We start from the raw sequence: 263,325 nt of genomic DNA on the forward strand, positions 1-263,325 counted from the left end.
AGGGCTTAGGGGCTTTTTTTGTGGCCTGTCTGGCAGCCCCACAACCCAGGCAGCCCTGCCTGCCAGTGCTGTCCCCACCCACAGCTGTTCCTGGGCAGCAGGGAAGGGAAGCAGACATTTTCTGTCTTCCTGCACCTCATTTCTCCTCCTTTTCTCCCCACACCCGCCTTGGAAAACAGGTGCCCCCTGCTAGAACCAGGAGGCCAAGGCCATGGAGACCCTCCAGCAGGCATTCCAGAAGGTGGAGAAGATCGGGGAGGGCACCTATGGCGTGGTGTACAAGGCTCGCAACAAGCGCACGGGGCAGCTGGTGGCCCTCAAGAAGATCCGCTTGGACTCGTGAGTGGCGCCGAGCCCTGTCCCCAGCACCACCATGGGAGTGAGCAGGAGGGCCCTGAGCACAGCCCAGTGTCCAAAATGGTGCTAGAAGCTCAAAAAGAGCCTGACATGAGGGGAAAAATTCTCTCCAGGCTGACATGAGCACAGCTAGGGCCCAGCCCTGGCACCATGACCTGGGGCTGGGGAGGCAGCCACCATGTTGGGATGCAGCCGCTTCCTCAGCAGTGCGGTGCTGGGGCCTGGTGATGCTCAGCACCCAGCAGAGCTGACTTGGGTGGGGACCGAGTACATAAAAACTTATCCCCAGTCCTCTGGGTTGGCCCTGGGCTGTTTCTGCACTGAGGGGTGTCACTGCAGATAGGCAGCCACAGTGGACTGCACCCCACGACTGTCCCCTCTCTCACCACCCCTATGGCTCCATTTCCCCCCAGCTCATGCTCTGTTCCAACCCAAACCTGGGGTGCCCCATGTGAGATCTTCTCCTGGGCCCAGAATAGGGCACAGTGTTAGGGGAAAAAGGGAAACAGCACCCTGCCAGGCTGCAAGGTCCAGCTGTGGGACAGGGTGCCCTACAGCCCACCTTTACCACAGGGAAACAGAGGGCGTCCCCAGCACAGCCATCAGAGAAATCTCGCTGCTGAAGGAGCTGAAGCACCCCAACATAGTCAGGTAAGAGCCATAAGAACCCTCCCCATCAGCTCATTGACCAGCTTCTGCTCGTTGATGTGGTCAGCTCCAGATCATGCAGCAAGAGTAGCCTTCCAGTCCTTCACTGACTACACAGAAAGAAGGAAAACAAACAAACAAACCAAAAAGATGCAAGAATCTGTTCTGCTTCCTTGTATGGCAGTAGCTCACAGCATTACTGCTTCACTTCACCAACACAACCTGGTTCAGACTACTGCTACCCCTCATCCTGGGTGCTGCTTTTAAACCTAACTCACTGCTCTGCCCCAGAGGGCTCTCAAAACAGATGCACCTGTGTGAGGGAGGAGGAATGTTTAGGAATTGGCAAAGGTCTGGAGAAGAAGGTCACCCCAGGTGTCTTGTAAGAGGCTGTAACATCCTTGTATAGTATGGATTCCCATGCAAAGGTACTGAAAGGAGTGCTTGCACTTCTCTTGCAGGCTCCTAGATGTCGTGCACAGCCAAAAGAAGCTGTATCTGGTATTTGAATATCTCAATCAGGACCTGAAGAAATACATAGATTCCTCCCAAGCTGGAGAGTTTCCTTTAAGCTTGGTCAAGGTACAGTGCAGAAAGAGTGAGTGCTAATAGGCTTGCAAGAGTGCGTGTCCTTGCTGCCTTCTGCTGGTCAGAGCCAGCACTGAGCTGCTTTTAGCCAGACAGCATCGGGAAGGGATTCATCCTTGACTGGAGTCATTCAGTCTGTCGGATCTCTGATATTACAGCTGGGAAACCTCCTGGTGCTATTGCTCAGGGCATTTGTTTCCCAGCTGTTTCCAGGCTCTCCAGCCCATCTCTGTGTTGAATAAACTGTTGATATGAGGATAACAGAGGAATCTATTGCTAATTGCTTTTGCATGGAGTAACAGATGAGTGGAAGGGACTGCCACTGCTTAAATTGGAATGTCTCTGTCCCCCTACAGAGGGGGAGCAGTTTGTGTGCATCTCTGGGTAGTAGCCTGCAAGCCTGGTGTTGCATGATAGCAAGATCATATTTCCCATTCAGGTTGATAAACAATCCAAAGCGTGTCGGTTCACATGACTAAACCTTTGAAATGGTTTTAGTTGTGGCCTTGTCTAAACTCTCTTCTCTCCTCAGAACTACCTTTTCCAGCTGCTGCAGGGTGTGAGCTTTTGCCACTCGCACAGAGTCATCCACAGGGACTTGAAGCCACAAAACTTGCTCATCAATGAAGCAGGAGCCATCAAACTGGCTGATTTTGGTCTGGCAAGAGCTTTTGGAGTTCCCTTGCGGACATACACTCACGAGGTACTGTTGAGACTCCCTGCCATCTGAGAGCATGGTCCACAATGTGAACAACAGCAGCACAAGTGACTTGATCCACAGCTGTGCCAAAACACCTGCCCTTAACCTCACCTGTAGCTAAGGGGTTATCTTGTGTCCCCACAGTGTGCTGGCTGCTTCCATCCCAGCCTGCCTGCAAGCTGGGTTCCCACCTTCTCTGCATAGGCTATATTTTTTCCAGTGACCTGCTGAAAAACAATCTGTTAATCCTAATCATGCTGTCACTAAGGTGTCTGCTAATTAGGCACGGCCTTGGCACACTCTGATTTATCCAGTCACTGAGACACAACCCAGAAAAGAGAATCCCATGCCTCTACACAGAGCCTGTTTGTTGGTTCCTTACCAGGTGGTGACTTTGTGGTACCGAGCCCCTGAAATACTCCTGGGATGCAAATACTATTCAACTGCTGTGGATATCTGGAGTATCGGCTGCATCTTTGCAGAAATGGTAGTATGGGTTTAAATGGTGTCTTTAATGAGTGGGGAGGACGCAGCTGCAATGGGAAGTGGAAAAGGAGGGGCAGGATGCAGAAAGTCCTGTGGGCCCACCCTGTGTTGGGGTGTGTGTTATGGAAACTCCACCCTGAGGGTTAGCTGAATGCTCAGAAGGAAATCTGCTGGCTGTAGGGACTTGGCAGAAGGCAAAGCAGCCTCTGTAGTCCAGTTGCAGTGTCAATATGTGGCGATATCAGACTTCATTCTTGCTGCTGCAGCATTCTGAACCTGGGAGGAGATAACTCTTGCAGGTGTCCCCCACCAGCCTGCAGAGAAGTAGCACTTGGCACAGCATTGCTCTTTGGGTCTCCTAGGTGTCCATAGCCTACTTCAAAGAGCTCAACATCCCTGCAGTGAGACAGCACTGCCCCTACCTCCCAAAACCCGTGAGGTGCAGATCAGCAGAGCCTGGGAAAGTAGGTGGGAAGGGTGCTAGCCTGCAAGAGAAAATGGTAGGAAACTGGAGGCGAAGAGGGATAAGGGTCTGGTTGAGAGAGAGGCAGCCTCAGGGGGGCCTGAGTCCATGGAGGGGAGCTGGAGACAAACCCTGGTGAGTGTCACAGCCACTGCCTAAGCTGCCCTGCTCTGTGGACAGCAGTTTGCAGAAGGAAATAGGGCACAAAGCTAATGGAAAGGTGGGAACTGGCTGCTTTTTTTGCCCCAGGTGACCAGGAAGGCCCTGTTTCCAGGGGACTCCGAGATCGATCAGCTCTTCCGGATCTTTCGCACCCTGGGTACTCCCACTGAGGCGACCTGGCCTGGGGTGACACAGCTGCCTGACTACAAGGGGGACTTTCCTCGGTGGAGAAGGAAAGAGATGAAGGACATCGTTCCCAACTTAGATCGAGATGGCAGAGACTTACTGGCAGTGAGTGAGGGTTCATAACAAGACCTGGGGAAACGACCTTATCAAACCAGGCAAAAAATAGAGATATTTGGGACTGATCTACCTTGAAGTGCGTTAGCTGATTTGGCTCTAATGTTCATCTTTGCCAACACATAAAGACCAGATCATGGAAGAGGGCTAAATGCTGGCTCTGAAATAGGGCTGTCAGTGTGGGTTCCCCTAAGGCACCACTGCACGGAGGCTCTGAAAGGCCCTGGAGTGTAACCCACATGGTAACTTCAGCTGTGGGTTATTCCTCAAGCCCAGAGAGAGGAAAAGGCAGGAAAAACATCTGCATTTGGGCCCAGCCATGTGCAGGTGCAAACAATCATTTGGCTTTTAGAATCCTAAAGCTGGTGGGTTTTTCTCTTGGCAGCAATTGCTCCTGTACGACCCCAGCAAGCGCATCTCAGCCAAGGCAGCCCTCAGTCACCAGTACTTCTTCTGGAAAAGCCCGCAGAGCACCGAAGAGCAACGTGTGATGCAGAGACACTGCAGATGAAGTGATGCAGCTCTCCCCGTGCTGTGTACCCCTGGGTAGCAGCGCAGATCTGGTTTGGGGCACTTAGCAGGGGACTAGGTGGGGCTCGGGGCCTCACTTCTGAGGAGCCCTGAGGGGAACATTCTTGCAGTTAGAGACTCTCAGCCTGTTGCTGGAGGAGGATTTGCCTAGGTTATGGCCAGTAGAGCTGTTTTGAAGAGGTCATGTGGAAAGGTGGGGTTATTTATCATCATAAAACACTGATATGTAAGTGCTAGAGCATACTTGTCCTTCATTAGCCAGCAAGCTAAGGTGACACACAGTGTTCTGGAGCATCACCAGCTCTTGCTGCAGGTCTGACGGTGGCAGTTCCTGACACCAGGGTGTGCTGGAGCACCACCATGGGTAGGACAGCACTGCTCTGCTCAGCTGGTCGTTGCTGTTAACAAGAACCAAGTTTGTCAGAGTTAGACTCGTTGTTTAAGTTGAGCTGTTTAATGGAGCTAACATTCTGCTGTTTTGCAAGCTGAGGAGTGCTGTAAGGTATCTGAACTTGTGCTTTAGCTGGGACTGAGAAGCCAGAAGATCCAGTTAGCATAAAGCACTTGGGTTGGAAACGGTGACAGCTGAAACACCAGCTTTCCATCATCGGTCCAGAAGTAACACTGCTTCCTTTGCTTTATTGTCTTGGAAAAGTTTTTGCCTTCGAGTGTTTGGAGAATTATAACTAACTTTTAATGTGTTTTTGACATCTGAGATTTTTTTTTCCAATACAGAAAAAAATAAAGGCTTGTCGTTTGTTCAGAAACATCTGTGTTTATTGCTTGGCTCAGCCTGTTGGGCTAGTGACGCAGGACAAGCTGGCTGGTCCCTATTTTTTCCACAGACCTCTTCTCCCCTCACCATCTCCTGCACTCTTTCTTTTATTCTTTCCGGCTCACATCCTTGGCAGGTGCAGAGATGTGCTCTCGATTCTGTTGAGGAACAAGGGGCTGATGGTTCTTCAGCCCAGTGCTGCCTCAGTACAATAAGATGGGATTTCTTTCCATCAGTGGGTGCCACGGACCAGTTCAGAGTTAGGTCCTACTAATTTAAATACTTGAGACAGATTTTTAACTTGGGGAAGCCAAAGTTCCAAAAATTCTGTTTTTCATGCTTGTGCGCATGCAGCCCCCTAAAACCTGTGAGCCTAAGAGCTGATTTCAGCACAAGCTGACAGCTCCCAAAAGCTATCGCATTCCTAGAACTTAGTAACAGCTACACAATGTGGTGAAGGAGAGAGGCTGCTGCACATCTCAGCTGCAGCCTAAACCCCTCACCACCTGTGAGACAGCAGAAACCTTTAGACTTCTCCAATAGAAAATCCCCTCTCAGCCCTAAACCTGCCTGTCTGAAGCCAAGCTCTGTTAACCTTTGGCTTGCTCCTTCTTCCCACCTGAGAAAAGGCAGCTGGTGGCTCTGCTTAATTCCCAACATCAAAAAGATCTCTGTCATCTCTACTGAAGCAGCCACCCCACACACACCCCCAAGAGCAACACCCAGGGAGCTGTTGCTCACCTCCCTCTGGCCCTGCCCTGCCGCCTGGCTGAATTCCCCCTGCGGGTTTAGCAGCCGCCAGGACCTGGGTAGCTCTCTTGCATCTGCAATTTGCACAAATTAGGTTTTGGGGAGGGTTGCTTTGCTTTTGAAGCTGTTAGGAGTCATGCTGGAGTGCCTGCCTGGAAAAAAGGTGTGCTGCTCGTGCTAGGGAGGCACAATTTTCTGATTGAACAGGGAAAAGCAGGCAGCTGGGCTCTCCCAGCACCTTGAGAGCTACCTGGCAGGAAAATCGAAGTCCTGCTGTGCTTTTGCAGCATCTCTTGTCCTCTGTATGATAACACCCAGCTTGCAGGGGCGCGTTTGAGAGACCAGGATGAATTCTGCTGTGGGAATCATTTCCCTGCCTTTACATACATGTTTTAAAGTCAAATCATTTTGTACAGACAATGCTCCATTGTTTGCTCTCTGCAAACAAACGCTCGTGTTGTACCTAACAATTTGCAGAAGTGTTGGCTTGCTTTCTTATTTTTTTATTTTTTTTAAGACCAACGTTAGGAAATAAATTCCAAGGGCATTCGCGCAGTCCAGAACTATAACTAAAAATACTATGGCTCATCTCGCCCAACCAAATGAAGCAACATGCTGAATTTCAGACATTTATGACCCAACCCCATTGTCAGCAAAGGGAACTAACAACAGCTGTGTTGAAAGAGCTGCTCTGGGAACGCCACCATCCAACCCCATCATCCTGTGCCTGAGAAGGGAAGAAAAGCACTGCCTGCATCCTCTTGAGCAGCTCACAACCCCGCCAGGTGTCTGGGCTCTGGGAAAGCCCCCCCGGTTGCTTGGTGGGGACACATTCCTACAGACACATCAGGAGGATACGATGCGAGTGGTTTTCTGCAGATCGGGACTGCTTGATAGCAAAGACAAGATTTTTTTTGTTGTTCTGTTTTCCAGAAACAAAAGGCAGACCTGGCATCTGAGGGAGACTGCTCAGCCAGCTAGACCGCTCATCCAGCTAATCGTCTCTTAACATCTTCACCCAGCCGTGGATAAATACCTATTATCCCCATCATGCAGCCAGGGAGTGCATTATCCAAAATGATCAACCGACTGCCTAATTACCAGAACTCCAAATCCCTTAGTTACGCAGCATTCCCTAAAACTATTTAAGCAGCACTTCAGGAAAGAGTCACCACGTGACCGTCAGGCTGCTTTAAAGCCAAGCAGGGCTTTATCTCATCTGCACGGGGAGCGGCGAGGATGGAGGGCAGCCCTACAGCCCAGCACCCTGCCCCGTGGGTAGGCTGGCAGCAAACTCACGTGTCTGGCAGAGCTCATGGTGATGGATCCTCCCTGCCTTCAGCCAAGGGGTGCGAAGCTGGGAGCAGCCTTGTTGTGCTTCAGCAGATTTGGGAAGGATCCCTCGGTGTGCTGGGCTTTAAGGGTTTGGGGGGCTGTGGTTGGTGTGCTGCTAGCACTGGTCCTGGGGTCCTTTGTGATGGGACGTGATCCTTACCTGCCCTCGGTCCTGTGCTCCGAGGGGCTCACCATGGCGAGGTTTCTCTCCTGATGCAGCCCCCGGTCCATCACAGCCCAGCCCCAGCCCCTGCAGGACGTGATGCACAGTGCCCCATGTGCTGGCAGCGCCCTGCCAAGAGGGAACGGGCTGGGAACAGTCACTTTGGGGTGTGTGCAATGGTTTTCCCCATTGTAAACCAACAAATTTCCCTGTATTGATCGGGCCAGTTGAGACAGGCCACAGTGGCAATAAAACACTGACACTACAAGGCATAGGGCAGAGCTCTTTGACTGGAAATGTGGCATTTCCTTAGCTGGACTTGGTTTTTTAACTGAACACTGCCTACCAGCAGGAAGGCAGCAAGACTGTGTTGAGTTTGCCAGCTTCTTCTTGGAGCCCAGACTCCAAATCCCAAGTAGGCTATATGGAAATACAAGATATGCTGCTGCTCTGATGGGGAACTAAAGGCTAGGATATCTACTGATATGGATCATTTTGGATTGTGTTGAATTTCCCCAGCAGCATCGGCTAAAAGAACCCTTGTTGGAGGTGAGAGCAGCCCATGTCAGTAAAAAGTCACTTTTTTCGTCATCCCACAAAGCCAGGGGACTCTCCAGAACAGGGCAGGGTCTAAGGAAGAACGTTTCACCTCTCATCTCAGCAGGGACATGTGAGAGATGGGACTTGCTCATTGCAGCAAGGGCTGAGCACTGCAAGTGACAGGGTGAAAACTCACCTTAAAAACAAATAATAAAAATAGCAAATGCAGATTTTCAGGTATTGCTGGGTGGATCCCACAGCCGAGGGTTGCAGAAAGCAGTTTCCATCACTGTGGATTACAAGCATCAGCAGTCTGCTACTGAAGGTCACTCCTTCCCTTGCAACACATCTGCCTCTGCACGGGTGCAGGACAAGCCCCAAAAACACCTACTTTAATGGGGTTTGGTTTGGTTTTGCTCGAGGCGTGGCTTCATCTGTCAGCAGCTCAGTGAACCAGCCCCAGTCATCCTACAACCAGCACTGTCACTGGCCTGCAGCCAGAGGGGCAGCAGGGACAGGCAGCAGGAGGGGACGTGGGGTGTTCTCCATTGCTTGCCTGCACTTGGAGTGGGCCAAAATAACGTGGAACTGCACCCTTGGGTGACCAAGTCCCAATTTCAGGGGTGTCCAAATGACCAGGGAGCAAAGTCCCGTTGGTTTTCAGTTTGAAAGGCAAATACAGCAAAATCTTTAAAATATTTGGACTCACAAAGAAATTTAGGGTGTTCAGTGTTGTGAGATTGGGGGAGCAAGGGCTGCAGGGCACACGACAGCACGGGGGCACCAGCCTTCCCTCTGGCCACTTTGCAGCCTGGGGCTGCAGAGAGAACACAGCCACAGAAACACACTTGCTACGTTTATTGCATGCAGAAGAATGACCCAACCTGAAAACACTCTGCCTCTCCCCCCCTTCTGGGCACGACCACGTTTAACCTACTGCCAGAAGAAGTTCTTGCAAGCAAACCCCCTCTGCAGTCACAGCATCGCCTGGGGGCAGTGGGGGCCCCGTGTGCCCAGGTCCTTTCCACGATCACATTTTTTTTTCTTCCTCGCACGGCCAAGCTGCTCTGGGAAGCAGGGATAGCTAAGACAGAAGAGTATGCAGCCCTAAATGCTAGACGCTCCGCTCCCGTGATCGCTGCTGTGGGGAGAGGTGTTTCGAAGGGATGAACTCCAGAAGGAACCGGGTCCGGCGCTCGCCTGAATCCATTCAGTGCCTGAACCGTGAGAGCTTGGGGGAGCGGCTCGCCTGGTGGTAGGGCTGGTAGCCCTCCGAGGCGGCCGGGAGCAGCAGGAGGCTGCCCAGCGAATCCTTCTGGCAGAGAGCCATGGCCTCCTTGTAGTTTATCTTCTCCTTCGTGACGGGGTCAATGAGATCTTTCTCGTAGTTGGACTCATCCTGGAGCCTGTTGGCCAGGTCGCCCGTTATCATCCCTGTCTGGGAGGCTTCCAGCACGGGGATCCGACCGGTTTTCTTGGGATCGATGAGTCCTCCGGTTAGGTGCTGGACCTCCAGGTAGGGGAAGGCGCTGTCCCTGGTCATCCATCCCTTCTGGACCGCTTCCCCCACGGACAGCCTTCGCTTGGTCACCGGGTCCTCGATCCCCGTGAAGGCTTTCTGGGCATTGAGCAGTCTCTGCATGTAGGTCCTGTCGATCAGCCCCCTCTCGATGGCCTTGTGGACTGACAACCGGTCCCGAGAAATGAGGTCTATGATGCCCCCCGTGGCAGCCTGGGCTTCCAGAAGCTTCTGAGCCGTCATGGGATCAAGCAGCTTCTTCGCCACAGCGGTCTTGATGTTGTACTTGGTGTCAGTGGTGGTGTCGTACACCCCGGCGATGGGGCACGTGTCATCACAGAAGCCCTTCTGCGAGGGGAAGAAGTTTTGGGTTTGGTGGGTGGTGGGTGACTGGAGCGGGGATTTGGAGATGATGGAGCCGATAGAAAGGGACGACGGAGGCTTGGATTCCCCGGCCACCAGCAAGGCAAACTCCGAGATGGGAATCTTGCCGTCCCGGTACAGCTGGTACTCCTCCTTGGTGATCCTCCTCAGCCTCAGCGCATCGTCGATGGAGTACTGCTTCCCGCTCTTCTTGTCCAGGAGAACCGAGACCTCCCCGTTGGCGCCCAGGGTGGTGACTTCCTCCCAGTCACACTCCAGCTCCTGCAGCTGGATGTACTGGCCTCTGTCTATGATACCTCTCTTATAGGCTTCGTAAGGGGACATATCCTTCCCCGTCTCAGGGTCCAGTATGGAGATCTTGGTGGAGAGGTTCGTCTCTCTCATCTGGGTCTCGTGATTGATTTCTTCCCGACTCACCCTCGACTGGAGATCTCGGATGAACCTCTCCTTGTTGTAGATCTGGTCCTTCTCCCTCAGGATGTCTGCCTCCAGCAGGGAAAACTCATGCTCCAGCTGCTTCTTCTTCTGCCTGTCGCTCTCGGTCCGTTGGTTGAGCAGTTTGGACTCCTCCCGCAGGAAAAGGACTTTCTGCTGTTTCTGCCTCTCCAGCTCCCGCAGCTCACTCTCCAGGTTGGCTCTCTCCTGGATGGCCAGGTTCCTGGCTTTCTGCAGCTCCGTCTCCTCGCGAGCCCACGTCCTCTTCATGCCTTCAGCTCTCTCAATCTTCTCCCTGAGCCTCCGCACCTCCTCTTCGGCCTTTTGCTTGGCCCCTCTCTCCCTGTTCAGCAGCTCCCAGATGCGCGCGCGCTCACTCTCCAGTGCTCTGTCCTTCTCCACACGAATCACCTCCTTGTAGATGGTCTTCTCCTGGGATTTTGTTTTCTGCAGGACGTCAATTTGCATCTGCAGGTTCTTGCACTCTCTCTGCAGGTTCAGCACCTCCATCTTCTCACGGTCCAGCTCCAGGCGCAGGTTGCTGGCAGACTGCTCGAGGACTGGGTCCTTCTCCAGCTTTACCACTTCTTCCATAATGATCTTTTCTTGCACCGGGGCTGGGCTCTCCTCCAGCTCCTTTATCCTCAAGGTAATTTGTCTCATGTCTTTTTCCAGCGCAAGCCTCTTGTTTCGATCCTCCTGAAAGTTGAGCAGCTTCTCTTGCTCTTCCACCAGCGCACGAAGCTGCTGCACGTCTCGTTCCATGCGGCGCCTGTTGCTCACCTCCTCGTCCAGGCTCCGGCTCAGCCTGTTGTGCTCATCTCGGAGCTTTGGATCCTTCTGAGTCAGAATCACCTCTTGGACGATGACCTTTTCCTCCGGCTTCCTCCTCTCCAGGAGCATGTATTTATTCTGCAGGTCGTAGATAGCGTCCTCTGCAGCTCTCCTTTTTTGAGACATGTTACGCACTTCTTGGCGGAGGCGGTCAGCTTCTTTTTCCAAGAGTGGGTCATTCTCATATCGGATGACTTCCTTGTTGACCAGCTTGGTTTCCACCTTGGATCTCTCCCTCTTCCACTCGTCCCTTTCACCCTGCAGCCTAATGAGCTGCTCCTGGGTCCTGCCGTTGGTGTTCACTAGTTCATTCAGCTGTTCTTTTAGCCTGTCAATTTCTCTAAGAATTTCTGGACTCTTCTCGTGTTTCACCACCTCCTCTATGACCTCCTTCAGCTCCACCACTGGTTTCTGTGACCTGAGGACATTGAGCTCTGCTAAGGCCTCTTCCACTTCACTGTCAATCTTTGTCCTTTTCAGGGTAACTTCCTGCAGCTCTCTTTTCAGGTGAGCAATTTCCTGCTCTGTTTCAGGATCCACCAGGAAAATCTCATTGACCCTCTCTTTAACTTCTACCCTGGGTTTTTGCTTCTCTGCAATACTGTACTGGCTTTGCAGCTCTCCCAGCTCACCTGTAAGCATTAGGTTCTTGCTCCTTTCTTCTTCAATTAGGTTTTTAAGCTTGGTAGACTCTTTTAATAACTCTGGGTCCTGCTCTACCTGCTTCACCTCCTTCACGATAATTTTGGGTTCTGCTGTTTCAATTAGTCTCTCCACTTCCTCAATCTTATTCTTCACCTTCACTATCGCTTCCTCTGCGGACTGTCTCTTGAAGGATTCCTCATCAATTTGTAGCTGCAGGGTCCTAACGGACTTCAGCATTTCTGGGTTTTTCTCCAGTTTGATCAGCTCCTTCACCACCACTTTCTCTCGGATGTTGGGCTGCTTTCGCTCTAGCTGATGCAGCTCTCTCTTACGCTGCTCGAGTTCAGAAGCAGCAGCCAAGCTTTCCTCCTGGAGACGCTTGATCTCCTGGCGGAGACTGGCTGCTTGACTATCCAGGCTTGGATCTTTTTCAATTTTTGTTATCTCTTTGGTGAGGAGCTGGGCAGGAACGGCCTTCTTCTCATTCTCCATCTGCGCAAGCTTCTGGTTCATCGCTTCAATGTCTTCTTGCAGGTTCAGCCTCTTTTTGCCTTCCTCTTCAATCTGCTGTGTCATCTTAGACAGGTTGCTCTCCAGCTGTGGGTCTCTGTAGTATTCTACCACCTCCTTTTCTTCCACTCTTTCAACAGGCCTCTGAGTCTTCAACATTAGCAGCTTGCTCCTGTGTTCCTCCAGGTCCTCTTCTATCTTGGCCACTTTTCTCCTTTCCTCCTCCAGCTGTGTTTTCAGCCCATCAGATTCCCTGCTCGACACAGCTTTGTTTTCAGACTGCTGGGTTTGCTCCTGTACAACCTGAATGTCCTCATGCACTTCCTTCTGCAAGGAGAAAACAAAAAAGAATTTAAATAAAAATAATAGCCAGGGAAACCAACTCAGTCTCTGAATCAAGCACGGAAGCCTTTTTTTATGACAAGACATGGCAGGAGGCAGAACTAGTACAGAAACCTGACAGCCTCCAGATGATGAGGCTGTTTGTAAATGACAGATGAGGACACATTCACACCATCTCAAGCAACTGATGTCTTAAAGAGTTCCCACCTGTCAGGGGGATGCTGCGGCAGCAGCCAAAGAGGTGCTTTGTGCTGCAGGAGGATAACCTGGCCAGTTCATGCTGCTCAGCGTGGTGATGGTAACAGCACAGAGCTCCCCCATTTAATCTCCTGTCCTTCATGAGCACACTGACCAGAAGCCATCCAGACTGGAACAATTTTCTACAGGGGAATCAAGCCCTAGAAAGGTATAAAAACCCTACTGCCTGGAAGTGATTCCAGAGGTGTGTGAGCACAAAGTTCCAGCCACATTCACAGATGAATCTGAAATTCTCAACCCATGAACATTGAATAGGCATGGCTGAAAACAGGAGTTAAGATTTCTGGTTTAAGTTTTTTTGTTTGTTTGTTTGTTTTGTTTTGTTTTCCCTAGCAAAGACTACAGCTTCAGTTAGAGTTAAGGGCCCACAGAAGTGACAAATGTCACAAGCTGAGATCAACATCAGTGAAACTGTTGTTACTTTTAGTCTTTGCTCAGTGGTTTCCATTCCTGTCCTTTTTAACACCTAGATGTGGAGACCTGGAGATAGGTGGAGGAATCCCAGGCTGAGCAAATGGTGACAGCTTTGGAAAGATCATTTCCAACCCTGATCTGGAGTACCCCAACCCTGCCACAAGCTCTTAGCTGGTACCTTCTCAACAATCTTCTTGGCAAACTCCAGCCAGCGGAGCCGCTGTTTATTTTCTGCTGCCAGCTCCATGTAGAGCTTGGTTACATCATTTTCCTGAAAAAGAAACAGCCGTGAGAGCCTTGTCCCACTCACCCTACCATAGCCCTGCTGGGTGCTTTTTATTCAAATACCAAGTTATACACGAATCTCAGGAGATGTACAGCAAAACAGCAATGATCTATGCTATTCTTGCTGATGCCAAACACAGAGAATGTGCAAATAAAAGGTTTGGAGGGGACCATCAAATTTGTGTTTGTCGACAGATGTCTGTGTAAGCCCACACACCCACACTGTAACATTTATCTTCATGCACAATATATTAAGAAGGCATCAGCAGCAATCTCAGCCAAAGGTACCAGAAACATTGCTAACTCCTGATCTCACTTGCTGCTATGCCCCATAGACAAAGAACTCACTGATGATATTTGTCCTTGGGCTTAGAATAACGATCAACTGCTGCTGTAAGAGTGGATTAAGGCCTTGCAGAGCACACAGGGCTTGGGTAAGGAGCTAGAAAATATTTTCCATGCCTTTAGCTTAACATTTTACCTGGGCCTGGATGCTTTCTTGCAGTGGGGTCACACGCAGCCTCTTTGCAGCGAAGTCTGTCAGGGTAGGGTCCAGAGACGAGCTGTATTTGCCTGCTTGGAGTTCATAGTCCTGTTCAGAGCAGAAATAGAAGAATCAGCTGGGATCTCTCAGGTGAAATGACGATAAGGGAGTGTTACACAGGAAAACCCAGCCATACATTGAGTGTGGACTGCACGTTCCGGGACTGTCTGACCACTGCGTTCTTCTCGGGCTCCTTGCTTTCGATCTCCTCCACCAGCCTCTGCAGGAGAGATGTGTGATAAGAATCAGCTGGAATAGCAGCCAGAGACCCCCACATCTCATCGCCCAAGCTAGTCAGCTTAGGATCTGCTCAAGGAGAGAAAGATGTAGGGCCCAGGTACAACATCTCAGCCCTTTGTAGTATCTTAGATGTTGTCTTTCAGGAGCTGCATGTGCCCTCTCTGTGCAGAGGGTATCAACCTTGGGGTGACTACCACAGATGAGAACACCAGCGCTGTAGATGAACACAGCTGGGCAAGGTAAATCATCTGTGTGCTGCAAGCCATTGTCACCTTTTTCCAGCTCATTCACTAGGACAGGTGCAGCGCACAGCTAGGAGCTGGGTGGTACCACTTGCCGTGCCATTCAGAAAAGCAAACTCCTCCCGTGCTTATAACATTACAGGTCATGGTGCTTGCCCTGGAACACACCTTCTGTGCCTGCAGCTTGTAATTGATCTGGCTTGGCCCATCCGTGGTCTTCACTTGGTGCTTGGGTAGGTTGTTCATCCAGAACATCAGGTTCTCATTGGAGTTTTGGAACTGCTGGTAGGTGAGGCTGATATTTCGGAGCGTCTTCTCTCTGCACGGCACAGAGGTAAACACAGGAACATTAAGGGCAAGGGTAAAGATGCACGTGCCGGTTCCTAAAAATACACCATGGTGAATTTCACCACAACAAGGGTGATGTTCCTCACCTCTGGTCCAGCTGGTCTGCCACGGCGTGGTAGCGATCGTTGAGGAGCTGCACCTCCCGCTTCTGCCGGGGCAGGTCAGGGCAGTACTCCTGGAAATTGTTCTGCACGGCGCTGCAGCTGTGCTCGGTGTCCTTCAGCCCTCGGTTGAGCTTCAGCACACACTCCTCTTGGGCCACCAGGTCTCGTTTCATCTTCTACAGGGGAACAAGACGCCTCCAGGTTTGCACCAGTCAGTGCCCCAAACACCTCCTCAGCCTGCAGCACCTGGGGGCTAGCCAGGCTCTCCAGGACACACACACAACGTGGAAGAGGTGGAGCAGTGAGGCTTAATCAGCAAAGAAGGTGGGAAGCCAGGTGGGTTAGATGAAGCATGGAGCAGAAGGGAGAAGTCCTGGGGAAGGCAAAAAAGGGTCACTGCAAGTCAAGGGTGAGAGCTAATGTTGGAGCAGGGAGATTGGGAGCAGGATGGGTAGGGGGCAAAGCAATGGACAGCACGCAGGAGAAAGGGCAGGCAGGTTAGATGCTAAGGGGTTCATAGTGGATTTTAAGGACCACAAATGTAGTCTGGGAGGGACAGAGCTTTTTGCAGTGAAGCGAGTGTAGGTCAGCCTACAAAACCAACACAGAGCCTTCCAGGAATAAATCCTTAGAAGGGCTCCGTCACCAGAGCCTCAAAGTCCAGCTCTCCCCACAAGTGCTACCTGAGCTCACTGATTTCCCCTCCCTAAAAAAGAGCCTGACATTTCCCTACCTGCAGGTCATTGGCCCGATCCTGCAGGGCATTGGGGGACGCAGGAATGATGCTGTCCTGAGCCAGCTTGGCCTCAAACGTGCTGATGATCTTGTCTGTGTTCTCAATCTGCGTCTCCAGGTTCAGGGCAGCCTTAGCCCTGGGGAAGGGAAAAATGACACAAGGTTAGCTGCAGAAAATCCCTTTCTCTCCCTCTTCTCTCTGATTCTGCATGTATAACCTTATTTAATGACAAAGCATGGCAGGGAACAAGCAATATGCACTCACAACCCCACTCTGCTGCCCACACAGATGCGTTGCACTTCCCTGCACACAGCAGGGCTGGGACATGCACCCGTTGTGGTGGGCTTCCCGTGCCTGGGGGGGGGACAACTGAGCACACATTACACACAGAAAATCCTGCGGGGATGCCTCTGATGATGCACGGAAGCTTCCCAACCTCCCTTGGCTGGCTGGGCCGCAGCCAATGCCCACACAGACCGCGTGCATTTTCTCTCAAGGCCTCGTGCTGACACATCTGCGTGGCATCTCAACCCCTTTAATCCTCTCCAGGCCTTGCCACTGCCACTCACTTCTCGTTGTACAGGCTGGAGAGCATATTGACATCGCTGTACTTGCTCCTGAGGGCGTTCAGCGTGACAGGCAGCTGGGAGGCCGAGGTGCTGGTGGGTTTCTTGGAAAGGAAGGTCTCACACTCCTTCTGCAAGGCATCCTTGGCTGCCCCCAGGGTCTCAAGTTTCTTTGTTGTTTCCTGGCACATCAGATGGGAGCAGAGTCACCCAGTGTAGTCATAACAGGGCTGTTGCTAAAAGGTGCCTCCCTCAGGGGTGGATTTTGCTGTGGGGCTAAGGGTGCGGTGGAGCCCTCTCATGAGGTGCCATCCCTCGGGGCACAGCCCCAGCCAGACGGTGGCTGTCTGGGGATGGCAGGGTGCGGGGAAGAAAGGTGGAAGAGAGCTACCTGCCTGAGCTCATCCTCCTGCCAGGGATGGGTAAATACCCATGGATGAAGATGCAACACGTTGAACTGCTATGGACCAGACCTTCTCCAAGAGAAAAGGAAGGGGGCTGCAGGGCACTGTGTCTTTTCCTGCCCCCTTCACATCTACCAGGCTGTATTTGCTATCAGGGGAACCAAAGCCAGCCCTTGGATGAATTCCTTTTCTCGTGTTGTCTTTCATGCTACAGACTTGAGCGAATGGTGACGGCATCCCCACGACAAGGTAGGGAACTTCGAAGGGGACACAAAGGGGACACCTTGCTGCAGAGCTGAGCCAAGGGAAGGGGCCGCATTCCTCTAGGGTCTGTCTTAACCAGCCCCACTCCAAGGGCTCAAACCAGCCCAAAACCCCTGAAACCGCAGCAAGATTTTCTCCCCCAGAGCACCAGCCGTGTAATTCCCCTCTCAGCTCTGTTTTTGGGTACCAGTCGCGGTGCTGCCATGCTCATCCTGCTCCAGCCTGCCCGCTGCAGCGCCCACCTGCTGGTGTTTGATCCTCCTGGCAAGGTCGTCTGTGGGGTCGCTGTAGCTCACTGGAGACCTCACTCGGTTCAGGACCTCCTTCTCCACCTGGACCAGGTCCTTGCCAACACGATCCAGGCTACCGAGGAGCTGATCGGCTTGGGGATCATCCTGGACTACCGGGGGGCTCCTGGGCAGAGCTGCAGTGAGAGACAGCTTGGGTTAAGTCCCTTTTCTCATCTGCCAGTCTCGGTACACAGCTGTTTCCCTGGGCTGTCCCAGACACAGTCCCCAAAGCTCCAGTGACTTCTGACAGAGCTGCTGCAGAGCTCTGCCCTGTGTGGCTGCAGCTTTTAAACACATACAGGTTAATCCTGAGAGCAGGGGTTCACACAGCCAAAACTGATTCAGTTAACTTTCCCAACTCACACAGCACGATGCAGATGTGTGCTGCCTGCCTGTGGCAAAGGCTTGGGAACATGGCTTTCCCTCTGCACTGAGCAGCCAGAGCTCATGTCCAAGGTAGGGACAAGGACGACCACGTGCAGCCATGCAGACACAGTCCCTTCAGTGGGAGCTTTGGATCTGCAGCTGTAGGAATACCACAGCTCCCAGCGGTTGGGATTCAGCCACTGCTACCTCCTTATTGCACACCCCCTAGCTAGTGAGAAGAACTCAAGGACCCAGATCCCGAGGATTTAATTAAGGCTCCTGGATAGGCACATCCCCACCTATCCCTAAATACTCTGCAACTACTGATGGAGTGAAGGTCAGTCTCAGGGGTTTGGAATGGCAGCAGGGAGCTGAAGTGAATTCCCCTGGCAGCACCACGACTTGGGTTCCCCCTTCCCTGCTCTTTTCAGGATGTAAGGCACCCTAACGCCGACCCGCAGGCTGCCAGCCAGCTCTGCAGCGGGCTCGGCCCCCGAGCAGACGTACCCTGCTGGCTGAGCTGCACCGTCTCCTTGTGGCTGTGTCTCAGGGTGCTCTGAGCTGCTGCTCGCTTCTGCTTCACCGCGCTCAGCTCCCCCTCCAGCCTGCAAGCAAGGAGAAGCCACATCAGCCGGCTGGTTGGGAAACCGCGGCACGGGGCAAGCCCCAGCAGACCCTGACCCGGCGCAGCCTGGGAGCTTGCAGCCTTTTGCAGCTCAGAGAGATCCCTCAAGAAAGGGGAAAGCAACAAGAGTTGGTTTGATTAGCTAATTTCTCCCAGTGGAGCCAGTGTTTCCCAGCTCTCGCCAGAAGCCAACAAAGCTGGAAATGTAATTCACATCACTGCAGCGCTTTGCAGGAGCTGCTTCTGTGGCTGCTGATCTGGAAGTCCGAGTCTCGCCTAGCTGTGGTCAGAAGAGCCCCCGCAGAGGGACTAAGGATGAGAAATAAGACAAATGTTTGGTTGTTGTTGTTGTTTTTTTGCAGGAAGAGAAGTAAACACTGGGAAATGAAGCACGGTGCCAGGTGCAGCCTGAAAAGGACCGGAGCTTCAGGGCAATACCAGCAGAGCTGATAGCTAGGAGGATGTTGCTCAGTTGTCCTTTTCTGTTTTAAAACAGGCATGAAGTCCATGAATCCAAAGAATTCGGTAACATGGGATGTGCGAAGAGGGATTTTTGCTCAGCAAGAGCAACACAACACAAAAGTCACGCCTGAATGCCTTGGGAACAAAACTCCCATCACGAGCATGCCCGGTGATGCTGGATTCAGGCTGTGGGCAAAGTTTTGGCAGCACATAAGCAGTGCTGGTTTATCTAAGCACCTGGGGACATGATAAAAATGGAATGCCAAAAGCTCATTGCATTATCCCCCCCCCCGTCTGTGGGAACCTCCAAAACCAACCGAGCAAACAGGCAGCAAAGTGCACGGTGGTTCGAGGAATGTTTTCCAGTCTCCAGCCGAGGCTGGCGGAGAGGAGATAGCACAGATAATTCCGTCCTGTTTGGCAAGTCCCAAGCTCCAGACTGATTCTGCAATGAATTTAGTCAAACCTATGCAAGTCACATGTTTGGGTGAAGAAATCAAGCCCGTCTGCCAGAAAGCTCTTTGACTGCAAGATGGGAACGGTGTGCAATGCTGATGAAGGATGGCAGGAAAATGGACAAGGCACTGGGGCACAGGGAACAACGCCTCTGCAACAGGACAACCAGGAGGTATTTCATGCGAGCTGATCAATGGCTCTGTTCCCAGCTGCTCTTTCTCTGCAGTTTAGGCAGTCAGGGGATGGCGAGGACCAAGGAGCAAGCCTGGATGTCTCTCTGGGTCAGGCTCTCCACGGCAGACTCACCTGTTGACCTTGTCAATGGACTCGGGGTCTGGTGGAGGGATGGAGAAGCAAGCAGCAGGCGCCTCCTGGACCACGCCAGTGCTGCTCTGCACCACCCACATCTCGGGGTTGCTGTTGTCCTTCAGAAGGTACTTGTCACCTCTGGTCAGCTGCACCTGGGACAGACACAAAACCCAAAGGCTTGGCTTTCCAGTGCTAGCCCAGGTCCTCCCGCCATGGGAGGAGGATCTGGAGCACTCAGAGAAGAATCTGGATGCCTGCTGCTTTGGAAGGTACCACTAGCCAAGCTCTCACCTCCCCAGCATCCCAGTCACACAGCGTGTCCAAGGAGAGGGGCTGGGAGGGACGCATCCTGCGCAGTTTCAGCGGGCTGATCTCTTTGCTCCTCCTCTTCAGGTCAGCAATGCTCTTCTCTGCCTGCTTCACTGCCTTCTCCTCGTTCTAGACAAAGCGGGGAAGACAGCGGTTATAACCAGGCTTGGATGAGGAGAGAGCGGGGTCACACTGCCATGGGTGTTTTGGGGCCAGTTGTCTGTCCTTGCACTGTCATTTCTAGGTTGAAGTCAGGAGTTTCTTCATTCTTGACCCATCCGTGTCCCTTCCTGTCCCTCTGCTATTAACACTCTCCTCTGTTTTCTTCGCTCACAGGAGATCTGCCCTTGAAGGGACAGCCTGCATTAACCTCAGGTGATCCCACAGTGTCATATTAAATCTCCTGGGGAAGTTTTTCCTTCTCAGATGAGGAGCAGAGACCTGCCAAGAAGTGGCTGCATTCCAGTGTCAGAAGTTACCGAGATCCCAGCACCTCCTGGCAGTGAAAGGTATGGGAAGACACCGCACCGAATGCGTCCCTTCCCTCTCTCCCGGGCAAAAGTTCCTTCCCAACCTGTATCTCACCCCCGAGGTCAGATTTCTCTATTCCCTCCTCGCTCTTGACTCATGGCAGAGCTGAGGAGATGGCAGGACCTCTCCCTGCTGCTTGGGTGCCAGCAGCTCACGCTCTCTGCAGGCCCTCTCACCCAAATACCTCACGTTTAGGACAACACAGCTCCTCCCTGTGCCTCTCCTGTACTGTGATAGTGCCCTGGGGCTTGGATACGTGTCCCTGGTGGAGACCCCAGGGGTCACTGCCCTACTGCAGGAGCAGCGAGGCCCTTCTGGGACCACAGGGATCCATCACAGTACTGCCATGGGCCTTCCCCTCCTGACACAGAGGCAAGACGAGCTGTCCCAGGGGGTTATTCACCCACCTCTTCCCCTTCCCCACATTTATTTATGGGGACAGCTGTGAGAGTTGGTCTGTGCTCAAGGCACAAGATCCCCCAGGCCTGGCTGGTGCCACCAGCCCCGAAAACCTCACCTCCAGCTGAAGCAGCAGGTCTGACACCACGCCAGGGCTGTCCTTGTTGAACTTGCTGTATTTGGTGTCCAGGTCGGAGTTCATCTTCATCAGGGAGAGGCTCACAGCCTCAGCGTCATCCTGGAACTGGAGACACGGGTAGGAAAATGCTCAGAGTGTGGGAGGACATTCGTGTGTCCAGGTCTGGTGGCGTGCCTCAATTCCCAGCCACTCTCCCACAACCTGGGGCTCACCAAACTCTACAGACCACCTCAGAGCATGACCTCAGACACAGACTGCACCACAGAAATATCTGTGAGTAGACACGTACCAGGTAACAAGGGTGAGCAAACCCTCCCCTGCACCTCCAAGCCAGCGCACCAACTGGTCCCAGCAGCAGGGCTGGGAGCCCATCGTTCACTGACCACATTTTGAGAGGTGTTTCCCCAAAATACCCTGACCAGCTGCAAATAAAATACCCCGACAAAGCAAAGGATCCCATACTGATCCCTTTGCTGGCTCTGTTCCCGTGCACAGCCTGCCTGCTCCGGCCTGACCGTGCAGCCCCACGGTCTCCTCGCTGCTTTTTACCTTCTTATAGTTCTCCACGCTCTTCAGCTGGCTCTCCTGGCAAATGCAGAGATTCAGAAAATTCTGCCACTCGTTCTTCAAGGCTTCCTGGTGAGCCTGAGGTGGGAGAAAGCACGACTCAGTGGGCTCCAGCTGGTCCCACCTGCCTCACACCCCTGGCCTCCCTTCTCCAGGAGTCCCAGAGGTCAGAGGAGGGGTAAAGACCGCTGCTGAGCAGCAGCAGAGCTATTCCAAGGCATCGCCAGATCCTGAATCTGAGCAAGGACACTGCTCCTCAAGGACCTTGCCCCCACACAGCAGCCACCATTTCTCAAGGGGTTTCTGGTGCAGGTGTTGTGAGTCCACCTCGGCTGCCCGCGGTGTCTGCGGCCCTGGGAGCACAACCCTGGAGGCCGAGAGCTGGTTTCACCTGGGACAGCTCAGCCACATCACACTGTGACTTTCAGAGGATGAACATGGCTGTATTTTACCACATATCTGTGCACCAGCCCAGGAGCAGACAGGCCCCAGCACACAGACACCAGCCAACGTGTCTTGGAGGTTTCTGAAGGGGGTGAAGACCCTGCACTGCCCCCAGCCTCCCCACGGGGCCAAAGCAGGCAGAGAGGTGCTGTGGGACAGTTGGTACAACGTGGGGAAAAGCATAACATAGCAGCTCTGCAGAAGATGTGAAGAGGTCTCCTCCGCCCCATCCCCTGGCTCTTGGAGCACAGGTTATGTGAAATATTCTCGTTCTCTCGTAGGGAATCCCCCACCTGGATAGGTTTGACAGCCGGGTGCTTTAGTTCAATCATTCTGTCCCCATCATCCTGAAGGTTGTTCACAAACTCCTCCTGGCTGAGCAGCTCTTTGGACTTGAAATCCTGCAGGGGAAGAGACACCTCATGGCAGCGGGAGCACACAGGGAGCACAGAGCAGCCTCCTGGGCCACCAAACCCCATGCAGCAGAGAACAGGCTCCCCAAGCACAGACAGCTGTTTTGGTTTGCCTTTTTTTTTTTTAATAGGAAGGCGCTAGGCATAACTCAGACAAATTAGGCACGCTTGGGCCTATGGAAGCATCAGGGCATTTGTTCAAAGTGCATTTTCCTAGGCAATTAACTCAGTTCTTCCTGGTCCCGGCAGAAAGCAGTCACTGGGTGTTGTACTTTGGACACCGAGGCTCACACGACGCCAGATCTCTCCCTCCCCTCTGCCCACTGACAGCTCTGCACCCAGCATCAGACAGCGCTGTCACGTACGATCCCATGTCCCAGCTCAGGGGACAGGAGGGGACACGCAGCGTGGCTCAGCCCCAACCCTGCTTCCTCCCAGAGCATCTCTTCTGCCTCCACTCCTGTGCCCAGCCCTGTTGGGCTGCCTTGGGAAGCCACCAGGCTGCTGGTGACGTCCAGGATGATCCATCCTGCAAATCTCACACACCAGGCTCAGCCAGCCTGTGAGAGCTGCATTCCCCAGGAGCTCACCTCGTACTCCCGCCGCACGCTCTGGACGTCCAACATTTGGTCGCTCCAGTCCTGCTTCAGGATCCTGGTCTGCTGCTCCGTGAGGTAGCCCAGCTCCTTGGTGCAGCCCTGGAGGTGGTGGTACAGGCTGCCCAGGCTCTGCCCGCGCCAGATGGAAGCTTTCTGCCCGTGCACAGAGGAGAGAGACGGAGTCAGGGCTCAGGCTGCGGAGCCTTCCCCTCCTGCTCCCCCTGCGCACCCCCTAGGAGATTCCCAGAGCCCTGGGTGAGACATCGCTGCCACTCGTTCTTATCTGATGGGGCCTTTCCCTGCCTCACAAACAGGATGTGTTTGTCTAACCAGACTCTCAGGTGTGGGCTGATGCCTCAGGCAGTCTGAGAGCAGGCCCAGCTCTGCTGTATTTCTCACCAAAGGTGTTCTCCAGCACTGAACTTAGGGACCCAGCCGGCTAAACCCAACACCTTCTTCCTGGCCACCTCCTTTGTTCCAGTCGGTCATTTCCTCTCTGCAGTCCTTGTTAAGGATCAGCACAAGCCTCAGCATTTGCAATCCCACAGGAACATCCTGCGGGCTGGGACGGGGTTTTCTGCACTGAGGCACCTCCCAGACCAATGACCCACAAAGAGAAGAGGCGCAGACCTCACCCACAGCATGCCCCCGTTCACAGCTTGCACCCAGTCCAAGGTGGGGAGGAGATGGGGAAAGAAAATGAGGGACATGACTTCACCGTGCAACACCAAAGGTAGCTCCTGCCCTGACCTGGGCATTCCCTGCCCACTAGGAAAGGAATTACTTTGCTGTGTGGCCCCAGAAAACCACCAAGAAGCTTACCAGCAAGTCCTTGTATTGACTCTTCAAATCTGCCACATCCTGGGTTATTACACGGCCAAGATCAAGAGGGGAAAAAAAAAAATTGTTACCAAAATACCAGCAGTGATAGATGTTGTCAAGCTAATTTATGGAACGTGCTTTAGAAATTGTACAGGAACCACCTCCTGCCTGGCTCTGCCCGAGCTCAGGTGTCCCCATGCCCCCTGCAGAAGGAGGGTGGGTGTTCACCATGGGAAGGAGCATGCAGGACAGGGGCAGGACACGGAGGGGACAGAGGGGTGCCTTACCCCGCAGCGGATGTTCTTGATCTGGAGGCCATAGGCTTCAATCTCCTTCTGGAGGATGTTGTGCTCAGCTATTTGCTTTTCCAGCTCTGATATGCCAGGGCCGTACTGTCCCGCGTTGACTTGTTTCTGTGCAAAAGGAGTTAGGCAGAGACTAGAGCAAAATCCCGTACATCAGGGAGAAACCACAGCATGTGCTGGCAGGGTTGGAAAGATCTGATACCACCCCAGGAGGAAGGGAGGGGATCTTGTTGCTGCTTGCCATGATTACTGAGGGCTGCCACTTCCCCAGCCATACAGAGGGGCAGAGATAAGCAGGCCATGTACCCCAGCGTACAAATCTACGCTAAACCAGCCACTTCCCATGCTGATGTGCAGTGGGTGTGCTTAATTACCATCTGGTTTTCAAGGGAATCTAAATTGACTCCAAACAGGGCACTTCGTACCCAAGACCTTGCAGCGTGAAACCCTAGGACGTATGGCTGTGAAGTCCTTGGAGACATCACCTTCTCCATCCTTTTATTGGGGCATCTCTACTTAATCCCCCTCTGGTAGCTCTTAATCTCAGTGGGTCAATGCAGAAGGTCCTCCTGAGGCTTTTAAGATGTGGAAGGGAGAGCCCTTCCTCCTGCCCAGCTCGACTGAATTAGCTCCACCACCAACCCACACCGCTCCTGCGTGATGCTGAGCGCACGATGGTTGGCAGAGCCCTCAAGGCAATGTCTGGCCTTGCAGGAGTGGGGAGAAACACGTAAAAACCAGCTGCTGTTACCATCTTTTGGTCCAGGATCTTCGCCCAGTCCACCCTGGGCCCCACGTCAGGGATGTTCAGCTTCTCGTAGAGGGCCCGGTACTCCGCACACAGCTGCGTCGTGCGGTCGTGGAGCTGCTGGATGCTGCCGGGGACAAAAGGCAGATTTCAGCCATAAAACCCAGGCTACTTTCTCATCCCTTCATGCCACTGGCCTCCTTCAGCACAGGCACTTGCCCTGGGGCTCTCCATCACCCAGGAATTACAACCCAGGAGAAAGCTGGGAAGAGCTGCACGGAGGTCAGGGCTGTCCCTTCCCAGCTAGGAAATAATTCTCCCCTCCCCATTTCCACCTAGAGGGGCTGGAGACAGAAGGGGAGCCAGGCCCCAGGCACCAGCTGAAGACCTCACACCTGAATACCCACCTCTGATTCTCTCTGCTTGCCCGAGGACAGGTTTCCATTTCACGAGAGGCAGAGGAAAGGGGGATTTGCCTTGGGCACGGGGAGCCCAGGAGCGGGGCCGCCTTTTAGCTCTGCATTTTTCTGGCAGCTTTTACAAGAGCTCCCTGACAAGACCGGGGGTCTCCTGGGAGATGGCTCTGGCAGCCACAGCGCACAAGATCTTTACAACATGTTGGCCAAAGCCCTGATTTTAAGGCTGATGGGTGAAGCTCTGCCTTTTCATGGCATCGATCGGAGCTCAGCCTAGATCCCAGCTCTGGGATGGGGGCTCCCGATCCCACCAGCTCCCCCCCCCTGCACTCACTCTTTCTCTATCTCGGTAGCCTGAGGGTGCTTCAGCCGCTTGGCACGGTCCACGTCCAGGAAGAGATCCTTCAGCAGGGTCTCTGCCTCCTTCAGGTTCCGGGCATTCTCCGCCTGGAACTCGAAGGCCTTATTCTTCTGCTGATTGCTGACATCCTGGGGACCAGGGAAGAGAGAGAGGAAAAAAAAACTTGGACCACAGAGACCTCACAACATGTACAGCCTCGATGCTCAGCACACCGACCACGGAGGAGCCCAGTGCAAGGGGATGGCTGGGGAGCACCCCAACCAGCCAGGGACCCCCGAGGCTACACCAAGGGTAACATTTGGGAGGCCCTGGCATGCAGCCCCAGGGGCTGGGAGGCTCTGCAGGGTGCCTGGTTCCTCCCCAGCCCCGGGTCAGCCCCCAGCCCTGCTCCAGCAAGCTGCTGCGCAGAGCAGACACCTCATCTGTTATTCTAGAGGCTGCATCTCTAGGCAAAGCCTTTCACCTTCCCTCCGCCACATCTCACCTGCGTGAGCCTCGCCTGCGTCTCCAGGATGTCCTTCTCCACCTGGTCGGCGTTCGTCTGCATGCGGGTGATGAGCACGGCCAGATCATTTGTGGAGGACCTGAGGGTGGGAGCAGCAAAGCAGAGGGTGGGCGAGGGCAAATCTCACCCCCCTTCATCACCGCCCAGGGCCTGATAGCAGCGGTGTGATTGCAGCAGGTAGGTGGTGGATTTTTGCCCAGCACGGCTCCTCCTTGCTGCAGGACACTGCAGATGCTCCGAAGTTCAGGAGGATTCAAAAAGCAGTGGAGGGAAGGTGGGGAAAAAAAGAAAAAAAAAAAAAAAAAAAAAACAAACAGGAGGGCTCCCAGATGCACCAACACCACATCTGGCTTGGAGCTGCAGATGGCTGGAGGCCAGGAGAGCACCCTGCAGAGGCAGCACGAGGTGCCTGCCCTGCTTGGAGGCACTGCTCTGCCTGGCAGAGGTAGGCAAGACGGTCCCTCAGCCTGGCCCGGAGCTGCAGAGCGCTTTGTGGTTCAGCTCCAAGTGGTGCTGCAGAGCCCAGCACCCCCCAGGATGGGGACGTGGTGGGCGAGGAGCTGCAGCACAGGCTGCAAGCCCCTCCGGGCACCGTGTCGGCTGCTGCAGTCACTTTGCTTTCTGGGCTTGGGAACGAGTTTCCTAAGGCTGTAGCAAAACTGCAGCCCTCCTACACCCCAGTGGAGATTCACTGAAGGTCCCGGGGACCATCCCCTGTTGTGTCTCACCTCGCTGCCATCACACGGTACCACAAGCCATCACCTTTATTATGAAAAAGCACCCAGAGCCCTGCCAAAACGGCTTCATCCAGAGCCCCCAGCAGGGCACGGGGTGGTTCCCAGCCAGGCAGCTGCAGCCCTAAAGCTCCCCGCGGCCAAGGAAGCACAAGGCTCGGTGCCACCTTTGTCCTCCTGTCCTGTGGCTTCCTGATAGCGCTGCCCTTGGGGATGGAGCTGGCCCTGGCCTCCAGGCAGGGAGGTGAAGAGCTGCCAGGGTGTGGGCGAGCAGGGGTGCGGACCCATAGCATCATCCAGGGGCTTAGGCTCGTGAGCAACTGCTGATGGGACAAAGGCCAGCGGAGGCTGAGCTCGGTTACCTGCTGTCATCTGAGACCTGAGGGAAAGAACTGGACAACAACAACGGGACCACTTGAAAATAGGGGGACACTACAGGAGCTCACGTCTTTTGAGGAGGAGGAAGGTAGGAGAGAGGTGCTGTCCTGCTGCAGAGCCACCCACATCTGCCCCCAGCAGCTCCTTTCCTTCCCAGTCCCTGCACCCAGCCAAGCTCTGCCCTTAACGGCCCCAGCAGGCTCCAGCCGTTCCGTGGTTGATGCCCAAGGTGAGAGCAGGTGCTGGACATTCACTTATTACAGCCTGGAGTGATGACAAAGTGCTCGTTAATGTTCCAGCCGTGTCCAGCCAGGCTGGTGTCGAAGTCACAGCCCACACGGACCGTGGCCGAGCCCGTGCAGCCCCAGGGAGGTGCAGCCCAGCGCTCCTGCTCTCAGCATCCTCCTCTCCCCTTTCTCCAGCTCCTCCCTTGTTTGCGATTGCCCAAGAGGGCGGCGTGGGCATGAGACACAGACACGGCAGCTTCCAGCTCCCTCGGGAGCTTTGGGCTGGCCGTGCCCCAGCCCCCCTGCCTGCAAAGTGCACGGGGTGCCTTGCTCCTGCAGTGCCCTCCTGCACGGAGTCTAAACCCAATGGGGACAGCCCAAATAGGACACTCATCACCTGCAAAGCATCACTGCTTGCTACAGCTCCTCTTCTCCATCCCCTTAAACGTCCCTCCCATCCTATCTGTGGCCCATGCATGCGTTTTCCAGGGCAAACCGCAGTGCTTTGGGCCCAAACCACACAAAAAGGGTGGGTGGGAGCAGCACGAAGCAGGGCTTGATGAACCCAAACGCACGGCCGGCTGGAGCACCAGGAGGTCCCCCCCTGCCCAGCAGCTTACACAACGTCCCACTCATCCCCGACACGCCTGGAATGAGGTGGTGTCCCATGAGCAAATACTCGAGCACCACCCAGGTTTCCTGCCCAGACTCCCTGCGCAGGGAGGAGCGACTGAGTCACGGGCTGGCTGCCGGCCCGGGGGACGGGCGCCTCTCCCAGCGCGCCCCGAGACGCCCGGGTGAATTCAGCTCCCACCAGGGGTGCCCGCATCGAGCCCTGCTGTGAAATGACCCCGGGTTGATGCCTCTGTGCCTCTCGGAGCGGGGAGAAGCAAGGATGCAGCCTTCCCACGGAGGGGAGATGCCCAACAAAGCCTTTTCCTACCTGCACAGCCTCCCTGGGCAAAGGACACAGCGGGACGCCCCATCCCTCAGTTCACGAGGATAAATGCAGGGAGCAGCTTGGTTCAGAGCAAGCCACAGCAAAACTGCAGACTGGAAAGACCTCAACAACCTCCCAGTCATAGGGTGGGAACAAAATCTCTCCTGCTGGTCCCAAAGCAGTGGGGGCTCTGCTGTGCCCACCCCAGCCTTGGCTCTGCATGGTGTACTCAAGGCTAGAAACAATGACATTGTTAGAAATGACCCAATTTTCAGGGAAGAAGCGATGCCCCCCAGAGAGCACTGCCTCAGCAGGATGGGGGGGGGTCTCCTCTAGGTGTCTGGGAGATGCCTGTGCCCACCAAGGAAGGAAGCCTGGAGGAGGAGGCTGAGAGCCTTCAGCCGGCAGCTGGGCTGGATCTCCACAGCCCTCCAAGCAGCTGAACAACCTCAGGGCCTGCAGGAGGGCAGGCTGGCTGCTTGGGGAGTGCTGAAGCTGAGGAGAAGTCCTGGGAGGTGTCTGCACGCCGTCCTGGCAGCCTGCGAAGACCTGATGCACGCCTGGCCAAGTCTCAGCCATCCTCAGCTGAGACCAAGCGGGTTCCTCAGGAGGCCGTGCGTGCTTGGAGAAGGGCCCAAACCACCACAGAGCCTCCTGTCACAAGCACAGGCCATGTTGAGAGGAAATTCAGCCTCTTCCATCCACCCGTGAGGTCTGTAGGGCCATGCCACCATCCTTCGGGGCCATGCCACCGTCCTTCAGGGCCGTCCCTCCCATCCCATGTACCAGGCCCTTCTACCCCAAGAAACCCTCACACAACGGGAGCTGACCACAGCCCAGGCCCACATTTCAGAGTGAAGATGCTGAAAATTTGGGCCACAAGGAGACAACCTGGCATAGGGCTGGATGCAAGGAGCCACGAGCTCCCCGTGCTCGCATCGGGCCCAGGCATGGCGAGCGGCCGCAGCCACGGGCCTGCCGGGATCGCCGCGGACATTGCTCCTCCCTAGGGCTATCTCCCGCCTGGAAGAGGCAGAGCACCGTCATTATCGTCATTAATTGCTTCATTTCTCATACCACTTTCTACCTCCCGGACAGCCCGGCTGCACGCAAGGGATGGTGCCTCAGCGGGCAGAGGATGTGTCGGGGGCACCCCGGCGCCCACCCACCCCTGCTCCCTGCCCCTCCTCTCCTTCCTCCCAAGGGATTTGGGCTGCAAGCGACACCCCAGGGCTGGGGCTGTGCTCCCCAACACACACAAGTCCTCGCTCTGCCCCTCCAGCCCCATCTGGTCACAGCAAACAGGTCCCCGAGCCCCTGCACCCCCTCCCCGGGACCTCACAGCTCTGGGCTGCAGAAGGAGAAGCAGAGGCAGGCGGTGGCTGAAGCGGCCACCCCAGGAGATTTGCCAACCAGCTCCGAAGCCACCCACCCAGAGCCTTTGCAGAGATCACACCCAGGCACCCAGTCCAGCCAGATCTGATTCAGTTCCACCTCTGCATGAATTTTCCCTTTCAGCCCTGCAGTGTGACTCTTCCCAGAGCTGGGCACACACCCGAGGTGGTTACGGGCTCCCCGGGATGCATCCCCCGAGCAGAGGGCCCCAAGAGCTCAGCACCACCGCCCCTACAATGGAAACAAGGTCCTGCTCCGTAGGTCCCTGCCAGGAGCTTCAAATTGGGAGCCCCAGAGGCAGGGAACCTCAGATTCTGCTGAGCCTCTGGGCCACCGAGAGCAGCCATGGGCCACCAAAGTTTTCTTGGGGCCATCTGCAGAGCACATGCTGGTGCTGAGACAGCTCATTCACCTTCATTTTCTCAGCTCATGGTGGCAGGACGGTGCTGACCAAGCCCCAGGCTGTGGCCAAACCAATTAGCCATCATCTGATGGTCAGTGCCTCCAAAACCAAGCACGACCAGCTCGGTCGTTGCTCAGGCTCCAGCCTCCATCCTGCACAAGGAAGAGGCGCAGGACTTTGCTAGGATGTGACACCCGTGCAGGGAGAGAACCTGGCCCCAAACCCCCAACAGCACACCGGGGACTGCAGTGAGCTGCCCCACAAGAAATCCCCAGCCCGGTTTAGGAAGCCAGCAAGCTGCATAGGCTGGGGAGGTGGATGGCTTGCACTGGACAGACTGAAAACAAGAGGCTTGGAGCTCTGAGAGGCCCCAGGTTCTGCCTCTGCATTGAGTTTTGTGAGTGCTCAGCCCCATTGGGGCAGAATTGTGGGGCACCAGCTTCCAGGTCACACCAAGAAACCTCAGCCTTTGCCAGGAGCCCTCTCTTCCCCAGGTCCCTGCCCAGCCAGCAGCACCGGGCCACCACCCTCCTCCTTGGCTGTTTGCTGATGTTGGGTTTGGTCCCCATAATCCCAGTTTGGTCCCCATAATCCCAATGCTGCCAGCACCACGCTGCGCCCACCCGGGCAGCTGCACCCACAGTGTCCTGGGCAGCTGGTGCCGGTGGCCCCTTTTCACTGCGGGCTCCCTCCTCCTCCTCCGAGCCACCTCTTCACAGCTTTCCTGGCCTTTTACCCCGGGATTCCTGCAGAACTAGTCTGCTGACACTGGGAAATGCAAAACTGCTGAAGGAAGGTGGAAAATAACCCCGAGTTAGGACCTGCAGCACAAGGGAGGGATGAGCACGCTCTAGAAGCTCCCCGGGCAGCATCTCCTCCCCTCCTGCTCCCACATCTCCCTCCCCAGAGCTTTTGGAGCCTGCTCAGAGCAGGATGAGGCCGTCAGGTCCTTTTGGTACTGCCTCAGCCCAGCCTGAATGAGGCCACCTCAATGTTTTGGCCCACAGAGACCCCACCTGTCACCAGGACGGATGAGAGCAGCACCAGCAAACCCTTCCCTCGCCCATCCCCACCCAAGCAGCACCCGGCCGAGCATCCCTGTCCCAGGGTGCCCTTCCCAGGGCAGCACCCCACCAGCCTCACCCAACTCAAACCCAGGACCTCAGATCCAGGCGTCCGTCTGCCCCGCCATCAAGCCGAGCCTGCTCCACCCAAACAACGAGGTCCTGCTTGTTCTCACTGCTCCTGCCTGCCGAAAAGGGGCTCTGCGCCTCCCTACCCAATGCTCTAAGCTCATGCTCAGGTCCTGAACGTCCTGGGGGGTGCATGGACACAACTGGGCTGGAGCACAAAGCCCACCAAAATTGAGGACAAGAGGGTGAGCCCCGGCTTTCTGGCTGCTCCACAAAGTGGGATATTCTTGGGGTAAATCCCAAAAGCCGCGAAGCACTCGCAGGCATCGAGAGCCCTCCCCTCGTCCCCCCTCCAGGTTCCCAGCGCGGCTTCCAGAGAGAAAAGGGGCTGCACTTACTTGCTCGGCTTGGCGGGGGAACCTCTGCTGGGGGAACTTCTGCTCGGGGAGCCTTTGCCCACCCCCTTGAACATGTCGGCGAGGTCCCGGCTGGTCTCGCGGAGGCGGCGGCGGCGCGGCGGGCGCTGGCGTCCTGCTGGGCTCTGCGGGGATGGAGAGCCGAGGCTGAGCAGGGGCAGGCGGCAGCCCTAAAGAGCCCTTTCGGGGAGGCTCCTCCCCGAGCGCAGGTGAGCAGCTGCGGAGATGGAGGCTTGAAAAAAAAAAAAATTGACTCGAAAAACCAGTTTGGGGTGGAAAGAGCAGAACCCCAGAGGGAGAACGGGGAGACCTCGCCCTGGCTCGCACAGCGTTTCGGCACTCACGGCCCCGGCCGCGCGGCAGCTCCCAGGTGAGGGGCAGAGAGCGCGGCCTCTGCAGAGCAAAAGTCTGGAAACAGGACTCGGAGGGAGATGGCAGAGACTACTGACGTGGTTTAAAACATCTTGCGTGAGCGATTTCACACGCTGGAGAAGCAGCAGAGGTGCTAAGCTATAGACAAAGCCAACCGAGAGTTTTCCAAAGCAGCAGCATCGGTTTGGGAGCCACCAGTTTGCAGAATGTGATGCTTCAAATCCAGGGAGCAGGGACACTGCCCAGAGCAGGAGCAGGGAGGGAGGGCAGAGGATGGGGGAGAAAAGGACCGGGAGCAGATGGGGACCACAGCACCCACATAAACACCCACCACCCATGATGCTGGTGCAGATTTGGGGCCGTTCTTCCCCATTTCCTGCAGCCCGAGACCAACCCAAGGCCAGAGGCAAAAGCCAGGGGTCTCATCGCTTCCCAGGTGAGCTCGTTGTCCTCATCAAATCAGCACAGAACAGATCAAACCTGTCTCAGGAGAGGAGTAAAGACACGCATGGAATGAGGCTCCTTTGCAAGGGGCTCCTTCCATTCTGGTTTTGCCCCTCAGGCCACGATTTTGGAAGCAGGAGGACAGGAGGTCCCAGCTCACAGTGCTGGGAGGCAGCCGGTGCTCGAAGCACTGGGGGAAGCCAGGAGAGGACCAACATCTCCCCCGGGCAGCCTGGAGCTAACGGGGACCCAGTGCAGGGCCTGGCTTTGCTGCCTGCAGGCCCACAGGCAGGGTGGAAAGGGGGGGCTGAGAGCTCACCCCCTGGCCACTGCCCCAGGTGACCGATGACAGCAGCGATGCTCTTGGATCGGAATAAATCGCAGCTGAGGGGGGCCCCGGGGAGGAGGAGGACCCCATCCATACAGCTCCAGACCTGCAGCACCAGACCCTGCTGCACTCGCGTTCAGGAGCTTAAAGAAAGATGGGAACTTGCCAGGGAGAAGAATGGAAAGCGTTTAAGACCTCGGCCACGGCTGGTGCCCACACACAACAGGAGCTCAGGGACATGCCACAGCATGGGACAAGCCCTCCTGCTGCTGCTCGTACAGCCAGGAGAGAATCGACGCCCTTTGTCTTCCAAGCAGCAAAACTAAACCCAGCCAGGCTGACTGCCACAACAACCCACCCTGCCACACCAAGGGGGAGAGCAAAGTGGAGAAGGAGCAGCCCCCAGGCCATGCTGCTGAGCAAGAGAGCAATGGTGCACGTTGGGCTGGGTTTGTTTCACAGAATCACACAATTTAATAGCTGCTTTCCTTTCCTAGAGCTTTGCTGGGGCTGCCCAGGTCCAGGCTCCCCAAGATCAGCCACATGAAGCTGGGCCAAGGTCCATGCAGATCCTGCTTCTCCCCAGCCCGACCGTGCTCCAAGTAACGCTGCTGATCTCCAGACAGAGCCCCCCACGAGAAGGCTGAGCCTTGCCCAGCGGGTGCCCAGAGTTAGGACCAAGGCGTCGCTGCTGGGGCTCCTGGCTGGCAGGAAAAATCCCCCTTGAGGCCATGGTGGGATGCAGAGGCAGCAGTGATGCACGTGGAGATGATGCTCTGGGCTCTGGCTCCTGGTTTGGAAGAGCAACCACAGTGGTGGGGTCATCTCCTCCCCTGGAGCAATGCAGCGCTGGTGCCAGGGGGGCTGCAGGGTGCTGGGGGGCAGCTGCAGGCAGCCCCAACCAAGATTTGCTGCCAAAAACGTGTGTCTGCAGACTTGGGGTCCCTCAGCTGCCCCCAGCAGCCCCAAAGCTGTCTCTGAACAGCGGGCACCTGAGTCAGGAGCCAGGGGACCCCACTCAGACCCCACGATGCACAAGGCAGCCTCCTCTCCTTGCAGCCCCCAACGACATCACTTTCTCGCATCACTCCCCCAGCCCTTTTTCCTCCTTGGGGAGCAGTTTTCACGCAAGCCAAAGCACAGCAGCAAAGTATCCAAGGAGCCCAGCTATTTTAACAAAACACCACCCTGCTAAGAAAACAGAACGCCTGGTTTCCTTCAGCCTAAAATCACCCCGTCCCCAAGCCTCGTTTTGCTTTCCTTCATCGTGACCAACTCATGAGCAGAGCAGTGGCAGCACCACGAGCAAAGGAGGCAGCCAGGAGACGGCTGCCAAAGCCATGGATGTGCCCATGCCAGGGAGGAGGCACGGACCCTGCGCTGCCACACGGCCATGGTGCAGCCTGGTGGGGCTGGCAGCGCCAAAACCCAGTCCTGGGGGTGCTCAGCCCCCGCAGATGAGGCTGAGAACCCATTAAAAAAAATCTTCCCGGGGCTGGGCTGTGCTCAGCTCGCTGCCAGTGCCGGGATGCAGAAGTGGCCACAACCTCGGGCCCGAGGGGCCTCTCCCCAGGAGCCAGAGGCCGGCCCCAGCGCGCCGCAGCCTCACCTGTGCCGGGGGTGCTGGGGGGCGAGCGGGGCCACGGGGCTGGGCCATGGCCCCCGAGCTTGGGGTCTGCCGAGCCGCAGCCCAATAGGGAGTGGGAGCTGCTGCTGGGTGTTCCTCCTCCTCCTCCTCCTCCTCTTCTCCAGGTCTCAGGTGGACGGAAAGCCCGAGCCTCGCTCCTCTGTCTCTCCCTAAATAGAGGCTGCTCGCCCCACGCCATCTCAGCCGCTCATTAAGGGCTCAGGCCCAGGGCAGGGCTCAGCCCCGGACCCTTCCGACATCAAAAGGACCCGTCAGCTCTCGGGGCATCCCGCGCTTTGCTCCCACTTCCAGCCCTTGAGCAGGGCATCACGGCCATTCCCCACAGCAGCCCGGGCATTACCCCGATTTTCCTCTCCCCAGAGGATTAGCCAAGCTGTAATAGCGCCAAATAAATTCACCGATGGCCCGTTCTCAGGACATCTCGTCTGGAAAACTCGTTTGTAGCTCACAGGACGCAGCCTGCAAATGTTGTGTTATTATCCAGGGACACTGCTGGAGCAAAGGGCTCCACAAACTGGGGCTGGGCACGGTCTGTCCTAGATCAGATAACCGAGCAATGAGAGGGAACGGAGCCCCTGGGACGAGCACACCTGCCTGGGAAGCCGACCCTCCCTCCCAGCAGGGCAGCTGGGGAAGCGCCCTTGGACCCCACCTGGGGGAGGTCAGCGTTTTGGGAAGGTTTCTTCAAAAAGCTGCTCGGGTGAAACGGCAGCGCCCTGGCGGAGGAAGCGCCCTGCACACGCAGCGGGCTGAGGCAGGGGACATTCGGCTCATTTGAGGAGCATCTACCAGGAGAAAACCTCCCAGGACCAGCTCTGAGCAGGAAGATTACCAGAGCAGGACCCAGGCACCTCGGTCAGCACCAGGAAGGATGCTCACGCACCCCAGCAGGTGAGCATCTGATTTTCAGCTCCCCTCAACCCAACCGAGCCCCTGTGAGGGCTCTCAGCCCTGAGCTGCACAGCTCCAGGTGCTGCCTGCCTGCTCCCAGCCGGGATCCCTTCACCTTGGCCGTGGATCTCCTGCAAAGCTGCAGCGGCCAACATTTTTGTGGCCCCGGCAGCCCTGAAGGGGACACATCCAGCCAGCAGAACTAATTCTGAGCGGCCAGACTTCCCCGAGTTAATTTGACGCTCCGAGAAAATTAGAAGTTCCCCCTGCTTCTGCGGAAAAAAAAAAAAAAAAAAAAAATAGGCGAACGTGGAAGGCAGCTCAGAGGCTTTGATGCTGCTCTTCAGCCATGCGGGCACCACAGGCGCAGCCGCGCTCCCCGCGCTGACCGGGGCTGGGGAGGAGAGGTGCTCCTTCCAGTCCGCGGCGTGGGGGCCCGGGGCAAATTGCTGCGTCTCGGCAGGGTGCGCGGCCAGCCCCAGCAGTCAGCCCGGCAGGGGAGTGGCGAGAGAACTATTTCTAGAGCCCGCATTTTGCCTTTAATAACCCTGAGACCAGGGGTGCCCGGCAGTGGAGGAGTTTGTCCCAAGATCACAGCGCAGCAGCGCCTGGAAATGCTCCGTCCGCGCCGGGGCCCGGTCGCAGTGGGAATTCCGGGGAATGGGAGCACATGAAAGCTGCGCCCGAGGCCACGAGCGCACAACAGCCATGCAAAGCGCCCTTTGAATGTGGTTTCAAGCTTCCCCCTGCGAGGAAGCGCTGCTTGGCCGGCCGCAGGTGGGGAGGTTTTCACCCAGGGTTACTCGCACCAGTCCAGGGAAGGTGCTGGGGGGCCCACAGCAGCCTCCATCCGCGCCAATCGCCCTTTACGCAGGGTAAAGCACCGAGCATTCCCTCTCCAGCGCACAAAAATAACCCCAAAGCAAACAAAGCCCCCAAAATGGCCCTCCAGAAGCCCACTGGGGCAGGAGATGCGATCGCAGCAGCAGCAGCAAACTGGCTCACGCTTCGCTCACCCCGTACCCAAAGCCCCAACCCTCTCCTCGCCGGACACAAAGCAGCCCCAAGCAGCACCCCGCGGCCACGGAGACCTCACCCGAAGGGAGAGGGTGAGGGAGAGGCTGCCCTTCACCAACCTCTTCGCCCTCTGCACGGCTTGGGCGAGCCCCAGAAGCCCGGCACCCTTTGTGTGAGCAGACGAACCTTGACTCTTGGGGTGTCCCTCGGAACCGCTGCGTGCCCGGCTCCCGGCGCCGAGCCGTTCTGTGCCAAACCCTCGGTGCCAGGACCAGGCTGCTGCTTCCTGGAGCTTCCTGCTACTCACCGGGGGCACCTGCCGCCCGTTTTTCCCCGCCCTGGTCAGAAAAGGCTCTCCCCCTTTGGTTCTTTGGAAAAAAAGCCTGCCTCCATCTGTTCTAATATGCCTGAAAACAGCAATACAGGCAAAAAGCCTCCAGATCGCATCAAATCTCTCCTTTAAGGGAAAAAACTCCCAATTTACACCCTGAGATGAAGAGCACTGGGCATTTGTGCTCATAGCTCAAAGGGGGAACCTGACCAGAGCGACTCAGCAGCACGGACATCTCCCAGAGGATGCATCTTCTCCCAAGAACCAGCTCTCCCCGCTCCTGCTGTGGCTGGAGGACTTCCCCTGCCTAAAACCTCCCCTGCCTAAATTCCAGGGGCTGCAGCCCTTTGTGGCCAGGTGCAGGCGAAACGAGCTGCCAGCTGAACTTTTAACCATCTCACCAGAACAGCCATAAAGGCCCCCAAGAACTCACCGCCACTGCTCACAGAAGCATTTTGGATTGTTTTTTTCAAGTAACACAAACCTTTGGTTTAAAACACCCCCAAATTCTTCATTTTACAGGAGGTGGAGACTGTGATTTAGGAGCTCCCAGGCCGGAGTGCTCCTACCCCACACCACCTCGGCTCTTTTATCTGCCGGTTCTGCCCCCCGCCACTCATTTCCTACAAACACTGGGGTGTGCAGGGGTCTCTCGATACCTTCCCACCGTCCCCAGACCTCCAGGAGTGGAGGAACAAACGTGACCACAGTGTAAGACACTGGCTTTGGGGCCGAGGGCCATCGTGTACCTCTCTTCCTTTGATTGATGCCACGACACTCGGCAGGGCTTGCTCAGCCTGTAATTAAAATTCCAGCACGAAGACCAAAGGTGCTGCGCTCCGCGTGAAGAGCTGGCTGAAGGCAATCATCCTGACCACTCCGCTGGAGCTCCCTGTCTGGGGGCAGTGCTGGGGACTCCCTGCCAAGTAATTCATGGAAAGAGAGCAAACACCATAAAGCAAACACTGGGGCCTAATAAAAGGACAGCGCAGCGAGGAAGTGCCTTTCTAGGCATCAGCCTGGTGTTCTGCACCTCGCTCCGGCTGCTTCGGGTTGGAGGTCCGGCAGCTGGTGGCACAGCCACGTGCTCGCCAGCTCCAGGGGAATCAGCCTGGTCTGGATTTTACACCACACACTTCAGATCTGCCTACACTGCTCCCTTACAACTGCTGCTGCCTGTGCCTTGCTTTTGCCATCCCAGGTTTGAGTCTCAAAAAACATCCCAAATCTGGTTTTCATCATACAGCTGACTTAAAGGCTTTTCTACCTTCCTCCCTGCCCCATTTTCAGGTGTTTTCCGAGTGCCCCACACGAAGACATGTTAAAACACAAAAAACTCCACCTGTCATTCCCAGAGGTAGCTCATCCGAGCCTTCATGCGGAAATCCTCCTCCCAACCTAAGTGGCCACTCTCCAAGGCTAAGTAGCCCCAGATGAGGGTACGGCCTCGAGCCTCTGAGTGCTGGGGAGGCAAAGAGTGCTCGGTGTTCCCAACACTCACCATAAACTGCACGCCTCAGAGGACAGGAATAAGACTTTATTGTTTTCAGACTCCTTATCAGCGTCCAACGACTCAGTTATCTTTCAAAAGATGTTTAACACAGAGGCCAATTCCTCTCAGCTGTCTGTAACAGTAACACGTTAGGAAGCTGTTGCAATACAAGCTCCACTGGAATCGATCCAGGCACCACACAGATGGTGCAGACAGGAGTTTGGTTGGCAAACCAAAGAGGGTAACGCTTCTCCAACTGACTTGATAGAAAAGCTGAAAAGGAGAGAGCAGCTCTGGAAGTACCTAGAGAGGTACCGCAGAGCTATCAACCACCCGATGTCAGGACAGATATTGCACAATCTTTCCCTGTACATCAGGAAAATGGTGTCATGGGGAAGAGGAACCTGTCACCCAAGACCAAGTTTTCTAGAAATTATCACCCAATGAAGAGACCTCAATGTTTGTTCCTGTTCCACAATTCCCCTTTCGTAAAATCCCCTGGCAGCCAGAGGTAAATGGGCAGCTGCAATACCAGCACTTCCCAGATCATTTCCATGTTGCCAAAGTTCAACACTAAGTTCCTCCTGCTCCTCTTGAAAGTTGCTTTGTACTTTGAGAACTCCCAAATCAGATCAGCTTGGAACAAAGCAGCAAACATTCATCCTAAAATGATGCGAATCGTTACTTCCCCCCCATTCTCCCGACATGCACCTTGCATGGAAAATCCCCACATCAGTTGAATCACTTAAACCTGTTCCTGTTCCCACCCCATTAACTCCAATGCCTAAAAATGGAGAAGCAACACAGGGTCAGGACAACCAGCGCAGAAGAGGTAAGGCAGGCAGGACTCTGTGTCAGCTTCCAGCAACAGACTGAGTACGAAGCAGTGGAAACTTCCAAACGCTTTATTAGGAACAGTTCTGCCCATGTGCTGTTTTTATTTCCCCTCCTTCATGAACACGATTATGGAATTACCTGCCTTTCTTAAGTGCCTGTCACCACCTCACGTGGGTGCTTTACAAAAATGTGCCTGACACGACAGGGAAACATCTCTACTGGTGCCCTGTTGCTTATTTCTCATGTCAGGTTTATTCACTAACCTGGATAGGAAAGGATAGGATGAGGAAAAAGCAATGAACTCCAGAAAAAAAATTATCTTTTTTTTTTTTAAGACAAGATTTAGATCAGAGACAAAATCAACAGTGACAGCCCCAACTTCCCAGAAGATCAAGAAGCCACCCACGAAGCTAGTTTCCCAGGAAAAGCCTTGTAGGATTATGTTCTATGCTGCGCTACGTATTTACCAAAACACGTATCGATGAAGAAGGATCCCATCAGCCCAGAGTACAAACTCAGGTTATACTCCAACACGCCTGGGGTAACCATCAGCATTTGGTAAGGGATTTGCCATCCTTATTGATAAGGAAAGAGGCTCCGTTTTGTCATTTCTGAATGTCAGTTTCTTTAAAAAATAAAGAGACTTCTCTTTACATGACTACGTATGCTTCTCAGCAGGGACTGGGAGCTGAAAGACAAGGAGCAGCCCCCTGGCTATTGTTTTATACCCTTTGCGTGGGCACCCTCACCTCGCTGTTTCAGTTCCGCATCTAATTTTGCCTGTTTCCCCATCATACCCAAATTTCTGAAACAAAATACCAAATTAGCGTCAAATAATGGGGCAGGGGAGGAATCAAGTTATGTCTATGCCCTGGTCCGTGGTAGGTAAATGTGTACCAGCCCCGAAGAGGCCACTGGTCACAAAGCACGCTCCAAACTTCTCCAAGCGGAATGGAATTTCTCTGTGCTCCAAATTATGTTCAGCTATTTATAGAGTACGTGTTTCTGAAGAAATTGCTTGTCTTTAATACACCGGGCGAGAATGTAAGTGCACAGACATACACACAGAAAATAGGGAAGAAGATGGTAAAACCTCCCTCTGTCGGTTTCGGTTGCAGATATTTATGTCCTAGAACCTCTTGGAGCTTTTCCTTCAATACAGGATAAAACCTCTGTTCCTCACAGGGGTCCTGGTTAACTTTTGAATCCAAAGATGCCCTTGATATATCCCGTGAGGCCACTCTTGGCCTTTTGCTCCACCTTGTCTTCCAGAGGTGGGAAAGTGACATGGTTAAAGGCCAGGTCAAAGAACAAGGGTTTGCATGGAATGGGCTGGAAGCCCGGCGGGAAGTGCACGAGGCTGACTTGCTTGCTGACAAGAGAAGGATCCAGACAGAAAGTCTCAAACCGTTCCGAGAGGGGCTGAAAGAGACCCATGCAGAAACAAGAGTTATACACGCGTCAAAACACAGCTGACAAACCAAACAAGCAAAGAAGAACTAGCAGAACTGCGCTGACAGAAGATGGAAATCCCACGTGTGGTATTTTTGTCCCATGAAAATGGATTGAACTCCTGTCAAAGCTTTACTGCAGGATCCACAGATCTTCCCAAATGCAGGAAGAAAGCTTAAAAAAGAAATAAATGCCATACTAGAAGCTGCAAACAGCATCCTAGTTCCTATCAAAGGAACTCCGCCCTGCCAGCAACTTTCAGGACTCACAGAAGGAATAAATCCTCCTACAATCTCTCAAATACACTAGTCATGACAAAAATTCCAATTAACCTGATATTTCTCAAGTTGAAAGAGACACTCATGTAACAGGTTAAAAGCAGTATTCATTGAGAACACTTCTACACTACAATCAAGCTCTTTGCTCTTACCTTGCCATCCTTGACCTGAGATGGAGACTCAGTCTCATGATTATCATTTGCATCTGCAAAATTAAAGAAAAAGTGGTAAGAAAAACAGACTAGATCTTGGTGTATGCCACAAGTGTCTCAGGAATCAGCTACCCCCTAAGCTGAGCTACGAAAGCACGTTTCTTGGATTTGTAAGAATATTTTCAGTAGAAGCAGCTCGCTTTCTAGCCAAAGAGAATCACACACACTGAGTTACAGCTCTTCAGTGATGGAGAGCTTCTCCAACACAGGGCTGTGAGAAGCTGCTGAAAGCAGCACAAACGTTAAGAACAAAAATGATGAGAAGACCCAAGTGGTGTCTGTTAAAACAACATCAAGGCAATCCATTAGATATCTTGGGTTTCCAGCAGCAAGCACAGCAAAACCAGCAGCCCAAGAAATCACAAAGCTCAACCAGTTCCCTAAAGCTCCCCTAACCTGGTCAGCACCGCCAACGAGCAGAACAACACCTCTCTTCCCTTTTTCAGGGGTTCAGGTAGGCAAATATAAAACGAGTGAGGCCACTAAGAGCTAGTGCTATTACCAAAGAAGTGGTACACACTGAATTCAACTTGTTTGCAGGAGGAGAATTAAACACTAAAAATGTTCTGTGCAAGTTCCCAAAATAGGTGCACGTCCTTAGAAAACATTTTTGCAACTACAGGCAGGGAGCACGATGCCAAGTATCTGGCCAATAGCTGCCTAGCTGCATTACACATAGCTAGAAAAAGCTAAAACGGAGAAGAAAAAGTTTAAGAGCCTCCATAAGTCAGAGTTGATGTGGAAAAACATCTGGAAATTCAGAAATAAATTAAATAGCTGCAGTGCATTACTTAAGAAAAGTTAGAACTCCGGTTTAATTGTAGAGCTCACCTAATATAGCTGCTGCTTGCAAGGAGTATTTCTCTGCATTGACTTGAGTGATCAGATCCTGAACATCAGGCAACTCCTAGGGCATTAAAGAAAATTGTATGAGAGCCTGAAATATGGCAGAGTTTAAGAGTTAGAGCAAAAGTAAAATCTGACAAAGAACTAAAAATTAAGTCCTAGTGCTGAGAAGCCTTCCCAGGAGAGGACAAGCTACAGCACAGTCCTTCAGGCACTGAAGTAGTCGTATGACAGAAAACAGAGAAGTGAGAAAACAAGGAAAAGTGGTATGGAGATCTTGCAGCAAGGCCACCTCACCTCCAAAGCAGGCAGCCAGCTGAAACATTTCCACATCATCAGACAGTCTCTAGACGTCAAGAAGTATTTTTCTTAATGCTTCAAGACCAGCCTTGAATTTTAATGGCCTGGTGTCTAATGGACAATAAATACTGGGCCAGAGCTTTTTAGTTAACTTCAGCCTCTCTCTGCACACAGGATTGGGTTCCTACCTTCAAGCTGTTTGTAAAAGCTCCAGCTCCCGACTGAACTTCACCAGCATATTTCAGCACTCTTTCATACAAAACAAGAGCTTCACTCCACTTCTTTACCAGGACATAGGACTGCGCAATGAAGAAACACCTGCAACAGTAAACAGGGGATCCCTGATATGGCCATATTTGTAATCCATGGCTTTTACAGCTCAAATCACTAATAACAGGAGATATTATTAAGAAGGTCTGACCAAATTCCTCTTAGCATCCGCTCTGCACTCTACAAAAGGGCAGAGGAAACTGTGTCAAACTCCAGTACAGTGCTCAGAGCTTTGGGACAATAACCCTTAAAGATGCAAAGCCTGCTAAAGAACATCTGGCTGTTTCTCAGTCACCTGTAAGCTTTGTACACAAGCGTCTTCAATCCAATCTCTTTTTGGAAGTTCTTGTCCTCTTCTAGGCCAGGAAGCTGCGTCAGCTCCACAAGGTTCTGCGCAAAAGAGTCAGAGTAACAAATTCAGGCAAGTGCTATTTTCCTCTGGAATCCAAAAAGCTGCCCCTTCTAATAGGTAACACTACACTCCCTTGGAAATAGCTCCCAGTTTTCTAATTATCAGTATGCGCTAACCTTGTGAAGGACAGTCACTGAAACTTGTGCAAGTTCACCCTCAGGACAGATTTCCTGACACAAACAGGAATTAGGGCAAAGACTCCTCAAATTTCACAGGGAGTAATGCTTTCGTAAGACATTACTTTTCCCATTCATAACTGCTCCAGCCACAGGCTCCCACAGTTAATTGAAAATTTATGTGAGAAATTGAGAAACTGCTTATGAAGCACAAGTACAGGGTGTTTTTTCAGCTGCTACTTTCTCTAGCCAGCAGAAAGTAAGGCAGCTGCTCGGGTGCTGTATAAAATAGTCTGAAAAACTACTGGAAAATTGCATTGGAGTGTAAAAACAAGCAAACCTGTTCTAGCAGCGTTTTCTGCTCACAACTAAAGGCAGTGTTTTTTTCATATTCCATGCAAATGCTGAACATCTCCAACAAGGTTACTGGATGTACCAAGCTGCTCTTCAGATTTCATGGGCAGTTCATTTGCACTTCTCCATTTTATACAGTGTTGTGTTTTTTTCTTTCTAACAATGTTCACCAGTCAGTAAAATGAATTAGATCCGCTTTCCCTAGCATTACCTGCAAAATGATATCATACAGACGGATCAGGTCCTGAGGCCGCGCGGTGCGCTTGCCATCCTCTTCTGATCGCTGCTGCTGCAGCAGTGCCTTCTGCAGAGACTTCGCCATGCTCTCGTTGCGCTTGATGGCTGTCGACAACTTGATGTAAGTCAAATAACTGAAAAGATACACCATTAGCAGACTGTCAGAACGACTCAGACATTACTCAGTTCCGGAGAGAAAAAGCAACAAGTCCTCCCCCAAGTCCAAGCTATTACCAGCAGGGGAAAAAAAAAAAAAAACTGAGAGGTCAACATGAAAGTCTTAAGTAAAGTACTTTGAAAGCCACATGAATCAGCCCCTTATCCATACAGTCACCCTTTGAGATCTGAGAGCTCCGAGACAAAAAAAGCCTTGACATAAGAGCATGACTTCTTCACACTAGCAGAGGCCGCAATGTTTGCCTATTACCTGTGTAAGTACTGGATGTTGGACACCTTCCCGGAATCACCTTCCAGAGAGTGTTCCCGCTGCTTCTGTGGAAAATGGGGACAAAATACTCCATGATTCACTTAAAGAGGCTTCTGGCAGAAGAAAACACCAGAAACAACTCACAGTTTAGGTAAATCAGGGAAGTTATAATAAACTTTTGGGCAATGAATGAGGGCTTCTACACTATTGTTCACCCTCACCAACTCTGAAGAGAATCAAATCAAAGGTGGTAAACTAGTTTGCAGCATTTCATCAAAGAAATCCAAAAAGTCACTTTTGCCATTCAGCAAGTTAGACAGTATCAGAAAGTCCCCCAAAAAAACACTACCTTGTGGAAATACTGATGTTTGGTGCTTACCTGGTCTGGTTTCAGATCTTCCCGAACAGCTTGAATGGCGTCTCTACACTCACTGAGTAGAGATTCAAACAAACGTTCCTTTGTCTCCTCATTTTCTGCCTAAGAGCAAAGCAAAATTTAGACTTCTGTTAGACATTTTAGATTTTGTATCCCATAATGCAAGAGTCCAAGGAGATTACACCAAGTTTCTCCCAAATTATGACTTGAGCATCTGTGAGTAGCTAGAACTCTGATCTGTACCTGTCTGCAAAATAGTTCAGGGGGCAAACTGACAGAAATTGGGACCAAAAAAAAGTGCAGGGAATGTGGTCAATATTTTACAGCACTGGAGGACCAGCACAAGCAGCTCTGATCACCTCATCCCTGCAGCTCCTGCCATCCCAGCAACTCCCCTGCTGTCCAGGATGGGGCCTGCACTGCTCTGAGAACCGCCGGGGCTGGACTGCGCTGTGGGAAATGCCCAGCAACATAAGAAGAGCTGAGCATTACCAAACTGGCAAACTACCAATGCAGACTGCTCTTGTTATGCTGATTTAGCTTTTCTCTTGTGGTAAGCACATGTAGATGACTATCTTTTCTACACTCCCACTCCAGCAATGCTCTCGGTGACAATAATTAGTTTGTTTGAAGCATTTTTTTTTTAATATTATTCTGTATCTCAGCAGCGGGAGTAATTGAGTAGCTTTCTGCTGTCACCACAAGTTTGGTCAAAATGTGAAGCAGTTTTTGTCTTTCCACCCCAAAACCAAATTGTAAAACACCTTTGGAAAGCAAAAACAAGTTGAAGCCTGATCTTCGCGTAATGGACTTGCATACCAGGTACCCAATTAAACAATACACCCAAAATCACTCTTACTGATTCAGTATGAGCAAACTGCCCAGAAACTAAATCCCAACCTTAACAATCAAAGGAGAGGTTAATCTGGTAAAAGCAAAGCACGTCAGCACTGGTATATCAATTCCATGCCACATAACAGCCTAAGATGAACATTTGCTGAATTTTTTTTTTTTAACTTGAATTTTTTCCAAATAAACAAGAAATAGTCTAAAACATAATTGCTTTTATTACCTTCAGCAGAGCTCTACAGCCTCCTCTTTTAGGAGCTACAACTTCTGTGAAAAGCTGCTGAGCTCTACCAATTCAAAGCCTTTCCTCTTTTCAGGTTTGCAAACCCACGAAGGAATGTTATGTCTACTCCCCCACAAAGCCTCAGGTATCTTGACCTAAGATGAAGGCGTGTGTTTTTTTGATTCCTTTTTTTTTTTTTTCTTCTTCTGCGGCAAGAATTTTTAAGGTGGGACTAACTACTGAGAAAAACCAGAGACAAGTCTGGCAGCATTCTCAACCTCACCCTGCGGAGCACGGCCATTTCACTGCGCGCACAAAAATGAAAACAGACGGAGCTAAATCATCAGTCAAGCACAAACAGGGAAAGGGCTGGGCCACGCAATGAAACAAAGGCTTTCCTTTCGAAGCTAAGGTTAAACAGATCGTGAGCGTGTACATACTCCTATGTTCTGATTTGTGAGATACCAGGCCATAAAACTGAGAGGCAGTGCTGTGGCTTGGGATTAAAGCGCTCTGACAGAACAGCACAGTAAAGGAATCAGGGGAACCAGTCCAACAGAACGCAGTTTTGAAAGTCTGGGAGTGCTCATGTCTATTTTTTCTTTATTTTAAAACTTCATATATCATTTCTGAATTATTACCAGCCATTCTTGCTACAATCCTAGTTACTAAAGATGATCACAGCATCCTTGAGGCAACAGCAGTTAGGAGCACGCTTTTATTGCTTTGTCCTGCAGCCCTTGAAGAAATGCATTCAAGTCTACAAAAGGGATGGCATAAATATTTCAAAAGCGTGGATTCGTATTTCAGTTTGGCTTATTTGTTTTGTTTCTCCAGTTACCATTAAGACATTGCAGGCAACAAGGCAGTGTACTGAGAATTTCTATCTTTACTCAGAACACACATTTGTGTTTGTTTCTAACCAAATCCTGGCCACTGCTGTTACGTTAGTGTTTCTGCTAGTCTTCACCGAGTTGAAAGGTGCCAAAGATCCCAGGGATCACCACAACGTGTTTAGGCTGAAGCTGGACTGCCCATCACAGCTGACACCAACTGCAAAGCTGCTCGCAAAAAGCCAAGTTTCAGCCCCCCAGGAGGGTAAACACTGCTGCTGCGTGCTCAGCTCTCACCACCACTAGCTGTGATCTGGTACCACACAGCTCCTGTTTAGTCAGAGGTTCCAAGGAGCACAAAGCAAGATTTGACATTTCAGATCACTGTTCTGCCCCTGCTTTAGGGAACTAATTGGGTAACTTAACTGAAGAGCTCCATCTGCTACCCTTGCAGGATAGAAAGTGAACGAGGGAACACTCAACTCTGAACTGCACTTCCACCTGCTGGCCGTATCAATGTACTACCTTCTAAAACCAAAAACGAACAAAACAAAACAAAAATGAAATAAAAACTCAGCAACATGCTGTTCATACTATTCTGCTAAGAGTAGTTAACACTAATGTTTCCTACCCAGCCATACCTCATTTACCCTATTAGGCTGTCTTCTTAATACTGTCTTAATACTAACTTAATACTTTTGCCCACTTGCCTTACACCTTTGTAGAATTTTCATTTTATCACTTAAAAAGGTATTTATCCTCATTTTTCTCCTAGTGCTAAACAGTTCTTTGTTGATGCAAAAAGCCCATATTTAGCGGCAACAATCGTTTCTAAAGATCCTTTTACTACCTTTTAAAGGACGCTGTATGCAGAATTCAGAAGAATACAGCACCTGGACACTGTATGCAAGGAAAAATCCCCGAAGGGAACTCTTGGCTGCAACACTAAAGGCATGCACAGCGTGTGCCACTGGAGGTGTTTCAGAACCAGTACATTTGAGTTTACCTCCTGACATTTATCATTTTCTTACTTTTGAAGATTTGCATGTGTCAACAAGAAAACATTCTAAGCCTCAGAGCAGCTGCTTCACTTGGCAAAACTGCTTTTCATTGCTGAAAAAGAGTGATCCTTACAGGTTTTTTTCTTCTGGTTGCTCTTAAGTTTGAGCATTTCATCAAGATAATGTAGAACAGTAATTCAGAAGTAGTTACTCTTTAAACTGTAACCTTCACTTCCAAGTGATTTACAAACAGTAACGGCTATCGCTCTGCTACTGAAGGACAACACTTCCAGGCAGGATGAAGCATTCAGAAGAGCAGTAACACTCGCTGGCTTCGTAGAACTGCTCTCCCAAACCACCACCAAGGACACCACACGAGCTAGCCCCGGCTGCCACTGAAGCTTTGCGTTACAACACTCCCATTTTTAATTTTAGCTTTCTGACCACAAGTTTGAGAAGGGATTTAAAAGCTTTTAGCCCAGGCACCAAACTTTAACTTGCACACTGGAATAAAGAGGACAATTAAAACAGACATTGGAGATGGCTTCTGAGTTACCTGAACAATAGCAGCCTCGTTGTCGGCCAGCCCCAGCAAGAAGATCCTCACTTTATCAATCTTCACTGGCACAGTTCTTCCTCTCCACTCCACCTCACTCATCGTGGCTGCCTGTTTTGCTCGAGTTTGGGTAATCAGTGCCTGTGAAAAATGGACTGAAGTTACAATCCCAACCTTAAAGAATCCACAACTGATTACTTTGAAATCAAAGATTTGTCTTCTTTATTTCCTTTCTTTAAATGTGTGGCTTCCTATAGAGCTTGGGCTCAAATTAAGCTCTTCTCATACACACTGCTTCTGAAATGGTGTACTACAGCAAGATTTATGCTCAAAATGTGATATTTGCATGCTTTAAGTCAAAACATTCGGTAAGTTACCTCCAGTTTTTCTGCAAGAAGACCTTCAGTGCCACCAGACCTCAGTCTCATCTGCATCAACTCATTCATAGCAGATTGGTCACCTGAGGGAATTAACAAATCAATCTATTTCCATCTGAATTCAGAAATCACTTCAATACAGGAAAACTATAAATTCAACAGATTTTATAGTGGACATTTGTTGGTGAAGAGGATAAATATACAATTTCATTCTGACTTCACACACAACTGCAATCAATTATTTTGTCTTTTTATACAAAAAAAATGCGGTGTTACAAAATTAATCTATTTCTCCACAGCTAAACTGACACAGAACACAGTATTTACCCACAACATCAAGGACTCTCTCCTGTGTCACTTAGATCAGTATTTAAACACTGAGTCAACATTTATTTCTCAGGAGCAAGCCTTGCTTTTTGCTGGCCATTACACACCCCCCTTTCCTTACCAATATTATAGGCACAGTAACGAATGTTGGGAGAAATCTCTTCCACGCGCTGATTATACAGCACAGCTTGCTCTTCTGTGAAAGCGTTGGCCAGTTTCTCGTATATGGTCCTACAGGAAAGAAAATATATAAACACTGTATTTTGTGAGATGCTATTTTAAAGAGTTTATGCCCATAATCTGGAGAATGCTACTTCTTCAGCAGTACCTCTCAGTTAAGTGCAGTTAGCTAAACAACTCACAGCTGTTGTGCACACATACACCTAGTAGACTGATCTCCAAACCATTTACTAAACGAAGCAAAGTGAGAAGTGAGGAGAAGTGAGGAAACTCGGAGAAGTGAGAAAACTCACTTGCATTTGTTGAAAGCTTCCATTGCCGCCTTCCACTCCTGGTGTTCAAAACGAAGCATTCCCGTGAGGTAAGCCATGTAGGCCTGCAGACAACACAGGGATAATCAAGCTAATTTTCCCGAGACTGACAGCCCAGTTTGTACAACTTTTGGCACGAAGGCTGCTGTGACGTCTAGAATAAGTGGTTATGCCTTGCCCTTCTTGTTTGGTCCTCCCACAGAAAACAATCCATTTGGATTACACGTTACTACCTAAGAAACCTTTTCCTTTTTTTTTTAAACCAACATTTCTACATTTCTAAGGATGTGGAAGCAAACACAGTTCTTGCTTGTCATGCAGTCGAAACGGCCCACTCATGTCACAAGACATTTTTTTTCCCAACGCTAAACCACAAAATGACAATTTTAGCCGAGTACCATTGCAGCCCTTATTCACAGTCTGGTGGTGTCACAACACAGTTGCTTTCTGTGTTCCGGGAACCAGAGCCACAAGACTTGTGTTCTAGATGGCTACTTCAGTATATTAAACAACTCTAAAGGTAAGTACAGTTTCTTAGGCTGTGTTGCATCATCTTACTTCTTCCCAATTCTTTTTACTTCTGTTAAACGTACTGCTTTTTAAATTAAAGATACACTTGATACACTTACACAACTTGATCCTCAAATTGGCTGGTGTCAATTACTTTTGCAATCCTAGCAGCTGCATTAACAGCGAATCCAAGCTAGATAGAGAGCCATTAGCCAATTCAAAAAGAAGCAAGTTTTGATCATCTAGTGCTAGATCAGAATAATCCCTTCACCTAAAACCCTAAAGTTTTCTTCAGCTTTTGCTGTAAAGCAAGACTGAAGTATCAGAGGTTACCTGGGCCTCCAGCTTTGTTTTGGCATCTACTCGGTTACTTTCACACAGCCTCTCCAGCTCCTCGGCGTGCTTCACGGCCTTGCGCAGGCGGGACAGCAAGTGAAACCGTTTGCGAGGCTCCGTGTTCGCCTCCTGCTTGAGCTGCATGGCGTAACTCCAGGCTCTCTCCGCATCCATCAGTATCAGCAGCAAATACCTGCGGGGCAGAGGAAGATTAGTGACAAAGTGGTGGTGGCTCAAGCAAGTGCTAACAGTTCTTGGTCGAGCAATCTGCAAAGTTTGGTGATGAAACTTCTGCTTGGTTACTAAGAGGTATATGCTTTTATTTCTTAACTTTGAGAGAACGTGAAGTTGTGCTACTCTTAAGTCTTACATTTTATTTCACTTTATCAAAGCGCAATTACTCAAATAAGGAAGAGAATTTGGTAATAATGCTATAGCACCAAAAAAGCTATTAAAAAAAAGTCTCTCTGATTTTAAGTTGCTTTTCAAACTGGTTCGATGTGGGTAAACACATCTACGCTCCCCACAATTGATGCTGTAATGCATCTGGCTTCTTAACACAGGTGAAGACAGCATCTTGTTTTCTTTCCCCTATGAGAAAAAAAAAAAAGACAGCAGACAATTTAAATGTTTCTAAATGCTAGGAAATGAGCCCAAGACCCTGGCTATTCTGCACACATCAGCCAAGTATTCTGCCAGATTTTGGAGGTCTATGTAAAACTGGCAAGCCAATGTTTTTGTTCAGAGGGAAGAGATTCCATCTCCAATCACATCCTTGCTGGCTACAGCACACGCACGTGGCCACCTTGCAACACTTCTGAATAAGTGCTTCCTCTTTAAGACCTAAATAATCTTTACTGATTATGAAAGGAACCAACCCATTTCAACGACTACAAGGGAGAACAGGAACTGGCTGTCGCTGCTCCTTCTTTTCTTCTCCCCTTTATTCACAAGATAAAGCAGTATCTGAGCAGCGTTTCTGCTCCCTGCACAGCAGCCTGAACTTTGATCTTTTATTAACATCAACAACGCACATTTCTGAAGAGCAACGTCTGCAGATACTGCACAGAACAATTTTCTACCTCACCCACACGAAAATAAATTCCTGAAATGAGAACAGCTACTCCCTAATGCACAGCACGCCCAATTCCATCCTGTTCCATTCCGTACCTGTTGTCTGAGAGAATCTCTTCAGTCACCTTCTTCCCAGTGAACTTGTGCCTGTTTCCCATCTTGAAGTTGAGAGTTTTTCGGAGCCGCCGTAGCCTACGGGAGCAATAACCCCTATGGAAAAGAAAAGGAAAAGATGGTCAGTTTGGCCACAGGACAGCTTTGTTTCTGTTTGCTGATCTCTCCAATCAGGAAGAAAAAAAAGCATCACTCAGGGCTGTGACAGGCAATGTTTCTACAGCTAAGAGCTCCCTGTATGACGTGCAGCGAGAGGTTTTTCAGAAATTACCTGTAAGCCAGTGGTTAACAAACAGAATAAAAGGGAGGGAAGAAGACACACAGTAATTCTTGATCTTGAAAAATCAGAACAATGCTCTCCTTATTGATTGCTTTATGTACATTCCTTGAAAATTCAGTTTTGGAAGAGCACAGTGCTCATCAGTGAGGTGTTAACAAGCTCTTAAGGGGCAACAGAAAAAGAAGAGGCAGTTTGTGTCCTCCTCAATGGAACAGTCACAGCACATTACATTTAATGAGGAAAAAATCATGCACATCATTTCACACGAAGCAAACCGTGAAGGGGTATTTACCTGGCAGATCATTTTTGATGACTACTACTACAGTGGGTTTACGTTTTAAATGTGCTTGTGCTAATTAATCAGGTAAGCCGAGTGGCACGAGCTGTGTGAGACCAACCCCACGCCATCCCTGCAGCTTACTGACCTGTACCTCTGGAAGTCTCCATGACGCAAACCGTGCTGCTGCTGCGATTCCTTCACGATCTGAAGGACTGGGATTTGTGTTAAGGCAGACTGGCAGTACAGCGTGTTGTCAGCTCATCACCCTACCCCAAAATAACAAAGGGAACTCTACAGGTCCCATTAAGCGAGTACTCCTTGAAGAGACATTGGTGAGGGGTGCCCAAAAGCCTCCTAAAGACCCACAGATGGAAGAACTGATGGGGTTAAAAGAAATCCTACCTCCATAGCTTATTTCAGAGCTTTTGTGACTGTCAAAGACAAGACTACGGCATACCACAAGCATCCCCTCTCTTAGCCAGTGAGCCCTAATGCCAGCAGAGCTCATTTCTGAATAAAAAGCCGTACCGGCAGAAGTATCTGGGCTAAAATCAGCACCACCCCCACAGCCAGCGCTGTGACACAGTTCCGCTGACACAACCGGAGCGCAGCGAGCAGCCCTCCTGCCCGTACACGTCCCAGCTCTCAGAAGAGGAGGCAAGTGCCATACTACGCCGAGCAGAATCCCTGCTGCCTTCCTCACACTGCCTTCCACGGACAAACCGCTTCCTGATACTAGGATCTCATGAAAACGAGCTTATCTGAAGTACTCAGGAGGGTTATTTTCTACTCAAGTTTTCCAGCATGCTTCTAATTTGGCTGCACGTAACCGTAACAGATGCTCCATGACAGAAAGCGCTGGCCTGTGATCTCCTACAGCAACATTTATTTCGTGGCTTCCATCAAATCTGTGAAATTTTTAGTACATTTACTGATTTCTGTGCATCTTGTACTTCACCCGCCTGCCCTACCACACACAATCACACTGTATTCTACTAAATTTTGCAAGTGTTATTCATTGAGTTTACATGGCAAAGTTTTCATTTTGGGAAAGACGAGCACTATCATAAGCAAGAAATCTCCGTGCAGTACTTATGTACACCAAAGACATTCTCTTTTAAGCGTTATCAATAAGCCTTTCAAACAAAAGTAGCAACCCACACCAGACTGTACAATGAGCCCATCAAACTAATACTGTTGGTGCAGCTGTAGAATAAGAGGCCACCAAACTTCTCCAGTTTAAAGAGCAGGCCTCTCTGTTTTCTTGTAATTACACCTGAAAGAAAGTCTCCTTAATTTAAGCATCAAGAACCTACACCAATAACTATTACATTAATTAGGCTGCGTTAGTGAAACAAGGCAAACTGTAATGCCTAAACGTGGCTCAGGGCACACACTCCTCATCTCTGCTGCCTACCTTGTTATTTTCAGCCTGTGCAGTTACTTGCTGAAGTCATATCCCTATTTTATTCACATTTTTGCTGTCTTCGGTATCACTCCTAACACTACCAGGGCAGTTACCAGAGCTGCCACTTACTCCAGTTCCTAACCTCGCGACACCTGCCACATGCTAAGCTCCAAACTGCAGCCTTGTTTCGCTTGGATGCAAAGCGAAACCTCTCCCCCAGCAGGTAAAACCCTGCCCTAGCACAGCTGTGCAGCCTCACGTGGAAGCCCAGAGCCTGATGTGCCACATCAGCCTTCGGAAGCGCTAAATCTGGAGAAGCCAGTCTGCCATCCAGCACACCTGCCAGACTTATTTTACCCACTATCACCCACTTCAATGATTAACGTTACCCCCAAAGCCTACCGCCTGCCTCCTCCCAAAGCACACAGACTTCTACCTCGCCGGCTGCCACGTGGCTGGGAAGAGGCTGCAAAGGCAGGCACAGAGCCACAGCTGGAGCACAGGACAAGGCTCAGGAAGGCGAAGCTTTCTGCCCCTCTTCCTCTCACCAAACCCTGCCAGGGCCGGTGGGGGGGCTTCGGGGCCAGCCCCAGCTGCACAGCAACCCCTTCTCTCTGCTCCTTCCTCCTTTCCAGCTCCCTTCCCTCCTTCCCCCCAGCTCCCCTCAGCCTCCCCCCCAGCTCCCCCAGCCTTTCCCCCCGGCTCCCCTCAGCCTCTCCTCCCTTCCAGCCTCTCCCTCCCGTTCCCTTCACCCCTTCCTCACCATCCCCTTCACCCCTTCCTCCCCTCCAGCTCCTCGCAGCCCTCCCTTCCCCTCCCTTCCCCTCAGAGCTCCCCTCAGGCCTCCCCTCACCCCCCCCCCGCCCTCCAAAACCTCCACCTCACGGGGCCGGGCCTGCCACGTCCCCCATCCCCCGTCCTCCCCCCCGTCACCCCCATCCCCTTTCTTCTCCCCACAGGATGCTCTCCAGCCCCAAGCTGTCCCCGAGGCTGCCGGCCCGGCCCCCCGGCGGCCTCTCGTTCTCCTTGTTCTCCTCAGCGCCGCCTCCCGCCCCGCCGCGGCCGCCCTGCCGCTCCGCCGCCATCTTGTGCGCGGGCCGCCGCCGCCGCGCGGCATCATGGGCCGGGAGGAGGGGGCCGGGGAGAGGGGGGGCGCGCTGAGGCGGGTTTGGGGTGAGGGAGGATTTAAGGGGTTTAGGGCGACCCCAAGCAAGGGTTGGAGCTCCTAGGGTTGTGTAAACGCCGCTGTGAGCACCCAGTTTACAAGTCCGGGCTCCTCAGGCGCTGCCCCACACGCTGGGCTGCCATCGTTGTTATCGGCGTGGCCACGGTGCCTCTGCCTCAGCGCCCACCCCATGTCCCCCCTCAGATCCCTTGGCTGCCCTCCTGAGGCTCCCCCCGTGGTGGTAGCTTGAGAAAAGGGGGCCCTGCCCTGCCCTGCCCCCGGAGCTTCAGGGAGCCCTGTCCTGCTGAGGGTGGTTTGGGGTCCCGAGGAGCTGCCCCGAGGTGTCTGGCTCCACCAGCCCGGCAACCAAACCAAAGGGTCAAGGGCCAGGGAGCAGCTGGCTGCGATAGTTCCTTCACTAATGCCCCTCATTAACCATCAATGCCCTTCATTAACCAGAACATCCCAAGGAAGGACCACGGACAGGGCTGTAGCTACCAGCCTGGCCATAGCCCTGGACACCCAGGGCATTCTCACAGCCCCTAAAGCCCCCCACATGCTTGTAGGGCTCCTGCGGGACCAGCCCCATGGGGCAGTGCCATCCTCTGTGTCTCCTTTCTGGGGACTCTTCCACTCAAACCTGCACTGCATCAATCCAGGGCAGCCTCTCCTTCCCTTACCACAGCCTGGGGACATGTTCGAGGTCCTCAGCCACCTTTGAACATCGTGGTCTGGGTGGCACTTGAGGGAAGTGGGTTTAGACTCCCCCAGGCCAAGCACTAATCAAAATTTCCCATCTCCAGCCCCAGAACGTGTAGGGAACACCTTTACTCTGTCTGATTGTGCATCTGGTAAAAGGAGAGACCCTCTGTTATTTAGAAACCTCAAACACACCCAAACCCAGGAGCACTTCCCTGCAGCCAGTTAAAGGTATGAACCCCAGTTCAGATCAGGTCCTCTTCCCCAAGGGCTTTGGGTATTTGAAGCAAGCTTAAGGATACCTCTTCAGGACCAAACACCAACTGCTTTCCAAATTCCTGCTGCCCTAAACACCTCTGCAGACAAAGCCATTACCACTGAGCCTTACAAGCCGCTCCCGCAGATCTCCCTTCCAGCCTAAGGCTCTGCTGCGACAACAGAACTAGCAGAAATATCTGCCCTCCCCTGGGCTCAGCTCTGACCTCTTATTTCTGATTTCAAAGCTCTCATTCCCTCTTTTGGACACTAAAGCTCAACGAGGAAAGAACAAAACCAAATCCTCAATCTGAAGCTTTCCCTTGCAAATCTCTTAAGCCGTTTCTGGCTGCTCTTGGTTTTTACCACATCTCCCTGTGATCCATTCCCTACCTAAACCAAACGGTTTCAGGACAGTGCTCGATCCAAGCAGACGTGTATCAATAGAAACATTTTACAAACGACTTCTCTCACAGCTGCGGTGGCTCAGAGAGACATGGGTAAGGTTGGCACTGCAGCACTCGTGTTGAAAAGCCCCGGCACAAACACACACACAACGCACACCAAGGGAACTGCTCCAATAGCCAAATGGACCACGTTTAACACGGGGCACAGTTCTGCCATGCTGCTTTCCTTGTGTGCCGGCTCGAAGCTTTGCCTTTGCTGCTCCTCTGGCATCTATACATAAGAGCGAGGATGAAACTGTCTCTGTGTATGGATTCCTGCTGCAGACCTGGCTCTCCTCCTCCTCCAGAGGAAGAGGAGGACATCACAAAGCTGGCACGGTGCATTGAGCTGCAGCCTGCAGGTTCTCTGTGTTGACAGCACCGCAGTGTGCCTGTTGCTCCTGGTTTTGGCCACCCTCGGAGGCCAGGGACCTGGTCTGCCCATGACAGCCCAAATAACGCCCCTACAGCTCAGGGCAGGGGAAGAATTTCTCCCGAAGTTTCTCGATGAGGGAATCTTGTTCATCTCGTTATGATTTTTATGATTCTTTGTTAAACTTGTTAATGGTTTTTGCATACGAGGCTGCAGGTTGTGAGCTGCACCAAAGCTTGGGAAGGTTTGGGAAGAAACTGGGTATTTTCCCTTAATCTCTGTGGCGTGAGCAGAGACCTGACCTTCCCCTGAGCTGACCACAGGTGCCTAGGTATACAGACGCACCATCAGGGTTGATAAAAACAAATGCCAGTGCCCTGCCGTGGGGTTTTTAGGGCACTCCCAGCAGGGTGGCAGTGCCCTGGGGCCAGGCTGTCCCCGTGAGCCATCCACACAGCCTCCACCACATGGCTGAGGAGGCAGCACAGCCCTCACCCGGGGCAGGATCGACTCCCCAAGGGTTTATGGCCAGTCTGGGGCTGCGGGAGGGAGGCAGAGCTGCACTGCTGTGCATCAGCACCCGCTGTGCCCTGCAGGACAGCTGGATTTCCTCTGAGCTGCTCCTAATCGCCTGCTTGCCCTGCCTGCTAGCACCTGGAGCAGGGCATCCCCTCGCACCAAAGGCTGAGCCAGGCGGTGAACTCATTTCCCCACGCAGCTCGGCTGTTTGGTGGGGCTGCTCATGAGTTTTGGGGGCCCGAGCTTGACACGGGCTCCGTGTGCTGTGCAGCGATGCCTCGGGGCTGTGAGCATCCCCTGGCCTCGCAGTGCGAGATCTGAATGTCCATAAAGGTGATGGAGAAGCTGTGCAGCGGGCTAATTATCAGATTAATTGATGCATGAAATATCTCCCTCCACAGGAACGAGGCAATGCAGCCTGGGGGCCAGGTGAAGCGTCCTCAGAGAGCTGCTCGCACCGAGCAAACCGAGACGTCCACTTGTGAACACTCTGAAGCAACAACACCAGCAATTTCACAGGCAAGAAAAGAACAGAGACATTAAAAAGATTTGTTCTGGCTGCAGTGAATTAACCCGATCCCCCACACTGTAGGGGAGAAAAAAAGAGATTCTCCGGCAAACCTTTACTCATCCCTGCAGCACTCTTGTGCAGGGCTTTTTGTGCTGGACAATTGACAAGTTCGCAGCCTGAGGACCCCCGTTCCTAAACCCCTCTGCTTTAGGCAGGCAGCTCCCCAAACAGCCAGCTCTTGTGCCACTGTGGGGTCAAGAAGGAAGGGAAAGCACCCGGCCACCCCACTGCCCTCCCGTTGGGGTGCTCACCCCCATCTCCCCCAGCCCCTTCCCAGGGGGTTGCCGCACCCTGGAGCGATTTCTACCCCACTAAATCCCGCTCCCCCTGCCTACCCAGGGCAGGAGGCAGTGCTGGACACACACACACACACACACACGACAGATTTCAGTGCTCATTCCACTAAAACAGCCAGCGAGGGGCTGGGCAGGAGCCGCCACCGCCCCGTAGCCCTCCTCCTGCTTCTCCTCCTCCTCCTCCTCTTCAGCAGCAGGGAGAGCACAGAGCACGGAGCAGCACGGAGCAGCTGCGGGCTCCTGAGCGAGCCGGAGGAGGCAAAGCTCTCCCCTTCCCCTTGCACCATCCCCGTGCATCCCCCTGGCACCTCCCGCGTGCTCCCCGTGCATCCCGCTGCGTTACCCTGCACGTCCCGCTGCGCTTTCCCTGCACCCCCTTCCCCGGGCACCCCTTTTTCCTTTTTCCTGGCCATGAACGGGTCGGTGCCGGGCTCCGAGGAGGGCTGGCAGCCCGAGGCGGTGCTGCTCCCGCTGGCCTACCTCCTCATCTTCCTCGTGGGCACCGTGGGCAACTGCCTGGTGCTGGCGGTGCTGCTGCGCAACGGGCAGGTGAACAACACCACCAACCTCTTCATCCTCAACCTGGGGGTGGCCGACCTCTGCTTCATCCTCTTCTGCGTCCCCTTCCAAGCCACCATCTACACGCTGGAGGGCTGGGTCTTCGGGCCCTTCCTGTGCAAGGCCGTCCACTTCTTCATCTACCTCACCATGTACGCCAGCAGCTTCACCCTGGCCACCGTCTCCCTCGACAGGTAGGGAAGGGGATGGGGGGCTCCTCCACGAAGCCACCCCGACAGGAGAGGGGACAGACAGCCCTGGGGAGGGATTGAGCACCTCTGGGGGCTGGCGGGGGGTCCAGGAGCATTTCCCAGCTTACGGGTGCGAGGAGATGGGAGCACTGAGGACCTGAAGCAGGATGGGAGAAGGTTGAGCGGGGAGCCCCTGGCTCTTACCGGGGTTTCAGACCCCAAAGCTGCAGGACCAGGGTTTAGGCAGGCTCTGGCAGTTGGAGAGGGGATGGAAAACCAGAGAGAAACCAAGCTCTGTCCCTGCGCAGCCCTGGCTCTTACCGGGGCTCTTGGAGAGAGCAGCTGCCCTCCAAAGCAAAAAAAAAAAACAAAACAACAAAACACCAAGAAAGGGAAAACACGGGGACGTGTCAGCTTGGGTGCTGCTTTTTCTCACCTTCCCCTTTCAGTAGCAAAAAGCCGATTTCTGTCCCCGCGGTGTCCCTCGCTGCGGTGACCTCCCCAGCCGGGTTGCAGCAGGGAAGCTCCGCACAAAGGGAACCTCAGCCCCTGCGAGGGCTCCCAGCCGCTGACAGCGAGTGTGAAAGGATCGGGGGCTGCTCTGCTGGGTGTGCAGCGAGCCCCCAGGGAGCCCCCTGCGTCCCGGAGGAGGGAGTGGGAGCTTGCCAGAGCTCCTAGACCTGGGTGTAATTAAGGACCCAGCTAATTGCAGACCTGACTGTGGGGCAGTGTGTGCTTTTGCATGTGCCAGAGTGAGGCATGTGGTGTGTGGGGGGTCCTGGGGGTTTGCTTCTGCCTTCAGATCCCTGCTGCCACCCTCACTGGAGCCGGATCAGGCGTGGGGCTGCTGGGCTGGGGAGAGGGACGGGATGGGGCCAGCCCTGCCCGACCCCAGAGCAGAGAACGGGGTGGGACGGGGCAGGGGACGGGGCCGTTCCTCACCCCGCTGTGCTGCACAGACCCCCAGGGAGGGCGGGGAACTCCTTGTGGGACCGATGGCCCCGACCAGCCGAAATCCAGCACTTGCAGCCTTCCTCCACGCCCCCTCCCCTTCCCACGCAGGTATTTGGCCATCCGCTACCCCCTGCACTCGCGGGAGCTGCGGACGCCCCGCAACGCCCTGACGGCCATCTGCCTCATCTGGGGGCTCTCCCTCGTCTTCTCGGGCCCCTACCTCAGCTACTACCAGCAGTTCCAGCTGGCCAACCTCACCGTCTGCCACCCCATCTGGGACGCCGCCCGCCGCAAGGCCATGGACCTCTGCACCTTCGTCTTCAGCTACCTCGTCCCGGTGCTGATCCTGGGCCTCACCTACACGCGCACCATCCGCTACCTCTGGAGGTCCGTGGACCCCCTCCAGGACGCCTCGGAGTCCAAGGCGGCCAAGAGGAAGGTCACCAGGATGATCGTCATCGTCGCCGTCCTCTTCTGCCTCTGCTGGCTGCCCCACCACCTGCTCATCCTCTGCGTCTGGTTCGGGTATTTCCCCCTCAACCACGCCACCTACGTGCTCCGCGTCCTCTCGCACCTCGTCTCCTACGCCAACTCCTGCGTCAACCCCATCGTCTACGCCCTGGTCTCCAAGCACTTCCGCAAGGGTTTCAAGAAGATCTTCAGCTGCCTCCTGCGGAAGAGGGCGGCCAACAAGGTGCACGCGGCCCCAGCCACCCACACGGCGAGCACGCTGGAGGCAGAGCTCAGCGAGCTGCCCCACGGCCCGCCCCGACGCTGCTCCGCGCGCTGCCAGGTCCCGGAGGGGTCCTGGGGGGAGGAGGATGGGGCAGGGGGGCAGCAGCAGGGAGCGGGCGGCTCCTTCGTCACCTTCAACGTCACCTAGCGGAGCCGCTCGCCGTCACAGGTTTGCGGACGGACCACGGTTTGGGGTTAATTGCGTCAAGTTTTAGCCTTTTTTCCCTTCGAACGCTGCCCGGTGTAGAACTGCTGGAACACTGCTGCTTTCTGAGGGCTCAGCCAAGCGAGCGCCTGAGGAGCCAAGCGCAGGACTCGTTCCCACCCGACACGCTGAGAGCAGAGATCAAAACCCCAAATCGGTTCTTGTCCTCGATCCCTGCTCCTCTGCCCGGGGCAGGCTGACACCCTGCCGTGTGTCTGAGCCCGGCCCCTTGCGAGAGCTCCGATCCCCCCGACCACAGCAGCCTTTGGCTCCTGCTTTGGTGCGTGCGAGGCTCTGCAGAGCACCCGGAGGTCACCCAGGAGCGTGGCCACAGCCCCACGGGGCCTCCCTGGAGAGATTAGGGTGCCGGGGGAAGCCAGGTGGGATATTAGGGGGGCAGAGAGCCTGGGCAGGGCTCAGCACCTCCCCGGGGGGGTCCATTTACCTCTTTCACTTCCCTCCTGCTTGGCGTGAACGGGGCAGGGATGCCACCACGACTCGCTCAGCTTCGGTTTCGCTCGCCCATCAGAGGAGAGGGGTGCTGCAGGGGCTGCGAGGGGAACCGAGGGGCACGGGTGGGCCCCGAGCACACCCACGGGGCACAGGAGGTGGCAGCAAGAGGAGCGGCTCCGGGTGCCCTCCTCGCCGCCGTACCCATGCACGAGAGGCCGACGTGGCTCACGCCCGTGCTCTTAGCGCTGAAAAGGCTCCGAGAGCAGCTGGACCCTGCCGCAGCCAGCAGCCGAGGGCTTTTATTTAAAAGCCCATCACTTTTCTGAAAGAAGAGCGTCAGGGGAACGGGACCCGCTAGCTCTTCTGAAAAACCCTGCCCCAGAGCCCTGCTGGAGGAGGTGGGGAAGCCGTGTGGGAACGGGCCCGGCTGTGCCCAGCATCCCTGCAGCTTCCCGGGGCTGCCCCGCAGCACGGACACCCACAAAATCAGCTCCCTGAGAGCTCAGCTCCCTGCCAGCCACCATCACCCGCAGCAGCGGGATGCCCTGCAGGAGGGTTTTAGGGCCGGGACCCCGCAGCTCCGCTCCCGGAGCCGTGTTGGGCGCAGCCCCCTTGGCACGCCGCTGCTTCCACCCCCCTCCAGCGCGTGGCCTTCCCTCCCGGCGAGCTTTCTGCTGTCAAACCCTTCTCTTTCCCCTGCCGGGCGTTAGGATAAGCAGAGCTTCCTGTCCCCGCGCAGCGAGCCATAAATCGGCCGCCGCCTCCCCTCGCTGACCGTTGTATTTAGTCTGGGCCCGCTCAGGGCGTGAGGCACGGAGAGGGATTGTATAAACAGCCCCATTACTTCTCGCAGTATTTACCTCCCCTGCTGGACCCTTCCCAGCCTGGGAAAATATTGCATCAGGCGCGCAAACACGGCTGAAAGCCTCGCCCTCTGCTCCTGACCTCGGCCACGGGGAGCAATCCTCACCCCTCCACCCCGCTCCCCAATGGCAGTGGGGACAGGACGCCGTCCTGCTGCCCCCTTACCCCAGGGGAAGTCCCCAGAAAGGCCAGGAATCACCCAGCCCCGGCATCTTGCTAAGCACAACAGCCACGCGTCCTTCCCCTTCCCAAGGTGTCTTCCCAAGCACAAGCAACAGGAGAGGGCAAAAGAAGAAGGAAGCGAAGTGGTACCGGGGTGAAGCCACCCCCAAAGCCGGGCAGAGCTGGGCTGCTCCGTTCAGGACCCTCCTTCAGCTGGAGAGCCGAGCGAGCAGCGCTGCGATGCCGCACCGACCACGGGCTCGGCACGTGTGTGGACGTGGAGATGAGAGAAAAGCTGCAAAGAAAGGGCAAGCGATTCCTGAGCGTAATAAGAAGTGATTTTGTGAGCAAGGGGAGCGCTTTGCAGAGCCTTCCAGCACGTCCATTCAGCACAGACACCCCAAAACTGACTGCAGTGACTCCCTGCCCCCCAGCTCGTCCCACTGGGGCACCAGGAGGAGGGAGCAGCACGCGGAGCACAGCACATCCCTGCCACCTCTGTGACTGCTCCAGAGAACAAACACCTCACAGGGAGGTGGAAATGTGCCGGCTGCAGCATCGTTACGCCCCTTACAGGGTGGGACAAAACACAGCAGCCCCCCCAAAGCACCTTAAACACGGCACGAGCTGGACAGAGGGGAGAGCTCCGCGTGGGGAGAGCTCCCTGTGGGGAGCTGGGCTGCCCCGAGCACAGGAGGAGGAGGAGATGCAAGATGCTGAGCCTCAGCACCTTGAAGTCTAATAAAATGTGAAGGTTAAAGGTGAATAAAAGCAGATTCCGCTGGGAGAGGGAAATAAATAAGCTAAATTCAGCTTCCACCAAGTCCAGGGGTGTTCAAGGAGACAAGGAGCGTTCAGCCGAAACCCCAGGTTAGTGGGAGCTTTCCAGAGCACGGTTTTAACACCAATGTTCAAGGATTTTTTAAAAAACTTCGTCAGCACCTGCAGGGAGCCTGCAGGGACCCCGTCCCAGGTTCCTGTCCCTGCTGGGTTTGTGACAAACACCTTTTGTTGCCCCAAAGCACCAGCCAGGCACAGGGGAGGCTGGGAGAGCCGGTAGCAGCCCCAGACCTTATCACACCCCTCTAACCTGCCCCCCCTGCAGCAAAAACAAAACCAAAAAAAGAGAGAGAAATGGGTCTCCAGCCCCCAAACCCCAAATACCAGGAAGCAGAAATTTGCCTAAGGCTGCCAGGGGAGGCACTGGCTGCAAGAGCAGGACCTGGGGGTGCAGAGAGGGAAAGGGAAGGGCGTTAAAACCGGCACGAGCCTCCGAGAAAGCAACGGGGTAGGGGGGTGTCAGCACCAGCTGCACAGGGCAGCCCTCGCCTCTGCCAACAGTCTGGGCTGGAGCTGGCATGATTGCTCTTAATTAACGTGTTGCGCAGACATTCCTTACCATAAAAAGCCAAAAGTGCAACGTTTGGCCCTGCCTTGAATCCTCGAGGCAGCCCGGAGGGGCGAGCGCTCCCCCCCCTGCTCCTGCCTCCAAGCCGGGCTGGGAGCCCGTCCACCTCCACCTCCACCTCCCCATGCTCTTTCCCCGCGCAGGGGAGAGGCAGGAGGTGCAGGAGGGGTTCGAGCCGGCGCCAGGAGGCTGCCTGGGTTTAGGAGAGGGGAAGCGGGTGGCTCTGCTTTCCCCTTAGCTCGGGGGAAGAAAGGGCGTTGGGCTCGCGCTTAGGGCTGTGCAGCCAGGAGCAGCAGCAGGCAGCACCTCCCCGGTGCACAACGCCTCCTCCCTGCTGCACAGCCGCTGCTGAGCTGGGCCCTCAGCGGCCTCTCATCCCCTTTTGTTCCCCCAAACACTGCCAGGGCATCCCCAGGGCATCCAGCAGCCCCGCCAGAGTCTGGTGCTGCTAACCGAGAGAGCAGGATGCAGCAGGACATTGCACACCCCATCATCTGACATCGTTCCACCTCCTCTGAGCTAAGCTGCCCCAGATTCTCTTCAACCCCAGACTGGAACAGCTTTCCAGGCTGACAGCAAAGCCCAGAAAAGCCTCTTCCAGTGTAGACCATGCAAAGGCCTTCCCAGAGCCTCCAGAGAGCAGCTGGGGGCTCCATCCCAGACCCTAAGGGCCCTCACGCATTTCTGTGGGCTTTGGTCAGCCCCAGAGCATCAGCACGGGGACGATGCCCACCCCTGCACTGAAGCCCAGATGCTCCAGGAAGGCCACAGGCAGAACTCCTCTCTTCCTTCCCCTAGCTTTGCTTGCAAGCTTTCCAGGTGAACTGCCTTGCCCTGGAACCAGCTGCAATAAAATGGGTGTTTTATAGCCTCTGCCCGAGCGCATCAACGAATTCCAGCCGCTCTCCTGGAGAAAGAAGTCCAGATCAGATCACTGCTGCAGCAGAAACAGGTCCAGAGAGACGGAATCCAGCTCCTTCTGCTCAGTGTCAGTGTGTGTATCCAGCACGGCCGACACCGCACGTAACGCGAGCCAGCAGCGCGCTGCTTGAGCTCCAAAATGCTCCTCCCAGGGCCTGCCAAGCCTCCGAGAGGCTCTCGGAGCTGGCAGAGGAAAAACAACTGGCACTGAAGCCTGATTTCCCCAACCATTTGAGATCAGAGAGCTCTCAGGTTGGTGCTGAGCAGCCACCAGACCCCCGAAACACAGCCAGGCAGGTGAGGTCAAGCTTTGACCCCCTGAGGGGACCAGATTTGGGCTGGACGGGCCTGTCAAAGGTGGTGGTTTGTTGTTGTTTTTACTCCAGGTGTTTTCTAACACCTCTAAAATACCCGAGTGCTTCAGGCCACGCTCAGGTCTAGGCTCAGGAGAAGGTCTGGGGTTGAGAAAGGCCAAGAGTTACCTGGAAAACAGCTCCGTGCAGCAGCTGGGTCTGCCACGGCAGGACCTGTGTCCTCACCCGGGCTCTAGCATTCAGCTCCTGCGTGGCACGGGGTGAGATGTGCTCCTGGCCACAAACACCTGGGGCAGAGCGTTCCGAGGATGAGCAGCCCTGACTCTCCCAGGGAGCAGCTCACCTCACAGCTCTGAGGCTCCCTGGGTGGAGAAATCTCCTCTGCTAGGAAAAAAAAAGGCAGAGTTGGTGGATAGGCAGCAGCAGAGGGTTTAAAACGCAGCTCCCTACGTTTCTACGTCTGTTCTCACTCCCTGCTTCACGCCGAGGTCTGCCTTGTCCCCTCCCCTTCCCCTCGGGGTGGTGGCACAAAGGCTCTCCCATCGCTGGGCTAATTAGGTGCCAGCATACGCTCACTGCTGTGAAGGTGGCCTAGGTGAATCATGGATTTGCTCCAAATTGCAAAGCAGCAGCTATTGTGAGCGCTCCCAGCTCTATGGAAACCCTACCTTTCAAGTGTTACCACAGGCAGACAATGGGTAAGAGCCCACAATAGAGCGAGCAGCAAGGTGGGAGCAAAAGGTGCCTGGACGGAGACCACAGAAACACAGCACACATGCCCCAAGCTCTCAAAGGCCTTGGCGTGAAGATGGCCACATCTAGCTCCTGCAGCACTGCCTCAAAGTTCTGCCCCAAGGATTCACACACTCACTGTGTCAGCTGTGCAAAGCATAAACGCTTACAAACCAGCCTGAAAATATCTAAGCGTAAGACCCCGCGACACAGAACTGCGGCGCACATCTAGAGTCTTGGCTCAGGATCCACAGAAGGAGGCAAAGACAGCCAGGAGGTAGCGTGTCCACGGGTTTATAAATCTGATAAATACAAGTATAACGCCCTGCCCGCCACAACGGGGCAGGGGAGGAGGGAGGGGAGTCACAAAAGTTGCTGAGAGAACAGTGACTTGTACTTGGCAGCTGGAGAAGTACAAGAGGGCTGCGGATTTACGCTGATGTGTCAAACAGCTTCTCGATCATCTCTCCCACTTGGTCGACCTGGTACTTGATGTACTTCTCAGGGTTCTTGGTGAAGGGCACGTTGCCGTATCTGCAAAGGAAGACAACCCACAGGATGCAGCAAAAGACCCTTCTCCATACTGGGAGAGGCCGTCCCCACCTGTGTCCTTCCTCTGCCAGAGAAATCAGCTCCCCTCCAGCAGGTCTCACCTGAATCTGATGGGCTGTCTTGTAGGGAGCAAGTGACCTTGCTAGTTACAACGGGTCTCCTGAGGTTTACGTGGGTAAACCCGGGGTGGCTCCGAGCTCTGTGCTAGCTAGAACATCTGCACTCACCCTGAACAAGGAATTGGGGTGACGAGGAGGTGTTCGCAACTAGCAGAGCTCAGCTTAAGGATGTGTTAGTGTACAAGATGGAAAAGCTACAACAGGACAGTGGAAAAGTGCTTCAGCTCTGGCTAACCTAGGTCCCAAAGACCCAAACCCAATGAGATGACAACGATGCAAGAGGTTCTCACCTGTTCAGGAAGGCACCGTAGGTCTCTTTCACAATGGTTTTCTGCGCCCGGCGAATTTTGTCCCGTTGCTCCATGTCTGGAATTGCCCAGGCCTTCTGGATCTTACATAGCTCCTCCAGCCCGTCATTAAAACCCTCAAAATAAAATTTGGAGAGTGTTCTGACTACAAGCACGTCTGTAAACCAGTGCTATTTTCCTCCACTGGTGATCACTACTGGACAGGTGTTCTCCTCAGTCAGATCTTTCTTCTGTCCCCGTTTGCCTCAGTCATGTTCTTCTACCATCTCCTTACCTTAAAGCGCTCCTTAATCATCTGCCTCTCCTTATCCTTGAGCTGCAATAAGGAGAAAAGTTTTTATTTCGTTGCCAGAAATAAAATCCCAACATCACTGTTAGCCCACAGGTTCCCCATCCAACCTAAGTGATATCCTGCCTACTTGGCTCAAATTCCTTCTCCTGAAGCAGGGAGGAGAGAAGCTGCAGTGAGCAGCACAGTACATACAGCTATTGGTTTTCATGTGAAGTACATTTAACGAGGGTAATTTTCAGCCAGAACAGGCATAAAAATAGACCTCTTTATGCTTTGAGCCCTTTCTTAGGGAAGGTCTTTGCAAATCCAGAATAGCAGCATTTGCTCAGGTGAAAAGAGAAGAATGGAGGCTGAAATTAAAAGACTTGTGTGAATCTGGGGCAAGGGAGATTAGAAGGCAGCGTGATTCTCCATCTCGTCCTAGCCACAGTATTCACTCCACAGAGCGATACTGGCACAAGCTATAGAAGTGATTTCTGTGAATCTTTGATTACGACAAGGGACAGGATGTTTCTGGCAGTTGCTATCATCATTAAATCATCCTGGCCTGCCCTCTCACCTTCACTCCTGGTTGAAAGACGGGCAGATTTCTCTCCAGGATGTAATCTGTCACCTTCAACCAGCTGCATTTGAAATGATATGGGAAAGGAGCAAAAAGAAGGAGTTATTTACATCTCACCAAAGCATGTATGCCCTCACCCATTACCCAAAGGCCAACCTAAGCAACACACACGCCAAAACTTTCCACAGTGACCATTTCCCAAGATTCATCCCTTGGGAACCAGAATACTTAGTTTGAGTTTTAAACTAGTTTGTGTTTAAGGCTAATCTCTCCCACTCTCCACCAGCACTGGTGGTGAATCTCCCAAGAAGTCTCAAACTCTGCCAGAAGTAAGGGAAGAGCAGAGGATGTCTCCTGACCTGCGCTGGTAGGTCTGGATCTGCTGTTCAATGAGCTCCCGGTAAGACCTCTCAGCTGTCTTCTGTGTCACAGCCACCAATTGGATCAGCTCAGACCTGAAAGGAGAAGAAAACACCAGGAAACCGGTGAGCCAGGTGCTCTCAGGGCTACTGCTAGCAAGATAGCAACATTTCACGTCCCTATCAACGTGATCTTTTGTTCCCTTTACAATAAAAGGGATCTTGAAATGCTTCAACTGGGAACAGAAACTACTCCATGTTGCTTTCGAAAGCCACATCCTAAATCCTCCCAAGATGAAAGGGTTCTCTGCAACGTAAGGTATCTCTGATGCTTTTATCTCCCCCCCATCATGTAATGCAGTGTCCATAAATAGGGCAAAGGTTTCAAAACCTTTTTCAAACAGTCTCAAGAATGGAAGAAATCACACAGAGGAGACAGGCCTGCAAGTAAACACACTCCAGAGACTGGTTGAAAATTGTGCGTAGCATCAGCTTGGACTTCAAAGAGATGCACACTTACTTCTCCAGAGACTTCAGAATGTAGTTGTAGTTGTTGTGCAGAAAAATGGCACTCAGAGCTGGGTCTTCATAAACCTTGGATTTGCTGAGAAGGTTAAGCTGCAAATTGCCCAGTACTTTGCCTTAAAGAGGGAACAACAGAGGAGAAAAAGTTTTGCACTAAATCTTCTCGTAACTGGCAACCCAAACCCAGGACTACGTGCTGTAACCATGAACCTGCAGCAAAGCGAAGAGCACAGCCCCAGATGCATATACAGAGAAGTGTGTGATCACATCTAATTAGCAATCCTACAAGCCTTATGCAGATCTTTCCTCGGCAAGTAACCAAAACCGCCCTGTGAACTACTGCCTTTGTTGCAGCTGGCAGCATGGGCTCACAGTAAGTCCCAGGGCCAGCACGAGTGATCAGACTCAGCCCCACCACAGCACAGGCTCACCTCAAGGAACCTGATGGACCTGAGCACCGTGATAACAGACCATCACGAGGCAGTCCCACGAACCCATCTCACCATTTTACTATTAAATACACAACCGAGATTTTACAGAGCCCCTCTGGCAGCTGGCAGTCCCTGCAGGGCTGAAGGCCCAAAGCCCGGTGTGAGAACAGTTTAAGGCAGCCGATGCTGAAAGCCAAACAACCTCCTGCATCGCGCTTTGGCCTGTCTAATTGTGACTCCAAAACTCCCGGGCTGATCCTTTATCTCCATCCCTTCCATCAGACTCCAGGTTGAACAGAGAAGGATCGCATGGAGCAAGAGACACAGCTCGTGCCTCTCACTCAAGAGCAAGCCATGAGAAGAAGAGCCAAGGGGGCAGAAACGGGCAGGTGTGCAGGGTACTCACAGATGTAGGTGCTCAGCAGCCGCCTGCTGAACTCCGAGCTGTAACTGCTAGCTGAAGAGCTGGTCTCTGCAAGGAAAAAAGCCTTAAGCCAGTTAACATGCCAGGAGGAAGGGCAGGGTTCGTGTGGCCAGCCTGCCTCTGTTCAAACAAGCCCCTTCCCTGTTGCTATGGCATTAGGACAGAGCTCCCGTCGACAGTGAAATTAGCTCCCTGCTTCGGTGCCGACTGTCAGGGGATTATCCAGGGTGAGGGGGAAGAAGCTCTGCACCCCGTGATCCTTGCGGCTGCATCAGGTGCTGAGCATCCTGGCAGAAACCTCTCCTCTCCTTCCTAGTGCTCAGAGGACATCCACTTGATCAGAAATCAAATCATTAAGCAAATCCTTTCCCCACCACCCAAAAAAGGGGTTTTAAGCACCAGAAATCTGCAGTCGGAGAACAAATGAGCTGGAGCTGTTAACAGCAGGCACACAACACTGACAGAGACAAGCAGAAGGGCTCTGGAAAGTTTCAGTTTTCCCCGTGGCTGCTGACAGAGCCTGCTTGGCTCTGCACGAGGGGACCCACCAGCACCATCGCCTGCCCGTACGCAGAGGCTGCGTGCTGCCATGCGTCCCTCTGAGCACCAGAGGGATGGTTTCTGCCCTCCAGGGAGGGTTTGCGTCCCCTGGGACACACGGGGCAGCCGCCTTCTCCTCCCCCTGCCAGCGAGTTTGGCAGCCAGGCCTAGCTCGGGTGGTCTGAGTTCAGAAGCGCCCCATGGGAAAGGCCTCGAGGCTCCCGTTGCTGGGAGTTGGACAATGAGGAGCTGAGGGCGCTCGGGATGAAGCACGACAGCAGCCGGGCCAATTTGCTGCCCGTGCCAAGCGGCCTCGGTGCCATCGGAGTGCCTGCAGCCTGTTTCAGCTCATGTGGCATCCCTCTTTGTCTGCAGGTGACGAACCCTCGCTATTCTCTCCAGCCCGCTGGCAAGAGTTACTCACCCTCCCCTTTTTCCCCTTTCAATTATGCCCCCCTCCCTTTTTTTTTTTTTTCTTTTCAGTTAGATGTTAATTTATTTACCACTCCTGGAGGACAAAGAATTAACATACATCACAAGAGCCCAACGCAGCGTGAGCGGGTGCGTGGGGGTAAGGCTGCTTACCTCTGGGATCTAAAGGAATATTGTATGTGTCCCCAAGAACTACAAGGATTAAGGCAGAGCAGAGAGAAAAGGGGAGGGAGGAGAGAGAAAGAGAAATGCAAAGTGCAAAAACACAGGTTAGAGACCGCCATCCCTTTGAGAACAAAGCAGATATTAACACAAAGCAGCCACAGACAGCTACACCGGAGAGCAGGCAGGAGTCCCTCCAAGGCCACAAAGGGAGCTGGAGATCACAGAGGAGAGGCCGAGTAACCTCCTGCCCCTGCTAGCAACTTATTTGCATCACCATTATTTGCATTTAGTAAGACACCTCACCCCACCTCAGTTCAAACTAACTTTCAGGGCCAAAGAAAGCCTCCTCTGCATCCTCAGCAGCAGTTCACCGGTCCTTGAAATGAATGCATGGCCCACGTAACCTTGCCAAGACGCTGAGCAAAGCCATCCCACCCTCACTCTGCAGTGAGACAGGGCCCTGCAGAGCTGCTCTGTGGGCAGCAAGAGCGAGGGATTGGCTTTTAACTGATAAGCTTTGCTTTTGCCACCACTTGAGGGGAGCTCTGCAGAAAACTGCACGCGTTTCCCATCCCTGGCAGAGGGCAGCCGGCAGCAAACGGTCCCAAAGGCCACACTGCACAGACAGAAGGAGAGGTACAGTGCCTGGATTCTGCCCAGGTCACCTCACGGATGGCTCTGAGGCACTAAACATCAGTCCTGCTTAGCAGACCTGTTATAATGACGCCGGCTTCAAGATTTGCTAATTGAGCAGGCTGCAGAGAGGCATTTCTCTCAAGCTGGCTTTGCACAGCAGGATAGCTCTGCACCTGGTGGGACACTTAGCTGCAATTAAAAAGGAAGTGGCTCATGTCTGACCACATCCATGATGCTGTATGACCAATACAAAAGGGTTCAGAGCAGGCAGAACCTCCCAAGCAGGACCTGGGAATTAAGTCTGGAGGCAGCTGTAAGCTTCCCTCTTCTCCAGCTCCTCATGGAGCTTTCTCCAAGTGCCAGCCTGTGCCTCCTCAGGTCCCTCTGCCCCCTGAATCTCCAGTTCTCCCCCTCTCCAGCCTGCTCTGTTCTGACCTACTTGAAGACATGAGCTCTGTGAGCGAGCTGAGGGCTCACTACAGAACCAGGAGCTGCTGCTCTGCCACGAACCATGCTCTCCCTCTGTGCTGGCACGTGACTAGCTCAGGATTCCCAGCTTGACCACGGCTGGATGCTGAGGAGAATGCTCTTGCTGCTGCTGTTGTACTCTGACTGGAGGATTTGGCAGAGAAAGAAGGCAAATTCATCACTACACAGCCCAGCCACAGCTAACTCAGCTGGACCAACCACCCTCAGTCCAACACAGTCAGAGGGAACCAGTCCCGTGTCAGATTTGGAGCTAAGTGGCTAAGCCATCCTCTCAATTCCATAATGCACACCAGCAACAAATGCCATCCCAAAAATACCTGATAGGATCAAATGTGGAAGGCCAGCAGGGAAACTCTCAGCATCCCTTGGAGCTCTCCAGACAACCAACTACATAGTCAGGGCAGATCGGAGGACAAAACAAACCACAGGGTAAAGAACAGGAGAAGAACAAGCTAACAGTGCGCGTTGAAGTTTGGTCTTTATAGGGAAGATGCCCAGACAATTTGGGGAAGGAACTGCATGCCCAGATAAGCTCTATGCACGTACCTTGAGATGCCAGCATGGCACCTGCAGTCTCCTGGAAATCCAACAACTGCTGTAGGAAAAGGATGGCCTGGAAGAGAAAGAGAGAGAGGGAAGTGAGGAGACGCGGTATCGGTTGCTTTTACGCTCCACTATTAAGGATTGTGAAGGACCACACATCTTGACATGTTCAAAAGCCTTCAGGAAACAGACTGCTGTACTCCTTTTTGTTGCTGGGTTTTACTCACGCAGTCACACCACAGCTTAGCAAGGGAAACCAGCTGATCCCTCCAGGGAAGCGCCCTTCCAACACAAAGACAGGTCAATCTAAGAAAAGAAGTTTCCCTACTGCTCTACAACCTCTTCAGAGGCTGTTTTTTACACAGGACAATTCAAATCAACTTCACCTACATTGCTGGTGAGTTCGTGAACTGTCCCATCTTTTGGCATGTTATATTCCTTGTCTGGATCATTCTAAGGAGGAAGAAAGAGACGTAAGGTGAGCATGTTACAAAACCGAAGGCATCTACAATACAACTGCTGCTGCAAGTGAGCCGTAGCCTTGTTGATCCAGCCTCTCAGCATCCTCAGACTCGTCTCTCACAGTGCCACCTCCTGGTGCTCAGAAACCATAGCTTCTGCGCACCGACAGCTCAGGACCACAGGGATTTTGTTCAGCACGTCACCATCAAAAGCTCAGCTCACCCATAGGTGAGCTTCACCAACCCCCCTTTATACATGGACAGTTCATCTTGAGTCCTCCACAGCTTTTCAAGTCAGCAATTTTCCTTTCTTTTTACGTGGAGTTAAGTTCTGAGATTGACTTTGGTATCTACAGAGGCCTCCTGTATTTGAGAGCAGCAGCCAGTGTTCAGTATTTTCAGCTGACCCCCCGGTGCTACCCAGCAGGCACTGCCCCGCTTTGGAGTCAAGAATTTAGGTGGTCTCATGGAAAGCAGAAAGCTAAACTGGGAGTTCTGCTCAGAAAACCCCTTTTCTAAGCCTGCTGGCCTTGCTGGAGATAACGGTGATGGCAAACTTACCTTAATGTTGTCAGCAAACTCCTCCAATGCCTTCGCACCTGTAGTTTCCATGGAAGTGATCAGCCCTGGCAATTTGTTCTTCGTGCCTGCCGCAGTTCCCTGGAATAGTCCCACAACAGATCAGAGAAAATGAACAGTATCTGACTGCTTGTCCAGAACCTCATTCTCAATTCTCCATGTATCAGAAGAATATTTATAGCATTAGCAATAGTGAGTGAAACCCTGCGTTCTTTGGCCTGCCAGGAGGGAGGAGGGAAGGATGCTGCAACCCCAGCAACGACCAGGACTTGCCCCCTTTCAGATTTCCTCTTGTGTGGTACCTGACCTAAGAGGCTGGGGCATCAGTCACCAGCTCCAGCTGGAAGCAGATGGAAAGGAGCTGTCACTCCCAGTCCACGCTGAAGGACAGAGGTGACACTGCTTTGTTCAAAGTCACCGTCTCCATCCCTTTCAAAAAGTTCTCCCCACAACCCAAGCCACAGGACACTCTCCAATCCCACCAAACTCACCTGCAAGACCTGGTCAAATTCGGGCTTCATCTGCTTGAGGTGCTTGAGGATGGGGAAGATGGTGAGCACCGCCGAGTAGTCATGGCGGATGATGGCTTTGCGGGCTGCCGAGACAATGTTATCCCCCTCCATGATCAAGTTATCCAGCGACTCCTGCAACAAAGCCCGGCGGTCAGAAGGAAGCAGCAGGACTTCTGCCAGGGCACCCACAGCTCGTGGTGTAAGCCACGTCCTCATCACGAAAAAGAAAGGGCGAGGAATTTGTATGTGTCCTTTACCAGAGAAACCAAGGGGAAAGGCTCGACTGACCTGGATGAGGGAATCAAAAGTCTTCTTCTGGTGGTGCTCCGGGACGATTTCTGTCAGGAGCTGGTATTCGCTCTGGGCCAGTTTGACAAAGGCACTCACACAGTGAATGTAGGCGTCGATCTCGATGTCGAACACATCGTCCCTCCCTGCAAAGGCAAGATGTCTTTAAGGGAGAACCAAATTCGCACCGAGCTTCCAGCAGCTCTGCTCCCTCCGGGACCTTGGATTACGCAGACAGCGCGAGGTTCCTCTCCAGCAGGCGGCTCTGGCTCTGCGCCCGTCACTGCTGTGAGACCGGGAGCTGTCCCCTCACCACGCCTGCCCCCCTGGTTTGCCCACGGGAGGCATGCAAAGTCAGCTGCAGCTCAGGGCATGGACACGTCAGCACAACACCAGCCTCGTGACAGAAGGCAAGTCTGAAGCTCTTCTGGGCTACAAACTCAATTTAATCAAGGGCTCAAACACGGAGTACTAGACTAGGGAAGGTCTGAGGTGAATTATTCAACATCTCTGCTTGTGTTTGTAGAATTCCTTATCTCCACCCATCATGCAGATGAAGAGCTGCCACGTTGCGTCAACATTTCTTGGAAATGGAGGCTCTCCTGGAAGGCAGCCTCTTCCTACAGGCAGTAACCAAAGAAAATAACAGGCGGATAACTACTAAATCCTACAAAGCAGGAGCATCAGCGCAGTTAGGTGAGGTATCTGCCACCAAATGCTGTGTACAAATGTGCATTTTTGAGTTCTAGCACGTGAATGTCTCAAAGACATAGTGAGGAACCTCTGTGGTAGGCATAAGAAGGGCCAGGAGGATACGAGGGCACCCACCGATTGGTGCCAGCCACGAGCTGGATGTGTCAGCAGGAAAGACACAAATGGGCTCACATCACCCTGCGCTGCTCAGACCCCTGCAGTAACCACTATAAAAGAAGAAAATTACGCAGAGGCCTTTCCTAAGGCTGCTGCTGCTGCTACCCTCCTCCCAGCAGCATCTGCAGCTTTTGATGGAGAAAGGCCCAATTCTTCCCTACACTGACGGGTCCCTCAGAGTGATTTTTTAGAAGCTGTGGGCAGCACGTGGCACACAAACGTGGTTTTACACATGGCCTGCGGTGGAGAGCGGCCCACCAAACGGCACGCCATGCGTCGGCCTTGCCCTGCTTGCTTCGCTTCACTTCAGCGCCGAAAAAGCCCCTCAGCACGGTGGCCCCCAGGTTTGGTTAGACAAAATCGGGGTCCCCTGTCTGAGGGCGTGGATTTGTGAGATTAGTTGGAGTGAACTCGACTGAGGAGAGCCAGAGCTTCACAGCCAGGCCAGGCCCATGCTCCAGGGCTGCCCACGCAGAGGAACAGCCACCAGGAGCGTGAAGCATGCTGCAAGGAAGGGCTGTTAGGCAGCTTGTTACGAGGTGCCAACACGGTACTTACCAGCAGCCGGCCCGTGCTTGTCGCTCAGGGTATCGGAAAGATGTTTAACTCGTAAATCATGCTCATGACCTAGTGGGATGGCAGCCGGCACAAACAGAAGGCGCAATTTATCCAGGGTGGTTACAGCACGGATGCTCACACGGGCTGGAAGCCGCTTCAAGCTTGGCTTATTTGATCTGATGGACTTTTGTTTTTTTTCCCTACACAGTCCCGGGAATGCTACCTAACGGAATTTATGCGTTATGGGGTTATGCAGCAGTAGCAACCCTTTGAAACCTGATGAGAAGCGAGTTAAATCATTTCCTGGGCCACAGGTGTCACTTGGACCTCCTGCTGTAAGCTCTGAATGGGATAATGGGCACTAGAAACCCAATTTGTACCCACAACTGTTACAAATTCAAACTCAAAATTCACCTCCTGCTCAGCACTGAGAATTTTTTTCCCCAGTAAGTGATGTCAGTCACTATCTGGGATTCAGCAGACTACAACGTAGATGCTGAAGAAATCCACTTCAGATGAATATGTAGCAGAAGGGAAAAAGGTCTTATAGGTGCTTTGAAGCAAATTACATCCTTTCCCGTCTGGTACAACCTCTACGAGCAGAGGTCGGCACGCAGGAGACCCTTTAGGTTGGTCTTTGCAGAGATGTGCAGGCGTGATGCCCTGGGCTCGCTGTGGCCTGACACTTCTGCATCAGGTTTGGAAAGGTCACTGGGAAACTGAACGTCTCAAAGTCCAGGCAAAACAGGGAAAGAGAACAGAAACACCACAGGCAGATGTCAGCAGAGCAGAGCTTCCGTTAGCCACGTGCCTAGGGCGGACTGACTGCTTTACCGGGAGATAACTGGTGAGATTCCACCTGGACTTTGTCCACAGAGCCTTTGAAATTTAGACACAAACTCAGATCAGTGGTTTGGGCTGCCAGCACCCCCTGGCTGCCCAAGGACCGTATTTCCCTGGCGCTGCCCACCAAGTGCTCGGCTAACGGAAGCCCCACCTGGAAAAGCAAGGCTGGTACACAGAGAAGCTCAAGGGTGAAGAAGTAGCTGGAGCTGTGATTACCTTCCATAGGAATGAGGTTAGAGGCCCCCTTTTTCCCATCTAGACCATGCTGAGAGTACTGTTTCAGAAGGTTCTGAGCCTTACGGATCGTGCCTGTCACCAGAGCCAGAGAGAAGAGACAAGAAGACCTAGAAAATGAGTGAAAGAAAACAAAACCCAGAACACCAGCCCTTCACCAGCAGCTGCCACCTGGGCCCAGCAGGAGGGTGCTGGGCACCGAGCATGCTCAGCACAGGACCGGCAAGAACCCAAAACTCGCGCCCGAGCGTGTGGATGCCAGGGTTGTTTTTGGGTTGTCTCCCTTCTTCAAGGGGAGGACGTGAAGTCCGGCCACAGCTAAGGAATCAGGGAGCGCTCGGGGCAGTTTGGTGAGCTGGGAAGGCTGGCTGGGAAAATCTGACCCCAGCTTCCTTCCCCGGGATGTTTTATTGAAGCTGGCACTCTGCATCGCAGCACAGGAGCTTTCCCTGAGCTGGGCTGTGGACAATTTATAGCCAGCAACGCATTGCCTGCCCCCCAGAGCCACAATCGCAGCTCTTCCCTTGCAGGTGCCAAAAAAAAAGGTGCCAATCCTGGGTAATTCCTGAGCATGCTCAACGTAGATCCCCGCAGCCAAGGCACCGAACGATCTCTGGCATGAGAGGAAGCGATCAAAGGGTGACAACCTCGGGACTTCAGAGAGCAACGCTGCAGCAGCAATCCCCATCCTAGAGATCACCGAATAAAGGATGCTGCCCACCCATGTCTAACTCGCATTAAGGCACCCTAATCCCCAAGACACTTTTTCTTCTAAGGAACTGCAAATCAATTAAAACCATGGAAAAAAAAATAAATAACACGGGGTTAAAAGATTTATACTTAACACACACAAAAAAAAAAAAACAGACAGGACTGAACAAAAGCTGCTGCTGGATACACAGCTAGGAAGCACAAAACAGAAGCATTAATGGGACAACTGAAAACTAAGCGCTGTTTCCACATTAAGAGGTTAGTGGTCATGCAACGAGCTGCAATTATCACAAGCACATGGACACACTCCCACAGCAGAGCGCTGCTGTTGCCTGCACAACAGGGAACGGAGAGTTTTAGGAAGGCAGGAGGACTCTCCGTAGAAAACCCAGATGAAACAGAATTGGGCTGAGTAAATGAAAGCAAAAGATCCAAGAAATAAAAACGCGGCTGCCAATGCTGAGAGTCAGCCCTCCATTTTAAAGCAATAAATACTTCAAACGTGCAGAAAATCCCTACGTTGACACGGGGACGGCCCCACAGCAGGGCTCTGAGCTCTCCCAAACCCCAACCCCAGCCCCAGGCACCCACCAGCTCCAGCACCCACCTGGGGCCACCTCAAAAAGGGCCCTGGAGTGAAACCTTTTGGCACACCTCTGGCAGCCCCTTCACATCCCCACTCACAACAGGGGGCTGCACTTTCTCCCTCCCCAAACCCTAATCCTAACCCTACACAGCGATCGGGTTCGGGATGGGCTGAGGGAATCTTCCACATTGGTCTGGCAGGAAAATCCTTCCCTTTAGACCCACGGTAGGCAGGTGGGAAGACCCGTGCCCTTGTGCTGATGGATTTGTTCCCAGCTTCTTCCATGTTCTTCCTGCTCATCTGATCCCAGAATCACTTCCTCCAGGTCTCCTGGTGCTTTCCATCCCCAACATTTCCACTTTATTCTTAGCTACTTTCAGAAACCTCCAGCGTTTGGGCACAACGTGAAATTCCTCTGAGCGAGCAGGGCAGCAGAAAGCCCTGAAGATATGCACTGAGCTATTTCATTATTATTATTATTGCTGATATCATGGCCCAGCTGATACGCTGGAGCTCAACCCAGCTGCTGTTCTTCTACCGGTTCTTTGATCTTTTCTACTTGCCTTCGGGGAAAAAAAAAATATTAAAAATGGGTAAATTGGTGTAAAAATCAAGCAGAGTGCAACTGCTGCTGCTGCCCAGAGGCTCTCAACTTCCCAGGGATGCAGCACACATCCCCACAGCTCAGCCCTGACAGTTTCTACTGCCTCTGCTGCCCTGTATTTAAATACACACAATTACCTGGGTTTAGGCCAACACACACACCCCAAGTGTTTGTGGGCATCACCTGAGTGCTGCTGCATCCCCCTCACTTGGTGTTGTGATTAGGCTTTAATGAATTCTGGTGAAAACCAAACGCTTTTGTTCTATGCTTGTTTTCCCTCCTCAGGCAGCTCGCAGACCAAATGGGATGGCCAGGATGGTGTTTCAGCTGCTAGTGAAAGCATCACGTTCCAGCTAGACAGCCATCAGCAGGGGAAGCTGGAAATGGGAACAGGCTCTTCCTTCTGCCCCATGGGCCCCACACAGCCAGTCCTCAGGTTCACCCAGCTGCGAGGTGCTACCTGCACTGCTAGGAGGCAGGAGATAAACTGCAAACGGCTCCCCTGCAGCTTATAGCACCCACCAAAAAAAAATAAAATAAAATAAAATTCAGACAACACCGGAGATTTTTGCTCCTGAGCCTGTTTAAATAAAATGGTTTGGGGGCGTACATGGAGCAGAGTTTTCCAACTCGACGTTGTTCTCCTGTTTTTCTCTTCCACTACTCAATTTTCTAGCCAAGGAGAAGAGCAACGCGCCCCCTTTTCTTTAGCACCAACCGCAGGAATCTGTACAAAACTGGCTGAAGGTCCGTGGTTATTGCTTATAGGTACCCCGTGCCCCGTCCCTCCCAAACTTCTGGTAATTTAGAGAGTTTCTGAACTGCCTCCTGCTCCCAAGCCAACCCCGCGCTGCCTCCACAGGCCTCACACAGAAGCAATCCCTTCAGGATTTTACGAGCAGATGTTTGTAACAGGACAATTGGGGAACCTGAATACGCTCGTCCTCTGAGGCAGGCTGCTGACATTTCACACAGCAAACTGCTTTAAAAAAAATAAATAAAAAGGCCACAGACTGCTTCTACTTGACTTGGCAAGGTGCAGCCAAGAGGAGACGATTTGGCTTTAGAAGCATCTCCAGCAGTCAAAGTTTTAATTGCATGCTGGAACAAGAGGAAACAGAACAGGGTGCACCAACAAATGCAGCAGTGATGGAGAGATGAAGACTCTGAAACAAAGCATGGATGAGGAACGTGTTCTCCAGTGCCTGGGGGAGGGTGGGAGGGGGTCTCTGCCTGGTTAGCTTGTCCCTAGTAGCTTACCTTCCCTTTAGCTGCCACCTCCCTTCCATTTTGGGTTGTAAAAAGGTTACAGCACGTCAGATTTAGTTTGTTATTTACCCCCTGCAAGAGGTTAAAGTGTGCGCTGGGGTGTGCGCTGGGATATTCTTCCTGAAGGAATAAGGAAAGCAACTCCCTTGGTGAAACAGCGAGAAAACCCCTCGTCTGGAACACAGTTTTGTGGGAATTCCCTTTCTGAAGGGAATGCACAAAAAATAATCTTTGTCCATAGCTGAACAAAGGCTAAAGCAGGTGAATCAATGCCACCAGAGGAATATTGTTACGCACAGTGCCACCGTGGAGAGAGTATCAGACCTTCACCTCTGGAGCTGTCCTTGAAAGCTGACAGAACTGCAGAGAAGCTGGTGAACCTCTGCTCAAAGATGATTTTTCCCTCCTCTCTAACTTCATTTCAGTACAACTTAGCAGCCATAAGGGATGGCTGCTGTATGAGGTTTAACCACCCCTGTCCTTCAGGAGCTACAGCCTGGTTCTGTGTCCTTGTTCACAGAAGACTGGAGACAAACGAGCCATTATTTTCTCCTTGAGACTGCAATAACCCAATAGATCACTTGAAATCCTTTCCTTCATGCACCGTGAGCTCTGCGAGAGCATTCAGGCTGCGCTCGGTGCCTGCTACCTGGCCCGACTCACAAACTCGGATTAAACTTGGCCAAAAGATGCTGAAGTCTCCTGGCAAATTTACAGCTGAGGCATTCATCGTGACAAGTGATTTTGGATGCCCAACCGCATCCATTTTGGAGGAGCCTGGTTTGTAGAGAGCAAATGCTTCTCAAACACGTGGGCTGTTTTCTCTGCTCTCTCTGTGAGCATCCAAGATCCAAGGCTCATTTAAAAAAAAAAAAAACAAACAAAAAAACAACAAAACAACAACAACAAAAAAACACTATTCCTAGTGATTTTTTTTAATCTTCCCATGAAAAGAAAAAAATCTCCTCCACTTCTGACTGTCTCCCTGAAGCGTAAGAGCTGTTCACCAGCTGCAATTCATGCTTCAGCTCTCAGGAACAGCTCCAGGGCACAGCAGCAGTGGCACAGATTGATTTTAGAAGCCCAGAGGGGCGATCGCTGGCTGTCACAGCCCTCCCCGGGCAGCCTGCCCTCTCCAAATATCCCAGGCACACCCCCTGCTGTAGCACGAAGAGGCCCACCAAAGCCCCTCCATTCAGAAGTGAAGAGAGCGAGCACCAGGGCCAGCACACACACACACATAGACGCACGTTACCTGGGATGAGGACTGCATTCACATCAGGATTATAGAAATAAACACAACACGATTAAAATGGGTTCCTTTTCCTCCCTTTCCCCATCCCATCCATTCCCAGTCCCTGCCCGCAGCTCTTAAGTTCGTATTTTCCTGAACTCATTTGAAGGGTTTGGACAATGCAGGAAAAATATTGGGGTGGGAAAGTTTTTCCGGGTAAACCCCCAGAAATCCAAACTTTTCTGACTTCCATCACTATTACACAGGAGAAAACAGGGTGCTGGGGACAGGCAGAGGGACAGCATCACTGCTCTGCTGTCAGAGGTGCACGCTGGCTGTTGCTGGCCCTCCTTCTGGCCGTTTTCCCACTAGGTGGCACATTTCAGAGGCCAGGACGCCAGCTCCACACTGGAGCAGCACGCGGGAGCGACCAGCCTCCCAGCTGCAGAAAATGCAGCAAAACTCCATTATGAGGAGAGGTGGAATAACTCCCCAGCCACGTTCATCTCTTCCAGAGACAGCCTGAGGCAAAAGCTTTAAAAAGCTCTTCCAGAATTTGATTAGGATGACTCTGGATCTGTAGGCAAATTCCTAGTCCCTCTTCCAAGTTCTGAGGGATTCTCAGTCTCCTAGCCCAGTAATTATTTACACGTAAGTAGTGATTAAAGTGATGTGCTTTAGCAGGTCTCAGTTTTCCATTTTGCTGTAACACTGGATGCAATCCAAGCTCCAAGGCTGAGGACAAGTGTTCTCAAACCACATTCATCTCCTCCTCTCTCAGGTCTCTTTCTGCTCATCTCCTTTGTTAAGGTAACGGCCTTTTCTTTCTCTGCACACAGACCCCGTCCTGCCCCGTCCCACCTCTTCACACTACCCAGAGAACACACCTGATGATTTGAGAGTTGGAAACAAGGTCTGTAACCTCTGCCCTGGCTTCAACACCGAGAAGAGGTGCTTCTCTCTGAAATCCCACCCTGCTCCTGCCCTGTCAGCAGGCAGAAGCCCTGCAGAAGCGTGTCAGATACCCAGGGGCGATGGTGACACGTTACAGGGATCCCCCGCTCGGACTCACCTGGTCTCTTGACTGGCTTTTTGGTGGGGGTGTCCTTCCTCTTGTTCTGAATGGCAGGGGAATACGGCACCCCCGTGGAGGAGCTGTTCTTTCGGAAGTGGTCCTTCAGCCCCTTGATGGAGCGGTCGAGCTGGACAGAGCGGATTTGGAAGTACACTGTCATGAAATCTAAAGAGACGAGGTAGAAACAAGATCATAAATAAACAGAAAACACTGTAAGGAAAAACAAACCTTTCCTGTGAAATGCTGTGGCCCAAAGAGGGCTTAACAGTGTTGATGTGAGACCCCAGGTAAGCATTTTTTCCTACCGAAATATCAAATCCAGCAGTGCTAAATCCAGGAAGAAACCAAAACACAGACTCAAGAGAAAGAGCAAAATCTGAGTACAGAGGAGACAGGCATTTCTCTATTTCACGAGAGAGAAACCAAAGCACGCAAACAATCTAACAGCATAAAAGACAGCGAAACCTGAACCAGAATCCAGGCAATCGCTCTGAATCTTCCGTTCCCGCAGGCAACTTCTCCTGTTCTGCCACAGCCCTGAGATGCCGACTTCAAAACCAAGAAGCCATAAAGTGTCCTGCCACATCTTTCACACCAGGCCCAACCTTAGCACCTCCAGGCCTTCCTTCTGAACAGAACCCTCAGAGGACGAGCTGATTAACCCAGGGTTCAGCACACTGCTCTCCCCTCCCACCTCTTGCTCACCCTTCTTCCATCTCCACCCCCTTCCCTTCCCCATGTCAATGCCACACCCTGAGCCTGCCTCTTCTCCAGCCCAGCTCCCTCAGAACTCCTTCCTTAAGGATCTCTCGCATTTGATTCCAGCGCAGAGACCACCTCCCACACTGCAGGGTCAGCTCCTGTCCAGTTTGTACACTAAAGCCAGAAAAATCTCCTGATTTCTTCCGAACCTGGCTTCCTTCCCCTGCAGCGTTCACTCCTGCCCTCCCACCACACCCACCAGTAAGTCCACACGCTACTACCAAGAGCACATCAGTTTTGGAAACGATGGGAAGTCAATAAAGGAGTATAGAGGTGTAGGCAGGTTCTGGTGCTGCAGACCAGGAAAGAAGAGATGTGTATTGACTGAAAAAAAAAAATCCTGTGCTGCTTTTACACCCCTTTCTGGTCACATTTACCACAAGGTTTTGTTCATAAATAGTTTCTCCAGGGGAGTTGTTATCAGTGTCTTGTACAGCTGGAGCACCTGGGCCCTAGGTGACTGCAGCTCCAACAGAAGGTGTTGCAGATGCACTTTAAATAACGTGTCCCTGTCAGGGATTTCTGCTACAGGCCAGGCTATGCTTTTGAATGATTTGTGCTTTACTTACGCAGCTTTTGTTCTCATCAGATCACTTTTGAACTGACAGAGCGCATTTTATCCCTACTACAAACAGCATAAGGACGCAGACTCTTCAGAAGGGAACTGAATAGAGACAGAACTCCTACCCTAGAAGATGTCACTAAAGCTTTTTCTCGTTTTGCTTGTGCTGCCAGCTACCAGCAGCAGCGTGACTCTTGCTTTGTCAGTCCCAACCTCACCTGAGCAGAGGTTTCACGGCTGGAGGTGTGTGATTTGCACACTTACCTGCTGACAACAACCCTCACCCCTCCACTTCTGCTCTCAGCCAGGAGCAATGCCCACCTTGGTTCCTGCCGTTTTCCACCAGCCAGCCAGAAATGCGGATGATATCGTGCAGGACGCTCTCCGGGAGGTGCTCCAGCGACATCTCCTCCTGTGTCTCCATCTCATCATCGCCGCTGATCAGGTCCAGGATGAGGATGGGCGGGACTGGCTTGGTGTGCCGTGTCATCAAGCTGCGGAACTCCGACTCCAGCGACTCTTTTCCCCTCTCAAAAAGGGATTTCTGGCACAAAAGAGCAGAGGGATAGAAGAAGCACAGGGTTTCTGTAATCACTCACGAGTCTTTCTGCATGAGGTCTCACTTTTTGTAGTGTTTTTAACCACTGTCAAGTACCGCATGCTTCGAGCTCCGACAACGCCTGTAACTAAGAGACTTTTAAGGTGAATTAAATACAAAAATGCCTGGGAGTTGCTCAGTTTACAAGTGGAATTGCAACAGATCTCACATCCTGCTCAAGCAACTGAAGGACGGACAAGAGGTACCCAGGGGGAAGCTCAATCGACTCCACCACACACGCACAAAACGCTTTCACAAGTCCAAACAGCACAAAGCATGAGGAGAACACCACAAGCAGAAACACTGCCGGGCTCAGATTTAAAAAGAAGCCAAAAACCACTTTTTTTTTTTTTTAGCTGTGCCCAAACACCTTTTTCACCAGGCAGCAAGCCCACCAGCCTCTTGCAGCAGGAGGGCAAGTGGCACATATCTGTCTGTCCGTCCGTCCGTCCCTCTCCCCCCCCTGCCAGCTTCCAGATCTGCGACCTACCACGCGGTTCAGCTCTGGGCTGTCCGGGCTGTTGTCCTGGAAGTACTCCACTGCCTTCTGGATTTTGTCCATGCAATTCAAGTATTCCTCCAGCCTCCCAGTGGGGCTAAAAATAAAAGCAAAAATAAAAAGCGGTGCCCCAAAGACCAAAGGAAGAAAATGCCAAGCAAGCACCAGACCAAACTCCAGACGAAAATAATACAGAAAATTCTAACTTCTTTCTTTCTGGGTAAGAGGAGATCATGAATTCTGTTTCAACTGCACTTCTTGCCACAACTGTGCAGTTCCTGCCAGGGCAGAAAGAACTCTTGTGGAAAGAGCAAAGAAGAGAAGCCACCAGCGAGCTTCATATGGCAAAACGCGAGTAAAATCTGGGAGAGACATCAGTGCAGAGCCTGAGCAGACTTTGCCCTCTGGGGATTGCTGATATTCAAGTCAGGAAGCTTTCCGGAGGACTGGTGTGAGGGGATAACATGGGAAGGATACAAAGAACATTTTAAGTGCGCAGAGTCAGCTCCTACCTCCTTCTGTCCCAAAAGATCAATAGGATGAAGCTCCCCAGAAAGATCCAGCTGCTGAACTCACCCTTCCTTTATGATCTTCTCCGTGTCTTTAGCCACGTGGTAGTAACTGATGACGTGATCCAAGCAGGACAAGGTCTTCTCCACGTTCTCCTGCAAGCGCTGCAGATTCTCTGTCTGTTTGTGGACCGGAATGATCGAGTTCTCCAGTTTCATCAAACGGCTTTCAAAGGAGGATAGGATGGAAACCTACAGGGAGAAACAGAGAGAGCTGAGGGCATCCTTCCATAGGATCCACACAGGAGGTTAACAGTGAGATTGGGGCAGTCCCAGACCTTCAGGTCCCAGCTTCTATCCCGGGCTCTGCTACTCAGAAAAGCCTCAGCTAGCGCATAAAGGGTGCCTTAATGTCATCTGTTCCAGGACAAAACGTACTTCTTTCAAGACGCACTCCTATGCTATGCTTTCCACATTTCTCTAGTGATGTGTCTGTGACTTTCTTAAGTCACTGACCCCAAAACTGGACACAGTATGCCAGCTGAGGGCTTACTAGCACCACTTAGAGTGCAATAATTACATTCTACCTCTTCAGTAAAACATTTTCAAAATAAACCCCAAACGAGACCTGCCTTTATGAACCAACGATGGGATGCTGATGCACAAATTAGTTTGGTGTTTGTTAATATCTCTTCCCAAGAGAAATGAAAGACTGTAAAGCCAAAGGTGCATTTATACCCGCATCTTCCCAGGAAAGAGGCTTGGGTTTCAAACATTCATCAGCCTTCCCTTTTGCCCAGCCAGTTAAATGTAAAATACAGATGTAGAACACGTGGCTTATTACTGTATATTCTTCACACAGGCACAATGAGGCTCTTGAAAATGGATTTTCCTAAGGACAAGCAGTCCTACACCCAGCAGTAAGGCTGAACCTCAAGGACCTCCTTACCATGTTCTTCGTGAGCTGGTCGCTCTTCTCAAGGCTCTCTTTGATAAAGGACAGAGTTTCTTCCTCCTGACATCAGGATCAAACATGCAGTTAGTTTTCACTGCAGAATACCCAACATTTAGCCCGCTCAACACCACGCGCAGGGTTTCACAAGCCCTGAACACAGCAGCAATCCGCCTTTGGTCCGACTGTGAGATATTATAATAACCCTGTTTTTTTTTTAGAAGTAGTAATGAATATGTATCAGCCTAGGAGCATAAAAATCAGCTGTTTGATGTAACTGGTGTGCATTTAGGTGGAGCAGAGACTCCCGACACACCCAGCGCTGTTTGCTTACCTCCATTCTTTTAATAAATTGTAAACTTTGATTATAACCCTATTTTGGGACTGAGCCATTTATAACACGACGCTGAGGCCACTTTTGACCACTTTTTATCCTAACAGATACCAGGCCATTTAACCCCAGGTGAGATATATACGATAAGCAGCAGGTTTTTTTTTTTTTACAGATTACTCCTTTCCCCCCCAACACACCGACCCCACAAGCGTGCAGACAGCCGTACCCCAAAGATTTACACCACACACACCCCCCCACACCCCATTAGCGGTGCAGCCACCCTGCACCCCCCAGCCCCGACCCTGCACACCCCAGCCCCTCAGAGCAGCCCCGTGGGGCACGGAGCCCCCCCAGGCCCTGAGGGGAGGGGATGTGGAGGGGGGGGAGGCCCCGGGCCCGTCTCCACAGCAACGCGCGGGGGCTGCGGGCCCGGCCCCTCGCCCAGGCCCCGCCGCAGACCCCCGGGCCGGCCCCACCTGCTTGAGTTTGCCCTCGATCTCCCTCCTGCGGGCCGAAACCTCCTCGCTCGGGATCATGGTGCCGCAGGGAGCCGAGGCCGCGCTCCACCGGGCAGCCGCCGCTGCTGCTGCTGCTGCTGCTCCCCTCCCGGCTCCGTCCCGTCACTGCCGCGCCGCCATCTTGGGAGCGGCGGGGGGCACCGCGCATGCGCGGGAGTTGCGGGCGCCATCTTGGGAGTGGCTTGTACAGAGGGGGGAGGTGGAAGGGCAGCGGGCGTGGGGCGCATGCGCGCTGCGGGGCGTGGAGGCCAGCTTGGGAGTGGCGGCCGGGCCGCGCGGCCATCTTGAGAGTGGCGGAGGGGGGGGCGTAATGGGGCTGCTGCTGTGGGCACATGGCTGGTGCAGCCCTCAGTGCCACCCACTGAGACATGTCCCCAAGCACCACGTTAAACACCCCAGGGATAAACCCTGTCCCCAAGCACCACGTCCAACCTTTCCCTGAACACCCCCAGGGATGGGGACTCCACCACCCCCCTGGGCAGCCCGTCCCAGCGCCTGGCTGCTCTTTCTGAGGAGAAATGTCTCCTCATTGCCAACCTGAACCTCCCCTGGCACAACTCGAGGCCATTCCCCCAGTCCTGTCACAGTTCCCTGTGAGCAGAGGCCGACCCCCAGCTCCCCACCCCTTCCCTTCAGGCAGTTGCAGAGAGCAATGAGCTCTGCCCTGAGCCTCCTCTTCTCCAGCCCACCCCCAGTTCCCTCAGCTGCTCCTCACAAGGCTCGAGTCCCAGGCCCTTCCCCAGCTTCATAGCCCTGCTCTGGACATGTTCCAGGGCCTCGATGTCCTTCTGGTACTGAAGGGCCCAAAGCTGAACCCAGCACTCAAGGTGCAGCCTCGCCAGAGCAGAGCTCAAGGGGACGATCCCCTCCCTGCTCCTGCTGCCTGCACTATTCCTGACACAACCAGGGTGCCATTGGCCTTCCTGGCCACCTGGGCACACTCCTGGCTCACGTTCAGGCAGGCATTGACCAACAACACCCCCAGATCCTTTTCCTCTGCACAGCTTGGAGGAGAGCAGGGCCATGGGGACAGTGCCAGCACAGGGGAGCTGGGGGACACGTGGAGGCAAACACGTCCTGGGCACCCCCCCACCCCCCTCGCACCGCACCCAGCTTAGGGTCACACACCAGGGCTGCCCACAGAAGGAGGAAACAGGGCGCCTGGGCAGGTCACGGCCATTGTTTGCCTCTGGAAAGGAGCTGTACCCTTTCCTGAAAGGTGATGCGAGGCATTGCCCAAGTTGGCCCTTTCCCCCACGGGCTGGAGCTGGTCCTGCCAAAGTCACAGTCAGCTAATCTATCAGCTTGGAGATCTGGGTAGGAACGGGGGAAAAAAGTCAATATTGTCATTCGTTAAATTAAGCGTATATCAGCCATACTAAGCACAGGGCAGCTCTGCTTGGAAAGATCCCCCTGAGGCTCCCAGGCTCCCATCATGGTGGGATTTACCAGCCCCATGGCACTGGGGGGAGAATTAAGGTGTGCAGGAAGGTCACAGAGGCTTAGCCCTGGGGTAGACGATGAATTACAGAAGTGCAGGAATTTGCAGGAGCGTAGGGCCCCCTACCCCTGTCCTGCATCTTCTCCAGAGAGAAAGGGTCCCACCAGGGGAGGCTGCCTCCACCTCCCTGCTGCAGCAGGACGGCTGGGTTTGTCGGGAATGGGGCAATCACGGGGCTGCACAGCCTCAAAAACCACATCCAGCCTCAGAAAACATGTCCAGCCTAGGGTGAGAGCTGATGTTACCGCTGCAGACAGCCCTGGCCTCCCTGCCTTGTGCTGCTCCGAGGCAAGGGCAGCCTCCTGCCGCGTGAAGGGCCCACTGTGTTCCCATCCATCTTCCCCTTGTCAGCCCACCCCGGGCTCTGGAAAGGAGCTGAAACAGCCCAACGGGCCCCTTTTGTTCAACAACTTTGGCACATTTCATAACCTACCTTATCATGCTGCAAACAGCTGTGCGCTGGCCCTGGCCGCCGCGAAGGGCAACGCGCAGGCAGAGCGCTGTATTTTCTGGATGTGACATCGCCCGGCCGTGGCTGCCCACCCAGGCTTTATGGGGACATCTGCTAGAGGGGATTGTGTCCTGTGAATGCGAAGAGACAAGCTAGCTCCCCCTCCGGGCTGAGCACCCGACGCTTCTCATGCTTTTCCCTGCTGAGCTGGCAAGGTTGGGAAGGATTTTTTTGCTGTATAGCAGAGCCATCTCTTTTTTTTATATATATATAGTAATCCTTACTCGTTCTGCTATTGCTCACCCCACTCTTCAAGGGGCAACCAGAGCCAAAAGGAAATCTCTCTCGCCCTGAGCCCAAGGAACGATCATCCCCACCAGTGTCGTCCACCCCTGTGAGCTCCAGTGCTGGAGGTGTGGGGACACGAGAGCTGTGACATGCCCCTGACGTGCTGCTCCCCTGGATTTAAAATAGCTCCTTAAAAAAAAAAAAAAAAAAAAAGAAAAAAAAAAAGAAAAAACAAACAGAAAGGTCCCTCACCCCCTCATGGGTTGAATGAGCAAAGAGGGGGAGCTGGGCTAGATGCACCCGGGCCACATTCCAGCTGGGGTGTAACGCATGCACCGGGAAAGCCCGGCTGCCAAAAAAATGTAGAAAATGCAGGTGCCCGTGAAAAATAAACGTGCAGTGCCACAGCCGAGGCTCGCAGCCCAACCGCCAAGAGCCGCAGCAGCAGGGGGCATTTCTGTTCAAAGGAGGAAGAGGGAGCAGAAGCGGAATAAGCCTGAGCGTGTGCTGACACCGGCACGCCGGGACCTGCAGCGGGGGCAGCCAGCAGCGGGACAGCCCCAGCCCGCCGCCGCGGCCGCCTTCCCGCTGCTCCTGGCTCCTTCCCGCGCCGCCAAGCTCCCGGCCCGCCAGCGACCGCTTCGAGGCAGCCACGGTGACCCGCTGGTGGCCGCAGGAATGCTGCTTCGCCCCTCGCTTCCTCCCCCTGGGGAGGAGGGGAGAGAAAAAGCCCCCTTTTTTCTCCCCGGGAGGCCGTCACCGTCGGCAGGGGTACGGCCGAGCCGGCGTCGCTTCGCCGGTGGGATGTTTGGTTGGGGCTGCGATGCGCTAATTAAAGAGTTAATGAGGCTGGTTTGCAAAGCTGGCTGCGCTGCTGCAAAAAAAAACGAGGCAGGGGATGCCAGCAGAGCCCTTCAGGGTGTTGGGACCCTGGGTTCGACCGACGTCACGGCCCCGTCGTTCGGCAACGGGAGCTTTGGCCACCACAGGCACGAGGAAGCGGGGCCGTGCCGGCCGTTTCTCTCCAGCCGTGGGGTGTTTGGGTCTCCCAAAATGCTGGGGACAGGAGGCCAGACCTGATGGGCACCGGGGGAAACTGAGGCAGGAGGCACCCAGCTTTGCTTTGCACACTCAGGGGCTGGCACCAAGCCGCTGGAGAGACCCAAATGCCCCCCAGACCCACATTTGTGCCAGCTGCCTTCACGGTGGCAAGAGTTATTGCACAGAAGGTGTAACCTTGGCAAGATTTGGGTGAATTCAATTGATAACAGCTCTCAAAGTGAGGACTTTCTGCCCTCTGCACTGTCGTTCATCCCAGGAAGAGTTCCTGTTTAAAAAAATAATAATAATTTTGTTGCAAAATTAATTACACTCGTACCCTCCTCCCACGGATGGGATTAATCCACCTCCTGCATGGAGGGGACAGAGGGTACGTGGCAGCGACCTGTCACTCCCCATGCTGCGGTGAGGGGAAAACAAGGTTAATGCGGCCAGGAGCCTCCCAAGGCGCTTTGCATTTGATGTGAGAGAGGAGAGAGAGCAGAGCGTGGAGGAGCCAGGATGAACATGAAATTACAAAATGTTCATTATGGGCTGAGGGGCGTCCTGGATGCCCCCACGGGGTGACCCGGGCCACAGGGACGCATGGGAACACCGCTCCTGGTGGCACTGCCATCGCATCCTCCCCAGACACAGCCTCTTACGTCTCCCCGTGGGTCAGTCAGATTGAAAAGGTGATTAATCTTTAGCCAGGTTAATCTTCATCCAGAAAAGCCAGGAGCTGGCCGAGAAGTCCCTGACTTTCCCTTCCAGGTGGGGTTAGGACGGGAGAGGCACCAAAAAAGAGCATGAGCGTGTTCAGACAGCACCCGGGCACGCACCGCCACTCTTAGGATGCCCGTGAACTTGAAGGAACAAGGGAAGTGAACCCAAAGGACCTCACCTCCCTGCTGTTATCTCAAGCCCTACCAGCTTCCCTTTGATCAGTGACCTGCCTTAGAGATGCTCAACGTGCTGGAAAAGCGGGTCCACGTGGGAGAGGGGCTGGTGTTGGGTTCCTGCGGCTCCCCAGTCCATCCAGTATGGCACTGGGAAGGACTGGGCCACCCCAAGGGAAGGGTGCAGCACGGCAGTGATAGCCCCAAAACAGTGCTCAGCCAGTTGGCTGATGCCAAGTCCCTAAAAAGATAAATAAATTAATTAAAAAAAAAAAAAAAAAAAAAAACACAAAGCAAAAGAAGGGAGCAGAGCTCCTCGGCTCGCTGCAGGAGCAGGGTGGTGGGGATCAGCCCCTTGAGGGCTGGCCCCAAAAGTCCCCCGGGTCCTCACCCGCTGCCCCAGCCCCACGGCAGACACAGGCTGGGCTCCCCCCCTCTGGGTTTATTTGCCGAGGGAATTAAGGTCCTGCTGGGAAAACCTCCCTGGTGCTCTGATAACCGCCCGTGCAGCCAGCTCTGAAGGGCTTTTTGTAACCGAACGGTCGGGATTAATGAGGTTCCCCCATTGCTGTTTGCTGAGTTCTCCCACCATGAAGGGCCGTTTTTAGGGGGTGGGAAAAGGCACAGCCCCCCCTCCTCCAGCCAAGCCCCTCGGGGCACCGGGTTGCTGGCACACAGAGACCACCACGATGCCACCCCGCTCATGCCCAAACCTTTCCTCTCCTTTGATCAGGAGCTGAGCTTCCTACGGGGTTTCTTTTGGGGCAGGAAGCCGTGCACACACCAGGAACATCAGCCCCAGAGCAGGGGAGCTGCAGGCACCGTGTTCCAGGGGCTGGGGCCAGCCTGGGGACGATGCTCATTTTTCTCTCTCGGCCACGTTGCTGGGGGAGGCAGGGGGGTGTTTGCCGTGCGGGTCGGCAGCGGGCAACGTGCTGGGGCTGGGGAGGAGGCGAGGGGCTGCAGCTGACCCCGTCCCCCCAGCAGGAATGTGCTTGGCGACCCCAGGGTGGCGAGGAGACACCCAGACAGGCCAAGGGGACAGCAATCGGTGGGGGTTGGAGGAGCCCCGTACCCAGGGGACCCTCCCCTGTCATCCCTCTCGGGGTCCTGCCTTCGCCCGCTGCTTTCCCAGGGGCTGCGGCAGCTGCCTGGCCACCGACCTTTGGATGTTTGCACATTCCTGCTCGTTAATGTGTCTCGGAACCAAAAGCTGCGGGATGCAGCACTGCGTCCCCACCACCACCCGTTCTGCTCTCCCCGGCTGGAAATCAGCACCCACACGGGCTGGGCGCACACACACACACACGCACAACCCAGCATCCCGACAGCACAGGAAAGCTCCAAAAAGCTGCCGGAGCTCCCCGGGCAGATGGCAGGCACCTCTCCCCGCCGCGCACAGGGAAACCGAGCACCATGTGGGAGCGGAGCCATGCCTCCCTCGGCCGCCAGGCTGGCACGCTGCCCACCAGCACGCTGCCAGGCCAAATTCTTGGCGATTTCTAGGTTAACGCCCGCCGCTCGTGGTGCCCCCGCGTCCTCCTGCCTCCAGCCCCGCACACGGGACGGGAGCATCCCAGGGGATCCGCACCCAGCGTCCCCACGCTGCCCAGCATGGCCCCATCCGTAAGCCCTGCCTGTTTGGGGCTTATCCCCACGGTGACCCTAAAATCACCTGCTTGCCCCTGCAGCAGCACCCATGGGTTTGCTTTGGGTTTCTAAAACAAGCGTCTCGCCATCCTGAAAATAATAAAATAATCTCAGGACGTGGGATGACCCTAACGCTCTGAATCTGGAAATAAATCACCTGGAGAGGGGGAAAAAAATAAAAAATAAAAATAAACAAAGGCTTTGTAAAGAAATCCCCGCGGCCCCAGCGCTTGTTTGCCAAGCGGCCAAGTTTCGACCTCGGCGTGACGTGGTTTCCCAAAGGAGGAGGTGAGGCTGGCGCTTCCCTGCGGCTCAGCCCCGCCGTGGTGGGGGGGTGCTGGATGTGTCCCCCCTGCTTTCCCGCGGGGACAGCGCGGGCTGGGCTGGAGGAGCCCCGTGGGGACGCAGCCACCCACCCGGGCACACGTCGGGGGCACAGCGGGGAAGAAGAAGAAGAGGAGGAAGAGGAGGAGGAGGAAGGGGCAGCATGCCTCGCATCTCCTCGTGACAGCACTCACGCAGGGGCCGTTGCGCGGCGCTCCCCCCGCCGCAGGGCAAGCCCCAGCCTGCCGGAGCATTGTGCTGGCCCTGCGGCGGGGAACGGCTGCTGGCAGCAGCCCCTGACCCTCCCAGGCACCCTGGGGCACAGAGGGAGGCAGGTGACGGAGGGGAGGTTTGCTGGGGGGGCTCTGGGGCACCGGCAGGTGCACCCGCCCTGTGCAATACGACTGAAAATATGAGGACAGAAGCATGTTCCCAAAGTGCTGCCCAAGCATTGCTTTGGGGTAGGAACAGCCCCCAGCAGAGCCCCGTGCCCTGCAAAAATCCCAACGGGACCTAAAGCAGCTTCCACGGCGGGGAAGAGGAGCAGGACTGGGGTGGGCACGATGAACACAGAGGCAGAGCTGCAGGGGGCTCTGCTTTCCCCACTGGGGGCTTTGTACCCGACAGTGGGGTTCGGGTTCAGGTCCGTGTCGAGGCACCTCCTCGCCCTGCCTCAGTTTCCCCATGGCTGCTGAGCCAGTTGTCCAAGCCGTGTGAGTGCCACGGGTCCTGCTGGGCTCTAAAGGCAGCACAAGGCCAAAAAAAAAAGAGCAAAAAAGGGGCTTTGCCCCTCTCTGCTTTCCGAGCTGCATTTCTCAGAGCTCTGGGGACACCACGGACTGGGAAGCTTGGAGCAGGAAGGTGTTTGCATCCAGCCCAAACCCTCCAGGAAAAAAACGCTGGGTCCGACCCCCTCACAACTTCCCCAGCATTCAGCCAGGCTGGGTGTTGCTCCAACACCTCCATCCCCTTGGGTACAAACCCCTCTAAAACCAGTGTCACAGGAGTCCCCAAGCTGTCCCCAGACTTGGGACCAGGCTGGTCCATTTTCCCTGCTGCCATCCCCATCCCGTGTCCCACCCAGGGTCCTGCCAGCCCTGCCCAAAGCCGTTCCCATGAGATCTCTCACCCACGTGAGCACGTTTAGGAACCTGGGTTTTTCTTTTTTCCCCAAAAACTTTGGAGGTTTGTTCATTGCTATGCAAGGCGAATCCATTCCTTTACCCTCCTCCATCCTGCCTCCCCCTTCTCCCCCCCGCCGCTCCGGCCCCATCCCAGCCCGGGAAGTGAAAGCGGGCTGAATTTTTCACGATGAGGAGAAAATAATAATAATAAAAATAAATCTGGGGGTAGGGGAAGAAACCATGAGCTGTGACCTCCTCCAAAACAGCACCAAACCCACACAAGGAAAACAAAAGGCGGCGAGATTAGCATTTCCAAGCCGAGCAGAGATGGCCCCAATCTTTGAGCTGTTTATTCTAGGCGTTGATTTTCAATATTTGGGATGATTAGCAAGTGAAAGCCGGCTGTTGCCAGAATGGCTCCGTGCCAGCCCTGCACTCAATGGAGGAGAAAGAAAGACGGGGCAAGAAAAGGAGAGAAAAGAAGGGCTTATGTGGATATTTCTTCCCCCCTCTGCGAACGGGGAGGTTGGTTGGAGGCGTCAATGTTTGCCCATCCGGGGAGGGTGACGGCTGAGGGGACGGCTGGGGGGGAACGGGAGCGATAACTAATAACGGGATGGCCGCTGTGGGTTTCACAACACCGCTGGGATGGGGCAGGAGGAAGGAACCAGGCACTTCCCAGCTCAGCAAGCCCGGGCAGGCCGAGCCCGGTGCCCCCGGCGTGGCCGCGCCGCAGCCCAGGCCCAAGCCTAGGCCCCGGCCTGTTGCCGAAACCCCAGCGCCAGCCACCCCCTCATCGTGAGGGGGGGAAATAAAAACAACAAAGACGTCCACGTCCAAGTTTGTTGTGTTGCTTTCAGGCGCAGAACAAAATGAGGTTGTTCCAGGCCTCGCCTGGTGCCTCCTTTATATTCGCCCTTTTTCACTTTACAGCCCTGGGCTGGCTCGGGCAGGGAGGAATGTTTTTTCCTGGCACAAATCTCTTGTTGGTTGTCCCCCCCCCCGACAGGGCTCAGCTTTTTGCAGGGGGTTGAAGCAGAAACTATGTGGCTGTGGCCAGTAAAATACAGCAAAGCAGAGAAGTGAGGGGGCTGCCAGCTTTTCCCAGCACTGCCGCTAACCCCGTTCGTGTGGGGGAAATGGCTGCCAAAGGGGAACGGAGAGGAGGAAGAGCCACTGCTGGGGTTTAGGCACAGAATCGGGGAAACATCTAGGCTGGAAAAGACCCCCGAGATCACCAAACCCAACCATCAACCTGAGCACCCAAATCCCATTGCTAAGCCACGTCCCTTAGTGCCACATCCACATGCCCCTAAATATCCCCCCAGGGATGGGGACTCCACCACCTCCCCACAGGGCCCATTCCAATGCCTGACTGACCCCCAATTCCCCATTGCCTTTTGGGGTTCCCAGGGTGAAAGGAGAGCCAAGATTTGCCCCTAGAAGCCCCCAAAGGCATCAAAGCCCAAGGACAACCCTACCTCATCCAGAGGGCTGCATCCCAACCTTCCAGCACACACTAAAGCCACCTGCAGCAGTGAGCCCAGCCTTTATTTTGGGTTGAGACTGGCTGGATTGAGAGCAGCTGTGACCACTGCCGAGCTAACGGGCAGCCCTGCTCTTGGGGATCCAGCAGATCACCATGGGGGTGGTAGGGCCTGAGGGCTGTGATGGCCTGGAGCGGGTCCAGCTGAAGCTCCGAGCTGGATGAGCCTGATGCAGGGTCCGGAGGGGACATCTCTGCCCCAAGGATGCCCCACGCATGGCCAGAAACCCCTTCCAGCCCCTTCCTCCCATCTCCCCCAGAAGCATCACTGCCTCATGGATGTGGGCATGGATACCCCCAGCCCACCTGGCATTACACTGAGCCCTGGTCCCGCAGCCAGCCTGGCACCCCATTGCCCTCCCCGAGCCTCCTGCTCCCCACTTGCATGCAGGCTCGCTTTGCTGCCGCTGCTTTGCTTCCCTGCCCTCGCAGAGCCCAACAGCTCCTCGGCATAATTGGTCTCACGAGGGCTCAGCTATTCCTGAGGCTTTTGTGCAGCTCCTCTCGCCGCCCCGCACCCAGGAGGGCTCCCAACCCGCTTGTGTTTCTGCAGGGTGAGGCGGGGACAGGGCACGAGCAGGAGAGAAACAGTGCCAGGCACCCACACCGTCACCCCCAGGAGCAGGGAATGGTGCTCAAGGGCAGCTCTCAGCACCTGGGACACCAGGCACAGCCACCCTTGTGCCCCATAGATGGTGTGTAACACGTGCCATGCATCGGGTGGTGCGTGCCTCAGTTTCCCCCTGGGGAATTGCTGAGCTCCCATGGACAGGGCTGAGAGCACCCACACTGCGCTCACTGGGTACTGGGCTGGGCTGTGACAACGAGATACCGTTTTTCTTCACAGGAGAGCCTCAGACAGATCCAGGCTGGGCTGGAGGAAAACAAGGAACCAAAAGTCTTTTTTTTTTTCCCTTCTCCCCCCCCCCTTTTTTTTTTTTTAAAAGTCTTAAAATTACTTTCAGTGAAAAAATGGTTAAACTACACACGTATCTTTGCAATTCTTCAGCAGCAGTCTGAAGGCCAAAAAAACAGGAAAACAAAAAATAAAATAAAATGAAATAACTAGCACCAGTACTGATATATGCATCTACACTGTCCCCAAAGCCCCCCTGAGACACAGCCCTTGCCCCCCACCCCAGGGACACCACCCCTGGCTCGTTGGTGGTATCTCAGTGGGCTTCAGCTGCTGGCCCCATCCCCAGCCCCGCTTCCATGAGCTGAAGTTGTCGGGCTCACAGAGCGATTGGGTCAGGTCCTGGGGGGGATCTGCCAGGTGAAACCCCCAGCAGACCCCCCCGCCCGCATCCAGGGGTGCCACCAGCCTGTCCCACGCAGGACTGGTGCTCCCATCACTGCAGCTCCAACCTTTGGTGCCTGATGCCCCCTCAAGTGGCACCGTGTGCGAAAATTTGAGTGCAAATTACTCCAAGGGTGATTTTAATTTTATTTTTAAGGCTGGTTTATTGACTCTTATGCTACAGCTATATTCCCGCTAAGTTAGGTTGCTCACATCAAAAGTCCTAAGTGCTTTTGTTAAAGATTTTCTTTTTTTTTTTTGGTTGCAATCTTCCATTTTTCAGCAAGTCTAAAGACACACCACCAACACTACAGCTTTTCCTTACTCCTACCTAGCAGCTACCATCACTCAAATCTCCTACAGCGAAGGGAAGGTGAAGAATCCAGTTCCCGAGAGCTTCAAGTTGAGTTTCAGCACAGTTTGGCTCCGCTCCCCCCATGTCTCAACTTTGCCTGGAGCTCCTCCACGGGCACTGGGAACAGCGGTGACGCTGAAACACAGGGAAGGTTTATTCTGGTCTAGACCCTTGGGCAACAGCGGCAAGGATTTTGGGTGTAAAAAATATAAAAGTCACTTCTGGGAGCGACCCAGTCCCCTCTGCTCCTCTCCTGCCGTGGCCGAATCCTGGATCCTGACCGAAATTGCTGCTGCAGGGAGCCTCCCCGGTGTGAAGCAGACATGCAGGACGCTGCGGTCTTGGTTTGCAGAGTGACGAACGCGAGCTTGTACTCAGCAAAAATACAAAACAACCCCCAAACTGTATTTTCCCTATCCCCTCTGAAAAGACATTCTAATGCTAAAAATATAGGTTTCTTTGAATATATAATATATAATAGATTATATAAAAACATCTACAGAGACAGATTTGCTGATTTGCATCTGACTTTACAGACCTTTTCTTCTTCCCTAGGCACAATTCAGGAGGGAGGTTGAACTCGGAGAATCCAACAGGGACCTCTATTCGCCTGCTAGCTAATTATCACCTTACACCTACAAACTACCCTGGACAGAAAGAAAGAGACAAACGGAGAGAAGAAGGGGTGAGGAAATTGCACGTAGTCTATCGAGTTCCTAAGCCGCCAGGAATCTCCTCTCTCGGATCCGTTTAGCAGGTGCTCTCCTTTAGCCCAGGAGGAGTGTGTGCCGTGTCCATTTCCACGGAAAAAAGAAGTCATTCACATTTCTTTCTTTAAAAAGTAAAAAAATAAGTACTGCTATATCCCTTTCTTGAGCGAACTCATGGACCACAGGCTTCTGGTGTGTCCTTTAAAAGTATTTCAAGCGATTTCTGCCTTCTTGTGTCATTCCCCCCCTGCTTCCCCTCCTTGCCACCCACCCCCCACCGGCCTGGCTGCGAATAACCCTACGGTGAAGCTACAGAAGTTGCTGTGGATGTCTCTGCCTCTCGAAAATCTTGTCCCCCTTGCAAGTTCCAGCAGCACAGGGGGAGCACCCTGCTAAGGTCTCTGTGGGCTTGGCTGAGTCCTTCAGGTGGCCGCTTATAAAAAGGATCCCACACTGCTCCAGTCGTTCACGTCTGCAGGCAACGAGGTGTCGCTGAGCTCAAACAACTGCTCCACGCCGACCGAGCCGGAGAGGTAATCGTTCCTGCCTTCGTCCCAGGGGTGCTGCAGGAAAGAAGTGGCCATGAAGGTCTCGTCAAAGTCCAGGTTGTTCTGGCTGGATTCGCTGAGGACCTGCTCGTGCCCAGCGGTGGTGCACCACTCCTGGGGACAGTCGAGGTGGCGCCCCTGCACCGTCAAGTCCACGTCGCGCCTGATGGGGCTGATGGGAGGCGTGAGCTCCAGGTCCTCGAAAGTGGAGAAGTCTCCGTTCAAGTTGGTGTCGAAGATGGCCTCCCAGTCAAAGTCGCCCTTCAGCGACCCCAGCTCGGTCTGCTCCTCCTGGGTGAGCAAGGCAGGGTTGGAGAGCCGGGACGACTTGGCCGTACGCTTGGGCAGGGGCTGCTTGCGCTTGTGGCCGGCCTTCCCGTCCGCCGGGTTCCAGTTCTGGTCGCCGGTGACTTCTTCGAACTCCTTCAGCAGCTGCTGGGACTCCACGTTGACGCTGAGGACGTTGCCGTTGGTCCAGGTGGAAGCCACGGGGCCGGCGCCGCAGCGCGCTTCTTGCTGGGCTCTGCCGGTGAAGGCCGGGTGGATCTGCACCGGGGGCATCCTCCGTTTCTTGAAGGCGCCGTTCATCAGCCGGTCGGCGTACTGGGGGTCGATCTTCCAAAAGCCTCCTTTCCCCGGCTCGTCCTTCTCCCGAGGCACCTTGATGAAGCACTTGTTCAAGGAGAGGTTGTGCCGGATGGAGTTCTAGACCCAAAAGAGAAAAGAGAGCGGGGTTGAGCGCCTGCCTCCTGCCGCAGCACCTACCCGCTGGGGAGCCGGGTGGGAAGGCACGGAGGCAGCAGGCAGCTTTGGGGAGAAAAGAAGGCAGAAATGGCAACGTGAAAACATCCCAGGCTACGTGCCCAGCAGAAACTCCCCTGCCCCAGGCCACCAGCGCAGTTTTCCTGCCTCTCATCCAGAAGCAGCTGGAGTTAAGGGTTCGAGCTAGGACTTGCCAACCAACGGGGAGCGTTTGGGAACCTCTCCTTGGCTGTGCACCTGGGCCACGGGGCTTTGGATGATGCAGAGCGCTGGGAGAAACCAGCCAGACCTGCTGCAGGAGCTCAGGTCCTGCACAGCAGATAAGGAGGAAGCCTTCACACCGCCATGGCCACAGCCACGTTGCAAGAGGCGATGCGTGGCAGCACCGTGGGGCACAGCACCATCCTTCCACGCATCCCCCAGTTCTCCTGAGCTGATTGCTAGCAGCAAGGGGGGAATATTTCTCCCCAAACCAGCCACCGTGCCTCCCTGCGGCCAGGCTGACACAAAGGAGCTGGGTGAAGCCAAAGGGGCCCTCGGCTATCCCACTGCAGCCCCGTGCACAGCCAGAGCTCGCCCGGGCTATCTGCCCCCAGAGGTGCCTCCTGGCCCAGGAAGCCTGGTGTGAAGTCTCCACATCTTCATCAGCCACGGCTCAGAGTAGCTGGAGGGAGAAAAAAAAAAAAGAAAAAAAAAAAAGACAAAAAAGAGGAGTTTCTGCTCCCGTCGAGCTGTTCTGAAGCCCTGAATGTGCCTAGAGTGATGTGAATAATCAGAAAGGAAACTCAGTTATTGGGTAAATAACACAGCGTCGGACTCCACAAAGCCAAGACTGTATTAAGAGATTGGATATGGTAGAGGGTTGGGTTCTTTTTTTTTTTTTTTTTTTTTTAATGTTGCCTGGATATCTTTATGCTTATTCATCCATAATCCGTAGTGCCGAGTAGGAAAAAACAAGGCTTGAATGCTCAGAGCTGTTGAAAAACACGCACACACACACAACAAAACCCTGCTCTGGGCTGAAGCTCCTCGGGTGCGTTGGCTCCTCTCCAAAGCACTCAGCTCCCACAGGAATAGATCCATCTCCCCCCGGAGTACGGGTGGCATGACCTTTCCAGGCTGTCTTCACATATGGGAATTGGGATAGTGGATGAGAACACAGCCTCGGAGAGAAAAAAGGAAAGAAAAAAAAAAAAGAAAGGGGGAAAAAAAAAAAAAAAAAAGGAAAGAAGAAGCAGGAACCGCAGACATCCCTGCGAACGTTGCAGGCTGCGGCGATTCCAAGTTTACAGTTTAATGAAATTTTACAAGGGTCAGAGCCTTGCAAGTTGAATTCTCTGCTGTCTCCCCTCCCCTCCCCAAATTTCATTCAGCCTGGGCTGCCCTCCGTTATTCCCCAGCCAGTTAACATATTTATCATTCCTCCCCGCAACAATCCCGTGAGCCCCCTGCATGTCTGCAGAGAGGGATTGAAAACCCTGCTTTTTTTTTTCTTTTTTTAATAAACACATTTAATTAAAAACACGGTGATTAGCCGGCCGTGAGTTCGCAGGAGAAAGCCAACATGCTGGCACACCACTCCTCCCCCCAAAAGGCTCCCAGACCCACCAGTAAAGCGGCCGTCCCCGAGGGCTCCCGGTTGCTGGAACCCTGTGCCCCCCGTCCCTGGGGTCCCCCTGGGGACAGCGTGGGGACGAGGGGTCCCTTTCACCCCGTGGCTGTGCCCCGACCCCTGCAATGCCATCGGGGAGCTTCTGCTGTGCAACCCAGGGGGTCCAGATCCTAAGGGAGGATGCAGGTCCCACGCGGCCCCAAAGAAGGATGGGGGCTCCCTTCTTTGGGATGGGTTTTGGGGATTCTGGAGAGCCTCCTGCCTGAGGAGGCTGTGACGGGCGTTGTGCTGTGGGTTGCGGCTGGGAATGACCCGAGAAGAGGGGCGAGCCGCCCCGCTGCATCCTAAAAACCTCACGGAGACCTCGTCTGGGGAGAGAGGGCACCGAGCAGGGAAAAGCCCCTGGCTTCGGGCTGTCCCCTACCCCTGGGGCCGGGTTTGTGCAAGCTGGGGGACAGCAGCCTCCCCCCGAGGCCTCCAACACCCGCGGCGGCGTTTCTCCTCTAAGCCTCCCCAGCGAGGGATTTGCCCAGCAAGCAGCACCTCCATCCCTCTCCTCAGGGACGGGGACGCTCGATTCAGCGATTTCCCATGTGCCAAGCCCCGAGGGGAGCCACCAGGGCCCCCGAAAGGTGGAGCTGAGGGCAGACGCCTCGCACGCGCCTCCCCGATCCTAAAATGGCCCTGGGCTCTGCCCCGTAATGGCTCCTTCCCTCTGCTGCCCTCGTGGCTGCATCATCCCTGCGTGCCCGAGCCCGAGGCTCCTTCTCTCCATCCTTCCTCCCTCTCCAAGCACGGGGCTGGAATTTGGGGTGTCTCCATCCCCGGGGACACCCGAGCTAAGCACAACCTCCCCAGGAGCAGCAAGCTCCCCTTTACACCGAGGATTATCCCCAGCGCCTCCACCCCACACACCCAGCACCCCCCAAATGGGGTCTGCAGGCCCCCCCCACGAGGCACCCACCTGCCAGGTGGGGTCGGCGTGTCGGAAATAGCAGAAATTATCGGTAATCCACTTGTAGATGGCCGAGAGGGTGATTTTGGTCTTCTTGCTGGCCTCCATGGCCATGCAGATGAGGGTGGCGTAGGAGTAGGGCGGCTTGACGTGGGGGTTGCTCTTGTAGTCGATGTCCTCGGCGGGGGGCTGCATGCCCCCAACCGGGGGGGCCGTCCGCGAGGTGGAGGACGAGGTGGGCTTCCCGGGGGTGTGGGGCATCCCCATACAAGCCGGGTCGGCGGCCAGGGGCGAGCAGGGGGCGGCGAAAGCGGGGAAGCGGTGGTAATCGTGAGGGTCGGGGCCGCTGGGGCAGGAGGACGACTTGCCCACGTTGGCGTTGATGATGGAGAATTCCTGCAGCCACTGCAGGCTGGTCAGGCTGTCGTCCAGGTTGCTCGAGTCGCCCATGCCACCGCCGCCGCCTTCCTGGCCTCGGGTCTCAGCCGCCCGCAGGCTCAGCCACCCCTCAGCCATGGCCGGGCGCCCCGGCAGCTCCAGCATCCACGGGGAGCGGCGGAGGGAAGGGACGGGGCCGATCCTATAAAGGGAACGGGGAGGGGGTCAAGCCCCGAGGGTGATAGCCGGCCACCCGGGGGGGGGGGATGCGTGGTGGAGCCACCGCCGCCACCATGATGCCTCCCTCCCTGCTGGGGGTTAGGGGAGCCCTGAATTTTGGCGGAATTCCGTTAAAGGGTTGCGCCCTGCCAGCTCTCAGACCCCGTGTGCTGGTGATGCCCACCGGGCCAGGAGAAAATGGGAAAATAAGGAAACAAACCCCAAAAAAACAACAAAAAAATCCCCACGACCAAACACAACCCAGCTTTGCAGTCCCACAAAATGAGGATGCTTCCCCCCAAGGGACAGGGATGCTTCTCCCCAAGGGCTCACCCACCCCTTTTGTCCCCTTTTTGCCCCACTTTGCCCTAATGGGACCAAAACCTAAAACCTCAGCACCCTAAGTGCCACTAAGCCCCCTTCAAGCTCCCCCCTGCTACCGACTTCCCTCGGCAGTTTGCTGTTCCCTCCACCTCACACCCCTAAAATCGCCTGCAGGGAACACGAACCCACCCCAAAAACACCCTTAGGGCCAGCAGGGGGGGGGTCAGGCTGGGGTGATCGTTGTGGGGTCGGTGTCCAGCCCCCCAGCCCGGCTGTAGGGCCGCCGGAGAGCCCCCGAGCCCTGTGGGGACGGCACCCGTGGGGTTGGAGCTGCGGGTTCCGAGCTCCACCGTTCAAACGGAGCGGCTGTAACAGCTGGGGGGGACCCAAAAACCCCATCCCGCTCCCCAAAACCAGGATTATCCCCCCCAAAAAAGGGGCTCAGGACAGGGAGAGCCCTTTGGGATGCCCCCTCCCCGCGTCCTGCGGCCTGGCCCTGCAAACTCCGGGAGGGGAAATCCCAAAGCCCTTCACTTCGGGGAGGATGAGGGGGAATAATAATGGGAAATAAACATCCCACCCCAAAATGAGCCGTCCCCAAAGGCCGCAGTTATGGGATCCCCTTGGCTGCCACCCCATGGGCCCGTCCCGCACCCACCCCAAAATACCGCCTTACCCCGTCCCGGCAACGTCCCCCCACTCCCAAACTTGACGGGAGCGCGCAGGAAGCTTCTGGAATTTAAAGAAAAAAAAACTTAAAAATCGAAAAAAAATATTAAAAATATTTAAAAATGTTTAGAAAAATAGGAAAAAAATAGAAAAAAAAAAAAAAAGAGGTGCCAAAAAGAAACCAACCAAGCACACCCGGACTTGCGGGAAGCCGGAGAAAGGGCGTGCGGGTGGCGGCGGGGGTTAATTTTGGTTTAATTTTCCCCGTTTTTGGGTAAATGACGCCCCGGGCGCTGCCCGCCGTGATTTGCCGGCGGCCGCGGGGCGGCCATTAAGTAGCGGCTCCGAGAGGCTTCGCGCGTTGCCATGGCGACGCCCCGCCCCGTAAACAGCTTCGCGCCTCGCCATTGGCTTCCGCGTTGCCATGGAGATGGAGGGGGGGGAGCCTGCGGCCCTGAGGGGGAGGGGGCGGCCCTGAGGGGTTTGGGCTGAAATCCGGGGGTTTTGGGGTCTGGGGGTGAGCCCCCACAAAGGGGGGGGGGGTGCGGGGCACGGCTTTGGGCCCGAGTGGGGCCTCGCACGGGCAAATGGGGCCCCAAACAGCCAAATGGGGCCCCAAACAGTCAAATCGGGTCCCAAACAGTCAAATATGGTCCCAAAAAGCACCACAAGCACCCCAAAACCTCAACCCCGTGCCCCAGCCCTCTGCGGGGTCTGTGTGGGGCGAACCCAGCCCTTTCCTTCCTGTCTGTGTCCCCAGAGAGAGTAAACCCAGCGCTTTCCTCCTCGCCTGTGCCCTAAGAACAAGCTTTAGGGGAAAGGGGGGCTGCCAGATTCCCCCTTACAGGATGGGCTCTGCCCTTAATTAATTAACGTGATTAACACCCTACAGGTGCCCCTGACCCCCCACAGCACCCCAAAGGCTGTCCTTTAGCACAGGACCGGTTGCGGGAGGATTAAGCCCCGTGCATTACCCTGCCCCACAGGGGAAGGGGCTGCCCGCCTGGAAGGGTTCATTGCCATTTTTTTACAGCCCAATCCCAGAAAGAGCCCCAAATCCGGCTGGTTTCTACCCTTTTACAGCAGCTCTCTCTGCAGCGGGACCTTCCCCTGCAAAAAAACCCTCCTAAGGCAGCAAGAGTGGGGGGCAGCCGGCCCTTAGCCCACTGTAGGGTTTCCTGAGCGGCCCCACGGGGAGGCATTTTAGGGCTGGATTCTCCCATCCCATCCCCTGGCGGGACCCCTCACCCTGCTCTCGGTGCCCCCATCTCCCCCTTCCCCTCCAGGGAGGGTCCCTCTGGCCTTGCCCTCGCCCACCCCAAAGCCACCAGCCCCGTCTCTTCCCCTATGGGGTTTGTGTTTTGTGCCTTCTCCAGCCCAGCCAGGCTGGCAGAGCTTGGAGGGGGTCAGGAAATTGGGGTCGGGGGGTGCTGAGGACGTGGTGAGGGACATTTGAAGCAGCTGGGCTGATTGCGGGGTGGTATTGGGGTGATGGAGAAGGGCTTGCCCCCACTGAGCCCCAAGCACCCAGATTGTGCTCGCCCCGCAGCCCCAAAGCGATTCGGGACGCCTTGTCGACGTAAGATTCCCTTTATTAAACATACTCCGAAAACCCGAAACATGCTCGAAGCAGAGCCGTAAGCAGCAGTCTGGTTTCCTTCCTTCAAGCCCTGACGGGTGCATGGCTGGAACGGGGGAGGGCTGCCCTGCGAGGAAAGGGGGACACCCCAGAGCATCTCCCTCATTTTCCCTAAGCATATGGGCAGCCAGGGGGCAGGAACGCCCCTAAAGGGCTTTTTTTTTTTTTCCCTTCCAGAACCCACCTTTTTGCCCTAACGTAGCTCTGAAGTGCGGTTTCCTCCTGAAAGGAGAGGGGCAAAGCTCCCTGCGTTGTGGGGTGCTGGTCCCCGAGGGGGGTTTTGATGGACCCTGGTGCTCCTCAGCGCGGAGCCTGGCCTCTGCCAGCGGCCCCATGAGGTCTGGGGCTGCAGCCCTGCCCCACGGGTCCCTGAGCGCCCGTCCCCCTGAGCAAACCCCACTAACGCTGCCAGCCCAGTGCCGGAGGGATGGGGACGGAGGGGTGGGGATGGAGGGATGGGGGGCAGCTCCCCCAGCCTCGTCCAGCCCCTGCTACCAAGTGCAAGGGACACGCAGAGCGGGAGGGGGTGGCAGGGGTGACACTTTTGGCACTTGTTCCAGACAGAGGGCACAGCCCCGAGCCCCGAGCTCGCAGCGGGGCGGAAGACGGTGAGGGGAAACTGGGGGTGCCCCGGGGCGCTGGTGACAACGGGGACCGGGTCCCTGCCACCCCCCCTCCAGCCCTGGGGACAAGCCACCTCCTGGAGCTCGCATGCTGCCCGGGAGGAGAAAAGGGGGGTGCAGGGGGCCGGGGAGGGGCAGTGCCATCACCGCCAGTGCACCGGTGGGGACGTCCCATGGCACGGGGACGGGCCACCGAACCGGGGGGGGCCAGCCCCCCACGGAGGTCACCGGCTCGTGCACTGAGGATGTCACTGCCGCCGCTTGTCCTTACCCCGTGGGCACCCTCCTGCCATCGTCCCCCTGCGGCCGTGCCCCAGGACCCTCTTTATTTAGGGTGACCCCATCCCGCTGGGACACACGTGGGGCAGGAGGGGGACCTGGGGGGGGCTGCGAGGTGACACAGCTCTTGCCCTCCCCCTCCTCTGCGCTCCCAGCTGCGGCCGCCCCGTCCTTCCAGCGGGACAGGGAGGGGAATACGAGGTTTTCGTCTTTTCTTTCCAAAATAATCGGTTCCGCTACAGCCCAGGGGTGGAGGTGGTGGTGCCCGGGTCCCTCTGCGTGTGGTGGGGGGGTGCGTGCCCCCCCCGGGCTGAGCCCTGGCACGGGCAGCGCTGCCACGGCTGCCGCACGTTGGTGTTGGCTGCCTCCGGGCCTGGGGGAGAAAAACGGGGGGGTTAGGGGCTGCGGGAGGGGGGTTTGGGGTCAAGCACACGGAGCTGTAACCGAACACCCCCAGGGGATCAGGGGCTCTCCGTGCTGGGGGTGTGGGGCTGCCCATTTAGGCAGTTGAGCTGGGAAACCCCAAATCTCTGCTCCGCTGCCAAAATATCACCTCTGGCAGGGGGTTCCCTTCCAGCACCACCAGGTCACCCCAAACTTGAGCTTTTTACCTGTTATTTGAGGGCTGTTGGGCGACACAAACTGCTCCGGCCTCAGCCCGCTGGGGCTGGGAGCGGGGTCCCCGGTGCTGTGTGTGGGATGGGGATGGGGCACCGGGCTCTGCGCCCTCCCCGAGAGGAGGGAGAAGTGCTCACAGCCCCCACCCCGCGTGCTGCACACCCAGGTCGCGTCCCCCCCATGGGAAATGGCTCGGGAGAGGGGGTTTTACCAGCCCAAACCGAAGGGGGTCACCTCTGTCCCCACCACGCACGGGGAGGGGACCCAAAGCAGACCCCCTGCGGCCCTGCAGGCGCGCGGGGACCTCACCCAGGACCGTGGGGGGGGGGGGGGCACCAGAAATTGGGGAGCGCGGGCTCCGCGGGGCTCCTACCTATTCGTCAATGTCTATGGGGCAGGAGTCCGGCACCGCGGCTGCGTGGCGGGGAGAGAGCAGAAGGCAGGTGGTGAGCCCCGGGGGTTATCCACGGTCCTCGCACGGTGCTGGGAGGGGCTGAGCCCCCAAAACATCCCGACGTGCTCCCCCCCGGTGAGGTTCAGCCCCGTGCCCGGGGCAGCTCTGAGCCCTGGGGGCTGCATGGGGGCACCTCGGGGGCTGAGGGCGAGCGCTGAGGTTTGTTTTTTTTTTTTTTCCAGAGGGAGCAAGGAAAAGCTCGCTGCGTGATGTATGGAAGGGGACAGCTGTCACTTTGAGGGGCTTCTCACAGCGAGCTCAGGCTGGAGAGGGAGGCAAGTGAAGTGTGCGGGTCCCAGAGGGGCTGGGGAATTAAACAGGACCCCCCCCACACACACACATCACATTTAGAGCTCGGCATTGCCTACGTCGATCCAGTGCCACGGGGCCTTTACGCACAGCCAGGGCGTCCTGGAAAGGCTCCCGAGGCTCGGGGCAGGACGTGGGGACACGGCCACGTGCACGCACACACACACAGCTCCTTCCCTGGGGGAGGCAGGGCCGGGCTGGGCTCCCCCCGTCCTGCAAACAGCCTCGAGGTGGAAGCCGCACGGCTCGCCCAGCTCACAGCCCGGATAATCCACACCAACAAATAAATGCTCCTGGGGGATTTCGGCTCTTCTCGGGGCGGCGGGGCTGTCTCCGCAGGCTCCCCACCTTGCTGCTGGTATCTCCAGCACGTGCCTGCCCCCTTCCAGCCCCTCGGAGAGGCAGTGGCCAGAGGCTGCTCAGCCCCCTGCGCACCCCCGGGGCTCTGGGAACCCACCTGAGGATGGGTCTGGGGGTTTCCCCAAAGCCCTGTGCCCTAAATCCCCAGGATAGGGTCTGTCAGCTCCTCCCCAACCATTTTCCCCCCGGATTGAAATCTGCAGAGCTTTCAGAGCACTGCTGGGGCCGCGCAGACGTCTCCATGCTGACAAAGCACGTCCTGCGCCTTCCCTCGCTACAGAGGGGGCAAAAACCAGCCCGTGGGTCTAACCACGGCTAAACATCCCCTCGGGAGGAACCAGGGGAGGAATATTAAAAAAAAAAAAAACCCTGTTTGAGGTGATGTTAAGCATTCAGGACACCAGCACGTGGCCCCAAAGTGGAGACCCACGCTGTTTGTGCCTGCCTCGTGGCTGTGGTCACATCTGAACCTGCAAGAGCCGGGTGTGAAGCTCCGGCCCCAGCTCCCCGCTGCAAATTTCCACCTTTCCACCTCCTCCACCCCCCCCCGGCACCGGTGCAGCCCCGTGGATCGCAGCCCAGCAGCACCAAAAAGAACCTTAAATCGTGGCTGGGAGCTCCTCGCACCTCTCCGACCCTTCCAGCGCAGAGCCCCCGCGCTCCCTCCAGCCGTGCTCTCCCCCCCTGCAGGCCAGGCACCCACAGCCCCCTCCCCAATTTTCCCGGGGGGGGTGGCAAGCAGCGCAGCCGCCGGGCACACGGATAAGTGCAGGGGGGGGCAAAGGATGGAGGCTGCATCTTTCGCTGCCAGCCCCTGGCTGGTGCCGGAGGGGGTCGTGGAGCTGGGGCAGGCTCCTGTTCCTCCGCCGCAGCCTCGCCGTGGTTCCCCAGAGCAGAAAACCACCGGGAACAGGGCAGCCGGGGGGGGGCGAAGCTTGCCCAGAGGGGAAAGAGAGGGAGAAAGGAACCCGGAGGGGGGGATCCGGGTGCTTTCAGCCCCCAGCCCAGCTCTCCAAGCGCCCACCGCAGCTTGTGCCGAAGGGGAAAGGCTGGAGGGGGGGGGGAGTTGCTTTCAGCTCGTCCACAAATGTATTGACAAAGAGCTGAGCGAGAGCTCTGGGTGCACAGAGGGCTCCTTTTGGCTTTTTTTTGCCCCCGTTTTTGTCCCCCCTGGGGCTGATGGTGAGGATGCAGGTCCCCTGCCCTCACCCCAACCCACCTCGCCGTCACCAATACATTTGTCACCTCTCCGCAGCTCCGGGCAGGGAGCGGGGCACAAGCAGGGGCTGGGAAAACCGTGTTGGCACGGAGTGAACATGAACTTCCAGGTGGATGGAGGGGCCTCGGGACGGGAGGAAGAGGAGGAAAAAAAAAAAAAAAAAAAGGATGGAGAGAGAAGGGGGAGGAAACAGAAGAAAGGCAGAGGGAGCGGGGAGAAAGGGTGGGAAGAGAGGGAGGAGAATTTGGGGGCAGCGGGACCCCGAGATCCTCGTCTGGAGGAAGAGGAGGGGGAGGCAGGCAGGTGTCTGACCCTACAGGGCCAAGGCTGCAGCATCTCTGGCTCCCGTCCTGACCCAAAATATCACCAAATACACCAGGGGCTACCAAATACACCAGGAGGACTCCTGGATATAGGGCCGGGGGGGTTGGGGGGCACGTGCCCGGTGCTCAGCCCCACGGCAGGACGTGGTGCGGGGCTGGGGATGGAGAGGGATGAGGATGGGGAGGGGGAAAAGGGGAAAAGGGGGGGACCTGAAGGGGCAGGGGCGATGCGGGGAGGAGTGGCAGCACCCCCCCCCAGCCCCGAGTTCATGTTCAGCAGGCGGCCACTCACCAGGTAAGCGGGCCTCAGAGCACAGCTTATTGTCCAGCGCTTTCACCCGGGCGGTGCCCACGTCATTGTTATTGTCACACCTCAGACCGAGGAACGCGCCCGTCCTCCGGCCTGGAAGGGAGTTTAAAGCAGTTAGCCAGGGGGGCGTGCAGCCTCAGGAGGGGGGGGGGCTCGGGGGGGTTTTCCTCTCCCCACCCCCTTTAAAAATTAAAAAAAAAAATGTTCAAAATCTCGCTTGCAAACCAGGAAAAGAGCGGAGAGGGCCGCGAGCGGACAATAACGCCTGGGCTGGGCGCAAGGAGGGGGGGGGGGGCACGGTCCGAGCTGCTCCTTTCCCCCTTGTGCCGGGGGGGGGTCCTCGGGGGCACCTCCCTCGGGCACCAGCAGCGCGGGTGGGGGGATGCCGGGAGGAGGCAGCGACGGGCACGTGGGGCGGCAGAAGCCGTAGCCAAGCTTTGCACGGGGGTGGAGGGTTCGTTTGGTGGTGTGTTGTGGTTTTTTTTTTTGGGGGGGGGGGTGAGAGGGGTGACCCCACACACACGCACCACCTCGTTTGGCGGGGTTTGAGCCAGCAGGACCCGAGCTCCCCACGAAGGAAGGGTGCTCCTGGTTTCGGGGGTGGGGGCCAGGGGATGCCAGGAACGGCCCCCGCTCGCTCCTCACCACGAGCAGGAGGCTCCCCATGGGGCTGGCAGCCCCCTGTGCTCTTTTTGCTGACGAAAACCTGGTGCTGGGGAACGGCCCCGAGCCTGGCTCCTGCTCTCCAGCTAGGCTGACCATCCGGGTCAGACAGAGAGGGGAGAGCCTCGGGGCTTTTTTATTATTTAGAGACTTGCGAGAACGGGAGGGGACGCGCCGGGGGCCTCCCTGTCCCCAAAGAAACCCAAGCCGCCCGGCAGCTGGCGGCACGGGGGTGGCAGCCCCTCTCCTCGGCTATCTGAGTGCCTGGCAGGAGGCAGGGGGAGCGCTCAGTGCGCACGTGGCGGCTTGAGAAAGCACGCCGGGGACAGGGGAAAAAAACAGAGAAAGAGGAAAACAGCCCAAGGGGAACAGCCTCACACCCCCTCCCCACGGAAACCAACGTGGGGAGAACACAGAGAGAGGTTTGCAGAGATGTAAAGAGGCCTTCTTGGTGGAGGGGGGAGGAAACAATGCAAAAAAACCACCGTGGAGCCTCTTTCCCACTCATCCCCGTGGAAATGGCTCCGGCTGCGTCCCGTGGCGGGGCAGCAGGACGCGGCCAGCAGCAGAGCATCGCCCCGGGGAGCCCTCTGGGGATCCCCCCGTGCAGCACCCTGCCTCCTACTCCCCAGCAGGGACTCAGACCCCGAGCACCGCTCATCACCTGCTGCGTGCCCCGGTGTCCCCACAGCCACCTGGCTGTCCCCGTCCCCCCAGTGTCCATCCCCAGCCCCGGTGCCACCGAGACCCCTGGCGCTTTCCCCGGGGGCAGCCAGGGGACAGCAGGGCATCGGCCACCCCTGGTGACACCGAACCAAAAGGGGGGGGGACACAGGACAGCATCAATCCGGGCCTTTTACCATCATCCTGCGTGGGCGACGCGTCCTCGTCCTCCAGCACGGCGTTGCCCTGCGGCACAGAGAGGCAGCGCTGAGCCCTGCACGTGCCCACGGCCCTTTTGGGCAACGTCCCCCCGGCCCCGGGGTTTTGGGGAGGATGAGCCCAGCTGTGGCACCTCCAACTGCTGCGGGGAACGGCCCCGCTGCCCCGCGTGGCCCCGGGGAAGAGCCCTCAGCACGCCGGGGATGCGCAGCCCAAAACTGGGCGCAACCGGGGTCCCCCACGGCGCTGGGGGCGCCGCCTCCCCCGTGCCACACGGTACCTCGGCGTCGTGCTCTTCGGCCGAGATGCTGACGAAGTTTATATCCAGGGACTCCACAGGCGTCGACTGCAAAAAAAAAAAAGGCAAAAAAAAGAAAAAAGAGGGGAAAAAAAATGATTAAAAACCCCCAGCAAAGCGTGGCGGTGATGGGTTTGGAGGGGTCCCCTCCTATCCAGTCTCGGGGAGCTGCCGGCCCCCTACCTCTCCGTCGGAGGCGGTGGCGGCGGCGGGCGAGGGCAGCGTGTCCCCTTCCTCCTCCGTGCCGGGGGCCACGTAGGAGCCGGACATGGAGGAGACGGTGTCGGTGCTGAGCTGCGAGTGCTGGCTCTGCGAGGACGCCATGGACATGACGGACTGGGCCAGGCTGCTGCTGACGGGCTCTGCGGGGAGCACGGCGGGGGGTAATTAGCGGCAGGGCTAACGAGGAGGAGCGGGGGCGGAGGGCAAGGAGGGGGTCTCCGGCGGCCGCACCTTCTGGAGAGGAGATGGTGGAGGACAGCGGGGTGCCGGTGCACGAGGACTGGTCGATGGCACCCGACGAGGACAGGGTGAGGTTCTCGCTCTCCGGGGTGACGCCGCACTCCTGGGAGAAGGGAGGGGGGGGCTGGAGGGAAAAGCCCTGGTGGGGAGGGCGGGATGGGGGCGTTTGGGGCAGGGCTGGGGCCTCTTGCCCCTTGGGGCAGCACCCGGCGTGGATCCAGATCCCCTGGGTCTTCATCCACAGCACGGCCAGGAGGGGAAGTCCCCATCCACAAGTCCCCATCCAGACCCTGAATTCCCTGAGAGGCTGCTTGAGACCCCCAAAACCCCGTGTCCCCCCCCCCCAGAACATCCTCACCGGCTCACCGCAGCCACGGCAAAGCCCTCACCTCCTCCAGCCGGGCAGGAGATTTCCTCCTGGTGCCCCTCAGCTCCGACTCGGTGCACGACTTCTCCTCCTCCTCCTCGGGCAGCACGGAGGAGTTCTGCGAGCCCGACCTGCGGGGATTTAGGGCAGGGGGGGGAAAGGGATTCAGGAACCTGCGACCCCCACCCCGGGGACCCCCACCCGGTGCCGTTTTGGGGACGGGCACTCACTTGGAGACGCTTTTCTTCAGCTTGAGCCCCGGCGGGGCGCAGTCCGACAGGCGCTCGAGGGGCGAGAGGGCGCGCAGGGGGGGCAGGCGCCCCTCGCTGCCGTAGGGGGGCAGCGGCCCCGTGCCGGGGGGGGGGCGCGTCCCCCAGCGCCCGCAGCCGCACCGCGCCCGGCGAGGGCGTCAGCGGCCCGTTGAGGGCCTCCAGCAGCGACACCACCTCGTAGCCCGGGGGGATGTTCTCCGAGGACTGGGGAGGGGGAGACGGGGTGAGGACCCCCCCCCCCGTGCTCCTTCCTTGCCCCATTTCCACGCCTTTTTGCTGGGACAAACTCTCCACACCCATGAAAACCCCAAATTTGTCCACCGAAGCGGATGCACCGTGGGCAATGCTTCCTCCCAATTTTTTCCCTTCCCTCCCCAATTTCCAGCTTGAACTTTTTGTGATTTTTTTTTTTAGTTTAAAAACCCCACAGGGGGTGTCCATCCCCAGCCCTTCCCCACCCACCCCAACGAGGCTCCCGAAACCCCCTCCCCCCCCTATTCCCCGAGCGCTGACCGAGTGCTCCTCGGAGTCGGAGGTCTGCGAGGCGATGATGGGGTTGAAGCTGGTGGGCGAGAGGGGCCCCAGCTTCTTCCTCATGGCTCGGATTTGCAGCAAGGCTCGGAAAGCTGGGGGCAAAAAAAAAAAAAAAAAAAAAGGCAAGGAGAAAGGGCGGGCTGGAAACTGGCGCACCCCAATAAAACCCCAAACCCCGTTTTTTTTTTTTTTTTTTTAGCAGGGTCACCCCCCGCAGCACCCAGCCTCGCGCATCGCCGAGGCTCTCCCCGGGGCTGAAGGAACCCCAAAAGGATGGGGGGGGGGATTTGGGATCTGCCACCCCCCCCCTTACGCAGCCTGCAGATGGGGCAGTTGTTGGCCTGGTAGCGCAGGGTGTCGGCGCACGTGTTGCAGAGGCAGAGGTGGCGGCAGGGCAGGATGAGGGTGTCGCGGACGTCGGACAGGCAGACGACGCACTCGGCGCTGTTATCGCTCACCTCGTCCTCGGCCACCTGCCCGGAGGTGACACCGCGGCCGCTCGGCCCCATATCCCCGGCACGAGCCCCACCGCCCTCTCCCTGCACGCCACGAAAGGTGGGGACACGGGGACAAAGCCTCCGAGGGGACAAAGCCTTCAGCTTCCAGCCTCCGGCAGCTCCTCTGGTCCCCCAGCCCTCTACCACCCACCCCGGGCGACCCCCGTCCCATGGGAACGACGCGAGCGGGGGCTTTGGGGAGCGGAGGGGGACGGGGACAGGTCCAGGGAGATTTTGGACGCACCCATCGGGCGCCTACCTTGGAGTCCTGCGTGTTGTACTTGTTCTCGATGCCGTAGATCTCCTGCAGCAGGTAGCTCACCCCGTCCACCTGCAACGGTGCCAGGAGGATGGGGAGGTGGCCCCCCGGGGTCCCCGCTGTCCCCTGGGGTCCCCGCTGCCCCCCGGGGACGCGGCGCACTCACCACTTGCTTCTGCTTGAGGGGCTTCACGCAGAAGGTGCCGTCGGCGTGCTGGGGAGGGGAAAACAACGGGGTGAGCACCGGGGCTGAGCCCTCAAGCCTCGGGACCACCCCAAAACAGCCCCAGCGCCTTCCCAAGCTCCCTCCAGCACCCAGAGGGGGACGGGAGGGGACGGGAGGGTCCCAGCCCCGCTCTCACCTTCTCGAAGGTGGCCAGCAGCACGTGGCTGTGCCCGGCGTGCTCTGCAAGAAAACACCAAGCAGGGGGGGCTCAAGGACCGAGGACGAGTCCCCCGGGAGGAGCAGGGGGCTCTGCCCTGCCCTGTGCAGCCGGGAAAATAAATGGGGGGCCCCCTCTCACCATCGCCTTCATCCACCACCGCGTGCACCACCATGGGGAACACCTCCCGGTCCAGGTCGAAGCCCAGCTGCCCCCCCGGGAGGAAAGGCTCGGTCAGGAGGAGCCAGGTTTTGGTCTCCCACCCGCTGAGCCGCAGCCCCCAAACACGCCGGGTTTGCTCGCCCCAAAGGGGACGAGCTCCCGTGGGTGCTCGCGGCCAGCTTTGGGAGCGTTTTGGGGCCGTTCCCCAAACGGTTTCGGATCCCCTCAAGGGTCCGGCACCCGTCGGGCGCTGCTCACCTCCTCCTCGGTCCACTCGGAGGGGTCGACGGTGTGGGAGGGCACGCAGAACTGCTGGCACACGCCCCGCTTGTAGTGCACGGTCTCCGACTGCAGGCTGCTGTCCCTGGGGACGTAGCTGTCCCTCGGGCAGAGGGCAGGGTCAGTAGGGGGGCAGGAGGAGCCGGCGCTCCGCTTCCCTTAGGGGACGCGTCTCGGGGCTGGGGCAAAAAGTCCTAAAAGGGGGCTAAAATAACTCCACGGGGGGACACAACGCCGTGCCGGGCTCCTCACCTCGCCACCCCGTTGTGAAACTCCTCGCTCGCCTGGTAGTAGATGGTGATGGCCACGCGGGCGTCCGTGTCGAAGGTGAACTCCACGTTGTAGTGCACCTTGGCTTTGCTCACTTCTTCCCCTGGGGTCTTCACCTCCTCTGAGCACCTGGGGGGCACAGAGGGTGTGGGCACTCTGTAGGGACGGCTCCCCCGGCTGCTGGGGTGCCACGGGGTGGCCACCGAGGTCACCACCCCCTCTGCGTCCCCAAAAGGCTCCCAGGGCCTCACCCCCTCCAGCAGGGGAAGCTGAGGCATGCCAGGAGCGCGCAGCCCGCCCGAGAGCCGGGCAGCTTCCAGCCCTAATCCCAACCCGCCCCCCCCTGCTCAGCCCCAATCCCCGGCCTCCCTCCGATAAAGCCTTTTTGGGGGAAGAAAAAGCAAAACCGCTTCAAAGGCAGCGCTGAGCTCCGCTTAATCCCCTCGCCCCGAGAGGCGCGGGCTGGCGCGGGAAGCTCGCCCGTGCCGGGACTTGGGGAGGGGGCACCCGCTCGGGGCCAGCTCCGTCCCCCCCTGCGGACACCGGGGCCGGGAGCACCCCCCCTCGAGGGGAGCACCCCCCCGACTCACTTGACGAGGCGCAGGGTGTCCTTGCGGATGTTGATCAGGCTCCTGAGGGTCTTGACGGGTTCCTGGGGAGGCGGAGCGGCGTAAGGGAACTAGGGCGAGAGAGACAGCGGTGAGACCCCTGTCCCTCCTCAACGGCAGAGCCCCCCAAAACTTCGGTGGGAGCCCCCAGAAGCCCCCCCAGGCCGGGGCAGTGCCGTGGGGACACCCAAATCCCCTCCCAGGCTGGACAAACCCATGCCAAAGGGAACCTTGCCCTACAGCCACCTCCCCAAAAGCCCCACACGCACCCCACACCGGCCTCCTAAGCACTCCCCCTCCCTGGGGGCGATCAGTTCTGCCTTTAAGGACCCTACCCCGGGGGCTTCTTTTTTTAAGGCCCCCACCACAACAGGGCAGAGCCAGCCCCCAGCACCCCCCCGGGCACCCTCCCCGACCCCAAAACCAGCTCCGCATCCACCTCGGGTAGCAGGCGGCGTGACAACGGGGACACCACCCCGCTGGGGACGGCTTATGGGGTCTGGCACGCGGAGAGGGGGCATCTCAAGGACAAAGGGGAAGCGGGGTCGAGGTGCCCGAGCCCCCCCCGTGGATCCCACGGCGCCGCGGGCGGCCGCTGCTGTATTTTTAGCCCGCTGCTGCAGCACAGAGCTGAGGGAGGGGGAGCACGGAGCCCGCTCGGTGCCCGGCACCAAAGGAACGGCCACAAATCCCCCGCTTTTGTCCCCAAATGGATGGGGTTCGGGCTGGGGGGTCCCCATCAGCCCCTGTGCAGCGGGGGGAGCCGATGGGGATGCCGGCATCGCTGCGAGGGAGAGCAGAGCGGTGCCACCCTCCAAGGTGACCTTGTCCCTCCCATGTCACCTGCAGCCACCACGGGGGCTGCAGGGCTCGTAGAGGAAAGGGGACACCACGGCAGACTGAGGGTATGGGAAGGGACCCAGGGGGGCTTCTCCCCACAATTTCTGCCCCTCCTTTGGGTGTCCCTGAAGCGTGCTGAGCCCCAGGGTGTGCTCAGCCCCCCCAAGGGACAGTCACCTTCCCCCAGCCAGGGGGAACCCAGGCTGGAGCTGCTCAGCCCGCAGGTGGTGGTGGTGGCACGGGGCCCTCTGAGGATTCAGTGGCACCTGGAAATTGTCACCTTTTCCTCAAAAAGGGCTGCTGAGTCATTAAGCCGTGCTAACGAGCTCTGCCAGGAGCCTCGGGCACCCACAGGCTGCCCAGTGCTGCTGGGAGGGAGCAGGAACCCGAAAGCTGAGCACAACCCACAGCCACGGGACAACCCATCCTCACTGCTCTAATTAACGAAGCAATCCAATCTGCCCCCTCGTCTGCACCTCGCCGTGCCCTCAGCACCCCAAGGACCCCAAAAGCCCCCCATGGGTGCAGGACCCCTCCGTGCGCAATGACGCCGGTGCAGCAGCCAGCAGCGTGCCATGGGGCACGGCTCCCCCCACAGCCCCTGGGGGGCCCTTTTGGTCTCCCCCCCATGAATTTGGGGTCGAGGCAGGCAGCAGCAGTTGGGCTGGGTGGAATGGGGAAGCTCCGGGGGTAAATTTCTTGCTGCAGGAACCGTTCAGTTGTCACTGTTGGGCTCTCTCGCGCCCGGCTGCGGGCCCTTTTCTGGTGCCTTTTTAAGAAAACGTTAATGAAATTTTGCAAGCCAGATTTGCACAATCACAAAGGGGCCGCTCAGAGGACTTTTTTCCATCCCCTTGACTTAAATCAAGCCGAAAAACAACAGCAAAATATCCTCGCTCTGACCGCCATCCCTTTGGGAACGCCGTGTGCGCGCCTGCAGCGATGTTTGGTCCCGGCCAGCTCCTGCCGAAGCCAAAAAAAAAAACCCAAATATCCCCAGGGCTTTGTCCACGAGCAGCCCCGGGCTGGTTTCTGTGGCTCTGAGGAGCTCCGAGACCCTTCCCTACCCGCTGCAGAAGCGCCCTGCACCGAGGGCACCGGGGGGGAGCGGGCAGGGTCCCGCGGGCAGGATGCGGCCACCCCCGGCCAAACCTCTGCGCCTGCCCAGCCCCATCACCTGCAGCTGGGATTTGACAGCTCGCCCCGAACCGCTCGGCTTAGAGAGGATTTAGGGCAGCATTTCCCAGACATTAACCCCCCAGCTCTTTGGGGACACCCGAAGGAACCCAACATAAATCTCCCTGCGTAAAGCACTGGCGGCCTCTGACATTTCCAGCCCTGCTGCGTCTCTGTAACAGCAGCCCGGAGCACAAAACAGCCACAAAGCATCAGAAAAGGGCTGGGGGCAGCACCAGAGATGCTTAAATGGGGCCTGGACGCAGCATCAGGCCAGAACCAACGCAGGTCCTCCGGCCCCAGCCCTCACATCCCCGCTGTGACCCCAAATCTCCGAAGCTCAGCCGCTCAGCGCCCCCGGTAATTAAGCCCGAGCGATGCCATTCAGCTTGCAGCGCCGCGTTAATTCCTTCTGCTGCCTCCAAGCTGATCGTCTGCCTCCCCTGCTGCTCCCGGCGGGCTGCTGCCAGGATTTGTGCCCCCAGAAGCGCACGGGGGCAGCTGGGAGGCTTTCACTGGCATCAAGGGGATTTCTCAAGGGAGGGGAGGTGGATGCCGGCCTCTGGTTTCTGGGCGAGCAGACGGGATGGAGAGGAACGCTCGAAAGCTGAGCCATCCGGAGTGGCCACGCTCATTTTGATCCACCAGAAAAGCTTCGGTGCCTTTTAATTCCTCACCTCGAGGCTCTTTACTGCCTGAGCCCTCCCAGAAATGAAATCCCACTGCCAGGGTGGTCCCGGTGCCACTTTCCTGCTTTCTAAATGCATCAGGAACAAACCCCAGCCCCAGGAGCGGGCACACGGGGAGCGTCCCCGGGGAACTGAGGCAGCCAGGCGTCCCCCAGCTGGCACCCAGCACCCTGCCCGCACACACACAAGAAGCAAACTGGCCCCAAACCCCTTTGTTGGGTAAAAATACGATTCATAAAAATAACACCGGGTTTGGAGACGCTAGAAACGAGCAGAACAGCTCCTGCAGCCCAGGAGGGGACACGGACTGGTCCCCTGCAGGGGGTGGCAAGTGGCCAACCTCTATAGCAGACAGCAGAGAATCCACTCAGCCCGCCCCGGAGCGCTCGGCTGGCTCTGCCCTTGCGAGCAGACGGACGGACGGACACCAAATCCCCCCGGATGGACACCAAATCCCCCCCCCGGGTGCCTACCAGCACGGGGCGGTTCCCCAGGAAGTTGAGGTCGCTGTTCTCGCCGAAGAGGTAACCCTCGGGGTGCGTGGAGTCGAACTTCTCGCCGCCCATGATGAAGTGGTTGGCGAAATAACTCCCTGGGGAGGAAGGACAGACGGACAGACTGAGCGGGGCGGGCACCACGGGGAGCTGCTGCCGGCGGGTGGCTCGGGGTGGCTTCGTCCCCAGGGTGGCTTCGTCCCCAGGGTGGCTTCGTCCCCAGGGCCACCTCGCCCAAAGCCTTTTGGTTGGGGACTCGTGGGACGTGAAGGTGCAGGGGTGAAGGAGCGAGCCTTTTAGGCAGCCCTTCGCCCACCCGTTTTGCCCCGCTGCCCCCTTTCCCCTACAGCCACCTCCACGCAGGGGAGCCCCGGGGAGCAGGGAAGCGGCAGCCTCGTGGCGCAGAGCTGCCCCCACGGCCCCACTGCTCGTTGTGGGTAAGGAGCTGCTGCCTGCTCTGATTTATGGCCCGGAGCAGCCACGCAGGCAGAGCCAAGATGGAAATCGGCTGGTGCAGGGGCACGGCCCCGGCGCGGCACCCAGCAGGCGTCTGCTCAGTCCAGCGGGATTTAATCCAAGCAGATTCACCCCGAGCTTTAGCCACAGCCCCTGGTTGCTTCCATGGGGCCGCACAGCCACGCAAACGCCCCCAGCTCCTCTGGGGAAATCCTCCAGGAGGAAAACGTTTGGGGTCCGCAACTCAGAGTGGCCAGGCTTTGGGCACCGAAGTCAGAGGCTGCGGCTGGCTCCCAGCTGATGCAGCTCCTGCTCAGGCCTTCACACCCCATGGAAAACCCCAAAACCGAGCCCAAAGCCTGGCGAGGTGCAGGGAGAACAGCCCCAGGCTCAACCCAAGGCCGAGAGCTTTCCAGGGGGAAAAGCTGAAAATCAGAGCCCAGGCTCTGGGCAAGGACCCCAGCCACGGCTCGCTGGCACGGAGCATCACCCAGCCTCCCTGCTGGGGTCTCCAAGCACCCTTGGGTGCTGCAGGTCCCCGTGGCACGGCCCAGGACCCTCAGCTCCCCCTCTCTGTGTGTCCTGGCGGGGACGCAGCCCCGGGGCTGGGGGCTCCTGGCCACGCTCAGCTGCGCTTTCGCCCTCCCGCGGGACTCGCCGTGCAGAGCTGCATCAATTTTACATGGGCTGAGCGCTGCAGCCGGCAGCAAAGGAGGTTAAAGAGGCAGGAGATGAGAAAAAATAAATTAAAAAAATGATGATTTTGGCTTCGGCACGATGCTGCCAGCCCCACCGGGTGACCACGGGCATGGCCAGGCCCCACCGAGGGGCAGAGAGGGAAGCGGCGGTGCTCTCATTATGGGCTAATTGTAATTCCTCACCCGAGAGCTGCCCCCGAGGGGGGGAGGAGAGCCTGACAAGGACGGTCACAGCACCCAGGGACAGCCGGGCTTACAGGAGAGCTTCACCTCCAGAGCCCAGAGAGAGCACGAGGGAAAGGCTGCACGCCGCAGGGACGGAGCGGCTGCTTCAGAGGACGAACCGAACCCAGCTGCTCCATGTTCCCATCAAACCAAACCCACAGGGCCACCAGCACCTTGCTGCAGGACGTCCCCAGGCACCCCCCGATGCCATCAGCCCCTTTTCTCCACGAGCATCTCCCTGCACAGCGCCTGGGGAGCTCCCCCAGGACCCGCAGGGACCCCATGGGCGCAGATCTTCGTGCCCCAGCGCTGAGCCAGCCCTGGAGCTGCTGCATCAGCCCTCACCCTGCAGCCCCCAAAGCCCTCGGGGTGTCCCCACGTAGCCACCCGTCTTTGCTCCTGTCCCCAAGCTTTTGTGGCCCCAGCCTCAGCCAGGGACTGGGGCTGAAATAAGGATCCTGCCCCTATGCAGGGACCCACAGCCCCTGGGGTGGAGACCCCCGGGACGAGAAGAGGAGCTGCTCGCTGGGGACAAGAAGTGGCCGCTGTGGCCACCCGGAGCGAGCCACGGCCACGTCTGCAGAGGGGGCAATGCCCCACGGCCCCGCGCCCCAGGGGGGCACCTCCAGGCTCGATGGGGGCGAGGCGCTGCCGCTGCGCAGGATCCGGCCCCGCTGCCTCCTCCTCTTCCTCCCGCTCAGCCACCAAAGGCAAATCCCCCTGGGATTAGAGGCAGAGCAACCATAATCTGTAATCTCCCGGGGCCACCAGCCTGGGGCCACCAGCCCGTGCTCTGGTGCAGCTGGCTGCGTCCCTCCCTGCCACCCGGGCACCTCCCGTCCCTCTCCGTGGGGAGAAGACCCCAAAATCCGGGGGTCAGCCCCAGCCTGACCTCTGCCAGCTGAGATGACCCCGGGAGCCCCCAGCTGGGCACAGTCCCTACCCCAGGGCAGGGGCAGCGCTCCCCCGACACCCGAGACACCCCCCTAAAAACGCACCCAGCCCCGGAATAAAATAAAATCAAAACAAGCCAAGCACGGCTTTTCGGGACGAGGAGAAGGTTTGGGCTGGCTGCAATTCCTCCTGAGGATGTCTTTATTCCTAACGAGCGAGTAATTTGCCCCGGCGCTAACGACCCAAGCACTTACCTTATCCTATTAACCCCCAAAATAGTCACCTATTAATATCAGCTGGCGCCGCAAGGATGCTGTGGCAATCCCCGGGCACACACAGGCACCAACCACAGATATTTATTTGCGCTTTTTTTTCTATTTTTTTTTTTTTCTATTTTTATGCCAGGACCCCCCAGGACCCAGCTCCGTGACCTCTTGGCGTGTGACCCCCCCCCGGATATCCCCACGACCCCCCCCGCAGCCAGCGGCTCAGCCCAGCCCCGTGGCAGGGAGGGGAGGGCCCCGATTTTTCCAAGGTCACGCACAAGGTTTGAGGCAGGGCCGGATTCGGAAGGGGAGAGACATCGGGGACGGGGACAGGAGCTTGGGGGGGTGACAGCAGAGGCTGGGGGGCTGCTGGGGGGGCAGAGCGCAGGGGAAGGAGGGGTCCCCTGCGATCCCTCCCACCCCAGGCATCCTCCCGGGAATTTAAAGCCAGCTTTGCCCGAGCAGCTGGCAGCGAGCGCCGGCGTTCAGCCCCCCGGTGCAAATAAAAATGGGATTAAAGTACCAAAAATGGGATTAAAGTACCAAAAACTCAGCCAAGTTTCGCAGCTGGTAAAGGGACCCCTGGAGATGGGGCACCCCCGGGGGTCACCTCAGCCCCAGCCTGTCCCCACACGGCCCCGGGGCGCCTGGCTCCGCACCCCAAGTTTTGGGGTCCCCCCCCCCCGAGGTGTGCGGGTGGGCGTTGGGGTGCGCGGGAGCATCCCCGACCCCATCGAGCCCCTAAAGCGGGCCGGGGCTTTTTGGGGTCACCTTCCCCTAGCGGAGCAAGGCGGTGCCTCGTGTCCCCAACCCCTCCCGGCACCGAAATGCGGGTGCCCCCCCCCCATTCTCCACTCCACTCACCGGATTTCGGGGGGTACCTATAGACGGAATTAGCGGGGACGTCCACCTCCTCCACCCCTGCGTTCTGCCGGCTGGTCAGCGCCCCCATGGCCGGGCTGGGGGGGGGGGAAATGGGGCTCAGCGGGGGGGTCTCAGAGGGGCACCCACCCGCCCGGTACCGGCCCCGGGGCTGGCAGCGGCGGCGCCCCCCTCCCGCAGCATCCTCGGCGCTGCGCCGCGCCCGGCACCGCCTCCGCGCTAGCGCCGGGGCTGCGCCAATGCGGGGCCGGCCCGGGTCGCCCCGCCCGCTTGGCACGGCTCGGATCGGCTCGGATCGGCTCGGATCGGCACGGCACGGCACCGTTCTGCAGGGCACCGCTCCGCTTGGCACGGCTCGGCGTGGCGCGACACGGCACGGCGCGGCGCGACATGGCACGACATGGCACGGCTCGGCGCGGCACGGCGCGGCTCGGCACAGGGGTGCCGCAGGGCAAGGCGCTGCCTCCTGTGCCCCCCCCCCGGCTGTCCCTGCTGGTGGCCCCTGCCCCCAGCAGCCCCCGCCTGCCGCCCCCAGTGTCTCCCAGTGCTCCCAGTGCCACGCGCTGGTCCCGCTTGGTGCCACCTGCCTGCCCCAGTAACCCCCCCACCACCACCCCATACCATCCATCCTCCCCCCAGCGCCCCCCACCCCAGTCCCCACCCCCGGTGCCACCCCCCGGGGTGACCCCAGCAGCCCCCCCACCCCCGGGACCCCCCAGCGCAGGGACGGGGCCACCCTGTCCCCCCCAGAGCACCCCCGTGGGGTGCCCCCTGGCAGGATCCAAGCCCCCCCCTCGCACCCAGACGCCACCAGGCGCAGGGGCACGGAGCTGGAGCCACCATCGGGGGATCCCCGAGCACCCCAGCAGCTTTCCTGCACCCTTGGGTGCCCAGCGCCGAGCTGTGCAGCCAGGCAGATCAGCGCCCCGATGGCCTCAGCTCCTCGGCGGTGCTGAGCGAGGGCTCCCCGCCGTGTGCCCCCCCCCCCGTACAGGCACGCACGCGTCCCCCCCTCCTTCCTCGCCCACGTTTGCTCTCCTTTTTTCCAGCACAAAGCCCCGGCACGGTGGGCACGGGGTGGGGGGGGCTGCGGCAGGGTGGGTGCAGCCTGGGGCTGGTGCTAAAACCCTCGCACCAAATCTCAGCCCCAAATCTCAGCCGGGATCGAGCAGGGAACGTTTGCGAAAGGGAAACCGAGGCTGGATCCGGCCTCTCCCAAACCCTGGGAAAAAATATGGGTCAGGTCCTGGCTCGGATTGCCCCAAACGAAGCAGCCCCCAAACCTCGGCAGCCCCAAACCTCGGCACCAGCCCAGAGCCCAGGGGAGGCCTCGGGGCCGCATCCAGCCCCGTCGCATCCCAGCAGCAGCACCCGCAGGGCTCCGCTGCAGACAATAACTCAAAGTTAGCCCTGCGTGGAGCCAGGAGGCAGCGTTACGGGCAGGGCTGCGGCGTGCACGCACGGCTCGGCTGGGTGGCTTTTTGTGTTGGTTTTATTTTTATTTTTATTTTTATTTATTTTTTTTCCAGCCGTGTGTTGCTGCAGCAGAGGGTTTTGCAGGACGGTGCCGCAGTGGAGCGAGGGAGCGCGGGCAGGAGCGGTGACAGCACAGCTCGGGGTCCAGCTTCGCCTCCCTCCTGTGTTTGCCTGATCCCTGCCAGACCCCAGCACATGAAAGGCACGGACAGACCCCAAAAGGGTCGGTGCCGTGCAGGAAGAGGGAGGGGGAAGCTGAAAAAGCAGTGTTTAACCCCAAAATGCACCTGCTGCTGGGCGGGATGTGAGGGCAAAGCGCTGGCTGGGGGGAGCTGGCGGGTGGGAAGGGGAAGGGGCAGGGGCAGGGACCTGGAGGTGGCTGCTGGCCTGCGGGGGGGGGCACTGCTGGGGCGTCAGGATCAGGCCTGCGGTCAGCAGACACCAAAGTTTGGTGCTGGGAAGGGGCTGGCTGCCCCCAGACCCCACAGTGCTTCCCAGGGGAGGCAGGGCACGTCCCGGTGTGCAGGGAGGGAAACTCGTCCGGAGCAGAGCTGGAAGTGACCCGCCACCAATTCCCATCCCATCCCATCCCCATCCCATCCCATCCCATCCCATCCCATCCCATCCCATCCCATCCCATCCCAATCCCATCCCATCCCCATCCCCATCCCATCCCTTTCTCCTCCCGCTGCTTATTCAGAAGCTGCAGGCTCACCCCCCGCTCCCCGTGGCTCCGTGTCCCCACCACTGTCCCCTGCCCTTCCTGGGGCTCCATCCTCCCAGTCCCCAGTACCCCTCGTCCCATTGTCCCCCCCCAACCCCCCCAGCCCTCCCCATGCAGCCCTGCAAGCCGGGGGCCTGCCAGGCCCCTCGTTAGTGGGCGCTGACCTAACGAGGGCTGCGGGTGGGCGCAGTGGGGCACTGGGGGACCCTGCCCTGCCCGGGGGGGGCTGACACCACAGCCCCAAGGGGCAGCGCGTCCCCACAGCCTGCCCCAGGAGGGCTTCTTTTCCTCGTTTATTTTTTTCCCGTGGTGTTTTTGCTCTATGCCAAGGCCAGACAAGGTGTTTTTTAATTTTTTTTTTATTTTTTTATTTATTTTTTTAATGAAGGACTAAGGCCCAGACTGCTCGTGCAGATGGGCCGGGTGCTGTGGCCCAGGGAGGATGAGGGCTGCCAAAATCAGCTGGCGAGGGGTGGGCTCCATCCAGCTGTGGATGTGCTGGGGGGCTCCTCTCAGCAGCCCCCACCGTGGGACCCGGGGGGAGGCTGCAATGATCCCCTGTGGGGCCTCAGCATCCGCTGCCGGGGCCACTGGTGGCCTCCAGCCTCTGTATCCCCTCTTCCCCAGTTTGCCCATCACCACAGCCAAACCCCCACGGGCCTTTTCCAGCTCACCCTGCTCCCTCCCAGCTCTCCCTATTCCCTTCTATCTCCCCCCATTCCCTCCCAGCTTACCCTACTCCCTCTTATTTCACCCTACTCCCTCCCAGCCCACCCCATTCCCTTCCAGCTCACCCTACTCCCTCCCATCTCACCTTATTCCCTCCCCGCTTACCCTATTCCCTTCTATTTTACCCTACTCTCTCTTATCTCACCCTATTCCCTTCCAGCCCACCTTATCCCTTCCCATCTCGCCCTATTCCCCCCTATCTCGCCCTATTCCCCCCATCTCTCCCTATTCCCCCCTATCTCACCCTATTCCCTCCTATCTCGCCCTATGCCCTCCTATCTCGCCCTATTCTCTAACACCCACCCTATTCCCTCCTCTCTCGCCCTATTCTCTAACAGCCCACCCTATTCCCTCCTCTCTCGCCCTATTCCCTCCCAGCCCACCCCATTCCCTCCCCTCCCATCGCAGCCCCCTCTCCCGTTAATTCCGAGCTCCGGGACGCCCCCGGCGCCCCAGGACCCCCGCAAGTCGCCGGGGCGAGAGGAGAGAGGCTGGCGGGAGGGGGATCCCGGGCACCGCTCGGCGGGGCCGCTATATCCCAACCCCAAACCCAACGGGAATTAAAAGGGGGCGGGACGGGGGCGGCCCCGGGCGCGTAGTGGGAGGGGGGAGGGGCGGGGCCGCGCCATGAATGAAAACTCCTGAATGAACCGTGACGTCACAATGGCGGGCCGCCCCGGCAGCGGGGGCCAATCAGCGAGCGAGCCCGCTCCTCCCTCCTCCCCCCGACCGTTCCCCGGAGGGGGCGGGGCAGAGCAAACCCGCGCCCAATAGCGGAGCCGCCCGCGGCCAAAACACAAGCGGCCGACCAATGGGCGAGCGGGGGGGCGGGGCGAGGCGCCGGGGCAGCTGGAAGATTCGAAGCGCGGGGCCGGCGGGGCGGGAGGCGCGGCGGGGACCAATCAGCGCCAGGGGGCGGGGCTCCAAGGGGCAGCCGGGCCCCGCCCCCTCCCGCTCCCCCCCCCCCCCCCCCGGTGTCGGCGCGGCGCGGGGCGCGCTCGGGGCTCCCAGGGCGGCGCTCGGCGGGGGCCCCCCCCAGGACCCCCCCCCGGTGCCCGGTGCCCGGTGCCCCCCCCCGGGCCATGTCGGTGAACATGGAGGAGCTGCGGCACCAGGTGATGATCAACCAGTTCGTGCTGGCGGCCGGCTGCGCCGCCGACCAGGCCAAGCAGCTGCTGCAGGCGGCGCACTGGCAGTTCGAGGTACGGCGCTGGCCCCCCCCCCAAAAAAAAAAACAGGACCCCCCCCGGGAACCCCCCCCCCAGCCATAGATCCCCTCCGTAGACCCCCTCCTGTGGACCCCCTTCCTGTGAGCCCCCCTCCCTGGACCCCCCTGGGGACCCCCCCCCGTTGACCCCCCCCCGTGGACCCCCCCCTTATTGAACCCCCCCCGTGGACCCCCCCCAAATGTACCCCCCCCCACTTGCCCCCCCCCCATACAACCCCCCCATACACCCCTCCTTGTCCCCCCTGTGTCCCCCCCCCGTATACCCTCAATTTACCCCCCCATTGCCCCCCCTGTGTCCCCCCCCCACCCCCATCCATGCCCCCCCCATAACACCCCCCTGTGCCCCCCCCCACCCCAATCACCCCCTCCCCACCCCCCATTTCCTCCCCACCCCCCCCATACACCTTGGGGGGGGGGTCCCAAGTCCCAATAACCCCCCCCCATACAGCCAGGACAGGGCCCTGCTGGGGGGGGGGGGTGGGTCGTGGGTGGGGGGTCCCTGCCGTGTGTCCCCCCCCCATAGGGAGGAAAAAACCGGCCCTATTTACCTGGCCCTATTTACCCGGCCCCATACCGGATCTGCCGGCTGGGCCTCAGCCCTGGGAGGTTGGGGGGGGGGGGGCAAAAAAAGGGGGTGCAGCCCCCCCATGGTGTAAAGGGGGGGGGGGCAGCACCCATGGGTGGTGGTGGGGGGGATTTGGGGTGGGTGCAGGGGCATTGGGGTCCCATGGAGGGGGGGGGGTGGGGATAGGGCTGGGGGTTTAAAGGGGAGGGGATTTATGGATGGGGGGGGGGGATTTAAGGGTGGTGGGGGGGGGGTTGGGGGATTTAAGGGGGGGGGTCCCGGCCCTGTTCGCTCACCCCAAGCCCCGCGTCCCCCCCCCGCAGACCGCCCTGAGCGCCTTCTTCCAGGAGAGCAACGTCCCCGGCAGCCACCACCACCACCAGATGGTAAGGGCCGGGGGGACCCCCCCACACCCCAAAACCGCCCCCCCACACCCCATTAACCCCCCCAAACCCCCCAAACCCCCCCCCGATCCCCTTGTCCCCCCCCCCCGCCAGCCATATTGCCGCCCGCGGCCCCAAGCAGCCAAGATGTCTGCCAGGAAATGGCCGGGCCCGGCCCCGGCACCACCGAGGGGCTTTGGGGGGGTCCAAAGGGGGCCCCAAACCCCCCCCCCGACCTCACCCCACACCCAGGGCACAACCCCAATTGGGGGGGGGGGCTCAGAGGGTGCCGTGTTCCCCCCCCCCGGCCACACTTTGGGTTTTTTTTTTCGCCGCTTTCCCCCCCCCCCCCCCCCCCATGGAGGACGCGAGGGGAAGGAGCGGGGCTGGGCTGAGCCCGGTTCTTTTTTTATTATTTATTTTTATTTTTAATTAATTTTTCATTTTTTTCCCCCTTTTCTGGCGTCTGGGGGGGGCCGGCGGCAAATAGGGAAAACAACATACCCAGGTTGGTGCCTGCCATGCTGCCGTGTCCCCCCCCCGACCCTTTTATTCCCCTCCCCGTCCCATTTTCCTCCCATGTTCGGGTCCCCAAAACCCCCCCAAATCCCCCCAAAATTCCCCCAAAGCCCCCCCAGGAGCAGAGCCCTGTCCCGGTGGCCCCTCTTGGTGTGGGGGGGATTTGGGTTTTTTTCCTTCCTGGCCTCATGGGGGGGCTTCCCCCACCTCCCCCCCACTCTCAAGCCAAAGGGGCGCTTTGGAGAGCTGGCGAGATGCCCCCCCAAAAAAACCCCAAAAGCCCCCAAAAATCAGCTTTGGGAGGGGGGGGGAGAAGGGAGACAGGTTGGGAGCTACGGGGCCGCTTCAGGCCCCAAAATGCTCAAAAAATGCTCAAAAAATAATAATAATTATTATTTTTTATAATTATTCCCCCCCATCGCCACAGAAAGCTCGGGGGCGAAACACCCACGGGGGGGGCCCAGACCCTACAAAAGGGAAGGGCCGGGGGGGGTCAGGGCTGCGTCCCCCCCTCCCCCAGGATTTCCTACCCCCTTCCCCAACCCCACTGGGTTTTGGGGCAGCCCAGCTCCACGTGGGGCCAAGCGGTTCCCCCCCATACACGGGGGCCCCCCCCCAGCGAGGGGCACCCCAAAATCCCACCCCAAAATCCCACCCCAAATCCCTCCTGGCACCAGGAAGCTCCTGGCCAGCTGCTGTTTGTTATTATTTTTTTTTTTAACCAATCCTGCTCATTTCACCCCAAAAAGGCCGCGCTGCGTCCCGCCTCCTCGGGCCGGAGCTGCTGTTTGCCCACAGCTGGTTTTGGGGTATTTTTATTTTTATTTTTTTTTTTTAAAAAAGGAGCCTCTCGAGGTTAGCAGAGCGCTGTTGTGGATCGAACATTTTTTTGGATACTGCCAAATTTAGTTTTTTTTTAAGAAAAAAAGAAATAGGGAAGAGAAGCCGGCTTAGCACCGCCCCGAGGTGAGCTCAGGGACAAGCGCAGGATGGGGTTGGAAAACAACAAAAAAAACCCCAAACCCCACACGCGGCCGCCTGCATGGGGTAGAGGTCCGGCTGGCCCTGCTGGCGTTTTGGGGCGCAGCTCCGTGACCCCAAAAAGGGGGATAAAGGTGAGCACCGTGGGAAGCTGCAGGATGAGGAGCTGCTCCCCACAGAGCCACCTGTGGGGTTTTTGGCCCCACAGCAGGTCCAGGGCAGGTGGAGGGATGTGGAGCAGCGCTGCTGGCTCACGGGGGGGGCTTTTCCCCAGCCCCAAATCCTCAAGCTGCAGCAGGGACCCCACAAATATCCCATAACGCAGACCCCTCCCGGGTCAGGGGCTTCGGGGTGGGTCCAGGTGTGAAACCCTACACACATTCCCAAACGCACCCCAAAACCGCTCCTCTCGGACATCCCATGGATCAGCTCCAGTGATCCCAGCCCACAACCCTTTTGGGTTTTTCAAAACCCTTTTGGGTTTTCTCCCACAGCAGGAGAAAACCCATGGGGGCTGTCCCCGTCCCACCCCACACCACCCCCAAAACCCAGCAGGGGCGGCGGCAGCGTTTGTCACGGGTTTTGTGGAGTGATTTTGGGGGAAATGTCCGGCAGGGGGTAATTTTATGGGTTTAGGGGAGCCCTCAGGGGGTGCAGCGCTCACCCCACACCCAGGGACCCTCATCCAGACCCCACCAGCACAGCGCTGGGGACCCCGATGGTGACCAGAGCCCGGCTGGGGGGGACCCCATAACGCAGTTTGGCAGCCAGTGTTGGGACCCCACAGACAGGACCTGAAACACCCCATGGGGACCCTAAAATACCCCATAGGGACCCTAAATATACTGTGGGGATCCTGGATGTCCTATTGGAGACCCTAAACATCCCGTGGGGACCCTGGATGCCCCACAGGGATGCTAAATGTCCTGAGGGAACCCCAAACACCCCATGGGGACCCTAAATGCCCCATGGGGTTCTCCAGACGCCCCATGGGGTTCTCCAGACGTCCCGTGGGGACCCTAAATGCCCTGTTGGGGACCTTAAACACCCCATGGGGGCCCTGGATATCCCGTTGGGGACCCTAAATGCCCCCATGGGGATGCTAACCCCCCCCATTGGGGATCTTAAACACCCCACTGGGGACACTAAATGTCTCATGGGGGACCCCAAACACCCCATGGGGGACTCCAGACATCCCATGGGGATGCTAAGTGTCCATGGGGACCCTAAACGCCCCATGGGGAACCCCAAACGTCCCATTGGGGAACCCTAAACACCCTATTGGGGATGCTAAATGTCCCATGGGGACACCAGACATCCCATTGGGGACCCCAAACGTCCCATTGGGAACCCGAAACCCCCCATGGGGACCCTGGCTGTCCCATTGGGGACCGTAAACGCCCCCATGGGGATGCTAACCCCCATCATTGGGGACCCTAACTGCCCCATGGGGACCCTAAACGTCCCATTGGGGACCCCAAACATCCCGTTGGGGATGCTAAATGTCCCGTGGGGACCCCAAACATCCCATTGGGGACCCCAAACGTCCCATTGGGGACCCCAAATGTCCCATTGGGGACCCTAAATGTCCCGTGGGGACCCCAAACGTCCCATTGGGAACCCGAAACCCCCCACGGGGCCCCTGGCTGTCCCGTGGGGGCCCCTAAGCACCCCGATCTCCTCTCCCCACAGATGTGCACCCCGAGCAACACGCCGGCCACTCCGCCCAACTTCCCGGACGCCCTGGCCATGTTCTCCAAGCTGCGGACGTCGGAAACCCTACAAAGCAGCAACAGCCCCATCCCCTCTATGGCCTGTTCCCCCCCGGGCAGTTTCAGCCCTTTTTGGGCTTCGTCCCCCCCCATCGGGCAGGGGCAGGGGCAGGGGGGGCAGCAGCAGCAGCAGCAGCAGCCCCCTCCCTGGCTGCCCCCTTCGTCGCCCACCTCCCACGGGCTCCATCACCACCACCACCACCTGCACCCCCCCGCCCCGCCGCCCGCCGCCCCCCCACACAAAGCCGTGGCCACCATGGACGGGCAGAGATAAGGTTGGGGATGCCCGGGGGGGGGGGGGGGGGTCAGGGGGGGGGGGTGTTTTTTGGGGAGGGGGGGGGGAGCCAGGGCGTTCGGAGCTGGGGGCTTCCTGAGAAACGCACTGGAATCCTTTTTTTTTTTAGGTTTTATTAATTTTTTTTTTTTTTTGGGGGTGGGGGGGGACAAGCTCCCAGCGAGAGGCCCCCGGAGCCTCTTCCACGAGTCGCCAGCTGGTTTTTTGTTTTTTTTTTCTCCTCCCCCCTCCCTATTTTTTTTTTTTTTTTAATATATAACTATAATATATAAATCTATCTAATGTATATAAACCCAGAAGGAAGGAGCGAGCAGGCACGGAGGGCGTTGTGCCCCCCCCCCCCAAGGAAAGGTAGGGGGGGAGGAAACCCAAACCCAAAGGGATGGAGAGGTGGGGGATGGACCCCCCCCATGTGTCCGTCCCCCCCCGGACCCGAGGAAGCTCTGGGTGCTCGTTGCTGCGCTCTGGCTCCCCAAAATCCAGCCTGGCTTCTTGCACAGCCCCCCCCCAAACACCCCCCCCGCCAGCCCCCGACCCCTTCCTCGAGGAAGGGGGGGCTGTGATTTAATAGGGTGATGCCCCCCCCCCGCCCCGATCCCTGCGACTCCTCCAGGGGGGTGTGGGGCAGGGGGTGCTGCGGGGGGGTGTTGGGTTTGGTTTGTTTTTTGTTTTTTTTTTTTTTTAGTTTTCAAATCAAATCTTGCTTAAAAAAAAAAAAAAAGACAAAAAGAAAAAAAAAAAAAAAAGGAAAACAGGTTGAAAGGTTTTTTATTAATTTAAAAATAATAAAATAAAAAAAAAAATCAGTTTTTTAACAGCAGCTGTCCCTGACTTCTCTCTGCGCTACGGGGGCGCCGGCAGGAACCGAGGGTGACCTTGGGGACATCTGTGGGGTCTGGTCCCTGTAGGATCTGATCTCTGGGGGATCCTGTCCCTGTAGGGTTTGGTCCCTGTAGGATCTCCCAGGGATCTCCCAGCCCCACCAGGCACCGTGGGATCGCTGCCATCAGGAGCCAGCACGTGTCCCTGTGACTGCTGTCCCCAAAAACTGGGGATCGGGGCCGGCAGCGCTGGGTTTTCCTGCTGTTCCCAGTGTTTTTAGGCAAATCCCACACTCAGGATGGGGTTTCCCAAACATCCCCTCTTGCAGACACAGCCAGACCCCTGCCAGCACCCCAACGTCTCTTTGGGGACCCCCTGGGGGACACCAGCAAGGGCTGGGGCACACAGCCCCGATCCTATAGGGACGCACCAGCTGGGATGGGGACCCCAAAGACAAAAAAAGGGGAAAAAAAAAGCCCCCACTGGGGCCACTCACCCACAGCACCCATGGCTAAAGGGGGGCCCACCCCTGGGTGCTGGGGTTTATGGGGGAACTGGGCCCCGCTGTGTGTGTATGGGGGGGGCGAGCCCGGAGCCCAGCTGGGCCTCATCCCACAAATGGGATTAGGCTCGGGGCTGCCCTTTGCTGGCTGCTTTTCTCTGGGTTTTCCCCATTTTGGCCCCAGAGGTGGCACCGGGGGACCCCAGACCCACTGGGGTACGGCCCTGGGGTGCTCTGCCCTTGGGGACCCCCCCACAAAGCAGGATTTTAGCCCCTATTTCCCCCCCTAAAGACCAAACCCGTTGGGACAACGCACCAAAAGGGGGGTTGGTGTGGGGCCAAAGGAGGAGGGGACACCCAGGATGACACAGGGGATCCCCTCGTGGTTTCTGGGCACGGGAGAGGTGAACCTAAAAGAGGGGGACCCAAAGCACCCCCCCGGCCCCTCCAAGCCAGCGCCTCGAGGTGGAGAGCCACCGGCACCACAGCAATAAACCCGGCCCCATAAACACCCCGTGGGTAAAGAAACCCCACGTGGCTGCTGTGGGGTCTGGCCCCTCTCTGCACAAAGGATTTGGGATCTCGGTGCCATTCCCATAACCTGTGATGGCCGGGCTGGTGCCACCCCGAGCAGAAAAACGCAGCCGGCGGTGATGGGGGCGCGTGTGAGGGGGGCTGGGGGTGTAGGTCGGGGTGTAGGTCGGGGTGTAGGGAGGTGTGGGTGTAGGGAAATAGGGATGGAAGGGTGTAGGGAGAAAGGATGTAGGATATAAGGATGTGAGGAGGTGGGGATGGGTGGATTTAAGGAGGTGAGGATGCAGGGATGCAAGGATGTAAGGACAAAGGGCTGTAAGGATGTAGGGTGGAAAGGATGGAAGGATGTAGGGATGAAAGGATGTAGGGATATAGGAACATGAGGAGGTAGGGATGTAGGAAAGTATGGCTGTAGGGACGGAAGGAGGCATGGTTTGTAGGGACAGAAGGATGTAGGGACAGAGGGATGCAAGGAGGTATGAATGTAGGGACGTAGGGATGGAGGGAAGTATGGCTGTGAGGACGTAGGGAGGCGTGGATATAGGGGAGTACGGCTCGAAGGGTGTCAGGATTTGGGGTGTAAGGACGTAGGGGGGCACGGATATAGGGACGCAGGGATGGAGGCAGCCCTGCAGCAGGGAACGAGCCCCCCGCGATCCCACAGCAGGGCCGCTGACGGCCAAACCAACCCCGCTGCCAGCTGCCCGTCCACCGCCCTTTATTGCTCCTGCCCGACCCCCCCGTGTGGTGCCCAGGGGGGGCTCCCAGCCGAGCCCCCCCGGCCCCTCTCCGCTCTTGGGGTCTCTCTCCCGTCCTGCGGCGCCCACGGGGGCGAGGGGAGCCCCGGTCCTTGGGGGACGCGGCCGTGGGGGTGCCTGGGGGTGCCTGGGGGGGGGGGGGAGGAGGCAGACACAGGGGTTAATCCCCGTGGGGTGTCCCGCATGTGGGGAGGGGGCTACCCACACCGCGCCCCCCCCCCAGGCCGTACCGTCCTTCCCCACCAGCGCAGGCAGCCGCAGGTCCCGCCGGCCCTTGTAGATGTGCCCGTCCTGGCCCAGCAGCTCCACCTCGTCCTGCTGGGGAAGGAGCCGGGGAGCGGGGCCAGCACCGCAGGGACCCCCCCCACACCCCAACCCCGACCCCAACCCCACGGGGACCCCCCCACCCCCCAAAAAAACCAACCCAGCACCCTGGAAAAGCGAGGCGCGCTCCCCTCGCCGAGGTGCCCAGCGCCTCGGGTCGGATCCTTACCTTCACGGGGGGCCCGCTGTGGGGCTGGGGGTGTCCGGGGGTGCAGGGCGGGAGGTGCTGGAGCTGGGGGCTGCGCCGCTGCTGCGGGGGGGGCCGGGTGTGCTGCCCCCCACAGCGCCGCGGCACCCGCAGGTACCCGCACCCGGCCCCGCATTCCCTGCGGGGTGGGCGCGGGTGGGTGCTCTGGGGGGGAGCCGTCCCTCTCCGGCCCCCCCAGAGGCTGTTGGGGAGGGGGACAGGGCACGGCTGGCAGCCGGGGACGTGTCCCCGATGTCCCCGATGTCCCCAATGTCCCTGTGACCCCCTACCTGCGGCCGAGCTGCCGTAGGGGCTGCGGCTCGAAGATGGCGTGGGGGCGCACGGAGAGGCGCGGGGGCAGCGGTGGCATGGGTGGGATGGTCACGATGTGCCTGGGGAGGGCACGGGGGGGGCAATAAGTCACCCTGCCCCGAGATGGGCACCCCAGGGAGCTCACCGGTGGCCCTGGGGGGTCCCCTGCTGCCAGCACCGAGCTGGGCAGGGCTGAGGGGGGGACTGGGGGGACTGGGACCCCAATGGGCAGCACCCCCCCAAACCCACGGCACCCAGTGAAGCCCTCGGCACCCAGGGAGCAGCCGAGCCCCCCAGGGGTACTCACGGGCCAGGCACCACCATGCGCAGGGGCCGGTCGCAGGACACGCAGTGGAAATGGGCCAGGAGCTGCCTGCGGAGGGAAGGGGCTGGGTGAGAGCGGGGCAGGCGGGGAACGGGGCAGTAATTAGCACTAATTACAGCCCGGCGTACGGCTGGGGGGCACATCGGGGCCGAGCTGCGCACCTCGGGGCGTCGCATCCCTGTCCACACCCTCACCTCCCCCAAAAAACCCTTCGTGCCCACGCTGAAGCTTCGGTTGGGGAGCACCTCATCACCCAGGGGCACCCCCACGCTGCCGTGGGGTAGCAGGGAGCTGATTTAATGCCCTCGATGCCACCGGCACCCCTTGGGCACCACTGGTTGGGGATGCTCTTATTTTAGGATCCTTATTGCATGGGGAAGGGTGGAACAAATCCCCGGGACACGGTCCTGGGCACGGGGGGAGGATGTGCAGGGACAGCTGAGCTTGCTTTGATCTGGTGAATCGAGGGCTGGGGAGCAGCGAGCCTGCAGGGATTGCGTTGCAGCGTGGCCACCGCAGGGCTGGGGGAGCTGGAGGGACCCGAGCAGAGCGTCCCCAGCTGTCCCCAGCTGTCCCCAGCTGTCCCCGAGGTGCTCACTTCCTAATCCCAGCGGCATCGTCGGCCTCTGCCTGCGGTGCCCGCGCCTCGAGCTGCCTCAGGATGCTCCTGCAGCGCTCCTCCAGCTGCTGCCGCAGCGGTGCCAGCTCCAGGCGGTCCAGCTGGGGGTGGCACAGCCCCTGAGCGAGCTGCCACCGCCAGCCCTGCTGGCACAGCGCCGGGGCCACCGGGGCCACCAAAGCCCGGAGGGGTGACCCAGCTCGGCGGGGTGCCCTCGGGGTGGAGCAGGGGGCTGGGAAGCGGGGACGAGCCGGGCTGTACCTTGGAGCCCAGCTCCTCCACGAGCTTCTGCTGGACGCGGTGCCAGCCCTGCTCCTGCCCCGTCACCTTGCTCAGGGTGTCCTCGATCATCTTACTCAGCTGCTCCACGGCGGCGTCAAACTGGGCGCAGCTCACCTTGCCGGCCAGCGCGGCTCTGTCTGCCTTCTGGGGATGGGAACGGGGACAAGTGGCACCGGGGGACCCCAGCCCAGCCCCTTCCTGGCAGGGGGGCTCCTGCTGACAAAACGCCGGGACCCCTCGACGTCTCACCACTTCGATTTCCAGCACCAGCTCCTCCTTGTCCGCCTTCTCCTTCTGCAGCCTCTCCAGGGACTGGAACAGAGCCTTGGAAAGCAGCAGGAGCCCGGTGAGCGGCGCTGGGACCTCAGCAGGCAGCGGGGACCTCGCCATGCCCAGCCCTGGGGATCCCGAAGCCACCCACCTCGATGTCCTTCTGCTTCTGCTGATGGTCGTCCACCAGGTTCCCCGTGACCGAGCCCAGCTTCTCGCAGTCCCCCTGCACTTGCAGGATGGCAGCCTGGATGCTCTTCAGCAGCTCCTCATCCTCCTGCGAGGAGGAAGGCGAGGGCGCGGCGCTGAGCGGGGGACCCGACCCGGCGTCCAAAAAACCTTTGACACCCCTTCTCCAGTCCCCCGACGCCGACACCTCCGTACCCATCTCCTCCCGGGGAGCTGCCGGGTGGCCTTGCCCATGGCCTGCCGTGCCAGGACGGAGTCCACCAGCTCCTGGAGCTGCTCGTAGCGCCGCAGCAGCTGCCCGAGCTGCGCCCCGACGTCGGCGCTGCAGACGGGGCACTCGGCCGGCACCGGCTCCGCGCCACTGGGGCTGCCGTCGGGGGAAGCGTCCGGCCCCACGGTGCCACCCAGCAGCGACCTCAGCTCGTCCAGCTGGAAACGGGGAGAGGGAAGCGGCTCCCAGCTGGGCTGCTGGTGGCCCCCAAGCCCCCCCCGGGAGGCGCGGTGGCCTCCCAGGGGGCAGGGGGCAACAGGGGGGACGTGGCACCGAGAGGTGTCCCCCTCTGGCTCTCCACCTGCTCCTGTAGGTGCCCGGCCGTGGTGGCCACCAGCTGCTCCAGCGTGGCCTTGGCCGCGTCCTGCTGCTCCCTCAGCTCCCTCAGCTCCTTCCTCAGCTCCTGCAGCAGGGACCTGGGTGGCGAGACGGGGTGTGGGGAGGCTTGGCCGCTAAAAGGGGGACCCCTCGCCCCCAAACCGAGCTGCTCGCAGCCCCTGGGGGGTGGCAGCCCCCTTCCCGTCCCCTTACCCCAAGCTGTCACCGGATTTCTCTGCTCCTCCAGCTGACCCCAGCTCCCTGAGGGCGTCCTGCAGCTGCTTGATCTGGGGCGGCGGTGGCAGATCAGGGCACGGCCCCCACACAAGGGGACCTTTGGGGTCCCCTCCGTGCCCGGATCACCTCCGGATCACCCGGATCACCGCCGCCCCCTCACCTTCTCCCCCTGGCCCTGCAGGTCGCTGGCCAGGCCCTGCAGGGAGCCCACGCGGCCCCGGAGGTCGGCCAGCAGCGCGGTGACGCTCTCCTGGTCTGCGGGGACACGGGGACACAGCCCCCATCAGGGGCTCCAGGCACGATGCCTCCCCCCTCTCCCCCACCGCCTCCCCAGTTCACCCCAGTGCTCCCAGCCCGCCCCGAGCCTTCAGGCTCCCAACCCCGCAGCACCCCAGGGTGCCCCCCAACCACTTTTAGAGCCCATGGCCCCCCCTCCAGGTTCTCACCTCCCTCCGGGAGGAGCAGACGCAGCTCCTGGAGCTCGGCACGGTCCGATTTGGTGGCCTCCAGCTGGGCCACCTGGCCCTGCAGGGTGGCACAGAGGCGGCCAAGCTCGGCGACCTGCTGCAGGGCCTCGGCCAGCCCCGGCACGGCACCTGTGGGGCCGGCATCGGGGGGCATTTGGGGTCCCCGGGCGGTGGGTGACAGGGGCCGGGCAGCCACGGGGGGCTGCGCCTCGGGGCGAGCGGCGCCCACCCCCGTCCCCCGAGCACCCGGGGTGGGTTCAGCGCCAGGGAGGCTGGGTGCTGTGCTGGGGGGGCTCGGCTGGACCCCTTCTTCTCTTCCTCCTCCTCCTCTTCCTCCTCCTCCTCCATCTCTTCCTTCTCCTTGGGGCCAGGGAGGTGCTGTCTGCGTCCCCATAGTGGTGGTCGGGGTGCTGGGGGACCCCAGCTGTGTCCCCGGGGTGGTCCCGTGGGTGCCGGGGGACCCTGGCTGCATCCCTGGGGGGGTCTCATGGGCTCCAGGGGACTCCCACTGTGTCCCTCGGGTGGTCCCATGGGTGCTGGGGGACTCCAGGCCGGTGCCGTGGGTGCCGGGGGACCCTGGCTGTGCCCCCAGGGTGGTGATTTGGGTGCCAGGACCCTCCGGCTGTGCCCCCGGGGTGGAAGTTTGGGTGCTGAGGGACCCTGGCTGAGCTCCCAGGGCGGAGATTTGGGTGCCAGGACCCCCCGGCTGTGCCCCCGGGGTGGTGATTTGGGTGCCAGAGACCCCTGGCTGTGCCCCCAGGGTGGAGATTTGGGTGCCAGGGCCCCCCGGCTGTGTCCCCAGGGCGGTGGCACCGGCACCAGCTGTCCCCATGCGGTCGGGGGCAGCTCCTGCCCGGCTCCAGGAGGCCACCGATGCTCTCCGCGTCCCCGCTCGCGTCCCCATGGTGCGGGGCCGTGTCCCCGCTGTCCCCTCGCCGGTGCCGGGCGCTGGCTGCGTCCCCCCGGGGGTCCCCCCGCGCTCGGTGCCCTCCTCGCCCGATTCGGGGGACTCGGAGGAGGACTCGGAGGCTGCAGCCTGGCTCCCGGCAGCCTCCTGGGGAGAAGAAATTTTGGGGAACAAATTTATGGGGTCGCACAACGGGAACCGGGGAAACCATCGGGCTCCCCCGGTGCAGCACACCCGGTTCTGTCCCCGGTGTCCGGCACCTACCCCATCGCTCTCCGGGCTCGCCCCGCTGCGGGGTCCCCGCTGCTGCTCGCCCACCTACAGGGAAGGAAAAGGGGGGTCAGGATTTTGGGGTACGCCCCCCAAAAAATATTTTCTTCCCCCCTTCCTTGCTCCCGCCCACGGTGCACGGGGCGGCACCCGCTGGGACACGAGGGTCCCATCCCCTTGTGGGTCCCCGTCCCCATGAGCAGTGGGGTGGGGATGGGGGAGGCAGGGCTGGGGGCCCCGTCCCCATCCCGGGGGCCGCTCACCAGGCCCAGCAGCTCCTTGATCCCACAGATGTCCTTGGCCATAAGGGACTGCGCCGCCTTCACCCCGCTGATGGCCTCCAGGAGGTCCCGGGGCACAGACGGGGTCTGGAAGGGACCGGGGATGGGGAGACCCCATAAGGGCCGCACAGCCCCCAGGGATCAGGCTGCGTGCTTGTGGGGTGGGGGGGAACACCAAAAGGAACCCAAAAAAAACCCCCAAAACCTCACCTGGGTGCTGTCCCCATCCCTCGCTTCGCTCCTCTCCGGCCCCACAGCGGGGGCTGCGGAGCCCCCCGGGGGTCCCGGGGTGGGCTGGGGGGGCTGCCCGCCGGGGGGGGCGGGTTGTGGGGTGGGCTGTGGGGTGGGCGCGGGTTGTGGGGTGGGCACGGGGAGGTGCAGCAGCCCCAGGTGCTGCAGCAGGGCGCGCAGGAGGCTGTGCAGGGCCGTGAAGTTGACGGCCCCCACCTCGGGGGTGCCGATGGCCGCGTCCAGCAGCTCGGCCAGGCTGGGGGGGGGCAGCGCCGCCATGGCCTGCGGGGAAAGGGGAGGGGGCTGCAGCCTTCAGCCTCATCATCATCATCATCACCACCACCCGTTCCAGGGAAAACCCTAACCCAATCCCACCCCCGTATCCCCCTTCCCCGTTTCCTACACCCCCATATAAATCCCTATACCCCCAATCCCTCTAGTCCACCCCAAATCCCCGTGCCCCCCCCACCCGCAAAATCCCCATGGACCCCAAAACTCCCCCCCCCCCAAATTCCCGATACCCCCACAAGCCCCATACCCCGCCAAATTCTGGTAGCCCCCCCCCCAATCCCCTTACCCCCCCGTACCCTCCCCATCCCATACACCACCCCCTAAATCCCCACACCCCCCCCAGCCCCCCAAATCCCCATAACCCCACAAATCCCCTTCCTGATCCCCATCCCCCATCTCGTACCCTGTCCCCAAATCCCCATAGCCCCCCCAATCCCTGTAACCCCCATCCCCATACCTCGTCCCCAAAATCCCTATAACCCCCCAAATCCCCATTCCCCCCCCAAATCCCCACATGCTCCAAAATCCCCATTACCCCCCAAAATCCCCATTCCCCCCCCATATCCCCATACTCACTAAAATCCCCATTACCCCCCAAATCCCCATGACCCCCCAAATCCTCCCATGCCCCAAAATCCCCATTTCCCCCCAAAACCCCCCATGCCCCCCAAATTCCTATAACCCCCCCATACCCCATTCTCCCTAAAATCACCATAACTCCCCCAAATCCCCATCCCCCCCCAAATCCCCCATGCCCCCAAATCCCCATAACTCTCCCAAATCCCCATCCCCCCCCAAATCCCCCCATGTCCCCCAAATCCCCCCATTTCCCCCCAAATCCCATTCCCCCTCCCACCCCCGTCCCCCCCCGCACCGCCGCCTGCCGCCTCTCTCCGCCCGCCTCCCTTGGGCCCGCCCCCTCCCGCCTCTCATTGGCCGCCGCCCGCCGCTCCCCGCCTCCTATTGGCCGCGCCGGCTGTCCGCGTGCGCCTGTGTTTACCGGGCGCGTGCCGCGGCGTTCCCCGTTGCTAGGCGACGCCTCGCGCCCCCCCCGGCATAGCCACGCCCCCTGGCGCTATAACCACGCCCCCTGGCGGCTTGGCCACGCCCCTGGCCCCCACTCGCCCCTTGCCCCCCCCATCCCCAAGGGCACGGTTTTGGGGGGGGTCTCGGGGGAGGGGGGTGCTCCTAAGGGCTTTGTAGGGCTGGGTCTGTGCTGCGGGACCCTGATTCCTTCTGCCTGGACCCCAAATATCCCAAAACCACCCCAAATACCCCAAAGTACCCCCAAAAGCACCCCAAATACCCCCAAAACCATCCCAAATCAGCCTCAAAACCACCCCAAACCAGCCCCAAATAACCCCCAAACCACCCCAAATACCCCCAAAACCACCCCTAAACCACCCTAAACCACCCCAAATACCCCCCAAACTAGCCCCCAAACTAGCCCCCAAAGCACCCCAAATTAGCCCCAAACACCCCCAAAAGCACCCCAAATACCCCCAAAAGCACCCCAAATACCCCCAAAACCACCCCAAAAACCCCCAAGGTAAGGGGTGACATCAATGAGCTGCTCGGGGACGCAGCCTGCAGGGCCCCAGGGCTGGGCTCTGCCCCTCAGACAGACCCAGGCAGGGGGCAGGCAGCCGGCCGTGGGGTGCTGCCCACCGCAGAGCGATCCCAAAACGATCCCAAAGCTCTGCGGGGTCCCCGAGGCGCCACAGCCCCAGCCACGCAGCTACAGGAACACAAACTTCTTTTCCCTTACTGATTAAAGCCCCACTGCCTCCCTTGTCCCACGAGGCACCCCCCAGCCCCCAGGGAAGCAGGAGGCGGAGCAGACCCATTTGTCTTCTGAAGGATGCTCAACCTCCCTTTTGGGGCATTAAAATAAAGTATATAGACCCCTGGATTTATTTTTCTGGTTCGGGACCCCAAAGCCCTGTGCGGGGACTGAGGAAAAGCTGAAAAAAGCCCTGGAAAAGGCAGAGGGATAAAGAACTTCGTGAAGAGCTCATCAGCACGCTGCTCCAGCCCCGTGGGATGAGGGCAGGACACCGGAGCAGCCCTCACCACTCACGTCTGGCCACGAGGCAGGTCGGGATCCTACAAGGCACAGGGTCACTTCGAGGAAGGAGGCTGCAGGCTGCCCCCTGAGCCTGCTTCCAGCAAAAACCTGGGCAGAAGGACTCACTGAGCAGCAGCCACGATCAATCCTATGCTCTTTATTGCAGATTCAGTGTTAGTGTTCCGGAGAGCCCAGCTGCAGCAGAGGCATCGTTCCCCCCCCCCCCCCGCCTTCCCCAGCAGCCCCAGGCCCCTCCAGCAGCCGTGCCCGGCCGTGCAGTGCAGACGAGTGTTCAAGCGAGGACCCAGAGCCTCGTGTGCCTTTCCCCCCCCCCAGGAGGCACGGTAACGATCCAAGGCTCGCGAAACGAAAAGGCCAGCACGTTAAACTAGCACCTCTTGCCCTGCCGGGAGGTAGGGGAGAGCTCGCTCCCAAGTCACGAGGGGTTTTGAGCTTGCCCCCAGCTGCCCTTCGTGGCTCTGGGCTCTGCCAGCAGCACGCGGAGCCGAGCGAGGCTCCTTTCTGCGCTGTCCCGGGCGAACCACAGCCAGAAAGAGAAACCCCAACGCCGCTTCCTCTGCCGCTGTCCGCGTGCGGCGATGAGCGTCCTCTGTTCTCTTCCCGTGAGCTGGCAGCTTGGCTTTTCTCACTCCCCCCCTCCCCTGCAGAGCAAGAGATAACGCTAAAAAAATAAAGGAATTTCAAAGTTCAAACCCTCCTCACTTCTCCGTCTCTCTGCGGGATGTAGACCCTCCCCACGGCCGGCGGCCTCTCCCGTTCACCTGTAAAGTGCTGGTCAGGTGGATTTGTTCCTATGGGATCTCACGGCTCACCACCCCGAGAACCTTCACCCTCCCTACAAGAATAAACAGCTGTGTTACGTCTATAACTTATGGCGTTGCCTGCTCATGCACGTTTCCCTCTCTCGTGGAAGCCAGGACAGGGGCAGCACCAGCTCTAGTCGTCGACGGTGATGTTGCGGAAGAGGTAAGCCATGGACTCCCCGTTGTGGATTCGCCGGATGGCTTCGGAGAGGATCAGGCTGATGTCCACAGTCTTTATCTTGGGGCACTGCAGCTTCTGCACCTCGTGAGGAACCGTGTTGGTTACTACCACCTGCGGGGCGTCAGGAGGAAAAGACCAGGAATGTATCAGCGACACGATTAATTCGCATTCCACAGCTACCCCAAATCAGCTCCACGGGTCAGGGCAAGGCTGAGAAATCCCCGTATGTCAGAGAAAAAGATGAGATGGGCTTCTCCACGTGGCATGCAGTCTGTGCAAGGGATGCTATCATGAGCAATCTACGACAGCCGCTACCACGGAGGCCACGAGGCCCGTTCAGACCCCAGGATCTGACACATCGGATCCCGAGGACGAGGTCTGAGATCTCATCCTTGTGATGTGCCCGTCAGCAGCTGGGGCAAGAGGCAGAATGCCTGCGGCGTGAGAGAACGGTCACGTGCAGCCAGCTGCGGTGAGGGAAGTGTCCAGGCAGGGGTGAGTAATATCCGTGCGTGGGGGAGACGACACGCAGAGAAGCAAACCTGACCCCAGCAAGTATTAATCACAGCGACTCGTCTGTGAACAACCAGAACCGAAAGCATCTGATGAAACCAGGCACTCCCCCAGGACCAGATTCTGGTTTTTAGTGCCTCAAATCCACCGCCAGAGCCGGCCCTTCCTCGGCAGCCCCAAAAAAACGGGCTCACCTCGTCGATGGAGGACTCCTCTATGAGGCGGGGCGCGTCCGCAGACAGCAGCCCGTGCGTGGCCATCACGAAGATCTTGTAGGCTCCGCGCTCTTTCAGAATCTCGGCGGCGGCCACAAAGCTCTCCACGTCATCGATGATGTCATCCTGAAAAGAAACAGAAACGGCATCAAAGCCAGGAGCTAAACACACCTGCAGGGCATGGGGGGGGATCTGCAAGGTGTTGTGGCTTTGGCCACGCACAAAGGAAAAAAATCCCTGCCTGTTTCAGCTCTGGTGAGGGGCACGAACACCCCTTTGCAAAACCTCGGGCTTTTTCCCTGATTCACAGCCCCTTTTGATTAGTGCACAACACAAACTGTGTGTCTTGGAAACAAAGGAGGCTCAGCTCACGCACGCAAGGCAGGAAGGAATTCTGCCCTGGTGGTAGGAGCTGCACGGCACAGCACCCACGAGGAGCTCAGCAAGGTTTTGCTGGTTTTAAATATTTTAGGAGAATTCTTCACGCATCCCAGATTCATTGACTATTCGTGGATATCTCATGTTTGTAGATTCAAGGGGGTAAAGCTTGCAGGTTTTACAAGGCTGAAGTACGAAGCGTTTTCAACAGAAAGCTGAAATAATCAGAACTTATCACTAAAACTGAAGAAAAATGGCAACGATCGTGTTCCCACCCTACAGCAGGGGGTCCCTCCCACCCTCTGGGATAAAGCAGCCCGTGAGAAGATGCTGGGAGGAGGAAGGAGGCCACCCCCCGCCCGCTCCCCTCCATCACCCTCGTACCACGATGATGGCGATTCTTCCTCCAACATCTCCCACCACGGTTATCGGCGGCTTCTCCTTGGCCATCATCACTGGGGAAGAGAAGAAACGAGCCCAGCTCAGTCAGCTCTGAGTCAAACCGCAACCGTCCCACCCTGCACGAGGCCGCTCTTTCCCCAGCGGGTAAGCGCTGCTGTGACCATCCTCCTCCTCCTCCTCCTCCTCCTCTGAGCAGCACTGCTGCCTCAAGACGAAACTCTCGGTTTCTGCAGGGACCCAGCACTGATCTCCGAGACACGTGGATCCAAAAATCTAACAGATCCTCGTGCAGGGAGCGCTACAAAGCTCTACCTCGTCTGTGGGGAACCTCCGCGACTTCTTGCCTCTGCGCTCCAAACCAGGACTCGGGGAAAGGGGGCTGTCACCACTGGGAACAACAACCAGGATTCCCCGATAACCCCTCTCAAAGGGGCAGTGCACAACGTGCAGTTTTTCACTGGCTGGGCTCACTGATTTGGCCGAAGGATTTCGCTCAGGCTGCAGCTCGCTTACTCTTGGCTCACCAAACCTGCAAGGATCTTTCAGCGGACACGAGCGCCTTAACAGCACCTGCAAGGAGAACTTCCAACGTTTTGCTGAATGTTTTAAAGTACGTTAATGGGCAGAGCAGGACAAAATCCAGCCCAGACTCAGTTCTACAACCGCAGTGCATCCAGAAGTATACACGGATGATCTGTGCCATGTGGCACGTGGGAAAGATGCGCCAAGAAATGAGGATCCACTCCGCCCTGGCTCTGCCTGCGCACTGACAGGGCTCGTGCACAAGCTCCCTACAAAGCACCAGCGAGCACCAGGCAGAAAGCCCCAGCAGGGAAGCACGTGGAGGTGGTAGGTGGCTCCGGGAGTTTCGTTAGGTGATAATCTGGGCTGATCTAACCGCTGAAGCAAAGAGAACACCAACGTTTGGTAAGGCTGAGCCAGCAGCACACCTGCACCCCCTGCTCGTGTGCTATCCACAGGGAGTGCAAAGCGTCCTCCCGAGCCACTTGGTTTCCCTCCTCTTTGTAGCTCAGCCTGCGAGTGATCTGCCCACAACAGCTTCTCAGGTCCAGAGGACTTTTAGCCACCTAGAGAGGAAGATATTCGTCCTGTGAGACAACCTGCTGCCACGTCACGCTTTACGCTCGAGCAGCATGAAAAAACACAAGGCGCTGCCCGTCGAGAAGCCTGCCTGAGCACTGATTTCAGCCCTCCCGCGTCAGGAGTCCTACCTGAAACTCCCCGTCCTGCACAGCAGGCTGAGCCGGTGCTATTCCCACAGCTCCCCAGCGCCTGGGAACACTCAGGGCCCGAGCACGGCTGCGTGAGTCAGGCTGAGGGATGCGACTGAAGCAATTAGCAGGACCACAGCTCCAAAGATTCGTGTGCAGTGCTGCTCCTCATACACAAAACGCACCCTGAGCTCACCAGAACTGTACAAAAAGGTGACCAACACGTTCTGCTTTGTCCAAAAGGATGTCACTCATTGCTAGGCTTTGTGGTTAAAAAAAAAAAAAAACCATCACAGCTATCTTGGACTCGACGTTAATTGCTCTTTGGAGCACGCATTCCTCAGCCTCCCTTGCACTGCTGTTGCTGAGGCTCTCTTATCAAATGCAAAGTCCTGTCTAAATCCTGGAGGGAAAGCAGCCTGATGAGAAGGAAGAGTGCTTGCAATAAAGCAGGATTAAGCTTCAGGAGAGATAAGCAGACCATAAATGTCAATTACAGGCACTACCTACCTGCTCAGGTTAGTTATTAGTTTATTAATCTAGTCGGGACAGTAACGCAGCTCCTGGTGGGAGCTACGAAATATCGAAAGGATTACATCTGGCTGCTCTCCCTGCGCATCCACAAACGAGCACCACTTCTGTTTACAACAGCCAGGTGAGGGAAAACCCTAAGCAATGGTGAACAGATCCCAGGGAGCTGAAACCCAGCACTATTTTACAGAAAAACGTGAAGTTTCAGCAAATCTGTATCTTCCCCTTCCATAAAGGGAGCAAACACGCTCCTCGTTAGGCTCAGAGGCCAACATTAGCCGTGCTTTTTACAGCTTTTGTCTGCTTTTGGACGCTGTGTTTCAGGTTTGCTTTACTGTTAAAGCAGGGTAGGCAACGTGTCGACCTACCCGGATCCTACAGAGATGTTCTCCCTTTTTCCTTGTTCAATTTTCTCTGCAAAGAAAAGAAAAAAAATTGCAAGGCAGAGATCCACCCACAACCACATCAAATCACAAGAGAGCTTCGGTCGCTGCAGCACGAGCAGGGCGCACGCAGGGGTTACTGCAGCCACTTTCCTTTTCTTCCAAATCTTTGGGGTATCTCTACGTGCACGTCAGAACCGCTGCGAGAAGGTGGCTCAAAAAAATGATTTAAAATAATAAAGAACGTCCTCTTCCCAGACACAAAACCTCTATCTGTGTGTAGAAAGAGAAGAAGGCGACAGAAGTAAGCCACAGGTGTACCTCTGCCAGACGGAGCCCCTTTGATTATCACAAGTTTAGGTCAAAAAGTGCTGCTGATTTTTTTTTTTTTTTTCATGGAAAGTCATAAAAAGATGCTGGTTGTATCTGCAGCCTTTTGAATATAAAAAAATGACTACTTTTATAAAGCAGGAATATCAAAGAACACGGGGGTGGTGGGGAAACCAGCCAAACGCTCTGACCTGCACCTTGCTCCTGATGCACACACCCAAGCTCCGCGCATTGCAGGTGAGCTGATCACCGTGAGCAGGCAGCGTTCCCGGGTGCTCAGACCTGCTGCTGCAATCAAGCGGTCAAAAACCGGGTTAAGGAATGCTAAAATTGGGGCTGACAGTTCCCACACCGCTGCGTCACAGCGATAACCACCCCGTAAGATAATGCTGCCTTTGCAACAGGGCCTAGGGACAAAAGGCTGCTGGAGAAATGGTGCTGAGAGATCTGGAAGGGCTGATAACAGCGTCGTGCCCCAGCCCCAACACAGCAGAGATAAGGGGGCAGGGAAGCAGGAACAGACCCAAGGTCGCTCCAGTTTTTCCACCCAGCTTCTCCTCCTTCGTGGCAGCTTGCTGGGCTCTGGGTTTGAAGCAGCCCGTCACCTCCAGCACCAAGTAGGGGGTTTCAGAGCCACTTTTCTCCAGGAGGGGCAACACGCAAAGCTTCCACGGGCACTTGGTAAAGCACGGCCCCGAGCTTCGAGACAAAGGGCACACAAAGAGAAGGTCTCCAAGGCTCCGAATTCCTGATTTTGGGGTGACATGAGCTGCTGCTGCCATTTTAGCACAGCGCTTTGGGAAGTGCAGCTGGAGGCACCCCTGGCACGTTGCTGTTACAGCTCCACGCGCCGCCCCATCACAGCATGGCATCGGCACACAGACCCTGGACCATAAATAAGCCATTATGCTGCACAGCACTCGTTAATTAAGGGCACGTGATCCCCACCTGAACAGGGAGGAAAGGGACACGCCAGGATGCAGGAGCCTGGCCGATTCACTCAAAAACCCGCAAAGAATCACAAAAAGCATTGCATAATTGCTGTAGGGCTCCCAGCTCCAGGTTTTGCCTCCCTGCTGGCTGCGGCCATGCCCTTGGGGCCCCAAATTGTGGAGTCTTGAGAGGAAGGATGCCCCACATCGATCTGCTCGCAGCCCAGAGCAGGATGCTCTGCTCTTAGTCTCAGTTGCTTCCCCCAGGAGGGCTCCCACTTCCTACCTGTGTTCGTGAAACCTGAGCCAGACAGCCCTGGAGGCTGATTGTTTTAACAACCAGATTCCTTATTTTTTTTTTTTTTCTGGCCAGTTTTGGGGTAAGGAAGCAGGCAGCTGTGGGTTCCGAGTGTGCCCTATCTTCCACAAACACAAGACGAGCACAGAGCCCTGTTTTACCCCGTCGCCGAGCTTTATGGTGCTGGGAGTGGAGGTGCTGGCACACAGGGCAGGGAGAGCTGATCAAAAGCTTTGTTTGATGCGCCACTCGAGCTGGGAAAACACCTTCCAAATGACTCAATCAGATAGGAAGGGAGGCGGAACCGAGGGGGTAAGCACAGCCTCACAGCATCACCATCCTCAGCCCTGCTTCGTTTTCACCTCTGCTGGACAGAGAGCAGATCCCTGGCAGGGAATGCAGCACAGGCAGGATTCTCCAGAAGCTTACAGACTGCTTTCAGCCAGGTATTATTACCTCAGCGTCCTGCAGCTCCACAAGCAGAGCCCAGCACTCACTCAAAACCACGTAGTATTTCCTAAGTAGTTTAAGTTCACTAAGCATTACAAGTTTACTTAGTATTTACTAAGGTCATAAAACTGGAGAGAAAAAAAAAAGCAGCTTTCTGCTGAGAGTTTTGGACAAGCCACACCATAATCCACCCCACAACTCCCCCGTCAGACAGCTCCCGAGCTGCAGCTTGCTTGTTTTCCATGTGTGCCGTAGGCATGCAGGAATGCAAGGTCATTAGTCAAGGGCTGAGTTTCTGCAGGAGATAAATAAAGTGGTGGCACACAGCAAACCAGTTCACCTTTGGGTAGCTGAGGGCTGAACACATTTTTTCCACCGAAACCCTAACGAAACGGGACAGGGGGAAATTTCTGTACGAGCCACCATTTATGGGGCTCCCCAGCAGCACAAGCTCCCACAGCTGAGATTCCTTCGAGTGACACGACTGGGAATAAAGCTGCAGCAGCCAGATGTGACATCCTGGAGGACAGGATCCTCTGCGGGGCAGGACAGGAAGCAAAAGGCCATGAGTAAGCGTGCACATCCCTGTTTTGTTGCCAGTGCACAAAGAAATCCCCTGTCAGACAGGAGACAACTGTGATGAAGCTCCAAACATCACTGCGAAACCCCTCCTGGGCCTTGGGGTGGAGTTTCACCAGCATCACAAGCCTGGCTGAACTGATTTCATTACCGAGCGATGCCTGGGTTAGCACAAAATGCCTGCGGTCTTACTTGCCTTCCCCCTCCCTGACTTGGCCACAAACTGGTTGGATGCTCTCCTTCAACTTCAAAAGGGGAGCTGCTTATCAGCAGCCCCGGCCACAGCCCGGGTAATTACGCGTGGCTGCGCAATGGGCGGCTCTGTCCCAGGCAGCAGCACGCTGCCATTCCCACCTGCACGCCACCCATCGCTTCTGTCCGACCCCCACCTACCTAAAAAGGTGAAATCCTCCCAAATTAAGAGCTGGATTTTGGCTGTTTGTTCGATTGGTGCTGTTGTAAGAACGCCAGCAATCCTAAGGGATCCTACGGGGGCTGTTTTTCCCAGAATAAAAGGTTTCCTCCTCTTTGCTTTCAAGACAGCAGCTTATCAGCTGGTGGCAAGAGCACGGGAAGAAGCTCAGCGATGGTCCCCGAGCCTGCTCACAGCAGCCACACGAGCACCAAGGCTGTGTGGAAACAGCCCCACGGCTAGTGCAACACGACCACCTGCATCTCAAGGTGGAGAAAGCTTCCAGCAGTGACCATGGCTGCACGAGGGGGAAGCAAAGGCCAGCTCATCTCCTCAGGCTGTGCACAGCGGGCTGTCTCAGGGGCCGTTCCCCTGCTAGTTCCACTTTTGCATTGCTTTTCTGGTTTCAGTGAGTTCTGCACTGTAAAACCCCACCTCTAGCACAGGTTTGCCTGGCACTGCTGAGTGGGTGAAGCCAAGGGGAGCGAAACTGGTGCTCTGCATGGCCAGAAAGAGTTAAACAAGGACCTCCCCACACCTTCTCCTACATCAACCTTTCCACGAGGAAAATTCAACTGCCCTAGGGCTGGTTATAGCTACAGAGCCCTACCGGGAGCCATTTCCCACTTGTTTTTTTTTGCTCAGAGATGAGCAGAGAAGCTTAATCTTACAAGGCAGCTCCAGGCCAGGGTGCACGGTTGCATTTTTGACCATCGGAGGGGAGTGACGGCCGTCGTCCATGTCCTGCTCCGTGCACTGAGCCTCTCCGTGGATCACTGCTAGTCCCAGCCGTAGTCTCTCAGCATAAGACTGAGCCCTGCAGGACAACCACAGCACGTCAGATCCAACAAAAAAGCTGCACAGGATTTCCCCAGGGAAGAGCTTCCCTGAAAAGGACTTTGGATTCCCAACACCCCAAAGCCCACTCTGCCCCCTGCCCCCACCACAGAGATCTCCTGGTGTTCCTCTGCACGCCGAATGTTCTCTGACACGGTCAGGCCCTGCTGAAACTCATGCAGGGAGCCTGACCCCAGGTGAACCACTTAGGTTTGCAGCGGCAAACTCCAAAATTTACTCCCGTGGGGCTGGGACTGCAAAATTCAGCTGCCCATCTGCGCCACTACAGATGCCCATCTGACTTCCAGCCACAAATGCCTTATGAAACAGATTGCTGATCCATTTGCAAACCCTCCCTTACTTTTCCCCAGTGTATTCCCCAGCAGCCCAGACCTTTTCCAAGTTATTTTTAAACCAGATAATAAAAAAATCTATTTACCTTTTAGCTGCATCAGGAGATTTGGCTACAATAACTGCGTTTCTGTAATCCGGAATCTGGATGTGATAAAAAACTGTTTAAGTAAAGGCCTTCTTGAGAGAGCATTTCTGGTTTGATTCATGGCTGAGGACCTGCACCCACTCACTTTCCCCAGCCCAAATCTTCCTCCTGGGGTACAAGCACTGCAAGGCCACTGCACCCCTTTTCAACACCTGTATTTGCATATTCTGCCCCAAACGCCACACAAATAGGGTTAGTGCTGGCAGTAGTGCAGGGGATGCCATCTGTTCACAAGTCCCACTTTGCACAGGACTGGAGTTCACTGCTGGCATCCACAAGCCACGGGGTCACCTGCACTGCTACCTGCAGCCGGGTCTGAGAGACGGGGCACAGTGCAGGGCAAGAAAGGGGGCTGTTTAGACCCTGGGGCCAAAGGGGTCAGCCCTGGCTCTACAACACAGAGCCCCCAGTGCCCACGCAGAGCAGGTTTTACACTCAAAATGGTCAAAAGGAAGAGCTCACTGTGTTTAACCCACCCCACATGGGCTGGCTGCAGGTCCGAACCCAGGCCCTGGGCTCCCCACGTGCAGCAGCCCTGCTCTCACTCACAGGCATAAATCAATTCCTGCATTTGGGAGACAAAACGCCCATCCCCAGGCCCTCTGTGTGCTCAGCATTCCTAAGCAGAGCCCAAGACAAAGTCCATCAATAATTCAGATCAGTCAGACAGCCACCGCAGAACAAAGGGGGAGTGGAGACACTAACAGGATTTAAAAGGTGATCAGAGGCAGGGGCATAAAGAGCACCTCTCAGATGGCTCTGGCTCTACAGAGAGCAATGAATTTCAACCGAGGGCTCAAGCTCATCTCCAGCTTATGGCCAAAAACTCGATTTCTATCCAGGTGTAATCTCACGCCATCTAATTTAATGTAGTGTTTTCCCACTTCCTTGTGGGACATGCAAAAGGTTTCCCTGAGAAAAAGAGATTCATGAGCAGAGCATCTGATCTAGCACCCCTACACCGCCACGGCGTTAAGCCAAGTTGATATACACAGAAGTAGAGTAACCTCACTTCTTCCTGTATGTACTGAATCAAGAAAGGGGATGCCCGCAGGTTGTCTACGGGGAAGCTGAAGAAGCCTTGGATCTCCTTTTGATGAAGGTCCATCGTGATAATGTGCGTTAACCCTAAGAAAGGAGAAAAAAAAAAAAAAAAGTGATTCATTGAGACGAGTCCCACAAAGCTGGAGTTCCTGAACCATCTCCATTTTCCAGACTACTTCAGTTCTTAGTCAGACCAGCATGCCACGTGTTAAAATGAGCATAAGCAGGTAAAAAAAAAAAATAGTTCCAGAGACATGGGAAGAAACAGGCATGCAGTAAGACGCTGCCCGACCAGCAACCGTGACTATTTCAACGCGACACTTCTAGGCCACTTCCCCAGGCATGAGCTAAAGAAATAAAAATAAACTCCCCCAAAGCAGCTCAGGGTTTTGGCAGCACGCCTGCGCATCTGACAGGAGGAGAAGGGAAGGGAAGGGAAGGGCAGGCGGCCTGCGGGCTGCCAGCAGCTGCAAGGCAGCACCCAAGGCGGCCGGGCTGCTCCCTGCGACGCTCACCTGCCTTGGCCAGCATGGAAGCCAGCAGCTTGCAGACTATGGAGCCTCTCTTCCTCATTTTGCTCTGTTTGCTGTAGGGGAAGTAAGGGATGACCCCGATGATGTTCCTGGCACAGGAGGTCTTCAGTGCATAAGCCATTATCAGCAGCTCCATCACGGCAGTGTTCACATCTCTGCAAGATTCGGATGTTGCACACATCAGGTATTTTTCCAGCGCGAGCCCTTGCCACACCATACCCACACTCCCCTCATCGAATTTCCAGGTAAATAGCGTTGTGCCTCATGCTAACGTGTGCAAGACCTGCACTCTGATCCTGCAGCTCCTTCCCTCGTGCCACAGCACATCATCAGCAACTGCTAAATGCAGGGGCAGCCACTGCAGCACTGCTGGGCAGTGACTCACTGGGCAGAACGGGATCCTGCGGTCTGACACGAGGTGTACGATGACTCCCTCCAACAACACAGCAGAGAGGGCATTCTCCCGCACTAATGATGGAACAAATGTCACTTCACACAGTATATTCTAAAATAAAACAGGCTTTAGAAGAAGCAGCAGCACGTGTGCAGCCACCACAATTTCATCCACACTAGATTTACTGAACTATTTTATTTTATTTTATTTTTTAGCAACATAATCAAGTTACTTTCCCTGCCTTCAATACTGTACTCTGAAGCTGCACCGAGCCCCAACACATCGTTCTGGCAGAGCTCAGCATCTCCTTGCTATCTGACTTACCTAGAGATGGAAGGAACAGCAGTAGAAACCCCAACCAACGTTTACTTGGAAAGTGAAACAAAGAAGGGATGTTGGCAGAGCACACACAGACAGGGATGCACGTAAAAACATCTGCGATGAGCTGCACCACGATGCCTGGCGCACCCCAGGAGTGCATTTATCTGCATCTGGACTCATTTTGGAAAGGAAAAAGAAGGGCCAGTCCTTTCAATTCCTTACAACCAACACCGAGGCAGGGCCCAATCCCACATCAGTGCCTGCAGCATCGCAAAGCAACTCGAGACCACTTTGGAGGTGAGCAATGTGCGCTTGGGAGCAATCAGGACTTGCGGTCCCTGCCCTGAATAAAGATGTTCCTGCTTGGTTTTGTTTTTTTTCCAGCAGCCACCCCACGTACCGCTTCCCCAGGGGGGCCACGCTGAGGGTGGCCCTGCTGCAGAGCCACAGGGTGACCGAGCAGGGGCTGCCCGGGGCCACCCTCCCACGCAGAGCATCTCGAAGCCCTGCAGAGCTTTTTGGGAGCTTCTATTTTAGGATTACCCTCCAGCCCACCTGGCCTGCCATCCCCAAGCGCTCAGAGACACCATTTCCCATCCGTGTGTGACACCACATTCCTCTAACCACTTCTCCGGGGCTCTCCCTTTTCCTTTGGGACCCAACTTTTATTCGTGGCCCTCATTTGCGACCGCTCTGCATCTCTTTATTCTCCTGCTGGCTCCGCCGAGCCCCCCGCACAATGCTGCTCGTACACAAGAAAGCTTTGTCAGCTCCGAAGCAGCCAGCCAAGAATTACATAAAACATAACCCCCTGCCACCTAGGGCAGCGAGCTAACAAAGAACCACTTCTTCCCTTTGCTGTTCCAGTCGTGCCAGCGCGGCTGGGAGAGGAGAAAAGGATGCTGCTATCAGTATTGTGTGAGACAAAGCAGCCTCGCTTAAGTCTAATTGAAGGTCACCCACGAAATTCAATATTTTCCATCATCATTCCTCAAATTACTTTAAAAAAAGAGTAACAAAACAGAGAACACGACTGCTGCTGCGAGGGGAGGTTGCCAGTAACCTCAAAAGGTGCCCGCAGTCCCCGTGCTGCTGGGGGAGGTGAGGGAAAAACTACTCAAGGAGGAGGAACGCCTCTCAGTGTGCAGGTGGGGGTCCACGCTGGACTCTGGAGAGCTGCTCCCTTTGCCCTACCCTCACTGCCCAGCACCTACATCCACAGCACGCTGCCTGTTCAAACCAGGCAGGAACGTCCAAATTGGGGTGCTCAGCCCTGCTACTGTGAGGGCCCAACCGTGCCGAGCAGGGGGCAGAACACGAGGCTGTGGTGATGCTCTCCACAGCCGCCAGCACCCTGCAGCTCCTGCTGAGCCAGCAACGCTCCTCGTGTCCCCACCAGACCTTGCTCTTCTCCCCATGCCCACCAGGAATCCCTCCCGCAGCTTTTTGATCCCACAGCCCCTGGTAGAGGCAGCAGCCCCAGGCAGTAAGGAGCTCCTGAAGCTAAAAGGCTGGTACTGGGAAGCTGAGAAGTACCTGGTACTGGGAAGTGCCACCCCTTCTGTCTGCTCTCAACTCCGCACCCGCTGCCTTTGTTTGTCCTCTCCTTGTTCTGGCAGAGCAGTGCCTCTTACCTGCCACTTATCCAGAGACCTCTGGCAGATCTCCCCGTAGCCCTCAGCAGCACCAGGAGGTTCAGTTTTCCCCCCCCACACACGCCAGTCCCTACACCAGCAGCCCCAGATGACACCTGGCACTGGAACTTCTTTAGTTCTGCTCCATTTTTTGGACCAGGAGCTTGCATCAAGTATTCAGCTCTTTCTGTTCCATCTCCATGCATTTAAGATGCAGACTGTGGGTCCACGCTGCAGCATAACAAGGCTGTCTCCTCTCCCTCATTTTCCAGCAAGTTCTAGTATTTCACTTGCTTTTTGAACCAGAAATGAGCGTAGGAGCCCTACTTTCAGGTTATCCGACACGGTGGTTGTTTTTATTCTTGAAAAGCTCCCTGAAGCCCTCTGCAAAATGGAGACGTCCTTGAACCTGTCCTCTCGAGCAACGCAGCAAGGCACAGCTGCAGCTTGAGAATAAAAGATGATTTGTCTGTACAACAGTGGCACCTCGACCGAAGGAGCTTCAGCACTTTTGCTAAAAGGACCCATTTCTCGACCCGGAATAATCAGTTCAGATTACAGAAAAACAGGAGGGTAAACAAGCTGAGGGCAGGGGAGGTTTTCCCCAAGAGCTTTGTTAGTCCCCAGTGCTCCGAGTTCTCTCTCTGAATTCCTCACCCGTCTCATGTTCACAAAGCTCTCAGTTACAAGTAATTTGGGAGAACTCTCCCAGCAGGGGCAGCAGAATGGTGCCGTTCACCTGGAGCACAGCCTGCAGCAGAGGGTTCTCAGCTCGCAGAGATTCAGCTGCTCCCTGGGGGAGGAAACCCTGAGAGCATCCCTCTGGAGACAGAGGAGCTCCAGGAAAATGCCTCAGCCTGCAAGAGGAGCTCCACAAGTGAGGAGGCTGCTCCTGTAGTCCTCCTGATTCTGTTAACAACAGGCCAAGCATTACAAAGAGAAAATGAGTGTGAATTCTCAGTGGGCTGTATTTCTTAGGAAAATATCAGTTTCCAGGTTATTTTGCTACCTGCTGGAGCTCTGGTACTTACTGGTGCTTGTGATCTCCAAAATCCCAGCAGAATTTGCTATCTTGGAGAAAGCTGTCAGAACTGGAACACCTTTACTTCTGCTCGTGGTGCAAAACGCAGCGTATCAATACCTCACCTCTGAGAACAGCACCTCCCCTACCTGCTCTTGGTCATTCTGCAGGTTTCATTTGCATCACTTGCACACAGGCTCCCTCCCACTAACTTGCACGGACTGCTTGGTCACTATCAGCTGTCCCATCCTAATGCCATCTTCGTACACCCTACATCAGCCAGGAGAACGTGGCTCCTGGGTCAACAAGTGGCTTTCTGGGACCAGGGTTACCTTTAGCACTTATTTTTCCTCTTACTCCGAGGCTAGAACAGCCCAAAGTAAAAAATAAAAATAAAAAATTGGCCCACTTAAGAAAATGCATCACATCTTTAAGAATTACACGTGTGGAGGAGGGAAGGAAAGGATTTCCACACCACTCAGTTTCACACCACTGTGGGGAGAGGGGCAGAGTAATGCAGCCTGTGATGGAAGCACGAGCTGCCCTTTAGTTGCTGGCTCTGCTGCTCGGTAATGGGAACAGAGAGGAAATTGCACGTCCTGAAATGGAAGTGCCAGTCAGACATCCCCGAGAAACTGAGCCTGCGAGGACACCCCCACGGCCCAGGGGTGCTTCGCTTCGCCCCATCCGTCGGGCTGGCTCTTGCCTCAAACGCCACTTGTGCTGTTGGATGGGACGCGGCTCGGTTTGCTGTGGTGAGCGATCCTCTGGGAATTTTAACAGCTGAACGCTGTGTTGTGTCCTAGATTAAGTCAAAGCACTGAGATCCCTGCAAAGAGACATTGCCGTGCTGGCTAATGGCTAGCAAGCTAACCAGAACGATCTGCTGGAGCAGAAATTAAAAGCACGTCACAGGTGTAAAACCCAGCCACAAGTCCCTTACCTGGGGATGGTCTGGATAATGAAGATATCCTGTCCCCGGACAGACTCTTTTATTTCAACTCTTGTTTCTGAGGAGGAATGAAAACACAGGTTTATTCCCAAACGTCAGACTTCCAGCGATAAGACATCGTGTTGTAAATAAGGCATCACGTTTTAATGACAATTGGGCCCAGAGGTCGGGGAAGGCAGCAGGACTTGTGGGTTTTTTCCAAAGACTAGCCCTGGGAAGCAAGGAGCTGGCACCGCATTCTGGTGAGTGAGCTGCATTTACAAGGCAAAATAGGCTGACTGGCTGTTACCTTGCACCTAGAAGCCAGTTACTTAACTCCCAAGGAGAGATCCTTTCCATTTCTCCTGCTGAAAGCCATCAATACCTCATTCCCTAGCTAACAAAGAGCCACCCCAAAGCAGAACATCCTCCAGTACTCACCAGGTTAGCCCAGCACACCCCTGCAGCAGTGCTCAGAGGAAGAGCTCCCCCCTTGCTTCACTATGAAGCTCAGGGTATCTCAATGCTGCCATGAGCTGGAAACCTGAGTCTCCCCTGAAAACGCTTCCTACAGCCCCTGACTCAAAAGGAAAAGCCCCAAAGCAGCTGAGCAAAGCCAAAGGTTTCCCAAAGCACCCTCCTGGGCTGCTCCTTTCCCACAGGAGCAGGGATAAGACAAAAGAGAGCGAGATGTGCTGGGCTGCAGAACCCAAACCTACCCGTCCAGACATCTGCAGCAGCCTTAAGGGACCCTGCTGAACGGAGGATGATTTGTTGGGCAGCGATGAGGAACGGCTTCAGCCCCTGAAGCAGGCAGCCCGATTTAAAACCGACCCCAGAGGGCAGGGAGCTCTGAGCAGCACGAGGCAGCCCAGGCACAACCTCATGCATCGCCGCGTGGCTGTCCCGCTGCTCCTACCAAAACTCCTCGTGGTGAGCCAGAGACACTTCCATCACTCACTCACTCACCTGAAACTCTCCTGAAACTCTCTTTCAAACGCAAACAAGACCTTGAAGTGGTAAAGGACTTTGAGCCAAACTCCGTTAGCCAATATCCTCGAGTTTCAGCCCAGCACAGACAACTGGAAACGGGCAGCTGTGACGTTTAAAGAGATGCAAACAGGCTCCAAGAGGCACAGGCTCCAGCTCAGCCCCAAATCCGGGCTCTTAAAGGCAAGACGGGTGCCTGTGAACTGCCTGTGGCAGGGGGAGGACTGGGAGCAGGGAGTAATTTCAATTTCACAAGGCATTACTTCAAACTCAGAGGATGGCTTCCTAAGCACAAGAGCAGGTGATGTTTTGTAGCAGCTAACACCCAAGGTAGGAATCTACCACAGATGAGAGAGAGCTGCCAGCCAGGGAAAAGATAACCCAGGGAACGAGGCACACACCTAATTGCTCTGTCTAAGGTTAGGCACAGGAGCTCAGCACCACCAGGAGCAGCAGCAAGGCTGAATCACTGCACCTACCGGACGGGTCTGACTGTCTGCAGCTCTAAGATCACCCCAAAACAGGTTTGCGAGCAGCGAGGGCTTCTCTTACCTCCATTGGTTTCCTGATACACCACGGATTTCCCCAGCTCAGCGCCGAGACGTCTGGAGAGGAAAAAAAAAAGGAGGTTAGAAACGGGCACTGAGCGCTTCGTGAGCCAAATCCTGCTTGGGGAACGTGGACAGAGCACGAGCTCTGCCCAGGGGGAGCCAAGCACCTCAGCCAAGCTGCAGGACATGTCTTGCCTGGTGCCAACACATCGGGACGGAGCATTTGGGGGCTCACACGCAGCCGTGTGTGTGCCCTACGGCTGGTCAGGGCCGTCACGCACCCGTCCCGTCGGTATCAGCCACTGAGCAACCCATCCCACGACCAGCACCACCCAAGGAATCGGCACAAACCCCACAAAACTCTGAGAAAGAGCCCACCCCAAAGGCTCCTGTCCGGCAGAGAGGTGGCACGATGGCACCAAGCCTCATTTTCTGAGGAAAACCAGCAAAAACGTGTTCAAATTATACCAGCCAAACAGAAACAGGGCTCGGGAGGCACCCGCCTCCTGACGCTGCTACATGCTAAAGATTCATTTTGGAGAGCGTGTTGAAATGCTCTGAAGTGCAGACTATTCCCCCCGGGTGACACTTCTGCCTTTCACAGTCCCAAGAGGTGATCCACCGGGAAGTATTTAGAGGCACATGAGCCCAACCAGCAGCTCCTGGACTCAGCTCCGAGCCCCTAAGCTGAAGTCTCAGCTCAAAAAACTACCCTGGAAAGTGAGCTTGGGGCAGCTGTGACGCCCCAACGCACACGGTGTGTTTGCTGAAGTGGAGCAAATCCACAGAGGAGTGGAGCAAATACACGGGAGCAACACGGAGGAGTTTTGTGACGCCTGGAGGATGCGGCTGGCAAGGTCCCAGGGACGAAACGAGACGAAACGAGAGCCCTGCTGAGGCAGCACGGCGTTAGCACAGCTTCTGTGCTGCTGAAAGCAGGAATCGGAGCAGCAGGTTTGGCCAGAGGAAGATTTACACCGAGGGCAAGGGCAGAGCGCAGCCCAAGCCAGCCTCGGAGCGCCCATTTGGAAGAGGACGCAGAAAAATTTCCACTTCCTATCATTTTGCCCTTTTTTGCCTTCATTCCCAGCTCTTCTCTTTCCAGATCAGAAGATCCAAATCTTCTCTTTCCGTGCAGAAGCTCCCGGCTGCTCGCTGCGTTAGACAGCAGAGGAATTAAGCTGACAGCAAGAATTTCAGCTGCGTTTGGCTTCAGCAGCCAGCACCCAGCCAGGCCAGCGGGGCTGTCAGAATTCCTGCATCAGGCTGGCCGCAGACACGGGCAGGTCTTCGCTAGGGAAAAGAGGCAGTCCGAGGTGATTCGGAGCACTCCCACCAGGGATCCAGCTCGTGCTGCCGAGGAGAAGGCTCCTGGTGTCGCAGCTGAAGTGTTCTCCGAGCAAAATAAGCTCCATCAGCAGTCCTACTGCGTAGTCCTACTGTGCAGCAGGATCCTTGGCTATAAGGGGACTGCTGCTGGCACAGAGGGGCTTAAAATTGGGAGACGGTCAGGCCGGTGTCACGCAGCCTGCAGAAATGTCACAATTACCAGCCCCAAGCACACACCAGAGCACCAGCTCGCTGCTGGAAGCTCCCTTCTCCACCCCAGAGGGGCAGAAGCTCAGCCTGGTGCTGGTTTTGGTTTTTGAAGCAGTGCTCAGAGCTGGGATCCGTGCAGAGGGCTGGGCAGGGCAGGGATCAAGGTACGGCTGCTCCCATCTCTTCAAGGCTTCATCCCGCAGCCACTCACGGCTCCTAAAAGGCAAAGCCCTGCTCCCCTCTGTCCTGCTGTCCTCGCACCAGCTCTGGCACCCACCTGACAGCGTGCAAGAGAAAAAAATTCTCTTTATGGCTTAAAAAAACCCTACTGAGAGCAATCAATAAAAATTTACCCTGCTCTGGGATATCCCTCCCTACAAGCAGTGCCCAGGAAAGATGAACGAGCTTTCCACGGTCTCAACGCACGCCAGGACACGAAGCTGAGAGCAGAAAAGCATTTTGGATCTGCCTGAAATTCCCAGCCCAAACGTGATCAGCCCGTGGCTCAATAAGGAAGTGCCACACGGCAGGATGTCGGGAAGCGCGAGGTTTTATCAGGCCTTGGGGCTGCCAAAAGCCGTGGCACCGGGCTCCCGGGCCAAAGGACAGCCGGGTTCAGGACGTGGTTAATCAGAACTGGAGACACAATTCACTTCTGGCTTTTGGTTTCAAGCTCCAGCAAGTCTTTAGGAGAGCACAGCTCCACGGTGTTCCCTGACCTCTCCTTCAGGAACAGCTCAGGAAGGCATCAGAGCAGCCCCTGATGCAGGGCCAGCTGCCCAGCGATCCTTATCGCCCCCCGGGCTGCCCCTCACCTCTCTCCCTGCACCCCCAGGGCCCTGGGGGATCCCTCGCCATCTCCCACCACTCACCCTCTCCAACCAGCCTATTTCCAGCTGGCTGTCCCTTCCCCTCGGTCAGAAACACGCTGCAGTTTCACCCTGTCCCCTCTGCGAGCTTCCTGCCACGGTGCTGCCGTGTCTGAGACGCAGGAGCTGCTGCCAGCTCTGCTCCTCCTGCAGCACAAACTCCCCAGAAAAGGACAGGGTTTGGAGACGGGACACAGCACCCCGCGAGCTGACACCCCGGGGTGCCCCTCTGGTGCTCTGCCTCTTGCCAAGCTGACCTGAGGAGGAAAGCTGCTGTTATTTTTCCTCCCTCCCATCCAAAGCTCCTTCCTCCAGCTGCAGGAGGCTGCTGCAAGGCCTCCCCCCCCCTGCCAGCAGCAGGGCTCGTCTCCAGCTCTCACCGAAAGCGCTGCACTGGCTTTACAGCTGGGCACGGGGCTCCCCGGGACCAAAGATCAGAACAAAAGTCCCCGTCTCTTCCTTATTATTCTGCGTCGCTTCGGCGTGCAGTGCACGCCCAGGATACTCACATCCTGCACGCTGCAGAGCTGCAGGAGCAGCGGGGACACGGCTGCAGGCTTCACAAATCAGAGCTCCTCCAAGGGGGACGTGGTGGTCGTGCCCCCGTGCCAAACACCGCGGTCAGAGCGGAGCGAAATGCATCTGTTGGGCCCCGGGGATTCAAAGCGAATCCCTCCTCCTTCCCCCAGCAGCACGCAGAGCCCATCGGGGATCAGAAATGATCTGGAAAAGGCCCCAGAAATTATCCTTCCCCCTTGCAAACGCAGCTCGTCATCAGCTGCCGAGCGTCCCAGTTAAGCAGTTTTCTTTCCACAGGGGAAAGAATTAAAAAAAAAAAAAATCCCCATCAGTTTACAAGACAGAAGCAAGCGGGAGGTTTATTTCTCTCTGCCATCCCGACTCCGAGGAGCACCCCTGGTAGTTTCACGGAGTATTTGGCTGTCCTGAGCCAGCACCATCTCCTCTCCCTCTCCTAGGCAGGAGCTACCATAAACAAAGGCCTGGGAACTCAGAAGGAGAGCTGAATCCACCATCCAGTCCCTCGGCCCAGTAGGAAATGGTAGAGATCAGCAGCAGGCCAGGACACCACGCTCAGAGCCTGCATCCAACCAGCTCTGGAAGTCTGGCATTAAATGCAGCAGAGATGGAGCAGCCTTCAGGTGACTCGTTTGTAGCGTGCTGCTCCTCCCCAGGGTTATAGGATTTTAGGAAAGGATGAGCTCAGAGTCCTCAGGTATCGGTTTTGCCTCAGGAAGGGATCTTCAGAGTCTCGTTTTCACCCAGCTGGTAACAGACTGAGTGTTCCCAACAGCTTCAAGGCCACTTCTAGGCATCGCTTACCTCTCCTGCCATCGCACCTCCAGGCAGAGAGCAACGGAGCCTGGATGGAGAAGGGCCCCGAAAGGCCCTACCCCGATATTAGGAGTTGTCTTCAAGGTCTTTTACTGCTCATAGTAAAGCTCAATAAAGCCTTTAAGAACGCACTGTGTTCTTAAACTCACCCCAAAAGGCTTCTCCACCTCTACTAAAAGGCACAACCGCCCAGCAAAGCACTGGGATGGGACACAGATGGGAAGGCAGCAGCCCCGCGTCTTTAGCCACCTGGAAAAACAAGGGGGGCACGGTCAAGGTGGTGAAACTGCCCCGGGCTCCTACGGGAGGGCAGTGCACAGCCACAGCACGAGAGGCTGAAAAATACCACGGTTTTTTGGGGAAAAAGCACCCAGCACCTCTACTGAAAGCACGCTTTGGGAAAGACGGCCAGGAGGTCACGCTCCGGATTCTGCTGCTGTTCATCCTAGAGCATCGCCGGGAGCCTTGCAGAGGATGAGGACCCTCTAGACACAGGTTCCTCCAGCAGTACCGCTGCTTCCCGACACCAGGGAGAAATTCCAGACGGTTTTGGCACCTGCCACGCATCACCTCTTGCCAGAGAGAAGCGAGTACGAACAGCGCAGCGCCCGGCCAGCTGTGTGCCGCAGCCTGTGGAAGCCTGCCCCGCGTCTCCTCTCATCACATCTTCGGAAGGCAGCAAGTTATTTTTAAAGACAGAGAGCAGAAAATGACGATTGCCGCTTTGCTCGTTCAGGCCTGAGAGCTCGGAGCTCGTCCCCTGTCCCCGGGGGCTCTGTCACAGCCCGCCTTGATGGAACAGGACGGGCCCTCCCCGGCCCAGCCGGTTACGCAGAGGCTGCTCCCAGGCTTGTATCAGCGAAGGGAAAGCCATCTGGAATTGACCAAATATAGTTGGAAACCACACCAGAAGACCACCCACCAACCACAAAAGCTTTCCACTCCCAAACGCGTGGATTTCCCACAGCCAGGGCAGCCCGTCGCTGTCACCCAACGCGTGGCCCGTCAACACTGGCGATCCCAGACAAACAGCGGAGTCAGCTGCGGGGAGATTACCTGTGCGAAGGGCTGAACACCCTGGTTGTTAGGCTAGCTGGACTCACAACTAAGCCTTTTCACAATTTAAGGCCGCACACCTGCTTTTCGAGGTGCTTCCAATTTAATTTCCTACCCCCTTGAGCAGGGTGAGGACGCTGCCTGCCGTGGAAGACAAACAAGACCCCCAATTTTGGGAGCAGCGCCACAATGCGCGTGTCCCTGCTTCTTAGGAGCTCGGCTGGGAGCTCCCACTTGTTGGCTGCCCCAGTTTGCACGGAATTAACCCAAAACGAGAGGCGAGGCGTCGGTGGGGACCGCGCGCACCAAGCGCCACATCTCGGGGCCGGCTGTTACCTCACGCAGCAGGACCCAGCGCCTCCATCCCCACCGCAAGCAAGCTCTGCCGAAAGGAACAGATAGAAAAAAAAAAACAGAATAGGGGCAAACCACGACATTTCTACCCCTAAACCAACCCCTGTTTGCTTAGCACAAGCTGCCCACCGAGACGCCAGCAGGGCACCAAACCCACCCCAGTCAGCGCACGGATCCCCTCCCCGGCTCCGAGCGGCGAAGCAAACAAGCTCCCAACCCCCTGCCCACAAATTAGCAAAGTTTTAAACCCCCCCCCCCCCCAAAAAAAAAAAACAGCTGAACGCTTTCTGATGCCGATTCCTCCAACCTCCACCTCCTCCTGCCCCACAGCAGGGGCTGCGTGTGGCACCCAAAGGACCTCGGAGGCGCCACGCAGCCGGGGTGTTTTCTTCACCAGCTCTGAAAAAAGAGCTGAGGGGGCTCGGGCAGCACCCAAAGGGGCTCAGGCAGCACCCAGGGGGGCTCGGGCAGCACCCAGGGGGCTCAGGCAGCACCCAGGGGGCTCGGGCAGCACCCAGGGGTGGTCAGACGGGGCTGCTGGAAGCTCTCCACACCAATCCTCGTGCACAGAGGGATCCGCAGCAGGGGTGTGAGGCACGGGGAAGGTGCTGGAAGCCCCAGGGCCCGGCGGGCACTCACTCGGTGATGCGCTTGGCCAGCTCGGTGCAGGCGGCGGTGGAGTTGGCCGAGAAGACCCGGTAGCCGCTCCTGGCCGCGTTCATGGCCAGCGCCTCATGCGGCCCCCGGGGAGCCCGAAAGGGAGGAAAAACAGCTCTGTGAGGCAGCAACAGCTTCCGTGGCATCCTCCTCGCCCTCCCCGCCGACGATCGCCGCCCCCCGAGGGGTGGGGAGCAGCAGCAGGAGGAGGAGGAGGAGGAGGAGGAGGAGGAGGAGGAGGAGGAGGAGGAGGAGGAAGGTCTCGCCCAGCGATGTGCCCGCCCAGAATGCAACCGCGGTGAGCCCCCAGCCCCCGCGGCACCCCAAAAAAAAGGGGCTGGGGGCAGCCTGGGGGGGGAATGGGGGTGGAAATGGGGGGCGGGGGCTGTGGGGGGGGGGTCGCTTTTGGGGTCGGGGTCCTCCTGTCAGAGGATCATAGAGGCGGGGGGATAGAGCGCCGCCCCGCCCGGCCGCCATTTTCTGCCGCGGGGGAGGAGCGCCCCCCGCCGCCATCTTAGGTGAGGGCACGGCGCTCCTGCCCCCGCGGCGGGGTGAGAGGAGGCCGCTGCCGCTCGCACCGAGCTGGTACCGGAGGAGGAGGCGTGAGGACGACTCGAACTCCTCCGCCTGACTCCTGGCGCTTCCCGAGCGCGGCTGCGGCGCTCCGCGGTCGCTTCCCCTCTGCGTGCCTCTTCCCGGGCACGGCGGTGGCTTCGTTGCCCGCACACAAGATGGCCGCCGCCCCGCCGGAAGCGGCGCGGGGGCGCTCTAGGCTCCGCTCTGTGGCAGGCGGGGAGGGGCGGGGCCCTGAGTCCTCCAACGTCTCCTGGGGTCCTGGGGGTGGGGGGGCAGGGGGAGGTGGGGAAAGGAAAGCAGAAATAATTAATTATAAATAAATTAACACAGAATGGTAGGCGTGGAAGGGACCTCGAGAGGTCGTCGGGTCCAACCCCACTGCAAAAACAGGTTCCCTAGAGAAAAAATATTTTTTCTATCTATTTTTTAATAAATAATAATTATTAATTATAATTATAGTAGTTATAATGATAATGAAATAATAGTAATAATGAAAAGTGACGGGAGGAAGGAAGGAGAAAGAAGAAATGATGATGATTATGATGATGATGATAGGAGGAAGGAAAAAAGAAGATATAAAAATAATAAAAATAAAAATGATAAAGATGAAAAAGGAGGAAATATAATAATAAAAACAAGTAATTAAAAATAATTAAAATAACAAAAAAAAAAAACACGTTTTCTGCCCTAGAGCTGGGAGCTGCCCACAAGGGCGTCCTGTCCATGATGGGGACCACCGATGGCGTCCATGTCCCCTCAGGACAGCCTCGTGTGACCAGGGGGTTCCCAGCTGGTTTTGGGGCCAAAAAAGAGTCACTAACCCCCAAAAAAGTCACCGACGCCAAAACCGCCACCCCCGGCCTGCACAGGGGGTGCTGGGGTTTAGGGTGGCCCCATGGCTGCTTTAGGGTGGCCCCATGCAATGTCCCGGCTCTGGCCCCTCACCTGCAGGCAGCGGGAGGCCTGAGGGGACCCCTATGGGGTCACCCGCTGCCCCCCCACATCCCCTGCACCCCATGGGGCCTGCAGCCGTGCTTCATCCCAGCCCCATTCCCCCCTTCCCCTCTTCCCTCACCCCAAACGGCCTCCACAGCCTGGCTGCCCCGAGCCCCCAGTGTCTCCCCGTCCCCTCAGTGTCCCCCCATCCCCTTAGTGTCCCCCCGTCCCCTCACCCTACATGGGGACAGGGTTTGGTGACCCCACAAGTCCGCCCCACGAGTGATAGACAGCCGGTGGTTGTAGGGCACGCCGTGGCCATTTTGTGGCTTTGCCCTGCAAAAGGAAGAAGTTGAGGGATTATTTATGGGATTTGGGGAGCCGGCTGCGCCCCAAGGGCCCTGCTGCACCCTCCTGCTGCCGGGGGAGCATGGACACCCCAAAGGATGGGGACAGGGCTCGGGTAGCCCTGTGGGGGTGCCTTGATCTGGCCCCCACAGGTCCCCAACACATCCTGCCACAAAACTGCCCCGATCCTGCCCCTTTTCAGCCCCAAATTCCCCCCCGGTGCCACGCACTTTGCCCTGCTGGCAGAGCCACCCCTGTCCCCTCGGGGTGCATGGGCAGAGGCCGGGGCTGATATCGGGGCTGTTATCGGGGCTGATATTGGGGCTGTTATCGGGGCTGATATCGGGGCTGTTATCGCCCTGACCAACAACCTTCCCCTGCCCCAGGGCCGAAGGTTTATGGCTGCTTTTAGGGCCGGGCAGAGGCGCAGTGGGGCCGTGTGCTTGGGGAACGTTTCCCTCCCCATCCCGCAGCGGGTTCCCAGGCGGCAGAAGCCCCCCCATGGCCTCGAGGCCTTGCAGCGATTTCATTATTTCCTTTAATATTTCATTAACAGCCCGCTGGGACGGATCGGGGCTGCCTGGGAGCGGGTTTAGCTCCTTGTGAAGGGTTTTCCCTGGCCTCGTGGGGTAGGATGTGGCTGGGCAGGGGCGTTAGTAATGCTGGGGGGGCTGCGTTACCATGGGGTAAATAAAGCCCGGCAGGATTTTTATTATTTTTTACCATCAGAAAGCTGGCCAAGGGCTTTGTGGTGAGCCCCGTGGTCCTGGGCTGTGCCGGCTGGGATTTAGGAGCTGCCCAAATCCCCATGGGCTGAGAAACCTTGGGGTGAAGCCCCGGTCCCCGCATGAAGCCAGGCTGGGCTCTGTGGGTCAAAAGGGACATTGCTGTAAGGCCTGGGGACTTCCAGAGTCCCACAGCCCCAAAACCTGCGTCCTAAACCCCAAACCTACAGTTTGTGGGTACAAACCCCAGGAGATGCCCTCATCCTTCCCACCCCCGCAGCCCCCCGAGGCGATGCTGGTGGTGCCCGGGGGGGCTGCGAGGGGCCAAGCAGCATCCCCGGAGCTGGGCCTGTCCCCAGCAGGGCTCATCTCCTGTAGGTACGGGCTGGAAGGTTCCCACTGCTGCAGTCGGTGCCTGTCCCCCTGCCAAGCCCTGCAGCCCGCCGGCCCCGCCGCAGCGCTATTTCTGGCTCCACCTCGAGCCACGGCCCTCGGGCAGCGGGGAGGATGCTCCGAGCACCTCACGGGGGTGCCGGCATCGGGAGGAGCCGCCTGCCTGCGAGCCAGACATGCTGTGGCACCACCGTGTCCCCTACACGGCTCCTTTAGGGCTGTCGGAGCCCCAAAACTGGGCCTTGCCCCGGCACAGAGAGCCCCGGGTGAAGGAGAGGTCCCTTGGGGAACAGGGATGGGACAAACCCCTTGCGTGGCCACCTCTGCCGTGCTGTCACACCACACAAGGATTCTCAGTGGCCTGGGCCGCACCTCCCCCGCTTTGCAGTGACAAACGGGTGGCATTTGTCACCAGCTGTCCCCCCCGGCACGTCCCAGGGGTGCCTCTGTGCCACGGCCCCGTCCCACCCGGCTGGGAATGGGGCTGGTCAGGATAAACCCATTTGCCAAGCATCCTTCCCTCTGCTGCCCGCGCAAGACGGCTCGTTAAGGCTCCTGTAATTAGGGTAGCCCCAAATGATTGTTTATCAGCACCGGGCAGTGACGGAGGCCGGCCCGCTTCCGCACCAAACTGCGGTTTGGGGGCAAACCAGCAGCGTCTGCGTGGGGCCGGGAGGAATGGGCTGGTGGCCACAGAGTATGGGGTGTGGGGGGAGATCTGAGCTGTGCCCCCCCCCGTGACACGTGGACGGAACAAGGACGAGGACGAGCTGCCCACCTGGGTCTCCAAACCTCATTTCAAACATTTATTATTTTTTTTTTTGGGGGGGGGAGGTGAGGCTGTCCTCGCGACCCGGAGCCACAGACGGATGTCCCGCAGCGTGGCCAGACCCCGACCCGTCCCTGTCACCCCGCGGCACCTGCCGGCAGCCGTCCAGCGGCCGCTCTGGTTTCCTCCTGCCGTCCCCGTGCCTTCCTGCAAGGAAATTCAGAGCGCCTGAGTCACCGGCGGGGCGGCGAGGCGAGGGGCAGGCTGGCAGCCCGTGCTCCCCGCCGGGTGGCTATTCCCTCCCCCGGGCACCTTGCCCAGGCCTTGGGGCCGTCTGCGGGCTCTGCCCCGGTGCTGTGGCCCCAAATCTCAGCCGGCATCGGCCGCGGGGTGCTGGGGTTCCCCGGGCAGAAGCATCGGGCAGCAGATCTCCGGGGATGGGTTTTGCCCCACCTCTGTCTTTAACCAGAGCCCGGAAAAGTCCATTTGGGAAGCGTGGGGCGCCCAATCCTGCCCCCTCGCCTCTGTTTTTAGGGCACCCTTGGCCAGCCAGGCTCACACGGCCCCGCTATCTGCCCCACTGGCCATCCCCTGCCTCAAATTATTGGTGGGTTTTGGGGGATTATATGGGCACAGCAGGTCACGAAGCCGTCATCAGGGTGAAGAGCAATGCGGCCCCGAGCCGAGAGCTCAGGGTTATGGGGTCTGCGGCTGCTGCCGCCCCCAACCCAGCAGCACAGAGTGCATAAAACCCACACAAGCGCTGCCACGAAGGGTTGAGGGCACCTCTCCTGCCCGGGGGCACGGCACCGCTCTGCTCAGAGCATCAGCACGGCAAAGGGGCAGCGGGAGCGGGTGCGTGGCGGGCAGGAGGCGGGCAGGATGCGGCCCCTCCGTGCTCCCCACTCTGCCCGCACTCCTCCAGGCTCCTCCGCGGCTCCTGTCCTGTGTGGGATGGGTGGGGGTGGGTGTGGGGCTGGGGGTGGATGGATGTGGGGCTGGGGGTGAATGTGGGGTTGGATATGGGGCTGGGGGTGGATGGATGTGGGGCTGGGGATAGACATGGGGCTGGGGATGGATGCGGGGCTGGAGGTGGGTCTGGGGTTGGATATGGGGCTGGGGGTGGATGTGGGGTTGGATACGGGGCTGGGGCTGGATGCAGGGCTGGGGGTGGATGTAGGGCTGCTGGCAGATAGATGTGGGGCTGGTGGTGGATATGGGATCGGATGTGGGGCTGGGGGTGGATGTGGCGTTGGATATGGGGCTGGGGGTGGATGTGGGATTGGATGTGGGGCTGCCGAATGCTGCCGGTGGTCTCCGCTCAGCCCATCCCGGGGTGCTCGGGGGCACGACGTGGCCACGACCCCCCCCACAACCCCATAACCCCCCAACCCGACCCCGGCACAGCCACCCTGGGCCTTCCTGCGTGCCTGCGGGTGCCGGCAGCCCTCGGCGTGCGAGCAGCACAACCACCAACCCCCATTTAGAGCACCGCAGTGCGCAGCGTGCCCCCAGCACCCCCAAAAAAAACAAAAAACAAACAAAAAATAAATAAATAATAAAAATAAAAATAAAAAAAACACCAAAAAAACGCGAAGCCGGTGACGCGCGCGCCGCGCGCCCTCCCCCTTTTGGAAAAACCACAAAAAAAAAAAAAAAAAAAAGCACACAAAAAAAAAGGGGGAGGGCCGGGAAAAAGCCAAGCAGCACCGCCCCGCTTCACCTCCGGGGAAGGGGGGGGGGGGGTTAAATGGGGCCGGGCCGGGCCCCGCCTGCCGTTGCCGGGCGGGTGTCGGCTGCGGGCGGCGCTGCCCCCGGTGCGCTCCGATGGCCGCCGGCCGCCGACCCCCCCCGCAACCCGGCGGCGGCGGAGGAGGAAGAGGAGGAGGAGGAGGAGGGGGGGGAGGAAGGGGAGGCTGCAGCAGCCTGGGGGGGAGCGGGGGGGGTGAGGACGCGGTGCTGCGGGGCCGTTTTTGGCCGGGGCTGGCCCCCGGGGGGGCCGCTTGGGCGCTGGCGCTGACGGAGCGGGAGCTGCAGGTGCTGCGCCCCGATGGCACCGGCGCTGCGCTGCCCCTGGCCGACTGCGTGGGCTCGGCGGCTTTCCCTTCCTCCTCCTCCTCCTCTTCCTCGTCCTCCTCTTCTTCCTCGCCCTCCGCCTGTTTCTCCGTGGTGTGTTATCCCTTCCGAAAGGGCCGCTGGGGCTCCCCTGCCCGCCAGCGCCTGCAGAGGACTTTCCGAGTCGCCCACGGCCCCGACGCCGAGGGGAACCTGCGCATCGCCCAAGCCTGGAGCCAGCGCATCCGAGAGCTCTCGGTGCCCGCCGTGCCCGTGCGGGAGGGTGAGTGCCGGCCCGACCCCCCCCCCCCCCGTGGTATATGGGGCGTGGGGTCCCGAAGTTTTCCCCTATCCCCCCTGCCCCATCCCCTGATGCAGCTTTTTTGGAGTGCCGGCAGTGATTTTTGGGGTGCTGCCCCCCCCTCCCCAGCTCCATCCTGCACCCCACGCTGTGCTGTGTGTGGGTTTGGGGGGGGGCACGGGGGATTATTGGGGTTTGGGGCTGGGGGGCAGCCCCCCTCCATGCAGACACCCCCTGTGGGGTGTGTGGTGTGGGGCCGGCAGCCAGGAGAGGAGAGCAGGAGGGGGCTTGGGGAGGGGGGGTCCGGCCCCAAAGAGACAGAACAGGCAGGGGGTGACCCACAGCCCCCAAAGGATCAAGGCAGGGGACCCCCGCAGGCACCTGGGTGCCCCCCCTGCCTGTAGGGGACGGGGACATCAACGCGCAGCCCCGCTACCAGGGCTGGCCCTGCAGGCCCTTCGGGGCCAGGTGTGGGTTTTTCCCCCACTTTTCCCCTTAAACTGAAGGGGCAGCGGGCACCCAGGCCTCCTTGCCCGTCTCCTGCTCCTCTCCCATCGCTTTTTTTGAGCAGCCAAGCTTTCAAAAATAACACTAAGGAGGAAAAAGCCACCGCTGCTGGCACGGGGAGGACGGGGAACCCGCACCATCCCTGGGGGTCCCATCCGTCACCGGGGGCTGGGGAAAAACCTCCGGGGCCAGCGGGGTCCTGGGGAGGTGCTGGTCAGCCCCTGCCCCCCCGATAGAAGGATTTCTCCCCCTCCTCCTGCAGGGTGGTGTGTGTTAGAGAGCCCTGAGCAGGGATTCAGTGAGCTGCTGCGGTTATTTGGCTGCCCGGGCACTGATCAGGCTGGGGAACGACGAGGTGTGAGGTCGGAGGGGTCAGAGGGGTCCTGGCACCTCGCACTGAGCCCGCTTTGGGTTGGAAAACGCCGCTTTGGCACACGACCGGCGGCTACAGAGCAACTTTGTGCTGCTCTTAGTAAATAAGAGCGTGGAGGGGGGGAAAAATAATCCAGTGGAAAGGGGCGAGGGGGAAACCGGCTCCCCGGCCCCATTGCCAGCCCGAGCTCTGCCGCTGCAGGTCCCCAAAGGGTTTCAGATCCCTCGCCCTCGGAGCAGGAGGCGCACGGCACGGCCGGGGCCTCGGGGAGCCGGGGGAAGGAGGAGGGCAGGAGGCGGTGTGGGATTTTGCAGTTCTTCTCGAGCCGAGGGCCAGCAGGATTTACAAACCTCCTCCCCCGAGTTTTTTGGGCCGGAGCTGCAAACGCTGCTCGCCACACCCTGCGCGGCGTGTGCAGGACAGATAAGGGGAAAGCTCGGGGCCAGGGTGCAAGAAGCAATCGGGGCACCCCGGCCCTTTCCGGAGGGGGACAGGGAGAAGCCAAAATCTTCCCTGCAGCCCCCCCCCGGCTGCTGCATCCTCGAGGGGTAAAAGCCCCTCGGAGAGCTGCAGCTGGTGGGAAGTTTCTCCGCCTGACTTCACCCCCCCAAGGATGAAAACAGGAAAAAAAATCCCCCGGTGCTTCAAAACCACAAATCTGGGGGAGGCGAGCGCCGCCGTGCCCTGCTGCTGGCCGGGGGTGGGAGCGAAGCGCCCCGGGGCCGTGGGGTTGGTGTCAGGGTGGAGGAATCCAGCTCCCGGCCGCAGCAGGGCCGTGGTGTCAGGGCACGCCAGCACTAAGCCCTGATTTTTGGGGGGATCCCGGGGTTGTGTTTGTTTTTCCCCTTGCTGTGCACGGCCCCCGGTGAGCCTGGGGTGTTCGTCCCTGCTGCACCAAAACCGGACCTCGCCGAGGGACGTGGTAACGCGGCCGGGGCTGCCCGCACGGCTCCAGCTGTCAGCAGAGCCATGGAGAGGGCACGTGGCCCCTGGGTGATGTGTTCGGGGCTGTGCCCCTTCCTCCTGCTGACTCGGGCCCTTTGCTGCTCGCCCTCCTGCTCCGGGCAGCGCCCAGATGCTGCGGCCAGCGTTGCGCAAGGGGAAGGGATGCTGCTGAAACGCGCCCGCCAGGGTGGAGGGGGGGAGAGGAGAGGAAAAAACAAAAAAAGGGGGGGAGAAATGTCCTCACGGCCTGGCTCAGAGCACAAAGCCCCCGGGCTGTGCTTGCCAAGAGAGGATTCGGGGCTGTTAATGAGCAGAGAAGCTCTCAGGGGGCTGGAGTGGCCGAGACCCCGCTGCCCGTCGCTCCTGGCGAGTGCTGGGGGGAGCTCAGCTCACGGTGCTCTGCTCCCAGCCCCGAGGCCCGGCCGGTCCCATCCTGCCTGGTGCTGGCTGATAAGGGGCTGCGGAAGGCCAGGGGCAGCCAGCAGGGCTGGAACCGGACCCAGCTCACAGGACAGAGGGACAGAGGCGTGCTGACAGACAGACAGACAGCCAGCCGCGTGCCGGAGGCTTGCTGGCAGGCGACAGAGACCGGAGCTGTCCCGGAGCAGCGCAGCCTCCCCGGCGGCTCAGGGCTCACCAGTTCAGTCCCTGCGGGCAGAAAACCAAGGAAACGGCACCAAAACCAGGGGGGGAGCTCGCTCTGCCCCCCGGGGCTGTCCAGCACAGCGGGGAGGCCGCGGCACGGCCGTGACCTCGGCGAGGCCGGGTGCCAGCAGGGAGGCGGCGCAGGCGGTGGCCTCCCCCGCCGCGGTCAGCAGGAGGTTTTGATCTGTGCTGCGATGCTCGGACAAACACGAAGCGGCCCCACGTGTGCAGGCCAGGGGAGGGCCGGGCGGCGATTCCCCGCGTGCCGGCCGCCCTTTGCCCCCGGGTTCAGCGCCGCGCTCTGCGGCCGCTCCCAGCTCCCGGCAAGGGGCTTCCCGGCTCGGGGCAGTGCTGGGAAGCGGCGGCGGCTTTCGTGACTCAACGGCGCTGACGGAGCAGAGCTCGGTGCTTTGTCAGCAGCCAAAACCTCAGCGCGGTCCCGTGGGGCCCCCACACTGCCAGCTGTGGGGGCCTGGGGCTGGAGATGGGGGGGGGGGACCTGAATCTGGGGTCACGCTGCAGCTGGGAGGGGTTTTTGGGGAATGCAGGAGTCCAGGCACTCGGAGGAGCTCCCCGCATGGGATCCGTGCCTGTCCAAAATCACACGGGCTTGCTGCTGCCACTCCTGGGGGTGAGGGCTCAGTTTTTAGGACCCCGTGCCAGTGACACCAGGCTGGGGAGCCCCGAGCTCACCGGGGAGCCCTGAAGCTGAGGTGCTGCAGGGCATTCATGGCCCGTGCCCGTGCCAGGTCCCCCTCGTCCCTGCAGGGAGCCCTGGAGCTCCGTGGCACCGAGTGGCCACCCCAGGCTCTGCCCTGCTCCTCCCGAGGAGCGCAGCTGCAGCGTGGCCGGGGCTGGATGCCCCCAGGGGACACGGGGACCGCTGGGTTTGGGCAGGGGGACACGGCTGGAGCAGGGACTGTCCCTGCCAGGCCTGTAATTACAGCCCGGCCGGGGGCATCGCGCACGAAACCAGAGCCCGGTGGGGAGCAGGGGGAAGAGGAGCGTCCGTCTGTCGGCACGGCTGGCAGTCCTGGCCCCGCTCCAGCTGGGAGGGGGGTGGTGAACCAGGACCTCGACCCCCAGCCCTCACCCCTGTCCCCATCCTTGGCTCGCCATGCAGGACCATGGGGGGGGGACCTGGGGGACCCCAGAGCTCCCCAGCTCTCCCGGTGGGGACCCCCAGCCCCTGCCCAGCGCTCCCCTTCCCGCAGGGCTGCAGCAAACGCTGCCCAGGCTCACAGGGCGGCCCCCAGACCTGGCTCTGAGCCCCTTTTTCCCCCTCACCAGGTGCCAGCTACGGGGTCCTGCCCCGGCCCTGCCGTGCCCTGGTGCTGCTGAACCCGCAGAGCGGCGCGGGCCGCGCGCTCGATGACTTCCACGCGGTGGTGCAGCCCATGCTGGCCGACGCCGACATCGCGCCCTCCATCTTCATCACCGGTGAGTCCCCGCATGCCCTGGCCCCTCTCCCCGACCCCCTCCGACCCACGGACCTACTGGGAGTAGGCACGGGGCACGGCGCTCAGCTCTCGCTGCTTTCCCCCGCAGAGAGACCCCACCACGCGCAGGAGAGGATGCGGGAGGAGGACCTGTCGCAGTGGGACACGCTGGTGGTGATGTCCGGGGACGGGCTGCTCCACGAGGTGAGAGGGGCAGGACGGGGCACGGGGCTGGGAGGAGAGGGGGGCCGGGGGCAGGAGCGGAGTTTTGAGACCTGTAGACAAGAAGGAACAGCAAAAGGAGAAAACCCAGGGCAGGCACAGCCTCTGTCCTGCCCTCGGCCGGGGGCAGCGGGGTCCTGGCACGGCCCCGGGTACCACGAGCTCCCTCTCTCTGTCCCTGCAGGTGGTGAACGGGCTGATGGAGCGGCCGGACTGGGAGGAGGCGCTGAAGACGCCGCTGTGCATCCTGCCGGGGGGCTCCGGGAACGCCCTGGCCGCCTCCATCAACTACTATGCAGGGTGAGCCTCGGGGGACGGGGACGCCCTCCTGGGTGCCCCCCTGCTGCAGGCTGGTCCCTGACACCGTCAGGTTGCACCCCCTGCATTCCCAGCTCCCCCCACGCCCTGTCTCTCCTCCTCCAGGCTCTAAATTTGGCAGAACTTCACCCAAACGAGCCAGGGGCTGAGCTGAGCCCCCGGGGAGCAGCTGGCTGTGCTGTATGGCAGCAGCTGTAGGCGCAAGGCTGTGCGCCCCAGGAAACACCCAGGGTGGGAGCGGGGTTGTCCTGGGCAGCCCCACATCGGTCCCCAAATTCAGGAGCTGGTTTATGCTGCCCTTCCTAATGGCTTCATCCAGCCGGGAGCAGCCTTGAGGGGGCCACGAGTGGGTGCTGGGACGGCAGGAGGAGCCCCCAAACCCCAAACTCACCCTTCTCCGTCCCTCGCAGCAACGACCACGTGGCCAAGAAGAAGCTGCTGACGAACTGCACCTTCATCCTCTGCAAGGGGCTGCACGCGCAGATGGACCTGGTGTCGCTGAGCACGGCCTCGGGCAAGCGCTTCTTCTCCTTCCTGGGCTTCGGCTGGGGCTTCATCGCCGACGTGGACATCGACAGCGAGAAGTACCGGCGGCTGGGCAACGCGCGCTTCACGCTGGGCACCCTGCAGTGCCTGGCCCGGCTGCGCGTGTACCAGGGCCGCCTCTCCTACCTGCCCCTGGGCCCCGAGCACGGCGCCCCCCCGGCCCCCAGGGACCCCCCGGAGCCGCCGGAGGAGGGCACGGAGCAGGGGGCTCTTCCCTCCGACTCGCTGCTGGCGCCGCTGGGCCAGCCGGTGCCGGCGAGCTGGGCGGTGGTCCCCGAGGAGGAATTCGTCTGCGTCTACGCCATCTACCAGTCCCACCTGGGCACCAACCTGCTGATGGCGCCGGCGGCGCGGCTGGACGACGGCTGCATCCACCTCTTCTACGTGCGGGCGGGCATCAGCCGCGTGGCGCTGCTGAAGGTCTTCCTGGCCATGGGCAGGGGCACGCACCTGGACCTGGGCTGCCCCCACCTGCACCACGTCCCCGTCCGCGCCTTCCGCCTGGAGCCGCGGGGCAGCGCCGGCGTCATGACGGTGGACGGCGAGGCGCTGGCCTGCGAGCCCGTGCAGGGCCAGCTCCACCGCCGCCTCTGCCGCGTGGTCTGCGGCTCCTGAGCGGCCGCGGCGCCGAGCCGCGGGCACGGCCGAGCCTTCCTCCCACTCAGGAACCACCTCCTCTTCCTCCTCTAGCAATAGCTCTCTGGGGCCGCGGGCACCTCGCTTAGCTTTACTCTCTTCGGGACGGACCCAAAAATGAGCCCCGAGCCCCGGCAGGTACTCGGCGCCAGCGAGGCGCCCGCGTTTCACCCCGGTACGAGCGGTACGAGGGGTGCCAGGCCCCGGCCCCGGGGCGGCTGCGCCGGCACAGCCCCGTCCCCAGCCCCAGCCCTGTCCCCCCCCAGGCTCGGACGCAGGCGGTGGCACTGCTCGTGTCCCTGCCACGGAGCCAGCCTGACCCAGGGCGGTCAGGACCAATGTCTAACACGAAAAAAATCTTTTTTTTTTTTTAAAAAAAAAGAATGTTTCTACCCAAAGCTTCCTGTAGAAGCAGAGTTTATTCTTGTGAGAAATGCAATAAATACCTAGTGTTTGCAAAAAAACAAACCAAACAAATAAATAATAATAATAATAATAATAATAATAATAATAATAATAATAATAATAATAATAATAATAATAAGCCCTGGGATTTAAATCTGAGAACACAACTGTCCCAAAAGGGGCTGAGGCCCTTTACTCCCCAGCACCTTGGGGTCAGGATCAGCGCAGAGCCATCGCCCCCGAGAGCCACTCAGGCAGTGGCTGTGACTTCTTGGGGTGCCTCCGTGCCCCATGTCCCAAGGAGATTGTTGAACGCAGAGAGCTGAGCCCCACACAGGGACGTTTTGGGACGTTTTTGGGATGTCTTGGGAACAGCTCGGTGCCTACGAGCGAGGGAGGCATTCGGGGGAGCCGGGTGGTTTTGGCTTTGTGCCTCAGCCGGGGCCCTGCGGGGAGCTCTGGTCTCCACCTTCCCGGACAGCCCTTGCTCGGGGCCCTTCCCGGGGCTTGGCGCAGGGATTACTCAGCCTTTTTGGTATAAAAGTGCAGTAATTAAAGCTCATTTACCGCACAGAGCACAAAGGAGGAGGGTAAACAGCAGGGGCTGCTGGCGGTTATTCAGCAGCAAACGCTGCCAGGGGGTGGCAGGGCCGGGAGAAGGCCGCGATTGTTCCCAGCCCTGCTCCGAGGGGCCGGGGTGTCCCGGCTCCAGCCACCTCCCCCGTGGGGGAAAAATAATTAAAAAAAGATGTAAAAAAAAAATAAAAAAAGAAAGGGTGAGGCTTTGCTGGCCTCCCACCGTGTCCAGCCCCAGCCTCTGCCCAGGCAGGGGAGGTGCTGAGGGCTTTGAGCTGCCTCCGAGTGCGAGGGGTCTGGGGGCTGAAGGGCTCCCCGGGGTGTCCTGTAGGGTTGGGTGGTGGCAGCAGGGTGGCCGGGGGATCTCCCAGGGGCTCGGGCCCCACGTTGTGCTGCACACAGAACCTTATTTTCTTTCTTTCTTGACCCGAGCTCTCCCACAAGCTGCCAGCCAGCAGCCGAGGGCCCTTCCAGAGGAGCCCCCGCGGCTCCTCCTGCCTGGAGGAAGGGGCAGCAGCTGCCACCCACCCCTCAGAGCCAAATTCTTGGAGGTTTTACACAACTCCAGCAAAGCCACGAGCCTCAAACCACCCCCATCGCTGCCCACCACCTCCTCTCTCCCACCAGTGAGGGCTCAGCACCCACCCCCAGCACCCGTGGGTGTCCCTGCAGGGGCGCTGCAGCCCTGCACACGCTTACCTTGGTGCTGAGGAGGGGGCCACGAAGGCTTGGAGCCCCCAGATCTCGCTCTGGCTGCACCAGGAGCGGCCCAAGAGCACTGGGAATGAAAATCCAGACAGGCACACCACGGAGCAGGGCTCTGGGGGGGTGTTTGTGACGGTACGGGGGCACTCCGGGCACCCCGATCCCGGGCAGCGGGGTCCCCTCCGGCCCCAGCACGTGGGAGGGGAAGCGAGGGCCAGGGGAAAAAAAAAAAGAAAGAGACAAGAGTCAGAGCTACTCACAGAGGCAAAATTTAATGGCAAGTCATCTTCCCTCCTTTATTACACCTTGGTTAGCCAAACGAAAAAACAAAAAAAAAAAATCTGCAGGTAAAAAAAGTTTTAATGGTCACACAGCACTTTATACATATATCATAAGCAACCAAGCATCCACATCTGCACGTGAACGACACACCTCTAAGCATGGCCTCAATAGTCAGGTCGTGGGTTTTTTTTTTTTCTTCTTTTCATTTAAATACTGTACAGAATCAAGGCTACAAACTGATTTTGTAATGCTTCTTCCCCAACCCCAGCACTTAAAACAGTTACAGGCTGCTCTTATTTGTACATCACACAGTCGTGTAGCCAGTTTTAAGGCTAACAATATGCATCATGCTTTGGCTTTTTTTGTGTTTTTAATTTTTTTTTTTCTTCTTTAAGGTTTTAGCCTCTTAAATTTTGTTACCCTTAAATATTACATACATACACAAAAAAATTACATAGCTGCAGTGTGCTCACCACCAGCCTCGTCACCCAGGAGCTTCACATTATCAAAAGCTTAGAAAATCTGTAAACCTCCGCGCACGCCTCGGGGTGGGACACCGGCTACGGAGAGCGATGCGAGGGGCAGCAGCGTCCCCTTCCAGCAGGCCAGCGAGCACCTTCCCCACTGGGAAGCCCCAGGAACCTGTGCAAAAGCTCTTGGTTAGGATCGGAGGACAACGAGGAGACTTCTTGGGCCAAGGGGAGGACCTGGGGCGCGAATCCTGGCTGTCCCCGTGCCGTCCCCGAGCCCTGCGCACTGCTTCCCCATGAGATGAGCTGCAGGGAGCGAAGGGAGGGTGAAGCAAGGAGCTGCAGAGCTCCTCTGCCTCTCCACCCCAGCCACGTCTGGCCCTAAAGGGTTTTCTCTCTCTCTCTTTGCCCTGCTGTTTCCAACCAAGAGGGACCAGAGCTCCCTCCTGGCCCTGGGTGGAGCGGGGTCAGGCTGCAGCGCGGCGAGGGGAACGGGGGGCGAGGGGAGTCGGTGCCTGCAGGTCCCCAACTGTGACTTTGCCTGGTGAGCAAGAGGTTTAATCGTGGGATGAGCCTCGCTGGCTGCCTCCCCTGCCCCAAAACACAGCCTCACCCTCCTGCCCCCGTTGGCCCTTTGTGTTTCGGAGATCCCCCTTCTCGCTCGCCAAGGGATTCATTCGCTCAGCACCAGCAAGGAGCGGTGAGGTACGCCTGCTCTTCGGGCTGCCCTGCCCAGGGCTCCGAGCAGCTCCCTGGGCCCTGCAGACCCCCTGGCAGACCCCCAGAGCTGCCGGCACCGCAGCAGGGTGCAGGCGACCCACCTGCAAGAGCGGCGCTCGCAGCCAAGCCCTGCTCCCTCCTGGAGCTTCGGGACGGGCCCTGGAAAACCCTGGCAGGGGCCGTGACATGGAGAGGGCTCGGAGCAGCCAGCCTGCGCCTCCAGGCAGGCTCCGGGGCACGACGGGGGCAGGAGGCGATGGGGGCAGTGGGTTCAGAGCCCGGGGTTTCAAGTAGCAGGAAGCACTGCGCGAGATCAGACTGCTCTGCGGGGTTTCTAAACGAGGCCAGATCCTGGCCAGGGTGGAGGGAAGGGGACGCAGCCACGTTGAGCTCGAGTAAGGGAAGGATTTCTCTCTCTCTGTCCTCCTGAACGCTCAGCCTGATTCCCTCCCGGGGAAGCTGGCAGGACACGCTGTGCTCCGCAGGGATGCTGAGGGCTCTCCAACGCCGCGGCATCGGGCAAATGCAGTAGTGCTAGGGGGCAAGCTGCCGAGCTCCAGAAGTGAAGATAAATGCCTGCACACCCAGAGAGAGGCTTCAGCAAGGTGCCTCGGCCAGGACCGCGTGGCTCCGGCAAGCCCCTGCCTCCAAGTGCTGAAGGGCACCGGCTCAGGAGCTGCTGCAGCGCGGCTGCTTCCAAGGGAGCGCTGCGGTGGGGATGAGGGGTTGGTGCTGTACCCACGGTGCTGCCAGCCACATCCAGGCCATGGCAGGAAGCAGCTGGCGAGGGAAGGAGCTGATAACAGCCCACACCAGCGCCTGCCGTGCTCGTTACTGGGTGAGTAACGGGGCAGGAACCGTCCCCAACCGCTGCTGCAGCGCGCCAGCTCCTTCCCTCAGGGTGACCCTGCCTCAAACAGCTCCCAAACGCCCGTCTGCAGCCCAGGGATGGAGAAGCAGCAGTCGTGCCAGGCTCAGCAGCCAGACGAGCTGCCAAAGATCTGCAACGGGCCCCGAAATCGCTCGCTACCACCTCCCCACGTGGGGCTGAGGAGCGGGGCACGGCAGCCAGGCTGGCTGGAACAAAAGATTCAGATAGCTAAGCAAGGAACGAGGGCAGAACCCCGGATCCCATTACTTCTAGAAGACAGGCATGCGTGGTAGGGAAGGGGAAGGCTGCCTTACTCTGGAGAATAAAGAGTGTGGGTGGCTGGATCCGATTCCAGAAGAGCGACCAGAAGCCCCGGGAGCAGATGGAGACCCCGCGGCACTCCCAGGGGGCTGGCGCCGAGCACCGCTCTGCCTCTCAAGCCCTGACTCCCTCCAGAAGAACCTCGCAGCTACTGGTGAACAACTAAGACTAGAGCAACTCCGTATGGTGTAGACAACTCCAACGCAAACACAATCCAATGTCTAAGTACATACAAGCTTGGGTCGGCTTCAGAAAACCCATGGTAATGCGGAGAGAAAAAAAAAAGAGAGAGAGAGAGTGGGAGGGCATCGCCCCCCGCTTCCAGACTACAGCCATCGCTTCTCCTGGCCTGACCCCCAACCGCACGGACCGCCGGGCGCAGCGCTGGGTGGGAAGAGCCTCTGGGTGGAAAGGTGCCCCAAGATGAAAGTGCAGAGGGAACGTGGCTGCAAGACTGCTTCTGTGCAGGGCTCAAATCTTACCATTGCGGGGTCAAACTCGTTAAGAGGAGCACGTACATGGGACAGGGGGGAAGGAAGGAGGGCTGGGGGCAAATTCATGCTTAGACAACCTTTCCTCGAAGGAGCAAATCAGGCCTACCACCTTCTTTGGAACAAACCAAGCTGAGGAAGAAAAGCTGGAAGGAGAAGCCAGTTTACTGGTAACAGCGTTTGCCAATTATCCTTTCTGCTGCTTTCCCTTCTCCCCTGCACCTGCCTGTCCCTAACCTGATGGTTTATTTGTCCTCTGTCCACTCCGGGATATTGGCCCCTGCTAAGGCAGCCCGGTACTGCTGCAAGACACCACGGATGCTCTTAATGAACCCCTTGGACAAAGGGAAGAGGGGGAACCCGATATCGGGGTAACCGCTCTTCTCCGGAAGGAAACTCCTGTAGCTCTTTCTCCTTTTCTTTGGTTTCACGCTAGGCTGCGAGGCAGAGTCCTGGGCAGCCTTCCCCTCGTCCGTTCGGTCTCTGGCCAGGTCTGACCCCCTGGCTTGGCCCGTGCTCTCCGAGTCTGAGTACTGTTGGAGATCACCGGCGGCGGGCGTCGAGGTCGTGAACTCCGAGTCGTCCAGCTCCTCCTTCCCGTCGAGCGCCGAGTCGGAAAGCTCGGCCGCTGCCCCCTGCTCCGCCGCGCTGCCGTCCTCCCCCGGCGACCCCGCCGCGTCTGCGGGGCTCTCGGCCAGGGTGCCGCAGGCGGAGAGGAGGGAGGCAGCGTCCGCCCCGTTGGCCTGTTCGTGACTCCTCTCCACCAGCTCGTTCGTCTCCAGCCAGGACTCGATGCGGGACACCAGGCGCCAGCCGTTGCAGCGAAAATGCTCGCGGATTTCATGCTCGAAGACTTCCACCGGCCGGCGCAGCAGCTGCATCATGGACTGCACCACGCGGATCAGGGTCATCTCGTTGTAGCAGCGACTGTTCTCGTAGCCCTCCTGAAGGCCCCGGTCGCTGTCAAAGCCTGCCTCATTGTAATAGGGCTCGTTCACTAAGATAAGACCTGCCAAAAGAAAGGGAGAGCAGCGGGTTAAAGGAGGAACTTCGCTCTGAAGCGCTGCCCGCAGCAGGTGCTGCCGGGCCCTGATTTCTGCCGGCACATTTGGGGGTCGCAGGAGCACCTCGCTGAGATGCCAAACCAGCTTCAGCTGCAGCCACGCTGATTAAAGCTGGCAGCAGAGGGAAGGACTGCAGGAGATGTGCTGCAGGGAAGCTGGGCTTTGGTTTCAGGCAGGCAGCAGAGGCCAGGCTGGACAAATAAGTCTGCAAAATGCAGTGGACCAACATGACAAAGAAGCAATTGTGTGAATGGCTCTGTGGCCATTTACTAGGGCAGTGAGGACCCCAGACACCACCAAGAGCAGCATTCAGGAGTGCTGGCTGGCAAAAAGAGGTTTCCACTGGTGCAACGCAGAGGGCACGCAACAGCAGAGGAGGTCAAGAGGGTGGAAGGAGAAAGATTTCACGGCGACTTTCCCTCTCCTAGCAAACCTACTGCCAAAAAACATAATGCAAACACCCCATTTTTCAAATATTTTCTCTTCCTTCTCTTAAAGAGAAAGAAATCCAGTCTTTAGCAACAGGCTTTGTTTGATCAGACCGTCCTGTCCAGTACAGTCCCACCAGGGCAGTGCTGAGGCAGCACATGAAGTCACCCACACCGAGCTTTCTCCGCTCGTTTCTGGCCTCGTCTAACGATGTGCATGGCACCACCAGGGCCAGGCTGCTGGCACCCTGCCACGGGCTGCACGAGAGCCGGTGCAGGTGAGACCATGAGTCTCTCAAAGACCAGGCAGCGGGAGGGAGAGAGGAGATCTTCCACTAGGACCACGTTACTCCAGTAAAACATTCAGCATTTCACCTTCTAAATTTGGATCCCCGGCTCTGTAAATGAGAGCAGGCCTTGCTCCTGGTGCTGTCCCCCCCCAGGAGGATACAAACAGACCGAGACTTCAGGAGCCGCCCGTGGACCCGAGGCAGCAGCCCTTGTTCTGTGTCAAAGGTTTCTCAAGTCACATTCCTGGGCTCCCTGCATAGAAAGTTGGCCTTGAGGAGATTTGATTTAGTCTGTCTGCTCTCAAACTAGATATTATAGGGCAAAGCGCTGTAACAGGAAGCCCTGGGGCTTTTCTAGACACACCCCTGATTATTCTGCTTTAGAAGGAGTGTAAACACCAGCATCATGTGCAAAAATATGCCCAAAGTAGGATGGGTGGGTGACTCAGTGGGGATAAAAACAGCCCTGCAAACGAAGCCCGGTTTAGCAGCAGCTTCAATTAGCTTTGGGAACCGACTGAGAACAAAATGGTTCACCTCTGTCAGCTCTGCCTAACAAGCAGAACAGCTCTGTGGTGAGCTGCTGCAGCGAGAAGAAGGGAAAGCATTGTCTCAGAGACCTGGGCTGCAGCCAAAACTCAAGGCGTGAGGAAAGCTCGCACCTGCCTGGACTGCTGAACCGGAGAGATAAGGACGCCGCTTTGTCCAGCGAGGTGAGAGCAAAAGGCAGCAGAAGCCCAGCTGGGGTGGCACATCCCAACTGTGCATCCCCCCTGCCTCCCCTAAACCCGCATCCCCCCTGCCCCCTGCCTCCTCCCGTCCCACAGGTTCCGCAGGAGCACTTACCTTGGATGGAGATGAGTACTTGAAGGAGGCTGGATTTACTGGTCCACCTTTCCGTCCCCTGAAACACACAGACAAACACATCAGAGGGCCGAGGCACCACTGGTTTGCTCCGTGCTAATTGCTGGAGGAAGATGGTGTGGTTTCCAGCAGGAACAATGCTTGTCTGACTTGGCATGATGTGCCAGTGTCCCTGCCGGGCCAGCTCATCTCTGTTATTTTTGCCAGCCCAGCACCACCCCCTATCAGGCCAGTTCTGCCTGGAATGTTGCAAACCCACACACCAGACACCATCTCCAACCCCCCACAGCTGCCCTATCAATCCCCCTGCCCAAAACACACCATTTGGTGGCTCTGGTTACGCCAAGTCTCCAGCTGGCCTTGGTGCCCCACTACATAATTCATCCACTGCGTGAGGGACGGGGACCTAAGCCACAGGAGAACGAATATAACACCTTGGACATCCCTGCTGTACCCCAGCTCAGCCCAGCCATGACACAGAAACACACGGGATCTGGGCTTCTGCCCTCGTTACTTGCTGCTCTGGCTACAGGCTTCTCGTTAAGCAAAGACAGGCGAGGGCCAAACAGTCCCAGAAGAAGCCCAGCCCTAAAACCTGCACCACCACCACCACCAGTCAGCCAGGACTCGTGGCCCGGTGGTTTGTTCCAACAGTGGGCTGGCACCACAACCGCTGCTACCTGCAGCAGTGGGAAGAACGTGGCAGAAAGCGGTGGGTGGCAGCCAGCCTTACCTTGCCGATCCACGTCCCCAGGAGGCTGACGCACACTTTGCCGTTGTCGTAGAGGTTGGGGTTGAGCCTCCCGCTGCACTGCGAGAGGTAGCGGAAGAGAGGCGGGACGGCAGGGTAGATGTTGGGGAGCTGGATGTCGAAGAGGAAGAGGCCGTCCTCGTAGGGCGTGCGCGTGGGTCCTTTGATAAGTGCTGAGAAGAGATCCTGCGGAGAGAGGGGATTGAGCCACGCGGCGCTGCGCAAAGCCCGCTTGGCACAGAGGCGTTGGCACAGAGATTAACTCAGCCCTCGCCGGGGAATTGCAGGAGTTCTCAGCCACCACATCTCGGGGCACCTTCCCCCACAAGTTGCACTTCTACCGTGGCCTTATTGTGCCTCTGGGACTGCAGCTGGGCCTGAGAGGGTGGCCGGTAATCCCCACTGGTTGCACCATCCCTTCTCTGGCTCTGTGGGACAGGCACCCCCGTGGGCAAAGCACCCGAAGCGGGTTTCCTGCCGTGAGAAAGCCTGGGTTGTTTGCCACCCCGACTCAGGGAATGCAAAAGCAGTTATTTGCAGTAATTACAGCCGTACTTCGCAGGCTGCACACATTCCTGCGCCTCTAACGCAAGGGATTAGGGCGAAGCAGGGAATTGCAAAGACCGCGAGCTGGACTTTGAGCCCAGCTCCAACGCGCAGGCACCGCCGAGCAAACACTTGCCATTCGATCCTCGAAGGTTTTAACCATGATGCCGTCTGGCAGGGAGGTGGCCAGGAGAGCCATTTCTTTCCGCACAGTGCTAAAGAACTTCTTTGCTTCTGGGGGCTGGAACTCCATTTTCTTGAAGGCATGGCTGTCTGTGGGGCAAGGAGAGAGGGATTAAAGCCTGGAAACTGCCACAGGCTCCTTCCGAAGGCAAATCTATCCATGTATCAAGCCTGTCATTCAGAAGAGAAGAAATGGGGGGTAGCAGCAGCAAGAGAAGCTTCAGAAGTATCTCGTTGAACAACCCCAGCTCTTGCCAGTGAAGACAAGAAACCCTAGAGCTTTTCAAAAATAACCCAGCTCCTGCATCAGCCCGGGGCAATTTAACTTGCGTTGGTGCAGAGCCAAGAGGCAGCTAGAGATTATTTGAGTTTTCCCACACCGTACGGCAGCCACAACCTGCACCTCCTGTTCTTTTGGTCCCACAAAGGGCCCTGTCATGCAGCTGGGACAACGAGGCATCAAAGTGATGACCTCCTGTCTGCAAACCCTGAGTGCAGCTCCCTGCTTTTATTTATACATACCTCCAGAACAGGTTGGCCACCTCCCCTTCTCAGGTCTGGCCGGCTTGCCGAGCACACCTCAGGCTCTGCTGTCACCAGCGTTCTGCACGGCCAGATGCTCTTTTTTTTTTATTTTTGGCTGATTAACACTAACAAGGACACTCACCCAACCAAGGACAGCCAGCAGAACACCAGCTGCTCCTGCTCTGCCTCTAAACCGATCCACCCCTGCAGAAAAATCCCGCACAAACCCCCTAGCTTTGAGGTGACTGATCTCCACAGCCCTCCAAAGTCAGTTTCCGACGTGGGAAAAAAAAAGGGAAGCCCATTGCTATGGCTTGGAAGTGGTGTCAGTGCCTAGAAATGCCACCAAAACCCCAGGTTCCCATCCCAGAACAGACTGTGCTACTGAAGTTGTCCCGATTCCCCCGCCCCAGTTAACAAACTGTGAGAAAGATCGCGGAGGAAACCCAATCCAAGAGGCCTAGAAGCAAATGTTTTGGAGAAAGATAAACATTGCAGGACAGCAACACAGGACAGAGCCTCCCACGGCGGCCTGCCCCGACACGCTCACCTGGAGCATACTCCAGCACGGAGAAGACTTCTCCCTTGGCACTGGTGAAGGTGACTCCAGGCTTGCCCCCGCTCTGCTGGCAGAGCACCGGTGTCTCACTGGGCCACTCCGACCTCACCGGTGTCTGCGCCTCTGCTTTTTCTTCTTTCTTCTCCGTCTCCACCATGGCTTCCATCTTCTCCTCCTCTGCAATAGCCACGTTATCCAAGGTCTTCTTCAGGTTTTCCTGCAGCTTCTTAATATCGTCCAAGAACTTCTTCTCCCGAGTGGGTTTTTCCAGCTCCACAGTGGGGGAGGTGGGAGAACCAGTCAGCAGCTGCTCCACAGTCATATTTTTCAGGCTCTCCAGGATCTTGATGGCTTCCTTCAGTTCTCGGAAGCTCTTTGGGGCTCCGTCCTTGCCAGCTTTCTCCGCAGCGAGATCTGCAACCGCCATAGCCACAGCTCCCTGGACTTGTTCCTCTACTTTCTTCACCTCCTCTACCACCGGCTCCTCGGGCTCTAACTCCTCAATTTTCGGGTGGTCGTCTTCCATGAGGCCGTTGTCTGTCTCCCAGCTGTCGCTTTCATCCTCCCACTCCGAGGACGCCCCACTGGTGCTGCCGTCAACAGAGTCATAGTCTGACTCCTCGATTTCCGACTCGATGTTGTACAAGTGCTAAAAGGAGAGCACGGTTAGAGGAGACACCCGAGCGCCTCGGCTGAAGCACACACAGAGCCTGAATCGTTTCTGAACGCAGGAAAATCACTTCCCACCATGGAAAGGGTGGACAGGATTTGTCTGGCTGTTGCAACCACTTCCACCTGTACAGGGCGGATGGTGTTTGATCCCAGTGGTGTGCTCATGGATAACCCGCACAGACTGTGAATCAGCACTGCCCCATCCTCCACTTCTCCAAGTAGGGCACTGGGGGAAAACTAGGGCAGGTGGAGATAGGATGCAGCCAGCTCGGTGGCTGGGATACAGCCGACCAAGGAGAGCAGGCTAGGGCCAGGGAGCTACCCAAATACCCTGGGGTTTCTGAACGCATGGCTAGTTCAGAAGGCACTGGGTATTAGGTGTGGAGCTCGTGTTTCCGAGGCCTGCCCCTGTACCAGAAACCCTGCTGGCACTGAACCCTGCATTTGGCTGCCTCGACGCTGTCCTTCCACAGAGACAATGCTGGAGCCAGGAAAACATTCACAAACCAGATTTCTTCTCCTGTGGCACACACTTCTTGCCACCAGAGCTCTGCTGTGTTGCTTTAGCCATTGTATGTCACTTCTGCTTAAAATTCAGCTGGGACAATAAAGCCCAAACAGCTGCTGAATAAACCCTTACATAAAATGTTCTCCTCCCTTTCACAGCTGAAAGCTGAGCCCATCCCCACTCCGTCTACCCTCCTCTCTTGTAAAAGTGCTTCTGCACATGCTGCATCCCTCACGAGGCCCCCTTGCAGGGGCTTACAGACAGCTCCAGCTCCAAGTTCCCTCACGGAAGCAAGGGAGCAGGAACAACTTTGCTCCTGACACTTGAATGGTGGCCCCGAATCCTCTCCTTCTTGCACGATGTGAGCCTAGAGGCTAAAGATGTGAGCCTAGAGGCCACGGCATGTGGACACTCAGTCCTTTTGTCAAAGCCCCAAGCTGAACAAGCGCTGCTCTGCCAGTCCCGTGCCACCCAGAGACAGGCAGCTCGCAGGGGTCAGCTGGGTTCAACGCGAGTGACTGCAGGCAGGAAAAGCCATCAAAACCCACCGCCCTCAAAGCTAATCCAAACCTGAGCTGGAAAAGTCAATTAGCCAGCTACGCCATCCTTATTTTTAGAGCTGAGAGAAAGCGCCCAGCCAGCTCGTCTCTGAGCACACGGATTGATAAATCACCGCTTCCCCAGCTGATAATTCACGCTGCTGACATTTCCCCGGCTCCCGCAATTACGCAGCCGAGCAGAATGGAAGGGCCTGGAGTGACACAGCAGGAGCTGCGGCAGAGCCCGAGCTCCGCAGCGTGAGAGCAGCCCTTTGTGGGGCACGCATCAGACCTCCGATTGTGCCTGCGACCCGAGCGCATGTGACATCAGGGGGAAGGGAGACAGCAGCCTGCTTTGTGGCGCTCCAGCCCACTGCCATAGTGCGGGCATTGACTATTCTGCTGTAATTAATGCAGAGCTGCTTGCTTGAAAAAGAGATCTTGATCGAGCAGATGCATCTCTGCAGCAGAGGCAAGGGCGCTCGCTGCCACGCTGACGGAGATGGGAGCTTACAGAAGCTGGGCTGCTCTTATCTTTGGGGTGTCTGCGCTAATTTGAAGCAACAAGGAGGAGAGCCACGGGACAGAGCTGTATGTAGTCGTGAATACGATTACGAGACAGTCCAACAAAAAAAAAAATAAAATAGAACAATGCAGAAGAGAAATGCATGGGGTTAAGTGGATTAGCAGCGTGGTTCTATCTCTATTTTAAAGCTTGCACTCAGCTCCTTCCCCTCCCTGCCTTGGGAGGAGATTCGGGTCCGATTCCTAGGTTAGCTAAGGTCACAACCTGGGGCTCTCATCCAGCTTCTGGGGGAGCTTCTGAAACCAAATAAAACACTACAGTGCCATTTCACAAGCGAGACAGAAGCAGCAACAGCTTTTCAGCAGTTGGGCAACACGGTTAAGCTGGGCTCAAGTCAAAACTGGTGATCACTTCGCTCTGCAACCCCCGTCTGCAAAGCTGCAGGTGCTGCAGGAAGGCTGTGGTCAGAGCTGCGAGCATGCAGTGCGTAAGGAACCAGCAGCCTGCCTGTACTTTCCTGGCAGCATAAGGCTCTCTAGATTGAGAATTAGCAGTGACCAATTAGCTGCTCAGTCCTCCTAAAAAAAAAAGCAACAATTTTTGTGTGCTAATAGAGGTGTGAAGCCACCCTTTCATATGGGAAGGCAATAAATAGAGCAAGATTCCTTTACAGAGCAAACCTCTTTGCAGCTGGCATTTAAAACTCGTCACTTGGCTAAGAATTAGAGATCACATGTTAGGAAAAGGACCTCACCTGAGGCAGAATGATAGTCTTGGAGTTATCAGCCCACACCACTTCCACCTTGCTGCTGACATCCACGCGAGCCACCTGTCCCACCGAAGGCTGTGGACACAAGAGCAGTTTGTCAGCCTCTTTTCTTCCCCAGGCTGTTCAGTGCAGAGCAGGAAGCTCTGGAGAAAGAGCTGTGCCCCACGCTGGAGACCTCCAAACCTGCACCCTCCTAGAAAATGCTTGCAGCTTAGCCAGAGAGCTGGCTGCAGCAGAAGGGACAGGAGTCCTGGGGTCCCATGGAGAGGGGGAGAAGAATCCTACGTGCAGGGTTTCCAGGAAAAACCCCTTAACACTACCATGGAGATGTGGAAAACCCCTCCCCATGGCGGAGGGCCCCCAAAGGGCTGGTCTGGCAGCAGAATTCCTGAATTTTTCACCAGGCTGAGAGCTGTGGCCTTCCCCAGGGGCAGCACCAGGGGTACCTGCCAGGAAGGGACCCGACGGTCCCCTGGAGCAGGCTGCCCTCTAGTGGGTTGCAGGAGCCACCCAGCAGGAGGGGCTCACAGCGGCTTTCCCAGGGAGCAGGAGCAGACCTGCTGGCACAGAGGGTGCATGTTAAGTGGCATCTTGCACTGGAAGGTTATCTGGGTCAGCCGAGCAAGCACGGATATGTTTCACGCTGCTGAAACCAGAACCGCAAGAGGAGCCATCCCACACCTTTTAACCCTTTTTGAGAACGATGTCTCAACAGCTGGAGATCTTCCAGGCAGAATAAGAAAACCTCTTTTCCTAGCAAACAGCGTATTCATGGAATCACTTAGGTTGGAAAAGGCTTCTAAGATCATAATTAAGATCATCAGGTCCAACTGTTATTCTCTACAGAATAAATTGCTTCCCCTTCCTTCCCAGGAGATCAATTGACTCGATCAAAATTAACACGTATGCGATAAAACAGATGAAAACCAGAACCCCGATCTTCTGCGGCCAAATTGAATTGGTTGCATGACAAATGCACCTTCACTCTTGGCTCAGGAATCCACAGAATATTGTCATATTAGAGGTTGCTCAAATCCTAAGCAATCCTTAAGCCTGATTAGAAACCATCAGGCAAATGCTTGATTCTTGTCTCAACACGTGTTCTGGCTGCGTTACAGTCTCTGTCACCATGGTCAAAGGATTTCAAGGTTACATCTCCACCAGACCTGGAGATGTGATATGGCACTCATGACAGCAGAGGATACTATAATACAAAACTAGCAAGCTAGGCAGTTTAGGATGCCCATGTGGGGTCTAAAGCCACAGCTCTCCCACTGACTCTTTCAAGTGTCCCCAGACTAACACCTGGTGACAACATGGCCATGTAATGGTGCTGAGAACTCACCTCATCTTCCTTAGCTGTGGCTCCGTCCGAGTTGCCGATGCGAATCACGATGTCAGTAGTGCGGAAGCGAAAGTCTGGGTGGTCAGCAATGTCGTACACACTCACGTCCTCCTCCTCCCCGATCAGCTGCGTCAGAGACAGAAGGCAAACAGGTCAGCCCCAGGATGCTGCACCGCCCCTCCCAGCACGCCTTCAACACCTAGGGTCCTCCTCATCACAGCTCGTCCATTTTCAGCTCTCTAACAGGCTGCAGGAAGGAACTGCTGCGGTTTGTTCAACTCCTCATCTCAGCCTGTACTGCACCAACCAAGGAACAATAATGAAAGGAAACTGATGGCCTCCCTCTCATCTCTTCAAGTTCCCTCACCTTTGCTTCAGGTTCCATGCCACTGAGATGACAAGACGTGCAAGAATGAACAGCCAGATTTCCCAAAGCAGCCCCATGGGGCCCAAAGGATGGCATTTGCTTTAGAAACAATTTGAAGGCAACTGGAAATGTCTGGCAAAGAGCTTATCGACTGATGGGAAACATCTTTCATTCTATTTCTCTTGGAGAAGTGCTAGGAAGTCACAAATAATGAGCAGTAAAGCAGAACACAGCCCCAGACAATGCTGTTCTGTTTCTAGACACGCAGGGCCCTGCTCACTTACAACGATGCAGCCCCTGTCCCAAGGCAGAAGGCCCTGCAGCAGATTTGAGAGGGGAGACTTGAACCACACATCTTCCACTAGGCTGCTGCCCACAATAGTCTGTGAAATTGTGTTCCTATAAGCTCCCCAAAAAGCAGGATAATAACACATGGATTCTCCATCAACCAGTAAAGACACAGTAGGGAAAAATTCTTACAGTGAACTCAAGAAACCAACTGCCTGTGACTACAAACATTTCCATCCATGCCAGAGCCTGGTATCGATCATGGGATGAGAACACTTTGCTTGTTCTTTGCTGTTATGCAGACATCTAACAAATGTGCAGTGTCATCACTTCTGGCTGAAGTCTCCCAGGCCCACAAGCACATGACTGTTCCCATCCTCAAGGACAAACTCCACTGCAGAGATGACTTCCAGGTTTACCTGTGCGAACCTCGTGCTCTTTTGTGGCTGCTTTCCCTCAGCTGGCCTCAGCAGGCACTGGCTGCTGCACTTACCTCCACGTCGTCCCCGCTGGATTTCAGCTTGAACCACTTCACCACGCAGGTACGGCCGATATGGTCACCAGACTGCACGACGCCGTACACGCCGGGGTCCTGGGAGCTCTGAGCTTTTGGTCACAATGGCAGGGGAAAAAATAGACAGGTTAAGTAAGGAGCACAGCCTTCACACGTGCCTGAGGCTGTCAAGCTCCCGAGCTTCTAGCTGAAACCTTCCCTTTGTGAATGGCATGAGGAAAAACAATTCTTCCTACACAGTTGAAACTACACTCAGCTAAGGAGATAGATTTTAATAGGGCACGGAATGGTGGTAAAGCCAGGTGATGTTGCATCAAACAGGGTGAACATATTCACTTCGGGACCCCTTTTGAGCTCTATTATAAAGAGAAAACAAGAAAGCGAGCCATCCCCTTCGTGCTCTGCCCTCCAAGCCACTTCCACGATGACAGAGTGTCTGCGTTCCTGGACAGGACAGCCGAGAGCTCCCTGGAAGCAGCCCTGGCTGCCAAGCTCATCTGAAACTGCGCCACCCACAACAGTTTTGCTCCTCTGGAAAAACGCACAGGACAACAAACATGAAAAGCAGGCAGGACGAAGGCATACATGTGCATATGCCTGCACCGTGTATCCTACAGAAAAAAGCTGGGCCTGGACCACATCTCTGGGCCTGGGCTGTTATCCAGACACCCTTCAGGTTTATGTGGCTGACAGGATCCACCTCTCAGCACGCTTAGCAGAACTGCAGGGAGCCCAGACTCTGCTGGAGGGTATGCATGACACGGGAATGCAGATCCCAAACTGGGACAGGAGGACTGGAGCTGATGGCTATCTTCAGTTTCCACAAAACTGGTTTAACCCACGAGACTGGCCAGACTATTGCTCATTACAAATGGGCACACAACTCTTTTTTTTTTTTGACAACCAGCTTTTCATCTTCCCAGCCTCTGAGAAGACCTTGTGCTCCCCACTGCTGAGGGTCGACTACAGAAGCCAGCTAAGAGCCAGATGCCGTGCCATCAATACCATGGCCTAAAGCAGTAAATCTCCCAGTCACCTTGAACTTGTACTGTGGCCCCCACTAGCATCTCCAGTCGGTTTAGTGAATGCGAATGCCTCTGGGTTGCCAAAACACTAAGGAAAATAGAGGGTCATGACATGCAGGTCCTTCAAAGGACGCAGCAGGAGATGAGTTTTTGTCCCTCTCCTCATTCTGGGACAGAGCTCAGAGCCATTTGCACTCTCACGGAGAAGGCAGGCCATCCTGCTCTACAGAAACGCCGAGAGCCCTGGTTTTGGATTCTTTGCATTCTTCCTTGGCATTTACTCCTTTCACATCCTGCCTGTCACAGTTCAGCCTTGGAGTTTAAATAATGGTTCTCTGCTGCCATTCAGGTAAAGTCACCTCAGTCGCTCTGTCCCCTGTAAGGCTCTTGTGCCTACCTCACACGAGTACTACTAACAGCTACTGTAAAAAGGGCTAAAATGTACGTTAGAAGATCCGGATTGAGAAATACTTTGTAATTAAGAGCATGTTTGCTCCCCGAGAGCGTGTCTTTGACACTCAATACCTCTTTTGTCCACCACAAAATCCCCAGGGCAGAACTCATTGTTGTCCAGATGATGGACGGGAATCAGCTCATTGGAGCGAATGTTCGTCTCCACGGTGCCATCCTGCCACATCACGTCAGCCGAAGTCATCGTGGTCACCACTTCCACAGCAACCCTGGAACACAAAGCCGAGGAGTTACCAGAAGGAACACGCACGAAACCCACCAGAAGCTGACAGCAGGAGTCAAGATGGATCTCGGCATTTCGCAGCACCACAAGGATAAGTCACCAGGCTGGGAAGGAAGCTTGGTCCCAGGGAAAAGAGCTACACAGCTGGCTTGGTTTTGACAGGTTCTCAGTCACTGCACGTTACACTGCAGATGTTACAACATATACAAGTCTGTATTGCACGAGGATTTACTTTCCAGGGAGCTGAGCTTATTTTATTGCTAGTGGAATAAATTAACGTGACTACTAGCACCCACTTTCTACAGCTGGTTGAGGTAAGGCAGTAGCTGGAAATAGTCAAACTGAACATCTTCTCCACTGAAACACCTCCTAGCAGCCTGGCAGCTTGGAGGAGCCTAGGACTGGAAAGGAAAAAGAGAGCAGCTTCCATCTCAGCCCGTCCAGAAAGGAAAAGAGGCAACACATTGAACATGCGTAAAGCAAAAGGATGTTTTGCTAAAAGTCTCCTTCCCAGTAGCTCAAACGTATCCATGAATTTGTCTGCGGGTCCAAACCAAACCCCAAGCACACAACAAGGCTGCATGCTGGTACTCCTCTGAAGTGTGACAGTTGGAATTTATTCCGTGCTATAGGAAACATGAATGTGGTGGAAGGTTCTTTAGAAAAGCCTGTCCAGATAGCCTGCAGCTCCGTTCTGCCTGGCTCCACACAACTTGTCTTTTCAGCCCCATGCTGAACTTAAATACAGCCTTTATTTGGCTGGCCAGGCCTTGCAGACAACACAAGTGCTGCATTTGTGTTGGGTTCAAGTCAAACCATAAGCGGATACAATAGGCTGTTTTCGCCCACCCCCGTTTTTATGAATGTCAGCAGTGAAATGTTCTGAAGTGGAAATAATCCGAAATTTCTGGCAGGGCCAGCACCCAACAGCAGAGCTTATCAGAGAGGGAAGTCTGTAGGAGGTCAAGTGTGGTGGGTAACACGCCAAGGGAGGATCCCTTGTCTTGTAGGGGATGCAGAGCTGAGGATGGGAGAGGGAAAAGGCCAGGGGACACGGCACAGTCCTGTCTGCAGAGCTGTTTATGCTGCTTCACAACTCATTTTCCACAATCCATCACTCCTGGGCACTAGTAAAAATCATTGTGCCTCCTCATTAAGAGATACCCAGAGGAGTGCAGGCTGGCCAGGGAGCTGCAGCAGGTCACTAAAGGAATGGAAAAGGCGGCCTCAGCACCTTCCTCGGAATATTAAAGCAGCAAAGACCACTTGTACAGAGCTTTACTCAGAGGGTGGTGAGGCCCTGGCACAGGCTGCCCCAGGAGCTGTGCCTGCCCCATCCCTGGTGGTGCCCAAGGCCAGGCTGGATGGGGCTGGGGCAGCCTGGGCTGGTGGGAGGTGTCCTGCCCATGGGCAGAGGGGTTGGAATGAAAGGAACTTCAAGGTCCCTTCCAACCCAAACCATTCTGTGATTCTACAAATACCGCTCTGTTGAGCTTTGTGACCTTCAAACACAGTTTCTCCAGAACCTGCAAGGAGTTAAAAAAAAAAAAAAAAAAAAGAGCTCTCCTTGTATACAGGCAAAGCTAAAGTAAAATGAGAATGAAATTCAAGGCATTTTCAAACAACTGGATTTCTTAAATCCTGGTAATGTCAATTTTCTGGGAGGATTCTCACATATCTGCATCAGAAATAAGGTAACGCAGAGTTTTTATACAATTAAGTAGCCCAGGGAAGCCAGCAAGGTAGGCTAGTCAGCTGTCAGGTGCCTGTGCTTCCCCTGAAAACAGTTTAAACATTCTCAAGTTCAGAAAAAGGGAGAAAATGCTGGTAGTTATTTCTAGAAACGGGCAGATACACGCAATCTGCCAAGCTGTGGCAATCAATTCTTCTGAGGCTCTCAAGGAGTGCGTTTTGATCATTAAAAAAAATAATTAGAGGCATATTGGTAGCAAAGGTCGCAGATACCTCTACGGAGCAGGGTAAGGATAAAGCAGAGAGCACTGCAGTACGAACCCCTGCCAGCACAGACCTCCCTGAGCTCTGCAGGCAGCTCTCTATGAAGACCAGCTGTCCACGCTGTTGTGGTCTGTCCTCAGTCCCTCTGCAGAAGCTGCTGGCGAGGTGGCCACTTAGTGTCACGTTTGAGCTGTGCGATCTTTATTCGCCTCCTCCTCTGCGTACAGAGCCCAGCGCAGCACAGATACCCCGGCGATGCCCCGAGGCACAGCAGAAATAGAGTAGCATTGGTGTCAAATCACGTGGCCCCAGTTTCATCACGAGTTGGACGGAGACCAAGCTGATCTCGCACAGGTCACTGCTCAGTTATCACAGAACGATCACTGCTGGTGACTACGGAGCAGTGTCCTAACACGAGGCACGCCATCAGCCTCCACCCCAGCTGAGGAGGTGCTTAACATCTGCAAGCTTCGATAAAGGAGATTCTGGCACATATACCTGCGGTTGGAAACCCCACTCACCTGTCTCCTGGCTTAAACTCCCTTGAAATCTTGGTCTTCTTCTTCTTGTGCTTCCGCTTCAGGTTCTTGATGGAAAGGGGGATGCTCTTCTTGCGGCCGGTGCCACTGCCGCTCTGGGACGAGGCGGTAGAGCTGGCAGAAGAGGTGACAGAGCTCGTGTCATCGGTGTCATCGGCTGCCTCGTCATCAGCATCTTGCTCCATGGACTGAAGCCGGTAGTCAGACGATGCCTCGTCCTTCAGCAGGTAGGGAGGCTGCTGCTGCCGTGCTGCTGCTCCCCCTTTCTCTTTCCCCGTTTCTTCAGGCTGCTCCTCCTTTCTCTCCCCTGCACTCGGTGTGCTGTTGGAAGAGTCGTCCAGCTCACACTTGGATTCAGGCTTAACGTCTTCTGCTTTCTGGTCAGCAGCTGGAGCAGACTCTTTGTCAGGGGCTTCAGCGGTGCCCTGAGACTCGGGGGAGCACGACATGATCTTCACTATCTGCTTCTTCAGCAGCCTCCTCACCTACAGAAAGCAGACCTGGGTCAGACAACATGCTTGCACACTCAGCAGGCTACCAAGGAAGAGGTAACTTTGTACAGAGGGATACAGCACCCCACGGGCCTCCCCACATTTCCCTACACTGGAGTATTCAGCGAGTCATGCTGGTGACAGCACGCTGCAGCCATCTCAGCACCGCTCTGCTCAGGAGCAAATACCAGCATCAAACTCGTCCGTAGGAAGGCAGTTTGGCTCTTTCAGGCTATTTTAAGCGAGCTCTGAATGCTTTGTGATGGAAGGTCACAACAGGCTGCAGCAGTTAATCTATGTAACAGACGCAGCTGTGCGGGGAGGTCACCGTGAAGGCTGCTGATATCCTGTTATTCTAGGAACACCGCTGCTCTACAGCCAGGGTGCAGAAATCATAACCTGACTCATTTGGCCTAGGAAGGCTTCTTTGTATTGCCGCAGCAAGGGTTTAACCGAACAGTTCGGCTCCATGAGAAATCTGGGGTCATGTTAATGAAAATTACACGCGCCCAAGCCCGGGCGGTCAGAGCACAGCCTCACCCCTGCAAGGTGACACCTCTGTGTTCAGTGTCCTGTTCATGTTCTCCGGGGGCATTAGCTGCATGCCTCGCCCAGGCAGTGAAATTGCTGCACAAGGTGACTTGCTTGCTGGCAACAACAAGCCATTACTCTTCACAACAACTGCTCCAGGAGCGGCATTTCGGACCACGTGACTGCCAGGAAGATTTCTGCTTTAAAAGCCGCAGCAATCAGCAATGATTTGAGAAGTCACATCTCCCTCCCTCCAGCCCTCAGCTCACCTTTTTGGCAACCGATCCTTCACCCAGGACGCAGTTCCTCTCTGGGCATTCACAGGTAATTTTTGCAGGCTCCACTTTGTCCGGGAACACATAGAGGCATCTCTCCCCGAGCTGCCTTTGGGCATGGTCAAAGCACCCCAGACGCTTTACCCTGGTAGGACAGGAGGAGAGCCATGAGCCAAGTGTAAAAGCAGCAACAGAACCCAGCTGTGACCATACCCTCATGCCACTGAGGCTTCTTCTGGGGTGCCAGAAGCTAAAACAGCACCAAATCCTTCCCAGGCACACAATTATAAAGGAGGAGTGGGGAATCTCACTAGGGACCGGGTGGGGATAGAAGGGGTTTGGGTGGGACACCAGTCGCTCCTCTCCCTCTGGTTCCCCATCCCAGCAACAGCTGCCAAGAGACCTTTATAGCTGGCATTGTTTTTTGCTGTCATCAGAGAGCTCCCCTCCTCCAGCCTCCCTAGGAGCTGCGGACAGCACCGTGCTGCATTGTGCTATTACTCATCTGACTTTTCCGTCTGAATTTTGTCCAGCTCATCTTTGCAGCTGCAGCCTGCAGAGGGCACCAGATGCTCCTCCAGCAACAGCTCGTGGCCAGAGCAGGACCCTTTATTGCCTGCTGCACACACATTTAAAAGGTGAAGCCTGCTTCAGGCACAAATGGAAGGGCAGGGGAAGAAGTGAGCAGGTGCTAGACGCCACTTTCCTCTATGGGCTTGTTGGCTGGGAAGCACTTGGAGAGAACAGCGGGATGCCAGCCCTTGTAGTGATAACTCTAGGGCCTGCTCAACTCGCTTGGAAGCTATTCCTTCACCTTTTTTGAACCTCTGGAATCCAGGCATAGAACAAGGCAGAAAAGAACTGCAAACAGCAGCTTTGTGTCTGATCAGCTGCAGGCATTGTCACCCCCAGTTTGTGCAGAAAAGAGGTTTTCAACTGCCCTCACCTGGACAGGTTCTCCTGGCTGATCACAGAGGGGGGAGGGCTCACACTGTCAGTGCCTCCAGGACAAAAGCTTTTAGTGATCCAAGTGACTTTTAGTTCTACCACCTGCACCTGCAATGGAAAGAGACAAAGACATTTAATTTTTCAGAGGCCTTCTTACACCAGTGTCTAGGATCTGAAAGTTTCAGCACAACAAAGCAGCAATCCTGCTTTTGTTATTTAAGCTGGCTAACATGCATTTCAGTGCGTCCAGAGCCACTGCAGCACTCCTATAACGTGGCTCAGGGCAACACTGAGAGCTCCTACAGTTTTTAAACTTCGAGAAAGATATCTGACTTTGGAAGGAAGCTACAGTACATACAAATCAGCAGCCCAATGTCACAGAGACATGCTAATGGACTTGGAGCTGCTCCCTCTTTCAGCAAGGAGTCAGCAACATTCCTCCCTTTTTGCATGCAATATTAAGTTTCAACAGAAGAGTTGCTTCCACTACCCTAACCATCAGCCATACAGGCCTTTAAGTGTATTGGCATGGGATCATCTCACGGGGTGCCAGCGGGGACCCTCGGGAGGAAAAGCCAAACCCTGCTCAGAAGTCCCGTCAGTCCCCAACAAGAAATCTGTCACTGCAGAACAGAGCCCCAGCGCTTTTTCTTGGGGAAGGTTACCATGGCAAGCTGACTCCGCTCCAAAACAGCAGCCAGGGACCCGTTCTGTGCAGAAAGAGGCCGTGTGTCAGCTCGTCAATCCTTACCTCTTCCACCACCACTCTGAACTTGCTTTTTGTGCTGAGAACGGGCTTCACACCCGAGAGCCACTGCACACTGGAAAAGACTTTAGAAGGCCCGATGAGGACTTGCCCGGGATAAAAGCCATATGAATCATCAAAGAAAAGACCCTGTGGGGAAAGAGAGGAAAAAACAACATAAAGGGCTTGAGTTTTAAGATTCCAGCATTCCTCTTCCCTCATCCGTGATCAGGGATACTAATCAGAGAGGAGAAAGTCTCGCTTGCAAGTTGCCCATCTCTTAAAGTTCATTCTCCTCCCGAAATCAACCTAGCAGTTTCTATAGCAACCTACTCTATCACACATTCATACGGGATTATGACTCAGTGTGGGAGAAGCAAAGGTACTTGCAAGAAACAAGAGAGATGGATTTCACACAAACGTTCTCGGTAACAAGGCAGCCAAGGTGTGCCCGATCCTACGGAGGGGCACCCTGCCTTTGCCACGCTCCAGTTCAAGCACCTGCAGCTTTCAGGCAGCCAGAGGGATCCTGCCTTCACTCCTCTGCTTGTCAAATTAAGTTTCTGAGTATTCCTTCTGTCTTAGGTGGATTAGTTAATGTGACAGCCCTTTGAAAACAAAACAGGACTGTAAACAAAACAATTACTTCCCTAGAACTCTTTCCGCTGATATTCAGAGTGATTTGAAGAGGCAAAGATTCAGAATGTGGGGGCGGACAGAGCAGTTTGGAGTAGAGAGAATACAGAGTGCAAGAATGTATGGAGTCTTGTAATTTGTCAGGAAGGATAAGAGCAGTGCGACAAGATCTAAATCAGGCGTGTTTCCAACAGCAATTCTGAGCACAGCATCCAGTAACACTGGAGACAACTCATGTCTCAGGTGAAACTGCAAGCCTCTAGAAAACTACGTGCACTTTAAAGGCAGCCTGACTCCAAAAAAAGATCTCAAAATCAGGTACCTAAAAGTTGGATGCTGCTATAACGTGGATTTAACAAGCACAAAACATGCTGTACAGCCCAAAGCAGCAGAGACTAAAATACTGGAGAAATGTCTATCAACAGACCACACCTTTTCTGTACAGGACAAGAAACCACAGCAGCACATCCTATTAAAATAACTTTCCATTTGCTCTTCAAGAAACAGGCAAACAGAAATTAAGTTTTAGATCTTTGCTTTGAAGGCAGGGAAGTATAAGGGCCGACTGTGTTGGTAGTTTTTAACAATTGTATGCCATTCTCTCAGTCAATTCCCAGTAAAGCTGCTGGGAATGCAGTGAGGCTCTGGAGATGCTATTTGGAAGTACAAGCAAGCTTTGTGTTCCTTTGAAGGTGAGGTAATCTAGATTCCATCACCACACAGGGAACCCTACATTTCAGCTGACAGGCTAGCAAAACCTTCCCCATCACCTGATGTGGAACATGCCAGTGTGATGGCAGGCCTCCATTCAGGGAATGCGACAGACTACAACAGCAACAGTGTTTTACACAATCTAGAACACCTTTTAAATGAGACGACCTTTTCCAGAAGAAAGCATTTAATTTGAAAGTATTAAATGGAGCCTTTTCAAGCACGTACAGCTATAATGAGCAGACAGGGAGCTGCCTTGACACCAGCCATCTGACTGCACGTTATGCAAGTTGTTTGCAAAGAATGCAGCTGGAGATGTACTAATTGTAATGCCTCCTCAAAACCTGCTCATTACCATTACCTTTAAGCTACATCCTGTTACATTTACTTCCAGAGAAGATCTAGTTAAGTGTTTCTCAGCTGTGATGCATCATTTAATTTTTGACATTAATGAACAACTACAGTTTTGCCCTCGCCCTCCCTCCTACGCAAAAAGCTGATCAGAAGGACTCTCAGGAGAACCAGCAGCTCACCGAGTCACTGACGTGAGGACAAACGTCATACAGCTTGGCTCCATCTTCTGTACTCATAGAACACCTGGAAAACAGAAGAGACATGGTCACACTTCCAGAGCCATCCACCTCAAAAGTAAACAGCACCAAATTAGCAGCTGCTGCCTGAGCAACTCCGTCCATACGCCCAGCAGCATATTGCTGAGCCTTTATGGTCCAGAGCAGAGCTGGCTATGGACAAGCTATAAAAAAACATTGCCTGGTATTAAAAGGCTCCATTCAGCAAGTTAAAAAAATAAATTAAGTAATACGCAGGGCACTGGACAAGATTTGTCTGCTGCAAACGTCCCGTTTGTTATTCACACTGACACTGGAAACTAAAGGCAATTTGGGTATGCTTGCTTCAGTAATAGCTTCATTTCCAGAGCAAGTTCTGGTGGGATTTCAAATGATTCATTAGGAAGAGATTCTGCAAACAGTTACCTCATTTGACACAGCTACGCATGAGCTGCTAAGAGAAACCAAGCAAGGTTTTTAATTCCATCAGTAACTGTAGACAGTACAGAGAGAGGAGTGCAGCTATTTTTCACTCCCAGTTTAACATGTTTTTAAGAGCCTTCCAGTCTGGATTAACCAGAAGCTAAAAAATAATAAAAAAATCACAGAAGCATCCACCAGTAATCTGTTATAGCAATTGCACTGTTCTCTGAGAAAGATTCAGAGCTGACTGCAAGCTTTTTAAAACTCATTTATATATTTAAAATTGTCAACATTCAATTTGCAAGACAGATGGGTTGTTTCCCAGCTGCCTGACCCATGTGCCCCTTGGCCCCCCACTGATGCCCTTGCATCAGTAACAAAGTTTGTTGGACAAGACAGGCCTCAGTAACAGTGAACCTAAGGAGTTCAGAAGGTTTTAGTTTACAAGTAACTGTCTGACGTGCACAAGAAACCGAATTCAAATCATTTTACCAGCTTTGCAGAGCCATAAATTAAGGTAATGAGATATTTGTTCCAATGTTCCTGGTTAAATCTCCCTCTAGAGTTACGACTTTCGATTACATCTTCATTAAAAAACAACATTCCTAATGCTGTTGCAAATAACAGTGACGATAAAGCAATGCTGACCTTAACAGCTCAAGTTCCATCTTGAGCTGCTTTTTCAGCTTTAATAAAAAGCACTAGCCTGCAATTTTCCATGTTTTTGCAGAAGTTTAAAGGTAAGAAGCTTCCCTCCCTGCATCTCAGTGAAGGTATGCTCTCCTACTGAGAAAAGGTTTGGAATACATCATCTGTCTGAACCAGCCATTTTTCCAGGGCAGAAGAGCAGCAGTATTAACATATTTTAGTTCTGGAGAACTGATCTGCTGGCACTGAAAAAAAATGACACCTTTCAGATAACACATTTTCCAGAGGGTGATCAGTGAACCTCAGTGATTGCAGAGGAAGATGTGCTATTTACTCTGCATCTGAAGGTATAGCAAGCAGATAAATTAAGAGTATGCGAAGGGGAAGCCCGGCCTGCTCCTAGTTCTCCTAAAATAGATCAGGATCACAAAACTTAAGGGGGAGAGTATTCATCAGGAAGAAGTACCTGGCTCCATTGGAAAGCTTGAGGATGACCTGGTTCTTCAAATCATAGACCTTGCCCAGCCAGCAGTCATAGGCTATGTAGTCACCATACATGAAGGGCTACGAAGAAAACAGAAAACAAAGCTTATGAACATCAGCCCTCGTACTTTGAGCCATCAAGGAAATTCTCACACAACACGGCCTGGATAGCAATCCCAAAGGGGGATTAGGGCAGCAACTGCAGACCTTGCTGTAAGCTAGAATTAAGATACATTGAGGAGTTGGCTCGACAGTCAGAACGTAGCCTGGATTCTCCATTTAAAAAGCTCTGACTCTGTGGGATTTTTCCTCAGATCTTAAACTTGTTATGTCAAGTGTCCCATTCTGTTCAAAAGCTATTCTGCAAAGGAGGGGCATACTTGCACTTGCCATTAGCTAATTTTAACAACTATTTGTTATTTATTTTAATCACTGAGCCTAATATTCTATCCCAGGCACAGAAGCCTGTATCCCTCTGCCTTTCCACAGGACGTTTCTTGAGAGGGGCTCTGACACTCCTGCTGTTCACTCCCAAATCTTTTTTTTTCCTCAGAGGAACCATAATGATAAAAACCTATACCACTTAACATCTGAAAATCCCCCCACCCACTCAAGTGAGAGAACCGTGTACATTGCAGTTTCAGCTTGACTCCTCTTAGCATTTTTATAGCCTGTTTAACCAGTAATGACATCGCAGCTCGAAAGCACTGTGCCAGTACAACGGGGCTGCCCCAATCAGGCACCAATCTCAGCACAGAAGCTCTCACCCAATTTAATCACAACCTAGCCCTCCAAGTCAATTTGATCTCAGCAATGTGATCAGAAACACAGAGCAGATGGGGAGAAGAGGAGCTACTGCATCTTCTTGCAGGGAGGATGTTTTCAGTACGCCTAAAATAAAACCAAGCTGCAGATGCATCTTGCACAATATGGCTGCTTCCCTTGCACGCACTGCTTAGAATACAGCAGCACCCCTCTAAACAACAGAGCTCCGGCTCCAACATTTATTTTGGCTGCATTCTCACCCAGATATGTTGCAGGTCTTTGCTGTTGACAGGGTAGAGGATGCAGTTGGTTCCTACCAGCTTCACAGCACACTCTATGTTGACATCAATCACAGTCCCACACTGGCTGTCCTGAAATCACAAAAGAGAAAAAGGGGTTATAACCTAGAAAAGGCCCTACATACACACGGGAGGTGCAGAAACAAGTCTCAGGAGTAGAGTCTGAGTGCCCTCCTCTCAGCACTCAGAGCCTCGCTCTGATGGGGCATTTCACGTCATCTTAAAACAACTCCGAGGCTGACATCACTGTTGAAGACCTGTGGCATTTTCTTCCCAGTTAAAATTTGCAATGGCTGCTAATGCAGCAGCCCAGAGACTCCAGTATCTGGTCAAATAAGACAACACTGTGTCAGGTGATTAGCATTTATTTGCTTTCAAATCTGCCTGGCTGTTTGGTCTACACAAGCGAGCAGATCTTTGCAATTCCTTAGGACCATCATGCAGATACTGCCCTGAACCAACAAAGGCAGGGTAGATCAACCCCACAACACAAGAATTCTTTAAAGCAGTCTGTGACATCTCATACAAAGCTTGTTTTTGCAGGACTTTATAAATGGCCTTCACTTGCTGCCATGCAAAAAAAAAAAAAAACTGGCACCTTTCAGATTTCAAGGTTTCAAGCCAGATAATTTGCAGTTGGTCCAATTACGAGATGGCTGTCATTATCTCCATCGCTTCGCTAAAGAAGTTGTATTTATTTTTTTCTGTCCCCAAGAAAAATACCTCATGCTGTCAAGAGCCTTCTGGGGCTTGCTTGGCAGGAAGCACGCAGTGTGCACGTTGCTTACACATATGGCAGAGGCCTGCAAGGAAGGGCTGCTAACCCAAACACTGTCAAATACGGCAGCTGCCCCGGCCTGCTGACAGCTGGGACAATCCATACTTGGATTTATTAAAGACCAGAGTCCACCATGAAAGCTGGCTGAGGCAACCGACAACAGCAGCTCCTGAAGCTGTCCTTATCTCAAACATCAAGGTCACTGCTCCAACAGGACTCGAGCATAACACTTGAAGGGCTTACGCCCCGTGAGAATTGGATTTGTTTGCTCGGTTCGCTTATAAGCACGCTGTTCTTTTGACCGTATCAAATATTTATTCAAGGCTTTCACCCAGAGCCCTCTTTGAGCTCCTCCTCTGGGGAGCTCACGAGTTTGCTGGCGCTCATCTCATGGCGGGGCCTGGCAGTTGGAGCGAAGACACCCTGCAGATGCAGTCCAGGGCAATTCCTGGACAGATTGCTCAGCCCCTTTGTCCGTCTGCCTTCCCACCTGCCTGCTGCGAGCACCCTCCTCGCACCGCACTCACCCTGTGCCCACAGCTCCCGCGGAGGTGTCAGGGACAGCAGCGTCCTCGCATGCTGCCCGAGTGGAGCTGTGCCAGGAGAGCTGGGCTCAAGGCAGGGGTTCATCCCCCCCAGATCTCTGCAGTTTCTTTCTACAAAGGCTGGGAAGCAAAGGAAGCCTGTCCCAGACGGAGCCGTGCTGATGGATGTGGCTAAGGCTAACGCAGCTTGCGGCCTGCCAGGAGGAGCCCGGCTGAGCCAGAAGGGCCCAGCAGAGCCAGGAGGAGCCCAGCAGAGCCCTGCTGTTACCTCTCACCTTCGGAGAGCCCCGAGCAGGCTTTGCCAGAGCTGGGCCTGATTCACCACAGCTGCTGCCAGCACGGCTCCAGCCGCAGGAGGAGCGAGGCCTGCTCACAAACAGCACCTGCTCTGCTCAAGCTCACGGCTTCTAAAAGCCAAAGCACAACCACTTACCCACCCTTTCCTCCATGTTAGGCTATTTAAATAGGCTCAAATCCATCCTCAGCCTGTCCTTTGCAGTTGAGGGTTTGGTTCATTTATGTTTTAGATTGCTTTGTAGCCAGAGAACAGCAACAAAAATCCTCAAAAAACACCCCCCTTGTCCTACGCTGAGCATTTCAGGATTTTTTTTTTTTTTTTCCCTTCATCAGCAGCTCTGAGAACCTCTGGTACAATCCAGCACCTGTGCTTTCTGTAGATCATCTCAGCTCCGGGCTGAAACCCTGCCGTTCCCTGGAGAGCACCCAAAGGTGCCCCGCAGCACCCTGCAGGCCTGCCTGTGCCTGCGGCCGGCCCCAGGGACCTCACGGTGCTGAGGGAACGCCTGGGCAAGGCCAGCAGGGAACAGTCTGCTCTGCCAGAGCCCCCATGGGCTTTCCGAGGGGGCTGTGTCTGTGGAGAGGTTACAGGACTTGGTGCTAAGGAGCAGGCAGCACAGTTTCTCCCTCCATGCTGCAATGTCCCTGTGCTTCCAGCTCAGGATGGATTATGGAGGCCCTGTGCCCCTCACCTACCCCCAGCCCACGCTGGGTGCAAATTCCCTTCAGGCCGAGCACAAAGGAAGCTGCTGCTCTGGGATTTGAGTCCCTCACCCTGTCTATATCAACTTACAAACCACCAGGTTTCCCATGGCAAAAGCCCTCCTGCCATCAGCTCCAAACCAACAAAACCAGTACCATGCCAGTACCCCAGTGCCTCGCACTCACAGCTCCCATTTACTGCAGGATGCTACCTAGTCACGGGCAGGGGCTGTTCAGCTCGCTTCCCCTTCCAGTGGCTAACATGCTTGAGCAGGAACAGAGCACTGTACGTGACTGCTAAGAAAGCCGGGATCAGCGCTGCGAGCAGCTTTAGAAGCTACAGGACTGTTGAATCACAGCTTGCCTCCCTCACCTGCCACCGAACCTTTGCTGCTATCAGTTTATTTACTTTGCTGTCACATGAAGCATCAGCCTGCGCCAGGGGCCGCCCTGCAGCGGGGCGGTTCTGCTGAATCACTCCGGGAGGTTACAGCAGCGCTCAGCACTGCGGTCCCCAGGCGAGACGTCGCCAGCTCGGCTCGTCTCCCAGCCCAGAGCTCGGCTCCCCACCGCCCTGCCCCGACACAACCGTCCCGTCCTGCCTATTAGATAAAGGAGCATCTGAAACAAGCCCACGTTTCAGTTTTGGTATTAAAAAAATCCCCCTCAATCCCAGCAGCAGCACTGGCAAGGGGAGGTGACTGATCTTTGCGGGGACTGCAGGCTTGCTAAGCAGAGATGAGATTCCAGCCCTATTTGCACCCAAAATTAAGCTCGCTCCCCAGACTTTCTTCCTGCTTCTGGTACCTGTAACAGCATACACCACGGTGGAGATACTCAGTATTTAAGCAGTGTATGGACAGCAAAGCGACTCATTTCGTAACCCCATCAGGGAGAACGGCAGCTCAGCAAGCACAAGCCTCAAAATCCCCCATTTTGTGCCTCCAGTCCTTCCACTCATTCCTTCAATGCTCTCTTCTAATTACGCCACCCTCTTTTCCCTTCCTTCAGGGAGGACAGCAGCGCCCAGCAGCTTTTGAAGCAACAAAACCCAGGTGTCTGACAGATTACAGACCCACTTCTAAATCTTTTCCCCAAGCCAGCGTATCACCTGGAAAAATGAAGTCTGCCACCGTTCCTCATCCATCTGGATTAGACCTGTGGGGGCCCAACCGCATTCAGGGGAAATGATCTCATTTTACGCTTCAGACCCTGAGGCATTCTTTCCTCACACTCAACGCTAGACGAGAAGCGCATGAATTTGAGTCAGCTCCCTTCTCTTGAGGAACGGAGGATTTCAAGTCCTTCCCGCTCAAGGTTAAGAACAAGCCCGAGGAGAGTGTGGTGAATACAGAATAAGTTCCACATTGTGCGTTTGCCAGGCCAACTGGTGCAGGGCAGCCATCCCACATCCTGAATCTGGCAGGCTGACACTTGCAAATTCTCTATTTTAAAGACTTCGGTGATTTTTGTGATATATCTGAGAAGTAAAGGTTTTCTTTGGGATAAAAGAGGTTTATTTTTTCATTTACCACTGATATTTAAAATACACTCGGGGGTAAGGTGAAATGTAAGTCATCTTTGGATTTGCTGTGTTTTTGAATAGAGGGGAGAAAAACTGAGTTATGCACTCACCATTCCATCAATAAAACATGAAGTTACCAGCCACTAGTACAAACAGTCAGGTAAATGCCGTTTTTAAGCATGCAAACAGACAAGAAAGGAGCGTGCACCTGCTGGGACACACCAGTGCAGCTACCGATACACGTGCAGCAAGCTAGAGAAGCCAATTTCTGCTTAGATGACTATGGAAATCACAAACAAAAGAAGCACATCCACATTTTGCCAAGAAGAAAACTCAAAGTCATTTTAAGCTTTCAGGACAGTACCAAGCATTGGAGAACAGAGAATTGAGAGGCAGGCCTCGAAACATCCTTCTTTGAGCAAGAAGGGTGACCACAGTGCCCAGCTGGGCCAGGGACAGCAGTGTGAACCGCTGATATTTCTATTTACTAGCAGTTCTTTGTTTTGGAGTAAAACGTTTTCATAAAGCTGCAGTTTTAGTAAGGTATCTTGAAGTCAAATTTCCATTTCAAACAAGAATTCAATTTCTTAAGGAAATGCTTTGTCTCAGCATTTTCCTAATTACCCTTCACGTTTTTTTTCACTCTTTTCTTCTCCTCAGAACATTCCATGCAAAAGGGATAGGCTTACTGGTTTTCTCCCTTTAACTGACAAACAAAAGGGCTTTATTTGCAGCACCCAGCCAGGTCAGAGAAGGGACTCCTCCATCCCTGCACCAGGCTGCTCGCCATGTGGTGTGACTGCAGCAGTCTGCGGCCAGCTGCCGGCTTCATCGCAGCCTCGGTAGCTAACGCTGCTGGAAGCAAGTCAAGAGAAGATGCGAGCACACACATGGCAGGCCATATGGCTCGAGGTTACAGGTTAGGTGTTAGCAGCAGCAAGGAACTGCCAGCCCAGCTAAGCTCCCGAAGAGATCACATCTCGTTTGATAATCGATACGGAGCAGTGTTCCCAGTGTTCCCTACAAAAAACAAATCCACGCGTCTCTGACGAGCACAAACGCTGTAAAACTAGAACAAAATGACTAGGACTTAAAATAGCATCCAGGAGTAGTAAAGGTAACAATCACAGGCTGCTGATTAAGAGCCAGCCTGCTTTCTGCCACCCTAGCAGATACTTCAGCGTGTCTTGCTCCAGCAGAGGTGGGATTTGCTGCATTTCTTCTGGGAGTACTCAGACAAGATGGTGCTCGCTGCAGATTAAGAGGTCTCCTGGAAAATATTTCCTCCTGTCTTTCTACCACAGCACACCAAAAGGCACACAGGGATTGAGCGACCTGCCTCTGCTCCTGCTTCCCCATTGGGTCAGGGAGAGCACGCTCCCCACAGCTCACACTGGCTTGATTTAAAACTTAAAGTGTGCCAGGTTTAGACGAGCTGCTTGTCTCATTACCTGACATTCCCAGGCGTGCCTGCTCAGGAGACCTTTGCAGATATGCAGCAGCAGCGAGGCAGCCTTATCAGCATTTCATTTTCAAAGGATGCTGCTAGGTCTATTAAACAGGCTAAAAATAGAGCACACTCAAAGCTTCACCGCTCAGCTCCATTCAGGCAATTTGGCAAGCCTCAGAAATCCATGCAGCAGCGTTACGATCAAAAAGGGACAAGGGAAAAAGCACTTACGCTGGAGCTCATGTGTCTGACCACATCTCGAGGGACGACAGAGCGATCTTCAAGCTTCAGCTGAGGGGGAAAAAAAAAAAAAGAAAAATTGGATTTAGTGAGCCCGGGTGACACTAGGTCAGAAATGACATGACAAATGACAAACACAAATGGCATCCCATCCCTCTGGGCTGGAGAGGCTTTCAGCAGAGGATGCTGAGGCACTTCCATGCACCTAAACCCCTTGGAGCACTTGCAAAATCCCGTTGGCAGACCTGAAACGCAGCAGCCAGGTGATCTGTCCCTGACTGAGGATACAAAAAGGGGCACAGACATCCTGCCCCAGTGCCTCCTTCCTCATCACACAGCACCTCCCACCCACACCCCATCTCTGCAGTAGAGGAGACAGGAGACACACGACAATGTGCACCACACCACGCTTCTGTGCCTTTTTCTGCGTGTTTTTCACCCAAGATGCTCCCTAAATACCCGTGGAAATCCCATTTGGCCTGGAGAGTTTTAAGGAAGGTGCTGTATGGCGAGACCTAGCCAGCAGGAATGGGCTCTGCTGTCAAATCCATTGCAGCAAGCACTTGCCTACAAAAAAATCTCTCTTACTGCACTCATCAGCCTGCAGGTCCGTGCAGGTAACACAAAACATCAGAAACAGCACGGATGAACTCACAGCACCTCTCACACGCCACTTCCTGACAGAGCACTTGGTGTGAGGAGCTAGTGCTGGCACCAGGAGAGGCAGCCAGGCCAGCACCACCTATCCTACATCAGTCCCCACAGAGCTGTGGCACCAGGACCCGTTACTGGTACGGGAGGCATCGCCCGATGGATCTGCGGGCATTTCGGGCCAGTTCACCAAGCCACGTCCGTCCAGCAGAAATCCTTCATCGAGCTGCTTCAGGGATCTCAACACCACTCCTGGGCTCTTTCATTGAGCGTTATTAAGAGGCTGGGCACTACAAAATGCAATTCCCACCTACGGCACCACAAAAATGCTGTACAAGGGCTGAGATCCTAACCACGCCGACGGGGAGGCCACGAGGCTGAGGGGCACTGCTCACGAGCACATTTGCAGAGCTCAGCGTGATGCAACCACACTAATTACATCCGGGGCGTTTTGGGAAGCACCACGGGAGCTGATGAGTGTCAGGGACAGAGCCTTTCACATCTTCCTTTGACTTCACCTCGCTGCACGCACCACTTCTCCTTGATCCCCAGCCCAAAATCCACCGTGCTTCGTCAGCATTTCAGCCCACGCCCTGGCTCGCAGCCCGCATTACTAAATCAGACGTAAATCTATAATCCGAGGACAGGATCCGGAATCGAACCAAGGCACCTGCGTATTTATTGCCTTCCTGAGCGCGTGTTTCGGTCGGGGAGGAAGGGAGGCAGCCAGCGAGGCTTTTAGACCGACTGCTGGAGTCAGGGCTCCACCGGGGTGGGAAACCTGAAGCCTCCCACAGCCCATTTCCAGATCGGGGAAGTGTTTTCATCGCCTCCCACATCCCACCAGGGTATAGATAGACATCAATTTTTATAACACTTGCTAAAATTATTCGTCCAAGCACCGCACAGATAGCCTCGTCACATCCCGAACCAGGCAGCGAGGCTCTCACTCCGGTAAGCACCTGCAAGGACAGCATTTGGGGTGGTTTACCTAAGGAGTTCTCTTACTGCAAAACCCAAAGCGTACAATGAGTTTCATTTCAAGATGTATCAGGGCCATTTGACCACCACATGCTGGATTAAATTCGTGCATAACCTGTGTCAGAGACGTGCTTCTGTGTTCTGTATTGCACGGTACCTGAAGAACCCAAACCCACAAGCTGATCGTACACAAATATCACCACCGCATGGTAAATCTGAGAAGCTGTAAATGAAGCCTTCCCAGTCACTTGCACCAGAAGGATATAAGCACAGTATTTCTTCCAGAAGGCTCAAAACTTTTCTCTGCGGGAGCTGCATGTGCCCTTTTCCCAATTCCCCCAGCTCCAGAGGCGGCACAACCGCTTTCAGCCCCACGTGCCCGACCCACCTGCCTCGATGCTAGGATAAGCCAGCCACGTAGTAGGCAGGATGCCAGCACCAACCACGACACGTAGCAGGCCTGTCAGCACACAAAAGACTGTCGAACCCCAGAAGAAGCCCAGCGAGAGGAAAGCAGAAGGGCTGTCGATGAACGCAGCCTTTCTTCTCCTCTGTTACACCCGGGTGCGCGATCGTCAGCTGGAGGTGAGCCCCCTCGCTCAGCAGCCCGGGAGCTCTATAAGCACTTTTAAAATAGGCACTTCGAGCTCGGTTGCTATATTTACCTCCGTGCACGTCGCTGTTAACATCGCTGGAGTTTTATGTTCTCGCCACGTGCCTTGGGAATAGCCCCGGGAACGAGAACGAGCAGATCCCCAGCGCCGCGCTCAGCCGGTCCTGGGCTCCCGCACACCAGGCTGGGCTCAACATCCCCCAAAGACCTCAAACACGGGGCTGATGACAGTGTTACCCCTTCACCTTTTCTTTCTTTATTTTTTTAAATTCACGTTTTCCTAGGTTCAACAAGGCAAACCAAAGACCCCCCTCGCTGCGCACACATTGCACCCAGGCGAAAAGGGATGCCGGCAGTCCCCCAGTTAATGCACCAGCTGCTGAAAGGAGCAGGTTGCAGGCAGAAGGGTTATTATATATTGTTCTAGCTCTATATATTCTATATTATAACCCAGGTATTCCCTCTGCTGCTCAGCACCGAGCTCAGCTGCAGAGCCACCACTCAGCCAAGGACACCTCTGCTGCTCCCCAGGCACGGCGATGCTCTCCCAGACGTGCAGCAGGGGTGCTGCGGGTCATTTGGGATTTGGGCTTTGGAACGAGCACCAACCCAACCCTGTTCTCACTCCCAGCTGTCACCTCACCTCCAACAAGCAGCCGTGCAGCCATCATTTTCACCTGAAACTGCTGAGACTGGGAGGAAGGAAAGAGCATCAGCACATGAAGCCTCGGCAGCTTAACGCTTCCAATCAGTTGGGTAATTTCTTAGAGCAACAAATAAATTCATCATTCCCTGAACAATATTTTTTTCTTTTTGTAACTTGCAGCAGCACCTGTGGCAGGAACCTGGCTCCCGGCCCCAGCCAGCAATTCGACCTGGGGTAATTACCTGGGGTAAGTCACGTCTCAGCTTCTTGGATCTAACCCTCAGCTGCACAAAGCAAACAGGAGACGTGTGGCCCCTTTTCCTCTCCCAAGAGCCACCTCCTGACTACAGACCAGCACCAGAGCAATTTATTTTGATGGCTGGGACTAGCCAGTGCCACGTCTCGTGGCAGGTAAACAAGCAGCAATTGCTTCTGAAGCTGTTACGGACAAATAACAGGAGATTGCTGTGGGGACGCAGCCGGCCCCGGCTCTGTGTCAGAACAAAAACCGTCCTGGAAGTGCTCGGGAGTGCCACAAATCCCTCAGCACTACCTGCACGTTGAAAAGCAGAGCTTTAGCTCACTGATTAGCTGCTCAAGTTTGCTTGTGGCATCACAGGGGACAAAAACACCTCCGCACAGGCTTTGGCTACCAGCGTCCACCCCCCAAAAATTAATGTTTTATCCACCAGAAGGAGCGCTGGCATTTAACTTTAGGAGAAATCAGGGGGAAGGCAATTCCACCTCCAAACAGCGACGCTGCGTTGTGCTATGGCCGTGTTTGACTCCAGCGCTGTCACACGTGATAATTACGAACAAACTCTTCCTTGCTCTGCACAAATCAAGACCAGAAGCTGGGGAACGAGCCGAAACGCAGAAGGGAACAGCAGCTTTAAGCCTGGACACATCCTACGTGAAGTCAGGGGTTGTTTGATCTCACGTGCAGCAGCACGCAGCTCACCAGGCGTTTTGCACAGGTGCCCTTACCAGCTTGCAGAGGATTTGATGACTTCCCAGTGGATCCTGCAGCTTCAGCCGGGCTGGAGAGCTCTGCAGGGCCACCTGGGCATTGGGAAGGAGGAAATCTCTCTTCTCTGATCCATCGCTGCCCAGGGCAGACCCTCAGCTCACAGATCGATGACCACGCAGATTTGGGAGCCGACGTTTCACCTGGTGGAGCCCCGGCCGTGCAGCTGTGTTTCTGCTCAGCCGCCAGCAGGACAGAGCTCGCCCTGGCTCCGAAGAGGACACCCGATCCTTGCCAAGAGCAAGTTAAAGCTGCTGAAGTTCCCGGCGGGTCGGTGCCGTCTCCCACTGCTGCAGTGTCTGAGCAGCAAAGAATAAAACCTGCTCCAAGGTGCTGGTGTGATCCCACAGCCCCTACACACAACAGCTCCTAGTCCTGATGCTTTCCACAGATTTCATCCTCTGTAATAAGAACTTTGGGGATGTACATGGAAGGATGGAGGATAAAAAGCAGCAGACGCCGCCCCCTCCTTTGGGGACTGCTTAAAACACACGGAGGAAAGCAACCAGGAAAGGAAATCACCGCAGAGGAAGCCTGAGTGCAACAGAGCTGCTGGAGGATGGAAGGGACGTTCATCCACCCAACGAGCCACCAAGAGCCAGGAGGGCACAGGGTGTCGTGGAAGCTGGAAATCGGAGTGAAGCAGGGACCTGGCTGGCAGCAGGCACCGTAAGGGGAAGGAAAGCCGGGCTCTGAGCAGCACAGACCTGCTACCAGCAGCTCTTCTCGGCTCCTTCTCCATCCCACGTGTCCCAGCAGTCCTCACACAGCTTCCCTACCCATCCCCATGCTCTCCTGCTACACAGCAAATAAAGAAAATATCACTTGCAATATATAAAACTTGTCAACGGGACAATATATAAAACCAGTCAGCTGGGCAAGCCACTGCGAGGCCATCCCGAGGTAAATGTCCTCACCCAAGGCAGCCCCCCCTGCTTATTTTAGTTTTTAACCCCCCCGGTCTGATTGCACACCCCAATTCTCTTCGGTGGAAACAGCAGCACAGCAACCACCTCAGGGCGAGCTGCTTTTATTGAATCCACAGCCTGGCTGCACGGGGCTGGATGACGAAGATTCAGGATTTCAAAGATCCAGAGGACGCGGAGCTGAGATGTTTGTAAGAGTTTCAGGATGGATTTGTTACCCACGACACCGCACACAACTCTTTGGGAAATATGTTCCACATCCACAGCTCACTTCCCTCAAAAGACATTTCTGGTACGCTGATCATGGTGTGTTGTACAAAAAAAGCAGGGGAGAGGAGAGAAAAAGGCAGAAGAGAGAATCCTGCGGAGCTTGGTTTGCTCTGGGACACTCGCAGCAGCTCCCAGCACCGCTTCAGCCAGCTGGAGGCTCGAAGCCATGCAGGGATTATGAGGAAAGAAAGAGGGAAATGAGAACGGGGCAGAGCTACCAGAAACGTGACCTTCTGAGAAGCAAAACCGCGTGACCTTCAAGAGCAGAAGAGCTGGAAAACAGAGGGTTTGGAAAACAACTCCTGTGGGATGAGGCTGCGAAACAGCCGGGATAAATCTGCACCGATCCTGTGACAAGCCCTGGCGACTCCTACGTGGCAAGCACGTGCAGTCCTGCCAGGCAGAAGTTCAAATCAGAGGCACAGGAGGTCCTGGAGAGCCCAGCACCCCTTCCAGACACCCTCCTGGGGCAAGCTGTGGGTTCCTGAGCAAGGCAGTGGCACACGGCTCCTGCTAGGGAGCAGGGCGAGGTGAGGCGTTCACAGGAGTTCAGAGTTTTAACCATTTGGCACTTCATCATTTAGCATTTTCAGAAGATCACATCGCATTTCACAGCTCTCCAGGAGTTACAGAAGCAGGAACCACTTAGAGTTTCTTGAATATTTTTACTCTCTCGGTGCAATTTCCAACATGCCCTGACCCTCAAAACCCACGAGCCGCTGTACGGGTCACGGGGGAAGGACAGCAGGCACAAATCTTTTGTTTCCTACCATCAGGGCAGAAGAGCCCAGGAGCTCGTTGGTGAGGCTGCTGCCAACTCACTGCAGAACACAGCGGGGGAGGCAGGGAGGTGCTCGGTGGAACCGAAATAAATGCTTTAAAGGACTTCTCAGAAGCCAAGAGGAAATCGATACCGGGTTACAGCACCGGCAGCACGACCTGCGGGCTGATCCCGCATCACGGTGCTTTTGGTGGGGAAAGCAGACCTGAAGCTCTCACTCACCCGGCAGCACAGATCTGTTACCTGCAAACCACGCCGGGTTTCATTCTACACGTGGACAAAACGGGCATTCAAACAAGGACCTAAAGAAGGATTTCCTAATTTCTGAACTAGGATGCCGTGGCCAGCAGCAGCTTTCAGCCCCAGGCCATCGCTGCTCTGCCAGAAACTCACCTGGCACCAGCTGAACGGCTGTGACAGCTTCACAGCCCCTGTGCTGTCAATTAATTTCCATCCAAAGTCATTAATTTCCATCAAATTACACACCCCCTGTTAATGGGGTACGAGCCAGCCCTTTAGGGGACCCTGGGGCAGGTGGCTGCGTGGAGGGCAGCAGGGGGAAGCCTCTGCAGCACCCGCAGGAGATGAGAAAACCCCAAAGCGATGAGATCCCAGATGGCTGCCACCAGTTGAAATGCTCTCCTTGCCTTTCCCAACAAATGGAATTTGGGAAAAAAAACAAAACAAAACAAAAAAAACCTTGAACAAGTTATTTGACGCAAGGAAAGTTCAGCTCCATCATAACGTGGGTAAACGCCGTGCTTCAGAGCAGGGGAATTTGGCTTCAAAAATAAATCTCTCTCGCAGCAAAAGGAAATCTTTTACTTGGATTTTCCTGCTCCAAGACCATCAAACGTTATTTATTACACCAGCAACAAATCCTTCCTGTGGCTCTGCAAATTTACGTGATGTTTTGGAAATCCCTGCAAGGCACATTCCCCGGCTGGGGAACCCAAGGGTCTAGCGAGGAAGCTAAAAAATCCCCAGCAGCGATTTGGGGGCAGGAGGACAAGGCGATGGGAGGGTTACTGGGTGGGTTGAAGGGTCTGGAAGCCTCTCCCAGCACAGGGAGCGAGGCAGTGGCACCCCTGGGAGCTGCACCAGCCCACCCAGCTCTTTGCTCTGCTGGGGAGGTGGATGCCAGCTGTAAGCAGCAATAGCAGCTCCTGGATTTTCAGCATCTGTAGCCTCCCATTTCTGCCCCACCTGCTTAAAAGCTGAGCACCGGCGATCACAAAAGGCTCCAGGAAACCCACTTGTTCCTGAGATTTATCCGACATTTTACCCCAAGGGTAACGCAGCAAGACAGCGTGTAAAAAAAGCTTTACAAAACCATGGAAGAGATCAGCAAAAAGAACCCAGAAAGAGCAAAACGCTGCTTAGCGTAAAGATGGGGGAGGCTAAAGTTCAAAAACACTCGGCTAGGACCACACCACCTGGAGAGACCTCCTGAGAGAAGCTGCACTGAACAGCACTGAGCCACCTGGAGCCACCTGGCCCTCACCAAAATGCCCCCAGGTACAGAAATGGATCCAAACACAGGGTTTTGCTTGCCAGCAGCAGCTTGTGATGGAAGGTACGCCCCAGCAGCACCGATCCCTGCAGCCCCCCACCCGTGCTCTTCCAGGAAGATGGCTGGTGGTGAGCTCCTGCTCGAAGGCAGCCACAGCAGCGAGCCAGCAGCAGATGGCACTGTTACCTGGAAAACTGGCAGGCTGCAGCTGGATCTTGCCTCCACACCAGCCACCTCAAAGCTTCTCCTGCAGCACAGGGGGGAGCTGGCAATGCCCAGCTAGCTGCTGCCCCACAGCCGGGGGCAGCACAGCCCCGTGCAGAGCCCCCAGCCCTGCTGAGAGGTGCCCGGCTCTCAGCCAGGACCGCAGGGGGTGCCACTGGAAGCCTGGGGAAATGCAGGCACCCGGGATGCAAGCCGTGGTTGTGCCGAGCTCCTTGCAGTACCTGAAGAAGCCAAAGTGAAGGATGAGGTGTGTTTGTTTGCTAGGAGTCCCCAAAGGGACAGCTCGCCTGGGTGCTGTGACCGGGAGAGGGCAGGAGCCCTGCAGGCACCGCTCTCAATTCCTCGAGTCCCAGCAGCCACGGTGATGAAGCTGTGTCCCTCCTTCTGCACAAAGGGAGGGTGTCTGGTGGCTCTGTAGTGTACCTGAACCAATTCCTCAAATCATTGCAGATGGCTGCTGTGACACGATGGGTTTTGGTGGCTGGGCTGCAGGAATCGGTCACTCGCCTCTGGGGCACAACGCCAGGCCTGGGGGAAACACTGGGGCTGCTGCACCTCCTCGTCCACCCACGGGGATAAAAAGGATGCTGCGAGGGAAACTGCATTGCTGCTGCACCTTCCTGCATCTTTCGGAGTAGGAATAAAGAATACATTGGTGAAAAAATATTCTTTAAGCAGCAGCCCATTCCCTTGCTCCTCCTGCAAGCCACATGCACAGCTTTGTGTCCTCCTCTCCTCCCCAGGACCAAACCAGGGAGGACTTTTTTTTTTTTTTGCAGAGCTGCTGGTGGCTCTGCCCGGCACACAACCACCGTGACAGGGCAGCGAGGCCCAGCAGCCGCCCGTCATCAGCCCACGGCAAAACCCCCACCTTGCACAAACCGCCGGGGAAACAACCAGAGGGAGCCGCAGCCCCAGCACATCGCCGTGCCTGCTTTCCAGCTGGTTAGCTCAGAGGCTGCTGCTGTGAATACAAACCAGCCAGCGAAATTAGCTTCTAATTGTTCGCAGCCATTCAGCGCCGGCACAACCTGCAAGCAGCTTTGAGACAACAGACGAGGAGGAGAGGAAGGGTGGTGGAAGATGCCTTAAATCCACGTGTCTGTGCTTCGCAGTCTGACCCCCTGCCACCCTGCCGTGTGCTTTGCAAGCACCAGGGGAGATGCTTCCATGGGTGTTTTTGTTTTTTTTTTTCCCCTCTCTCCTCTTTTTGCTCGGGGCCGGTTCACGAATTCAACCAGGCAGATTTCGGGCCCCGCTATTTAGAAAGCTGCTTAACATTCCGGCCGCAGCCTGAGCTGCTCGGAGGGATGGCAGCCCTGCAGCACTCCGGCAGAGGAGGCTGCCACAGGACAGGTGCCATCACACAGCCCCCTCTTTCCTTTTTTTTTTCCCACCCGGAGCCTCCACTGCCACCTCCCCGGGGTCCCTTCCCCCCGGCGCAGACGGCGACACTTCGGAATTGCAGCGATTTTCTCTCCTGGGGGGGGGAAGGTGTCGCAGCCTGATATCCTTCAACCCCCAGCACGCCTGTTTTGGTTCACAGGAGCAGCGATGCAAGCCCAGCCCGCAGGCTGAATGATTTCAGGGGCCGAACCCTGCCTTATCTTAACGCCGAGATTCCCTCGCCTTCGGACGCAGGAACGGCCCCGCTGCGAAGCCACAGCCCTCATCCAGGTCCTGGGCACCCCGGCAAATTGAATAAACTTCAGTGGGATTGTTTTATCAAGCACAAAATCTCCTGGAGGAGACAAAATAAAACTGAAAACCGACGTATAAATAGCTCTGGCTGAAAGCACAGCAAATGCTGTGTCATGCTGGCTCCCAAGGCAGCGCCGGGGGCGCGGAGCTCAGCGCTCCCTCGGGGCTCTCCGAGGTCTGTGCACCTCGAGCACCCCTTTGGAGGAATATTTGGGGCTGAATAACACACATTGCAATGCCTCCCTGCTCTGCTGCACGTGGGGGCTGCTGCAGGGCCAGCAGAGCAGGTTGGTGACGAAGGGCAGCGGGAGGTGGGTGGGTTTGGTGGCTGCACCTGGAAACACGGGGTGCTCGGGCTGGAGGTAGGGTTAGGGCTCCACGGGTTGGGATTTAGGGGGTTCGGGGCTGGGGGATGCTCTGCAACACGGCTCCCGAGGAAAAATGGCACCGCTGCCTCGGTCAGGACACAGCCAGAAGCCGAGGGTCGCCTCTCGGGTCCCTCCGAGCACGCGGGCAGGCGGTGATTTGGGAGGTGCAGCAGCTAACGCCGGCTGCACGAGACCCCCTGGTGCTCTGCAACAGCTTTCTGGTAAATAACACCTAAATAACACCTGCTGAACCTGCTGCATACACCCCGGGAAGTCAGGTATTAAAAAAGAAATAAATCTTAAGCCTTTATGAGCAGCTCAGAGCCCGGAACACAACGGGGAGCACCCCCCGAACCCGGCGGCAGCGCGTTTCTCTGCGATGAGCAGAGCCACTCCCCCAGCTCACGCTGCAGACGGGGCTGTGTGAACGCTGCTGGGACAATGCAGCACCGCTGCATCACTGCCCAAAAAACCTCGGCTGCAGTTTCCATTCACTGGGAAGAGTTTCGGTTATCCCTCCTGCCTCACGCAAACGCTGCGGCGAGCGCTGCACGGGGAGGGAAGGAGCAGCCCCTGCCCAGACCACGCACCAGGCTCCAGGGGCTCTGGGCTGGTGACCGAGGTTTGGCAGCCCCCACCCCGTGCCTTTTTCTTCAGGAAGGGAATTCGCCACTCGCAGGATGGCCGGGGAGAGGCCAAAACATCTCCAGCCAGAGCGAGCATAACTCAGCACCTCCTCGCCTGCTTGTGCAGCCTGTAAGGCAAAAGCAAACCACCTCCAATTCCTGCAGCCACCGAGGAAATCTCACCAGGAGTGGTGGCAGCAACGTGAGAGGGGTGTAAGAGCCTTTCCAAGCCCGATTTCATACTCCTGGGCCAAGGCACCCTTCTATTGTCCCCGCACAGCTAAGGCAGGTGGACTGCCTTTCTTCCTTACCCTTCCAGCTCCATATTGAAACCTGTCAATGCAGCCATCGACGTGAATATCCTCATTTTGCCTTCAGTATTTCCTAGGGTGACTCTTAAACCACTTCCCCCAAGCTACCCAACACCACACGGCATTTACCCAGCAGAGCACCCAACACCTGCCCGGAAACCTCTCCTACATTAGCAGCTCTTTGGTTATTTGGTGGCACACTGGAGGTGAAAACTCACAATTATCCACCAGGAAACCTTCTTTGGTCCCCCCCAATCCTTTTCCTGACAAAGGAGCAGCCAAACAGAGGTGCACGGGCACAGCAGTCCCAGCCCCTGCTGCAAGGCAGCACAGAGCCACGGCACAGAGGTGAGAGCCATGTGAGCACACAGCCACGGCAGAGAGGCAAGAAAGCCAGATATTCTGATTTTTTAACGTAAAATATAGAATTCCCATTCTAAACCTGTTGAAGTTATACTAACAGCTATCCCCCATACAAGGATTTTGATCACTCGCATTAATCCCTGCCAGCTGGGCAGACAACAGCGATCTCCTTGGGGCCCCCATCTTTCTTAAAAGGGATGGCAGCAGTGGGAGCTTTATTTATTTTAGTGACCCACGGCTTTGCTGCATCCCTCACCTCTGTGTGCAGAGCAGCAGGCTGCTCCTGGCAGCTTTTCTAAGAAGTTTTCATGGTGTTTGTTCGCTTCAGGGCCACGTCCCTGCTCCCCTCCTGGCCCAGTGCCCCTGTGGGGTGCTCCAGTGCAGATGTGCTTGGAGAAGACACTACAACAGCATTTTGGGACCTCACCTCTGACAATACCACGTGTTCCTCAAGCTGGTTGTTCCCTCCCATCCTTACCATTCACTTGTGGAGCGGGGCAAGCCAAGGTCCTTCCCCTGAAGCATCCCCCTGCCTCCGCGGCCTCTCCTGGGGGCCGTGGGCAGCTCTGCCCTTATGGGAACAAACTCTTGCTCCGGGCAGCACAAGCACCAAGCAGCACGAGCCCGTCCGCCTGGAGTCAGCAGATCTGCCTCCAAACTGACACAGCCAGCCAGCGAGAGGGTTTCTTTTTTCTTTTTTTTTCCCCTTCTTTGAAAAGGCTCTGGCTTTTCGGAGCAGAAAGGCAGCGGCTCCCTAGCACAGCCGCGGCACTCAGCCCGGCGCTCTACCTGCCCCAGCAGCCCCGGGGGAATATCTCCGCCCGGAGGAAGAAAACGCTGAGGAGGAATGATGCAGCTCATCAATTACACGAGGTGCAGCTCATCAATTACACAGCCACCGAGCCCTGTCCCTGCAGCGGCACGGCCCCGGGAGGATGCTCTGTCCCCCCCTGCATGCCTTCGCAGCTACACCCTGAGCAAACCCAGCCTGGAGAACGGGCAATCGATAACCACGTCTGCAGAACACCTTTTACCTTCTTAAACCGAGCCCGTTAGCCTTGACAGGGAGCCCCATATTTCCTGGAAGCGCAATTTGCTTGCTGCCTGCTTCCTACGCTGGCTTTTTTTTTTTTTATGGGATGCGCACACACAGCAGGAGAGCAGGCACCCTGCTGAACCACCAGCCCCTGCTACGTGCTGCACAAAAACACGGCCCTCACTTTAACAATTCCAGCTAAAACAGAGGGATTTCAGCCCTTCACAGCTCCGGTGAAGCATCAAGCCATAAACACGGTTAGAGGTTTACGAACACTCCAGGAAAACAGGAGCTGATTTAGGAAGCTGCGCTCCCCAAGGGCTGGGGAGGTGCTCTGCATCCTCCTCCTCCTCTCGGCACAACGGAGGCTGGCTGAGGTCTGCCAAAAAGCCACAGCGAGGATGGTCCTAGAAGCCCCCAAGAGATGCACAAAGCTGCCAGCCTGCCACCGTGGAGAGCAGCAGATCCCAGAGTCACCAAAAAGCCACGTGGCGGCACGCAGAACCGCCGAGGTGCTGAGCCCCAACGTTGCTCCCAACGGTGATTTCTCCTTGCAAAAACTGCCCAGCTCCATGCAGGAGCTGTTTCATCAGCCACTGCCACCCGGTGCTGGGGTGGGACACGGAGCTATGGAGATCTCAGGGACATCGTTAAATAGTGGACAGTGCTAAGCCAAGAACACAGCACTCCATCTGAAGACAGAAAGCGTCTCGAGCATGCAGAAGAGGCAGTAAGGAGGATGTATTTTTGCTGTGAGCACAAACTGACACCTTGCTCTTGCCATAAACTCAAAAAACAACTCAGAAAGCACCTGATGCAGCAGAATCCCGTAGTGAAAGGTCCTCAGCATCTGCGTGATGCCTGCCAGCCGTCAGCTCACTGCCCACAGCCCTTTGTTGTCTTTGTCAGATGTTTTTCGGTACTCCTCTCACCAGGCGTGCACTACATCTCCAGCAGGTTACCCCGCACACCTTCCCGACAGATTTACTCACTGAACACCAAGCAGCACCAGCTTTCATCCCACTTAATTCAGCTGGCCAGGTTCATTTCTCATCCCCCCGGAGCTACATGCCCAGCACAGGCAGCCGATGGCACCTCCATGCCCCCAGGGGCTCAGCAGTGCCCCTCACATCTCCTCCTCTCCCCTCAGGGCTGGGAACACAGACTGGGACAGACTGGGACGGACTGGGCCAGCAGACAGGAGGATGCACGAGTCGGGGTGCCAGCCCTGCAGCCCTCACAACCACGTGCCGTGGCATTCAGGAGGGCTGATGCTGCTGCCTAATTAGGTTTGCTTAATGAGTCGTGTTAAAGAGCGTCTATGTAGGAACAGGTTTGCCATCAGCGCGGGGACCTCTCCGGATGATGGAGGTGAAACGCTGCCGTTACCACCGAGCCTTTTTTCATTTCACGTCGCTAACTCTGACCTACATTCCTCAGCTGGAGGGAGGCCCAGCTCTGCAGGGAACGCGCCCGTTTCTTCAGCTCCAGCATTTTGCCGGCGTTCAGCAGGGATGGATGGGGTAGCCTCGTGTCTCTGCAGATGATAAAAACGTGCAGAAGCTCCTGGAGGGAGGGTAAAAGAGGGACCAGGTCCAAAAGGGGCAGCCCGAGGTGAGCAGCACCTGCAGAGCTCCGGGAGCCGTGCGCCCCGAGGGTGCTTCAGTGGCTCTGCCGTGCGAGGGGTGCTCCTGGAAAGCTGCGGTCGGGTTTGGGGAGGAAGAGGAAAAGAGAAGTTGTCGGGGAGGTCAGCAACTTGAGTTCTTGTCTCTGCAGGAAACAGACAGGCAGCAGACTGGGGAGGGGTGGTTAAGACACAACAGGGAGCGGCGACTCCGGTGCCAGAACCACAACTCACCCTTCTGTCCCGAAAGCTGCTCCTGTGCTGCCCCCGGGCACTTGCAGCTACGCCCGAGACGCAGCCTCTCCTCTCTGCTAACGCAGAGCCAGCAAAAAATATCCCTAAAGCTCCCTCTGGCACCAAAAAAAAATCCACAGAACAGAAAGGAACCACAGAAAGGTCAATGGGGGAGGAATTTGGGTGAAGTGCCCCCAGTCCCGAGGGCTCTAACCCGGGCTGCTCCCAGCACAGGGTGCCCTGCAGGGCCAGCAGCTCCCTCCCCAGGCACCAGCCAGGGAGAAGAGCTAGAAAAAAAAAAAAACAAGAGTTCAATGAACGCTTGCTCCCTATCAGGGTCTCAGGTTTAGTCTTTTACAATCCCGGATCAATTTCAGATGTTCAAATTGTTTTTTTTTTTTTAAACAAGAAGCTAAACCACAAGGTTTTTCTGCCCTCTCCACCACCAGCAGCAACGAAGACCCCGGGTAACTCTGCTCGTTTTGTCGCGGCACGAGGCGCAACGGGATATGCCCAACACCACAAAGTCCAGCAGCACTGACAGCAGTGAAAATACCAAAACACCTCCAGCGTCGCCACGCCGAGCACCTGAGACCAGAATTTTGCACACAAAACGGCAAGGAGTGGGCTGCACAGAACTAGGTCTGAGATTTAAACATAGGAGTTCATCGGGGGTGTGCTAAGAGAGCCACAAATGGAAAGAAAAACACACAGTTTTTCCTTTTGTTCACATCATCCCGAACAAAATGAAAAAAAATAAGGAGAGATCAGGGTTAGAGAGCCCTCTGAGTGGAAGGAAGCAACACGCCCTCTCTTTTGTGCCGGTGTGGACCCCTCGGAGCAGTGCAGCTCCTCTGCTGAAACCGGGGGTGCTGCACCACGCCTGCAGCATGGGAACAGCCCCCAGCAGCAGGACAGGAGGATTTTCCAGAGGGTTCAGCTCACAGGGCCGAACAAAACAAAGCTCACTGAAAATCCCTCCAGGAGAGGCGGTGCAGCGGTGCCATGGGGTGTCCTCAGCGGCCACCGCATACACCAACCACGCTGTGAACTGCTCTAATCTCTGTAATTCTGCGTTTGCATATCCAAACAAGATAAGGCTGCAGTTCACAGCCGCTGAAAAATACGAAGAGCTGAATGTTTACCTGGTTAGCAGCAGGGTTTAACTCCAGATTTTGAGGAGAATTTAAGCCAACACCTACATTGAACCTGAAAGGTAGCAAGGAGGGCATCCCCTTCTGCACACCCGAGCAGCAGGGACCCAAACTGGCCGATTCCTGGCAGAAATGCAGCCACACACCCAGCCTCTGAGCCCATCCCCTCTGCAGGGGTTGTGCTGGGGACAACCCCTTTTTGCGCTGAAGAACTGCAATAATCAGCAAATCGGGAGCGCTGCCTGGTTGTTTGCCGTTCAGTTCGCATCTCAAACCTGCATTTTCAACCCAAGAAAACCCAAACACCACCTTCCTGGGCGAGATGACTTGAAGGCAACTCCCAGTGCCCTCAGCAGGCAGCCCCCAACAACTCTTACCTGCTTTATGTCCCTCACGGAACAAACATACATGTTGTTGCAGCCCCAAATTCGGAGTTCTTCCTAGCTTGCAGGTGACCGACAGAGGCCAGGCTGAGATGGTAACAGGAAAAAAATCCCTTGGGAGAAGTCCTCTAGGCAGCAGGGTGCTACATGCTGCCCGGCCGTGCTCGACCCTCCTGCCTTGCCGTGTTCCAGAACCTTTCCTTGCACAGTTCTGCTGTCACCACTGTTGCATCACGTCCAGGCATCAGCTCCAAACCTCCTCGAGGAGCAGGACACTGCAGGGGATGGCTTGTAAGCATTTCTCAGAAATGCCACAGGCTTTGGAAAATAGGAATTTGTACCCCTAGCTTACTAGCTTGCCTCCTAAAGCAGTGAGGTGGCTGCCAAGAGGCACGGGTAAAACCTCCATCCAGCCACTGAAGCCTCTGAGCACCTCAGTGATAAAGCATCAAAGCACTGAAGTGCCGCGCACCTCTGAACAAGAGCAGCCCGAGGATCAGAAGCTGGCTAAAAATTCACAGCCTACGACTGAGAAGTCCCAGACAGAGTCACCCAGATGGCTCTGAGGGAGCAGCTTTAATGCGATGCTGCTGAAGGTTCACAAGAAGCTGCTTCTCCCACGACGAGCTGAGTTCATCTCAGAAATAAACCACGATAAAAGTCAAACCTGCAGTTGGATCTTACTTTTCCTTTACCACATGCCCCACAGGGTTCAGGCTGAAGGGATCCCAGCAAGCTGCAGCTCTCCTTCTGCTGCAGGAGCTTCAAGAGCTGCTCCCACGCCACGGAGCAGGCAGGAGATGGGGAATATCTCAGTGCCCGAGGACAATTATCAAAGGAGAATTGTGAAGGATACTCGAGCACTGCACCAAGCCCCATATTGCTAGATGTTATTGCCACCAGGCTGGGCACTCAAACAACACTTCTTTTCATAATTATGAAAAAAAAAAAAAAAAAAAACACAAAAACAAGCCCTTGCAATGTGCACAAAAGGAGGGAACTGAAAAAGCAGTTTCCTGAAAGCAAATCGCTCAGGTGGGGGAGTGGGAGGGGATAAAAACAACGCGTACCTCTCAGCAGGGCATCTTAATGTTTTTGTGAATGGAGCAGCAACGCGGTTCAGGAAGATATCAGAGTTTTAAAATGCCCCAAAGAGAAGCTCGGAGCTGCCTTACCTTTACAGCACCTCTTGGTGCCCAGCTTTCAGCACACCCACCACAGGCAGACGAGGCCCCAGCTCTGCGTTGGATGTACTCGTCACACCGCCCAGATTTCACCCAAGCAGCATCTCAGCAGCCCCTGCCCCCTGCCCAAACAGCCACCTGCAGCCAGGCAGGTGCGGAGAGGGGGAATTTCACCCATCCCCGAGGGCTGGGTTCAGATCGCAGGCTGCTCGTTGGCATTCCTGATTAAAAGCTCTTCCCTCTCCTGGGCTCTAAGGCAGATTTGCCACTCTGCTCACTCACAGCCCAGCTGAACGGGACAGGTGCCTGCTGTTCTTGAGAGCCTAAAATAAACTCAGAGCCAGCACTGAGACGAGGCTAAGCTAGGAGCAGCAGCACCAGCCCTGCACGGCTCCTCCTGGGACCTCAGTTTCACGTGGGAACATCAGAAACATGCTTTGTTTTGCTCTTCCTCAGAAGGCAGATAATCCCAGCTACTCCGCTTCAAGTTCCCTAAAGCAACTGGGTGGAAAAAAACAAAAGCCCTTCTAGCTCAAATTAGTGGGAAAACCTAAAACCCAAGCTGAGTGTAACCCCGCAGATCAGATGCAACAGTCCCAGACGAGCAGGTCACACACAAATCAGCATTTTGAAAACATTCAGGGTTGTTTTTTTTTGTTTGTTTGTTTGTTTTTTGATAAAACTGGAAAAAAGAGGGGCAAGCAGGTGCCCTGCCAGTTGGTGGCAGAGCATGGGATGGGTTTGCTGCTGTCAGAGCAGGGAGAGAACTGCCATTTCATCTTTTCCCTCATGCTCAGGAGCGCACACAGGCTGGACAAGGATGCTCTGGACTTTGTTCTGTGTCTGCTTCTGCGTCTCTTGCTTTAAGGCTTCATCCAAGCACTGGCAGCGCTGCAGATCACAGGCAGCCTGTGCAGAACTGGTCTGGAGGTAAGTGAGCACTGAGAACAAACGGCATCCCACAGAGATTTTGTGGGCAGCACGGGCTCTGCAGCTGCTGGAGCTCTCAGCTCGCTGCCATCATCCTGCGAGGGGAGGCTTTCAGATCCCAAAGAGCTGCAGACACGGGCTGCAGGGCAGGGTTCAAAGCCAGTCTGCAAATGCTTCTAGAAAACGACTTCCCAGCCCAAACGGGACGAGGTGGCTGGCAAGACGTGAGTTTGGGAAGCGAGGGAGTTTGTTCCCCCTGCCCCACGCTTACCTGAGCTTCGAGGAGCAGCGAGAGCAGCACGGAGGTGGGAACCTGCCCCGCAGACACCACGGCTAGCAGCCAGATTTTCAGTCCCTGGAGGGTTTCTCCTCACAGCACTCCTGACAGCGAACACTTATCAATGCCAGATCAGAAGAGACTAAGGAAAACGCAAATTAAGCTACCCCACGAGGAAGGTAAGGTTCACGACAGAGTCACCAGGGGCAGAAACAGCCCCACCACAACGCCGAGGAGGGGCAGGCGGGGTGATGAGACCAGTTTACCCCCCAGACTACAGCCCAGGAGGTTAAACACAGCTTGTCAACCTCCCGCCTAGGGGTCGCCAGCAGTTCCCAGCCATCTCCACAAACGTGAAGAAAAAGATTGCTTTTGAGCACTCACTTTGCAGCCAGAATGCCAGCCCTGGGAGCTGTGCTAAGAGCATTTTCCCTACCAAACGGGCTGGCCTGCATGGCTGCACACACGCTGATCAGAAGGACTGCCCTGATCGGAAAAGAAAGAAGCTGCAAGGGGCAAAACCAAAAGAAGCCGAAGCAACACCGCCACTCGTGCCACAGCCCCTGTAAGACATAATTCAGCCCTCAATTATTTTCATCATCGTGCAAGAGCAAATAGATTTTAAAGGGTAACCAGTATCAACAGATGACAGTCTGGTACTAAATCACATTACTGAGCACAGAAAAAAAAACAAACATAGCCACAGCACGATTAAGAGGAAGCCAGGAACTTGGCCTGGATTTCTTCCAAAGCTCCAAGTGTCAGCACTGGGAGGAAAAAAAAGGCTCCTACAATTAAAGATTTTATATCTGCATTATGGTGACCACATCACTTAGAATATTTGTGATACTCAGTTCCTGTAAATTATTCATCCTCCACTAAGATACCCAACAAAACAAGCAACACGAGAGCTGATCACATAATGCTCTCGTGAAATACAAAGAGATGTGGGAAGTGTTAAGTTTTCGTCTGACACGTGGTCTCAGATAAAAGCAGCCTCTGGAAAGAAATGTTAATGCCACCAGCGAGGTCCCTGAGGCTGATCGAGGCAGCCGGGGGACAATTCAGACCAAGAAAGCCCTGGGCAAGCGAACAGGGGCTGCAGGGTGAGCAGGGATAGAGCCCTTGCAAGGCAGGGATGGGGTGAGGAGGAGATGCTGAGTGTGCCTCACCACCTAGCAGCAGGTTTATAAAGACCAGAAGCTACTCGGGAGCCAGGTCTGCTTGCTGTAAGACACGGGTGCAAACTGCTTGTACATTTCTGGTAGAAATTCCAAATCTCCTCCAGATTTGGGACAGCTTCCTAACCGCAGAGACCAAAGCAGCCTGGGAGCTCTTTTTATATCAGACCTTCAGACACAACCAGGCTGCTGCAGCCCACGGGCTCGGGCTGCCCTCGCCAGCACCCACATAATCACAGGCAGCGCTCGTCTGGCAGAGTTTCGTTACAGGGAAGTCACCCTGCACTTAGCACTTTGCTTTGTCATTACAGGGCAGGTTCAGCCCGCGCACCAAACGAGCCATTTCTCTGTCGTGTACCAGCAAAATCCCCAGCACCGCACACAACTAAATGGAGGAAGTTTCTAGCCCGAGAGTCAAAAGGGCAAACCAGCCAGCTCAGATGTCCTGGGTGAAACGGCAGTCACTGAGTCAATAATGCCTCTATACAAAAAACTGACAGTAAGACATGGAGTGTGAGACCTCAGAATATTAGGATACATCATCAACTAATGCAGCAAGACGACATTTTAGGCTTTTTTGTTTTTTTAATTATTATTGTTTTTAATCTAGGAACCCAGGTATCAGATTCTGGTATTTCCTCGAGTCCCTTTTTCTGCTGTGTAATTCTGCACAGTGCTCTCCTTCCCTGGATTTCAGGAACACACAGCATCTACGTGCAGTCGAGGAACTTGCTTCATCCTGCAAAGTTTGTTCCAGTTCAGAAAGCTTCCACAGCGAGAATAATTCGGGTCTATGTTCATCAATCACATGCCGCACTAAATACCCTTCAAGGGAGGAACATTATATACTACTACACCTCATTAGGAAGAGCTTCCCAAGCTCCTTGGAACACACCCGAACACTGCTCAGCCTGCCTCTTACAGGAAGCAAGTGAATCATCCACATCTGCAGACTCTAAAAAAACAACAAAACCCAAAGATTTCCAGGAAGGACAGAGATTCCTCCCTTTCCTCTCCCCAGCTCCCCTTTTCTGCTTTAATCTGAACTCGCTGAGATCGTACCGAGGCATGGGAAGCCAAAGCAGCTTCTCTAACCTGGACCCCGCAGGCTTCCTGTGGCACAAGGGCAGAAAAGCATTTGACAGAAATCACTCAAGTTCAGGACAAAACAATAAATAAGAAGAGCTGGTTCACTTACAGCCAGTTACACAACCACGTAGTAACTCTAAATTTAGAAAATGTGGCTAGTTTGTCTCAAGACTAACGCTGTTTCAAGGAACTTGGACTCAAACGCTGAACAGAAGCACGAATGCTTCTTGCAGCAGCCACGGGAATTATTCACTTGGATTGGACGCGTAACCTACCTTCCAAGGAAAAAAAACAACTTTCATCTTCAAAAGCAGCCCGAAGAGCGAAGCCAAAGGACAATTCCAGCCCTCCTGGAAATCTGATCACTTCTGAGCACAAATATCCCGCTGCACACTCACCTCCAACGCTGAAAAGCCAATTTCTGGGGGGAGCAGCCCAGCAGCAAGCAGAGCAGCTCCCAAAACACCCAGCTTCTCTGGCAGCAGGTACAGCAGGAGATGGGGTAGGACAACTGTGGAGTAAAGCTGGAGGAAGCAGAGCACGAAGCTACTCAAGCTCCAAAGCTAGTCAAGCTCCGGTTGTGTTTCTGCGTAGCTGTTGCCAACAATTTTACCAAGGACTAAGACCTAGGACATTATTTACTGCCTACATATCTTTCTAACCCGGCCTTGGCAAAAATTCTCCCAGCTTCCAAGATTCATACCCAAATTAACTTTAAAGATGCTAGGTTACTCACCAGTTTACTCATGAGAGGGCACAAATCAAGCCTGAGTCCCTCAGTACCAAGATATATTGCACACCACCTAGTTTCCAATCCCTCTTTTTACCCAAACACAGAATAACCAAAGTATTATTGCTTGGGTGAGGGTAATTAGACTGGATAAAAGTCCCCAGCTATAACTGCACCGAGGGACATCAAACACTTCTCCACCGATCTTCAGCCCTGCTCAGAAAGGGTCAAAAAGAGAAAATAAGGAGCGTAGCACCAAGAAAACACGGCTGGTGGCCTTGAACTACTTTGGGCTGTCTTACCCACGGGCACCTGCAGGGAAAGTTTCTGGCACCTGCCCCGGGCCCAGCCGAAGAGGCACTGCCACATCAGCGCCCGAAAAGGCTTTGAAGATGAAAGTCCTACTTACTTGCTAAGTATCCTTATCAGCAGAGAAGCAGCGCTGTTTCTTAAAACAAAAATGATTCATATGCAAAATTCCTTTATTCGCGAAGAAGTTACATCCTTTCAAAAGTAGGTAAAAAAAAAAAATAATAATAAATGAGCTGTGATGGAACTAATTCCAGCTCTGCTGGTATTACTGCATTTCACTTCAGGCAGAAGGCTCGACGTCCGCTGACAGATGAAACGCCACCAGTCACTCCAGCAGCAGGGATGCACGAGGAAGTCCCAGCTTTGGGCTAGGCAGCACGGTTAAAAGCCTTAAGCTCCACATCCCTTCAGATTTAATAGCCCTTTTGCCTGTCAGCCTCCACACCTCTCCCTGGGCAGCGCAGCTCTGCAGGCAGCTGGAGGGATGTGCCTCCAAACCGTGCTCGGTGCCTGCCGAATCCGGCACTGCTCAGATTTTACGCTGCAAAATGAACGCTGCTTAATGGAGCGAGGGCACGGCTGCCTTCCCTCCCTTCAACTCCAGGCTGTAACCAGAGGCTCCCAAGTGATACTGCAAGTGTGAGCCCAACAGACCCTTTCCTCGTTTCAAATTAACTCCCACCCCTAAAAAAAAAAAAATAAAAAATGAGAGTCCCCTAAAGACAGTGCTTTAGACGCCGCTCCAGCTGCTCTCTTGGTGAGATTGAGACCAGCGGGTGAGCTGAAATGGTGCAGCAAAACCTTAAAGATCTCACCCAAAAGCTGAACCAAACGGTACCAAAACCCCTCCGTGGTCACAGGGCTTCTCTGGAGCCACTCAAACCTGAACAGAGACAGACGAACAAGGCACATAGCCAACATACAGGTACCCAAATCCGCACACATCATCACCAAACTCATTTCTGCTCCCCCACACCGTGCTCTGGAGGTTTTGGCCCTGCAAAGTTTCAGTTTCCACTCAGGTCTCTTCCCAAAGGCTGGAGCAGGGCACCCGGCAGCTACCAGACCGTAATTCTGCTTGCCTTGTGCCCAGGCAAATGCATGAAGGAGGCAGGAACAACCCTAAAACATTCAGGGTCGATCAAGAAAAATGAATTGCATGAACCCAAGCAGCTAAGGCCTGAAGGGTGCCCGTCAGCCCCCCCTGATAGCACCACAGCCGATCTGCAAGCACCCCCAAACGCCAAGCCCCCATTTTTTGTAGTGTTTGATGTTTCACCCCCTACTTTTCCACCTCTCACACGGTCTACCTGTCCCTTCCCAAAACCAAGTAACATCCAGAAGTCAAAAAGCCCACGGAAACCCGAGGGTACAGCCGCCACCGCCTCAGCCCAAGGACTGCTGGTAGGAGAAACCAGCTTTTGCTGAAGTCCAATAATTTCACAAATTTTGGTATCAGACACAAACACACGCACGTTTAGCAGCCTAACAGCAAATGGAAAAAAGCCCAAAGGTTACCATGAAGTGTCCCAGAACATAAAATAATCTGTAGGAAGACAACTTTATCACAGGCCTGAAAGCCCCAGGAGGGGACGCAGCGGCGATACGAGGCAGAGCTGAACTGAGCTACGTGGCAAGTGCTCCAGAGCACAACGTAAAAGAAACCCAAGTCACCATCTCACCTCTCAGTTCTTGGCCTTCCTGACATCAAAAGCAAGTGCAAAAATTTCAGGCCGAAGGATCGGTTTCTAGGCTTGTGCTGACCCATTTGGGCAAAAACCCCAGCACAGGGTGGGAGGTAAGAGTGGAAACAACGAGGCAGGTTCTTCCCAAGGAGCATTTAGGAAGGTGTCATCACCTCCAGAGCCTTTGAAATCCCACAAGTAATTAAACGAGAGGAGGCTCTGAGCCTCACAACGCTGGTGGTTTCCCCACACCAACGCAGATGCTGAACATGAAAAATTGTGGCTTGCTCTGAAGAGAGAACTGAGGACAGCTGGTAGGGGCAAGGCCTCGCCCCAAAAAGCACCTGTCAAAGCTTCTGACACTGAACTTTGGGGAAGAATCATAACCAAAAAAAAAAAAGTAACTTTACATAACTGTTTGAAGCCTAAAACAGAAGCCTGTTTTGGAGCTGCACAGCACAAGTGAAGGAGAAACTTTACGAGAAAGCTGCAGCAAAATGCCTCGCTTACGCAGGTATTTCAAAGCCTGTCCTGGGCTTTGATTGATTCCTTCCAAAGCTTTTAGTGCACATTAGTTTGTTTACCAGTCCTAAGAGCATTACTAATTTAGCTGCCTTTTTCTCCCCCCCCTTCCCTTTTAGCTAAAACAGCACATCGCAAGCGAGTGCACCTTGGAAGAGGGAGCGAGCCACGAAGCTGCTTGCTCAGGGAGGTTTTGTCCATTTTAAAAATAACACTCCTGACCGGGGCTGGAACAAGTATAATTAATTGCTTAGCCCAGGTGGCCCCTCGCACTCCCGAATTATCCATTCACCTCGCACACTGTACACAGAATATCTCCCCGTACGGTAACAGGGTATAACATTAGCACTCGGGAGGTTTCCACGCCACGCGATGTACAGGAGGCCATTTCTGGAGTAAAATATTTATGGTGATCCCCAAATCCATATTGCAAGTGTCCAACAAATCAAAACCGAACAGGAATCAACTCTAGGGTATGTAACCTTGCAATGGGGGCTCACAGTAATGATATCCGCTGAAGTGCCTGTTTTACACAGAACTACACAAATTCCAGTAAGCTTTTTCTCTCCTTCTGCCTCTAACGGCCGGGCAGATCAGGTGGTTTCAGAGCACCCCCCTGGGAGACTAACCGAAATGTCAGATGCGAGAAGAGGGTTAGACACAGCCTCCCCGTGCAATAAAAAATACCATTATTAGCTTATGGGCGTTGGATTTGCACAGCTCTGCACTGTGACCAGCATTTACTGCTGGCTCCCGAGAAGCAGCCGTACCCAGGACATCCCTCTTCACCTGCTGGAATTTAAATACTCTGCACCACGGCACTTCAGGCAGCGAAGGCTTTGGCCAAGTTTGAAGATGGAAGGTTTTTAAGGCTGTGTTTTCGTCCCTCAGTCTCCAGCAGGTAGCACGCAGTCATTGGTGAGGATTAATGCCTGAAGAGCCCATGCTAGCGGGCTGGCAGTGGCTGCAAGGGATGGGCAGGAGAAAAGAGAGACTTCCAGTAAACAGGAATGTTTCCCTCTCCTGTTGTATAGGCACACTGAAATCACAACTTGTCAGTTCAGGTCATAACGACTATATGACAGGACTCAGACAGGAAATAAAATATTCATGAAAATATTGAAATTACGCAGGAATAATGTCTTCAGAAAGCTCTCCTGCGAGCTTACATTCATGACTCAATATTTGAGGTCAAGAAGTTACGGCAGTGAAGAGTGGGAAGGGACGGGAGGGCTGTGTGGGATGAAGCAGAGCTGAATTCACAGAAACTCCTTGAGATAACATCAGCCAGCTTCCAGCTAACAGGCTGATCGGCCGCTGGGCTGTGCCCGAGGAGCCCTGATAGCATGAATCCATTCCCAAAACAAAGCCGAATGCTGTAAGAGAGCCACCCGAACCAAGGGGGGGATCTGGACCCTAGAAAACAAGAGGCTAAAAACTTCCCAAGGAGTTTCCCCTCGTCCTGGGTCCCTACACGCTGCCTCCAGGTAAACCCACCGGCACTACGAGCAATACAGCATCACGCCAAGACGCTACCACGAGCATTCATTCCCCAAGGGAGAAAGAGGAGCACAAGGCAGGAATTCAGCAGGCTGGCCAGCTGAAGGTCTCTAGATAAGGTGCTGAAACACAACACCTGCACCTTCCGCTGCCCCCGTCCGCAGACGGGTATCGGCCTCGCAAAGCACCGCGGCCATCAAAGGCGGTGGAAAACTCCGGGGCTCCCAGGTGAGAGGCAGGAGGAGGAAGGGCAGCAGCGTCCCAAAGTGCCCCGCGAGCCCCACTAATCCCTAACCAAACCGAGAATTTTTGTAAACTGCCCCAAGGCAGCTCAAGCGTGCAGCAGGGATACCAACCTCCGGCTGAGAAACCCTGAAATTAAAATTCGGCTGCGTCTCATTCTCTTCCAGTTGGTCAGAACGAGCACCAAGTGCTCGCACCCATGAGCAATACCCTCAGGATTTCCGCACCAAGCCTCCCAACAGGCAGGGGGGTTCCAACAGGTGGGAGGAGCCGCTGGTTGCATGACAGCACCGGGGTCCAACAAGACACTGGAGGCAAATCTGCCTGCAAAGGGAAGCCTCCTCCTTCCAGGGCTGTGCTTGACGTTGGCAGCAATTCCTTCCCTGAGTTCTCAATTGGGAACGTGCTCATGGAAGGCAGGGAAGGAGCACAGACACCCAGGATAAGGACTCCCAGCTCTTCCTTTACTCGCATGAATGTCACGATACTGGTGGTGGTTATCAAGGCAGGAATGAGCTCAAATAAACTACTAATTCGGCTGGAAGAGCTGCTGGGCCGTCGTACCAAATGCTAGCTCTATTTCAAGAGAAAGTTTCTATTACTTATTAACATCAGCGATTGTGTGCTCGTGGTCAAGTGGCAGCCTGCCGACCGCTTCCAGCGGGAAAGAACAAAAGTAAGCATTGAACTTCTAGAAGCAACAGTAAAAGCCATTAGCTTACATATTCCCTGGCTGAAAAAAAAATAGGAAACATGCCTACCCCCACTTTAAAGAAAACACGGGCAAGCTCTCCGATTGTAACCTGGCGTGGGCACAGAACGCTGCTGCTGACCTTTGCACTAGGAGCAGAAGGTGCTGCTTGGCTCGCCTCGAAACCTGCAGTGACTTTATTTCTCCCTTCGGCAGGTACAACACGTGCTGTGACCGACACACAGCAAGGTTCGTGGCTCTCCAAGTGCTTGAGAGCTGACAGAGAGGCAGCCAGCCCTCGGCACACACCGAGCGGGCACACCAGAAGGGGCCTTGGCTGCTGGATTTACCTTTATCCTCTGTCCAATGCAGGGAAATAAACGGGACCTTGCAAGAACTGCAACAAGCACCCTCCCAAACCCCTCATGGAGCTGCTTCGGGACTGGTTATCACTTCTAAAGATGTCAAATATCACAGGCAGAGATGCTAGAGAGTCAGAGCCCCGGCCAAGAGATGGAGCTGCAGGTAAGGGCTGGCACCAGCGCCCAGCAAGCTTCAACCCCACGGCACCCACGCGGTGCCCGAGGTTTGTTCCGAGGGGTTCCCAGCGGCACCAGATTTGGTTTCGGTAAGCCCAGACTGCAGCACAGGCTGCACAAAATGCCTCTCAGTCTTGGGCAGCTTTTCAAACGGGAAAATCGATGCAGTAAGTGCACCTGAATGCCTCAGGCTCTCAGGGAACTTCTCCCTGGGGCCCAGCGCCTGCGTGGTGAAGATGCCGACACTGGAGAAGGACCAGAAAAAGGGAAGAAAAAGGAAGAAAAAGGAAAGGCCTTTATTTATGTAACTGCCTTTGACCTCTGGTCATCCCCAGCCTGTTTTTTTTCTAACATTTACTAACTCAGCACCCTGTGCAAAGTCAGAATTAACAGATCTGAATTTACAAATCCAGGAACAATTCCTAAATCTGGGTTTATTCACCGCAACCGAGGTGGCCTTGCTTAGATGCTGAAAAACACGCTCCACTTCAGACTGATTTTTGCTGCAACAGCACACGAAGCCTTATTTCAAGCTGCAGTGATTGAATCGTGGTGTCTTTAGAGAAAGAAGGCTTGTTTGTTTGTTGTTTTTTTTTTTTTTTTTACAGGTAGAAATCCACGGTGTGCAAACATCCCCCCTCAATGCCCGTTTTCATTTTCCTTATCTCCAGCCGGTCACGTGCCCAATGACACTATCCCCTAAATATAGCTCATCCCGCCAGCGCTTCCAATCCCACCGCTCTCTGCAGGACCACAACACACCTCCCTTCCCCGCTTCCCCCCTGGGCATCACCCCGACACCTCGCTGTGATGATTTTGGGGTGGCAAAGCCACCGGCACCCCAGCACCCCCCGGCTCATGGTGCCCCCTATTCGCAGCCCCCCGGGCGAGGGCAGCGCCGGCCTTCTGCTGCGCTCAGCGCTACGCCCATGGCTCGCCGGCCCCTTTGTGCTGCCTCGCAGTGCCCCCCTCTCCCTCTTTTGTCTCCGTGCCGCCAGGCAGCCTGCTGGAAGCCCCCCGGCCAGCCTCACCCCGGGCACTGCGCCCATCCCGGCCTCCCTCGTGCCCCACGGGAGGTCGTGGCATGGCAGTGGGTTCACCAACGGTGCCCAAGGCTCGCATGGATGAGGGCACGTCCCGTGGCACGCCGTCAGCTTGCCGGGCCACCCGTCTGGCTGCTGGCTACCACCCTAACAGAGGCCGTGGTGCTGCCGTCCTCCGGTGCCGCCGTCCTCGACGCGGAGGCCACGTCGCCAGCAGCGCTCCGTGAGCTCGGTGCCACCGAGATCTGCCCCGGGACGAGGCCTCCGGTGGGGCAGGCTGAACCCCAAGGCTTCGAGGCCCTGGGGTGGCGGAGGACGAGCCGCCCTGAACCTCCGGGAGGCCGCGGGCCAACCTTGGCCGCTCGGATGGCAGCGGGCGGCCTCCGCCGACCCCTCGGGGTGGTGGCGGGGGGAGAACCACGGCAAACCCGCAGCCTCGGGAGGAAGGACGGAGGCTGCGGGGCGAGGACCTCCGAGGGGTTTTGGGGGTTTGGGGGGGGGGCACGAGGCCGGTCGGTGCGGCCCTGCCGCCGGTTACCTTGGTCTCCTTGACGTGCTGCTTGATGCCCTCCGGGTACCACTGCACCCGCACGTAGCCCCGGCGCAGCGGGGAGGCCCGGCCTTCCTCCGTGCCTCCCCCCCCGGGGCCGCCCGATTCGGAGCCCCCGGAGCTGGCGGCTCCTCCGCCGCCTCCGCCGCCGCCTCCACCTCCTCCTCCTCCGCCGCCCCGGCCTCCTCCGCCTCCTCCTCCTCCTCCTCCTCCTCCCCCCGCCGCCGCCTCCTCCTCCTCCGAGTCCGAATCCTCGCCGTGGATCAGGCGCACCAGGCCGAAACGCACCGAGCCCCGGTACCGGCCCGACACCAGGTCGTGCGAGAACAGCAGGCGCTGCGAACCTCCCGGCGGAGGAGCCGCTGGGACCGGAGCGACCGGGACCGGGACCCCCGGGGACGCTGCGGGGAGCGGGGCCGGCGGGCTCGGGCCCCCCGGGGCGGGCGGTGCGGGCGGCTCCGCCATGGCGCGGGGCAGAGCGGGAGAAACGCGCGGCCGGCGGCGGCGGCGGCGGCGGCGGCGGCTGCTGGGGGAGGGGAGGGAAGGGGAGGGCCGGGGCGGGGCGCGCGCGCGGGGAACGGCGAGGGGCGGGGCTTAGGGCGCGCCGGCGCGCCCCGCCCTTTTCCCGCCACCGCCGCTCGGACGCCCCGCGGATGACGTCAGGGCAAGGCTTCTGGCCACGCCCCCTCTCTCGAGTGGCCACGCCCATCGCGGGGAAGGAGGGGGGAGGAGGGGGAGGGTTGGGGTCCTGCTATGGGGTTGGGGTGGCGGGGAGGGGATATTGGTGCTGGAAAGGGTGGGAAGGGGCTGGGACGGGCTGCACTGGGGGTGGGGGAGCCTCCGTGCCCGGGAGAGGCTGGGTGGGGTGCTGGGGGACAGGGGTTAGTGGTGGTATCGGTGGTAGGGGGGTGGTTGGACCAGGGATCCCAACCCTAATGGTTCTGGGGTTCTCCGAGGAGGAGGAGGAGGAGGCCTGGCCAAGGAAACCCAGGGCTCAACAGAGAGGTGGAGGCTGAGGTGGCCTCCGTTCCTGGGGCAGTCGGATGGGGCTTGCTTCGCAAACAGCCCGGGCACTGCCACGCGGATGAAGATGCCCAAGTTGGGCCGTGAAGCGCCACCACCCCCAGTCAGCCACAGCCCAGGCTGCAGCTTCTCCCCTAGCCTCCCACAGGAGGCCCAGGTCCGCAGGAGAGGCCCCCGAGAGAGATCAGGGAAAGAAAAATCCTGCCACAGGAATTTGGGAGAGACTGCCCAGAACATAAAGAGGCTGCAGAGGATAAGGGCCTGTCCCACGGAGCCCACTCCACGCGATACCCGTGGGGCTGAGTGCTGCTCTCTGGGCAGCGAGGTGCTCTCCGGTTCACAGCAAGGCACGGTCTTCCTCTTTACGGCTCCTACAAGTCCTCATTAGGGCGTGCAAATGAGCTGCAGACTTGGCTTCATTGACTCGAATGTATTTTCCCTCCTCTATCCACAGGGGGGTTTGCAATCAATGGTTCTTGAGAGGGTCTCGCTGCTGGGTGTGGTGGTGATGTGGCTCCCCGCTGGGGCATTTCTCAGCACCGACCCCAGCGACAGGGAGCAGAACAGAGCTCAAAGGGAACACCAGGTGAAGAAACAGCAGCACAGCCGTGGGGAAAGGCAGGTGAAATAGCTCTCAGTGCAACGTGGGCGTACAGCTGGTTCCACGGATGTGCTTTGGGGACTACAGACTTCCATCCACATCCAAGACAGGGCAGTGACCTCTGCAAAGTGAGTGAGTTTTGGGGTATGAAGGCAGGGCTTGGGATTTCACCCTCTACACAGCCCCAACACCACCGTGCTGCTGGAGGGAGCACGGCACAGCTCCCAGCCTCCTTCCCTCTGTGCCTGGCCCTCTGGGAACAGGATCAGACCTTTGGGAAGGGAGAAGGTGCCCTCTGAATCAGCGCTGTGTCCTCCTTACAGCTCCGTGGAAGGTTTCAAAGCCCAGCCCTGTCCAGCCGCGGTGGTGATGCTTCTCATCATCTCCTTAAAGCACATCGCAACAGCCGCTAATAAAATATAGATACGGGTAATGGGCACAAACTCGTGTGTAGATGGGAACTGTCCCTCTTCAGAGCAATTACGTGCTGAAGAAGAGCAGTGGGGTTTCAGGGAGCCACAAATAGCCACGCAAACAATCACATTACACAACCAGGCGGGCTCGCGGCGGGGGGATTTTAATGGGGACGAGCCAGGGCTGGTTGCTCGTTAGCAGGAGTTGAGCCGGGTGTGCTTCTGCACTCGGGTCTCAGCTGGGGCTCTGATGAGCTTTCCTGGGGAAGTGGCACAGAAGAAGGACTCATCTCTTTCGTAGAATCACACAATATCCAGAGGAGGAAGGAACCATGAGGATCATCAGGTCCATCTCCTGGCTCCACACAGGACCACCCAAACACCACACCGTGTGTCTGAGCGTGTTGTCAAAATGCTCCTTGAGCTCTGGCAGCTCGGTGCTGTGACCACGTCCCTGGGGAGCCTGTCCCAGTGCCCCACCACCTCTGGGTGCAGACCCTTTCCCTATCCCCCAGCCTGACCCTCCCCTGTCCCAGCTCCATGCCGTCCCCTCGGGTCCTGGCGCTGTCCCCAGAGAGCAGAGCTCCCTGTGAGGGAGCTGCAGGCTGCCATGAGGCCTCCCCTCGGCCTGTGTGGGCTGAACAAACCCAGGGCCCTCAGCTGCTCCTCACACGCCTTCCCCCCAGCCCCTTCCCCATCTTTGCTGCGTGGACGCTCCCTTTGCTATTCCTGCTGCGTGGACGCTCCCTTCACCATCTTGGCTGCCTTCCTTTGGGCACTCCCTAATAGTTTTTGTCCTTCTGGCATCGGGGTGCCCCAAACCTTGCACAGTGCTCCAGGAGGACTCGAGCCTTGGCAGGACACAGCCCCCAGCACCGCCACAGCACCCCAGTGCTTCAGGCACCCCACAGCCCCCCGCTGCCCGCAGCAGCACCCCCAGTGCCCACTGAGGGGCCCCAGCTGGTCAGACTGCCTTGTAACCAAACCAAGCCAAGCCAAAATAAATAAATAAATAAAAAGAAACATGTTGGGGGTATTTTGGGGGGCGTTTAGGGAAGGACTGGACGTGGTGCTTAGGGACACGGTTCAGTGGGTGACAGTGGCGGCAGGGGGATGGGTTGCACCAGATGATCCCGCAGGCCTTTCCCAACCTTAAGGATTCCGGGATTTTAGGATTTTACAGCCGGGACCTTTGAGGCTCCCCAACCCGTTTCAGTCCCTCGGGGCCCGGCCGGGCTGAGGCGAGCGGGGCTCTGCTGCCACCGCGCGGCCGCGGCCGGGGTCCGGCCCCGGGGCTGGCTCCGGGAGAGGCTTCCCTGGGGGGGTTTGTGGGGCAAATCCCGGCCCTCAGGGCACCAGGGAGGGCTCTGGGCAGCTGTCACCGCCTTTCTGTGCTTTTTTCCCTCATTTTCTGCACCTCCGAGGCAGCCCGGAGAGGTGCTGCGGGGCTGAGCAGGGGGAACGCGAAATGGCTCCCGGCCTCCCTCAGGGACGGGCTGGGGGGGACTGCGGGCTCAGCCACCTCAGGGGACAGATTTAGGAGAAGAAAGCAGAAAGAAATTGTGTACTGGGAGGGCGGTGAGGTGCTGAACAGGCTGCCCAGAGGAGCTGTGGGTGCCCCGTCCCTGGAGGTGCCCTGGTGAGCCCAGCAAACCTCCTGAGGCTGGGTGGGCTTTCTCCTTGGAGAGGGGCCCTTTGGGGTGAGCGGGGCAGTGCTCCATGTCCCTGTGTCTCTTATGGCCACCCTGCCCTTTCCTCCTTGCTTGTGCTGCCCCGCTCAGGCACCTCTGGCCCTCCCCACCCCTGCTAAAAACAGCCTCCAAACAGCTTCACCTACTCCTGTATCCCTTTATGCAAGCACAGTCCTCCTCCCCTCCCTCCTCTCATCCTCTTTGCTGACACCAAGCCCTTCTAAATCCTGTTGCGGGGCTGGTCCAGGCCCAGCCTTGCTGTGGGATGCAGGGTTTGGCTTCCCCATAGTGGCAGCCGGATCCCATCCATCCCCACAGGGCCGCCTCGGCGCCCACCAGCAGCGTGCCGAGCCAAGGGCAGGAGATCGAGGCAGGGTGACCCCGTAACAGCACCCAGCTGCCACGTCCCAAAGGCAGAGCTGGACCTAAAATGCCTGGAGGTCTGCGATGGGAGGGAAGGAGCTGCTGGAGCCCTGAACTTGGTCCTCCTCTGTCATGGGGATTGTGTTACAGGTGTCCGTGACCTAGTTACAAACTACTGCAGCCCAGCAGAGAGAAGGAAACGAGGCTAATCACTGCCAAGTGCCTGTGCTCCAGGGAGGGGATAAGAAAGGTCCCGGCTGGGTCTCACACCCCTGCTTTAGGCTGAAGTTGCCCTGGCCAAGCAGCCTTGGGTGAGACCTTCCCCTCTCGCTCTGCACTCTTTCCTCAATGTCCCATGTAGAGGAGTAGCAAGGAGATATCCCAGCCCTGCACAGGCACGTGTTGCTCAGGTGCAGGTCAGAGCTGGAGCTCAAAGCCTGCTTCCCCTCGCTATCAGAGAGATCCCAAATCCTTTGTCACGCAGCATCCCTTCCCAAGCTTCTTGTGCCTGCAGAGGGAAGCGCTCTGCACCTTCACCAGAGAGGAATCGACTGCACTGATGAGCCAAAAGGAACATGCCAGAGGAAATCCACATATGTGCACATTTGCAGATTACCAGATCAAGGCAGAACCAGCCCTTTGAGGGTCTATTTAGAGCCTGGGGACATGGCCACTGTCCAGAGCAGCCCTAGAGCAGCCCCGCATTGCTATTTTGAAGGCAAATCAGCTCACAATGTGAGCCGCGGTGAATACCCTGCTCCAGTGGAGCGGGTGGAAGCACCCCGGCTTTGCAGCACCTGCTGGAGATTTTGGAACTGCTCTTGACAAGGCGAGAAGGGAGCACCGCGGGGTAAAAGCAGCAGGCAGCCAGCCTGGCAAGTGCCGGGAATCCTGAGCGAGCCCCAAGAGCTCCATCCTGCCGCAGAGCCGCAGCGATGCTGAGCGCTCGCACGCTGCTGCCTGGGGCAGCTGGTGGGAGGGCAGGGGATGAGTGGGAATAAAACAAGAGCCCGTGGCTGAGCCTACAGTGGGGCTGAGCCCTGCTGCTGGCTGTCGTGCCATTTGTGTGCAAGGCAGGAGGAAAGCACGGCCCTTTTTGGGTACGCGGCTCCCTTTGGCTAAGCCAGGGGAAGGTGCAAAGCGGGGAATTGAGCAGCAGCTGGCTCGGTCACAGAGGCTGAATAATTACAGGAATTTGGGATGACGCCATGCAGGGGAGGACCCTGATGTCACCTTCACTCCCTGCGACCGCAAACCAGCCCCTGGAGGCCAAGAGATGACGAATGCTGCAGCTACCCCAAGCAGCTTAATCCCCGGAGCACCGGGATGACCCGCTGCTATTTGCAGCGCAGACCAGGGGGCTGAGGAGCCCCGGAGCTGCGTTCGTGTCCCTTCCCTGCCAAGCCCTGGCAGAGAGGGGCCGAGCAGAGCCCCAGCTGCCTGTCCCTGTCCCTCAGTGCCCCGAGAGGGCTGCTGACGAGCAGCCTGCTGCAGAGGCAGCAGCAGCGCTGGGCTCTTTGAAGGAGCTGAGAGCTCTGCTAAGTACCTAAATCTCAGCGTGCTGCTGTGGTTATCCCTTATTGATGTTTTTGACCCCCTGCAGCTGTAGGGGCAGGGAGGGATGGAGCAGGCTGACCCTCCTGCCGTGGTGGGCAGAAAGCAGCACCCTGCCTGACGCTTCCAGCCACAGCCCACTCTGTGCCATTCAGCTGATTCCTTGGAGTTGCTCTGAAATGCTGTTTCTGAACAGCAGGAACACGCTGGGGCATCTTTCTGTTTCAATTCCATGAAAAAAAAGATCTAAAACAGGGAGGGAAGAGCTGAGCCCCGGGTCACTCTGCCCGTGGCTACAACACACAGCAGCTCCCGAGCTGCCCCGGCAGGGCTGGGGGCTGTGGGGCCAGCTCCACCTGGCCCCTTTCCATGTGCTCCTCTCGGAGCTGCAGCTGGTTCCTGGTGACAACAATGATGCCAACATTTTTTTTTAATTACTATTTTTGCTGATCTTACCAGTCGTTTCCTTTCCAGGAGGTTACGCTTGGGATAATCCCCGTTTTATTACACTTGAACTGATGGGAACAAACGTCACGGGTTTCACCTCTCCTGTTCCTTGTGCAACGATTCCCAGCGAGCTCAGGCGGTGGGGCAGAGGTACTCAGTCTTCGGGGGAAGCTGCGTGGGGCAGAAGCCCTACATCTGGCCCCGATCCTATAAACAACCACATGTGCAGAGCCAGCAGTGCCTGTCGTCAGAACCAGGCTGTGCCATACAAGCCCTGACCACGCTTGTTGCTCCGCAAGGGACAGCTCGCAGCCTGCTGGGGGGCAGAATTTATGGCTGAACCCGGAGAGCTGGCACCACAATTATTAAATACGTGCTCGGATACATCCTCTGGAAGCAAAGCAGCGCTCTGCAGGGCTGCCTTCGGACAGGTCTGGGTCACTCTCTTTTTCATTGCTCTCCTTTCCTCTGCTCTCCCTGCCTGCCGGCTCACCCCGAGCACAGCGCAGAGCAATCAGCTAAATGCTTTATCCCTCTGCAGGCCAGGGGAGGAGATAAAACCACACCAACAAACCCACACCAACAGCCCGACGGGATCCTTTTGCTGGCCGGTCACCTTAAAGCCTCTCACCTCTCCCCGTCTTTCATCGGGGTCATAAACTCCTTAGAATTTCATCACGTGCCCCATAAATAACAAATATATAAAGCGGGGGCTCCGTGCGTGGCAGCAGATGAGGAGGACGAGCCCCTGCAGCCTGATTCCTCCCCTCCCGTGGCTGCGAGGTGGCTCTGCTGGACCAGGCTGGCAGAGGAACATCACCAGGTCCCCATCCCACGGCCGGTAAGCCCAGTAAGCCCAGTAAACCCGTGTTTCTGTGGTGTGCCCGTGGTGCTGACAGCCCTGGGGCCAGCTGGCAGCCTGCAGGCACTGCCGTGAGCCAGCCCCGGTGGCTCAGGATTTGGGGAAGTGTCCCGGAGGGAAGGGAGCTGGTACGCCCAGCTCGGCTTGCCTGCACGAGGCTTTGGAGGAGGTGAGAGCACGGCTCTCGGCGCAGCCCGGGTTCCCTCCCTGCACCCACACCACCTGCTATTAAAGCTGGGTGTAGCGAGTCTTCCACCCAAACCCTCCACGTTCGGGGCGGGGGAAGGAGTTGCAGCTCTTTTGCAAAGAACATTTGGCTAAAAAAAAAGCGGGTGAATGAGTCCTCGCTGCTTCCAAACCATTCAAAAACTGAAGCTCCAGCTCCAGGCAGATTTTCCTAAGAGAAGAAGAAGATGCCACCAGGGGGCTGCTGCAGATGTACCTGGTTTTTCTTTGGTTTGGTTTGGTTTTTACACGCGAGCACCTCTGCAGACCGTGCGGATGCTTTGGCTCAGCTCAGGAAGGCCTGGAAAGGAGTTTCTGGGGCCAGGGAGAGAGGATTTTCCTCCTGGTTCTCACTTACTCTGTGGCTGAGGACCTTCACCTCTGCAGGTTGGATGCTGCCCACCTGTAGGTGCCCCCCAGCGACCCCACAAAGCCCCGGGCTGGGGTTTGGGGCTGGGGGGGGTGGTGGCAGCTCCTCTGCCCTCCCCTCTGATGCTGGCATGCCCTGGGCAGCTTTCTTGGTGAGCGAATTCCCCGCACGCCAAAGACCTTTGCGTCTGCAGGGAGCTGAGAAGCCAAGCAAAAAGAAAAAAAAAAAGTTCATTTCCAGGAAAGAAACACAAACACAACGGCCCTCCAGCTATCGGATTTGGGCTGCCAGGAATGAAACGCCGGAGGGGAAAAAAAATACGAGAGCCAGGCAAAGAGCAGCCTTCTCCCCGCATCACCGACTTCTGCTGCAGGCTGTTGCTGTTGGGGTCCTGGAGAAGCTCCCAAAAATACCTGGAGAAGCCTGGTTCCCCTTCCCCATCCATTTCTAACACAAACTGAGCTCACAAAAGAGATCTCAACCCCCCAATTCTATGGGTAAGTGTGTCCAGGGAGGCTTCCCAGCGTTTGCAGGTCTTCACAGCCCCCGTTCCTGCCACGCACGGCACAGCCCCGTGTGCCCCGGATCCAGCAGTGGGGGTGCGGGGCCCCCCCTCCTCGCCTCCTGCAGATCTGCCGGGCTGGGCGAGCCCTGATCCAATTAGCAGGATGAGGAGAGCCAGAGGAGTCGATGATAAGCCCTGCAACCCTATTAAAAACAAAAAAAAAAGCGCCTGCCTCCAGCTCAGCCGCTGCTTTTCCCTTCCTGCAGGCGTCACGAAGCTCTCCCTTCCAGCACCATTTTCAGTTTGCCACCCCTTGGTGATGAGACCTGGCGCTGGGGATGCTGAATGTTTCCCCTGCCAAAGAAAACTCCTCTTCCTGACAGAGCCAGTCCCTTAGGTAACACAACCCCTGCAAAACCAGCAAAATTCCCCAAAACCAAAGCCCAGCGAGACCCCACCTCGCCTCCTCCTGCCTAACCCAGGCACCTCCAGCACCCTCAGCTCTTCCAGATGGAAAATCCCCAGCTCGCTCCCCTCCTGCCCTGCGCGCCGCTTGGGCTGGTAATGCTTTTGTTTCTGTAAATCCTATTAGCTGGAGGCAAGCCTATAATTAGCAGGGAAAGCCGGCACCTCTCGAACGCACTCAGAAATGACCTGGGCTCCGCGCTGCCTTTGGTGCAAACGGCTCCAGTGTTGGTCAGCTCGGGGGCTCCTCGCACTGCCCGCGTGCTCGCTTTTGCTCACGTCGTGGTCCTGCCTGGATTTATTCACCTGGTTTGATCGTGCACAAAACATGGGGCAGGTTTAACCACGCAGGATCCGACCCAAGAGAGGGGATGTGGCTGGGGCACAGCTGGGGGGCTGCAAGGGAGCTTTGGGCACGGCCAGGAGATGGGGAAAAAGCAGAGAGGGGATGAGTATCAGCACCCGGCACCTTCACTGAGCGGGGAGGGTGGGCTTGGACTCGCCTCGGGGATGTTTCTCACCTGCAGAGCCTCTTGGCCACGCACTCAGCAGGTTGCAGCCACCTTTGGGCACCCCAACGTCACCGTAACGCCCCCAGGAATGGCATCGCCCTACCCCAGAGCAAACTCTGCCTGTGGGGTGCAGGACCCAACCCCACATCCCTTCAGCAAGGGGTGAGGGGACCCTGCCCAGCCTTTGTGGCTGAAGGTGCTGCGGGCACCAGAGCAGCTGCGAACCCACTTATTGTGCCCCAACACATCTCAACTACATTTTCCAGCACGGCCACAACCCAACAGGGGCTAAACCACATCACTGAGCGAGCCGGGAAGGGGAATAAAACCCCAGCAGAGCAGGCTGCCTCCGCCTGCACACCCCAAACCTCTGTCCCCCAGCCCCATCCCCGTCCCCGAGGCTGGATGTTCGCCGCGGCCACATCTGGTGCCAGCTCCAGGCATGGCCCAGCAGCAGCGGGGGGCAGCAGGCTGGGTATTTCCTGCGTACCCCGATACACACACACATCAGGATGGCAAGCAGCCTAATCCCGCGCGCCATCAACAGGTATTTTCGGCGGCTAAGAGCTCCGGAGGAGATTGGCTGAGATAAAGGCAGCCGTGACGCCGCCGGGGCCGGAGCTGACGGAGGCTGCCCCCAAAATAAAAACGCCGCCGCGCGCCGGGAGGGGAGCAGGATGCCGGTGCTCAGCACCTCCTCGCCTTTCCTCCAGCCCGCTCGCTTGCGGTGCCCCCAAAATTCGCCCGGGCGCCAGCGCCGCCACACGCTGCCCGCCAGCGAGTTCCGCTGCCTCAGCCCCGAGGATGCCATCAGCGTGTTCGAGATCGAGCGAGAAGGTAAGGGGAAGGGGCTGCCTTTCCCCCCCCCCACCTCCCCTTCCCACCTGGGGTGCTCCCGGTGCCCCCCAGCCCCTCGCCGTGCTCACCGCCCGCCCCCTTGCAGCCTTCATCTCGGTGTCCGGGGACTGCCCGCTCCACCTGGATGAGATCCGCCACTTCCTGACGCTGTGCCCCGAGCTGTCCCTCGGCTGGTTCGAGGAAGGGCGGCTGGTGGCCTTCATCATCGGCTCCCTCTGGGACCAGGACAGGCTCAGCCAGGTAGGAGCTGCCCTGTGGGCGCTGGGGGAGGCAGCACGAGAGCCTGGGGACTGTGAGAAAGGAACCGGGGGGTGCCCAGCGTGGGGGAAATTAAAACTAAAAAGCCTGCGGGGACGGCAGGGGGTGGGCGAGCGGGGATGGCACCGAGCAGGGAGCCACGGGGTGGGCGGCACCGGCTGCGTGACACCTCGGGGGTAGGGGGACAATGGCTTTAATTAAACCACGTGGAAGCAGGTGGGCCAAATCTGTTAGGGTAGGCAAAAAAAAATAAATCCTCGGCATCCTCGGCCCCGCTAACCGCCCCGTTCCCTCCCCGCAGGCGGCGCTGACCCTGCACAAGCCGCGGGGCACGGCGGTGCACATCCACGTGCTGGCCGTGCACCGCGCCTGCCGGCAGCAGGGCAAGGGCTCCATCCTGCTGTGGCGCTACCTGCAGTACCTGCGCTGCCTGCCCTTCGCCCGGCGCGCCCTGCTGATGTGCGAGGATTTCCTGGTGCCCTTCTACGAGAAGTGCGGCTTCCAAGCGCTGGGGCCCTGCCAGGTGACGGTGGGGGCCCTGGCCTTCACCGAGATGCAGCACGCCGTGCGGGGCCATGCCTTCATGCGCAGGAACAGCGGCTGCTGAGCCCCCAACCCGGGGAGGAAGCCGGAGGGAGGCTGCGAGGCGTTTTTCTCGGTTTTTCCCCCCGCTGGGCACGCTCCCTGCTGACACGTCTGCCTTTTGGCCAGGGGATGAGCCCGGCCCCGTGTGCCACCGACACCTCCTGTAGGGTTGGGGGCACAAAAACCCAGCCCGGCCCCGCTGCACGCACCAAACCCACGGGTCTCCTCTTCAGCTGGGGCTGCCAAGGGGAGCCCATGGGGGTGGCACGGCCCGGGAAAAGCTGAGACCCTATAAAAATACACGAGCCCCCAGCCTGGCGCTCCTCTCCCAGCGCCCTCCCGCTCATGCCAACCCTACAAACGATCCCAAGAGGGGGCCAAGCCCTCCCCAAGCACCCCCAGAGCAGGCAGGGTCCCCGCAGCCACCCCTGGGGGTGTCCCCCTGCCCACGGCCACCCTGAGTCCCGCACCCAAGAGCCTCCCCACGGGGCTGGTCCTGCACGCAGACACATCCCCTTCCCAGGAAAATCCTCCTGCAAATGCCTTGGTCTGTCGTGAAGCAGCAAATAAAGCCACAGCGGCTGTTTTCTACGCAGCTCGGGTGTGTTTGTCCCCAGCTCCGAGCGAGGATGGAGGTTTGGGGCTTTGACAGCACCCGGAGGCTCTGTGGGTCGCTTTGCTTCCCCTTTTGCTCCAAGAAACTGTCCTGAAAACCCTGCCACTGCCCCAGGAGGGATTTTGGGGGATACAGGGCACTGTGCTCACCCCGCAGGGCAGGGACAGCCCCCGGCAATCCCACCTCCTCCCCACCCTACAACAAACACCACCGAAACCACCCAAACCCCCTCAAAGCGCCGAGGGAGACGAGGCCCCGTGCGTCTCATTAAATACAGGTAGAAATTTATTAAGGGGGGGAAAAAAAACAAACCCCGAACAAAACACGGCTTCTAAAAAAGTATCAAAAAGAGACCGAGGAGGCGAGGAGCCTGCCTTTGGGAGGAGGAGCGGGGCTGCGGCCGGCCCGCGGCGGAGCAGGGGTGCAGGCACCACTGGGGGGGGGCTCACGGAGCCGAGCCCCCAAAATTTGGGTGCTCGTCCCGCTGGGGAATTGGCTCTGTCCCCGTCCTCCGGCGCTGTCACCCACCAGCGCCGAGGAGCCACCCAGGTACCCGGGTCCCCCCCCCGGGGACCCGGGGCAGCAGCAGGGGTGTCCCCAAGGGGTCCGCGCTCAGCCGAGCCCTGCCCGGGCTTCAGAAGGAGCTGAAAAAATCCACCCTGCTCCAAGAGGAGCCCGCTTGGAGAAGCACGAGCCCCCTCCCGAGGCCCTGGGAGCTGAGCAGCAGGCACAAAAGTGGGAGAAAAATACTTCCAACCTCAGCTCCGAGCAGCGTGGGGCCGAAGCTCCAGGGAGCCCGCAGCTGGGGAAAACCATCAGGGCTCCCCCTCGCAGCTCAATCTTGCGTTGAGAAAAAAACACCCCCAAAATTAAAAAATCCTAAGGCTGACAAGGCAGGAGCTGCTGGAGGAGGGGGGAGGGTGGGTCCAAATCCCACTGGAACGGGTCGGGGGGGGAAAAAGGGCTGGGCCGAGCCAGAGCGCAGCCACAGAGCCCCCAGGGGGTCCCCGAGGCACCCCCGAGACACGGGTAAAAAACCCAAATACGCCCCCCTACAAACAGGGGGTTGTGTTCACAGTATGAGCGGCACCACAGGGCGGGATGGGGGGGGCACCACGGCTCCCACCCGACCCCATCCTCACCCCACAGCTCCCCGAGCCCCCGCGGTGATGGCCCGGCCGTGCCAGGGCTGCGGCGTCCCCCCGGGGTTTTGGGGTTTGGGGGGGGGGTCAGTGCAGGACCTGCTCCAGCTCGTACTTCTCGCAGAACTTGCTGGTGAAGGGCAGGCAGGTGAGGTACTCGATCCAGCGCCAGTTGATGGGGTAGACGTAGAGCCAGACCACCAGCGAGGCGAAGAGCCCCACGAAGACCAGCAGGGACACGATGATCATGGCCCGCTTGCGGTACTTGTCCCCCGTGCCGAAGGTGATGTAGGGCAGGAAGGCGAAGGAGAGGAGGAGGCCGCTGAGGAAGCCGAAGAGGTGGGCGATGTTGTCGATCCAGGGCAGGAGCCCGCAGACGAAGAGGAAGAGGACGATGCCGGAGAGGTTGAGGAAGGCTTTCCAGGGCTTCTCCAGCACCTGCCAGCTCTGGAAGAGCTCCACGAAGAGGCAGGCCAGCAGGCCGAACTGTGACCCGGCGGGACCCACCTGGGGGACGGGGCGGGACGCTCAGGGACGGGGACATCACCCCGCCACCTCCCCGTGTCCCCAGGGACCATTCCCTTCCGTGAAACGCCCCCGTCCCCCTCCCACACTACAGCCCCCGGCCCCAGCGGGGCGGATTTAGGGCGCTCTGCGTGATCCCCTCTAAACCCGCAGGCAGATTAGCCATCTGCCCGCCCGCACGCACACCGACACGTGGGGACATGTGGCCCTCACCAGCCCCACACGTGGGGCAGAGACCCCCCCCCCTCCATGCTAGGCACTGCAGCCCCCTCCCCGAACCTCCCTCCGGGATTTTTTTGATTAAAAACCCCCCTTTTTATCCCCGGCGAGTTAAATGGGCTTTTGGTGATGGCTTTTTTTTTTTTTTTGGCTTTTTTTGGTGCTGCTTTGTGCTCACAATCCCTGGCCGCAAGCGCGTTTGCTCAGCGCCCAGCAAGGTCCCAAAACCCAGGGCTGGTTTTGGGGGAGGGGTTGGTGTTACAAGAGCCCCCCCAGCCCTGCAAGCCCCTCACCTCCGCGCGGTAGGGCAGGAAGATGGCACTGGCCAGGTTTCCCGTGATGCCGCTGAGGATGAAGATGATGGAGATGCGATGCCAGCCCGCCAGCTTCTCCAGGTCCCGCAGCACCGTCATCTGGAAAGTCACCGACACCAGGCAGTGGATGATGCTGGGGGAAGAGGCCCTGCGTTAAACCCCAGCCCCTGGGGACACGGGGCACCCCACAAAGCACCCTCCGGTGCCGTAATTTGGCGTGTTCCTCCCCTCGTCCCTCCCAGCCCGTGCCGAAGGGTGCTGGGGTCCCCGATCACCCCACGGCCCCGTCCCAAAGGTGTGGGGCCGCCGCTCACCCCGCGTGCAGGAAGAGGGACAGCCACAGGCGGTAGAACTGGTCGGGGACCTCCGGGTTGAGGAAGGGCAGGAGGCCGCAGACTTCATCCAGGCAGTGCACCTGGAAGGGCAGGGGGGGTTGGGGGGTGCCGCGAGCTCAGCCCCCAGCCCCGCACCACGGGGAGCCAAGGACGGGCTGCCAGGCAGGGAAGGGACCCTGGAGGATGGAGGGCACCCCGACAGCCTGGGTGCTGGGGAGGGAGCACCCCAGCACCTCCAGTGCCCCAGAAACTGGTTTCCTGCTCAGGAGGTGCCTTTATAGGGCACTGCTGCAATGGCTGCAGCCCTGGGTTTCCTCCTACGCCGGACCTGCCTCCCCCCGCCTCACACTGATCCCTCGAGCCCCGAGCCCCCCGCCGGCCCCTCTCACCTGCGAGCAGAGCGTTGCCTCCTCGTGGAAGTAGCCGTGCATGAACTCGCAGTACTCCCGCGTCGTGATCTCGCAGCTGGGCACAGGGCGGGCAGCGGGCTCGCTCGGGGCAGGGCGCGCTCCCCGCACCCGTCCGGGCATCCCGCACCCACCACATCCACCACATCCCACCCCAATGGCCCCACGGCCTCCCTCTCCCTCCCAGGCACGGCTCGGGGTACCAGGAGGTGCCCGGAGCCCATCCCAGCCTCGGTGCCCGCAGCCCACCTGCCCTTGGTGCCGATGCAGCAGGGCCGCCCCTTGATCTGGCAGTCCATGTGCGCCAAGCCCGTGTGGTTGGTTTTGGTCTCGTAGGTGCAGATCTGAGCGTGGGAGGGAGAGGAGCCCAAGTGGGGGGGCTGCTCCAAGGCCTCCTGCAGCCCCCCGTGCCCTGCTGGAGGCCACCAGCCTCCTGTGGAGGTCCCCTCGTGGAGGTCCCCCCCGCGGGCTCTTACCGGCCACTTGGTGATATCGTCCGGCCACACGTGGGGAGGGTTCGAGGCCGGCTCCTCGCACGTCCTGGCGGCAGGAGGAGGACGTGGGGGTCGCTGAGGGTCTCCCCCAGCACCGCCCTGCCCCTGACTCGAAGCCCCCCCAGGCACAGGACCTGCAGCCACCCCCTGAAAGCTTCCTTGTGCCAGCGAGAGCCTTCCTACGGTGCGCGAGAGCCACCAGCCCCTTGGAGAGGTGACCTCGAGGCATCCAAGCTGGAAACCCGGCCCCAGGCAGCCCCCACCATGCACCCTGCACGCTTCCAGGCCACCACCTCTCCCCAAACACCCCTTTTACCTGGGATCCTGGTGACACACGGCCCCTGATGTCCTTCTCTCGCCCGAGCCCATGGTTGGCGCTTTGGTGCCCGGCCACTTGATGAACGTCGCCAGCGTCTCCTGCGGGGACGGAGAGGCTCAGGCACGTGGGCACTGCTGTCCCTGCACACACCCTGCCCCCTGCCCGCGGCACGCACCGAGCAGTCCTGCGGCAGCGTCTGGATGCAGCCCGAGTTGTCGTTCTGCACGCAGCAGCCGGAGCCGCGCTCCCGGTCCCGCTGGCGCTGGATGAGGCGCTCCACCTGCCGGTCCTTGCGGATGCAGGGCGAGAACTTGGCCCCCAGGTGGATCAGGTCGATCTGGAGGGAAGGGGTGCTCCAGGGGGTGCTGCAGGGGGTGCTCCGGGGGGTGTTCCCACCTCCCCTGCCAGTAGCTGCCCCCCAGAGCCGACCCCAGGACCCCCAGAGGATGGAAGGTGGGCAGGGACCCGGTCTCCCCCTGCATCCCACGGCGATGCTGCAGCGCCAGGAGCAGCAGGAGGTGCCCAGAGGGACACGGGGGGGACCAGGCAGCAGGCTGGGACAAGGGTTGCTGCCATGTGGCTGGGGGAGAGGAGAAGGGAGCACCCCGAGGACCACCCCCCCTTGGCTCAGGCTGGGTGAGCACCGATCTCCTGGCCGTCCTCTTACCGAGCTGGGCCCGATCCAGAAGTTTTCCTGCTGGATGTACTTGACGCTTTCATACACGCCTTTGTTCCTCAGCACCTGCCGAGCGAGGCCAGGGTCACACAGCTGGCTGCAGGGGGGGACACATCCTGCCCCGGTGCCACCTCCTGCAGGGGCTGAGCCCCGCTTTGTCCCCCCGATCACAGTCCTCTCGGGAAGGCTGACGCCTGCTCTGCCCTCCCTCTCGAGCCGGCTGCATCCCTCACCCCTCTGCAGGGTGTTCAAGGTGCCCGCTGAGCACCAGGCTGGCTCCCCCAGCAGCTCCTGGGGTGACATTTTGGGGCCATCCAGGCAGGTAGCTCTTAAACTTACTAACTCTGTCGTCACGTGCTGGGTGAAGCCGATGGGAGCGATGCCGTAGGTGCCGATGACTAGCAAGGTGATGAGGATGTGCACAAAGGTGATCCAGTAGGTGAAATACGGCCTGAGGAGCAACGGGGACGGGGTCACGGACCCCAAACCGGGACGGTTGGGCACTGGGATGCTAGCCCAGTGCCTCCTGGGGAGGGAGCCCCAAGGAGCCGGGCCCCTCACCGGTGGCTGTCGGTGTTCTCCAGCTGCGACTGCACGATGCTGCTGAGGCTGCGGCGGTACGTCCTGTTCAGCCACTTGCCCACCACCCCCAGCCCGTAGTAGCGCTTCTTGCGGTCGAAGGCGAAGTGCTTCACCTTGGAAGCGATGCGCCTGCCCCTCCGGGGAGCACTGACAGCGGAGGATGCGGCGAGCCGGGCACCTTCGCGCCTGGGGAGAGGAGAAACCCCGCGGATAACCCACCCCGAGCTGGGAGGGTAAAGGTTAGGGGAATCCCTTTGTCCCCCTCCCCTGTCCCTGCTGTGGGGACATCGCTGTGACAGTGCCGGGGGGGTTGGTACTCACAGAGGGGGCTGCTCGCCGTCGGGGGACGCCCTGGCGTCCTCGCCCACCGAGTGCATGCGCAGGTAGGTGGCAGAGAGAGGCGGCGACTCGAAGACGTCGTCGGGCATGGAGTAGGTCTCGTCGTGCAGGTCCATCTGCAAGGGGCACGTGCGGTGGGTGAGAGGCCTCCAGCGTGGGGCAAAGCCACCAGCTGGGCTCGACATGGCTGCGGAGCCCGGAAAAAAGGGTGATCCCCGCGGATATCCCCCTGGCTGCACCTTATGGGGGCTGGCATGGCCCCACAAGGACGGCGTCGTGCCCTCCCTGCACCGAGGAGCATCACCGAGCCCAGGGCTCCCAGCGCTGGGCACGGCAGCCACCGGTGCCCTAAGCACTTGGGGCAGGGCTAAGCACCAACACCGGGGTCCCTCCATACCCTAAATACACCCAGAACCCCATTTGGGTCACAGGCTGACCCCAAATCCCCATAACAGGACGGGACAGCCACGCTCCCAGCAGCCAGGCGGGTGGCAGCGAGCCCCCAGCCCCACCAGCGCCCTGCCCCGCGTTCAGCCCCCCCCCGAGGGGCGTGGGGACCCCCCAAAATCCGGGGGCCGGGGTGGAACTGTGCTTGCCTTACTGAAGAAGGAGGAGTCCAGGGTATCGGCCGCATCCACCACGTCCTCGTCCATGAAGCTGGGGTACACGAAGCTCCTCTTGTTGCTCCTCTGCTTCTGAGCCAGCGGCTCCAGGGCCGAGCGTCCCTGCGGTGGCGAGGGGGGAGCAAAGGGGGGTCAGAAACAGGGAGCCCCCCCCCTGCTTCCCACAGCGCCCAGGGCTTGTCACGGCCACCTCAAAGCCCCGCAGGTCCCCTTCGGGGTCCCCTGCAGCAAAAAGTCTGCGGTGAGACTCAAGAGATGTGGTTTTTTGTGCTTTTTTTTTTTTTTTTGAGGGATGCCACGCAAGGCAGTGCCACCCCGCTGGCAGAGCTTTCACCCGGACTTCTCTTTCTAAGCAGAGTTCAGGTTATAATAAATACATAAATAAATGAGTAAATGAAACCAAAAAGCACTCTTCCCACTCAAACCTGCAGCGGGGCTCGACAGCAGAGCAAAAAGCCAAGAAACGAAGATGAGAGGGGAGGGAACGAGCTGACAAACGAGCTGAGAAGACCCCCCCGTGCCCCAAAACTCACGCGGAGAAGCGCGGCGGCCGCCCTGAAGCTCATGTGGGCCACCGACTCCCTCTTCCTCCTCGGCAGGCGGCCGTAGCCGGAGCGGGCGCTGTTGAAGGAGGCCAAGGACGCCACGCCGGGGGTGAGGGGGGGCAGGACGTGGTGGGGCGTGTGGGGCCGGTCAGTCTCGTCGGGGTGGCGGAAGGGACGGCCCCTGGCCAGCGGGTCCACGATCTGCAGCGGGGAGGGAGGCGTGGGCACGCGGGGAGGCAGCGGGTCCCCGCGCACCCCTCCCCGGAGCCCCCTCCCCGAGCTCTACCTTGGGCATTTTGGCCGGTTTGGGTGACTCGGTGCCTTGGAAGGAAGGTGCCTCCTGGCTGGGCAGCTCCATGTCGCGATAGGCGGCCTTCAGCTTGCCGTACCTCATGCTGCAGTGCTGCAGGCTCCTGCGCTGCCAGTGCTGCCGCTTCCCCTCCCAGTCGCTGCTGACGCCGAACCACTCGGCCGTGCCCCTGGCCGCGCGAGGGATGCGCCCGTCACACCCACAGGGACCCCACCCTGAGGTGCCATATCCCCCACCTTGCCCTCAATACGGGGATTTGGGGTCGGGAGGCTCAGCCCGGCACGGAGCAGGGCAGGCTACAGACCTGGCTCTGGGTCTGGGGGCTGTTGGTGTTGGGGTGCCCCCGGAGGGGAGCTCCGTTTGGCACCGTGGCAGACACCACACCAGGACCTTTTCCCAACCCTGAATTTCCCCCATGGGATCATTCCCAGGGCTGAGCCACACAAAACCCCTCCAGGATCTCCCTCTGGATCCCCCTCCCTGGCATCCAGCCGCCCCCAACCCCCCAAAAAAAAACCCTCACTTGCGGATGCTCTGGGACAGGGAGGTCTGACGGCGAAAGCCCGGCCGCCGCTCCGAGCCGTCGCATGCCTTCAAGCGGGGCTCCTGCAGGCTCTTGCTCTTGCGGTAGATGGGGACCTTGGTGGCCTGGGAGGCAACGCAGAGCGTCAGGAACGGAGCACGGGGTGGTGGGGACGGGTGCCCCCGGGATGGGTGCCCCCGGGACGGGTGCCCCCGGAGCTCGCGGCTGCTCACCTCCTTGCGGGCGCCGTCCTCTTCTGCCTCCCTGGGGGGGATGACGATGGAGAGGTTGGGGGGCTTCTTGCTCTGCAGGCGGCTGCTGCCGGAGCGGCTGCCCCCGTTCTTGTCGCTGGAGGACATCTCGGGCGGGCGGCGGGCGGCAGGCTGCGAGGGAGGGAGCGGGGAGACGGCGGTTTGGGGAGGCGCCCGCGGCCACGCGCCGCGTCCCCTCCTCCCCACCACGCAGGGTGAGCGCAGCGTGCCGGAGATGTGGGCAGAGCACTGACCAGCAATAGGGTTTTGCCCCCCAAAGGGTGGGCACAACCCCATTACTGGCTCTGCGGGCGCTTCCCCTCCTTGCCGGGAAGGACGCGCGTTGCTCTCCTCTCATCTCAGGGGGGACACCAGGGCTTTGCACCGCCATCAGCAGCATTTTGCCCCTTGGTTCCTTTCCCATTCCAGGCAGGAGACCTGGATGGCCCTTCCCCAATATCTCAGGAGCCCACGCTTGCTTTTCACATGTTGTAAAGAGACGGAGGAACCCGTGGGCACTCTGTGGAACAGGGGGTGCCCAGCGCTCCCCTCCGGCACATGCGTGCGCACGCCAGGCTCGGGGCTGAGGCAGAGCAGATGAAATCCTCCCCGTGAAGGGAGCGGGAGGTTTAGCAGCCAGAAGGTGGCTGAACCTTGGAGCAATCCCCTCCTGAGGGTCCCCACAGCCCGGCTACACCGGGCAGAGCCTCGTGGGTCAGCAGGGAGAGGTAAATCCATCCCAGCACCAGGGAGCGAGTCCCAGATCCTATTAGGGACCATGGGGCTCCCAGCACAGCCCCGTGGCCTCTCCCCACCCTGCCCGGCCACGTGCCAGCCCCGAGGGGACCCGTGCACGTCCCCCTGCTCACGAGCATCCCCTGCCAGGCACAGAAGGACCTTGGGGAGGCAGGAGAGGGACCTCGGGGAGGGACCCCAACCCCAGGGTACCTCTGCCCTGGCCCTTCTCCACCCAGGACCCCAACCACCAGCCTGGCCGTGCTGCCCCATAACTTGTTCTGCTCCTGTGGGGCTGCTGCTCCCCACCACCCTGCAAAGCCCGGCCGTAGGATCGTGGTGTCCCCACGGGAGCAGCTCCCTGGGGACACCCGAGGAGGCTGGCACTAGAGGGCTGCCACCAGCCTCCGGCAGCGCCAGCCCGGTGCGCAGGGCTTAAAATTGGTGCTGGCCTCCCACAGAGTTTTTGGGGCAGGGTGAGGATGGGGAGAGGTGCCGAGGACACGGAGAGGTGTGCGTGGCAGGGGGAGTGCTGGGTGCCACCCGAAAGGCTGCCCCAGCGCCATGTCCTGACCTCATAAGAGTGGCAGGGATCCCACGCGGCGCGGCTCGCGGGCGGACGCCGGCGGTGGCCTCCTCCTTCCTCCCCCTCTGTCCTTCATGCAAGGCAGCCCCAGGGCACGGCCGGGCTCCTGCTCTGCCTGGCGGGGGAGATGCTGCAAGAAAAAAGAGAGGTGAGAAAGGGTCGGGGCCGCAGGAACCGCCGGCAGCAGGAGGGGAAGGGCTGGGGTTGGCTGCTCCTTGCCGGGAGGGCGAAGAGCCACAGCTTTTGGGGATGGGGCCGGGAAAGCAGCCAGGGGTGAGGCCAACGGGAGCGTGGGGACGCTCCCTGGGGATCTGCTGGGTGCAAACAGCAGGGCAGGACGCTGCGGGACACGGCCACAAACCCACACCTCCCCTGGGCTGGGTTTGGGGCAGCCGCAGGACATCAGGGACCCGCTGCAGCCGCTGGCACGGGGCAAGGAAACGCCGCCCGCCGCCACCATGCACCTCGCTCTGCTTGTCACTGGGCCACCAGGAGGGGATTTCTCACCCGCCGCCGCCTGCCAAAGCTCTCAACGAGCGAGATACTCGTGGAAAAAAAAAAATAAATAAAAGCAAGGAAGAAATGCAAGCGCCTCGCCGAGGTGTTTGATGACTGCGGGGCTGGGAGGGCGCCAGCCAGACGGGTCCAGCCCCAGCAAGCAAAACTTTCCGTCCCTCTGGTGAGCTGCAGGCTCTGTTTGTTTTCCTCCCGGGGCAGCCAGCAATGAGCTCGAGATGCCAGCTGCAGGCAGGGCTGGCTCCGGGGAGCCCGAGGAGCTGGAGCCGGGGCTGGGGACGTGCCAGGGACAGGGACGGGGACCGGGCAGCGGGAGCTGGGTGCGCCCCGGGGCACCGTGGTGGCCACCAGCACCCCTCGTCCTCCTCCTGCCGTGTGTGCACCCAGGGCCAGGCAGCTGTAGCCCTCTGGGCACCTGCAGTCCCTGGGGCACTTTTCATGGTGCCGAATTAACCCAAAATTCAGCACTCAGTGGGAGGAGGGGAGCAGCCTCTGATGGCTGAGGTCCCCTCGGCCACCCCGGTACGGTGCCAGGCAGCACCCACGGGTGAGCACAGCACCCAGGGTGCCAGGAGCTTCACCCAGGGCCAGCAGAAAACCTCTGGGACGGGGCTGGGAACACATTTTCCTGTTCCCCACGTGTTTGGCACCCGCAGCAGCCTTCCCAGCGCTGGCACAGCCCTCGCCCTGCGCGCTCAGCGTGAGAACGGGCGATCCGGAGCAAGCCTGGCAAGGAGGAGCAGGGCTCCGGCCACCACCAGCTCAGCCCTTCACCCTCTTAACCCACAGGACAGGTGGATTTAGGCACTGCCACGGTCCCGCTCGCCCCAGGATCATGGCAGTGTCCCCAGGGAGCCCAGACACAGGGGTGGCCCCCCCCATGTCTGTCCGCAGCCAGCAGCGGGGACAGGAAAGGGAAGTGAGAGGTGACACGCTGCACCAGCGTGGGGACAGCTGTGAGCAGCGTGCTGGGGACAGCGGGGGTGACACCGCCGGGGGGGTGACCCACAAGGGGGATGGAAGCTGTGAGCGCAGCCTGAGCTGTGCTGCGAGCTGGGAGCCGGGTCCTGGGAGCACCTCGGGGTGCAAAGGATCTCCAAGGAGAGGGGAAAACGCACGGGGGACGCCGCAGAGAGCAGGCGAGGGGTGTGGAGGATTTACCCGGAGCGGTGACCGGGAGGAGGATTTAGTCCTCAACCAGGCGAGGCTCGGGGATGGCTCCCGGCCCTGGGCTGAGCCACGAGAGATGCTGACCCAAGGAAACGCCCAGCGGTGGAAAAAGTGACGCGGCTCACGCACGGCCTCAGCACGGGCCATGCCAGGCGTCTCCGAGCCAGAAACCAAGCGGGCAGCGGAGGCAGCAGCGACGCGCACGGCCCCGCTACGAGGCACCGGAGACACCCCTGCGGGGCAGCCCTGCCCGGGGCCGGCTGCCCATTAGCGAGCGGCGTGCCCCTGAATCACTGATGGGCACTCTCAGGCCATCCATCAACGCCCAGGGGCTCGCTCGTGGTCGTCAGCCCGAAATTTCCACGGGGTTTCGAACCGCGGGTGCCGCTGGGGGAAGGCACCGGGATCCTGCCGCAGCCCCACAGCCACCCCACGGCCACCCCACAGCTCGCTGCAGCCTCCGGCACCGGGTAAATCATTAACGCCCGGCACGGATCCGAGCTCGCACGCCGCCACCACCGCAGGCAAATGAGCAAAACCCCAGAGCAGAGCCGGAAAGCCTCGGGGCTGGCAGACGGGACTCGTGGTGGCGGAGGAAGAGGGACAAAACCCGCCCGCAGCCACGGGACAGAAGGACGTGACACTGCCCCAGCTGAGGGCTGGTGACTCGCCGGTGCCAAATGTGACACCAAAAGGGTTTTGCTCCCAGTCTGACACGGGGACAGCGACGCCTGTGGGGACATTTGGAGCTGCTGGGGCTGCTCAGGGCAGCCAGGCGTGCAGCACGAGTGCCCACAGAGCACCGCAGGCATGCACGCTGCCTCCCAGGGGCTTTCATCCCCATCTTCAGCACGGCTGCCACTGCCCGGGGAGGGGCAGCACGCCAAGCCAGCCTCCCTTGACCAGCCCTGAGAACCCTTTGGGGCTCCTCAAGCAACAGGCACGAACCCAAAACCTCCTCACCCGAGAGCGGCCGCGCGGGGCAGGAGCCCGACAGGTTCCCCGGGCGCACACCTCACGGCGATTGGGAAACCCTGGGCGATTTTCCTCTGCCTTCTCCTAAGCCGGGCAGGACGTGAGGCAACCCCGGCGTGGTTTGTTCATCCCGGGCGAGTTTCAAGTGCTCGGCACGCCCTGGAAGGAAGCAAAACCACGCAGCCGAGATAGAGCGTGCCGGCCCACGGGGCCGCGCTGCCGATAAAGCTGTGCCAGGCTTCCCTCTCCTCTTGCCACGGGCACGGAGCTCCCTGGGCTCCAGGAGTGAGGGCAGCCCCGCTGCTCACACCGGGTATCCACCACGAGGGGCTCACCTCGGGGGCAGGTGTGGTTTTGGGGGCATTTGCGGTTTTGGGGGCACGTGGCACCAGTAAACATGGGGATCCCATCCCCATGGTGTGTGCGCACGTCCTGCCCACCCCAGCATCCAGCTAGGGGCACCTTCCCGCAGCATGGCCCCACAGGAGGACGGTCCCACCATCAGGAGCAGCCCTCTCTCCCCTCTCCAGCCCTTCCCAAAGCCAGGTTTCCCCGGCAGCATTCTCGGAAGGAGCCGATATCTGCACGGAAAGGGAAGGACTCGCCCGCGATAAGCGGCCGGGGCTCTTCCCACCCCGACGCAGACCTCTCAGCGTCCTTCCCTTCCTTCCTGGCCTCCAGCAGATCCACGCAGCCTCGCAGCACAACCACCCGGAGCAGGAGGTGCAGCACAAACCCCCCCCGGGGCTTCCCCGAGGGCTGCCTGGAAGCCGCCCAGCTCCGGAGATGCTCCGGACAAGCAGGCGGGTGGGCGCTGCTGCAGGACGCGGCACCGAGCCCCCCAAACCCACTCACCCCACTCCTCTCCTCTCCTCCTCGTGCTCCAGCCCGGGGCCGACTCGCACGTGGAGGCTTTGAGGCGCCGCCAACGGCTTCCCAACGAACAAAGGGCAAAAGTCTCCCGCGGGCAGCGCTGGATAAGCCAACGCGGCACGAGCCCGGCAACGCGGGGGCTGCTCCCCAAAAGTTCCTTCAACGCGCCCCCAAAATCCCAGGGCGTCCCGTGCAGCGATGAGGTGGGGGCACGCAGACACCCCTGGGTGCCACACGTCCCCCTCGCGCCTGTCCCTGCTCCCGGGGACCGATCTTCGTGTGCCCGGCCCCGGCCCTCGCACGGGATGGCTGCAGCCCCGCGTCCGCCCTGCGCAGGCACCCCGTCAGCGCTCCCCAAAAAGCGAGGACAAGGCTCTTCTACAGACCCTGCCCACATTTCCCACGCTGCTGGGATTAATTAACCCGGCTCCCTTTTATGTGAGAGCTGCTCAGTTACCCGAAGCTTCGGTTCCTGGGTAGCTGGGCTGAACTCAGGGGCTCCCACGCGGCGCCGCGGCTGCGGCAGGGCTGGGGAGGCCGCGGGTTGTTCCTGGGCTCGCTCTCGCTTCCCTGTTCGAGGCGAAATTCTTTGTGTGAGAGGGCAAGGGGCGGACGTTTCCTCCTCTGGTTCTGCAAAACGCCGTGGCTTTGATAGCAGCTCGCCGAGGGAGGGCACAGCCGGCACCAACAGACTTCCTCAATCCTCTGCTCCACGGCTCTGAGCGCGCCGGACACCCGAGAGCGGCACCGTGCTGGGCAAAACACCCCACGGGGAGGGGTCCTGTGCTTGCTGAGGGTCCCCCCCAGCTCTGAGCACCCCAGGGAGGCGGCAGCAGGAGGCGATGCTCAGCCACGTGCAGGAATTCGGCTCGTCCTGCGCACAAGATGAGCCACGGGCCCTCGGTGGGGCCCCCAGCACGACAAAACGAGCCCGAGCAAAGCCCCTCGGCCACCAGCTCCCTATCAACTGGTGCAGGCTGCTTATCTCAGCGCAGCCACCGAAGGCTTGCGCCGTGTGCCACCAGCCCCCCACACCCTTCCTCCTTTCCCCAAAGCCTCAGCAGACGAACGTCAGCCGGTTCCTCGGCCTCATTTCCTTCCCTCCCAAACTCCACGAGGCCAAACCCGCCCAGGATGGTCGGCGCAAGGCACGTGCTCCCCACGGGAAAGCCCAGCGGGGAACGATCCATCCCACCCCGTGCCCGTCCCCATCCAAGACAGCACGAGCAGGGCACGCAGGGCTCGCACACACACACCGCTGCTCCTGCCTGATGCTCTGCCTCCAGCCCAGCATCGATCCCGGTCCTGGGAGGACGACCAACACGGCTGGAAGATGCCAAACCCTTCCCCTGGCCCAGCACCAAGCCCCGAGTGCTCTTCGCCGGCATCCCCCTGCCCCATCGCCGTGGCCGCGTGCCAGGAGCACACTCTGCAGAGCCCCTTGGGTGCCAGGAGCTGCTCTGCTTCCCTCCTCCTCTCCTTCCTCCTCCTCCTCCTCCCAGCTCTCTCCCCACCATCCCTCCCTGCCCAGGGATGCTTCGCCCCCGGGGGTGCCCCCATCCCGGCTCCCCACCTGCTGGGTGCCCGCACCCAAGGGGTGCACAGGAGGCACCCCCAAGGCTTGGGGACCTTCCTGAGCCACCTTCCACAGCTCCCACCCGAGGGACGGTCGCTCCCAGCCCTTCCCCTTGGCCCCCGGTGTCCCCGGTGCCGCAGGGTGGCCGCTGTGGGTGCTGGGGCCACCCAGGTCCCACGGCAGCACCCGGCTGCACCGTGCAGGGCCCAGACCCAGGCAGGAACATTGTAGGGTCCAGGCACAGCAGCCAGCCCGGCGTGGGGCTGCAGACACTCACCCCGAGGAGCCGACCAGCAGTGGGGGTTTGCAGACCGTGAGGTTTTCTGAGTCATTTGCGGCATCGCACAAGTGGGGACACCGAGGCACCGTGCGAAAACCAGCCTCCTGCTCGCCCCCGCGGCGAAACCCACAGCAAAGCGAGTGCAGAAAGGGTCCGGGGGGGGCCTCTCAGCTGGTGGGTGTTGGGGTCCCCCTCCAAAAAAAAAAAAAACAAGCCCCCAGCATCGCTGCATGAAGCTGGGGCAGGAGCAGGCAGAGGGAGGGGTCGGTGCCAGCCCCGCTCCCCAATTCCCCACCCCGAAGCCTCGTTAGGAGAGCAGCAGCCAATAAAGCGCCTTGGGTTTGTTTGTGTTTGTATTTTTTTTTTTTTTTGAAGTGATTATGTGAGAAAAAGGGCGAGGACGCCAAGGTTTGCATGTCCACTGGCACGGAGAGGAGCAGCTTTCAGCACTCGCTCGGAGCTGGGGAAGCGGCCGTGACCCCGAGCCCCGAGCGCTCCCAAAAGAGCCCGGCTCCTGGCTCCCTGCTCCCGGCCCGGAGGTCATTAAATAAAAAGCTTTTCATAACCAAAGAGTTTCCCAGCCCATCACTTACGGGCTCCTAGAGATGTAGGAGAAGTAATTAGGCTGCAGCCGGGGGTAACCCGCTCCCTATGCGTGGAGCCCGTGCTCTCCCCACTCCCGCTCCCCAAAATCAGCCACCAGCAGCTCCGTGGGGCTGGCAGCGGGCCCCGGGGCCGTCTGTCCGTCCGTCCAGCTGCGGTCTGGGATGCAGGTGGAGGCCAGACCCCGCTTCTGCTTCAATTTAAAAGGTTTGGAGGGTTTTTGCCCAGCAAACAGCCCGGCTGGCAAAGGCACGTGCAGCCCCCACCCCCGGCCCCGGTGGCCCCCGCTCCCCCTCCTCTCCTTGCCTTTTTTGTTGGCTGTCAGCACGGATCTGAGCCCGCCTGGAGAGCAGCTGCTTTCTGCTGGAGACACCCCAAGGGAAGGACGCTTTTGGGGTCCCCAAATTAAACAGGAGCAACCCCAAGGCACAACCCCCTCCCCACCCCAAGGCCAGCCCCGCGCTGCTCTTCCAATCCATCGCAGCCAAACCCCAAAACCGGCCCCAGCCCCCCGACCCTCCTGCTCGCCCCGAGGGGCTTCGCCCCGCGGTGAGCCCCCACCAACCCAATGACCCTGTAGGATTTCAGCCCCACGCGGTCCCCCCAGCACCCGCCCGCCCCCATTGTTCCTCCAGCACGTGCCCAGCGCTCCCACGTGCGCCCGAGAGCGACGCCAGGGCACCAAACCCGGGGTGCCACCACCCCTTATCCATCCCCAGGGTGCTTTTCTGCCCCTTTTTTACCTCTCCCCCAAACTGGGGGGGTCCCGCAGCATCCCCGCCGCCTGCGCCCACGGGAGCTGGGCGCGCGTCACCCAGCGCTGGGGTGGGTGAGGATGAGGAGGATGGGGATGAAGCCGGGTGCTGCTCCCAGCCCCGGTGCTGGGCTCGGTGCCACCGCGGTGAGCTCAGCCTGGAAATCCCCGGGAGTGACCGGGGAGAGGAGCCACGGCGGGGCCGGGGGCTGCGGCTTCCCCTTCCCGTGGAGACCCCCGGGGGACCCCCCTGTGGGGTCACAGCACCAGGCTCTGCTGGGCTCTGGGTCCCAAGGTGGGGGGGTTGGAGGGTGTTTAGGGGTGGGAAAGGGGATGGGGTGCGAGGCTTTGCCCCAAACCAGCATGGAGTCACCCCAAAAATGCCCTGCCTGGGTCTGTCCGTGCACCCAGCCCCTCGGTGACCCCACAGAACCCCCGTGGGGTCGGTTTGTTCGCAAAGGGCTCTCGGCAGCCCAACAGCATTTCGACAAAACCCCCAAAACCAACACCAAAACTGCCCCCCGCACCCCAGCGGGCGGCACTCCTGCCGGGACAGGCTCCCAGCACTCTCCAAAAAGCCCTAAACCTCCCCAAAACTGCTCCCAGCCCGGTGCCAGCCCTCTCCAGCCCCCCCTTCACCCCGGTGCTGCCACGGGCACGGCTCCGAGCCCCAAAACAACCCCAAAAGCCGCCGCTGCGCCCCGTTAGGGCGGAGAGGGGGCCGGGGGCTCCCTGCCCCAAGCGGGGGCGCAACCGGGGGCTGCCACCCACGGGTGGGGGGGGGGTAGGTACCGTGGGGTGACCCCCACCCCAAGAGCCCGACCGGGGGGGCCGAGACCCAGCCGGGAAGGAGCCGGAGAGGGGGTCCCGAGCCCCCCGGTGCCCACCCCTGGTGCCCACCCCCGGTGCCCCCCCGGTGCCGTCCCGCACTCCGGAGCGGGGCGGAGGCGGAAGCCGGCCGGGAACCGAGCGGGGAGGGGTTGAGGGAGGGGAAAGGGAAAGGAAACACCGCGGGGACACCGGGACCCCCCCCCCCTCCACGGTGCGCCCCCACCCCCGCTCCCCGCTCACCTCCGCGCCGCCGCCGCCCCGCGCCCGCCGCCGCCGCTCCCGGCCGCCGCCGCCCCCACCTGGAGGGGCGGGGCCAAAAGGGGCGGGGTTATGCTAATGAGGGGGGTGGTGAAAGGGGGCGTGGCTAAAAAGGGGCGTGGCTGCCCCGGCTGGGGACCGCCCTGCAGAGCGCCCGCTGCTGGTGGCACCCATGGGTGCTCCCGGTGTCACCTATGGGTGCTGAGGGTGGCACCTGTGGGTGCCCCCAAATGTCACCCCTGGGTGCTCCCAATGTCACCCCTGGGTGCTCCCAGTGTCACCCATGGGTGCCCCAATGCCACCCGTGGGTGCCCGCAGTGCCACCCCTGGGTTCCTCCAGTGCCACCTGTGGGTGCTCCAAATGTCACCCATGG

General features: G+C 56.9%; 13 protein-coding genes across 18 annotated transcripts; 5 read left to right on the forward strand and 8 right to left on the reverse strand.

Moving 5' to 3' along the window:
- Positions 1-211: 211 nt before the first annotated feature.
- On the forward strand, positions 212-4,215 carry CDK3 (cyclin dependent kinase 3). The gene is made up of 7 exons (XM_032199778.1): positions 212-339; positions 931-1,008; positions 1,467-1,587; positions 2,126-2,296; positions 2,679-2,780; positions 3,492-3,695; positions 4,090-4,215. The coding sequence occupies exons 1-7, from the start codon at positions 212-214 to the stop codon at positions 4,213-4,215; spliced, it is 930 nt and encodes a 309-aa protein (XP_032055669.1).
- A 4,793-nt stretch (positions 4,216-9,008) lies between these two features.
- Positions 9,009-31,620, reverse strand: EVPL (envoplakin). Its single transcript, XM_032199791.1, has 22 exons — positions 31,547-31,620; positions 25,918-26,017; positions 25,407-25,561; positions 24,660-24,783; positions 23,891-24,016; positions 23,604-23,642; positions 22,773-22,934; positions 22,063-22,170; positions 21,308-21,403; positions 20,738-20,863; positions 19,672-19,818; positions 19,378-19,532; positions 18,036-18,133; positions 17,115-17,296; positions 16,208-16,386; positions 15,636-15,774; positions 14,885-15,078; positions 14,619-14,769; positions 14,105-14,188; positions 13,906-14,016; positions 13,318-13,410; positions 9,009-12,452 (listed from the first exon to the last, which is right to left on the reverse strand). Exons 1-22 carry the CDS (start codon positions 31,618-31,620, stop codon positions 9,009-9,011), a joined length of 6,087 nt encoding a protein of 2,028 aa, XP_032055682.1.
- A 7,354-nt stretch (positions 31,621-38,974) lies between these two features.
- On the reverse strand, positions 38,975-53,948 carry SRP68 (signal recognition particle 68). The gene is made up of 16 exons (XM_032199783.1): positions 53,828-53,948; positions 51,601-51,667; positions 50,878-50,991; positions 49,705-49,900; positions 48,844-48,926; positions 48,492-48,601; positions 48,044-48,126; positions 47,667-47,807; positions 44,208-44,306; positions 43,829-43,893; positions 43,376-43,535; positions 42,578-42,672; positions 42,201-42,330; positions 41,698-41,773; positions 40,807-40,859; positions 38,975-40,346 (listed from the first exon to the last, which is right to left on the reverse strand). The coding sequence occupies exons 1-16, from the start codon at positions 53,946-53,948 to the stop codon at positions 40,119-40,121; spliced, it is 1,821 nt and encodes a 606-aa protein (XP_032055674.1). The 3' UTR covers positions 38,975-40,118.
- A 3,650-nt stretch (positions 53,949-57,598) lies between these two features.
- GALR2 (galanin receptor 2) lies at positions 57,599-61,467 on the forward strand. Its single transcript, XM_032199915.1, has 3 exons — positions 57,599-57,939; positions 58,999-59,655; positions 61,401-61,467. Exons 1-3 carry the CDS (start codon positions 57,599-57,601, stop codon positions 61,465-61,467), a joined length of 1,065 nt encoding a protein of 354 aa, XP_032055806.1.
- Positions 61,468-64,962: 3,495 nt separating this feature from the next.
- On the reverse strand, positions 64,963-85,729 carry EXOC7 (exocyst complex component 7). 5 transcript variants are annotated; one of them, XM_032199687.1, is made up of 21 exons: positions 85,581-85,729; positions 84,768-84,833; positions 83,886-84,070; positions 83,301-83,406; positions 82,534-82,756; positions 80,886-81,053; positions 79,835-79,846; positions 75,392-75,484; positions 72,902-73,047; positions 72,593-72,745; positions 72,084-72,182; positions 71,452-71,514; positions 71,065-71,131; positions 69,382-69,420; positions 68,239-68,304; positions 67,397-67,517; positions 66,877-66,972; positions 66,515-66,578; positions 65,938-65,979; positions 65,646-65,779; positions 64,963-65,218 (listed from the first exon to the last, which is right to left on the reverse strand). In XM_032199687.1, the coding sequence occupies exons 1-21, from the start codon at positions 85,638-85,640 to the stop codon at positions 65,116-65,118; spliced, it is 2,106 nt and encodes a 701-aa protein (XP_032055578.1). In that variant the 5' UTR covers positions 85,641-85,729; the 3' UTR covers positions 64,963-65,115. The 5 variants fall into 5 exon arrangements, with proteins under 5 accessions (XP_032055578.1, XP_032055579.1, XP_032055582.1 ...); XM_032199688.1 differs by lacking the exon at positions 79,835-79,846; XM_032199691.1 differs by lacking the exon at positions 75,392-75,484.
- Positions 85,730-97,126: 11,397 nt separating this feature from the next.
- FOXJ1 (forkhead box J1) lies at positions 97,127-101,228 on the reverse strand. The gene is made up of 2 exons (XM_032199866.1): positions 100,695-101,228; positions 97,127-98,061 (listed from the first exon to the last, which is right to left on the reverse strand). The coding sequence occupies exons 1-2, from the start codon at positions 101,226-101,228 to the stop codon at positions 97,243-97,245; spliced, it is 1,353 nt and encodes a 450-aa protein (XP_032055757.1). The 3' UTR covers positions 97,127-97,242.
- Positions 101,229-103,849: 2,621 nt separating this feature from the next.
- RNF157 (ring finger protein 157) lies at positions 103,850-121,149 on the reverse strand. The gene is given in 21 exon segments (XM_032199712.1): positions 103,850-105,189; positions 105,808-105,848; positions 108,392-108,502; positions 109,933-109,981; positions 110,235-110,300; positions 110,436-110,614; positions 110,706-110,817; positions 111,104-111,212; positions 111,312-111,433; positions 111,435-111,557; positions 111,867-111,979; positions 112,201-112,360; positions 112,644-112,715; positions 112,810-112,857; positions 113,006-113,049; positions 113,168-113,234; positions 113,447-113,564; positions 113,720-113,866; positions 114,328-114,416; positions 117,524-117,642; positions 120,948-121,149. Coding segments are annotated over 20 exon segments (1,977 nt in total). The 5' UTR covers positions 121,036-121,149; the 3' UTR covers positions 103,850-105,189.
- Positions 121,150-124,962: 3,813 nt separating this feature from the next.
- UBALD2 (UBA like domain containing 2) lies at positions 124,963-129,618 on the forward strand. The gene is made up of 3 exons (XM_032199736.1): positions 124,963-125,096; positions 126,011-126,073; positions 129,263-129,618. Exons 1-3 carry the CDS (start codon positions 124,977-124,979, stop codon positions 129,614-129,616), a joined length of 537 nt encoding a protein of 178 aa, XP_032055627.1. The 5' UTR covers positions 124,963-124,976; the 3' UTR covers positions 129,617-129,618.
- A 10,737-nt stretch (positions 129,619-140,355) lies between these two features.
- Positions 140,356-162,522, reverse strand: PRPSAP1 (phosphoribosyl pyrophosphate synthetase associated protein 1). Its single transcript, XM_032199796.1, has 10 exons — positions 162,328-162,522; positions 156,519-156,571; positions 154,989-155,055; positions 150,658-150,830; positions 150,111-150,226; positions 149,039-149,094; positions 148,434-148,579; positions 142,598-142,668; positions 141,815-141,961; positions 140,356-141,218 (listed from the first exon to the last, which is right to left on the reverse strand). Exons 1-10 carry the CDS (start codon positions 162,489-162,491, stop codon positions 141,060-141,062), a joined length of 1,152 nt encoding a protein of 383 aa, XP_032055687.1. The 5' UTR covers positions 162,492-162,522; the 3' UTR covers positions 140,356-141,059.
- Positions 162,523-167,154: 4,632 nt separating this feature from the next.
- Positions 167,155-174,426, forward strand: SPHK1 (sphingosine kinase 1). Its single transcript, XM_032199917.1, has 6 exons — positions 167,155-167,184; positions 168,043-168,430; positions 172,209-172,358; positions 172,467-172,561; positions 172,764-172,879; positions 173,308-174,426. Exons 1-6 carry the CDS (start codon positions 167,155-167,157, stop codon positions 174,056-174,058), a joined length of 1,530 nt encoding a protein of 509 aa, XP_032055808.1. The 3' UTR covers positions 174,059-174,426.
- Positions 174,427-176,018: 1,592 nt separating this feature from the next.
- UBE2O (ubiquitin conjugating enzyme E2 O) lies at positions 176,019-235,013 on the reverse strand (the record flags this gene model as incomplete). The annotated part of the gene is made up of 18 exons (XM_032199851.1): positions 176,019-179,929; positions 181,549-181,606; positions 182,300-182,503; positions 183,000-183,136; positions 184,122-184,779; positions 187,130-187,219; positions 188,490-188,615; positions 189,638-189,750; positions 191,209-191,363; positions 193,855-194,357; positions 195,164-195,314; positions 196,116-196,225; positions 196,869-197,012; positions 198,743-198,806; positions 200,316-200,413; positions 201,358-201,468; positions 206,925-206,984; positions 234,831-235,013. Coding segments are annotated over 18 exons (3,729 nt in total), but the record flags the coding sequence as incomplete, so codon positions are not given.
- A 9,537-nt stretch (positions 235,014-244,550) lies between these two features.
- On the forward strand, positions 244,551-245,596 carry AANAT (aralkylamine N-acetyltransferase). The gene is made up of 3 exons (XM_032199892.1): positions 244,551-244,710; positions 244,817-244,971; positions 245,291-245,596. The coding sequence occupies exons 1-3, from the start codon at positions 244,551-244,553 to the stop codon at positions 245,594-245,596; spliced, it is 621 nt and encodes a 206-aa protein (XP_032055783.1).
- Positions 245,597-246,509: 913 nt separating this feature from the next.
- On the reverse strand, positions 246,510-255,164 carry RHBDF2 (rhomboid 5 homolog 2). Of its 2 annotated transcripts, XM_032199675.1 has the most exons (18): positions 255,104-255,164; positions 253,777-253,926; positions 253,544-253,668; positions 252,997-253,189; positions 252,699-252,911; positions 252,139-252,267; positions 251,525-251,658; positions 251,183-251,389; positions 250,961-251,072; positions 250,613-250,687; positions 250,121-250,282; positions 249,943-250,043; positions 249,609-249,672; positions 249,382-249,476; positions 249,115-249,190; positions 248,705-248,805; positions 248,370-248,523; positions 246,510-247,839 (listed from the first exon to the last, which is right to left on the reverse strand). In XM_032199675.1, exons 2-18 carry the CDS (start codon positions 253,900-253,902, stop codon positions 247,420-247,422), a joined length of 2,487 nt encoding a protein of 828 aa, XP_032055566.1. In that variant the 5' UTR covers positions 253,903-253,926; positions 255,104-255,164; the 3' UTR covers positions 246,510-247,419. The 2 variants fall into 2 exon arrangements, with proteins under 2 accessions (XP_032055566.1, XP_032055565.1); XM_032199674.1 differs by having other exon boundaries at positions 253,544-253,926.
- Between the last annotated feature and the right edge of the window lie 8,161 nt (positions 255,165-263,325).

This window comes from Aythya fuligula, chromosome 18 (genome assembly GCF_009819795.1).
Source record: "Aythya fuligula isolate bAytFul2 chromosome 18, bAytFul2.pri, whole genome shotgun sequence".
Taxonomy (NCBI): Eukaryota; Metazoa; Chordata; class Aves; order Anseriformes; family Anatidae; genus Aythya; species Aythya fuligula.

Bases quoted from the DNA above. Each gene is read 5' to 3' on its own strand.
- CDK3 (XM_032199778.1), top strand. From the start codon at position 212: ATGGAGACCCTCCAGCAGGCATTCCAGAAGGTGGAGAAGATCGGGGAG. The intron at 1,009-1,466 runs GTAAGAGCCATA...CTTCTCTTGCAG, and splicing joins AAGCACCCCAACATAGTCAG to GCTCCTAGATGTCGTGCACA. The intron at 2,781-3,491 runs GTAGTATGGGTT...TTTTTGCCCCAG, and splicing joins GCTGCATCTTTGCAGAAATG to GTGACCAGGAAGGCCCTGTT.
- GALR2 (XM_032199915.1), top strand. From the start codon at position 57,599: ATGAACGGGTCGGTGCCGGGCTCCGAGGAGGGCTGGCAGCCCGAGGCG. The intron at 57,940-58,998 runs GTAGGGAAGGGG...CTTCCCACGCAG, and splicing joins GCCACCGTCTCCCTCGACAG to GTATTTGGCCATCCGCTACC. The intron at 59,656-61,400 runs GCCCCGACGCTG...CCCCTTCCCAAG, and splicing joins AGCGAGCTGCCCCACGGCCC to GTGTCTTCCCAAGCACAAGC.
- EXOC7 (XM_032199687.1), bottom strand. From the start codon at position 85,640: ATGATCCCGAGCGAGGAGGTTTCGGCCCGCAGGAGGGAGATCGAGGGC. The intron at 82,757-83,300 runs GTAGGTCGCAGA...CTTTTGTGCCAG, and splicing joins GCCCAGAGCTGAACCGCGTG to AAATCCCTTTTTGAGAGGGG. The intron at 66,579-66,876 runs GTCAGGAGACAT...TTTCAAATGCAG, and splicing joins ATCCAGACCTACCAGCGCAG to CTGGTTGAAGGTGACAGATT.
- SPHK1 (XM_032199917.1), top strand. From the start codon at position 167,155: ATGGGGCTGGGGATGGATGCGGGGCTGGAG. The intron at 167,185-168,042 runs GTGGGTCTGGGG...GGGGGGGGTGAG, and splicing joins GGATGGATGCGGGGCTGGAG to GACGCGGTGCTGCGGGGCCG. The intron at 172,562-172,763 runs GTGAGAGGGGCA...CTGTCCCTGCAG, and splicing joins GGGACGGGCTGCTCCACGAG to GTGGTGAACGGGCTGATGGA.
- RHBDF2 (XM_032199674.1), bottom strand. From the start codon at position 253,902: ATGTCCTCCAGCGACAAGAACGGGGGCAGCCGCTCCGGCAGCAGCCGC. The intron at 250,044-250,120 runs GTGCGTGCCGCG...CCGTCCCCGCAG, and splicing joins CGCTGCCGCAGGACTGCTCG to GAGACGCTGGCGACGTTCAT. The intron at 248,806-249,114 runs GTGAGAGGGGCC...CTGCCCTTCCAG, and splicing joins AGGCAACGCTCTGCTCGCAG to GTGCACTGCCTGGATGAAGT.
- UBALD2 (XM_032199736.1), top strand. From the start codon at position 124,977: ATGTCGGTGAACATGGAGGAGCTGCGGCACCAGGTGATGATCAACCAG. The intron at 125,097-126,010 runs GTACGGCGCTGG...CCCCCCCCGCAG, and splicing joins CGGCGCACTGGCAGTTCGAG to ACCGCCCTGAGCGCCTTCTT. The intron at 126,074-129,262 runs GTAAGGGCCGGG...CTCTCCCCACAG, and splicing joins GCCACCACCACCACCAGATG to ATGTGCACCCCGAGCAACAC.
- FOXJ1 (XM_032199866.1), bottom strand. From the start codon at position 101,228: ATGCTGGAGCTGCCGGGGCGCCCGGCCATGGCTGAGGGGTGGCTGAGC. The intron at 98,062-100,694 runs GTGGGTGCCTCG...TTTTGGGTCTAG, and splicing joins ACGCCGACCCCACCTGGCAG to AACTCCATCCGGCACAACCT.
- PRPSAP1 (XM_032199796.1), bottom strand. From the start codon at position 162,491: ATGCCACGGAAGCTGTTGCTGCCTCACAGAGCTGTTTTTCCTCCCTTT. The intron at 150,831-154,988 runs GTAAGGGACTTG...CGAATCTTGCAG, and splicing joins ATTATCCAGACCATCCCCAG to AGATGTGAACACTGCCGTGA. The intron at 150,227-150,657 runs GTGAGCGTCGCA...CTCCTTTCTTAG, and splicing joins TTCCATGCTGGCCAAGGCAG to GGTTAACGCACATTATCACG.
- SRP68 (XM_032199783.1), bottom strand. From the start codon at position 53,948: ATGGCGGCGGAGCGGCAGGGCGGCCGCGGCGGGGCGGGAGGCGGCGCT. The intron at 49,901-50,877 runs GTACGGAATGGA...TCTGCCCCGCAG, and splicing joins GAGATTCTCTCAGACAACAG to GTATTTGCTGCTGATACTGA. The intron at 43,894-44,207 runs GTAAGCACCAAA...CATTTTCCACAG, and splicing joins AAGATCTGAAACCAGACCAG to AAGCAGCGGGAACACTCTCT.
- EVPL (XM_032199791.1), bottom strand. From the start codon at position 31,620: ATGTTCAAGGGGGTGGGCAAAGGCTCCCCGAGCAGAAGTTCCCCCAGC. The intron at 20,864-21,307 runs GTAAAAAGCAGC...CCGTGTCTCCAG, and splicing joins GCGTGGAGAACTATAAGAAG to TTCCAGGATGACGCTGAGGC. The intron at 18,134-19,377 runs GTGAGTCTGCCG...CCTTGCTTGCAG, and splicing joins TCCATTGACAAGGTCAACAG to GCTGGAGGGGGAGCTGAGCG.
- AANAT (XM_032199892.1), top strand. From the start codon at position 244,551: ATGCCGGTGCTCAGCACCTCCTCGCCTTTCCTCCAGCCCGCTCGCTTG. The intron at 244,711-244,816 runs GTAAGGGGAAGG...GCCCCCTTGCAG, and splicing joins GTTCGAGATCGAGCGAGAAG to CCTTCATCTCGGTGTCCGGG. The intron at 244,972-245,290 runs GTAGGAGCTGCC...CCCTCCCCGCAG, and splicing joins ACCAGGACAGGCTCAGCCAG to GCGGCGCTGACCCTGCACAA.